This window comes from Mastigoproctus giganteus, chromosome 12 (genome assembly GCF_048544385.1).
Source record: "Mastigoproctus giganteus isolate SK-2022 chromosome 12, ASM4854438v1, whole genome shotgun sequence".
Classification (NCBI taxonomy): domain Eukaryota; kingdom Metazoa; phylum Arthropoda; class Arachnida; order Uropygi; family Thelyphonidae; genus Mastigoproctus; species Mastigoproctus giganteus.
Window position 1 is genome coordinate 12,976,740 of NC_143586.1, and position 261,128 is coordinate 13,237,867.

The 261,128-nt window shown below is 38.2% G+C and overlaps 2 protein-coding genes across 2 annotated transcripts; one reads left to right on the forward strand and one right to left on the reverse strand.

The window, feature by feature from the left end:
- Positions 1-826: 826 nt before the first annotated feature.
- Positions 827-144,897, forward strand: LOC150076709 (uncharacterized). Its single transcript, XM_090386334.1, has 14 exons — positions 827-1,345; positions 56,759-56,923; positions 62,632-62,729; positions 63,810-63,909; positions 64,868-65,049; positions 72,380-72,541; positions 106,037-106,147; positions 110,283-110,384; positions 116,935-117,073; positions 119,605-119,751; positions 126,248-126,441; positions 130,799-131,564; positions 135,756-135,843; positions 143,458-144,897. The coding sequence occupies exons 1-14, from the start codon at positions 1,327-1,329 to the stop codon at positions 143,579-143,581; spliced, it is 2,397 nt and encodes a 798-aa protein (XP_090242460.1). The 5' UTR covers positions 827-1,326; the 3' UTR covers positions 143,582-144,897.
- A 2,862-nt stretch (positions 144,898-147,759) lies between these two features.
- Positions 147,760-239,346, reverse strand: dare (NADPH:adrenodoxin oxidoreductase, mitochondrial). Its single transcript, XM_090386621.1, has 12 exons — positions 239,198-239,346; positions 230,162-230,331; positions 225,130-225,222; positions 218,388-218,510; positions 215,616-215,660; positions 206,194-206,364; positions 190,357-190,549; positions 177,667-177,866; positions 170,505-170,567; positions 164,852-164,960; positions 155,126-155,296; positions 147,760-147,893 (listed from the first exon to the last, which is right to left on the reverse strand). The coding sequence occupies exons 2-12, from the start codon at positions 230,309-230,311 to the stop codon at positions 147,760-147,762; spliced, it is 1,452 nt and encodes a 483-aa protein (XP_090242747.1). The 5' UTR covers positions 230,312-230,331; positions 239,198-239,346.
- Positions 239,347-261,128: the final 21,782 nt, after the last annotated feature.

Genomic DNA, 261,128 nt, shown 5'->3' on the forward strand with positions numbered 1-261,128 from the left:
ATTCATGTTTTTTCTTAATCTTACCATTATTCAATATGCTCTTTGTTTTACATATAGATGTTTTGAAACGCGGTGGCATTTGGGGTCACTAGCAGATTGATTTAGAAGCATTTGTGCACGCGCGCGCCTTCATCTACAGCAGATGTGCGTATTCAACTCTTTGAGAAATCCTATTATGAAAAACCAATTCCTTTAACAATTCTGTAGGCGTTTTCTGTAGGCTGTCTTTAAGTCTATGACCATTTCGGGGTGTGTGTGTGCGTGCATCTCATGCCCAGTGATAGAGTGGGAAGGTAAAGTTCAGATTTAAAGTACAGTAGGCGGCTCAATATAATTCCAGTTTTGTTTTTCGTTTAAATCTACTCGTATTTAAATACTGCCACGCAGCTGTTTCAAAGTTGTCGAAATGTGGGAGAACTCTGAAAATTAAGATTGAGTCTACCAAGGAGATTCACCGAAGAATATTCCAGCGTCTGACGTATTAAAAATGATTACTCGCAGATCAAGGTTTTTCAAGTATGTCCAAAAAATAGAAGGACCTCGCAAAAGACTTTTTTGTAAGGTGTGACGTTTGAGTAGAAGAAGAATGTCTTTGCTGGATGTCCTTGAGAGTTCATAATGGACTTTCCCTTACACACACACAACGAGGGAGTTTCCAAAGCGGGTCTCGTATTACTCAAAGACGCGTTTTTCTGAGCAGCCACCCACAGAGGGAGTTGCGCAGTCTTACCTGTCACGTGATTAGCGACAGGTGAAGCGAGAGCCGCCCGTATTATCCGGGAGGATGGCCGTCATCCCCTGCGAGCCAAGTGAACTCGTCCGCTCTTTGCCAGGTGTACCGTCGCCAGAAAGTTTACGGTGGTTACGCGGAAAGGGCCTCTCAAAGACTGAAACGTCGGAGTACGAATCGAGAATGGAACGCTACGGCGGCCAAACGAGTTCGACACATCGACACATGTGGTGTGCAGGCGGCACACGGAGATGCCCGATGGATACGCCAGCGTCCCGTTAACCTAAAGTGCCACGTTGAAGGCCGGACGTGCTGTTCGCGCGTTGCTTACAACATCGTCGGTGACGTTCGCCCCCGAACCAGCTGTAACCGTAGCTGCGCCGAGTGCACGTGCATTGCTGAACCAGAAGTGGGCAGCGGACGACTCTCTGGAAAGCTGCGACCGATGCGGGGCTTTGCTTTTGACCCCGTTCAGCGATTCTAAAGTGCCAATGGATTAGCGTTAGGTGAAAACAGAGTTCTGACACCGCTTCAGCTGCTCCCCCCCTCCCAGTTTCGAGGATAGCAGACGACTGCGGACAGAGTCGGACCCCACCATGCCCAGGAAACTGTTAGGTATGTTCTTTACGTTTTCCTTAAGACGTCAGTTTGCGTACGCAGGTCGAGAGTGCAACCGAAGGCCACGAACGCCTGTTATTTCCGATAACGCTAAATGCAGATGGTGCTCCTCCCACAGCGAAAAGTAACGCTCCGACCACGCGTCTGTAACGCCACACACACAACACAAATCAGAAACGAAAACAAAAACAGGCGATCGCGCTTTTATTTAGTGAAGAACGCTATTTATGGGGTTTCATTTGGTGTCAAATCCGGGGTTCATATACCACCTTCACGATTTGACATACCGATTAGCACCTGTACTAAAAAACAGTATTATTTCCTTATATTTTTTAAATCTAAACTTACTTAAAAAAAAAAAAAATACAGCGTGTCAGTCCGTCCGTCCACACGTAACAACTAGACTCCCAGTGAACAGATTATCGTGAAATTTGATATTTAAAAATACTTGTCTTATAATTACAACCTGTAATTTGAGCTCCGAACTGCAAAGCCTAACTGCCCTTTCTAACATATCGCAGACATTGTCAACTTGATTCAGATCTGGAGAATTATCAACAGAATATACTCCATACCATGACAAAGCCTCCAGTGGCTTGAGTGGTGGACATGAGGTAGTCCGAACGAAAAGCTACGTGAGGTTGACGCCCCCGTTGGTGAAAATCTAGACTAGTCAGACTACCACATGATCTTTTCCCCCTTTTTGATGGCCCATTCTTGGAGTTGGGGGCACCACTGGACATGGACATGTGTGTGTTTTGTGTAGAGTGGCCCTTAAACGTTAGTTCAATTCCTCCTTGTTAATATATGATGATATACAGAACTCTATAAAATGACCAGAAATGATTGTATTGTGTATGTTTGTTTCTGGTCACTTTTCTACCAGGAAGCAGTTATCACCAGGAAAGCGACTTTCCAGTACCCGTCCACGTCACGAGGAAGCGGGCCATAACTATATACACCTGCTGTCCTTAGAGGACTAAATCCCACACCCACAAGCAGTAGTGAAAATCTTATGGGTGCCAGTGTGCCCTGCTATTGAGATAATGGCAGCACCACTGTCGAATCTTTAGATATTTGCAGGAAGAAGAAGTAAAATTTTCCAATCTTCTGCATAGCCCAGAATGTCAGGTGCCATGGTAGTCGAATCCACCACGGCGATTAGGGATGGATTAGACCATTCCTCATAAAAATGGATGATATCCCTTTCTATAAGATCATGGTTAGGCTGCATATTCAGTACTGTATACTGGTATAGACGCCCCACTTTAGAAAGGATGTAGATCTGCTGGAACGGGTGCAGAGAAGGGCAACTATATTGGTAAAGGGAACAAAACGGTGCTCTTACCTAGAAAGGCTTCAGTTCTGCAAATTGTGGTGCCTTGAGAGGCACCTGCAGGGAGATCTGATTAAGGTGTTCAAAGCCTTAAATGGATTGAGTAAGCTGAATGTTAATGGTATTCTTCCATTTGCTGAGACTACACACATGAGGGGGCATAAATTCAAGTTGAGAATAAATAGTTACAGGATAGATATGCCCAAGTTTGCCTTCAGCCAGCCGATGGTTGATTGTTGGAACAGACTTCCATCTGTTGCTATAGAAAACAGATGGGTTGAATAAATTCAAGGGGAACTACTACTACATCTCTGTCTCTGTTGGAAAAACCTTGCTATCTACGCCTGAGACCGACTAACTCAGCCACGGATTAAAAAAAGCCCACTAAGGTTCCTCGCGTCATCAACGGGATTCGAACGCCGGCCTTTTCCACCCGGTTTGGGGAAGGATGGTGACGATACCACTGTGCTACCCTCGCAGACATTAAGTTTGGTATATCTCATACGAGTAGGCAGACAGGGTTGGAATTTGGGGATCATTCTTCTCACCACTTTTTTTTTAACTTTTAAATTTATTCTTTTAGGTAATTTTCATCAATCAATATAAACAGAAGTCTGATGGTATTCACAGTTTGGCACATAAGGGTACATTGAAACAACTACTAAAGATTCTTCAAGTTGGGAATAAATTACTTCGTCTGTTAACTCAATTATTCCTAACTGTGGCCGGACGAGTTTGTTTAGGATTAATCAAAGCAACCACCAGACATTAATAAAACTGTTCGCATTAACCGGATGCCTTCGATTTTAATGAACAATAGATCCCCCATTGAGCAATTCAGAAAGTGTCGCGCAGATGGAGACATAAACAAATCCCCAGCTCTCAGACACTTGGGAATGAGCATGTACTTAGCATGGAACAACCAGTCTGCAGGCGAAACCAGTCTACTGTTTTAATCATAAACTGGATTTGTCTGCTGACTGGCTATCAGCAGATAAAATATGCAGCAGACGAACATTTTTGAATGCGTTATCAGGATTTTATCATCCATGCGAAATAGGAGAGTCTAAATGTGCAGGCTAAATGAGTTAACGCCTCGTAAACATAATCTACCACCAGATGCCGCTGTAAAGTGTGAGAATTAATAACAATCTTATATTCTAATTACAAATCGTCTGTTACAAGTTGTTGTTGTGCAAGCATCAGCGACTAGGGCCATGTTGCAATGTCTGACAATATACAATTTTCTGTTTGCTGGATGAAAACCAAGTTTCAGTGAGAAAAAGCCATGCTACCCTCCCCTTAAACTGACTAACTCAGCCACGTTGTGAAAAAGGCCCAAAAAAATCCCTCATCGTCATCGAGGACACTCGAACACGTGTCCTTTCCAATTACTAAAACGTATCCAATGTAATATCTCTCTAAACATTAAAATCTTTTAATGTATAGAGTATATATTTTAGAAGAGAGGAGGGGAGGGGAGGGGAAGGGAATTACATCTCTTCAAATGCGAAGGTAAATAATTGCATAGGTCATTTCCTGATTAGATTTCGATCAGTGCATTATAATGTTAGTATATTAGTATAATGTGATTATACAATATAAAACTATACAAATATTTACAAAAAAATTAAGTTTTTACAAAAACTTAATTTTTTAAAGTTTTTGCTTAAATTTGCAAATGCTTAACTGAGCAGAATCAAACGCTTGCTGTTGATAATGTATAGCGGGTACGTGGAACGCATGCCAACGTTCATCGCATTGAAAGACAACTGCCCCCATAATGTTCACCAACCACTTGCACCTGACTTCACTGTCTAATACATGACCACACCCGGCATCATTTGATGTTCCATTGTAAAGTTTTTGGTTTGGTTTTTTTTTTTTTTGGTTTTTTTTTTTAGGAGCATTAGCAACTAAGGCCATATTGCTCCGGGATATGCGGTGGTCATTCCCTGACCTTTCCACATCCTCCATATTTGGTGGTGACGGACTCGAACCCCGGTCTAATCAAGAAGCGTGTGCTACGCACTGCTGCTCCTTCCCACCTGGCTGCGGAGGCGCCCCATTGTAAAGTCAGCTGATGAAGGGACCCGATATAGTTTGTATATTTGTAAATAGTTTAGTATTTTGTAAATAAGTTAAATGTTTGTATAGTTTGTAAGTATTTTAGTTCTGCTCTTTCAGATGCAACAATATTCCTCATGCATTATGGAACCTGAAGCACAAGGCCTTTTCCTAAGTGACCTACGTAAATGCAGATAAATAATTACATAGTGATATTTATTCGACCTTAAGAATGCTGCGTGGTGGGGAGTGGGGTACCCAAAGGGAGAAGAGGGATGCGGGTCACGTAGTGCAAGTGGGCTGGGCAATTACGTCACTACAAATGCACAGGTAAATAATTACACGGGTAATTTCCTGATTAGATATCGATCAGTGCGTTTCGACAAGTGTATCTTTTATGTAGAGAAGATTTGGCTTACTTCGTCATACCTCTACATTATATGTAGAAAAGCGTGCGCGGGGACTGGCGAGCAAAGTCCCCCTAGTTTAAATTATATTTATTATAATTATTATTAGGATACAGTTGCACTTATGAAATCAGATTGAAAATAAGTATGTATTGAGAAGGATAGGGAAATTTAGAAATATGTGTGGCTCAAGAAAAGAAAGGAAGGAAACCTGTACTGGACATGCAGCGAGGGGAGACAGTCTGTGAAGGAAGTTTGAAAGTGGAGTAGAGAGGACAAAGTTGATCTGGAAGTTTGGATATTTTGATAAAAGCTGATGGGTATTGTGAACTCAGAGAGATGTTCTGGAGAAGGAGAGGCGGATTGAGTTTTGGCTGCCAAGGACTCCTGCCATGCAGTAAGGAGCTTATGATGGTTGCAGTAACACCAACGTGAAAGTGCAAGCAGAGGATTTGGCTGTGGTAGAATGATCGGGGCTGTTGAAATTCGGCTCACACGTGGGTCCTCAAAATCAGCTCCACCCAGCTTCACTGGAAAAATGTTCAGGACAAACCTCGTGGATAAAGCAGATCTCCACTTCTTGCTGGCTGGAAAAACCAACACCTCCATCTGAATTCGGACTGTCCAAATAAAATGGCCTTTATAAGAAATTCTTTAAAGTCACCGACAGGATTTAAACACATTTCCAAACGAGTAACAAATCTAAAGGGGAAAAAAGTTGAGTCTATCAAATCCTGTCACCAAGGACACTTATGGCAATAAACTCCAGATAATGAATTAGAAATATCTTTTGAATAATTCAGGTTTTCCCTGAATCGTGGGAGGGTCATCGACTACCAGGAAAGAAATGACGACAACAACCAGGTTCCACGTGTTTCAACAGGAACAGTGCGGTCAGCTGAAACACCGGGAGGAAATGAACTCTGTGATTGGGAAATTCTGGCAAGGAGAGTGAAATCGATGCGTTCATACTGAATCAGCAATACCGAGGTTGCAACAGCTTCTCTGGAAGGTTTGTGTCCCCCATCCCCCCCACCGTTTGTGGAAGAGTAGCAAGAAGCAGAATCTCGAAGGAAAATTTGTTTTGACAGAATGGATTTAGTGATCCTATTAACGATAAAACAGTCCAACCAAGCGGAAACGGTAGTCCATTGTGTCCTCCACTTAGCGTTCTCTTTCTCTCTCTCTCTCTCTCTCTCTCTCTCTCTCTCTCTCTCTCTCTCTCTCTCTCTCTCTCTCACCAGGTGATTTATTGGAAATCTAAGGCAAACCAGTTGGCTCGATATTCACTTTTCCTTCTTCTCACACCCTCTCAGGCTGCCATTTTGGAATCATTTGAGAATCGAAGAAACAGATGGATCGTTGTGTAGCGAAGTGTTTTGTTGCGAAACTCAAGCTTCGGTTACAAACCAGGACAGACAGAGCTGTGTTCCGCGAGGACCGGACTCGCTGCAACACTTGAAATAACCCCAGACACAGGGAGGAGGGAAGCGAATACTTATTTCTGTGGCCGTCAGCGCATGACCTGCAGCCTGTAAATCTACAAACCCACTGTAACCGTAGACGAAGCTGAAGTGGAGCACGCGAACGACCTTGAGAGGAAACGGCCTGATTGGCCGCGGAAGATGAGTGACCGAATAAGCGCGCGGTGGCAGAGAGCGAAGAAATAAGTGACGAGAGCTTTCATTAAAATCTTCGTCGCAAACAACACCCATCCGTCCCTTAGCAACCCCTCTTGTTTTTCATCTACCAATCAGTTTGGTATTTACCTGGCTTGGAGACATGAATATGGAAGAGGTTGATAAGATTACAACTCGAGTGCAACATCTGGAGCCCTAAATGCACGCGTCCCTTAGTTCCCTGGGTGGTTTGACAGGCAGGCGATCAGATAAAGTATCGAGAAAAACAGGAACGCACATAAAATGTTTGATTTGCAATCTTCGAGTTTTAACGGTGGTGTGAAGTTAAATGTCAGCTATTGTTAATCACCACACCTACAAAGCACGTAAATAATCCTAACTAATTGGTACATACACTCAATGATCACTGAAATAAGACCACCCCATCTGTAATGGACTATGCAGCATAATGAACAGAACAGCTTGGGTTAAGATGCACAAGGAATGGTGTCAAACGTGGTAAACCACCTCACGCCAACAGAACTGTAAAGATGGATGTTCCTGGTGAGCGAGGGGTACAGTGCGTTATAGGGGCTCAACGGCAGGTCAGAATGCGACAGCTGATATCGCAATACAATATGGGAAATGCAAGGACAATGACCCAAACAACATGCCAAAGGACGCCTTCGTGTACGGCGCAAGCATGCAATCAAAGGATGGAGGGACTAAACTTGTGAGTGCCAGTTATCCCATACCCTTGGAAGCCCAAAACCGTTGGCACCACCAGCAGTCAACGTCAGTGGTTGGGAATCGTCAGGAACAGCGGCCAGAGCTGAAACAGAAAAAAAAACCGGAGGAAGAGCATGCAACTATCTTCTGCAATGGAAGGTATGCCAGGGGATACCTTGGAGAAAGAGAAATTTGTCATTGTATTGCAGGAGAGTTGCTTCTAAGCTGGGTGATATGGAATCATTGTAGAGGTCCTCCTTTTGCCCTCGGTGCAGCAGCTATCCTATGTGGCATAGATTCAGCAAGATGTCGGAAACGTTTAGGGCCAACTAAGCTGTGTGTAATCCGGTCAGCAATGCAGGTATGGAGGTGATTGGTGTATCCAGATGCCTGATATGCCTTTCCATAGTGTCCCACAAGTGCTCTATGATATTGATATCGGAAGGAGTTCGGAGGCCAATCTATGTGTGTGTGTGTGTGTGTGTGTGGTATCGCTGGTGGCTCCTAGGCATTTGCCCATCTTCACTTTTTCATCTGTGTTGGTGCAGAACCTCTGAAGCGGGCCCGAAAAAAAAAATTGTTAATGGTGATGATGGTTTTTATGAACAGCCCTAATGAGACTGTCGATATGTAAAGTGTAAAGTACTAGTGAGTACCTAATGAGACTGTCGATATGCTGGAAGTCAGAACTGTGTTCCTCAAACCATTCCTGCACAACGTGCTCAATGGCTTGGCGCATTGTCATCTTGGAAGACACCATCGCCATTCGGGAAAACGTGTAACACAGCGGAGTGTACACAGTCAGCAAGCAGTTGACGATAGCGGAGACCATTGATACGTTGTTCCCCATGCACCAGGGGTCCAAGTTCCTGCAAGCGAAACATGCCCCACACCTACAACCGCCTCCACCGGCCTGCACTTTTGATACCATCATGATGGATGAAGATCCTCATGTTCTTGATGCTAAATCTGTACACGATCTCCACGGTGTGGAGTAAATAACGTGACTCATCCTACCAGCACACTCTTCCTGTCTTCTAATGTCCAACTTGCATGCTCTTTGGACCAGGCGAGTCTTTTACGCCGATGAACCTTGGTTAGGAGAGGATGCGGTAGGGGTCCTCTGCTGGTACAGCCCATACGTGCGAGCGCGCGATGCATAGTCATGCCAGATATTGTTCCGGGTTGGCCCCTGTTGTACTGGTTAGTCAACTCTTCAACAGTGCTGCGCCTATTCGCCTGTATGAGTCGTCGACCCGGCGCTCACCTCTAACAACCTTTGCCGTCGGGTCGTTGTTTGACCATTTTGATGCCAGTCCCTGTACACTTTAACTATGGCGGTTCTCGAACACCCCATCAGTTCAGCCGTTTGGGAAATCGAGACACCATCTCGTCGAGCACCCACAATCTGTCCTTTATCAAAGTCCGATAAATCCTTCCTTTACCCATCACACTTGGAATTTTATTACCTACTGAACCACTGACTCCTTATCTATGCTACGTAGGTCGACTAACTGCGCACTCTCGTACCTCACGTGGTCAACGTGTCGCATTCAATTTCATTTGAGTGGTCATAATTCAACGCTCACTCAGTGTATAGAGGATATGAGAACAGAACATGTTCCCAGTCTTCAGGGTGACCGTACACACACACAGGACAGTCAGTTTTGATAGCTGCAAGCTTAGCATTTAGTGAACCGTGTCTTAAATCAGAAAAAGAGTGAAAAATCCGAAATAAACCATTTTAGGATATACACCGATGTGCCAAAACGTTACGACCAGCGAGTCGTTATGCAAATTGAAGCAACTGCAGGTGAACTACGTCGCATGCGTAGGTCGGGACACGGTATTAAAAACACCCGATACTGAGCTCCGTTAATCAGTGTTACTCTTGTTCTTCAGATGGGAAAGGCTGCAGACTTAAGCGAGTTTGAACAAAGGCCAAATTGTAATGGACAGATGACTGGATCAGAGCATACACAAAAAAAAAATAAAACCAAACTATTATATTTAGGCCACCCGAATAATTAAATTCATCTGCCGTGCTGTGTCTTATGTCTGTTAATTGCTGTGTTCTATGGTCGATTTGTCTGTTTTGTTGGACGAAAAACCTCAAATTCTGGGGAAAACTCTTGCTATCTACGCCTGAGACCGACTAACTCAGCCACGGAAGGAAAAAAGCCCATTAAAGTTCCTCGAGTCATCGACGGGATTTGAACCCAGGCCTTTTCCACCCGGTGTGGGGAGGATGGTGACGATACCACTATCTGAAACAGCATGGCTGGTGGGATGCTCACGCTCAGTCGTGGTTAGTACCAAAAGCGGTCCGAGAATGGAAACCCACAAATCGCCTGGGAGATGTTTGACGACCACGGCTCATCGATGCTCGAGGTGAGCGAAGGCTCTCCCGAATGGTACATGGCAACAGAAGGCGACTGTGGTGCAACTCGCCAGTAATTGGAATGCTGATGACGGGAGTAATGTGTCACAACACAGTACATCAAACCCTGCTGAAAATGGGGCTGCATATCCGCAGGCCGCTCCGAGTGCCCGTGCTACCACAGTTCACGGCTTCAGCGCCTACAATGGTCACGCGAGCATCGAAACAGGACCTTGAGTGATTGGAAGAAGGTCGTCTGCTCCGATGAATCACGTTTCCTGTTGAACCATGTGGACTGCCTGGTACATGTGAGTCGTTTACCTGGAGAAATGATGGCGCTGGAGGCACCGTGGGACGAAACCAAGCCAGTGGCGGCGGCATATGGATGACTGGACCCAGGTTTCCTGGGTCTAGTCATCCATATGCCGCCAGAAGAACAAAGGGCACAACATACTACACAAAACATGATCGACACACTTTTAAATCTCTGGTCTTGACAGAGTACTGTCCCTCAATACAGCGAACACTCTGGAAGATGGAAGAAATTCCTGGTGCAGTTTGACCCTCAATACACTTTGTACCTAAAAATCATTGCTGACCAGATACACCCTTCCATGGCAACGGTCTTCCCCTCTGGCGGTGCCGTCTTTCAGCAGAATAATGCGCCATGCCACTCCGCCCGAATTGTTCGAGACCGGTTCTCGGAAGACTTCAAGGTATTGCCCTGACCTCCAAATTCCGTAGACATCAATCCCATCTAGCATCTTTTGTTTGTGTCGGAACAGCAACTGCGATCTGCGGCCTCTCAACCACGGACCTTACAGGAGTTAAAGAATCCGCTGGTTACCTGATGGTACCAGATACCACAGGACACATTTAGAAATCTTGTAGCGTCCATGCCTCGCCGGGTACAAGCTGTTTTGGCTACACGTGGAGGATCAACGTCATGTTAGGTAGGTGGCCATAATTTTTTGGCTCATCGGTGTATATAACTGTGGCAAAGGAAATAAGAGATATGAACTTTTTAGTGATGTGTGGAAGAAGACCAACAGTCCTGTTAGCATTACATGAGGATGGTGGAACAACTTAGTCCATATTGTGGAGTATATGTTATGTTTGCAAACCGAGTGGGTTCTGTGGTCGATTTTCTGGACGAAAATCATCCCAAGTTTACGGTGAAAAGCCGTGCTACGCTCGTCTGAGACCAACTAACTCAGCCACGTTGTGAAAAAGGCACATAAAAATTCATCGACGGGAGGAATTTTTGTCCAGCAAACAGAAAATCGACCTCAGAACACGCAATTTAGAGACAATGTACACAGAGCAATATGACCTTGGTCGTCAATGCTCCTAAAACCCAATAACAACAACATCAGTTGATTTATTCGATTTTTTAATCAATAAAAACTTGGTCCCGTACTGTGTTCAATCGATGATATCTAGGAGACATTCCAGTAGACATTGTTGCCTCTTTGGATGAAAAACCCGAACTCGCCGAGATAAAAGCATGAATCCTTTCCCAAGATCGCCTGATTCAGCCAATAAGTGTGGAAAAATCAAATTTCCACCCGTCGGGATTTGAACCAGGCCGTTTCCATAATATGCTAATGGTGATTCTAAATATACTGTTAGTCGCGAGGGTGCTACAACCTACCTTAGCAGAATCAGAGAGTTTTATTCGGAATTAAAGACAAAGATATGTACTTATGAGAAGGAGATCAATTTAAAATATGAAGTGAAGAAGATTTTTAAGGAAGAATTCCACCACATAAGTTTTGTTTTCTTGCATCATTTGGCACCAAACACCAATGATAAACGTATGCTGTAAACGAACTAAATGGGGATTATGCATAAATGATATAAACATTCAAACTAATAGCACTATAACATCAGACTGTTGTTGTTGTTGTTGGGTTTTAGGAGCATCAGTGACCAAGAACATTGATCTGTGTCTATTGTACTTAAATTGCACGTGTTCTGAGGTTGATTTTTGTTTTGTTGAATGAAAAACCCGGGAGTAAACCATGCTACCACGCTTAAGACCGGCTAACTCGGCCACGTTGTGAAAAAAAGGCCCATAAAAATTCTTCCTGTTATCAATGGGACTCGATCTTTTTTTTTCACCCGGTGTAGGGAGGACAGCAATCCTACCAACTGTGCTACCCACGAGGGCTATCACACAGTCAGCGTTGGACTAGAAATATTAATACCTCAATTATAACATAAGAAAGCCAGTACCAAATCGCAGGGAGACCACGCTATTATCAACAGTTCAATGAGCTTCTTGTTTATTGGAACCAAACAAATGAAGCAAGTAATATGTAGGTTACCAGTTTGATAGTAGAGGTCAAGTTCCCCAAGACTACTGAACGTAGAACAATGTGACTGATACTTCGGACGATAAACGAATCTATTTTGTCATTGTAATAATGGCCATCAGTTTTGTTTTATCCAACCTAATTTTCTTGGCACCAATGACAGGGGAAGGGTTGAAAAGATCCTTGATCAGATACGCGTTTGATGCGTGCACAAACGTGTATTTCTTCTAAGAAAATAATAGTGTGTTGGCCCATTTTTGGCTATCTGCTTTAATGCGTTCTGGACTTCCTAGTAATTACTGATAGAAATTTATTGATATTGTGCTCCATTCGTCCTTTAAAGCATTTGGGAGCATCACTAACGAAGAGGGGCATTTGGCCTTTCCCTAATTCTGTATTTCAGTTAATTCCGAAGGGTGTCATTAACGGTGAAGTCTATGTCGCAATATTCTCTTTAAACCACGCGTTCACAATCCATGCTTTGTGGTATGGAGTGCTGTCATATCAAAAGATGTAAGAGACGCTTCCATAAAATTGTCGCAATATAGAACACACAGAACTGTACAGAACACCAATGCAATATGCAAATTTCTTAGTTCAATGCACTGGGGCCAGTATACGTAGTACAATTCGCGAAAAACACCACAATAAGGATTCTCCATGAATATTCTATAACCAATCTGGGTGTAAAGGTGAGAAGAGTGACTCATCGCTCCACAGGACTGACTCCCATCGATCCGCAGTTCACGATATGCATGTCTTTTGACAATATTTTTATTGTCAAAAGAAAAGACGTGGACTACAGCTGCTGAATAAAATTTTGTGGCATGCAGCCCTGCACGTGTCTTGGGGACCCGACGCTTACAGGTGTAGCCTGTAAAGGTTGCATTTCCAGAGAATCTGAGTTTGAAACTGGTTAACCATAGTTTCAAACTCAGATTTTCTGTGGTCTGGTGGTAAGATGAGGTAACCAGCCGTCTCAAGGCTATTGTCAAGCATTTTACGCCTCGCCTACCTGGTTACTTGAGTTCCGTGTTACCTTTGAATTTCCATTTCCGCAGAACGTGACCAATTTTCGAGTTTGTAATGATTAATTCGTGATTGACTACTTTATGAAGAAAATTTCCCCCATGATCTCTCTCTCTCTCTCTCTCTCTCCCTCCTGTGCTCATTGTTCAGTGTATACATGCTAAATAAATTCTCTTCTCTATCCACTGATCAGCTTTATGGGCCAAAATATTTGCTGTTTCATAATCACGCATAACTTCCTGCAGTAAGAGGAAGTATTAATAATATTAGCAATGTTAATACTATTAATGTACTTCCTAGATCAGATATTCACCCCACTCATCAGTTTCACCACGTTGGGAGGCAACTCATTCCAATGCTCAACAACCTACTGTCGGTAGGTTAACATAAGATTCAGTTTTCTGTTACTCCTTGAGATTTTGTATTTGTATTCCTGCTTCGTCTCGTCCACGAGGGATGAGACTTTCTGATTCAATTTACTAAATCCTTTCAGTGCCACTGTTAATTGTCCTTTCCACCTTCAAATCATCAGCAAACTCTGACGTCTCAGGAAGCATCCCACACTCTCGGCATCACATTCGGTCATTGTTATTTTTCCTAGACTGTGTGGTAAAGCCCTCGATGCAAATCCTATCAGTGACGAAAAGAACTTCTTTTGAACTTATTTTCTCAACGTGGTCGAGTCAGTCGGTCTCAAATAAAAGTTGCATGGTTTTATCTACTGGACATAGCCCAATCCGAATTGAGTTCCCGATGCTAACCCATGTTAACTCAATTGCTTACAACAGTTGTTGCAAAATGAATGATAACTGGTCTCTATTCTAAACAGCCACCTCATCGTACAAATGATCATGTGGATTGAGATCTGGTGGCTGAGGAGGCCACTGCAGTGGCCTCCTCAGCCACCGGAACCCATTCGAGACCGATATACTGCAGCTATGAAAGACCGGGCATTTTTCCAGTGCTCCAGCTTTAATGGTCCTTATCCCAATGTAAGAGAACCTTTTGCTTTGCTGACAGGAGTGGCATCCGCCTTTTTCGTCAGCTGCCATACCTCATCGTAACAAGGCCACGAGTTTGAAATGTCTTTATTTCTATTACTCTGCATGAGTCTTTTCAGCCCTGTTTGGATCAAAAACATCCAACCAACATGATCACTGTTGGTTGGATGTTATTTGATTATTGGATCAATTTTGACACGCCCGAGATATACTCGTACGTGAAAACCTCATCAGGGTTGCAGTTTCCAGGACACTCATACCTCTGAAACAGGCACCAAGCAGAGAGAGAGAGAGAGAGAGAGAGTTGTGTGTTAAGAAAGAAATGAGTAAAATAATTTCAAAGTAGCAAAGAATAGGAAAAGATGGTGGGAAAAAGCAGAAGAGTAACAGATGAAATGAACAAGGGAAGTATCCCCAGGGCAGGAGTAGGAATGGGCGGTGTGATTCGCTTGCAGGGAGTCTAATTGTGGGATGGTGGTTCAGTAAATAAAGTGCTTGGACGGGGGGCATAAAGTAGCCTACGTTATAGTATGAAATTCTGATGTTATGCTTTGTAAAAAAATCTTGGGCGGTTTTGTGGTTTTATGGGAAACCACTGGTATCCCCTAACAAACACACCATGTCCACTTTATCCGTGGCATCGTACAAAACTATATGATAAAACTGGATCATCAGATATCATAAGCTCAATCGTCGAAAATAGAACATTCGACACCACTACGTGGAAATCAACAATAGAGAAATTTTGAGCAGGATTCCGGCAAAGGGCAACCCAGAAAAGAACACTTAACAACAAGTATCATCCTCCACGATAACAGCAACTATACTCTGACCCATTCACACGAGTCATTTTCCAGAGCGAAAGTGGCTTTGGCTGTAAACAAAATCACCTGCTCTCAACCTTATTAAGGGAGATGCAGTCATCAGCTTGTAACATAAGTTTCCAGACACACTGAGTGGCCCCGTAAATACTTCCTCTCCGCGAAGGGATCTTCCCCAATAGATGAAAGCCGGCCAACATCAGACTTATTCCAAAAATTCCCACAGGGCTAACCAACACCTATTTGGCCTACCAACCAACTGCCCTCCTCCTAATTCTAGGAAACGTTTTTGAGACAAAAGAAGCCTTCTAAGTCTTTGAAACATAGTCACCTTCAAACGAAGACAAAACTTCATGACTAATCTGCTCCGAAACGCAGGCCTTTCACCGCACCTTCTGTGCCTACTACTGACTAATGACCACACTGATTCTGCTCTCCACTTCCTACAGACATTGCAAATAATGGCAACCATATCCATAAGGGACCTTGCCCCCTCCATGAAGGAAACATTTACTGAAGCTGGAACTTTTCCCAGCGTGGTAACCTTGCACCCTGGAGTATCATTGCTGACCATGGCCATCTGGCAACCAAACTAGAATCTTCTGTTTCAAGTACTGTTCCTGCTTCCTGGAACCTCAATCTACTGCTTACATCAGCCTGCTCCGCACCGACGCGAGGCCATGTTATGACTCCCCGGTGGTGTGCACCCTGCTTTAACCCCAGGATCCTCTGGGGGATTCTTCACTGGCAACAGCTTCTCATAATTCCGTCGTGCAATCTCTTTCCTCCTATATAGTGAACGCCCACCGCTGTACAGATGGGGACGTTCCCCCCATCGTGAGACCAAACTCCCTTCTGGGACTGCTTCACTTCCTACAGCTGCCTCACCTCAGTACAGCTTCTTTCCAAGCGAACCACCAATTCAACTGCTGACTCCAAGATCTTCTTGGAGTGGGACTATATGTGGTGTGGTATTTGATTCACTGCAGTTTTCAAGGGCCCTGCTCTTGACTGCACACCTATTCACTTTCCTGCAGACTGCCTGCTCTTCTAAAGATTTGGGACGCATTCTTCCCAGCGTAGGATTGTTATAAAAGAGTTGAATTTCGTTGCAGCCAACTCTAACCACGCTTTTTTATCTTTATCTAACCTTTCGGCCCTCTTTAGGGCCAACTCATCTCACCCTTCAGTAGGGTTCCTACCGCCTTTAGGATCCACTCCGTTCCCGGACCTTTTGCTCTTCTTCTAGCGAAAGCACTGGTGGCTCAGTAAGTGTTTCTATCTGCCCGTGCCGTGGATGATGCTGAAAGGCCTCCGGGAACTGCGTGACCAAAAAATTCGAACAACGCATACTCACATAATCCAAACCTACAGGTTTTTCAAAGTGCTGCATCACAGAATACTTGACGCGGATTTGTGGAAACCACAAATCCGCGTTACAAATTATTACTCGTAAATTTAATGTCTCTAACACTCTTCTACTCGAAATTATAGTGAATAGAGAAATTCAACAGGCGGCTGAAGGTCATTCTTTAGCTGCCCCCCCTCTTTCTAGCTAGCAAATTATCTTGACATGCCTATAGAAATTATCTCGACTATAATCGCATTTCATTTTCATGGGGCTTTATATACGAATAAGGACTGCGTGTAAAAATTCAAAATACCCTTTGATGTTTTGTTGTTGACGAAGAGGCTGATCCTAAAATTTGCTTTCCAAATAATTGCCTTGCTTCTACATTCTACTTTTCCGTGTAGGCACAGAAATCGTCTTGTCATTTGAATCATAAAACAAGTCAGATGAGACGCTGTTTTGAGAGATGACGTCATCAGCCTTTCGTGACATCACCCATTAGTCAGGTGCACGCTGAGCTTTGAGTTCTCTGAATCGGAGAACCTTCTTCGGGTGGGGGGAACGGCACACCTCGCGAAAACCGGTTGGGCATGGAGGGTAGTGGTAGTTGCGTGCGAAAGGAAGGAAGGAAGGAAGGGTGCAGGTCGGGATTATTTTCTTCCGAGATGAGTGTCAAAGCGAGGGAAAAAAAAGAGGAAAAATTAAGAAATGCACTGAACGAATTTATACCAACTGTAGCTTAAATCCCTGCTTACAATAACTAGACTGGAATCTTATTCTTTCTTCGGGTTCACCCCTTACGCCCAATCCCATGAGGGAGGTAGTGAAGGATTAGTCATTGATATTATCAATTCAACTAAGCTTACCTCAATTTCTTTTGGGACTCGAACTCAGGTCTTTTCCACCAGGTATGGGGAAGACGGCAATCCTACCAATTTGCAAACTGATCCCAGTTGGATTAAAAATAAACCAATTACCGAAATGAGAATAATGAGTATTGCGAGGGTTCATCGTGCACTGAGATTCTTCTACATTTCAATTATTTATACCAATGTTCAACAATACTGTAACTCGGGCTTCTCCATTAACAGCAACCTGATTACCACAACTTCAAATTAGATGAAATATACGAAGGAGAAGGTATTTTGTCTGGATTAATGACATGAAAAAGGGGTCCCAATACAAAATAAACGAAAAGGTCTCATATAGAATACCTCCATTAAGCAACTGCAAACACATAACGAGTAGGGTCTAGCCTGGGACGAAAAAATCTTACACTTCGAATTAATTTCAGTGCTACAAACGAAAAGGCATTTGTGACATTGCAGAGCATGCGACAAGAGCTGTTGGGTGTTGCAAACAAAAAACTGGTTGTCTAGTATGTACAGAGGTTCCTTATCCTAGTTGTATGCATTTGCCATATGGCCATTCGCTTCCGAATGCATTAGGAAATTTCTTGCTATGGAGTACTGTCCTCTGCGGGATTAACGGAGCTACCAAGAATCCCTTTAATACCTCGAAGTCAGTTAATTTTACAACTCAACATGATCCCATGGAAGCAGGTTGAACATTGTAAAAAGGACTGCCTTTTTATAATTTAAAACATTGTCACCATTGCGCAACTCCTTTCCCGTCGAATGGATGTTTAGTAGCTTGTAGATCAAGTTCAGGTTAGCTATCAACGCTGGCAACATCCGATTCTTCAGCAAAACACACCCAACTGAGTCCCCAACAAGGTATTTTTCCCATTACTTCCTTAGAACCGTGGAATACACTGCACTTCAATTATGAAAAATTGTGGAGTTATAGCAGTATAGAAATACCGCGATGACCGAATCATGTGAGTGAGAAGACAGACTTTTAGATCCCACCAATCCTTATCCTAGAAGTTCTACAATTGGGCGAACCTCCATTATTTATTTTATTTTTTGGACACACAATATAAAAATGAAATTCTGTTGAAGACGGATGGATTTCGAATGGACATTGGATTATCAAAAGTTTATCCACTACATGCATACACCAATTCTCATTGGTTATAACAACTGAACACGTGCGTGAAGAAAAATATTTACTTTCAGCTTGAATATAATCATATGGTATGATCCTCCTGTGGAAAGAATTTAATCCACCGGATTAAAGATGAGAATAACATTAAATCGCATAAACTACAGAAAGAAAGAGGGTTTCTGGGTTGGTAATGAATGAGTCAAAATATTCTTTGACACCTCCAACTAACAAAATACATAGAGGGAAAAGATAAAAAATAACACATTATACTTACTGATAAGAACTAATTAAAATAAAGTAAAAGGAATGTAAAACAAAGGAAAAGCAGAATTTTTTTGGTCAACCATAAAATTTTAGAGTAATGCCCCAAATAAATAAATAGAAGCAAGTGAATGAAGCTTTGCTAGAGCAGAATGGAGAATCATGTGACCAGTAACTATTCGCGCAATGTCCTGTTATGCCATCTACTATCCTGACTTGCTCAATTGATGCAAAGACCTTGGATTTGGTGGTAACATTTTACTCCAACCAATGACGATGGTTAGAATAACTTTACGGCTAATGGTTGGAATAAAAGACGATTGACAAGTATATTCTACCACGTAAATTTGCTTAAGATCAAGTGCATGTCAGTATTCCAAAAATGTTCAGCCAAAGAGGAATCGTAAACATCGCAATAGAAGATCTCTGCAGCCTCACAGACGCCTATTAGTCTGCCACAATTGCTGTCTATATGATAAACTACACCGCTTTACATGAATAACAGCAAGGGTGGTTTCAGTAGTTTCACCCGAATGTTTTTCAGCTCTCCCCTCACCTCATGTGCATTCTCAAATTTCGAGTGGAGGGTGTCCAGTGTATCCAACTTCCGGATCTAATATTTTGTCAGTGGTCTTGCAGTCCTCGCGGGTAAAACATGATTACAATCACTGTACTCTGATACGGGATGGTGGAGAAGACCTGAGTTCGAATACCGATAATAACAAGAGGCAGTTTTGAGCGTTTTACACAACGTGGCCTAGTTAATCTGTCTTGGTCGAGGGTTACATGATTTTCCCTCCCGAGACCTAGGGTTTTTCGTCTAATAAACAGCAAATCGACCAAAGAATATAGGCGTTATTCATGCTCGCATCAACGCCCACCACTGAGCCAAGAGAGATGTATATTCAGTGCACACGTGGCCATGGTGAGACTGGTCTCTACTATCTTACCCTACTATACAAAAAATCAAAATTTGTATGCCTTCAAATTTTAGTTTTATAACTATATACAATATTTCCGTTACGTACACTGCCCTACCATTTATATGCAGACACCTGCCTTTAGACAAAAAAAGAGCTTTCATTGTGTGTCATTGAATATTTTTTGCTGAAACCTTTTGCTTTTATGATGGCCTTCAATCTTCTCTGCATACTCTCAACCAGCTTTTTGTAAATGTCAGGTGATATGTTCCTCCACTCAGCCTTTAACGCAGCCACCAATTCGACCTTGTTCTTTGGGCAATCTCGACGTGCACGTACCCGACGATCCAATAGATCCCAAAGATGCTCGATAGGGTTCAAATCATCTCTGGGCTGGTCACTCCAAATTTTCCACACCCTCAAACTGTTACGACCCGAGCAGTTGTGTTGCTGATACAGATATGGGCCTTCCCCGAAGTGTTCCCATAATATTGAAAGTGCACAAGTATCCAGAATGGGCTGGTATTGCCCAGCATTCATGATTTTGTCGATAACGACTAATGGACCCAAGCCAAACCATGAAAGGAGCCTCATACCATGACACTGCCTCCAACAAGCTTCATTGTTGGGAGGATACAATCAGGAAGGAACTGTTCCCTTGGCATTCGCCACACCCAGAAACGACCATCAGACTGGTAGAGTGCGAACCTCGACTCGTCTGCCCATAGTACTGTTTTCCACTGCCCTTCAAGGATTCACGCTCTTTGCACCATCTTAATGCGCGTTCAGCATTTGTTAACGTGATCAATTCTATTGAACTGTTGAACGTGTCGTCTTGCATGACCACTTTTTCAATTGTCTGTTCGAAGCCCAGTGTGCATATTTATAGCAGGTTCTGCGACGTGTTGCATTCATAGGACCTGTTTCCCCATCCATGGAGGAGTGTCCGGATATTAATTGTAGGGTATATTGTAGCGTATAACATGTATTTATTAATGTTAAACTCTTCTCATATGCACTCACTCTAAAAAACACTACAAAAACTATAATTTTCAATAATTTCCAGCAGCCTATGCAACTCCATGATATGATCAGAGTTTTCAATATTTCCACAAATACACAAATCATCGTAGTATAAACATGAACTTTATTTATCGTATGAAAAAAAACATAAAAGGGTAAAAGTTATACTGTGGGAACAGGAGAAGAGAAATTTAATTCCAACGCCCAAAAAGATCCAAATGTTGCAGATGTTCCATAGACCAAGGAAAATTACAAATGAATCGATTCTAAGAGGTTCCAACGGTTGACTCAGTGATATCTAGTGAACTAATGCTATCAAGAAGCTCCATAAGATGACATTTACAATCATCCATTCTTATGGATGATTGTAAACCTCTTTGAGTTAAACTGTACAATTGGATTCTGCGTTGCCCTCTCAGAAATATTTAAAAAATGACAGAAAAATCAAAGTACAACGCTGAAGAGCGAATAGCAATAAACAAATGGGACCATAAGAGTAAACCCTAGTAAGCTTTCGAGCAAGCTTCAACATATCCATCAGATTTCCAATAGTGATCCTTAATTCAATGTTTTATTCTTAAGAGGGTTACAGAACTTTTCTTTACGAATTCTGTTTAGAAACTGAAATTCAAATGCGATGTCATAGGATTATATACCCGAGAACTTTGAAATGACTTAAGGAAGATATCATGTTGCACTGCTTCCAGAAATTAGGGCCGGAACGAATACTTTCGTTGCAGTCCTCTCGATGTCTTCACTCATGTTACGAAGACCTTTGGCTCGTTCCATTTCCCTGAGGGTCAGCATGTTGCGACTCCTTCAAGGACGTTGATGAAGGGCATGACAGTGGCCCGTTTGCCCCTTCAAGGTGACTGAACTTGCCGCCGTAATTCCGACCAGCCCCATCGTTTGATCTTCCTTATAACGCGGTGCTTTTTACCTCTACGAGCGATCAACGGCAAGGTCAAGCATTTTGATCCTTTGAGCACGTGACATCGAGGCTGACAGACTTTTAACGACTCCACGAGTGTGTCCGAATAATGAAGGAATGTCACCCTTCCGGTTTGGAGGACGCTAATTACCTGGCGTCGCGAAACTACTCTGTTCCTTCACACTCGCCTCGCTCCGTTAAATTAATCAGATTTCTCTCAAAGGCCATTCGATTTCTGTGGTGGCCTCTCGGAGACTAAAGGTCGCATTTGTTAAGCTGCTTGGAGCGGGTGATTGCTGTTAATCTTCTCAGATTACTTCAATAACAGCAATGGGTTGACGCAGAAGCTTTAGCTCAGGCACTTTGCCTTGTGCGTTCTCCACAATAAAATCTACACTTTATTCTTAATGGCTTGTTACACACCGCTCAGGGCCCCCACTTCCTTTATCAAGTATACACTCTAATAAGATGGCTTCCTACAAAACAAACATGCGCACAGTACTCTTTATGTACCATTATTCAGCTGCTCGATTCAAGAGCCTTACACAGAAGGAACTGAACATAGCATGACCATACCAACAATAAGTAAATTGACTTAAGGCAAAGGAGCGCAGACTCCTTTTATAAAGGTATAATGAATAAAAAATAAAATAAAAATATCCAGTTGAATAACTAGGAATTGGTAAGATGGATAATCCATCTGTTCCCTGATAAGTTGGTAATGACTGAAGAATCTCGACTGGCTTCTCCCACAACTTAGAAATTATTAATTTATTTTTGGTTGTTTACAGTAGGAGTCGAGGTGCCATTGTTTCTTTCTGCAATTATTGCATTCCTCTCGGTTCGACGGTTTTATGGTGCCCTTGTGGTTAGCGCAGACTCATAAACACAGAGATACGTGTTTCTGATCATATATCCGGGGGAGGAGACGTATTTTTCTCATGGTAGTGGAGAATGAAAAAGACCTGAGGGTAACTGTGCAGTCGGATATGAAGTTTTCTGAGCAGTGCGGACAGGCTGCCATTGCAGCTCATGGAGTCTTGTCAATGATATACAGGTTTTACTAGCACAGATAAGGAGGTAATTATCCTTTTGTATAAGGCAATGGTCAGGCCACACCTTGAGTACTGCGTACAGATCTGGAGGCCTCATTTTAGGAAGGATGTTGAGCTGCTGGAACGGGTACAGAGAAGGGCAAGGAGAGGGGAACAAAGGGTTGCTCTTACCATGAAAGGCTTAAATTCTGCGGATTGCAGCGTCTGAAATCTAGGCACCTCCGAGGTGATCTGATTGAGGTGTATAAGGCTTAAATGGGTTGAGAAAGCTCAATGCTCATGGGATTCTTCCTCTTGCTCAAATCACGCACCTGCGGGGGCATAAATTGAAATTGAGGAACGACAGTTGCAGAATAGATGTGCAGAAATTTGCCTTTAGCCAGTGGGTGGTTGATTTCTGGAACAAACTTTCATCTGTCGCCCAGAAAATCAAGTTTTTCATGGATGGGGAAAGAGGTCCTATGCATGCAACACGTCACAGAACCTGCTATAAATATGCACACTGGGCTTAGAACAGACAATTGCAAAAGTGGGCATGCAAGATGACACGTTCAACACAATTTTACCTCAACAGTACAACAGAATTGATCACCTCAACAAATAATAGATGCCGATTAACATGGTATAAGGAACGCGAATCCTTGCAGGGCAGTGGAAAACAGTCCTATGGACAGACGAGTTGAGGTTCGCACTCTACCAATCTGATGGCCGTTCCCAGTTGTGGCAAATGCCAGGGGGAACAGTTCCTTCCTGATTGCATCCTTCCAATAATGACGTTAGATTGAGACAGTGTCATGATATGCGGCTCCTTTCATGGTTTGCCTTGGGCCTATTAGTCGTTATCGACAAAACCATGAATGCTGTGCAATACCAGGACATCCTTCTTATCCTGCAATTATGCACTTCCAAAATTATGGCAATACTTCGGGGAAGGCCATACCTGTATCAACAAGAACAACGCGCCATGCCATACTGCTCGGATCGTAACAGAGTGGTTTGAGGACATGGGTGTGAAAAAGTTGGATCGGCTAGCCCAGAATCCTGATCAGAACCCTATCGAGCATCTTTAGGATGTAATTGATCGTCGAGTACGTGCACGACGAGAGCTCGCCCAAAGACCGAACTGGCGTCTGCGTTAAAGGCCGAGTGGAGGAACATATCACCGGACATTTATAAAAAGCTGGTTGAGAGCATGACGCGAAGATTGAATACCATCATAAAAACAAAAGGTTTCAGCACAAAATATTAAATTAGGTGTCCGTATATTAATGGTAGGGCAGTGTATATATATATACATATACAATGCTAGTCTTATGAAATCAGAAAGGCGAGTTTTCTCGGAAGAGACTGACAAACTTCGACTCGGTATTATTTCCTATCCTTAACTAGAAATACTACAGCCCACAATCCTCCCTATACCTCAACGTTGTTTATAGCACACCAATCTGGACTAGTCTGGTTAAAAAACCTCCCTCCCTTAAACCACTAGATTTTAAATCCCTTCACTGTCGAATACTTCGGAGAGGTATCAGGAGAACTGTGCATAAAATGGTTTAGGGGATTTTGTAAACAGGATGTATAACTGATCTCTCAATTGCAAAATTTCATTACGAATACCGTTATTTCAATGGCTGCCTTGCACTGTTTGGAGTGGATTGACTTCTTATTATTTACAATTAATTCTTTTTAATAAAAAGAATAACCGTGTATGACAGGAAGTCACAAATACATTAATTTTCAAGACGTAAACGAGTACTTTAAAACGAGAGCTGAAGACCAACTCATAAGACAACCCAATGTGTCATTTGAAGCCACTGCACGGACACCAGGAAGATTTATAACAACAAATGAACTGCAGACCTTATGAAGGATAGGCTACTCGACAAGTTTTAGTATTATCGTGGGCGAAAACGTGGGCAGAGAAAGGTAAGCGGCAATACAGGATATCTGTTGCAATTGCGGAGGTCAACCGGAAGAATAAATCGCTGAAGTAATCTGAGAAGAGGAAGCTTGTCGCATGTCGCCCATCAGATAACACAGTTTCTTTGCGTTGAAAGTTCGCCTTGGTTGTAAACCTACTAAACGTATGAAAAGTACTCACATTTTCTATTTCTCATCATCATGGTGTTTAGCACCTCTAAAATGGAGCTGTGGTATTTATCGTGTTTTTTGTTATCTAATTCCAAATTTGCTTTGTAGTATAAAAAAATACCTCAAACTCCATACACAAGAAGTTGTTGCTGTTGTTGTTGAGTTTTTGGGGCATCGCGACTAAGGCCATATTGCTCCGTGTATGTTGGCTGTAAATCTGAGGTCGATTTTTTGTTTGCTGGACGTAAAACCCGAGTTTCCGGGAGAAAAACCATGCTACCTTCTCCTGAGACCGACTAATTCAGCCACGTTGTGAAAAATACTCATAAATATTCCTCACATCATCAAGGACTCAAACTCAGGTCTTTTCCACCAGGTGTGGTGAAGAACGGCCATCCTACTAACTGTGTTACCCACGAGGGCAAGCAAGAAGAGACAATAGAATAACCAAAGTGGTAATCAATACCAAAAATTTTGATTTATCCTGGTAACAGTCATATATAACCCTAGAGTCCTCAGCTGGATACCATCATTCTTCTCTTTCTTGGTGATTCCTTCTACTTCTGACTCTTGTTCTCCCTCTCTCGGGGTAATTCAGAAATTTTTTTTGGTTGGTGCATATAGCTGCTGGCTTCCTTACACCATATGGCTAATAATAATAATAATAGTATTTATGACTATCAACAGGATAAATCGAATTAATCATATATTAATCTATAAAACGTACATGTTTCCATCTGTATAGCAATTACCTGAATGTATATTTGAACACGTCATCTGTAAGAAAGGAGAAATGTTAGTATAATCATGTGTTTGTGTCTCGAACCCCTATCGTAATTCTAACATGAATTATATCGATTAAGAACCTGATGGATTACATCCAGGAAAAACGCATCGCCAGTCCTCCAAGTCATAAGGAAGATGAACAAACCGCACACACCGCTGAACCTCAACAAAGAGACCCCACTCCCATAGACAGAAGAAAGAAGGACAGAATGATAGGCGAAGAAGGCACTCCGTGGCAGACACTGCAATGACTTCCATCAAGATGGCTTCTAGCGCATGGCTCATGAACGAGAGGCTCTTTCTTGAGACCGAAGGATTCGTGTTCGCTATCCAAGACCTGCTAATTAATACCAGAAACTACAGGTGTTGAGAAATACATCGCCAATGACTCTGAAGTGACAGATGACACATATCGACGATGCCATCTGGCCACGGAAACAATTCAAAACATTACCGTGGGACATAAGATGATCACCTAGTGGTGTACACTCACAGACACAACCAAGTCACAAGGATAATACATCAGCAGCAGGCACAAAAATATCAGTTGATCAAAGAAAGTGGTATTACAAGAACGATCCCCAGGCCGTACTAGAAACCACTAGTCGCAAACTATAAGGGGTAAAAAAAAAAAGTGCAGCCATTATCAGCCCACTGAAGGATGGAAGCCTCCTCAACAATTCATGCTGAGGGAAACGGACCATAATCTGCCACGCTGGTCCAGTGCGGGTTGGCAGATCGACCGTATTCAGCAGTCGAGGGCTTGAACCCCGGTCTACTCAAAGAGTGTGTGCTACTGCACTCCCGCTCCTGACCACTCGGCTACGGAGGCTGTCTATAAGGGGACCGAGCCATAATAACGAACAAGGCGATCCCTTACAACAGACCTGACATAACCCTCATCGATAAGAAATGGCTACTTACTTGATCGACATATCGGTGCCAAACATCAGCAACCTCCAGAAAACTTACAAGAAAATTATCAGGAAGCACGCAGACCGAAGAGAGAAACTCAAAGGAATGTGAAATGTGAAATGTATGACCATTCCACCCCAAGAAAGATAATATCCACAGCAAACATGCGACCAATATTCAGAAGAATATTCAGTATTCAGTAGAAGAATACTTAGACACCCGCAAGCAGAATCTCCTCGAACTCGGCAACAGACTTCACCGATGCAGGAAGAGTACTCAGAGGAAAACAGACAACCGCATATTTCATGGAAACCAGAACATTGGACAAGAGGAGAATCAGGGCAACGGACTACCTTCCCCCCAGAACTATAGGGCACTCGAGGAGTTCTGGGGAAACCTGTAATCAGAGCCGGACCAAGGTATTTCCGCGCCTCAGGCAGAAAGATTTTTCGGCGCCCTTTTACTAAGGATATGTATATTTCTTACCTCATTGTTATTCTGTTTTTGGCGCGCTCTTTAAAGAATGGCTCCTCGGAAAAGGGCCCTACTAGCTCGTGCCTTAATCCGGCACTGCTTGTGGTGCAACAAAGTTAGACATAATGTCCACCCCACATGGATAGACTTATAACAGAAGAAAGGACTCAGGAGAAAGCATTAAACAGTCGATCAAAAAATCCCACAACTGGTAAAACCCACAGCTAGATATCCACAACTACCGGTACAAGAAGCTCAGCTGCACACACATAGACGGATAGCGAAGCAGATCGCTCAGATGATAAGGCACTCTGACAGAAACCGAGCCATGAAGATCTAGAAAGTCAATCCAACTCTCCTAGGAGCAGCCAACACATTCCTAGGAGCAACCATGGCAAAGGGAAGAACCACCTTCAAGGTCAAGAATATCACGAACAGACAGAACCCCATCAGAAGAGGAATCTGAGAGAGAGAGAGAGAGAGAGAGAGAGAGAGAGAGAGAGAGAGAGAGAGAGAGAGAGAGAGAGAGAGTGCCCTGAGCCCACCATGGTTCTGTCTAGAACTCAAACCATTGTACGTCATGCACAACAACAACAACAGCAAGTACGAATATACTCTTAAAGAAGGAGAATAACCTGTACACCCTCTCTCATCTGATGTACATGGATAATGTCGAATTCTATGCGGCAACCGTGAACCAACTCTAAAGGCTCCTCCGGATTAATAAACAGTTTAGCACTGAAATCGGGATGCATTTTGACCCAGACAAATTCAGAACCAAAGGGGAACAACAAATGCAGAACCAATTCATCAAGGAAATCTATCAGGCCGAAACTTCTAGCTGAAGACCTGTGAATAGTTTGAAGCCAGGACAAAGGGCGAGACCCAGAAATATCTGGGGGTGATGCAGTCACACCGGTTAGAAGACAAGGAAATCAAGGCCCGACTGACGGAGAAATACCACCAGAAACTGAGGACCCTGCCAAAAACAAAGCTGAACAGCAGAAACTTAGCCAAAAACCATAAACAAATACCCAGTCCCAGTACTAACACACAACTTCGATATCATATATTGGCCCAACACTGAGCTGGAAGAGATTATGAGATCAACCAGGATAATGATGACCAAGATGTCTGCGTCACCCAAACTCGGGCATCACGAGACTGACCATAGCCTGAAATGAGGGAGGGGTTTGACAGAGCTCACTGAACAACAGAAGAAGGCGATTAAGGACCTGAGGGAATACTTCCAGGAATGCACTGCGCAAATCTACCAAGTCATAAGGAAGATAGACAAACAGCATATAAAAAGAAATCAAGAATAAGAAGTCTCTGGGAAAGAATGCAAAGAATAACAGCAAAGACTTCTAGGCTTATATTAAAGAAAGGGGTTGAATCGCATAGGGTCACATGATATCAACGGGTTAACTGTTGATAACGCTGCTCAGGTTGCTGAAAAATTCACTTAAGTATTTTTCATCTACATTCACATATGAGGAATTCTTTAGAACAGGAGATGCCAGAAGTTTATCAAACACTAATCGGGAGTTAAATGATTCTGTGATAACTTAAAGGAAAATGGAAGACAAATTGTCGAAGCTAAATTTAAAAAAGGCGCCTGGGGTGGATGGAATCTATCCAATTATATTAAGGGAGGCAGCAAAGGAGGTAAGCAAACCCTTAGTCATAATTATGAGAGCGTCCTTGGATTCAAGGTCCCTGCAGACTGCAGATGTGCGAATGTATCCATAATTCAGAAAGGGGATCAAAAGGTGACATGAGTAATTACAGAACTGTTAGTTCTAGGAAAAATAATGGAATCAATGGCGAGAGAAAAATGCTGGACCATTTAGACAGGAATGTAATTGCATTGTAGCCACAACGTGGAGTTACTAAGGGCCGGTTTTGTCTAACCAATATGATTAAATACTATTATGCAGTGACCAGGGAACTAGATGGAAAAAGTAAATTTTGATATCACATACTTGGATTTCGGTGCTGCTGCACAAACAGGAGCAATGTGGCATTAAGAGAAAGTCACTGCTATGGATAAAGGGCTCGTTGAATGAAAAAGACAGAGAGTGGTTATTAATGGGCACTGCTCTTTGTGGACTAATGTCCCCCATAGTTCATTGCTGGGCCTCCATTGTTGTTTTCAATATTTATTAATGATATTGGTGAAGGTATATCAGGCTTAAAGTCTTCGTTTCCGGGTGATACAAAGGTTGGCAGGGTGGGTTAATGACAAGATGAGCTACTGCAACAAGATCTAGGAAATTAAGCCAGTAAGTTGAACAATGGGAGCTGAAGATTAATATTGACAAATGCAACGTAGTACTTCATATGGGTAGGTAGCAGGCATCCCAGGTAACTTATCAACTGCATGGTACTATTCTCAAGATAGTGGAAAAACTAGACAAATTCTTGGAAGGTACGGATGAATGGAGTGTGTTTTTTTTTTGGCTGGTGCTATATAAGCTTCCTTTCTTGCATAAATTTGACACTTATCAACAATGACTGCCATCATGACATCTAAGTGATCTTGAATTCCACCCTTGATCATAGTCTCCATGATTTTCCCTACTGCTGAAGTTAGACTAACCAGACGGTAATTTCCCACTTCACTCTTAGAACCGCCTTTATGTATTGGAGATACATTGGCACTTTTCCAATCCAACGGAATCACTCCCGAGTCCAGTGATGCTCTCATAATTAGCCTCAATGGTCCAATGCACTCACTTGCTCGCCTCGCTTAAAATTATAGGGTAAATGCTATTAACCCCAGGAATCTTACTGACATGTAAGCTCGAAAGCTTTTTCATTAAATAAACGTGTGAAATTTCAACATCATTAATTACATTTTTTTAACTTAACTCCCAGAATTTCTCTTTGATGTGAACGGTTTTTCTTCTGTAAATATCGATGCAAGATAATTGTTGAGTTGATCTGCAACTTCAGCTGGGATATCTAATACTATCCCACATCCATTACATAAGGGTCCGATCTGGTTTGTCCTTCTCTTCTTTGCATTTATATATGTGAAAAATTCCTTATCCCCCCACCTCTTTGCTCTCTTTGCCAGCGATTTCTCATAATCTGCCTTTGCCAGCCTAATCTTTTCAGTGGCGTTATTTCACCTTGCACATTGATACAATCCCCGAGTCTCTGGCTCAAGGAATCACCTACCTTAAGGCTAAGGCCAGACACCACAAACCAAGCGGAGTACAGACCAATGAGCTGTCTTCCAACAATGTACAAGATCCTGACTAGCTGCATAACTAAGAAGAAATATCAGACCATTTGGAGAGCCAGAACATCATGGACAAGCAGCAAAAGGGATTTAAGCAAATGAGCAGAGGATGCAAGGAGAAATTAACCATTGACGCTTCAGTTATGGAGCAAGCCTACAAGAAGAACCGCAACCTCTACATGGCCTACATCTGCTAACGCAAGGCCTTTGACTGCGTGCCAAATAGCTGGTTGATACAGACACTACAGATCTGCAAATACTGGCACACTTCCTAGAAGCAATCATGGTAAAATGGAGGACCACCATCAAGGTCGAGAAAATCACGACTAGACCAATACCTATAAGAAGAGGAATCTTCCATGGAGATGGCCTAATCCCATTATGGTTCTGTCTAGCACTCAACCCACTATCCACCATGTTCAATTACAGCAAATACGATTATACCCTAAAAGAAAGGGAGAAGAATCTGTAAATCCTATCTCACATGGTTACGCAGATTATGACATCAAACTCTATGCCGCAACCGAGAATCACCAACAGCTACTCTGGATCAATTAAGCGTTAAGCACTATCATAAGGATGCAATATGGCCTAGACAAATGCAAGGCCCATGGATTGCATCAAGGATATCCAGTCGGACGAAACTACCAGCTGAACTACCAGTTTGTAAATTGCGTGTGATGACCGGTGAACTGATTGAAGCCATAACAGAGGGAGCGACGTACAGATATCTAGGGATGATGCAGGCCCACCAGTTAGAACACAAGGAGATCAAGACCTATCTCATTGAGAAATACCATCTAAGACTGTGTGATTGCTAAAATCAAAGCCGAATGGTTGGAACATGGTCACAGCCTTAAACGCTTATGCAGTCCTAGTACTGACTTACGCTTTTAGGATCATAAATTGGATCAACACTGGTCTGGAGGAGATTAGATGATCGGCCAGTATAATGATGAGAAAGAGGAGCCAACACCACCCGAAGTCGGTCATTGAGAGACTGGCCACAGCCCGTAAACAATGACGGAGGGGATTGACTGACCTCATTGAACAAGAGAACAAGGCGATTAAGAACGATTACTTCCAGGAAAACACAGCACCAATCTACCAAACCATAAGAGAGGTAGACAAACGGTTCACAACACTCAACTTCAAAGAAAGGAAACACATGCAGAGAGCCAGAATAAACAAAGACAGAAAAAAGGGCGAAGAACACACACACACTATCAAGACCACATAGATAAGACGGCTTCCAACGCTTCCACTAAATGAAAGATTCATGTTTCATCCAAGACCAGGTAATTAACACCGGGAACTACAAAAAACTAAACTATTATATTAGGGTCACCTGGAAAGTTACGATCCAAATAAAGGAACCACAAGGTGACAGTGATCATTATATATCGATGTGGGATATAGTTAAAGATATAATTATTGTCAAGTGTAAGTGGAAGGGATTTTACATTTGCAAAGCCAACTTTGTGGTTATAAACAGTTGTGTCTGTAAATTTCGTGTGTTCTCTGGTCGATTTGACTGCTTTGCTGGACAAAAAACCTTGCTGAAAAAAGCCCATAAAATTTTTCGCGTCCACGACGGGATTCGAACCAGGGCCTTTTCCACCCGGTATGGGGAGAACAGTAACGATACCACTGTGCTACCGCACAGTGACACCAGGAATAACAGATAACATAAGTCAACAACGCCACCTGGCCCCAGAAATAATCCAACACATCACCGCAGGATGCACTGTGATCATACAGAGGAAGCAGACTCGCAGACACGATCAGGTGGCCAGAATAATACACCGGAAGCTAGAGCAAAAATGCCATTTGATCAAAGAAAGTTAACCGAATTACAAGTACGAGCTTCCGGCAGTACTAGAGCCCTCTACTCACAGACCGTACCATCACAACGGACAAGATGATCCCGCACAACAGACATAACCCATACTGACAAGAAGGAAATGGCTACCTCCAGAAAACATACGAGGAAAAGATCAGGAAATACCCAGACCTATGACAGGAAGTCAAACATATGTGGCATAAAGAACATGTAATGATCATCCCGATCGTGTCAACCACCGGCATGGTGCCAAAGAGAATCCATAAGAATCTAGCAACACTAAACCTCCCAGAGAACAATTACATGGAACTTGTGGGGGGTGGAATACATGATTATTATTTTTATTTTATTTATATTAATTATTTTGTTTTTATTTTATTCCTTTATATGAGTTGTTGTCCACCTTATTTTAATTTCCCCACTTACACATCTGACCTTACTTTACAGGAGAATTCCAAATTCAATGGAACTTCTTAATTTAATTCCCTTCGAACAGGCTGAGTGTTCAAAATGACTAAACAAAGACTTCGTTTAAAATATACACAAGATTTTATTACATATATTTACATAAATGAAATTGTTCAATGATCCAGTACATATTATAATTAGTATTGTTTTATTACAGTACAAGCATAAAATCATTGGTTAAGTTTAGTTATATTCTTGTACAACTTCCTCCATTATATCACAAGGCTAACAACATCTTTCTTATGCGACTCCTTTTATACATTACTTAGTAAAACATTCTCTGAATAAATCACTTTTTATTCTAATAGATCAGGCTTGTCTCTCACATTCCAATCTTCCCTTTTTAACAATAAGATTTCTCTGTTTGCAACATTAAGGGTAATCTCTTTCTAATTAGATTATGTATCTTTTCTAATACATTAGCATTCATCTCTTAAATCAAATATTTATCTCAATCCCTAAGTTATGCTAACAACCTCTTTTGACTAGTCAACTTGTGACAGTTCAGTGTATCACATATATAATACTCTTTCTATAAGCCCTCTGAATTATCCCACATCCAAAACTGTTACCTTACTTTATGTTACTCAAGAAAATTTTCCACATCTATGAATCTCCATCTCTTTACCTTTATCTAGAGAACCTTATCTTAATTACACATTTTTAAGTACATATCTCTTATTATATATGTTATAATGTCCCTCTTATAATTCCGAACCCTTGTTTAGAGTCCTATAATTTACAAGCGAATACTCATGTTAATTAAACACTTACTTCTGATACTGAACAGGATCTTTTTTGTAGGGCCTTTCGTTCCTCAATGGGCTGGTCTACGTCTTGATAGGGCATCACTGTGTCTTTTAGGAATTTATGGGCTCGTCCTCGATATTGCTACTTAACTTCGGTTCAGCTATTCTGGCGGACTAGGAATTACAATTCTATCTTCACAGCTCATTTATCTGCGCCTTGTCTTTATCACTGCCTTCAGATGATCGCCTAGGTTTATTTTTCTCCTTACATTACTTATTTTCACGCTGGCCACTTTCACTACTTTCCTATAACGGACAGGTTTATTTCTTCACACACTTCAGTCGTTTGCATACTTGCCTTCCGATAACGGGCTATTCGACTGTCCTTTTCTATTATGAACTCCACTAACTTTTCTTAACTTACGACTGCACTAGACTTATCTAACCTTTCACTATTCCGTCTTAACTTCTTAACTTTTTTTCTTCAGATCTCATCTTCACCAAAACCAACAAAAACTCCTCCGAAGCTCACAGCATGGCATGGCACAGCACAGCACAGCACAGGACAGTACAGTCCAGCACAGGACAGTTTTCATCAGTTATTCCTTTTTTGTCCATCTCAATTACGCACCGCCCCCTTCTTCTAGCTTTTAACCAATCTTTTCCTTTATATTCACTTTCATTATCTCCTATTCGTGCATTTTAACTTTTCTTCAGCTGTACCTTCAGAGCTCATTTTAATAAATTTGCAAAATTTCCCAGGCTGCCACTGCTTTGAAGTTCGCCGTCACTTTGTTAGTGCTTTTAACAGATTTGTTTACACTCTCTTCTAACCTGCGATCGCCGACAGTCAAACGCCAAGGTGATTGCTAACCCAAGCAAAATACTACCTGACCGATGTCACCAGGTGTCCCCGGATCAAAAGGAATGTCCGACAATGTTCAGTCTACATCCCTTTGTTCTTTACCATGGTGCGAAGTGAAATGTACCTCTAATTGCTAACAGCTTACCGCTCCCTTCTCTAATTCAACCTTGTCTAATTTTTAATCCTTGTGAGTGACCCAGAATAATATTTGTGACCAGTAATGTTTACTGTCCTATTTTGCTATTTCCTAAACTTTAATTTAAATAAATCTCACTCATTTCTAATATATTAACGTGTAAGATTTTTCATCTTACAAACTCCAAAAAGCCACGATCCTTAACGCCTGTAGGATGTTAAGAGAGTTCCTCGACCAACAGTAACAATAATAACAACCAACCACCCTATGCACTTGGTACCAGTACCCATCACTGGTTGGGAAATTCCCATAAAAAAGGAGAAAATGTTTTTATAATAACAATAATAATAACAATTTCTGCATTTCCCATTCCAACACTTTTAGGTGTGCGTCAAGAATTTTTTTTTTTTCTCCTAGACTACCCTAAGCGCTAGGTGGCACCACCTGAGAATCATCTCCCATCGGGGTGTTTCTGACATAGCCGAGGACAGGCTAGCAGGAAAACCACCCCCGCAATGGTGACGACACTACCAGGAAGAAAACAGACGTGGGTTTGTTGACGTAACTATCACAGAGTAGGGGTCGGACTTTAGCATGTCCTTGCCTGGCGAAGGTCAACATTGACACCAAACACACACATATACGGAGATTGCCAACACGATACACTCGCTTCGTAACCAGAAGCAGTTGGTGGTTAGTACGTGTTGGTTTTCGGATTATATGGAATGTCTGATGTGGTAAGACGAAGTGGCAAAAAAAAGGGTGTTAAATATTCATCAGATGCTGATGAACAGATATGCAAACGTCTTCTGACCTTACTCATTCCGAAGCTTCAAGTATGCCACACCATTAAATTTGGATTTACTTTTACAGTTCGCAGTTCAGTATAGTACTAACCAGGCCAAGTATTAAACCAATTAGCAATTCAGTGTAGTATTAAACAGGCAACAAGGAATGGTTGAGTTTCATAATAGTTAAGTTCCATAACTGAACTGCAAAAAGATCTAAACCTCCCAAACACTTACTCCTCCATTCCACAAACCTACCAGACAATCAGGCAAATCAAGCCAAAAACACAACACTATTGATCTTTTTCTAGAACAACCCTTTCAAAATTCCGATCCAGGTGTCCATCCCTCTAGACATCTCAGATCACAACTTAATGATGGTCTCTTCTTCAATGGAGACCTTCTCTCTTAGCCATTCTCAGCCTCGTATTGTCTGACATTATAAGAATGCAAAATGGGATGATCAGCAAAATTTCTATTCTTTTCCTTGGTTGAGGTACTGTTTTAAATCTTCTGATATTAACGTTCTCAGATCTGAAATTACTGAAATTATTCTTGTAGGGATGAAATTCTTCATTCCACATTCCACCTTAAAATCTCGTCCTTTATCAAAACCTTATTTTTTCTATAATTGTGCTAAGGGTGTTCAAGATGAGAATGTTGCATGTCACAATTGGCTTACATCCAAATCTCCAAGTTCGTTTTCTGCCTATACCAAAGCTGGAAACAATTGTAAAGCAGTTATTAATCAGTCCAAACTAGATTTCGAACAGGCTAAGAGTAGAAAAGTTGCTTCATGTCCAAACAATAGTCAAGAATTCTGGTCGCTTGCCGAAGCTATATGCCGCAACTTTTTTGCCATCTTTACTCCCACCTCTATTTAAACCTTATTTCCACCTCAGCTAAAGATAAAGCTGACATGCATGCATCCTAGTTTTCTTCTAACTCTTGTATTGACGATCTTAGTAAACCACCTGCTACCATTCCCAGTACACTCCATTCAATGTCTCGTGTGCTCTTCTGTCAAAAGGATGTCAGAAGAATCTTGAACAATCTTGATGTCACAAAAGCTCTAGGTCCTGGTGAAATTTCTCTACATGTTCTCAAAACTTGTGCTCTGAGCGTACTCCTGTTTCAGTCGCCTTTTTACACTTTCTTGTTCCACTGGTATTTTTCCTTTTTCTTGGAAATTTTCTCATATCTGGCCAGTTCCTAAAAAGGGTGACAAATCCCCCTCATCTAATTATCGCACCACTTAACTTACTTCTAGTCTTTCTAACGAAATGGAGAAATCCATTAACCGCCAACTCTAAAACTACCTTGAAACCTTCCATCTGATCAATGATCGTCAAAACGGATTCCATTAAGTGTCGATCCACCGCATATATATACAGTACTGGCTTCTGTTGCCCATCTATGGACAAATTCAAAGTAAAAGTTTGGTGAAACTCAAGTCTTTCAAAAGCTTTCGATCTTGTTTGGCATAAAGCTGTTCTAAATAAGCTTCCATCTTATGGATTACCAATTGTGTTTTGTAATTGGGTATACAGTTTTCTTTCTGACCGCTCACTGCGGATGTCAGTAAATGGCTGTTCTCCACTAATTCTGGTGTTCTCCAAAATTCAGTTCTTTCTCCCACTCTTTTACTCTTGTATATTAATGATTCAATCCTTTTAAAACTGTCTTATATCACGCAAAAAGAATTGTTCTGCTCCTATGCTTATCTTCAATGATAGTCCTATTTCTAGTCCAGTGGAAATTACCTTGGCAAATATTTCTTCCTCTGCATATAAAAAACTGTGTTTTCTCTTTCGTTTTTGGTTTTGTTCTTACATCTGGGGGTGGTGCCCCTATAATCTCTTTAAGGCTTCTAGACTCCATTCAAAAGATGGCAGTCAGGTTAGTTAATGCCCCACTCTTACAAAGTCTCTCCACTCTCTGTCTCATAGACTTTCTGTTTCTGCTGCATGCCTTTTCTCCAGATACTTTCATGGCCACCGTTCTTCTGAATTCGCTTTTATTATTCCGCATATTTCTTCGAAACCATTCCGAACACGTGCAGCAACCAGCGAACGTCCAATTATTGTTCAGCTTCGAACCCACAGAACCTATTTTTTTCCTTCTTCTTCGTTTATTCCTTCATCTTCCGTTTTCTGAAACAACCTCCCTTCACACGCATATCCTGAAAGTTGCAATCCACAGAAATTAAGTCTAATGTCAACAAGTATCTTCTCAACTTTCAACCTAGGAATAGTTATTCTTGATGTGATTCCGCATGAATATGGCAGCAATAATCCCAGAATAAAATACCAACCGTGTGACACCACAATCAAGTAGTAATCGAGGGATCACTGTACAGTATACGACATGAGGTTCTCTGAGCAGTGCAAACAGGCAGCTAGGGGTGTTTGTGAATGTTTATGCAATTTTCCCTTCACTGTGTTTCGGCAAACTTGGTGGTAATATATAAACCAACAAAATCGGGATTCTACTTCTTTCTTTCCAGTCCATAAAATCATGCCTTCTTTCTAAGACGGTGGTTGTTTAAACATATTCAAGATAGTGAGAGTCGTCTGGAAGAAGTTCAGTGAACTTACGCAGTTTGTGATTAAATCCCATAATTTCCGACTTAATTTGACACTAGGTGATGCATAATTCACTTCTTTCTGTCTGCACTATAACAATGTCCTGAATGAAGAATACCAGCTAGTAGCGCTTGAATCGTAAATAAGAAACGTCTGGAGCAATGACATAAATACGAAGTGCATTTTAACAGCTCGTGACTCCTTCTCCGAAGATTCACCGTGGCATTAATTTGGTTAGTGTCAACGGTTCCCTGAAGTGGCGCAGTTATTCACTAGGCCTTCCTCCTCTCGATCATATATTTTACTGCTCTGCATATAAGACATGTCCCTGGCAGGCTTTTCACGAGACCCATCGCATTAAGGGACGGCGGAGTTTAATTAGCATTAATAAGCTGATGGAATCTGGCAAGAGCGCACAAATCACATGCTATTAGCAAAATATCTGGCACTAGCGGTTGGGAGAGAAGGGGCGAATCAAAGAAGGGTCACCCCTTGAGAGTATATCCTTAGTTTAAGTGTCGCCCGTAAAGATTTTGACAGCCACCACCAGTTTTAGATTAAGATTTGTATAGTTATTTTCCATCTTTTTTTCTTTCACCCCTTTACTCTTTCATTGAAAGTAAATTTTAGATGGAAATCCATGACTGACAATGATTCCCACTGTTTTAAAATGATTTAATTTCTCTAGGGCTATCAAGAGGCAGACATTTTTTTAGGGGTTTTTTTGAGAGGGAGAGAAATGTTTAAAATGGTCAAATATAGTAAATACACTGCTCGACAAAATTAAGAGAACACGTAGAAAACTTGGTATAATTCGAGGTGTAGTTCTGTTATCTGATAAGTCCCGTTTTAGCCTACAAAGAAATTCTAGACGTTATTTCATCTGGAGACAACATGAAATACGGTACCATCCCTCCATCGGAGAAAGGAACACTTACGGTGGAAGTGGTATTCTCATGTGGGGTGGAATAATGATCAACGGCCACCCATCTTCATGTATTTTGATAGGGGTACTGTAACTGCACAGAGGTACCGAGAACAGATCCTGGAACTCAATGTGCGACTTTTTAGTGGTGAGGTTAGCCCAGATTTTCTTTTCTTTTCTTGTGGGGGTCATCATAATTTAGTCTTATTCGAGAGCAGTAAGGTCAGGCGAGCTCAGTGGCCAAAGATCAGGTCCATCTGTACCGATCCAGCTATCAAGACCAAGCATCAAGGACATCACGAGCCCACTCCTGCTGGAGTAAGAGGGTAGGTTGCGAATCCTCTAATTGTTGCACCACAAACAGCTGAAGCATGTCTAAGTATTCATGACGTGTCTTTGATGACTAATTTAGCCATCAACTTGTGGGATCATCATAATTCAGTCTGAAACACATTATATAAAACAAATATAATCGCAAACATTTAGCCAGATCCAAGGTGTTGGATCTTTTGGAAGGGTTGTTGAAGAGCAGAGGACCGTTCGAGAATCTGGAAAAATGAGGGGAGGGGGCTCAGAATTCATAGTTTAGCCACTGGTAGAGCTGTTCTACAAGTTCCTTGACACATTAACAAGAGAAGGGCAAGGCAAACAAGATATTTCCATTGGGCGCAACAGGCTAAAGAGAAAGAAGATTTCGGTTAAAGTAATTCCGATGTTTGGTTAGATTAATAATTATGAGTCATGTTTTTAACGCCCAGTGGCTTTATTTAAAGGATAATTAATTTACGTGGTAAATTAAATAAAGTCTGAGAGATGAGAAGAGAAGAATTTAATCGATTTTAATTTTCCCCCTATTGAGATTCTATTTAAAAATTCAAATATTTTTAGTATATTTTTATTTATTTTATTTTTAGCCAGTGCAGCAAAGCACTGTATAACTAATACTAATATTGTAAAAATATCTTAATAAAAATATTACTGATAAAAATCAAAACTAATAATTAATTTAAAAAATTATGGAACGATTTATAATTTATTTGCTGCGTGATTAATTTTAATTTAACCCGTTTTTAAATGCAGTCAGTAAAATACTTTTTTTTACTGACCACGAATTTCTAAAATATTTAAAGCAACCACCGCAGTTTAATTAATAAGGAAAATTTATCTTTAACTAAATTTATTGCAATTTTGCATTAATATTACGCAATCATTTAAAAAAAATCGTTAAATTTACAAGTAACTGAGAATTAACAGTTTTGATTTATCTGGTTTTGATTTTCTCTAGTAGATGGCGCCAGGCTCTCATTTTTCCTAATTTAGAATCCAAGTATTTTAGCCATTTTAATTGTACGCCAGATTGCGAAAGCTAAAATAACATGGAACTTGGAAGCAGAGTATATTAAACTAAGTGATTTAATCTTTTTAAAATTTAAATTTGCATACTAAATTTGAACTGACTTCTGAAGTTAAATGTAAGAAAGATAGACGTGTATCCAATGGTTGGTACTTAAACGTCTCCTGTTATGGGCATTTGATACAAGTCGAAAGGTATCTGCTGAATGGTGGTTGGGTCCTAAAAGTTTATATAGCGCATCTGAACAGCGTCCTGTCACCTTGGCCTATATATTAAGACAATTCGGTACCCAATGGATAAAACAAAGAGAAAAACTGCCTCATAAACCTTGACAATCTGGCGCCATATCAATCATCTCTGTAACTTAGCACTCAAATACCTCTGGGCTGGCATTTGTGCTTGTAAACATACTCGACCGGACACACCTGGGAATACCCCCATACGAAAATGGTAGCGACATATGAAATTAATTACCATAGCAACAGTTAGTTCATGTACTGTCTGCTAGAATATCGTATTATGATTCATACGTACCACAGTGACATCTGTTAGAAGAAATTTGATGGCGCTGATGGAGAAACCACCCTTCTGTTTGCATTTTATTATGTATAAGGTTACTTCAAATGATATGTACTTTAATGTAATATAAAAGGGAAAATAAGCTTATCATATCGTGGTAAACATAACGGTGGTACTCATTATAACCATTTCATAAACAGCACACTTTTAAAGAAAAATCAATAATTCTAATGATGTAAAGAATATATACTAGAAGTGTGTTTGTGATTATGTTAAAACTAACGTATGTATAATGCCGATGTAAATAAGTAGTTCGTCAAATAATTTTTATGATGCATCGACCAGAATGTTGAAACTACAAACTGCTAGTGTTAAAATACTAAAAATTGATAATGTTAGGCGTATGCAGGTGTGGATCCAGGTTTAGCGGGGTCTGAAACTTATTCAATTTTTGAGACCCTCTTTAGCTCGATAAGAACCGTCTCGAAAGGAAGCTTCTTTTTTATGGGTAGTTTTCACAACGTGGCTGGGTTAGTCGGTCTCAAAAGTAGCATATTTTTGTTTTTTCCCGGAAACTCGGGTTTTTCGTCCAGCAAAGACAAAATCGACCACAGAACACATGCAATTTATAGATAATATAAACGGAGAAATATGACCTTAGTCACTCATGATTCTAAAACCCAACTACAATAATAATAATAACAATTTGTATTATTCCTTGGTTATTAGGTTAATTATTAAATTAAATATAAATGTATATATATTTCGGGACGAGACTACGTACTCAGTTTATGTAGTAGTAGTAGTAATGGCATGTAATGCAAGAAAGAAAGTGTATGAGCTTATGCAGCATTAGCCAAAAAAAAAAAAAAAAAAATTCGTACAACCATTCCCTCTAAATGTTTGTCCAGTTCCTCCTTAAACTTATTTAACCTATCAATTTCCACAACGACAGATGGAAGTTTGTTCCAGCAATTAACCACCCGCTGGCTAAAGGCTAATTTCCACACATCTATTCTACCTCTGTCCTTCCTCAATTTCAATTTATGCCCCCTTAGGTTCGTAATCTGAACAAGTGGAAGGATCCCATCAGAATTCAGCGTGCTTAACTCATTCAAGGCCTTATACACCTCAATCAGACCACCGCGCAGGTGCCTAGTCTCCAGCCACTGCAATTTGCAGAACTTAAGCCTCTCTTGGTAAGAGGATCCCTTCACCAATCTTGTTGCCCTTCTCTGTACACGCTCAAGCAAATCTACATCCTTCCTAAAATGAGGCCTCCAGACCTGTACGCAGTACTCAAGGCGTGGCCTGACCATTGCCTTATACAGAGGGACAATCACCTCCTTTTCCATGCTAGCAAAATTCCTATATATCATTGAGAAAACCCCATGACCTGCCCTGGCAGCCTGTTTGCATTGCTCAGAAAACTTCATATCTGACTGCACAATTACTCCCACGTCTTTTTCATTTTCTAACCCACTGCCTGTAGTATCTCCTACCCTGTTATGTAATTAGCACCCTCCTGGCACTTAAACCTACCGGGGTGGGTTCTTTTGTGAAATAAACAGATAATAACCATCCCGATCGTCATGTCAACCACAAGTATGGTGCCAAAGACCCTACATAGCAGCCCAGCAGCAATAGGTCTCCCAAAGAACACCTACAAGGAACTCCAGAAAGTTGCAATCCTGAACACCTGTAGGACAGTCAGAGAGTTCCTCGACCAACGGTAACACCAGACATAACAACAACCACCTTGTGTACTTGATAGCTATACCCGTCACGAGGTGGAACCCCCAATAATAAATAAATAAATAAATCTTTATTTGTCCTACCAAATTTAAAATATAGGTGTACATTGGTAAGTGACAAATTCCCTTCACGGCAAAAAATTCCAGGGGATTACCATAAAATGTAAATAAAAGAATGACTAAAATATACAAGAAAGGTTAAATATACACGGAAAGATGAAATATAAACTGCATTAGTCATCACTACATTTCTGTGTAGAGTCCTGGCAATTGTAATACAAAAGTTCATCTTAACATCACATCCACTAAATCAACTTGTGCGAGGTATACATTATTCAGTTGCGTACACACAGTTCTTGAGAGAAATTCCGCAACTATTAGGCAACAGTTTGTAGTAGTAGTTTTGTTTCCTATATTTCGGATATGAGCCTTGGTAGGTCAATTCCGATATGTGTTAGGAACTGAATTGATTCTAACGCACTGGCGGGTAAAAACCTGTCGGCCATCTTTAGTCTGTTGGTCTTCATTCTCAAGGATTTGGTGCCTCTTAATGCAGATGGTGGGATGTGCCACTCACAAAGCTGCCAGAAGCATGGTGATGATATCGTGCCAATCATCATTTTGATTGTGGTTATTAATCGTTTCCAGGCAATGATGTCTGGTAAACGCTGCAGTTTAAGCTGTTCAGAGAGCTGCGTGTTCCTTAACTGTTGAGGGAGATGGTGCTTATGGTTTGCCCACTTCAGCAGCCAGAATTCATTCGCATATATTCTCCTAATGTGGGTAGGGGTGGCTGACGCCCACAATTAGGCGCCATACAAAATGGCCGAATACACTGTGGTTCTTAAATACCAAATATAAAAATATCTTAAATATCGTGCGGTTGTTGTAGTCTGTTTCATATGCAAGAGGTGCTGTTTTGTTGCCCAACATAAGTACAGTAGTTCATTTTATTTACAATCAGGTCAATATGAGACTTGAACGTAAGTTTCGTATTAAATGTTACTCCCAGATTTCTGTGGGTCTCAACAACTGGGATAGGCTTGCCATTAAGTTTCGGGTGTACGAGCATAGGCGATTTTTTGAGCGAGTACACCATGATTACAGTCTTCTGTGGATTTAAGGCCAAGCCAAATTTATCTAAGTACACGAATAAGTTCAGAAGCTTATAATTAATCTGCTCACACAATGCACTATTGGTCATGATTGGATGGGTATTGGGATTTTAATATCGTCTGCATAAATGCAGACATCATCCTTACCCTTGCAGAACGGGATCATCATGGCGGTAAAGAGGAGTCCAGATAACACTCCACCTGTGGGACTCCTGCATGGAGTTGGCGTTGGAGGATCTGACTATCTGTACGGTAATAAATGGACCGACAAGTAAGTAGGGCCTGTAGGAACTTCAGCAAATTTCCTTTTATTTGGAAGGCGTGTTGGAGCAGATGAAGTAAGGCATGTACGTCCAGACTATCGAAGGCTGCTTTTAAATCGGCATAAATTATTGCAATTTCCTTTCTGGCTTGGAAAGCATTTAGTATCGCGGCTTGAACTGTGAGGAGGTTAGTAATTGTTGATCTTGTAGTTATTGAATAACGAATTTGTTGAGGCTGCCCAGCCAGTATCTGATTCGACAACTTTGGCAGTAGAGCTTTCTCCAATCAGGGAGAAATAATATAAGAGCAACAACAACAATAATAATATGCGTTTTCTGTCTTTATTGCTCGTATCGGTATATCCATGGAGGTTTGCCAATTTAGTAAGCCCTCACAAATGCGAATGTTTGGGAATTGTGGAAGGATTCAACGTTTGTATGTGTTGGGAAGAGGGGGAGGGAGTTCCTTAACCAAATAAACGGCATACATATTTGATAAGTGCTTCTCAAGGATCATATTTCCATCATACATTGACCAGGTTCAGTAAATTGTTACTTAGAAGTTGCTTACAGTGAGAAAAGAAAAGACATCTCATCTATTTGTTTAAAGATATTTTGCCTTTATAATTTTTATTGTGGTTAACAATATATTTTATTTCAAATATTTACACTTTCGTTTTCTCAGTCACAGCAAACTGACTCAACATTCTACTGACGCATGTCAACTGGATGCACTCAACTGGATCCCTCCCCACCTCCTATCTATGTTAGATTTTTTTCCCCTGTGTCCGGATACTGCTGACTCCCGACTGGGCATGGGGCGTTGACACCCCTTGTCGAGGGTGTGGAATATCGGCGTCCACGTCTCAACCTCGTGGGCTTTACCTACGACCTTTATTTCCCTCTCCCCCGGGGGAGATGGCCTCCCGATTCCCCTTTTCCCTACCTTGCCCCCTACACGCAAAGGTTTTAACAAATGCTGCACTTTTCTGGCTCATCCTCTATCAAGACTCTCTGTAACTAAATCCATCCTCTGCTCAATGATACCGTCATCAACAAGTGACTTCTGATTCCACTCCAGATTAACAGAATTATATCTAGAACTTGTTCCTGCCTTGTAGATCTTGTTTTTGGATGACATTACTACTGCTGTTTGACTGTAAACCTTTTCTCCTTGTGGACTACTTTGGGAAGGCTGGTTAAAGACATGGATAAAGAGATTTAATTATTTAACTACTCCTAGCGAGTATTCATTGTTCTAAGGACACTGACTGCCAAAAACCTAAGGCGACTAAAGAGTATCAATTTACGAATTATTTCGATTTTATTCTGGAGTTTAAGCAATTAATACCACTCAAATTGGAGAGCCCATTTCCTTGTGATGGTCACAGCAAAGTTCACACTATTTTCATTTTCATTTTCAAGAAATTTAACAAGAACAATACGCTTAATAAAGATACTTTACCAAGTGAAGTATTTAATAGTTCGCTGCCACGATTATTACAGTAGACCCCCCCAGCATTACAAATCAACGATAATATTATTGATATTAGTTGGAAACAGTTCCAACTGTTTCGGATAACCGAGATTCTACTGTACTTCCTTTATATCTTACATTCATAAGACGTTCCTTCGTATACACAGCGTGCTCGTGATTCCCATCTCTGTCCATGTTGCTGGTGTAATTACTGTCTCTCACACTTTGCATTTTGTGATGCAACTCTTCACAATGTCTTGACACATTATTATCGGTGTTGTGAGGAGCTTCGGAAAGGAGAGTTCCTTCTTTGAATAACGTGCACGTCTACATCAATCAACCTCTTCCGCTGATTGGGAAGTCACTAAGTCCACTTCCCTTAACATCTTCACGCTGTAAGGGTTTCCTTCCCGCCCCTCTTTATTAAGAGGGAGGACCTTTCTTCTATCAATCGATAGCTCTCAAACTGCTTCTGACCTGAATTGGGAGTCTGCAAATATTTCCAGCAAATGAGTCTGAAATGCTTTAGGAACAGAAACAAATTTATTAATTGTAATCACAGGAAATTGAGTTGTGTATTCTGATGGGATGTTGGTTGGCACTTTGCAGCGAAGAAAACGAAGGAACTGCACGCAGTAATTGATTCACTGGGACCATCCAGGAAATATGGAAGTTCTCGTGAAATTGTTTGCTAGTGGCATTCCCAGAACATAATTAAAAATGTTCCATTCATTTTCTAAAAATAAAGCTTTTTTTTATTAAATTACAAAAGATAATAATGGTTGTTCTTCTTGTAATCCATCTAAATAAACTCAAGGCAGTTAAATACTGAACAATCCGTATTAGGAAAATTAAACCAAAGCACTAGAGTTCCGATGAGCATGCCAGCACGTACCAGGTTTCATGTCAGTTGTAGCGTCATCCCTAATTTAATATACGTGTCCGCACCTGCAGTAGTTGAGATGACGTAAGAACCATTTTCAAAGAGTCATTTAATAATGCAAGTGAGCTCATGCTCAATTAATCAGTCCAGATAGGAATTCATATGTCGAAGATAACTTGAAGGTTTACAGTAATTTATACTCAGTTTAAATTTCAGCGCTTCAGTTTATTACTATATAGTACACTGAAAGTGATGATTTATGGCACATCTACCCTGTTGATGAAATGGAGCGCTGCTTCAATATCACTGAAGCATCGCGTGTTCATACCATGCAGCACGTGAGAAGATCCGTAGGGAACACTGTATCTCATCATATCGTGAGTGACCTGAAAGATAGAGAGGAGCTTGCTGTGACCTCTCCGGATATTCAATCAGCCTTATGTAATATCGGCCCCTTGGCTCCTTTCCCTTCTTCAGCATCATGACCACATTCGTGGGGACGTGCTGTGCTTTCTTACTGTCCTTTTTGGCCAAACGTACCGTGATCATAATCACTCTATAGAATGTGATATTTCTGTCGGTGTACCCCAAGGCGGGATTCTCTCCCTAGTGCTCTTTACACCTGCCAATCCCACTTTTATGACCAATAAAAGCAACTAGCTTAAGCCTGATGATGTCAAAATATTAGCAAAATTTCCTCATCATATGTAGCTATGACAGTCTCCAACAAAATTGAATCAGAACTTCGGACCCTGTCAACATATCGCTCCACATTCAACCTCCATATAAATTCAGCCAAATCTGCACAAATCGTCTCTCACTTAAACCACACCCGACACCCATCGTAACCTCTCTGTGCAGAGCCCGAGTCCCCATCGTGGATCATCATCCTGACTTGGAAGTGATCTTTGACAAAAAGATGTCCTTCACTGATCACGTTGATAAAGCAAAGAGGTTTTTTCTCCCTCAAATAGGCTGTCAAACATCTTCTCCACTTTAGAGATAAAGCCCTTCCCATAGGAAATGCAACATCATACATCTATCCCGCCATTCTTTATGGAGCAGAAGTTTGAGCATCAGCAGCCTGAACGTAAAAGCTCTCTACACTGCTGAATATCTACACTATGCTTGCTCTAGAATCCATTCTTAAAATACAGTAAATGGATCGAGGCAACGTGAACTTAGAGACTTCCAGAGAGAATCACCATAGGACGCATATTATTAATGAATCCATTAATGCCACTGAAGCAAAATTGCGATCTCCTATATCAAGGGTGGCTGATAATCACCAAATGAAACATAATGGGACACTACTTATTACGTTTCATTTAGCGCACCGAAGAACAAATACTGGAAGGCACTCTTCAGCAGACAGTGAGGGACAGAAGGCACTGGGAAGAGTGCCTCCCGGTATAAAAAAAAAAGACACCGATACAAGATCTTGCCAGATACTGCTTCTGTACTAAGAAAGCTGATTGGCGTCATTTTCAAGAAGAAGTGACGAGAAAGCTGAATAACTGAGCTGAAACCTACTACATCAAACGAGTGTGTTGCCTCCTTAACTAGAATAATCCTGGACGCTTGTAAGACATCCATTCCTAAAAGAAACCCTTTAGGAGTGATGTTTGGTGGTGGAACAATGACTCGGATAACAAAATAAAATTGGTTCACCGCACCCGCAAAGCTTTTCAAAGAGCGCGTGCCATATTACCTCTGCTGAGATGGATGAAGCCAAAGAAGTATATAGAATGCACAGAAACAGATATACAGATGCTATCAAAAGTAAAAGAAAGCCTCCTGGCAAGATCTTGTATCAAGTACTGAGAACAACAACCCCCCTGGGGCGTAGTGTACCGTGTAGTTACCAACAAACTCCCCAGGCGTGAAATCCTCACTTCAACAACTAAACTGGACAGCTCCATTACTCTGACATTGGGAAGACTCTGTCAACAACTTGTTAGAAATCGTTTGGGCCCCTGCGGCCAAGTAGCCAGGTGAACAACACAACACATTACACTAAATAAACCACATATTACACACTCTTCTAGCATTCACAAAGTTCTGTTTTCTTCACAAGAGTACTGATGGCGCAGTTGTGGGACACCACCGGCAGTGTCTTACCCTCAACACTGTCTAAAGTAAAGTCCTCTTTCAATCGGGGCTGTACGGATCTAGGGTAATTCACAGAGGTGAATTACCCTAGTTTTTCAGCCCGCACAACGTGAAAGTCGGCACGTGAATACGCCTACAATCACCAGGCGAATTGACTGATATGTTGAGGAGGAATAGTCCAATATACCAACACCTTATCATCAAAAATTGGTTTGTAATCTACGAGGATACAGTGTGTAATTAAGACCAAAGGTGGGCCGACACGTTATTAAAGATTATATCAACAAAAGGTTCTTTAAAACATGCAGATGCCTGAGCTAATTTTAGCAAAAAGCTAAAATTTCTAACTCAAGGAACACCAGGACTAAATGAAAGTCGTGGGCTTAAAGTTTATATTGGTCACGTATCAATGTAACTACTACCAGCCATGCGCGATAATTCTCGAGTGAATAGTGAAGGCAATGTCTTCTTACACCCGTTCAAACATACCGGATGTTAGCATATGATTTCTCGCTTCCCCAAATTCTAACATTTTGTCTATACACTGATCGATTCAACTGAAAAGGACGCGCATCACTGAAGACAAAACGATTGATGAAAACTCCAAAGTTTTCATCAATATTCTATAAGCCCGCACGTTCTCTGTAAGCCAATAGGGATGAGGCCATCCGTGTTGGCCTATAGCATTTCTGGTTGTTTATGATTTTGGTTTCAACCGTTTTAGAATAAATTCTCCAAACTGCAAACAGAAGCACTGCAATGTTACAAACTAACTGCTATGGAGTAAGCAAAATACCTACAGAAAGAATATTTTCCATACCGTTTGCGAAATCTTTGAACATGGCGAACTTCTACTGGACTTGCTGTTTTTTTCTTTAAATTCCCTGTGCCAACTAACTGTGAAATTCATATTGTCCTATCAGTAATTTTATGCAAGCATGGAAGAAGGATATCATTGTATTCAGGTCTGGAGGCCACGCCTAGGAGAAAAAAGACTTAGAGCTTAAAGAGGGTTCAAAGAAAGCAACCAGATTGGTGAAAAGTATTAACCGATCTCCATATGAAAAACGGCTTAGAAGGTGCAGACTGCAAAGCTTGGCAAGTGGACATCTGGAGGGGTGGGGGGATTGACTAAGGTATACAAGGCCATGAAGGGGATCAGCAAAATGAGCGAGGGAGATTATTCTTGCTGGTAGAAGAGAACAGGAACCAGGGGACACAAATATAAACTCTGTTTACCTTTGGGTAGTGTATGGTTGAGTTGGGTTAAGACCAAAGGGGAATTGGATTGTCAGTTTTTTTCCAATGGGGAAAGTATAATACGCAAGGTTATAGGCTTATAAAGCTGTGATGCTGTTTTTCAATTACGCATTATGCATACCATTCTTTCTCTCTTTATTTTTTCTCTATTCGATTAGTCTTATTTCCTTTTAAACCTTTCTTTCATTCTCCTGGTGATGGGAGGTCGAGCATGAGAAATATGAAACAAATCACCAAGAAAAATATGAAAAAGCATTTACAAGTATGAGCCCGATATTTAGAAATATCATGCTCATAATGCTTACTAAAGGGAAAAAATCGCTGAATCATTTTCATCCCATTTTAACAAACTCCATGTATTACTCATTCACGAAAACTACTGCCATTATGCAGAACATCAAACGAATGAGTAAACAAGTTTCCTCGAATGTTTTCTTGTACTGTTAGCCACGCTGTGAGTTTTTGAATGGTGGATCGAATTTCTTGTAAACATTGGCAGAAGGGTGTCACATGACATCGAAATACAGCTGCCACTTGTACCAAATGCTTTCGAGTGCCAGAAAAGTTTCTGATACCGTCTTGCACGATTTTCTGTCAATAAAACATAATGGTGTCTCTATCAGAACACAAGAAGCACATATACGCAAATATACTGACAACAAATATCTTGTTTTCTGCAGAAATTCAGGTTTTTCATCCATCATATGAATAAAGGGATTTCATGTTTCGTTCCCAAAACTTCTGTTGCCTTACTTTTTAAACATATTTGTGATTCAAACAGTCCATTATGAGGAATATACATAGTAGATTCAGAACGTTCCCGGAATCGCACACTGGTATTTAAACAGTTTGCGCTACGGGCTTAAGGTTTCGTGGGGCGTTGACGTTGGCCATCGTAGTACGCAGACATGCCGAGTGGGAACTCGCTTGACCACTTCACTCATGTGCAACCGCTAACTGATTGCGCTAATGTCTTAGTTTGAACAGAGAGCTAACGTCAAGTTATTTAATGTTGAGAAAAGTGTTACAGAGACACTGAAAGAATTACAGAAAGTTTATGGAGATGATGCTTTGAAGAAAACAGCAGTTTACGAGTGATTTAATCGGTTTAAAAACGGGACAGGAAACATTAGAAGATGAACCTCGTAGTGGACTCCCTTCAATGTCACGAAAGTGAAGGAACTCGTGCGAAATGATAGGCTCAGATTGCTCGTGAATTTGGATTGTCTGTAGCATCGTTGGATGTTAGTCTAAGACTCCGAGACCAATGTGGAATCATCCGAATGTCAAACAAAAATGTCCCTAAGTCCCAAGAAGTCTCGTGCAAAAACATCCAACGTCAAAGTCATGCTGATTTTTTTTTTTTTTGTTTTCGAAGATGAGAGTATAGTGTACCAAGAATTTGTCACTAGGGAGAGAAGCATTACTGCTTCTTACTACGTTCAGGTTTTGACACGTTTGCGTGAGAATGTGAGGCGAAGACAACAGCAAAAAATGGAAGGATGATTGGATCCTGCACCATGCGCCCAGTCACACGACAATAGCAGTTCAGCAGTGCTTGGCACACTCATGCAGCAGCTTCCCTACTAACCCGACCTTGCCATCTGGCTTCTTGCTGTTCCCGAAATTGAAAATGGAGTTTCAAAGTCATTGTATTGCTATAATATGCACAGTGCAATATGGTTTTAGACACAGATGCACCTGAACTCTACAACAACAACAAGGGATGCACAATTTACGATTTAAAGCAAAACTTTTTTATTATTTTTATTTATTATTCAGTTTCCTGTTTCTACCAATGAAAATGTTGTTGATTCTGCCCGTGTCTCAATTAATAATGAATGTTAAAAAAAGAAAAGAAAAAGGTTCTCTGCTGATGACTGGATCAAATAAATGTACCTGCCAATTACCCAGATAGCGTATTGAAATATTTATTGCAGGAATTACAAGTGGATAGTTAAAAGGAAGCGCTATGATCATAAGGGTATAATTAAAAAAAAAAAAAAAAAACACCAGCTCCAAGTGAGAAAATAATTTAAGAAAAGGGATTTGTGGAGATTCTGCGCGTCAAATCTTTTCCAAATGATTGGCACTGCACTCTTACAGAAGCAAGAAAATCAAAAGTGCAACAGCGCCATCTATTACAGGTGATTATACGGTTATCAGAAGAGTGGATGGTAAAGTAGATAAACCACTTTTAGAATGAGAGCATCTCGAAATCCTTCATTACATCTACTGTTGGTAATTGTCGACTTGGGAATGGAAGTTGGCTCTGGAGATCATAATAGGATTCTCTGATCTAACAGAACAGCCATTTTAAGGCAAAAATTTATAGAGAAAGAAAAAATTTAAAGTAAAAAATTAAAGGCAACAATAAGAAACTGGATCTGCCATAAATTGCTTCGCAAGGATATCTGCAACAACACTGATCAGGAAAAAGGAAAAGATTTTATTTATTTCAATGCTGTGGTTTAGCCAGAAGCCCATATTAAATGCTTATCTGTAGTGGGTACTGCAGCGTAACCTGTAATAACCTAGACCATCCCACTCTCCGATCTGCAGTCTGGTCTGGGTTTGGTAGTCTCCTGTTCAGAAAGGAAAGAGAGAGAGAGAGAGAGAGTGAAATACGGAGATTGCTTTCTTGTTGTTTGCATTTGTCTGCGTAGACTGGAAGTTCTAGCATCCTCTGGTGTCCGTGATGACAAAATTCAAACAATCCCCTCGAGCTGAGACCCAGAAGGCCTAAAAGAATCTCTGTGGCTGGCTTATGCAATACGACACAGGATAGGGGAAAAAAAGGATTTAGCCCAATGTTATCCACGAACTGATCGATCGACTCGCGTGTTCTCTCTCTCTCTCACTTGCAGAGCGCACGTGCCTCGAAGCCGTTGTGAACGCAGCCGGTCGTTGACCTGCTGCTTCGGAACAAGAGGAGGGAGGGCTCACGAGAAAGGCTGTTATGAAAAGCGACAAAACGAGGGTGGGAACTACGAACGTTTACAGAGAGTGGACACGGAGGGGATTCTGACCACATGTCCTTCAGCTGCGAGCAGAAAAAAGTCTCAATACGATGATGGAATGCTGTAGGATCGGACATCCTTGCAGGTAGAGGCAAAACGGTGAAACCAATCAACCGTTACGACACTGCGTGTGAATATCGTTAAAGTGGCGCACGCTGTTGGGATCGGATGACACCATTGAAACGCCTGGAAACCGAAGAGAGCCTCTGAGACTTTCCCCGCGCTACACGACTCTGAGCAGCGAAAGTGGCCCTCGTCCCCGAGGGTATCTCTTTCACTATTCTTGCATGTGTCAATTTTGTATCAGTTAATGTCCCTCTTTCTCCTTCTTCTCCCCTTCCACCCCTTTAATTTAAATTATAACCGCCAGCCCTGCGTGCCATAAAGAAGGTCACATCTGATAACTCCCCACTACAATAATAAAGATTTATTTACAACGAAGAATTTTTAAAATATTCATTTTTCTATTGTTCATGAGCATAACAAGAGAACTTCGGTGATCCGAAATAACTGAGACCGAAGGTATTTCGGATATTTGAGTTTGAATGCATTTTATCTGTGGTATAAAAGGTTGTTTTTTTTTTTTTTTTTTGACATTGCAAGATTCTGTATTTTCCTCAAACGTATCAGGTCCGCATTCAATTCATCTTTCGATTGAGCTCCTTGCATCAGAATCATCATATCTTCCTCGTTCTGGGATCTTTGTAACTAGAGGATTCCTCTTTCTCGGCTAAGAGTGACCACTGCTATCTGCTCTCTCCAGTCTTGCCCATATACCTTCTCTCTACACCAATCGGATCGCTTCATCCCTCACCATATGCTTGAATGAACACAGGATTGTAATCTCCTAAAATTTGCTACAACTGCCCTTGCAGAAAACATATCCTCAAAGTCGAAGACCACATGCCAACTAATTACGCATGGAAAATGGCCTCACACCATTTGCATCACCACTGTCGGATTCTAAGAAGGACATGGAAATTTACTGTATGATATCCTTCGCGTGATGGCGACATATCAACATGCTGCCCACAGTCATCTTCATATCAGGCAAGACCATGGCTTTCTCACAATGAGGGTACGTACATCATACGTATATGATCTCAGCAACAGTACAGACCTAATGCAGTTTAATGAACCAGCTCTCTACTGTCCCTAAAGTTTTAATGCATCATATCAGTGTAGTTGGTGTTATTTTGAAGCGGCATGGATTGAATTTACTCTTCTCAGTTTCATTCATTAAGGCCCGGTGACGTTGCGCTGTCATCTAAAAAGTACCCCTGTTCATAGGGGTGAAGATGCAATATTACCAAGTGTACTGCAACGATGTTGAGATATGATTTGGCAGTCACAATGACCTCCAACAGGCAAACCGACCAGAGAACGCACTCAATTTACAGGCATAATACTCATGGGTAGGTGAGGTTTTTCTTCAGCGACCCTAATATGACAGTGTACTGTCAGTACTCGACATCATGATTTCGGTGCCTCGTGTGGTTCCCTCCATAAGTACAATTTTGCATCGGTTCTGAAAAGCTTAAATCAGAACTCATCGAGCCATTCCTCCAGTCCTCCTGCTTCTATCCTTTGCGTTCCTAGCACCAATGCAACAGTATTTTCCTGTTGGTGTCTGATATCAGTGGTTCCTGTGAATGGGATGAATACTCCCGTAGTGTATTCTTTCTGTGGCTCTTTGCGTGGGTGCTGATGATTGGTTGGTTATTTGCTGTTTAATGGCGCATTGCAACTAAGCTTATAATGCGCCAAGTCAAGATAATGGGTATTGGTGCCCCCTTGTAAGATTTCCACATTAATTGCAGAGGTTAACTAATCCGCAGTTTGGCAACTATTGCACTTAATAATCTGCTCCAGACATGAAGTACCCTGCTCTGTCAGGTTACATTTTCCACCACAGTTGTTTCTGTTAATGGATGTTTTCCTGGCGTTTTTCCACGACAACTACAACAACCACTGCCGTGAACTTAATCGAGTAATAATCAGTCTAGATGGCTTTACGGAGCTGTCCCAATATGTCACAGACGATCTGACCTCTTCAGTTTACACATTTTTACTGTGATCTAGGCCGCTGGGGCATGATGCCCAACGACATAAGTCCAATTTTGGACCAAACATTGGCAGTAATTTCTAGATTTCGTCTTGATTGCCCACTATTAAGAAGAGTGAGTTCATCTGTATGCACTATAACCTTAACTCTATCAAAGGAAGTGATAACCATTCTTTTAAGACAATATTTCATGAGGAGCCCCAAGATTAATCCTTGGGGACACCCTGTGTCATCACCTGCCTAGAAACTTGCTTAAATTTAGATGTTGTTATTATTATATCTATCACTAAAATAACTTCTAAAGAGCCAACAGAGTTGATGTAAATTGCGTGTGTCCTGAGGGTGATTTTCTGTTTTGCTGGACGAAAAACCCGAGTTCCCAGGATAAAAAAGAATGCTGCCCTCGTCTGAGACCGACTAACTAAGTTGTGAATAAGACCCATAAAAATTCCTCCCATCATCGACGGGATTCCAACTCAGGTCTTTTCCACCCGGTGTGGGGAGGACGGTAATTCTACCAACTGCGTTACCCACGAAGACTTTACAGTTGCATTGACCTCCATTGTATGATTACAATGGATTGCCAATGCAAAATGCAAAACTCGAGTTTTTCGTCCATCAAACAGAAAATGGACCTCAGAACAAGCAATTTAGAGATAGTATACACGCAACAATATGGCCTCATACACCGATACTCCTAAAATCAAATAATAACAACAACAACAACAACAACTCTAAACTTAGGAAACAAAGTGTAATGAGAAAAACACAGCGGGGAGAAGAACTTGTTCCAACCCCTCAGAAAAGTAGAAAATACTAAAATAATGTACAACTTGTTGCTATAAATAAACCCTGAGTGAAAATTGTAACTCACTAACTACAATAACCAATTTAACCATTATACTACAATACCAGATATCAAGCTATCCTCCAGTCTCTCTCTCTAATGCAATATATAAAAATTACACGTTAACTAATAATTAATATTAACCATTGTAACTATGGTTGACGAGTGGGAGGGTTCTTTCCTGAAACGAAGGATTCATGTTCGCCATCCAAGACTAGGATATCAACATTATGGGAAAGCATTATGGTTAAGTGGAAGAAGACAGAGAGAGAGAGAGAGAGAGAGAGAGAGAGAGAGAGAGAGAGAGAGAGAGAGAGAGAGTTATTAATGGGCACTGCTCTTTGTGGACTAATGTTATTAGTGTATTCCCCCAGAGTTCAGTGCAGGGCCCATTGTTGTTCTCAATATTTATTAATGATATTGATGAAGTTATATCAGGCTTAATGCCTAAGTTTGCAGATGATACAAGTTGGCAGGGTGGATAACGACAGTAATCAGGGTAAGCTACTGCAACAAGATCTAGGAAACTTAGGTTGATCGACTGAGAAATGGCAGTTGGAGTTTAACATTGACAAATGCAAGGTACTGCATATGGGTGGCAGTAATCCCAGAGTAATTTATCAACTGTGAGATACTACACTCAGGACAGTAGAAAACGAAAAAGACCTGGGGGTAATTGTGCAGTCAGATATGAAAATCTCTGAGCAGTGCAACTCAATGAGCAGTGCCAGGACTGCTCATTGAGTTGGTCGATGATATACAGAAACTTTGCTAGCATTGATAAGGAGGTGTTAACCCTTTGTACAAAGCCATGGTTAGCCCGTACTGTTTATACGTTAGTCTGGTGGCCTCACTTTAGGAAGGATGTAGATCTGCTGGAACGGGTCCAGAGAAGAGCAACCATATTGGTGAGGGGAACAAAAGCTTTTCCTTCAGCCATAGGGTGGTTGATTATTGAAACAGGCATCGGCTTGTTGCTAAAGAGTCTCTATAAGCCTCCCAATAGGCCAATAGCTCAACAGGCCTCCCAGAGAACACTGTAGGCGTTCTCTAGAAGGCCTAGTAAGAGAGTTCCACGACCAATAGTAATAATAATAACAGTAACCGGACACAACCAACCACTCCATGAACTTGGTAGCACTACCATTATAGGGTGGAAAAAATACCATAAAGGAGAAAAAGGTTTTAAATAATAATAATAATAATAATAATAAGAGTCCTTCATTACAGAGCTCGGCAACCAGCCACCTCAGGGGGACTCATAAGTGAGTGGGGTTAGTAAAATGAATGAAGGCGGAATTTTCACTGTTATAAATAATTCCCGACCTAGGGGCCATAAATTCAAATTACAGAGGAAGAGGTTTAGACTAGAATGTAGGAAGTTTTCTGTTAGCTAGCTGGTCGTTGACTACTGAAACAAGTTGCTGATATTTGAAGAAATTCAAAGGTCAACTGGATAGTTACCTACATGAAGAGGAAAAACGGATCCTAAATTACTTTTTCTTTTCTTTTTTTGGCCGATGCGTCAAAAACCTGCTTAAAAATGTTAAGTCTATTAATAGTCTATCAAGGATGAACGATAAAATCAATTTTGGTTTTATATTTCAGTGGGCGGATCGCACAAAACGCACAAGAACGCCACGATCAAGAAAGTCGCTCCACCCGTTGTGCCCTCACCCAGTCCAAGGTCGTGTAACCCCTACGAGGAATGTGCAACAGAAAATGGAGACTGCCGTGTGGATGGATCCCTTCCTCCTAAGTCGCCACCCCCCGGTAAGTACTGGTGGATTGTTACTCCCTCTACTGTCCACCTTCTTTACTACGTATGCTCCTCTCTCTCTCTCTCTCTCTCTCTCTCTCTCTCTCTCTCTCTCTCTCTCTCTCTCTCTCTGTCTTCCGACGAGCCATTTACCATTTAACCCACTAATTACTTTCGTCGGCCAAGCTAGCCAACGTGACTGTTCTAAGAAGGGTCATTTTTCCACTGGCCTTGCGATTATTGATTGGCCGCGCTGTACGTCCAATGCCCCTTCACCTCACCGCAGAGGTCATCTTTCTGCCGTATACATTGAAGAAAGTGATCAATAAACTGAGATCCTCTGTTCGTTCAACCTGCACCTCTCGAAGAAACTCCTGCAGATGAAATAAGTTCTTTGAAGCCTTCTGGTGTGATTAAGTGATAAATAGGGTATCAATGCATCTCTGAGAACATTGAGACCATCAAAATATAAAAGCAGCATATGGATGCATTTTAAATGGAGAAGCTCCATTTAAAAATGCATCCATATCAAAGGTTTCGTGTGAACTTTCTTGTATTTGTCACAATGATCATCGTGGAGTATTCGATTGCCATCATTAATCAACACACTCGATAATGTCAACAGTTTGAGCATTCTTTGATGCGTCGGCGTTTAAAAATATTCCTTCCATCAACAAATAACGTGGTACTTGTTGAACAAATGTATTCATGGAAGGTTATATCTCTCGGAAGGAGCTAAAAGTTCAACGCCAGTTGTGGTTTTGAAGACCAATAAGCAATGAACCTTTAGGCATCGGTTAAACAAGTCTCCACACGAAGGCACTTTTCTACAGACTATTGTTTAAACATCTGTTTCAAATACTACAAGTTCGATGAATTTGGTCCAGGAATTTCCCCGAAAATAATTACAATTTTTATTGTAATTATATTTTCGAGAACGTTTCATAAGTCAATAAGTCATAAAACTTTCTGGGCTGTGGTTGTGGTATTCTACATAATTCTCAAATATGTTCATTTGGATTTAGATGGACGTCCCGTACTAGCTGCTGCAACTCTCCGACTCTTCAAACCAAGCATTCATAGCCATATGTGACATGGAAGGGCCGCTTTCATAAAATTTCCATAATTGTCCAGAAGAACAGTGTATGACACATTATTCATTATTCCGTGCACTTTCAATTTCTAATTCCCACGACGAGAAACCCCTCTCCCTCAGGCCATGATACCTTCTCTCTCAACTTCACCTTTGGGACAACACACTCAAGTAGTTTGGAATTATAAGCGTGTTCTTTAGGCGTCCTCCATATCCAAAATCGTTGATTAGATTGAAAGATCAAGGAATTGACTCTTTGTTCCAGAGAAGACCGACTTCAATATATCCACAACCCCTGTGTGTCTTGCACAATGCCACTCGATGTTGTGCAGTTGTTTTGTTATGAGACTAATGGGCTATAGTTCTTCCGTGAAAATTCATGTCGTGGAAACGCCACCAAGTTTGTCTGTGACCGCTCGCAGATCCAAAGAGATTCTCCACTTCCTGATGACGTGAGATGAGATAACCAGCAGTCTCAAGAAGCGTCGGCTCTTATCAATCAGTATTTACGCCTACATGGTAATTTCTTTGACTCAATGTTACCTCTGGATTTCCAGAATTCAAGTCCAAAGTTCAACGCACTACGAACTATCGACTTGGTAATGTTTAATTTCCAGGTTGACAATTGGAAACATGGCAGTGCTACTTCTTCCTGCTGAATATAATTGTTGAGTAACAAGAATATTTTCCCTGTTACTCATTTTTTTCATTCCCTGGTCCATTCCCCCACACAATTTTAAATCTCTGGCCTCCACAGAGTTCTGTGCTACACAAACAGAGTGCACAACACGGATGTGGGAGAAACCCCTGATGCCATCAGACAGCTAACTCACTTTACACTTTACACACGTTTGAAATGAATTTTAGTACTTACAATTAACTGATTTGGCTTACAATTAACTTTGTAAGCCAAATCAACCCTCGTTTTGCGCGTTTCCATTTAACACGATTCCACTTTTCCACGTCTCTCATCCTCATGGGTATCACAGTGGTTATAATCACCGCCATCCTCACTCCGTTTGGAAACAGCCTGGAAATGATAACTAACTAGTGGAAGTACACTGAGTGGATAGAAATCATGGGACACCTACCTAGTAACGGGTAGGTTCACCTTTCTCCGGAATAAGGGCAGTCACATGGGGAGGCATTCAGTCCACTAGTTCACAAAAGCATTCCACAGGTATTTCCATCCATGCTTGCTGCACCGCTGTCCATAATTTCGCCGTATTCCTGGGTGGAGGATCCAAAGCTCGAACGGACCTTTCCACGGCATCCCAAAGATGCTCCACAGGGTTCATGTCCGGTGGACGAGGATGCCATTCCATGGTGGGGAAAATCTGCGGAATGCTCTTCGAACCATGATCTAGTCACCACAACTCTGTGGGAGACGCATTATCCTGCTGGAAAAGTCCATTGCCCTCTGGGTGCATTATGACCATGAAGGGATGCAGATGGTCTGCAAGGATGGACACAACCTGGACCGTTCAGAGATGCGTCTAGATGCACTAGACGTCCGAACGTTTGCCAGTTGAACATGTCTCAGACCATTACCTACCGTCCACCTGCATGAACAGTTCCTTGTTGACATGCATAGCTTCGTACGGTTTCCGCTAGATACGCACCCTCCCGGCTTCAGTTCTGCAAATTGCTGCATCTGGAGACTAGTCACCTGCAAGGTGATCTGATTGAGGTGTATGAGGCCTTGAATGGATTGAACAAGTTCAATACTAATGGGATTCTTCCTCTTGTTCAAAAACTACACACATGAGGGGGCACAAATTCAAATTGAGGTAGGATGGTTGCAGATGAGATGTGAGGAAATTTGCCTTTAGTCAGCGGGTGGTTGATTGCTGGAAAAAAATTCTATCTGTTGTTGTGGAAGTTGCTAATTTAAATAAATTCAAAGAAGAACTAGACAAACCACTGGAGGTGATGAATGGGAGGGGATCTTGCTTTCTTCGTAAGCTTGCCTTCTGGCTTCATTTGCCACTACTAATGCCTCTCTTTGTTACATGCATTCTTATTGAAAAGTAATTTTCGTTTAGCGCGGTGGCTTTCGGGAACGTATCTAACTTGCTTGATGAGGATATCTGAATTTTCTAGGCACTATTTCCTGCAACAATCAGAGGGGTGGGGAGGACGTTATGTTATGACTTTTTAATCTCTTTATGTCAAAATCCAGTGTGATTTTGATTTTTTTTTTTTTTTTTTTTTGTCATGGGGAAATTAAACGAATCCTTCCATCAGGTCATTTACCCACATACTCTTAAAGCTTGTTAAGTAGATTTTTGCAGGCTTTTTATACTCTCTTATTTCAATGGTATTAATCTTCTGCATGAAGGTCCATCCACGCATCCCATCCGAAAAAAGAGAATTCTTTGTCATCCAAGTATTTTCCTATTTCGTTTGCTTCACCCATTCCACGGAAATGTAGTAATCCACTAATTGCCAACACCTACTGTATTTCGAATCCTTCCTAGTCAACAAAAAAAAAAAAAAAAAAAAAGGATCTGTTTATACCACCACAACAGCCATTCAGCAAGAGGTGCGTTAACAACTTCAATGTTCACCAGTTTCCTATTGCACGTAATTAATAATGGGCCGTGCATTTTTGGTGGCCTCATGAGGATTCGAAAAAGTAACGTGCGCAATTGCTGAGAATCACACTTTGAGGCAAGCAATTGCAACTTTTGGTACTGATTCCGTGAGTAATCAACCACGTAATCAACCACGGAATCACGTAAGCCAATAGGCCTCAGAAACTCAAGCTGTTGTTCGACATATCGCAAATGGTTTGGCAAGAACACCTAAGCACGTCCCCATCCCTTCGGGGTTTTTTGTTTCTTTTATGCTTGTTTTTATCGTGTACCAAATGGTTAATTTTCTTTTCTTCTTGCTTCCCCAGAGTGAAACTCGTCTCGCCACGATCTAAAAGAAAAAAATTTATTCATAAGTTTTTTCTCTTAGATCGTGGACAAACTATTGTGCAACTAAACCCGGAATGCATTTTATAAGTTAAAAATAAAAAAAAAAAGCTGAAAATAAGCCACCATATTACCGAAACCTGTTGGAAGAGAACATAAATCACCAAAGCAAACTGAAATACTCAAATATTTCCCACAAATCTTTTTTATTCACACAAAGTGTCTTGGTGTCCGCCTGATGTGGTCTCTGAATCACTCAATATATCTATTTACTGGAAGGGGAGAACATACAATAAAACAGAATAGAAAACTGGACTATAACTAAAGAAAATGGCAATCCCTTCATGGCCCATGAGCTATAAAATGCTTCAATAAGATCTTTTCCCAGAAGATTATTACTACTACTCCCCCCTCTTTATTTTTTTCTTCCTCCAACGCTTTCTACCAAAGCAACCTTCACGAAAGATGTCTAAAACTAGTCGGCACAATTTCACTGTCTCTGGAATGAAAACAAAATATAAAGATCACAAGAAAAAAAAAAATGGTGTGGCACTATCGACTTCTATTTGTCCACTGAGGAAACTCGTGTTTACAGACAGTATTCGATTATTTTTTTAAGCAGTCTAACTGGTAGATCATCAGGTCCTGCAGCGATATGGTCTTTGAACCCTTAGAAATTAAAGTTAAAATATCATCAGGCTAAAGCTCAAATGAACTCAGACAATCCTGAATCTCAACTATCGACTGAGAATGGTTAAAACTGTGACAAATTCAGGGAAGAAGCTGAGGAAACTTGTGAAACCTTTCTGGAATTTTGTCAAACGTTTGACAAAATCCCAAAAAGGTTTGATGTTGGAGTCAGGTAAAGCATATTCAATAAATCTGATCAAAACCAATTCTCAGTACTACAAATACTTGATACAAGTATTTGTAGTACTGAGAATTGGTTTATTAAACGTGTATATTGGAATACTTAATGAAAACACATCTGGCTGTACAAATACAAACTTCAATATCGAATATGACTCACGCGGTTTTGAATAATAATTCTCTTAGGGGGCCACTTTCTACAAGTTGTTTTTTAGCATATGGTGGCTGTAATTTTGCTCTACTTCTCCAGTAGGGCTGTAGTTAGTCGTTTTCTTGAGCTAGGCTCTCAATCATTGTTCAAAAATATTCTCAAGGTGTTCAATTGTACTTTAGAATGTTTATCTGATGGTTGTCGGCTACACATCCAGCTCTGTCAACTGTCTCTTGAGTAAGCTTACCAAACATGCTTTTATAGAGATTTTGTGTATCACATTAGATTAGAAATTAGAGGTCCTGTTTGTAGTTTAATCTTTTAAAACCCTCCTGATTTGCATATTTAAGAATTGAAGATGCTATTCTGGCATCCTATTTAAATTTAAATGTTAAATTACAATGCCAAGTTTCATGTAAAATATGACTGGTAAGTTATATATCTTCCAGAGTACTTTGAGTATGCCAAGTACTCTGGAAGAATTTCAGAGTACTCGGGATAAAAAAAAGATTTCTTTATTTTCTTTATAGTTCACTATTTTTAATTGATTATTATAATTTAAAGCTAATAACGTTTCTTTTATTTAAAAGTCGGCTCAATTTAATTTATTTTGGTTATTGGCTAAATCACTCAGTTCCATTATCTCAAGCAACAAGTCATGTCAGATCACAATTCTATTTGCAGCTGTATTTCAACTTCCGCGACCATGCCTCATGGATAGTCAAGGTTCAGTACATTCACCGAGCAGAAAGCTTCAATTTGCCCATCACTGTGAGAATGAGGTAAGAATGCAATTACTCATTTGATTGTGGTAGAGGACTTGTAATTTTTCTTTTGTTGTGCATTCGCTTCATTTGCTGATTCGAGTTCACAAACAATTTCCATCCTCTCTCCAACTTTAACAATGTTAAAAAATAAATAAATAAAATAAAATAAAAATAACAGCATTTCAAATTTTGCATTAATCACTGCGCTCAATAATAAACTTTTATTTTTGCAATTTTCATACATACATTAGCCTCCATGTACTGGGACACTAGATGAAAAATCACCTGTTTATAAAACAAAAATTTTTAATATCGAGTAAAACTCCCATGGGTTGGTAGATACTTTCTAGAAGTTTTTGGTATGTGGAGAATAGAACTTGCTGAACTCATCGTAAGGCTACGTCTAATTTTCTACTAGGACTACGTCTTCATCAGGCTCTCAGTTGTAACAAAACATCCGAAAGGTGTTCTATTGGATTCACATCCTGGCTGGAAATTTCAAGGTGGCCAATTATTCTCCTGAAATCACTGGTCAATTGGCAGAGCTTTGCGACACAGTGGTTTTCAATGAGGATAAAAATACGGCCATCCCCCTCTCCAGAGAATTTCCACAATGCAGGTAAGGCAGAACTGTTCAGAATGTCACAATGGACAGCTGCTCATGATTTTATCAATAACAACCAATGGACCAAGTCCATTACATCGCTGCAACTCAACTTCATTGCAATTGGATGAAATTGTTCTTTGAGTTTAATATGCTGCATTGTTTCTTACAATTTCGTACAATAAAATTTGTTATCTTTGGTACATTTAGTTTTATTTATTGTATTAGGTCCCACCCAGCTTTTGGCAACACCGCTGTCTGATATACAGATAAAATCCACAGAAACTGTGAGGGGATGTAGATCCTCTTTTAAGGCCCATTCTGTTCCATCTATCACTGGGTGTACACACCTTTTTGGTGTGCACACCCAGTGATAGATGAAACAGCATTTGAGGCACCAGGGACGAGGTGCTCCAAATTCATGAGGATAATGTACATTCTGTGATTATCCAACAAATTGTTCTATAACATTTATTAATCTTTCGTTACAGAGAATCCACGTGACACAAGCCATAGTTCACGTACAGCCTGACCCGACCAGTTTGCCCAGCACCCCTGTAGGTGGTAGTGATTCTCCATGTCTATCAACAGGTAGGTCTGTCTTTAGTGCATTCATTCTTAAACTGTATCGCTCAATTTCTAAGGATGATTGCTATATTCCACGAGAAACATTTTATCTTAAAAATATATTTAATAGGTGGAAAACATGAAAAGTTATGAATGGCAGAATGAGTCTAAAAATACCAAAAGGATTGATATTATTCACCCTCATTCAACTTGTATTGTTTACTTATGCGGCATTTTAATTTGTTCAAATGAGGAAGGTGAACGCTATGCATACATTTCAGGAGTGGTAGAATCCACTTGCAGCTGTTCCAATGTAAAATGATTCTGTTTAACGACTAATGTCGAAACGCATCCGTTCTAATTATTCTGGTACCGTTTACATCGTGCTCTAATTTTCCACAAAACTCCCTGCTGTGTGTGTATGTGGAGAATGTTTGGTCGTGATCACGCAGGTGAAAGTCTCAAGAGAATGATCCTTTATATAGAACTGAGTAAGGAAAGCTACCAGCAGACATCTCTCTTCCCAGGGGGGACATCGCCATTTAGCCAGCGGCAGCTTCCGTGCACCTTGCATGCTGCCGATAAAGAATTGTTGCGTTGGACTTAACGTGGGCTATTTGGTGCTTACCAGTGAAGTCCTGCTGGTCGTGCAGCCGGTTACTGCAGTAAGGATGATCGATACCATGTAAATGCACCTCATAAGGGAAGGTAACTGAACGCACCTCACACCGCTGGCTCCTTCCTATGGAGGGAATGGCAGAGAAGTGATTGCAGACCCGACAAATACCACGTGATCACCACAGACAAAACGTGTATTATCCGAAAGAATAAGTTACACAAGGTGCACGACTCTCTGGCAAAAAGTATTGCATCTCACTCGATGATTATCCTCCCCCTCGAATAAGGATAATCATACATGTAATCATAAAATACAGTTCACGATTCTGCTCATTATCAAAAATGATTTCTTCTTTTCCTTCAGGAAGCTATCTCAGTGGAACACAGCTGTCCTTGGAAGATCACGGTATTGATATGAGTCCTGGCAGGGATAGTCCTGGAGCTAGTAGCGGAGGAAGTGCATCGAGCGGTGGAAGCTCTTCTTCTCGATATTCGACCTCTAGCCTAGACAGTGGACGCGCCTCGGCCCCTGGAAATGACTGCAAGGTAAGCACTTCACATCCACACCTACTTTTATCATAAATGCAACTACGTGGTAAAATAAAGACGATGTCAGCCTTGCACGATATAGTTAACACCGCAACGTTCGCGTGCGACAAGGGCCAGCCTTTGACATCGATATCTGAGATTTGTCGTCCTCGCACGCATGCCTTTGATTTCAACATAATTATGGTAACACGATCTTCAGTCCATATTCTGCACACTGAGGATCCCATTAGAGTTGAAGGCCGTTGTAGGCTATCACTATAGGAGAAGGAAAGGGGTTTATTACCATGGCCCCACTCGTTAGAATGTAAACAAATCCGAAATTCAATTAAGAAATACCCAGTGTCCCAAATAATAATAAGAGCTCAATATAAGATCGTTGTGGATAATTTTGTCTCATTCAATTTTGAGTTTTTAAACGTTGCAGAACTTTATAACCACTAGACATAAATAAATATTCATGATCATGTTGCATTGATGTTTTCCCCTTCTGTAAGCATTCTCGTGATGCGAGGATAAAACTTCGCAGGCGATCCTTCCCTTCTCCCCAAAATATGTGACTACAGAATTCCTGTTCCCCGAATACATATACCTTCCATTTCTAACTGTATTGAACTGTATTTAAACATTAAACTTTAGTTGTCATTCTTCGAATAATATATATACACAATAGTCCAATATCCAAATCTTTTTGGGCAACGTAGCTTGGCTCGAATTATCGACCACCCATCCAACTTTCAAAACATCGGCACTCTTTGACAGGTCAGCTTACCTTGGTTATCCTCATCAGTATCATTTGTGAAAATTAGATACAGAGAACCCAAGACCTAAAGACCCCGCTTTTTACGCTGGTCCACCATGAAGACTACCTATTTATGATAACCCTCTGTCTGCTATCCTTTAGCCAACCTGTGATACAACCAGACTCTTCAATGAGGAACAGTAGCAGGAGCTTTAGTCTTGATAAATAAAGTCAAAATCATTACCTACATCCAAATTTTAACGAGTCATCAGGGTAATTTATTAAATAGGTCAGACATAACCTCCCCTTAAAAAACCCATGCTGGGATCTATTAAAGATACCATTCTGAAGATACCACACACTCCATGCTCTTCCCTACCACAGAAATCAAACTCAATGGCCTACAGTTACTCACCTGCTCCTCAGCACCACCTTTGTGGATTGGGATAACATTAGCACTTTTTCAGTCTACCAGAACCTTTCCGGAATCCAATGAGGCTCTCATTAAACATTCCCAACAGATAGATGCTCTCGTGTGCGGCTTTTTTACATATACCATCTTCCATTAGAGCCTTGCCCTCCTTTAATCTCTGTTCCTTTCATAACAACCGCTTCTCTGAGATTACTCATTTTACAGCAGTCTGATTCCTCAACACTTACCAGAGTTTCGAGCTTGCTTTCGACTGCAAATGTCAATGAGAAGAAGTATCAGCTCAACTCTCTCTCTCTCTCTCTCTCTCTCTCTCTCTCTCTAGCAATTTAGTGTGGTGACATGCAATAAATGAGGAAATGATTTGCAATAAACAGTGAAATGGAGAAACGACTTCGAACACACTGACTCAACATCCTCACTACCTTGATCTGATTCGGAAGATTCCTGTCACCTTCAGGTAGTTTTTGATCAGAAGCATCACTTCCCCATCCCTCCGTCTCTTCTATCTCTCCCTAACACACAATATTCACCAAAATAAAATTCTTCTTCTCGAATCTCTCACTGGTACCATGTCAGTAAGCCCAAATATCAGTAACAGCACTAGTTGCCTTGTACAAAACTATCTTTATAATGTTCCTGCTATTACTGTATAAACAAATAAGTTTCGCACTTCATTGCTTTTGGCAACCCTGATGCACTCCTTTAATTAAAAATGCTTTTTCATGTGGTCTTCCATTACTGATGATTTTTCTTCTATTACACTTTCCATTTCAGCGTTTAAGTTGATTAATGGTTACACAGTAGCGCTCCTAGAGATGATGCAATTTTGTCTCAAGTCACACAGCCGATTCGATTATGTGCCGACTTTGCTAACCCTGTGAACTAGCAGTTACCTTGAACCCTTAATACATCCTCAATGACATTAGCAAAAACCCTTGCACTTCCTCTATTTAAATGAATTAAATTTGAAAATAAATGTGATTAACTTTTCTAGATGACTCTATAATCTCCTTCAAACGGAATTTTAAAACTAAAAATTAAAAAATTGTATCTAATTTGCGCAAAAACAGCAAAGACAACCCAAGTTGGATATGATCTACTACAATAAAAGATAAAACTAGAAGAAAGATAGATATTTGTTGTATGAAAGGCCGCAGCTGGGAAGAGACCACCTGTTTCCATTTTACCATGTCAATAGTAACTTTACATGTTTGCTACCTGTACCTTGGTGAAGAAAGAAATCAATCAAGGCACAGCTATTTTCTACCACTTAGAGGTAAAAAGGATAGAGAATTCTGGGAAGAGTCGAGTTCCTCCTTCACGATGCTCCATTGATCTCAAAAACAACCGTTGTTAGATCAATTGTTGGGAAAGAAGTAACATCTAGTTTAAAGAGAAAGTTAAAAACGCTGTGTGCTAACTTACGTTATTGGAGCCACGTTAAAATCAAAGGAAATCAATAATCTTTCCTTTAATTGCTTAAAATGATGAGTAAAATAATCAGGCAATTGCAATAGACTTCGACATTGTTTATAGCAGGGCTGTGGAGTCGGAAGAAAATTTTGTGGTTCCATCTCCAGATCCGGCTCCTTTAATTTATCAAAATCTTGATTTAGTTTTGAACTGTTGAGGTGAGAAATGATCATGCCCAACTGATTTTTAGAGCTGAAAATAAACGCACTACACTGGCTTGAGTAGGGGGCAATGCAAACACCAGTTGTGCAACATCTCGTATGATTTTAGGGTACTTTAATATTGCATCTTTTACTGACATCGTTGATTGACGATGAATTTTTTCAACTTCAGTGAGGGACGCAGACTTCTAACTTGAATTTAGTCGATGTACTAATAGGAGTAACATGTGGTATGCCTTTTTCTAATTCCAGTCGGCAGCCTTTCGAGCTATGCAGTTTGTCAATAATCTTTTCAAAGTCAATCTCATCTTCAGAATTAGTATCAGATGATGATGGTGGTGGATTGCTTTGTATTTCATCTCCTGGGGCTGGGCATTCTTGGGGGTTTCTTATTCTGAGTGCTATATCACATAAAGCTTCCTTTGCTTTGCTTAGTTGTCCATCTGTTAATAAATATCTGTACTTGAGATCAACATAAACGCTAGCTAATATTACATCATTTCCCAATACAGATTTTTCCTTAACTTCTATGGAAATCATGACACCTTCAGCTATGGATGAAGACCTAAGAGCGTCAGTAGGTCTTCATCAGTCCATGCTGTCCGTGCTAAATCCGCACCCATGGAGATAAAACGTAAATATTCAGAAGACTATCTAAAATTTGGCATTACCACCTTGATCAGCAATGGCATAGAGAAGCCACAATGCGTTTTGTGCAATGTCGTTCTCAGTGCCAAATCTACGAAACCTTCAAAACTGAAACGTCACTTAGAGACAAAGCATTCAGAACATACTAAAAAGGATTTGGAGTTTTTTCGACGCCATGAAACTGGTCTCAGACGTCAGAGACGATCCTACAGGAAGTTTTCAGCAACAGAGCACAGCAGCAGCAGCAGTGTAAGCGTCATATGAAGTCGCATTGTAAATTGCCAAACAAAAAAAAAACCTTACACTGTTGGAGAAACGGTCATCAAATATTGAATTAATTCTTGGGGAAGCCAGCGAGATAAAGATGGGACAAATATCTCTGTCCAATAACACTATTCAGAGGCGCATTTCAAATATGTCCGTAGACATGAAAGAGAAGGTTTTGAATGAAATCAATGTTTCTCCATTGTTTTCTTTTCAAGTTGATGAATCAATGGACGTAAGTTTATGTTCTCAGTTGCTTGTCTTCGCGAAATATATTCATTCAGATGACATCAAAGAAAAGTTTCTATTTTGCAGTGCACTTGAAACTACTACAAAAGGTGAAGATATTATGGAGAAGATCAATATCTTTTTTGAAACTGGAGGACTACAGTTGAAAAACGTCTTTGGGTTTTATACAAATGAAGCACCAGTTATGCTAGGATCAAAGTCGGGCTTTCAGACAAAAGTGAAAGAACTTTCTCCCCAAGCAAAGGGCATTCACTGCATGATTCATCAATATGCTCTTGACAGTAAGGCTCCTACAGCTCCTCTGCAAGAGGTACTTGATTCTCTGATCAAAATTGTGAATTACATCAAATCTGAAGCCCTCAACACTCGTCTGTTTAAAAAACTCTGTAAAGACATGAATTCTGATCACGAGGTTCTTTTCTACACCGCTGTACGATGGTTTTCGAAAAGAAATATTGTCAATCGTATCTTTGAGTTGAAAGATGAAATCAACTTGTTCCTGGAAGTGCAAGGGAAACATGACCTTGTGGCTTGCTTACTTTAATGATGAAGCTTGGAAGAAAAGAGTTGCTTACTTAGCAGACATTTTAGACCAGCTAATAAAGCTGAACCTGAAACTTCAGGATAAGGAAACACATTATCCAATTTCAAGACAATCTTCAGGCATTTGTATTCAAGCTGCAAAGCTGGCGTCGGAAAGTAAATCGTGGAAACACTGCCATGTTTGAAAAACTCTGCAGTGTGGTAGAGGGATCTGAAGGTGAACTGGATGAGAATCTGAAGGAGATTACTGGGCACCTTGAATCCCTTGAAAAGGAATTTCAGCGGTACTTCCCTGAGCTTACAGAAGAAGAAGCTGCACTGGTGGTACGAAACCCATTCTCTGCTTCCCTGAATGTAGCTGGCATTCCCGATGAAGTACAGAATGAATTCTTGGATCTGCGGAACGATTCCCCAGCACGTAATTTGTTTTATGAAAAATTGCTGACTCAGTTCTTCTGTGCTGTGTATCAGTCATATCCAAATGTCACCATGCTTGCCTTTCGAGTTTTACTTTCATTTGCCTCTGCATATCTTTGCGAGAGTGGATTTTCAACCCTTCTTCATATCAAAACAAGGGCAAGAAACAGACTGAATGTTAAAGATGACATGAGGTTGGCTTTAACAAACACTCAGCCGCGAATTTTGAAGCTGGTTGCCCAGTGAAAGTACAACCATCGCATTAAATATTAGGTTAGAATTATATTCTTAAAAATCTATTTTTAATGTGTTTTCTTTACCCTATTAAAAATGCCTTTTTATGCAAATGTAGCGGGGGTCGCAGGTTACTTGGCTATTATAAAAGGGGGTCACGACTCGAAAAAGGTTGGGAGATACTGAGCTAGTACAACCTGTCTCACCTTACTTACAAGAGCAGTTGCATGTTTATTTCCTAAGCCATCACGAATTGCCAACTGTAAAGTATGAACACCACAAATGTGCTGGACTCTCCAGAGGCTAGAAATTTCATCCATGATGTCATTTAAATCCAGTTTTGCTTCTACGTCATCATCAGGTTCTAATTCTGGAGTCTCACCACCTGATTCATCTCTTTCACTTTCTTCATCTGTTATTGAATCACCTCTCTCTTGGTCTTTATTTAACTGCTCAATGGTACTTGACATGTTGGAGGCATTATCTGTCACAATGCACAATACATGATCTTTTCTTACTTCAAACTCTCGCAGAGCGCCTTTCACTAGTTGATGAAGGTACTCGTTTGTATGTTGGGCATATGTTGAAACACTGATTTTCTTGGGCAAAGTTTTACTAATTTTTGCTTCACAAGTCAAAATCTCGCCATCAGTGTCATTCACTTGGCATGTGCAAATATGTTATTTATCATCTTCAGTGACCATGAAGTATTCAAATACATTAGAGTTTGTTCTAGATCCTTTGTTCATTGTAGAGGGCTTCCACACATTTGACATTTCTGAAAAAATAAAATGTGCAATATTCGAAAACCAATCACTGGTTTAGACATTAAAAAAAAGTAAACAAAAAGAAGAGGAAAATGAAACTACACCATGAAGCATCAAAGCATATAAGTATGTGCCAACCTCATGATTATGACTGACCAAGTTAGCTGGAGCCCAGGAGCCAGTTTTTTTACTGGCTCGGGCTCCATCTCCATAGATACCGCTGGCTCCATGCTCCAGGCTCCATGGCTCCAGACTCCGGCTTCACAGCCCTGGTTTATAATATTCAGGTCTAATACTGCTGACAAAGATACCTGACCAACTGACTGAGTAATGCGTCATAAATGTGTCCCTTACCAATCTTTTTATTACTTCCTCACCTTCACTCTTATTGTTGACCGATACATGAAATGAGATGACCACAATGAGATGAAATTAGGTGTCCTTATAAGGAAGTTACGTTAAACCTATCCCCAAAATAAAAAACCCTAAATCTGTAAAAGACTATAGACCAATCGCTGTTGGATGCTCTTTACAAAAAATCTTCGAACAAACAATCCTGGACATCATCATCCAACATTGCTTCAAACACAGACCTGAATACCTGCACTCAGTACTTCCTCAGAGATCGACCATCACCAACCTCATGGGAGAACTATTAAGGATCCAGCAAGTGCTAAATAACAAACAGCAACTGGATGTTGTTTTTCTAGATGTGGCAGCCGCATTCGACATCCCAGCTCTAATAGTTATTCTGAGGGACTACTTCCTCATTACGGGAAATGTCCTCCATTTTTTAACGAACACTCTTCTGCTCAGACAAATCACAGTAACAAACGGGAATGTGTGCGCTACGTACCAAGTCGATAAAGGAGTCCCACAAGGCGGCGTATTGTCCGCTACACTCTTTGCCATAGCCCTCGAACCCTTCTTAGCTCAAAACAGGAAGCAATTCATCACGTATGCAGACTATATGAAATTGTTTATTACCTCAGAAGACCCGAAATCTGCCAACTACTGCAGCCAAGTGGCTAATGCCAAAATAAAAGAACTACAAAAATACCTCGACTCTATCGGGCTACACCTAAATGAAGACAAGACTACACAAATGACTTTCACAAATAAAATAAATCCAAACAAAATAACAATATACGTGAACGACATCCTTGTCCAAAAGGTTCAGTCACACGTTGATCTTGGACTCAAGTCGGACGAAGGACTGAACTTCCTTCCACACTATGCTTACATCAGTAGGAAAACGTACCTATGATGTAAAATTGTGTATAATATTATTCTCTGTTGTATAACAGAATATGTATCTACACCCTCCTAGTCAATGGCTGTAACTGGGTGTTTCCTAGGAGAAATAAAGATAATAATAATAAAAATCTCTCCTATGCAGGTATCGCATCGGAGGTTATCTGTTCAGAGCTACGAGTCAGGGGGTTCTCCACAAAGACACAGTTACCACAGCTCCAGTTCCAGTCTGGGCAGCGCAGAGGACCACATTCTACTTCTCTCGCAGGGTCCAAATGTGGCGGAGATGATGCTGCATGGCCTACAGGTAAGATCCGAAATATTAATTTCCTTGTTTGTATATAAAGTTAATAAAATGTTACAAATGTTCACTTTTGAGGAACTCTCCAGAGATTCAAGAATTCAAACTCAAGTAAAAATCATTTCAATCTCCCATCGCAAGGAAAAGTTGGATTTTCCATGATGTAAAATTATTTACCCCACCAAAAACGTTACAAGGTAAAATAACATCTAAAGATAGTGGTTTACAACCGTGGTCCACGGAAAGGGACCAACTACTAATGTAAATATGGAGGTAAAATTTGTCCTCCTAAATAACGTAAATATTTAGGAGGACAAACAAGTCTTAATGGTTTGTTTCAGCAGTTTCAAAACTGCGATTTCATGTCATACCCACTCAAAGTAATCTAAGGATGTGAGATCGGATGATCGTGATAGCCATTGTACAAGGTTGTTCTGACTTAATCTGTTTATTATACTCCGCACGATACTGGAAGGGTGGGCTGACGCATACACCCCTCCAGTATTGTGCGGAGTAATAAGTAATGTGCAAAACCACATCATATGCCAGTTTTTAAAGGGTATGTCTTCCAACAGTCCCCCACAAATTGTTCTTGAAAGCCTTGCTGCTAAAAATAAGGACCAATATGATGTTTCCCAGGAACGCCACGTCAACATAATATGAAATCCATAACTCAAATACTTATAAGTGAGGGTATGTACTTATTGACCTCCACTCGTAGAGTTGTTTTGTGGGGAAGACCTTCACTGAATTGGAGTGGATTCTCCTGTGGGTCTAAGCAGACACGAGAGAGAGAGAGAGAGATGGGAAAAAGGGTAGAAGAGTGTCTAGACTCTCTTATTGTTTCTCTTATTATTGTTTCAGATTATTGAATTTTCATGCTGTTGTCCATGCTGATTATGATATCTTAGGTTGTCTGTACAACCTAGGTTATAAAGATTATAACCGAAAGTTTCATGGGATTCAGCTATTTTAAAACTATTTCGCGGATGAGAAGAGAAAAGAACGATTGTGTATGAATTCTCTGCTGTCACTGCGTATGGTGTTTCTCTCCCCATGCACTATCGTGGCATAAACTCATGATGCTCACTTCCAAACTGTAAAATATGGTATAAATATTGCAGAAGATGTGTAATTATAGCTGTATTTGCTGTCCTGAGTCATCCATCCCTTGACTGCCTAAGTAATGCAAACAGCTGTCAGCTACTAAATGGACTAAACCATCCTTGACGGTGGTAGGTCGAGCCTTTTCTCATCTCTCGTACTTACATCTCTACTAAATGCGCTTTTGAGAACTATTCGATCCTTACTTCATAATAGTACATTATCATCATCGTTAACCATATCATGTCACCAACTCTGCCGTTTTCTTCCTCCTAAGCTCCTAAAATACTATACTCCTAAAAGGCATAAGACCTGCAAGTTTCAAACTTTTGTTTACAAAATATTTAATAACACATCAACTTACGTTTAGCTTTAATCATACACTGTATCCTCGTCGGTAGACTCATAGTCAACTTTTGATAGCAGGAAAGAGGAATTTTGGCCATTATTCCTTCACCAGAGTGGTTAATTTAACTACTGACTTCCGGGAGCGTTGGCCAGGCCCGTAGCCGGTTCCAGTTCAACTTGGAAGTATCCAATGGAGTTAAGGTCGAAAATCTGGGCAGGCCAATGAAATTTTTAGCATTAGCTTTGTAGCGACACATGATACCTAAGTCCAGTCAGCCTCCACTGGCCTCTTGCATCCCTGAGCTGTTTCCTACCACAGGACAGCCATTGGATATATGTTATTTAGTTTGTGAACCATGGACATGTATATTATGTAGGGTGTGGCTCCTAAACGTTAGTTCAGCTCCTCCGTGGTATACTGTGATATTGGATTAATCTCAGGACACCCGAGACACAGTCATACTTGTAAACCCTAGCAGGGTTTCGGAGATATTGATACTGGCACGTCTGTCGCCGACTACCATGTCACGTTCAAAGTCATTTAAATCTTTCGTCCTGCCTATTCTTGCAATGAATTGAACGCATACAGCCTCTATGTATCTGCACATCTAATTTATACCATATGGTACATTCCATGAAAAGGATGGGTGCACCTAGTAATGTGACCACTCAATATATAGCTGCACACTGAAAATTTCCCTAATTAATTCAGTGGTACCCCTACTGCTGCTGAGACCGACTAACAGCATCGACTGAAGAGGTCTTTAGAAATTCATTTAATCTATGATGGAACTCGAACCATCATAGATTAAAATGATATTAATCTTTCTATACAATTCGCCGTAATCACTTCCCTAAAAAAGTCAGTACGTTTTATACCTGAAGTTTCCATTTTGTTTTTGTTTTTTTAATACCTGCAGTACTGCCAATCCATTATTTCCTCGTGCCAAAGGAAATCAGGATTCCTTTTTTAGATGCAACATACGCATCTGATGGAAACGACCTGGAGCATTGTCACGTGTTAAACTTGAGATAAAATCGTCACTCTTGCTGTCAAACGCTAACATTAGGGAAAGGCCCCGAGTGTTGTGCGAGGCATCGAACCCTTTTCAGCCTGGTCTACTCCGGGACCACGTGATTGATGGCCACGAGAAGGAAATTGCGCAGGTCGGATAGAGATGTTTGTGGTTACACCTAAAGTTTGCCAGCGCGAAGCAACGATCGATTGGTGGAGAGGAATGAGGGGAATTACATGACACAGCACTTGGTGAGAGGATCGTGGCAGTGGGATAGTTAATACAGGTCACGTGACTGGTGTAACACGAAACCATTCCACCGTTCTAGAAGGCCTTAAGTTAGAACAGCAGCAGAGTCATGACGAGAGAAAGAGAGCGGTCTCCTCTTCAATCGAATTTCAAGAGAGGATTGATTAGACAGGCCAAAAGGAAACTGCACACGCTACTAATGATCTTTGCACACATTTAAAGGATGCACAAAAATACATTAAATATCTCACACCCAACCTCAATCCCTCACCTCTATAAAGATGAAACCTGATGTACTTAATTAATACACACACTGGCCAAAAAAATACAAACGTTTGTATTAAGACAGTCACAGATAGAAGAAATGCGAATAAATGCAAATAAATTTATGACATGTTGTTAGTCATAAATTTCTTTGACGTCATAAGTACCTTGTTCAGTACAAAGACTGCACAGACTGTTCGACTGCAGTAATCTGGGACCAGATTGGGGAAAACGCGTGATCTATCAAAAAGGTCTATCGCTGGTGCACGTTTAGCAGGAGCCACGATTCAAGAAACCAAATGCATAACTAGTTTCTCAAAAGTATCCATCTCAAAAGTTTTTAATGACTGGAAAGCAAGCGGTTCTTCCACACCTCAAAGTAAATGTGGCAGAAAAACAATACTTCAAGAGTTCAGACGAATCACGATACACTTTGTTTTGCACTGGAGGACCCTGCTTGCCTTGTTAAGACAATCCAAGCATCTGGAGGTGGTATCACGGTAAGGGGAACGTTTTGTTGGCGTGGACTGGGTCCGTTGATACTGATGGAAGGTAGAACATCGTTCAGGGAGTACCTGAATTTTGTATCGGATCGACTGCACCCTACAATGTTACACTTTTATCCCGAAGGTAATGGCCACTTTATAGATGACGATTGTGGCACTGTGCCACAATCGTACAGGAGTGATTTGGAGAACATAAGACGGATTTCCAACATCTTCCCTGGCACCTAATCTCATTCCTATTGAGAATGTGTGGGATTTGGTGGAGAGAGCTATTAAACAACAAAGTCCTCTTTCTTTAACTTTGTTATTCGAAACAAAGGCGGCCCAATTTAATACCGAATAAAGGTTCATATTTTTTTTGGCCAGTGTGGGCACTATTTTGACCAAAGCTATTTCATGATATCAGAATATGAAAAATTATTCAAATTAAGGATCTTATCCAAATCCAGAAAGAGATCTGGGCTCCAGACGGATCTCTTTCAGCCCAGATCTTTTTCTCCAGAAAGAGATTTGGGCTGCTTTGAACTCCTATGAGAATTTCACATAAAAATGTCTCTGTAAATGAACACTGCTGTGATCTGGTTTGAACATGAGTAAATACAGGTCTGTTCATAAGAGTTCTTCCAGTAACCAGTCAAAACGACTATCCAGAATTTGAATTCATTGGAATTTGTTTCGGCATGGTGAAGAAGATCGGCCAGATAAGCTGATCAAAAAATTTCGAAATTTCTACTCAAGAAATAATATTTTATCTTTATGCATAAAATTTATTCACAATAATTAACAGTGGATGAGCTGAAAGCTTGTGGGGTAAGGAGTATAAGAATCAGCGTGTTGTGTACCGTAAGTTGGCATGTAAAAGCTACTTTTAGCAAGGTAAAAACTACTCAAATGAAAGCAAAAATAGAACGAAAGGGGCTAGATAGGTAACAGCGCTCCATATAAGTCTCACAATACGTCAGGAATGCAAAATTCTTAATCGATTATCAATCATACGACAGCAAACCAGGCTCAATACTCCCGAAAATTCCTTGAGCACCCATGATATCGTCTACAAACGTCAATAAAATGAATGATGTGAAAATAAAGGATGAGAAAAGCGGTGAAGGATGCGATCGGAGAAATGGAAATTGCCTTAGGAGAGAGAGAGAGAGAGAGAGTGCGAGAGAAAAACTCGGAACTCTGAAGTATGTGAACTGTCTTTAACAGCTGCCGTGAATTCCTAGGAGATTAGCGCATCCTTGGAAAAGGCTTTCTAGAATAATGGTGCCATTATTTCATTCTGGTGGGTTGAATCACCAACAGTTAGGGGCTACTTGAGTTTGTGGATTTAATTTTTCTATCCCTCCCTCCCTCCCTGTGCTGGTGCCTTCATGTCTCAACTTTCCTCTGGTTTTATCACCAAGTTCAGGCAAAACTAACTGATATTAATGTTCCAGTGTCTCAGATTTCTGTCTGATGACTTTCTTTGCAATTCAACTGTTGCTGAAAATGCCTAACGAGTCTATTAATTCTGCTATTCCATCAGAATATTGGAATTCTTAGGTAATTCACACATCATTTATGTTGGGATAAACACGTGATCTAATCAAGCTACCGAATTTTCTCGAGTCATCCATCCCAGAAACATCAATCCTATAACAACGATTAGTCGAACGTCGACTTGGCCACGATGTGATCTGCGTGTTGGACGACCAAATTTACCGTACAATGACGTCTCTACGAGACCGCCACCGGAGTGAATCTTCCTAGTAAATTGCTCCGTTATGTCGCTGTTTTTCTTCAGAGAATGCTGCGCGTGCTCGCCATACTGGCAAGCGGGCAGCAGCCAATCGAAAACGGAAGCTGCGAATACCGCGGCACGCGGTGGCCAGCGCCCTACAGTCGGTGGAAAGCTCGACCTGGTGCCGGGACGCGGCGAAGGTCCACAGTCGAGTGATGGGTCAAGCAAGCAGAAAGGAACTTCGATCACCACCGGTGTGATGGAAGAGTGAAGAAAATCCCCGAGTGGCGTCCCTCTTTCCCTCGTATTAGCTACGGATCACGTGATGTGACACCACGATGGTCTCGGTAAACGATGTCCGCTAACTATGCTCAACTGAGTGGAGGAAATATTCCCTGGGTGTACACCGCGCCACCTGGTGACAGCGATGTCACGTGGCCATCAAGGAGTGATCAACAATCCATCTCGGATCAGTCGCTACAAGGTGGGTGTTTTAGAGCAACTGCAATCAGGTGCATGCATTTGAAGTAAAAAGTCAAAATCGTATAAGTAAAAAAATAAAAAATAAAGTAATTAGCATTATTGATTATTGTGCCCATCTCTGTACATAGTGAAACGAGCCCCATCCCTTTATTTACTTCTTGGGTTCCTTCGTATACTTCTCTACGTCCCTGAATGACTTTCCGCAGGCAGTGCAACAAAGCCATGCAGAAAAAGCCCTTGCGTTTATCTAACTTACCTCTAATTCTGTCATTCCCTTCTAGGTATTAACTAAAATTTTTCGGAGACAATTTCATAAATATTCATAAAGCACTAACAAAGTCCCTCCAGCTCCATTGTGCAAATTAGACGATGTTCGTTCCAAAAAGCAGGATTAGTTCTTTAATCCACGAGAAGGATTAGTTGTTTAAATGCAATTTACGTTATCATTAAAGAACCTGAGGAATATCAGTTTCCTTGACAAAATTTAAGACTTTATCAGAAATAATAATCTTCTTCATTAATATACGCATCCACATTTCTGAAACTCCGATTTCACTTTAATCTTCTTGCCCTTCTTTAAGTCGTTTCAATAAAATGATAATATAAATATTAATAATTGTAATATTTTATTTAGCTTGTGCTCAATTATTAAGTTTTTAGCTTGAGTAGCTATTACGAATATTAATCTATTCATTAAGTCAAAATAATCATTATAAAAAATGACCCTTCGAGCATATCTATATATTGATGAATCATTTGTTTGGAAGAAATATATTCTCTGAGTGAATACCGCGTCACCTGGTGGCAGCGATATCTCGTTGCCATCAAGGAATGATCAGTAATCAATGTTTCATGATTAATGTCTTTATTTTTGAACTTCTTACCGTTAGCCAATTGGAAGATCCTTGTTTTAATGGATCTTCCAATAAAATATTCAACAGTAGACTAAACGCAGAACACTGATCAATGAACTCTGCAATTTTTAGTTAAGGGAAGTTCTCGATAATATACAACGGGGTGTATAAAAATTACAAACCTAGTGAAAATGGTTCAAACAACTTGTTTTAATATCATTTTAATTCTTAGATTTAGGAAGAGGAAGATGGAGCACGCACGAATACTGGTTGGGGCAATGCAACCTTCCCCATTGGTAAACCATCGTGGATAGCACAGTTGGTAGAATCGCCATCCTCCCCATACCAGGTGGAAAAGACCCTAGTACGAGTCCCATCGATGACGGAAGGCATTTTAAAGATCATTTTCACAACGTAGCTGACTTAGTCGGTCTGTCGAGGATGCATGGTTTTCTCTTGGAAACTCTGGTATTTCGTTCAGCAAACAAAAAATTGACCATAGAACACACAATTTACAGATAGTATACACGGAGCAATAGTCGCTAATGCTCCTAAAACCATACAAAATCAATCAATCCCCATTGGTAACTTGGAGCCCGAATAGAATTCCGCCTTCAGGAACTTAGAAAACCAAATTCTTTTAACCCTATTTGTAATTGCAATACAGATACAGAAAGAGGGAGAGAGAAGTCCATGGCCGACCGGGCTAGCCGAGTGGGTAAAGTACCTGCCCGGCAACCCAAAGGTCGCGGGTTCGATTCCCGCCTCGGGCTTGGATCAAAGTACTGCAAAAACCTTGGGAGGTGCAATATGGCCACAGAAGCCGATGCGCCAACAACTACCAAATCAAAAAAAAAAAAAAAAAAAAAAAAAAGAAGTCCATGAATGTGCATAAGAACTCTTATTGACAACAGGGGTCTTTATAAATTTGCTGCCCATAGACAAAATAAAATAGCTTTATGTACCGAACGAGTGGTCGTCCAGTGTATAAACAGTACTCGAGCTGTTTTTATTTAAATTATTAAATTGTAAATGACTGAGCATTTATTGTAGTCTAAAACCGCTTACATTAAACGCTCTGATCTCAAAAGAAAATCTAAGTAAGTCATATTTCTTTTAAAGGTATTACCAGCATTGCTAACCCTTTGCTGCAAGTGCCTTTTGAAGTCACCTCCAGCTAAGTAATTGATATTACCTTTAAAAAAAATAATAAAAAGAAAGAAATCAATTAGATCTCCTTTTGGATATCACGTGAAGGGATCAATGAATATTTTTAATTGTCTGTATTCCTGTAATTATAAACATTGTCCACACTCTATCAAACAAGTTAAGTTCCATCATGCTTTAATTATAAATTGCAGTATTCTGAGGTCGATTTTCTGTTTTGCTGGACGAAAAACCCGAGTTTCCGGGAGAAAACCATGCTACCCTCGCCAGAGACCGACTAACTCAGCCAAGTTGTGAAAAAGATTCATCAAAATTCCTCCTGTCATCGACGGGATTCGAACTCGGGTCTTTTCTACCCGATGTATGGAGGACGGCTATCCTACCAACGGTGTTACCCATGAGGGTGTATGAGTGGGTATGCGCGCGCGAGAAAGAGAGAGAATACTCGTATTTACAAACATTTTGGCTTATGCTGCACCAGCCAAAAAAATTTCCCGAGTTTCCCAGAGAGAAGAATCACCACCTTGTCAAAATAATTCTTGCCACAGATTACTTCATTAAGTACAAAATTCTAAGAAAAGTTGAACAAAAGCTAGAAATGCGTTTTAAAATTGAATATAAACTAATTACGTAGAGATACCTGATTATTTAATAAAGATTATAGCTGCCAAATTGAAGTTCGGATTGACTGCATTTGGACATTAAATATTTAGAGACAATATTTGCTTCCTGTTACTGTTTAACGTTTCCACTCATGCTGCAAAATACGCACAGTGACATCTGGAATATTGATCTTTGGCAGCAAAAGTAATTCTAGCATTGCTTTGACGTTAAGTGCAGTACGTGGCCTACAGAATTTTAATTCGTTCGTGTCTTAATATCAGTAAATGAACATTTTATGTTTTAAAATTTTAATAAAAAATGTTTGTTTGTAATATCTTGTCCTTGGTAGGATTTTAGGAGCATCAGCGACTAAGATTGTGTTCGATTTTCTGTTTGCTGAACGAAAACCCCGAGTTTCCAGGAGAAAAAAACTATGCTACGCTTGCCTGAGACCGACTAACTCAACCACGTTGTGAAAAATGTCCATAAAAAGTCCTCATGTCATCGACTGGATTCGAATTCAGGTCTTTTCCACCCGGTGTAGAGAGGACGGCGAATCTGCCAACTGTGGTACCCACGAATGCTGTTTATAATATATTAATATTGTTGTTTATGTAGAAGATTTTGGCACAAGCGCCATTATAGCGGCCATATTGTGCTTTTGTCCTTTCAAGTTATTAATATAAAAGTTTCAAGTTTGTACATTTGTAGATGAACATGCTGATCAGAGATGAGAAAACATCTTTCATCTTTTTTCGGAAGGTGAAGAATTCGACTTGGTTTGTTTCATTGTTATTGTTTCCTGGAAACCTCAGAGAGATAGAAATATTTCCAGTCTTTCCTTGACTGCCTCCGTTATATTAATAAGTTATATGAGTGTGTTCAATGCGTGCACTTGCAAGAAACAGTTCTTGTCTTACTTTCCTAGTGCTGGAAGTCCTGATTGTTGTTTTTTGTTGTTATTGTTATATTCTTGCCATATATTTTGCCACTGTGAGTATGCCTTTCGTATGATGGTTTTTATAGTCTTGAACAGGAATCTTCAAATCAATCACATTTGAATTTATTAGTTGTTTTTCTGCCAGACCTTCTTTTATATTTAGAGTATTCTAGAATTGGCTGGAATCCGGCAAAATGTCTCTCTCTCTTGTTTGTCTTGCAACTCAATCAATTTGGTTCTGATGAATTATGCATTGAGTCGATAGAACTTAAATAATCGGCATGATATATTATGAATGATATGCTGCGTGCTGGTTTAAGAATCGAAGTGCTTAAGAGCTAGGCAAATGGCAAAAAAGTTCTGCAGAGAAATTGCTGAATTCTGTTAGTAGAGAGAGACAGAAACAGAAACAGCAGGTAAGCCTGCCACAGCACCTAATGTCTGATTTCAAGCCATCACTGTATTTCTGATGGTACTGAGCATCATTTTGGTTGTGGATAGCATGGATTGTTTTATATTTAAGCTTGTCAGAATTTTCCATTGACTGAAGTGGCTATCACATTTAAATTTTGATAGGTACGTAATTGCAGCCATTACATTAAACCATAATCCACAAAGAAACAGACGGGTCCGCATCTCGATAAATTTTGTTAGTTAGTCTGTTAATTCCAATTTGAAATGACCACATGGCGTTTAATACCTGCAGCTTTGTTGAAAATAGACTTATTTCTATTTAGCGCCATTGATTCAGGCTGGAGGAGGATTGACGAAATAAGATGAGCTGGCAGACTCCAAACTTTGGAAGCGTAGTTTACTAGTAATATATTCCTACTGAGATGTAAGGTAGTCTAATGAGCTTCTACACGTAAGTTCTAAAGGTTTCCAAAGCAAATTGTGAGAGCGTTGTGCTAAACAGGTTCAAGCCATGATAATGCTCTCTTCCTGGTAGAGTCATAGACTGCAGAGCCATAGTCTAGACGTGATGTAATCTTGAGATTCAGAGGCTGGCACGATCAGCGATCCAATTTTTGGAAGACTTTTTTTTTCCATACAGTTGGTTCAGACTTCCTTTGTATGTTTTTCTATCTAGTATTAGTCCAATAAAGCGCATGCTTTTTTTGGACTAATACTAGGGTCACCAGAGATTCGAGTGCAAAAAAAAAAAGCATCATAAATAAGTAAAAATAATCTTTCAAATTCTGAAAATTGACAGCAACGAAAACAGCATCTGCTCTCAACGTAAACATTTTCTGATAGTGAGGAGTTAATAAACAAGACGAGGTTAGAAATGATAGTAAAATGCCTTAACGATCAAACTACTGTAAAAAGAAAAAAAATCGATATCCTACTCTCACTATCTGAAGAACTCTAGACTGATGTGAAAAATCAACACAAATTTTTTTGCATCAGCTTGTAGTTATTTTTCTCTTACATGAATTAGTGAATATTTATGAAATTTCCCCAATGAAGTATTTTTATTAGAACAATTGAGAGAATGAAGAAGGACTCGCCCTTGCGGGTAGCATAGCTGGTACAATCGTCGTCCTCCCCAGACCCGAGTTCGAGCCCCGTAAATGATGAGAGGAACTTTTATGGGCCTTATTCATAACATGGCTGAGTTAGTCGGTCTTAGGCGAAGGTAGCATGGTTTTTCTTCCAGAAACTCGAGTTAGTCGGTCTTAGGCGAAGGTAGCATGGTTTTTCTTCCAGAAACTCGAGTTTATCGACCAGCAGACAGAAAATCGACCTCAGGACACATGCAATTTAAAGACAATATACACAGAGCAATATGGCCTTAGTCACTCATGCTCCTGAAACCCTACAAGAACAACAACAACAACAACAGCTGAAGGATTCAAGGGTCTAGAGCCCTCGTGGGTAGCACAGTTGGTAGAATCGCTGTCCTCCCCCACACCGGCTGGAAAAGACCTGAGTTTGAGTCTGTGAGGAATTTTTATGGGCCTTTTTCACAACGTGGCTAGTTTGTCGGTCACAGGCGATAGTGTCATGACTTTTTCTCCTGGATTTTTGTGCAACAAACAGAAAATTAACCACAGAACACACTTAATTTACGGACAATATACACAGAGCAATATGGCGTAAGTTGCTGATACCATACTACCAGAAGTGGGCCGTCCCAAGAGTGAAAGGGGTGCACTGCGCCCGGGCGCCAACGTTCAAAAGGCGCCTGAAAACCTGACACTTACATACACATATGGAGAAGATTTTAAAGGAGGCGCCGATTGGCACCAGGGCTCACATACCCTAGGAACGCCCCTGACTACTACAACAACAATGATGCAAAAGGATATTACACATAAGAAAACAAAGTTAATTTAAAAGATTAAATTCCACAAAGATCTCTGTGGAATTGCACAGAGATCCAGCATTCGGTGCTAAGTTCATTTATCCCAGGGGGAAATATTAAAGGGTCTCATCTGGAAATGCTGAATTTTTTTCCCAGAAAAGAAAAAAAAAACAACCATTAGTTGATCGGTTGTTTCTAATAATTACCAAGGTCCATGAAGAATCAGTAATAAGACACGTGAAAACTACCGTGATTGAATAACTTGGCCACTGTGCGAAAAAAAAAAAAAAGTACATGGAATTCTCCCCGTCCAGATAGGAATCGAACTGAAGCCTTTTCATAGGATGCGAAGTACCATGATCTATTGAAGGTTGAAATTGAATACCACTGAGATTGTACAAGCCTATTATTGTATGTGATCAGCTTAGGTATCCCTCTCGGCTGGTGTATTGGCTATCCGAGAGGGCCTAAGAAGATGGTAAACCTACTTTTAGAGCATAAGAAATTTACAGATTTATTGAGCTATGTTTTTACTCTGTTTTGAAACGCTGCAGACTGGCACACAAATAAATCCCCCCCCCCCCCCATCTATTCTGTTTGTTTAAGCAGCTCGAAAGAGTTTTTCCAAATTTCGAGATTCTTTTTCAATCAGATCCCTTTTATTCTTTTGCCTGTGACCGCAGTGTTCAAGAAGGAATCACAAAAGAGGAAATCCAGGTTGCCTTGCGCTTATGTTCTACTCCTGGTAACAATACAAATATTAGAAACTTCATACTAACTTTTTTCCATTGAGAAGTTTACACTAGCCTACAGCGCACAATAAAATATCACATTTGTCATTTATATACATGTGCTGTATTTGCAATTCGAAATATTGAACTTCTCTGATATTAAAAATCCTTTTATTTTAACGCTTCACCTTCAAGTATTTTCTGATTGAAGACAAACTACTCGATGTCCTCCAAACAAGAAGCCTGTATGGGCAAATTACCACCCACAAAACAGAGCCAGTAATTATAGAGTAGTTGTAATTAAAAAGTTAAGCATAATATTAAAAAGAAATCAGAGAAGCATTGCTGTGGAGTTGATTTGATTTGATTAAAAAAAAATTAACTGTGTCACACCAAGGACGTTCTTTTTCTGATTGGTGTGGAAATTATTAGCAGTGATTGCAAAATAGAATGACCAGTGCAGGTGTGCACATTGCACGTCGCAGGAAACACGGCATACGCACGAAGTGCGTTCTCTGACGTGACCTTGGCCTTCGGTGCTCGGTAAGTGCATATTTATAATTAAAGTTACCATTGCAAGAGGTTGGAGTGAACACGCATTCCATTAGAAAAGTAGGGAGTTGGTCTGTATTCGTATTGCAAAACTGGTTAGGAAAAGTTTCGACTTTGGAATGAAGTCAAGCTACACCATAATCACCAAAAAAGCTTTGGGGGATTGTTCAGTTTTGTCGTATTTTGTGAATGCGAGGGGGCAACCTATTAATCAAACGCTAATCATCCTGGTGACACCTAATCTTTACCTCTTACTGAGCTTCTGGCAAATAGCTATAATAATAAATTAATAACAATATTTACTTATTGAAGTATTTATATATTTATTGTATTCTATTTCAATTATTTATACTTAAATAAAAAGATTATAAATAATTTGGGGGTGGATTGTGGACTTTCATTTCCTCCAATCCAGAGATTTACGTAAGCCTTCTTTAAATATCCATTTAGGAACTGTCCACAATTGAAAGATTCTACACACTTGAACCCTAGAAGCGGATTTATAGATTTCTGAACTCTGAGCCTGGAAAATATTTTAAAATATCGTTAACGCTAATTTTTAGACTTTAAAGAAAAGTAATAAAAAATTGATGGGAAAATTGGACATACATTTAGTCTGCTAAAGTGCATGCAAATCAATTAAATTCTAGCTGCAGATATTCTGTGAAACGAATGAATCCACTGCTATTGAAGCTGCTTCATTCCCCCTTCTTCTTCTTCGTCTGTATTTTCCCCTCCATTTTTTTCCACAATTCCCTCTCCCTTCTTTTTCATCTTCTACTATATTTTTCCATTCTTTTCCTTCTATCTTCTTTGTTTTAACTCTTATAATGGAGTGAATGTGAAACGATCGATTTGTCTGACGTGTGCATTTTCTCCATAAAATATTTGTATCCTTTAAATGTCAATGTGCTTTCTTATATTAGTGACTTAACAACTAACATTGTTCCAAGGATCTGCAAAGTTCCTCATAAATTTTGAGAAGATAGGCAGACATCACAGAGTTGACGATCTAGATGATACCATAAAAGCTCTATTGGATTTAAGTCAGCTAATTGGCTTAGCCACACCATTCTTTGCAATACTCTCTCCTGTTGTTTAGTTTCTAGAAAGTCCCTGCACAGCTTAGAACTGTGCTTCTGGTTATTGTCTCGTTATAATATAAATTTTTTTCCACAAAGTCGTCCAGAGGATATTGCATTATGTTCAAGAATGTTTATATATCCTTCTTTTCTTAGATTTATTCAATTCTGACGATGTTATCCACTCCAGAAAAACAGAAGCAGTCCCAGATCATGGTGGAAACATCCTCTTGCTTGATTCTAGGCACAGTGTGGCACGATTTTTTGTTTCAGTTGATTGTCTCACATAAACTCTATGCTTGGATTCAAAAATTTTAAATTTGGATTCATTCATATTCATTCATCCACAGTAAGCTTTTTCACTTTTCAGTTGTCCAATATTGATGGCTCTTAGCTCAATCGAACTCTTTCTTTCTAGTTTTCCAGTTTTAATATGGGTTTACGGACCGCTACACGACCATGAAGTCCTGCTTTTTTAAGACGTTTTACAGTTGATGTAGACACGGGAGTCTGTTCCTATCGAACTCAGTTCGGATTTCAAGTGCTGTACGTCTTCGATTGCACTTATAAATCAGTGTTATGGTCTTATCTTGTGCTTCTGCTGTTACACGCGATCGTCCTGATCGTGGTTTGTTCTTTAAGCTGCCAGTCTCCTTGAATCATAAAATAGCAATCAAGGAGTCAGCCTGTTTAGAAAGCTAAATACCTTGTACTTTGTAAGATATAATTCTTACAAATTTAGGGGAGTTAGAGTTTATGGAAGATTTTTGAGATTACGGAATATATATTATTCTTTGATATGGAAATGGAATTTTTGGCATTTAAGAGATGCATATATGGCAAGAATACTGGATTTAGAAATAAGAGGTTATAGATGTGTAAATTGAATAGCAGTCAAATGGAAGAGAAGTAACAAACACTGTAAATGCAGATGTGTGGAAAAGGGCTGAACTGGAGTAAACAAAGACAGTGAAGAAGTGGTCATTTGCGAACAGGTAAGAAAGGTTTACTACAAGCAGAACAATGGGACAGTGAAATACAGGTGATTAAGAAACTTTCGATGTATGCGGCATCTGGACATAAGTCCCAACGGGCTGGCATTTGTATCGGAAAAGGCCGAGCCACTGTGGCGGACTTTTTGGTAAGTTGACAACATTTCGCAAATGTGAAAACACGAAAACAGCAATCTTTGGAAATGATCGGCAAACATAAAAGGTTTATGCTGCCCTGGGAAATAAACATGAAAATTGCAAGAAAAAGGCTTGGTTTGCACACGGAGGAAAAGGGTTATGGTAATTGTTTTTTAACAAATAGAAAAGAGGAGATGGTTAGGTGAATTCTTGGGATTGGTAGAGTCCTGTGGGAGGAGGTTCAAACGACGGAGAAAATGTTGGGAGTCGTCAGTGTGGAATGGAAGGGAAGAGTGGCTAAAAAAGTGATCGTGGAGACAGAGTGGAGAAAGATGAGTAAGTCGGAAAGTGAAGAAATGTGGGGACTGAAAAAGGGCCCGAGACATTAGGGGAGAAAATAGTTAAGAGTAGCAAAGAAAAGGGAAGGCTAAGTACAATAGGCAAAGAGTTATGAAAGATGGCTAAGTGAACCAGGAAAGGTAACGACCTCTTTGAGAAAAATAAATCTAAAGGATCCGTAGTAAAGGAGGAGATGTGTCAAAGCGGGAAGTCCAAGAGATCAAGGAGGCCAGACCCAAGCAGCCAAGAGTTCCGGAAAAATATCTGAAGCAGAGTCAGGAGAAAGCAAATGAAGGAAACCAGAAAGGAAAGCTTGAAACTTCCCTGGAGAAGAAGAGAAGAATATAGAAGTAGGTAAGAGATATATTAAGTGTATTCAAAGCTAACAAGGAGTGTTAGCAAAATAGTAGGGTAATTAATGAAAGTAAAGTTTGAAATATAAATTATCTCTGAGGTAGATATACTAACAGAATTTATTATGTTAGAAACCGATTAGTGTATAATGCAAGGGAAACGAAGGAATAAGTAATAGAAAGAAAGAGTCCAGATAAAAAAGATTAAAGAGACAGTGAATTGGACAGTTACTAGGTTAAGAAAGGTTTTACTGGAAAAGTGATAGAAATATTGTGTATAGGGGAACATTGAGAGAATTTTGAGTGTATAACGAGTTAGAAGAGAAATAAAGGGGTTTAAAGAAAAATTCTGAATATGTTTTAAATGATAGATAAATATGATATATGAGCAAAGCTATAGTGTTTTAATTGATGAAAATTTTTGTACAAGTAGTTTATCTGAAGGATTAGTAAAAAGGAGGGAAATTAGGATACTGAAGATTTGAATGATGAATGTAGCATTTTGAAGCGAAAATGAATCATGTTTTTTATATAATTGTCGGAAACTGTAATAAGACTAATACATGCAAGATATCTTCTTGTTTCTTGTTTTATTTCCACTCCGAGTCTTGTTATTCTGAATAACACACGCCTGGTTACCTTAGTAAAAATTTGCTCTCCCACAATTTGGCGAGAGAATCCTGGAAACTGATTAAGGGGAAAGTGAAGAAATTACCCTCATGATCCTGAGAATCTTCAGTGAGATATACAGTATATAGTAATCAGGTGGAAAAAAGTGGGCCTTGGAGGTGTGAGGGTATGCCTAAAAATCTAAATAAGATTTCCAAGGAAGGTAATAGAAAGTTAAAAAATAAAACTCCTCCCCAACCTCACAACTTGAACACTTTATACTAAGCCCGATAAAAAGTTATAACAGTTTCGAGTTCTAGATATTTTTCCATGGAATTTGTCCAAATATAGATTAATACATCACCTTTGAATCAACACTTATTGGAATTGATCATCATTAATCGGCTAGAATATTTCAAGTCCGCAAGCACTGATGAATGGATTTTCCCATTAATTTGGAAAAGACGATAGGATGACCAATAGGACAATAACTGGAAGGCAAAAAAATCTGTCATCCCTCTTAGGAATCAACTAGATATATGACTTTCCATAAAGAAAAACATTGTAGAATAAAATTGCCAAAAAAGAGACACAAAACAGGAGTTAACTCTTGTTTTTATAGAACCAATACTGCAGAATGTTAAACAACTTCAAAATGCTAAACAACTTCAACATATCCTCCTTTCGTGGCACGTAAGATGTCCAAGCGATATTCAGTTTCCCTCCAAGTGTTCTCCAGCATTTGTGGTGTAACTGTTTCCATCGCGGCAACAATTCTGAGCTTCAGTTCATCGAGGAACGTCACAGAGGTCTTGTACAGAATGTCCTTCACGTATCCCCATAGGAAGAAATCAAGCGGCGTAAGATCGGGTGAGCGCGGAGGTCATGGAATCGGTCCACCACGTCCAACCCAGCGCTCAGGAAATTGCACGTCAAGAAATTCTCGGACTATAAGATCCTAATGTGGCGGTACACCAACTTGCTGGAACACCACATTTGGCTGATGATTTTCCAACTGGGGTAGTAGATACAGCTGTAGCATGTCCAGATAGGTCACCGTTGTCACTGTTCTTTCTGCAAAGAAAAATGACCCCAAAACTTCCGAACATGACAAAGCTCATCAGACATTGACCTTTGGACTCTCTTTTGAATTCTCGAATGGCGTGAGGGTTTTCTGATCGCCATATTCTGCAGTTATGACAATTTACCCTCTCTGATACGTAAAACGTTGCTTCATCAATAAATCTCCATCTCCAAAGGTAATTTTCATCAACTTCGACGTTTGACAAAATGTCTTGGGCAAATTGGAAACGGCTAACCAACGTCGGATAGCATTATCTGAAGGTGGATCTTTTCCATACTGAGTTCTGTAACGACGTTGCTGAGGGACTTTGTTTCATAAAACCAAAAAACGCACATTGCCTTCTCTTGAACAGTCGCCATTTTGAAATAATGCCGTCCCACACATCAATACGGCGAGTACAGCGATGCCAAATAAAACTTTTTGAGTTACACTTTCATAATCCATAAGCAGTTTTATTTTGTTGTTCCGGTTTGAAAATTATAGGCCACGGAAACCCCGATAATAATTTAGAATCACCCCGTATAGTATAACACTCTGTTTAAATACCAGCATGATCACCTAGATCAGAGGAGTTTACGACTGGTTATTTAACAAGACTATTATCAGTGAGTGACTGTATGTTGTAGTCAAGTATTTTTAAACTACATCACCGTTCTAGGGTTTTTAGGCACATCAGCAACTTATGCCATATTGCACTGTTCATACATATTATGTCTGTAAATTGTGTGTTCTGTGGTGGATTTGATGTTTGCTGGACACAAAAACACGACTTTCCAAGAGAAAGAACCATGCTACACCCGCTCGAGACCGACTAACTCAGCCACCTTGTGTATAAAGAACCCATAAAAATTCCTCACGTCATTGACGGGATTAAACTCGAATCTTTTTCACTCGGCTTAGGGAGGACGGTGATTATATCAGCTATGCTACCCACGAGGGCTCACTTGCTGTCCTTCCACACCGTAAACGTTTGGGTTCGAGTCTAGGCAAAACGGGATGGAATTATTATAAGTATACTGGTGTGAAAAACTTAAAGAGCAACAGTATTTCTAAAGGTTACACCACAAAATCTTTACTTAAGGTACTCTTTACTGGATGAGAGTAGATTCAGTCTCAGCAGCGATTCTGGATGTCAGCTAATCTGGCGAGATGTTGGCACTTGGTATCACCCCGCAAACATCACTGAAAGGGTTCGATATGGTGGTCAAGGTATTCTCGTCCGGGGAGACGTTATCTTGGATGGGCGTACAAAACTCCGGATACTGGAAGGCAGTACTGTAACCGGTGCACGCTACTGTACTGGAGTAGTCCTTCCCCATGTGCGTCTGTTCTGAGGTGCCATTGGCCCCGAGTTCGTGTTTATGGATCATAACGCCACACCCCATTACACTGCTGCTGTGATATGCTTTTGGAAAGGGAGGACATTGTTTGTATGGATTGGCCTGCCCGTTCCGCAGATCTAAATCCCATCGAACACATATGGGATGCTCTGGGGAGACGCCTAGTGGCACATCCACACCCATCAGAAAATGTTCACCAGCTGAAGATGGCGCTGATAGAGGAATGGAGGATGTTACCACAAGGACTTATCAACAACATTGTTCTAAGTATGGACAGGCGGTGCAAAGCCTGCATCCACATTAGGGGTGATCATATCTCCTACTGAAGACCACCTCTTCCCTTTGTTCCATCGTTGGCAGTGATCCATCTGTATCATGGCAGCCAGTGCTATGTTGCAATTTTTGAATAAACCCCCTGTACCGTTTTGTTTCCGTTGTTGTTTCCGTTGTTGTTTCCTTCATCATTTCTGTACCTCACGAGGTTCCTTTAGTACGATTATCCCATATCCAGGCCACTCCTATGAGAGGCTACAGGTGAAAACCTGACTGGTCCTTAAATTTTGCACATCAGTGTATTATATACATGCACTCTATGACATTTCAGCACCCAGCAGGAATGATCGGAAATGCATGAACAGACAGATGAGTTGCACCGAGATATACAAATGATTAAAATACGAGACCAATAGGGCTGATTCTTGGGCTGATAAAAAAAAAAAAAAAAAAGAATGGAGAGATCGTGGAGTTCAGAGCAACGCATGTATGATGCAATTAACAATCATCTGTTTGCTGGAACAGATTTCAGAGTGCAAGAAGATTGAAGAGAATGCGGAGACGTCACATTTGACATCGATATCAGCAACTCAAATTATCGGGCTTCGAGAGACTGGATGGTCGCTTCGCCTTGTAGTGGAACGTGCAGGTTGTGATAATACTACAGTGCACAGATATTGGTAACAGTTGTTATAATATGGTTTTAGGAGCATCAACGACTAAGTGGCCATATTGCTGTGTGTATATTGTTTGTATATTGCATGTATTCTGTGGTCGATTTTCTAGTTGCTGGACGAAAAACCCCCAGTTTCCGGGAGAAAAAACCACCATGTTATCCTCGCCTCAGACCGACTAACAGCCACTTTGTGAAAAAGGCCCATAAAAATTCTTCATGTCATCGAGGGAATCAAACTCGGGTCTTCTCCGTTGTGGAGAGGATGATGGTTCTATTAACTGTGCTACCCACGAGGGCATTGGCAACAGTGGTTGCGGGAAAGTACGACTGCTTGTCAAGTGGGTATTGGAGCACAACAGGGGCTACAGAACAGGAGGATCATCCTATTGGTCAACAGATCTAAACTGCACTGGCTGTCACCCCATCATCCATTGAACCTGAACACCCTCATAAGTAACACAGTTGGTATAATCAGCATCCTCCTTACAGAGGATGGAAAAGACCAAAGTTTGAATCTCGTCAACTATGCAAGAAATTCTTATGCATCTTTTTCAAAACATGGCTAAGTTGTTTGTTTGTTATTTGGTTTTTAGGAGCATTAGCAACTAAGGCCATATTGCTCCGGGATATGCGGTGGTCATTCCCTTGACCTTTCCACATCCTCCGTATTTGGTGGTGACGGGCTCGAACCCCGGTCTCAAGAAGCGTGTGCTACGCACTGCTGCTCCTTCCCACCTGGCTACGGAGGCGCCCATGGCTAAGTTAGTCGGTCTCAGGAGTGGATAGTTTTCCTCCATGAAACTCGTGTTTTTCATTCAGCAAACAGAAAAATGACCATAGAACACACTCAGTTTACATGTACATACAGGGTGATTCACTAGCAGTGCGACAAGCTTGCAGGAGGTGTAGGGGGAACAAAGACGAATTGGAATCACATAGCATTGCAGGGTCCGAAATGCCTTCGTCATGCGGTAGAGGACGTTGAACGGGAGGTCGCGTGAACAGCGATCCCGCTGGAAGCAGCATTTGCGAACCGTTTCTGTTGAAGAAACCAAGTAGCAAAAGTCCTTCGGAGTGAATAATCCACAGGCTCCAATGATTGGACACGTTGCAGATGGTATGACATTTGGTTTATTGACAGTATCCTCCATACAGTGGATTGGGAAATACCCAATCGTTGGCCTATCGCCATGGTATCTCTCGTGAAACAACCAGTCTCACGTAACCTTCTGTTCACACGTGCGAAAATTGTATGATGAGGAGCACGCCTGTGCGGGAAACGTTCCTGGTACAAGCGCAGAGCGGCGCGCCCGTTACAGTCCGCAGCTCCATACGCGAGGTGCATGTCAGCCAGTTCAACGTTTGAATACTCGTCCATCCTACTGCCTCGGGAACCGGTTCGCAAATGCTGACTTCCAGCGGGATCGCTGTTCACGCGACCTCCCGTTCAACGCCCTCTACCGCATGACGAAGGCATTTTGGACCCTGCAATGCTATGTGATTCCGATTCGTCTTTGTACCCCTTACACCTCCTGCAAGTTTGTCACACTGTTAGTGAATCACCCTGTATATACATATATGCATTTTATTAGGGTGGCACCTAGAACTCTGCCTCATGTCACTGTGAGGAACACTTCTCAGTGAAAAAGGTCAGATATGTGAAAAGTGGATTATTCATGTGATTTTCGTGTGTTGTGTTGTGTTGTTCTGGCCTCTTGGCTACCCCAAAGTTGCAGTCATCTGTATGGCTACTTCAGGGTACTCGACCATGCCAAGGGAAAGTAAGCCAGGTCCAGTAGACTCTTTCATTCCACAAAGGGACCCACATGCTGAAAGTAGTGCAAAGCCGGTGAATGCAGGAAAATCCTTTGTGGCCCAAGCCTAGGGGGGGGAGAATAGAGGGTAAAATAAAATATACATACTCTCAAGACCAGAACTATGACATCATAACAGACCAATGAGATGACGTGAAATAAGTTCAAAACTTTTGGATGGAGACTTGTCCAATTATTTACATATTTACATGACATCTTTAAGAATCAAAAAGGTGTCCAGAAGCATTCTTCCAAGTACTGAACAAATGAAGACTTGGAAAACATGAAGAATCCATGGATGGAAAGTTTATACTGGTATTTACATGGCAACTCTACAATCTTGTTCATTCATATACAGATCATATGGATGGAGACATGTCCTATTATTTATATATTTACAAAAAACCAGCAAGGTGTCCAGAGAGCCTGTAGAACACACCCAATTTGCAGCCAGTATATACGTAGCAATGTGGCCATAGTTGCTGATGCTCCAAAAAAAAAAAACTACTACTACAACAGAGTCTGTAGATGTGATGTTTCAAATTAAGATCAAGTAATTCCAAATATGTGCTCCGTAGCCGAATGGTCAGGAGCGCGAGTGCAGTAGCACACGCTCTTTGAGTAGACCGGGATCCAAGCCTCTAACTGCTAAATACGGTCAATCTGCCACCCCGCCCTGAACCAGCGGGGCAGATTATAGGTCCATTTCCCTCAACATGAATCGTTAAGGAGGCTTCCATCCTATAGTGGATTGGTCATGGCTGAAATTTTATTTACCTTTAATTCCTAATACAGATTTCGCATGATATATGAAGTTCATATAATTTTGCAGCTAGGGCTTGAAGTATTGTCGATTTATTGAGCAAATTTCCAGCAAAAGTTTATTAATTCAGGATTTACCTCTAAACACGGATCTTGGAGGTAAGTACTGAAATAATAAGCCTTTGCTGGAAATTTGATCATATGATGTTCATTCAAGTTTCACATTAATGAATTAATTAGAAGTTCAATGAAGATGCAACAAATCGGAAATACAAGTCCTGGTTCAAGGTACACAAAAAAATCAAGTCACTGAAAAAGACTTGATTTCAAGCACACATTTAAGGTACAGCACTTTGATTAATTGCTTCATTCTACTAAAAACTTCCATAGAATATTGTTTGATGGGCAGTTTGTTGAGTTTTCAAGAAGCAAAGTTTCATGTCCTTCTGACAGCTGCGGGATCGCGATTAAAAGATGTTCACGTTGTTCAACAAAACTTGGGCAATAAAAAGAATATGATTCCAAGTTTACTGTTCATAAACAGGTAGAGTTATTTTAGAGACCCAGTTAGAAAAGTTTGGCGCTAAAAGATCTGTGTCCAGTTATTAAGAACGATGCATTTATAAAGGAGTGAAACCGTTTTTAACAGAATTTCATGAAGAAAATGAAACTTCAGGAATAAATAGTCTTATTACTATACCTGTGTCAGTTTCATTCCATCTGGATTGCTAAAGTTTAAACAATCAGCCCTAATCATTGAATTTTCTAGTTTCATGTTGTTAGCTGAGTTTCCTTTAAATCCCCATCACCAGGCACGGGGGGATGGGGATTTAAAGGGAACCGAGTTTGAGCACCCGGTTCAGATCACCAAATGGCGTGTCAAAAGCGGAGCTGCAGTATGTCTCCGTCGATGATCGTCAGATCCATATAAGTGTCAAATCCCTAGGAAGGTCAAACTGCTCATGCTGCTCTGGGGGTGAGATATGTTAGCTGGCAGTGGAGAACCTACCAGTTGAAGGTGGGGATTTCCCCTTTGCCCAGTGGGGGTGGAAGAGAGACACATTTACTTCATTCATAATCTACATTTTCACTCTACTTGCATTCAATTTTTATACTTTTTTCTTATATTTTATAGATTTTTTTCTGTTAGGTTATATATATATATATATATATATATATATGGATATTTTGTTTTTCGGTTGTCGGTTACTAACCAGTGAAACGGTCTGCATTGTCGATTATAATTGATCTTTTCTAATTTAACGCATTGAAGGAGTTCCTGGACAATTATTTATTAACCTCAGGAGCTCGCATCTGGTGAGTATGGGCCTTGCACACCCAGGATCCCAAGCTGGATATCATCATTCTTCTATTTCTTGATGATTCCCTTCTACCCTGTGGGACTCCACTAATAACATTAGTCCACGAAGAGCAGCACACATTGATTGCCACCCTCTGTCTTCTTCCACTCAACCATCCTTTTGCTACAATGGATAAAAGGATGGTTGAGTGGAAGAAGACAGAGGGTGGTAATCAATGGGTGCTGCTCTTTGTGGACCAATGTTATTAGTGGAGTCCCACAGGGTTCGGTGTTGGGTCCACTGCTGTTTTGTATATTTATCAATGATATTGATGAAGGTATATCAGGCTTAGTGTCGAAGTTTGCAGATGATACAAAGAGTGGCAGGGTTGTTAATGACAATAATGGCAGTGTGTTACTGCAACAGGATCTAGATAATTTGGGCAGAAGGGCTAAGAAGTGGCAACTGAAGTTTAACCTTGACAAATGCACAGTACTGCGTATGGGTAGAAGTAACACCAGAGAAACGTACCAACTGTGTGGTGCTACACTTAAGGTGGTAGAAAATTAAAAAGACCTGGGAGTAATTGTGCCGTCAGATATGAAGGTTTCTGAGCAATGCAGACAGGCAGGTCATGGGGTTTTGTCAATGATATATAGGAATTTTGCTAGCAGGGAAAAGAAGGTGATTGTCCTTCTGTATAAGGCAATAGTCAGGCCACGCCTTGAGTACTGCGTACAGGTCTGGAGGCCTAATTTTAGGAAAGATGTAGATTTGCTTGAGCGCGCACAGAGAAGGGCAACAAGATTGGTGAGGGGAATGAAGGGATCCTCTTACCAAGAGAGGCTTAAGTTCTGCAAATTGCAGTGGCTGGAGACTAGGTACCTACGCGGTGATCTGATTGAGGTGTATAAGGCCTTGAATGGGTTGAGCACGCTGAATTCTGATGGGACTCTTCCACTTGTTCAGATTACGAACGTAAGGGGGCATAAATTCAAATTAAGAAAAAACAGATGTAGAATAGATGTGCGGAAATTTGCCTTTAGCCAGCGGGTGGCTAATTGCTGGAACAAACTTCCATCTGTCGTCGTTGAAGTTGATAGGTTAAATAAATAAATTTAAGGAGGAACTGGACAGGCATTTGGTGGGAATGGTGTGATTTTTTTTTTTTTTTTTTTTGGCTGTTGTTGCATAAGCTCATACACTTGCTTTCTTGCATCACATGCCACTACTACTACTTCTGACTCTTGTTTTCTCTCTCTCAGGGTAATTTAGAATTTTTTTTGGCTGGTGCAGCATAAGCCTCAGGATTCCTTGCACCATATAGATAATAATAATAATAATAAATAATAATATATATAGTTTTTTTCACTCACTCATCTTTTTTCTCACACACCAGGGGGGTTGCAATGATGTGTAATGTAAATTGAAATACTAATGAGCCCATAATGACAGTAGGAAGTCCCTTCTGTAGATCATTCCACAAAAGATAAGAGATCGAGGAGCATTGTGCTAGCAATGACCTGAACCGCACTTGTTGAAATAAATAAAATAAATTTTCTGTTTATACTCCGGGACGACCAAACGGTCAGAGGAGTTCACAAGATAAACAGAATACAAGAAACAGCACCGTATTTAGAAGTCACGGGCTTGAACCCCAGTCACTCAAGGCACGTGTACTTGTGCACCCACGCGCCTGACCACTAGGCTACGGCACGGTCTAAAAACAAATTGAGACAACCATAGTACGTTGTAACGTAAATAATTTGGTTTGTATTTTGACATTGGAGAAACACGGCCTTGTAGCGTTCTTTTATTATTTATCTCTATTCAGAACGAGAAATTCAAAAGAATTACTCATAAAATTTGTGAAATTTACTAATTACTATATTTTCGACTAAATATAGACGTGGATATTTATTAGGGCTTAATTTGGATATTGTTATTTGTGGTTCTGTAAGAGTAAACAGATCAGAGTCTGAGGATGAAAAGTGAATTTCAGACTGAGACGGAGAGTCAAGTTGTCGGTCATCATCAGGGAATGATGATGCATAATAATTAAAACAGATGATAGCCCATTGTTTCCTGCTTGTACGTTTTTCTGTGTTATACAGTTCATATGTTTGAATCTTGTTTTTAACGAACTTATATATTAGTCCCCAGCGATCCAAGTTGCCTGCTTCAATTTGTGCTCCGAAATTGATTTAAAGTATTTCTTTCGTAAACATCAATGGTTATTCCTAAGTGGTTCAACATCAGCCTCCGGGCAGGAATGTATGTGTTGAAAGGAAAAAAGAACTCTCAATTTACAGACAGATTATGTACAATGCAATATGGCATGAGTTTTTGATTTTCCTAAAACCTTACAATAACAAACCTACCTCAAACCATTGTATGCTGACTGACAGAAAGGGAGGCCTGATTGCATACCTAGTTATTGCATCGATTACCCCTGATCACTGATTTGCCAACAGGGTTTGGAACGGTGCTGTGCATGGGACACCTGAACTACAGAATGGTTCCCACTTCTACGTTGGAGCTAATTAATGTCACATACATGTGTGGTAATGACATAGGGAATGTAATAATCCTAGAGCTATTGCTGAACATCACACTGCTAGTGTTATGATGTGATCACTTTTCGTAACTGGTTGTTGAAGGTGTTTGCTAATGGCAATCTAGCTGCTTACTGCTATGTCACCGGGATTCTGAAATCCATTGACGTCTCCTTTCTTACTCGGGTGCCTAATGCCATTTTTAAGCTGGTACTACAGACAACACTCATATACTGCAGAAGTTTCCTCTGAGTGTGTTGGTATGGACATACTGTCTTGGCCACCACCCAGGTCTTTCAATTTCTTGCACATCAAGCATTTTGTCCATGATAGGATGGACAAAATAGCATCCTATCATGGACAGTCAGCACAGACTATGGATGTTCTGCAGGACAAGATGCAAGAGACTTGGTCAAAAATATCACAGGAGGCTATTCGACATCTGTACAACTCAATACTGAGACACAGCTCAAATTATCTACAACCACAGTCAATTTACATCATAATAATTTTGTACTATTAAATGTGTTCTCTCTCTCTCTCACATATATACACTAGCATCTGCAGCTTTTATTATATGTTATTATTAGTTACATGGTGCAAGGAAGCCTGAGGCTTATGCTGCACCAGCAAAAAAAAAAAAATTCCCCGAGCTACCCTGAGAGAGAGAGAGAGTCAAAAGTAGAAGGGAATCCCAAGAAACATAAGAACGACAACATCCAGCCCAGGACCCTGGGTGCACCAAGTCCACACTCACCAGATGTGTTCCTTAATTACTTGGCCATCGTCACTCTTAGCATCCTCTCTGTATTCCTGTTTCTTTGGGGTACTGGAATTTCAGTCAGAGCGTGTACTGTATATATATATATATATACACCGGTTTGCCCGAACCCCAGTTGTGGTCAGGTGAACCGATATTTCTCCCTCTCAGAAAATTGGGTTTTTCTTCCTCCAAAAAATGTACAGACATACTGTATATACACTGATTTATGACCATCTACCTAATGCCATTTTGGGCCACCATTCACACAGATTACAGCCACTATTCGCCTAAATATTGACTCCACTAGATGTCTGTACAGATCTGCAGCCATGCCGATTGCAAGGCTTTCCAGTGTCAGAACAGATGACGGTGCATGTCTGTACACCTCACTTCCCATTCCAAAACATCACAGAGAGTTTAGTGAGATTGAGGATAGGCAAATTTGTTTTGCCTGTCCTCAATCCCACTAAACACTTCAGTTTTCTTTGAACCACTCATGCACAGTGCAGACCTAATGACACTGTGCATCTTGGAACACCCAGTTTGTCTGGGATAAAATGCAACACGACAAGGTGCACATCGTCTCCTAAGAACTACCAGCAGACCTCACTAGTGAAACACTGGTCCATATAGGCGCCTCCGTAGCCAGGTGGGAAGGAGCAGAAGTGCGTAGCGCATGCTTCTTGAATAGACCGGGGTTCGAGCCCGTCACCACCAAATATGGAGGATGCGGAAACGTCAGGGAATGACCACCGCATATTAGTTGCTAATGCTCCTAAAAACCAAATAACAAACAACTGGTCCATATGCACCAGGGGTCTTTGTTCTTTCCAGCAATGCATGCCCCATACAAGCAACCACCGCCACCTTCCTGGATAGTAAGCACCATACATGGGTCTGTGGACAGAACTTATTGCTTGCACCACACAAAGATATCTGTTGGTGTATTATTGACACCACAGCATTAACTGTCAACGATGATCAGCAATAAAGAGAGGGTGCCTGCCTTGCAGGTTATCTGCTGTGGAACCTCACAAGCCTTAGTGTATGGTGCATTGTCATTTGGGATATTGTTCTTGCAGTCCCTACATTGTATTATGTCAATTTTTGCACAGTGACCTGCTATTGAGCCTGTACATGCTGCACCCTTCCCTTACCACAAACATGCATTTGCGTAACCCTTTACAGTTCTGTCAGCATGAGGTAGTTTGACCCCTTCAACACCATTCTTTGTACAACTTAACCAGTGGGCCACGAGCAACCAACAAGATGTGCCATTTCCGATATAGAAGCACCCGAAGCATGAGCTCCCACAGTCATGCCCATTTTAAAACTCCGTGATATCTTTACTACATTCCATAACTGATACTTTTTCACTTTGACTTTCTTGAGCAGATGCAAATTACTGCTGCTTTGTACAAAGCTATTTGGCTATTTAAACTGAGCTATGCAACATAGTCCATTAGGAATGGGGTGGCCGTAAATCAGTGATCACTGAGTGTATGTACAGCAGACTCTTTAGCTATCTCAGCGATATAACTAAACAAGCAGCCAATCCCACCAATGGGTGTTTTCTCACAGTTTCGTGTGTCTCTCCAAAGCATATGAATGTGAAATATTAATTAATGCATATTCATGAATAAGAGACCTGAAGAGATACAGTTATTTGAGATGAAATGCACACAGTGCACTTTCTCAACTGATATGACAAATGCAATTAGAGTAACCTCTCCAAAAAATTAACACTTGGAATAACATGTGCTACTTCTGGCTGTAAAATGAATTATTGGTTATTCAAAAAATCTTGGAGAGTTTTTTTTCTTTGAAGCATAAATACTTTTTTTTCTGTTTATAATTGTTTCACAATACATTTTTGACATTGCCTGGTTATTTTGCAATAACCTATATAATTGAAGATGTTATTATTATTACTGTTGTTGTTATATTATTTCTCCCTGATGGGGAAATCCACCTAGTGCCCATGGTGATTGTTATGTCTGGTGTTACTGTTGGTCAAGGAACTCTAGCTATCCTATAAGTGTTCTGGAATTCCTTGTATGTGTTCTTTGGCACCATATCAGTGTTTGACATGATGATCGGGATGGTTGTTATTGCGGCATATGCCACACCTCTTTGATCGGCATGGACATCTATGCGGCATATGCCACATCTCTTTAAAGTGCATGGACCTGTCTTCGGTCCATGCACTTCCTGATCTTTTCTTTGTGGGTTTTCTGAAGGTTGCCAGTGTTGGGCACCACTATGTCAATCATATAGGTAGCCCTTTTCTTCTTGGCCACAAGGGTTACGTCCAATCCGTTGTGCAAGATTGTCTGATCTTAATGTGTATGGTCTCAGTACAGCTTGCTGATTGGGATCTCTCTAGAACGGCCTGGGGTTCATACTTATAATACAGTATACTTTCTTTGATCAACTGGTATTTCCTTGCTAGTTTCTGATGTATTATCCTGGCTACCTGGTCGTGTCTATGAGCGTACTCCATCTGTGTGATCATCTTGCATCCTGCGGTGGTGTATTGGATCATTTCTGAGGCCAGGTGGCATCATCGACATGTGTCATCTGATACTCTGTGCTCCTATACAATGTATTTTCTATAGTTCCTGGTGTTTATTACCTGGTTTTGGATGGCAAACATGATCCTTCAGTCTCAGGGAAGAGCATCCCGCTCATGAGCCATGCATTGGAAGCATTTTACCTGTGTGGTCTTGATGGAGGGCACTGTGGTATCTATCATGGAGTGTCTTCTTTGCTCATTTTTCTAGCTTTGTTTGTTCCATCTGGGAGGAAGGAGATTCCTTGCTTAGGTTGAGTGGGGTATGCCACTTGTCTATCTTACTTATGGCCTGGTAGAGTGCTGTTGTGTTTTTCTAGAAGTAATCCTTCGGGTTAGATATCCCTATCTTCTGTTGTTCAATGGGGTCTATGAGGGGCCCCTTTTTCCTTCTTTCTGAGCTACCATTAGTCTCTCCATGGCTGACTTTGGGGGTGTTGGTAGCTCTTAGTCATCATTGTCCTTGTCTTTCTCATGATATCCTCCAGTTTGGTGTTAGTCCAATCTATGATCCTGAATAAGTACATTAGCACTGGATTTGCATAGGTGTTTTAACTGTATTCCTCCTTTTAGCTGACTTCTGAGCTGATATATTTCGATCAGGCAGGCCTTGATCTCTTTGTGCTCTAACTGCTAAGCCTGCATCACCCCCAGTTATTTGTAGGTCTCGCCTCCTGTCATGGCTTTGATCTTTTTACTAGAGTGCATCTAGTAGTTTTAACTAATTTTTGTCTAGACCAAATTCCATCTTGATATTATTGCTGAATTATTTGGTGATCAGGAGTAGTTGCTGGCATTGCTTCTCATTTTCAGCATAGAGCTTGTTATCATCCATATACATCAGGTGGGAGAGGGTGCGCAGGTTTTCCTTTCCTTCTTTAATGTTATATCCATACTTGCTTTTGTTGAGCATGGTGGATAGCGGGTTTATGAGTACTAGACATAACCACAGTGGGCCCAGGGCATCTCCCTGAAAGATTCCTCTCCTGATGGGGATCAGTCTGGATTTTATTATTATTTTCTTTCTTTCTCCTTCTGGATTTATTTTGTCCTGCAACAGGTACTGATAACAGGTGCATGAGGTGGTTGTTACATCCTACTATTACATTATTATTGGTCGAGGAACTCTCCACAGGTGTTTAGGATTGCAGCTTTCAGGAGTTATTTGTAGGTGTTCTCTGATAGACTATTATGTAAGCTGTTTCACACTGTTCCATGGTTGACAGTGATCAGGATGGTTGTTACTTGTTTCAAGTTTCACATGTTTGACTTCCTATCTGAGATCTGTATACTTCTTGATCTTTTACTGATAAGTTTTCTGAAGCAGTTCTGCAATTTGCAGAACTGAAACCATTCTTGGTAAGAGCACCCTTTTGTTCCCTCCACCTTCTTGTTGCTCTTCTCTGCACCCATTCCAGCAGATCTATATCCTTTTTAAATGAGGCCTGCAGACCTGTGTTACTGACAAAACCCAACGAGCTGTTTTGACAGGCTGTCTGCACTGCTCAGAGAAGTTCATATCTGACAGCACAATTAGGTCTTTTTCATTTTCCATTACCCTGAATGTAGTACCACATAGTTGGTATGTTAATCTGGGATTACTGCTACCCATATGCAGTACCTTCCATTTGTTAATGTTAAACTTCAACTGCCATTTCTCAGCTCATCTGCCTAATTTTTGTAGATCTTGTAGTAGCTTACCTTGATTGCTCATTAACTGCCATGACAGCCTTTGTATCATCTGCAAACTTAGATATATGGCCTGATATACTTTCTTCAATATCATTAATAAACATAGAAAACATCTAGGTATAATCAGTGGACCCAGCACTCCGAACCTTGGTGGACTCCACTAATTTAACTCCAGGGGCTCACATCTGGTGAGTATGGGCTTGGCACACTCAGGGTCCTGAGCTGGATATCATCATTCTTCTCTTTCTTGGTGATTCCATTCTACTTCTGGCACATGTTTTCTCTCTCTCTCTCTCTCTCTCTCTCTCTCTCTAAGGGTAGGTAATTCAGATTTTTTTTTTTTTTTGGCTGGTGCAGAAAAAGCCTCAGGCTTCTTTACACAGTATTAATAATAATAGTAACAACTTTAGTCCAAAGAGCAATGTCCATTAATAACCACCCTTTGTCTTGTCCCACTCAACCATCCCTTTATCCATAGCAGTAATTTGCCCTTAATACAAACAGTGATCTAGAATCAATTTATACATCAGTCTTATGTGCAACTATCAAAAGCTTGCTATCTTGCAACTATCAAATTGCTGCTATGGATAAAGGGGTGGTTGAGGGGGAGAAGACAGAGAGTGGTAATCAATGGACACTGCTCATCGTGGACTGATGTTATTAGTGGAGTCCCTCAGGGCTCAGTGTTGGGTCCATTATTGTTTTCTGTATTTATAAATGATATTGATGATGGTATATCGGGCTTAATGTCCAAGTTTGCAGACGATACAAAGGTTGGCAGGGTTGTCAAGGACACTACTGACACTATGCTGCTGCAACAGGATCTGGAAAGGTTGAGCAGATGGGCTGAGAGGTGGCAAATGAAGTTTAACATTGATAAATGTAAAGTACTACACATGGGAAACAGCAACCCCAGAGCAACGTATCAACTCTGTGGTACTACACTGACAGTGGTAGAGAATGAAAGGGACTTTGGGGTGGTTGTGCAGGCAGATATGAAGTTCTCTGAGCAGTGCAGACGGGCTGCAAGAGTAGCTCATGGAGTATTGTCAATGATATACAGGAATTTTTCCAGCAGGGATAAGGAGGTGATTATTCCATTGTATAAGGCGATGGTCAGGCCACACCTAGAGTACTGTATACAGGTCTGGAGACCTCATTTCAAGAAGGATGTAGAGCTGCTGGAATGAGTACAGAGAAGGGCAACAAGATTAGTGAATGGAACGAAGGGGTGCTCTTACGAAGAAAGGCTTAAGTTTTGCAAATTACAGTGTCTGGAGACTAGGCACCAGCGAGGTGATCTGATAGAGGTGTATAAAGCCTTGAATGGTTTAAACATGCTCAATGCTGATGGGATTCTTCCTCTAGCTCAGAAAAATCACCTGAGAGGGCATAAATTCAAATTGAGGAAAGACAGATGTAGGATAGACGTGCGGAAATTTGCCTTTAGCCAGCGGGTGGTTGGTTGGTGGAACAGACTTCCATCCCTTGTGGTGGAGGTTGATAGCCTAAATAAGTTTAAGGCTCAGCTGGACAGGTATTTTGAACGAACAGAGGGGTGAAGTGGAAGTGGGGTTTTTTTTTTTTTTTTTTTTGGCTGATGCTGCATAAGCTTGCTTTCTTGCATCAAATACCTCTACCAATGCTAATGCTAATGCTTTCCTTCTCCTAAACAAGTATAAGATATCAAAATTATTTTTTGTATCCAGTTCCTTTGTTACTGTATCATTGTATTCACTCAGATTGGTCGAACAAGATCATCCCTTAAGAAATCCATGCTATGACTGCTGTATGATTGTAATTCCTGTCAACATGGTCCAGCATTACTTCTTTAACCAGTGACTACATTATTTTCCCTGAAACAGAAGTTAAGCTAATGGGTTTGTAATTACTCATGTCTCCTTTTGATCCCCCCCCCCACCTTTGTGAATTGGGGATATATTTCCATATCTCCAGTCCATATCTACCCTGAATCCAGAGATGCTCTAATAACTGTGATTAAGGGTTAAGGGATGAGGTACTTATCCCCTTTGCTGCCTCCCTTAATATATTTGGATAGATTCCATCCAAACTAGGTATAATCATGGCACACATGAGAAACAGCCTAAGATGTTATTTGTGCCATGATTATACCTAGTATAATTTGGAATGGGTGGAGTGGGGGCAAATAATTATTGGCCACAACACCAAAACTAGTATTTACACTGCTTCAATTTTTTTTATAATCCTTTTTACTCCTGCATAAAACTCTGACCCTTTTCGTGATCATTTCAACTGTCAATTTTTTTTTTTTTTTTTTTTATTTCAGGATGAAGAAATCCTGACAAGTTGGCTGACTAGTCTGCACTTTGAGGAGTACATTCAGTATTTCCTTCAGGCAGGATACGACATGCCCACCATATCACGTATGACACCTGAGGTAAGATGCCAGAGATCAGATGTCTTTTATTATGATTAAGCCATATGATTAGTGTGCATATCAAATATACATATAATTCTTAAACCAAAACTCATGAGAGTGGAGAAGCAGTGACCTTATGCTGTAGTAGTCTCAATCATGAAGCATTCACTAAGTTAAGGACTTAAAGAACCTTGAAATGAACCATTAAATACTCCCTGATAGCAACCGTTTGATGGAAAGTTCAGGCAGAATGTTGGAACAAAGGTAACTTGTCAAATGGAACTTGAAAAATAAATAAAGTTAATAATTAAGCTTGTAATAATAAATGACATGTGAAACTACAATATTTCTCAGTAATCTGTTAGCTAGAATGAACTGAAAAAATTCTCCATCATTAAAAATAATGGTAAAGTAAATAAATAAAACTGCAGTAAAGGCTGCTACAGAAGCTGTATCTTATACTGGACCAGAGTAACTAAAAATATGAAAGTTTCTGCTAGCATAGGGTTGAATAAATCTCCTAAACATATTCTTCAAAATAAGAATATTCACTGCTGATATAACATAGAGAGTACATACTGAAGTCAAAAGTGCTAGACACGGTAGCTACAAAAATGTCTCTACTAAAAATGCTTTACAAAATATTCATTCAAATTCAAATGAATATGAAGTTCAGTAGTACAGCAAAAACTACCTACAAATATATACATAGTCCCAACCATATTTTATACAGGTTTTGGCCTAACTCATAACTAGTCATTTAATTACATTGTAAGAAAAGTTCTCTGATATTTTACTGCTGATAAGTAATCTAAACTATATTGTTAATGGAAATTTTGAAGGCTATTTGAAATTAGCCCTTCACATCAACAATTTTTACAAATAAAAAAAAATGAAAATATTGCTGGAGTTGCTTATGATTTATTTTGTATTATTTACAAATTTACAAATAGGTTATTTTTATATAAAAAATATGTAAAAATAGAAATATCAGAGGCTGTATCCTGTCAAGGATATATGGCCACAAACTGGATTTCTTATAAACTAGATTGGGATAAACTTGTGCCTTTTTGACCTCTTCAGGCTGCTAGTCTCGGTGGCATTTCTTCTTTTAATCATTCAACGATAGTCAGCCATCAAATTGGCATTCCATCCTCTTAATATCTTTTTCTATTTCTATTATATTCTAATGGAATTTTCCCCTGCTCTTCACTTAAACTACCTAGATTTTCTGAATAGTTGGGAAATAGTTGGAGTGAGAATGCAAGAAGTTTACCTTAACACTATTATTGCAGACAAGTTTTCTGAGCCTCAGCAGCTTGTAATTCATGATTATCTCATAATCTGGATGTTTACTGTTTCCCAAAAAAATTATGTACTACAGTTTTAAAGCCAGCCCAAGTGTCTCTTTCACAGTTTGGTTCATGGATTCTTCAATTACAGCATCTAACAGCAGCTTGCAGATTTGAAGTGCAACAAAAATTCCTGATTTGATTTTTTCATATGTAAGTGATGGAAATTTAGTGCAAACATGCTAAAAATAATTTCCCTTTTATTCAGGGCTTTGATGAACTATTTCATTAAAGCTAGCTTTACATACAGAGCAGATAACAGCATTTTTTTCAAGTCTTGTCAAATGGAATCTTTAGACCCTTTAGACTTGTGGCTTGTATTTAATGTTCTTTTCACCTTGTATCAGAGATAGGTTGGTGACCACACTTTCCTTTTCCAATGTTTTCACTTTCTCAACTATCCCACTCACACAGAAGGCAAGGCATTTTTGTGTAACCAGGTTGTTGGTGAAGTAATAGACCAATAATTTTAAAATATTCACACACTAGCCAATCACGATCCTTGTACTGAATTTTTTTTCAAAAGAAGCTTAACATTTTCATTGTTTTCTTTTAAGTGTGCAGAACAGGCTACAAAAATGAATGCATATTTCTTTGATTGTGAAGGAGAGCTCCTTTCAGGCTTTGCTTTGATGAGCCAGAAATAGCCTCCACCCTGTAGGTTGACAGAAAATTCCAAGAGTTCATAACTGCAAGAATGTTGTTGCAGTATATCATTGAGGCTTCTTCAGGAAAGTGAAGAACTAATTCTTTATCACTCTCTGTACCCTGAAAAGACTGTTCTTGGGCCAGCAGATTTCAGTCTTACTCCTGAAAACCATGTAGACCCTGTTGGATAGATTTAAAGACTTCTTGAGATACTTCTTAATAGCCTTCTAGTAATATAGTAGTAATAGCCATATAGTGCAAGGAAGCCATAGGCTTTTGCTGCACTAGCCAAAAAAAAAAAAAATAATGAATAGATAAAACAATATAAATTATTTGCTTCCCTCCTCACATAGGTAAATATCCAGTTGACCTTTGAATTTATTCAAACTGTCAGCCTCAACTACTTGTGAAGGCAACCTATCCAGCTAAAAGGCAACCTATCCAGCTAAAAGACTTGCTGGCTAAAAAGGCTTGGTAAAAGAAACCTCTTCCCCTCTAATTTGAATTTATGTTCCCTAGTTCTAGAATTCTTTATAACAGTGAAAATTCTGTCTTCATTCATTTTACTAACCCCTCTCAGAACCTTATAAACCTCAATCAGGTGACCTCTGAGGTGCCTGGTTGCCAAGCTCTATAGCCCACACAATCAGTCTTTCCTCATATGGTCACCGTTTTTGCCAATATCACCATGCAAGTTGCCCATCTTTAGACCCTTTGAAGATGCTCAATGTCTTTTTTTCAGATGAGATTCTCCATACTTGAACACAGTTTTCTAACTGTAGTCTTACAATTGCAAAATCGGGGTACAAAATACTTTGCTTGTTCTTCCCATTATATTCTGCTACCTTTATGGAATAAAAGTAGTAGTCATTAATATGACCATAAGGTTCCATCAACACTACGGGAACGGCAAATAACATGCCTTTCTTTTTACCAGATTTCTACAATCAAAAGACCTCTAATACATGTATGGCACATTTTATGGGGGTTCAACTTTTAACTTGGTTACCTAATTTAATTAAATTAAAAAATCACAAAGGATGTTATATCCTGCCTCTGTTCTGACTGTTCATCGGGTTTTGCAAGACACAAGGGTTGTAGGTGTATGACCAATCGGGGATAAAAGGGTAGTTGAGATAGCAACAGAGTCTAATGTTCTATGGCAACTATGCATTACTGCCAACATGCACAACAGTATCACCTTTTTTTACCCTTAAAAGATGATAGCTGCTCTATTGTCATCAATGTTTAATGATTTTTATGAAATTAAAACTGTTAAATCATGTTGCAGAGATGGTTGCAACTACAACCAGTAATGTAAGATAGGGTGCCAACTGGCACCTGCATGTAAGTTTTGTATATTATACAAAATTAAAATAAGTTATCAATTAGAGAGAAAAATAAATCTTTTCAGAAATAAAAAATCAAAAGCTTGGACCCACCCACGGAAGCAAAGCAGCAATGTTTCCTGTTTAAAGTTGGTGCAACTGCTACCAGAAATAAGCTAGGAAAAACCACTACTTCCCCAAACTCACAGGCATATTTTAATATAAATTTATTTATTTATGAAAATTTTTTCCTTTTCTTTCTAATTCTTATTTTGATTTTTCACTTGTATACAGGTGACAGTTGGCACCCTATCTTACATTACTGGTTGCAGTTGCAACTGTCTCTGCAATGTGTTTTAATTTCATAAAAATCATTAATTAACTACACAGTGTTTATTTTTAACATTAACGGCAATCCATGGCAGACATATCCATGTCCTATTCCACCTATCGATTTTACAAATTGTATTTCTCATTTTTTTGTGACAACAGTGACTCTGTTGTCCCAGAAATGGGAAATAGCTATATCCTGTGGACCAGCTTCATAATCAAAATTGGTCAGTTATCAATCAATGATCACAGTTATCTCAGTCCATTTATTCAGTGTAGTACTTTCTTACATCCATTTTTCTTGATGCCATTGAAAATGTCATTCTTTCATAAGGTGATTTATGCACCTCGCAAATATTTTTTTAGAAATTTTTTTATAATGTGTATATTATTTGCTCTAACCACATAGTGAAATTTTTCCTGTACCTTTTTATATTTATGTTAAACACAGACTTGTTATCTCATTGATATAACAATTCAAATTTTTCCCTTTAGGATCTAACTGCCATAGGCATTACCAAACCTAACCATCGAAGGAAGCTAAAAGCTGAAATAGCCAAATTAAACATTTCAGATGGCATCCCAAACTACAAACCGGTAAGTATACTATTTTTCTTAATATAAAAATGAAATTTAAAATGAAGAATGAGAGCAATTTTAAATCATTCTTATGCCAAGAATAACCTTGGTAAAATCTGACTCTTATCAAATGTAACAGTCACATACTACAATTAGTAAATTCAAAATATAACTTAACTTAGCAGAGAAAATGAAATGTACAACTCTTTTCTCCACAGAGATTTATACCTGTTTTCACACAGCTGTGCAAAAAGGAAGTGGGTGGAAGTGCTCTGAATGTGAAGTATCCTGGCCCTGACATAGAAGAGGAGATAATTTATTTATTAGTAGAATAAAATGCCAATATTATACCAAAGGAGGTAAACAGGAGATTTTTTGGAAGAAGCAGGAAGTCTTTACAAAGATCATGTTGCACTAAATATTAAACTTCACTGTTAAAATACACATTCTACATTAAAATACAGTCATATAACTGCTTACTAGTAGAGTATGTATCAAATATTAACTTACCTAGGATTTTTTTTTGTCTGTGGATTTCAGTTGGATTATCTCTGAAATATCAGCTGCTTATTTTTGCTTTAAAAAAGATACTATTGCAGACTTTGCACTTCTTCAGAAATGCTGAGTCAAAGCTTCACTTATAACAATGGCACTGCTGCTCAGCCATGGCAGTCGAGCATTTCCAAAGCTCCACAAGAAAGAGATCTGAATTCATTTTTTTTTTTTTCATTTGGTTAATAAATATTCTGTGATAGTCAGCATTTCTATGATGAATTATTAAAATACCAAGAATGACTTGGGATAAAATGTTATATTTCATGCTTCTTTGTGCTAGGTCAAAGGTCATTTACATAACCAAGGACCAATCTGTATCAGTTCTTTGTCTTTCATAATGATCTGGTAGGTTCTCACCCTGAAACTGACAGAACTGATGTTACAAAACATCTATTGCTTCATCTATTTCATTATCTTTAACAGTACCACAAAGTATTAGAAACTTGTCCACAAAAAATTTAAAATTTAAAATGATGCACTACAAATTATTTTTAAATGGGAACTTTTGCACCATGCAGTCAGAGGAAGAAATCAAGTACTCCTCGCTGAAAAAAAAAAATTCTCCTCTTGTTCCAGTCTTCATAACCTTGGCAGTAGAATGTCTAATGACTAAGTCAGAGTCATGTTTCTATTTTAGTTTGCTATGGTAATCAATTTTCAAAAATGGAAGTGGAAGATTTAAAACTGTGTATAATAAATTTGCATACAACATTCTTCAACATATCTAGGAGTAATGAACTCAGTACAGGGATGAAGCACTTTGGATTGAAAAGCTATGTTTGAATTTTCAAACATTGACATAGCATTTAAATGAAACAAGCTTTCCTTTATTGAAGCTTCTAGCTTGAATAAAGCAAATTGCTTAATTCAAGCTAGGATCATGAATAAACTTTATGTGCACAAGTAAGAATAATTAGAACTGCCTAGAATTATTAGCTTGCTTAGCCTTATGATTTTCAATCAGAAGTTGTGATTTAGGAGTTCATTAATTTGTCTTTGGGAGGTCATTAATTTGTCTTCTTTCAAAGCATAAGATGACATGGGCAGTCTATTAATTAACACCAAGTGTTAATAGACTGTCCTGTTACTCTCCTCTTTTGATATTCTCAGCACTACTCCAGTTTTTAGGCTTACCATAACAGGCACATTACCAACAGTAAATTACAGATGGTTTTTTGATGGAATCCCACATTCTTTCATGTTTTTCAAAGGACAATGCCCAGTGTTGTACTCTATTGAGTCACTTTCCAATGCTGGCACTGAGAGTACATACACTACTTTCAATTTGATGACTGATTTGCATTATGAAAGGCCTGCAAGATTGGGTATGGCTTGGAATTGCTTTGGTTACTTTGGTTTGATTGCTGCATTTGTAGCATCTGAAAATAGCCCATTTTTCAGAATCATTACTACCTTGCTATCCATGAAATTTTATTAACAATGCTTGTTGTTTTTATTTTTCCACAATCATATTTTTTGCTATTTCACTGTCAGGAAACATATTTCTGAAGAATGCATCCTCATGATCAGCACAACTCAGTGGCAGATCACATTCTATGAGAAAAGATGCAAATAAACATTCAATACATATGATGTCATTGTCACCATAAAATGCTACACCTAACACATCATCACCATAAAATGCTACATCTAACACAGTCACCATAAAATGCATGCAGTACATGGAATTTCTTTCTGTGTTCTACATGCTGTCTTATATATGCCTTGTTTGAAAATGTCTGATTATGTTGGGTTTACTGCCATTTAACATTGAAATCACATCTACATTTTCTCAGATAAGCATAAGGAAGCATTAAAATTAGGTAAATTTTCTGGTTATTCTAGGCTATATTAAAAAACAGAAAGAGCACAATAGCATTTTTCTCTGTAAAATCATTTCATTGCATTAATGCAAATACTAATCTCAGTTTTAATATTTTTTTTTTTATGAAAACACAAAAAGATGGAAAAAACTGAGATTAGTATTTGCATTAGTATGAGGAAATGATTTTACTGAGAACAACACTGTTATCCATGTTTCTATTTAACTGTAGACTAGAATAGACAGAACATTTGCCTAATTTTTTTAAAAATCCCAATTTAATGTTTTAATTTTTTTGTCAAAAGAAAATGATGGAGAAAATGAGATTGCTATTCATATCAGTACTGGCAAATGATACAAGGAAACAACATCACAGCATCAGCCAAACCCCCCCCCCCATTAATTTGTCTAGTTCACACCAGATAAAAGTTTGTTCCAACACTTACTCAATCCATTCAGGTAGCTGTTTAAACAGGCCTGATTGAGGTAGCTTTAAATACCTCAATCAGGCCTCTTTGCAGGTGTCTAGTTTTTAGATGCTGCAATTTGCAGAACTGGAGTCTTTCTTTCTTGCTAAGCTTTTGTTCCTCTCACTAATCTCGTTGCTCTTCTCTGCACCCATTCCAACAGATCCACATCCTTCCTAATGTGGTTTGATTTGGATTTTTATGACACATTGGCAACTTATACCATAATGCACCAAGTCAAAAATTGCATCCTTCCTAAAATGAGGCTTCTCTATATGTAGTACTCAAAGTATGGCCTCAAGATTTTGCAAAAAGATAGAGAAGCTTTTTGTGATAGTGACAGAGAGAGGGGGGGGTAATTGAGTAAAAAGGAGATTCTCCATTGTAAATCCAGAGAATTGGCAACAATATAAGAAAAAAAAATATATATATAAGAAAAATAGGAGGAGAGTTTCCCAAAACCAGTCATGTATCTGGACCACAGGACCATTACACTGTCTTTATCATTCCTTAGACCATTATCTCCCCTCCCCCTGCCACACACTAGATATCTTCTATTAACCATTGAAAAAAAAAAAAAAAAAAAAGCAGAAGTATGTTACAGGCCAAATAATTGGACTGTTACAGGATTCTCAAATTGGAATATCTTAGTGTGCACAAGCTGAATTTCCAGCTATAGACTGGAACTTGTGAATCAGTTACTCACCCATAGCAGAAAATTTCTATATTTTTTTGGATGATTGCTTATTATAACATCTTGGTGATGCCACAAGAGAAATCAGTATTTCTAGATTTGATTATTGACAGCAATTTGGCATGTATTAAGAATCATATTTTGTTTTAGCAAAAGTAATCAGTACTCCAACTGTAACTGACTGTGGCATCTAATTTCACTAGAACTTATATTGTAGTGTGCATGTATATACATGCAAGATATCCTCCTCACTACTATTAACTTTTCACTCTGTATATATACAGAGTGGGCATAATTAAAGTGTATCACTTTGGCCATCTGCAGGTGGCTAACCATGAGTTATTTACAAAAGAAATTTTGAATAGATAGTGTCTAGGCCATGCACAAAAGAAAAGCACAAAAAAAAAAAAAGAATTCCAAAAAAGTGACACCAGGATTTATTTGGTACACACAGTACAGTTTATTTGATCAAGTTAGAGTACAGTATGAGAAAGTTAGGTGTGGAGATAAAACTTCTCAACTTGGTAGCATTTGTATTGTAAATGTTCTAGTGGTAGAATACAGCAGGGTCAATTGTTACCTGAAGCATGTTGTTGGGAATACTGGCATCTTAATAACTTATTTGATTATCTGATTATCAGCAGTAACTCTTCATGCATTAAGAATCTGCAGATAGAAGTACAGTGATAACTGTGTATTTATGTGGGACACATTTAACGAAATAACTACTGTCAAGGGCAAAGGGAAGTGTTTTTGTTTTCATAAAGGTAACTACAATGGTCTCAGACGGTTTTTATTTAAAAAATCTTCAGCAGGACTAACTGATGATGTTACATCAGTTGGTCTGCTGAACAGTGTATTCTAAATGGGAAGTAATTATTGAAGCTACTAGGCTTTTACATCTAAACATCGAAGGTCTAAACATCGAACATTATCTAAGAGATATTGTTCGACGTTTAGACCTAGATATGTGTCAAATGACCTAGTGAGACTAGTGGCAGAAAAAAACGTGCATGGGATGCATATAAATTATCAGTAGATATAAACTAATCTGCAATCGAGTCACAAAGTGAGTTAGGCAAGCTAAGGCAGATTATGAGAATTCTCTGGAAAAGAATGCAAAAAAAAGTAGCAAAGATTTCTTTGCTTATATAAATATTAGAAGAAAAGGAATGAATCACATTGGTCTTCTAGATATGAATTATAACAGTTGATGATCCTGCTCATCTTGCTGACAAACTGAATAGCTATTTTGTATCTATGTTCATGGAGGAGGAGGAATTTTTTTTATAGATCAGGATACTGGAAGTATGTCAAATTACAGGAGCTACATGATTTTGCAATAGCAGAGAGAAGTGGATGAAAAATTGTTGAAGCTAAATATAAATGAGGCAATAGGAATGGTGGGAGGCAGTTTTTAAAAAGGTCACAAATCCATAATTGAGAGCATCCTTGGATTCAGGGAAGGTTGTTATGGACTGGAGATGTGTAAATGTTTCCCTAATTTACAAAAGGGGATCAAAGGGTGAAGTGAATAATTACAGATCTTGGCTTCTATTCCAGGGAATAGTAATGGAGTTACTGATTAAAGAAATAATGCAGGACCACTAGACAGGGGTGCAGTTATATGGCAGTCACAGCATGAATTTGTTAAGGGGGGGCAATGTTGCCAAGTTTCTACTATGGTTAATGGGTTGGTTGACCAGGAGAAGGCAGAAAGTGATTATCAATGGGTATTTCTCTTCTTGAATTAATGTTATTAATGGAATACCCATGGTAGAGTGCTAGCCCATTGTTTTCAATATTTATTAATGACAATGATGATGTATATTAGGCTAAGTCTAAGTTCTGCTATAGATGACAGAACAGTTTGCAGGGTGGTTAATGATAGTAATCAGGGTATGCAACTGCAAAAATATCTAACTGAAATTTAACATTGACAAATGCAAGGTACTGGATATGGGTAGTAGTAAGCCAAGAATGGTATACCAACTGTGTGGTACAATGTTGAGGGTAATGGAGTACAAAAAAAATCCCTGGAGGCAATTGTGTATTCGGGCATCAAGTTTTCTGAGCAGTGTACACATACTGTTAGAACAACTCATGGTAAGACTAGTGACGCATTTTTTCAATGATATAAAGGAAATTTGCCAGAGGAATAAGGATGTAATTATTCCATTATATATAGAGCAATGGTTAGGCCACATCTTGAATACTACATAGAGATCTGTAAACCTCATTTTAGATAGACATTGATCTGTTGGAATGGATGCAGAGAAGGACAATGCAATTAGCAGGAGGAGGGACAAAAGGCTTCACATCTGTAAATTGCAGCACCTAAAAAACCATGCACCTGTAAGAAGATCTGATTGGGGTTGTCTTTGAATGGATTAAGCTAATTGCTGATGGCATCTTTCCTCTTGGTCAGACGACACACGAGGGAGCATAAATTTAAATTGAGGAAGGATTATTGTAGAACAGATGTGCAGAAATTTGTTTTCAGAAAGTGGGTAGTTGATTATTGGAAGAAACTTTCATCTGGTGCTGTGGAAGGATAGTTATAATAAACTTAAGGAGGAACTAGACAAATTATTAGAGTGGGCAGGCAGGTGATGGGGAAAGTGTTTTTTTTTTTTTTTTCTGATGCTGTATAAGCTTGTTTTCTTGCATCATTTAATTTTACTGACTCGACTCACTTGAGCTTAGCAAAAGAACAGATTCATGAAAAGTATGTATTTATGATGGAACTTTGGTGTGAGTTATGTCCAGAACAAACAAAGTGTGAAATTAACAAAATATTTTTAAAATGCTCATAAGTATTAACAAAAATATTTTTAAAATGTTCAAAGTATTTATAAGTTCAAAACCATTTAGCATGCTGCTTGAAGTCTGCAAAATGGCTTTGTCTATAAGCCAGAAGTTGAATGTGTGGACAGGATTATAAATTTTATCTTCATATTTACTTATATCTATGAATAAAATTTATTTAAATCTAAATAATTGTCTTGATCATTACAATCATATTTCCAGGATTCTCTTGTAGAATGGCTGCAGCTCCTGCGCTTGGAAGAATATTATACAACTCTTTGTCAGCAATGCTGTAACACAGTAGACAGTGTAACAGAACTTGCATGGGAAGATCTTGAAGACATTGGGATACAAAAACTGGGTAAGAAATGATATATACTATGCAAAATTTATCAATGTTACTTTTCACTACTTTATTTTCAGACAGCCTACTGCAATACTGAAGTTTATAAATAACCCTCAAAATAGTGTCCTAAATTTTATTTACAGCTGTTGCTGTAGGGTAGGGACTATAAAAAAGGGCCTTGCTAAAATGTTTGTACTTCTGCTGCTTAATTAAGAAAATATCTAAATTGGCAATGCCATTTCTGGACCCACAGATATAGATCAGCAGCAGTATAAAAAATATCTTCTGTGGGGAGTGGATCGAGAAAGTAGGGTAGGGTACACCAAGTAATAAGTTAAAAAAGGAGGAGGGTAAATTATTAACAAAAATAAGTTTTATTTTGTTTTGAGGATTTGAGATTTATGTTACACACAGAATGAATATCTCTTTCCAGTGATCTCCAACACACACTGCCTGAAGGAAAACTTCAAGAGAGATTTTGTTTCTCCCTAAGATTTGATATTTGAGCCTCCTTGTTCTTCTTTCTCCTACCAATGAAAAAATATACCGTCCTCATTCATTCATTTTATTCATCCCCTTCAGGGTGTCTTATATAGATTCTCCCTCCAAGTTATCTAGAGGCCAACCCTTTGCACTCTGTGCCTTCTATGTTATTGCTCATAAGAACAATGATTAGTGCTCCTGTACCAGTTTGGTTGCCTTCTGTAAGCTCTCTCTAGTAATTCTGCATCTTTTTCTTTCTTTTCTTTTTTTTTTTAAGTTATGGGTTTAAAAAACCCATATACCCATATTGTATATGGGTTTTTTTAAACCTATATACCCATATTGTATATGGGTTTTTTTAAACCCATATACAATATTCCTAGTGTGGTCTTATATAAAGGAATAATGATATCTTTCTGCCTACTTGAAAGGTCCAATAAAATTATTGAGAGGATACCATGTGCCTTCTCCTGGCCACTTGCTTTCATTGCATGGTAAACTTTATATTTGATTATACCATAATCCCTAAGTCTTTTTTCATCCTGAACTACTTTTAATATCCCTCCCACCAGTTTTAAGCTATTCCTTGGTTTCCATTTCTTTGGGTACAAACAACCTTATATTTATAAGTGCTAAATCTTTTGGTTTTTTCTTGACCATAGGAACCAATCAAAATCCTTATGAAGCAGCATAGCCTGGCTTTGATCATTAACTACCCTCCAACCTACTTATGATCAGCATACTTTTCTGTTTTTTCCCCTGTACTTCCCATCAATGTTATTTAAGGAAGATTACAAACAAAAGCAGATCCCCTGCATTAAGGATGATTACAAACAAAACCACCATTCCCCATAAGGATATTTACTTGATCAGTCCACTCTTTGCCTTACCTTTTTTTCCTGACCATAATTGCAATCAATTCATTTGAAACAGCACAGCCTTGCCCTGATCATTAGCTGCCCCCCCCCAGCCATCACATCGTCAGCACACTTTTGCAATACCCTGCACACTATAATGTGATGGAAGGTCACAAACAAAAGCAGATCCCAGCACTTTTCCCAAAGGTAGTACATTTACTGTGTTAGTCCACTTTGAAGAATGCCCATTTATGACACTCCTTCTGTCCTTAACCCAGCAACAGTGGTACCCCCCCATTTGTAGCAAAAATGGTGGGGGAACCTGACAGGTACCCATTTTCTTTATAATTTTTAGAAAACATTTTTTAAAATTCTTCTTGAAAAATGCTATATTTTCTTAATGGATTGCAATACTTACTGTATGTAACATTTAAGTTTAAAATATACCTTAAAATTTTAAAAACACAGTGCATTTTACATCTTATTTTCAAAAAAACAAAAATTAATTTTGCCAAAAATTACAAAAAATATGTTAGACTCAAAATAGAGATATCAATCTCCCAGTCCCTTCCATTTTACAATTTAAAAGATTCTTCATGCAAAATCTAAATAGCTGCAGAAATGGCAGTAGGGCACCTCACAAGTTTTCACACCAATTTCTATATGAAAATCATAAGAATATGAATTCATAAACTATTACAGTAGTTTGATTATATTTAGGAAGGTTAAAAAAAATTTTAGAATTTTAATCACTGGGTAATTGGGAATGTTATTTTTAAGGGGCAACTGCTGTGAGGTTCCACCACTATTGCCAGCCAGCCCCTGATAATTCCTGTAGTTCCAAATTTTTCCAGAAAATTGAAATTACAGGAGAGACTAAAGTCAAATCCAAGACTAAAAGTTTAGGTATTATTCAGTAATGTGGGAATGAAACTGCTAAAAGGAAATATGAGATGGAATGTATTTACAGATTGAGTTTGCAAAGATGAATCTTGTTAACTGTCTTTTATTAAGAAAAAAATTGCATTTCTCACCATTATAAGTTTTGACAAGTGAAATGATGCATCTGTTCTATTCTAAGATATATGTTAAAAAAGAAATCTGTTCAGATTTCTTTTTTAACATATATCTTATATTCAAATTAAGAGCTATATTTTTTCATTGTATACACTTTCCAATGATCAGTCTAACCTTTATTTCATGTAGGTCACCAAAAGAAAATCATGTTAGCCATTAAACGAATTCAAGATATCAACAGCGGCCGTCGTCCAAGTTTACCTCCTGATACAGTTGGGCAAAACGTAGACATTGCAAGAAGTCTCCCAGCTACTCTTCCGAGACCTTCTACTCTTAGTAAGTATGCATTGTTCAGTTTTTATAATTTATAACAAGGAAAAAACAGTGTTCCGAGATGTACTGTTGATGTGTTTAATAAGAGACTGAGATATCAACAAAATCTTGGGTAAAAAGGCAAACAAAATTGCATGATATCAAATAGAATTAAAGGATTAGATAATGGGAATCTATTTTTTTTTTTTTTTTTTTAGAATCTTCAAAGATACATTTTGTAAGACATTCACTAACATTTATGGTATAATTTTTTTTGACTTATTAATGATTTTTTATATCAAACAACTATTAGTGGACCCCGTTTAACTAGTCCATCTTGAAGGTGGAAAGTGAGTGTGGGACAATTAACTAATATTGGTGATGGGAAATTTTGAATTATGAGTGATGCAACTAAGGTCATGTGATTGAAGGTTGGATTGTATACTGACACCATGGAAAAAAACTGCCCCACTTGAAAAGGCTTGCAAAGTTCCTTGAATTACTAAGAGGATTTAATGAATCTTTCAAGGTAGAGTTTGTAGCAAAGATGCAGTTTGAAACTAAATTGTTAATAAATGAAGCAAATACATATCCATTTCAAGGATATGTATTTGCTCATGTTATTTTTGAAACAAAGTTCTACTATCAGACTCTGGCAGAGAACATTGCAGAGAAAATGTTTCACTAAACTTCATACGGTATTAAAGACTGCAGGTTGATATTTCAATGTAATCACTGAAATAATTTGACAGTGATACACATCTCTGTTCAATTTATGTTGCTGAAAATGCTTTAGCCCATCTTTTTTTTTTTTTTTTTTATGTAAACCCCAAACACGAGAGGTATTAGAACCTATAGCACTTAGTACCATGCAGGGGTTGGAGGTTGAGAAGACGAAAGAAGATATTTGTTGACATCGGACTTGAACTTCTGTAGATTGTAATTTTCAGGAAATGCGTATGACAGAAGGTTGTTCCAGAAAACGGCAGTTGAATGAATAAATGAGAAAGATGAAAAGTTGGTTCTGTGAGTTTGAAGTTTGACAGTAAATGGATGTTGGCTGGTGGCGGCACGTGTTCGGACTGTTTTGAAAGAGAGAGCGGGAATTATAGAAGCCAATTCAAAAGAACAGTGCCCATAGAAATATCTATAAAAGAGGCATGCAGCAGAAACAGTACATGAGACAGCGAGTGGAGAGACTTTGTTAGAGATGAATCATTAATTAACCTAACTGCTCTCTTCTGAATGGAATCAAGAAGCCTGAGAGAGGTTTTGGGGCACCACCCTAGATGTGGGAACAATATTCCATGGTAGGGCTTATTTGCGATTTATACAGAGTGAGCAGCTTTTTGGAAGAAAAGTAATGTCGAGAGCAAAAGAGAAAACCAAGTTTTTTAGATGCAGAGGAAGCAATATTTGTAATGTGCTTGTGCCAAGAGAGATTAGAAGTCAGGGTAATCCCCAAAAGAGATATATCATTTTGCCTAGAAATCGGAGTGTCACCAAAGATAAGCATAGGAGCAGAAGAATCCTTTTTGCGAGATATAAGACAAGACTGAGTTTTAGAAGGGTTGAAATCAACTAAGTTGTCTTTGCCCCACTGGAGAATTACGCGAAGATCAGCATTTAAAGAATTGGTAGTAGATTTTTGAGAAGTGCCTAAAGGACCTCTTCACTGCGACCATGTACTTGGATGGGTTGTTTGTGAGAAAAAGATCAAGCTTGTTGGCTGTATGATTAGGATTGTCCGGTATTCTTGTAGGTAAATGAACAATCTGTGCAAGGTCATTAACAATTGCAAAAGCTTCAGCATGTCAACCAGCTGGGTCAGTGTGGCTAGAAAATGGAAGCCAGCTGGAGTTGTGAACATTAAAATCACCAAGGAAAATTACCTCACTGTTAGGAAAGTTGGACTGGAGAAAGTCAAGTTGCAAAGAGAGGAAGTCAAAGAGCTCCAAGTGATTAGTGGAGTTGAGAGAACGGCAGAGGCAATAGATGAATTTGACACAATGAGGTAGAGAGATTTTAAGCCAGAGAAGATCAAAGAGAGGAGATTCCAAATTGCCAAGTCTCTGACAGTGAATATTAGAATGGACATATGCACAAGTACCACCTTTGAGGCGAAAGGAATCATACAGCGAATAATTTGGGCATCTGAGATGAGCAGTAGTTGAATCAACCGATAACTGAGATTCTGTCAGAAAAAGTACATGGGGTTTGGCAGACTGCAAGTGGAAATGGACATCATTGAGATTAGAACTGAGACCACGTATATTTGTGAAATGAATTAGGAAGTGTTTGGGATGTTTAGATCTTTTTTGCAGATAAGCTTGCTCTATTAGTTTGACAATTCATGTGTATTCAATAGTAAGAAAAAGTGGGTGGGACATGCTGTATGAGATAATGAAATTTTGGATATGGCATACACATGGTAAGAATATACCCAGATGCTTGACATAACGTGGCCTCGACAATGCTCCCTGCATACACACTACTCGGACTCCCTCCAGTCACTATCTGGCATAGTAGAGGTAGCAAGATTATACACTAGGTGGTCTGGAAGCCTCCTAGAGAGTTACCAATAGGTTTGGTCCGGTCCAGTGTACTAACTAGCGGCCAGCCTGCGAACACCATTTTAGAGCTGTACCCTCGAAATGTAAGGAATATTAGATCTCGCCATGATGCATCATAACCTCAAAAGTCATCAATCATACTGCATGATGGAAGAGATGGGGAAGGGTTGACCGGAACTTAGCTCTAGAGAATAAACATGGGTTCCACCACTTCAAGCCTTCAATAAGCAGAATGGTGGTATTGCACCGGTTGATGAGAGTCATCTACCACCTAGTGCTGCCTAGTAACATAGCGGGGCGACATTCCTCCATGTGGTGTGGGCGCCACACCTCGACCTCTGCTTACGTTGATTCACACCTGGGTGGTCACCCACCATGTACTTGTGCATGGAGGTTATACCCAGGATTACCAACAGTCCCACCATCGTGAAGGTGCAAGCAGAGGATTTGGCTGTCACAGACCATCCGGATTTCACCGAAATTGGGTCCACTTGAATTGAGTGTCACCCAAATATCAGTTCCATCAGCATTTTAGACTCCTATGTAGCAAGTACAGCTTGTCTGGCATATCTGAGAGAATGTCTGTGACAACCTCAAGGACCTCTAGTGACAACAGCTGAAAGTCAAGCTTGGGCTCATATTAGTGATGGCACCATTATTCACAGGATCTACTTTGCTAATATCTTTTAAACAAATAAGACCAAAAGACCAAATCTTCCATTAGTTTAAAAATTCTGAGCCACCATCATGATATCTGTTCCAACACTATTAGTTTTTCATTGGGCAAGATACGGCCTCAATTAGCAAATGTATGCTGATCTTAGTTTTTGTAGTGGCAAAAGATGCAAGAAAGCTTCTTTTTCCGCTACTAATACTAAGCTTAAAAAACATCAGCCAAAAAAAAAAAAAAAAAACTTCTCACCATCATCTGTCCATTCCTTCCAATTTTTCTTGAATTTATTCATACTATGCACTTTCACTACAAGATGGAAATTTTTTCGAATAATCAACACCAGCCAGCCGACGGCAAACTTTCACACATCTATTCTGCAACTGTCCTTCTTTGCTTTGAATTTATGCTCCCTTAGGTGTGTAGTCTGAGCAAGAGTTGCTCTCCTAATAAACTAGCTGTGTAAGTAATAATGGGGACACACACTGTCTTGTAAAGTACTGAAAGGGTTTTAATATTAACCCCCATTCTTGGCAAGTGATGCTGACAAACATTGCTGTAAATTTCTTGACTTTGAAGGCTGCATGCTGTTAATGAGCAGAAAAGTAAATGAGCAGAAGCTAGAAAGTATTGTTACATAAAGAGAATGACTGAAATAACAAACCCTACTTTAGGTTCTGGGTGATTAGGCTGAATGGTTCGTTAGGTCAGAAGAACTGCTTTAGGCTGACAGGCTGCGGTATGTCCCAATAAAAGCATTGTAAGAATCACTTTCACCTCTACCTGTGGCTGCTATTAATCTATTAGTTTGTGTATCCCACCAGTTTTCCAACTGACTAACACTGCCTCGATAGCATCAGCAAATATTCTTGCATGCCTTCTATTTAAGTGTCTGTCCCAGCCTTGTAAAAAGAGTTTCTCCTATTAACAAGCACAGACCATGCTGAGAAAAATTCTACTCCATGGACCTCACACAGCATCTCCAGGGCCAAACTGATTGACAAGGCTCTCATCACGTACTGTACTCCTCCTATCATGTCTAGACAGATTTTAAGACACTTTCAAATTTATTCCTAACTTGCAATTTTTTCTCAGAATTGCCCTATACTTGTTATGCAAATCCGCAGATCTTCTACTCTTAATATCATTAGTATCGACGGGTACAACATTATCGCCTTTTGTGCCCTTAACTCTCTAATGGGCAGGCAAATTTCCTTCTCACTGACGAAACACCTTGGGATCAGGTGCCATTTTAGAACCTTAAAACTTGCATGAAAAAATTTTAAATTGTTCACTTTTTGATGCAATCTTTTGTTTTCAGTCTTTTTTGAATACAGTTGTGAATAATCCAATTTTTTTATATTGAAAGCATATATTTTTAATTCTTTTTTTTAAATACCCTTCCCCCTTTTCCATGCTTTGGACATGTTTTTTTTTTTTTTCTCATGTTAAAACTCTCGCATTTGGGCATTACCTCTACTTTAGTGGGTGAAACTTGAAAGAAACTAAAGTTAAATATCCTATATCATGCAGTTAACGGCCCTTCACTGCAGACACAAACAACAGCTGAAGCCAGTCAGTGCTTCCACTGACAATGCATGGATCAAAAGTGATTGGGGCCCGCTTTGGTAATTGGCTCGGAAAGATGCAGATAATTTTAAATTCATGTTTTTTAAACACAAGTTAATTAATATGCATTAATAGGCTTAAGAAAACACTTGGTTTTTATTTTTTATGGCCAAATTTCTTTAATAACAAAACAATTAATGATGCAGATTGGATTAGAAACAATGATTGAGGTATTTGTAAAATGACATTTATGTCACTTGTATAAATTTAGTTTAAATTAGAAAAAAAATGGCTCTTGTATACTTTATATGGGGCACTCCCATCAGTGGGTTAAAAGATGATACCTTCTCTACAATGTTATCAGCTTTAGCCCCAACAGACATACCCTATTCCATCCTCTCCTTTTTACACAATATATTTCTCATTTCCCTAACAACAGACAACTGCTATCTCTTGTGGGACCAGTTGCTGTTGAGGATGTTATTTTGTTGTCATATGCGTATTAGCAACATAGATCAATCTGCAAATAATGGTGTTGTCTCTTATATGAGAATAAGCTCATGCCTTGGCAGCCATCATTTGCCATCATTCAAGGGCCCAAAGCATCCTCAAAGATGAAAACTGAATGATTAGATATACAGCTTTTTTTTTTTTTTTTTTTGCAATATTTACTTTTATAAATGTGTACTACTTATTGACAACTGTTGTACGTTTAGTATACATTGATGAAGGTAAATAGTCTTACCTTTTTGCTGCCAATTTCTAAAATGCTAAAATGGAAGTATCTACTAGGCGGAAATATGACACCAGAATCATTATGGATTATTAGCAGAGATATTATCAAAAATAAATACATAAAAGAGTGGGTATCAAATATTTTACTGCAGTTTACCACACGTTATGATCCCTTCCAGTGGATGAATGTATATTACACAAGGTATACTGTACTATTCTAGAAATTTTTTTACCACATATTTAACCCCAGGGCTCGCACCTGGTGAGTATGGGCTTGGCAAACCCAGGGTCCTGAGCTGGATATCATCATTCTTCTCTCTCTCTCTCTCTCTCTCTCTCTCTCTCTCTCAGGGTAACTTGGGATTTTTTTTTTTTTTTGCTGATGCAGCATAAGCCTCAGGTTTCCTTGTACCATATGGCTAATAATAATAATAAAAAATAATGATATTCTAAATTCCCTATCATATCATATCAATATATTTTTGCCTAATTTTTTTTTCCTTGAGGTAACAGCAAATCTCAATATCTAGTTTCCTTAGCATACCTTCCCTCTTCTGAGAAGGCACACATTGTGCAGTAAACTATTATTAAATTCTCTTTATTGCTTATTAACCTATGCAGAACAATGCTACATATCTGAAACAAATTACCATTATTTCTATGACCTTTATAGTTAAAAGTGGTTGTTTTGTGAGAGAGAGAGAGAGACATATCACTTATGTGAAGTCACATTAATTATAATAAAGTGAGTATGTGTAACATACTGAACTTTTTTATTGTAACATACTTTACAATTAGCATCATTCCAAGTAGAAGCAATTCTCTTCAACATCTTACAAAACAAGTGAAGACAGCAAGTCTGTGTTTCAGTTGTTACACACAAAATAGTTGTTGCAAAAGAACTACAAAATATTTTTAAATTTCAAACTGCTTCATTGTAGCTGTCTTCAGAAATTTATGCTTCTTTTTATAGCCACTATTCCTGCCTACCAGTGCCCAGTTCAAGATATTCCTATAGCAACTGTCAGACCAAAAAATTCCCCGTCCACGGATTCCATCCCTGAGTTGAAGACATTTCAGTTATCTAGAGATGATGGATATGGGGCACATGTTTTGTCCTCTCCAAGAAGTAATTCCAGATATCAGCTAAATGGGACAGCAGTTCTGGTATGCCATTATAGTTATACATATTTTAATATGCAAGTGACTTCTGTTCTTTTTTCATAAAAATTAACATACATTTTGTTGTTGTTCTTTCTTTTATCATATTTATCATATCATATTTACATATTTTGCCTTTAGCCAGCAGGTGGTTGATTGTTAGAACAAACTTTTGTGTTCAAGGAAGAACTAGACAAATTATTGGAAGAACTGTATAGGTGAAATCGGAAGGTTTTTTTTTTGGCTAATGTTGTATAAGCTTGCTTTCTTGCATCGTTTTACCAATACTAATGTTTGTACATAATAAATTAATTATTATTCACTTACTAATAATTCAATACTTGATTTGAAATAAGAATAACAACTGACTGACTGACTGACTGACTGACTGACACACACACACACACACCGAGAGAGAGAGAGAGAGAGAGAGAGAGAGAATGAATGAGGAAGTTACCGACTTTTGATAATTTTTAAAAGGGCCGAAATAGCATTTTTATAAAAATAGCTGTTTTATAAAGGCTCACTTTAAGTAATTTCACTCTTTTTTCAGGGAATTATTAGCGATAGCCACCAATAATTATTCTGCATCCTGCAAAAGGCTAACATCATGTCATCACAGTTTTTCATATTTTCAATAAATGGCAGATTAATCTTCTGGCATTGCAATTTTTTTAAAAGTAAAGAAATACCAAAACAACTTTTGGTAAAAGAAAGTTCGTCCTGCTGTGGGTATTTAAGATCATTGCACTACTTTTAAATTCAGCTGGCTACAAAAAAAAAAAAAAAAAAAAGGAATGAGGAATTCCTTTTACTTTGCATAAACAAACCTCTAACTTTTTAATGTAATATCTCTTTAGCAATTTCTTCCTTCAGTTAGTGGTACTTTGATTTGTATTTATCTCTTGCACTATTATTCCTTTGTTCCTTTGCTGTAAATGTGTGAAATATTCTTTTTTTTCTAAGCAACAACCATCACTAGGAGCTCAGAGGCTTGAGCACCCTACTCCATAAAAACAAAACAAAACAATTATGTGTGTGTGTGTGTGTGAGAGAGAGAGAGAGAGAGAGAGAGAGAGAGAGAGAGAGAGAGAAAATGTATACTGGTAAATTTATTTAACTATGGTAGTGAGTATACATATAATGCATAATCTCCCAATGCCCACCTGTAACAAGGTATGATCATAAAGTTTAGGGACCGATAACATTTCAGTAATACAGCTTACCAAGTTATCCAGGTGGTTCCTCTTTAAAGTAACTTCCTTGACACTATATACACTCTCTGGCTAAAGGCAAATTTCTGTACATCCGCCCTGCAATCATCCTTCCTCAGTTTGAATTTATGCTGCCTCATCTAAGCAAGAGGAAGGATTCAGCACTGAGCTTACTCAATCCATTCAATGCCTTAATCCATTCAATGCCTCAATCTCCACCCAGGTAAACAGTCTCCAGAAGCTGCAATTTGCAAAACTAAAGCCTTTCCTAGTAAGAGTACCCTTTTGCTACCCTCACCAATCATGTTGCTCTTCTCTGCATCCATGCGAACAGATCCACATCCTTCCTAAAATGAGGCTTCAAGACCTGTATGCAGTATTCAAGGTGTGGGCTAACCATTGCCCTATACAAAGGGATAATCACCTCCTTATCCCTGCTAGCAAAATTCTTGTATATCACTGACAAAACCCCACAAACTCTCCTGGCAGCCTGTACGCACTACTCAGAGAACTTCATAATCTGACTGCACAATTCCCCCCCCCCCCAGTATTTTTCATTATCTGCTGCCCTGGGTGTGAACAGCTGGTATGCTAATCTGGGATTGCTGCTCCCCATATGAATTATCTTGCATTTGTCAATATTAAACTTCATTCGCTACTTCTGAACCCATTCCCTAATTTGTCTAGATCTTGTCTTGTTGCAGTAATTTTTCACCCTAATTTGTCTAGGATGTGTCTTGTTACATCCTGCAGACTTGGACATTAAGCCTAATATACCTTCATCAATATAATTAATAAATACAGAAAACAATTGGCCCAGCACTGAACCCTTGGTGGCTCTGCAAACAACATTAGTTCAAGAAGAGCAGTGCCCATTGATAACCACTCTGTCTTCTCCTACTCAACCATTCATTTATCCATAGCTGCAACCTTTCCTTAATGCCACTGTTCCAATTTGTACAGCAGTCTTATGTGCAACAGTATCAAAAGCTTTTCTGAAATCTAAGTACATGATGTAAAAATAATTTTTTGCATCATTTTCTTTGTTACTGTGTCATGACATCTAATGAGATTGGTCACCCAAGATTGTCCCTAACAAATTTATGCTGTGACTGCAGTATAATGATGTATAGCTAGACAGGAGTGCAGTTATATTGCATTCCTGTCTAGATGGTACTGCACTGCTTCTTTAATCAGTGACTCCATTATTTTCCCTGGAACAGAAGTCAAGTTAACAGCACCGTGATTATTCATGTCTCCCTTTTATCCCCCTTTATGAATTGGGGATACATTTGCACATGTCCGGTCCATAGGAACCACCCCCTGAATTCAGAGATTCACTCATAATCATGTCCAAAGGTTTCCTTACCTCTATTGCTGCTTCCTTTAATATAACTGGATTGATCCCATCCACTCCAGGTGCCTGTTTTACATTTAGCTTCAATAATTTGTTCTCTACTTTCCTCTCAGTTATCACAAAATCATTCAGCTCCCTGCCAGAATTTGACTCACTTTTGGTATCCCTATCCCTAAAGAATTCCTCATGTGATGAATGTAGATGCAAAACACCCATTCACTTTGTCAGTAACCTTAGCAATCCAGTCATATCTAGTGGAAAAATCCCTTCCTTCTACTGTTTACATAAGTAAAAGGAGTCTGTGCTGCTTTTCTTTACATTCTTTGCCTACCAGACTTCTCATAATCTGCCTTATTTTGCTTATCCTCCTTTGTGACTTGACTACAGACTGTTTTGTATCCAATGTAGCCATCTGTAACACCTGATGATTTATAAGCATTCCATGCATTTTTCTTCATGACCACAAGCCTTATCAGTTCATCTGACATCCATTTAGGTCTGCCACCTCCATAGCCAGTGGGCAGAAGCAGCAGTGCGTAGCACACGCTTGTTGATTAGACCGGGGTTCGAACCCATGACCACCAAATACGGAGGACAAGGAAAGGTCGGGGAATGACCACTGCATATCCCCGGAGCAATATGGCCTAAGTTGCTGATGTTCCTAAAAAAACCAAAATAACAAAAAAAATAACCATTTAGGTCTATGCCTTGAACTGTATCTGTTAGTTGGTATAAAAAGCCTAGTAGCTTCTATGATAACATCCTTGAATGCTTCTCATTTAGAATTTGCTGTTGGAAACTTCATCAGTTGGTCCCACTGCATAGAATGTTAAAACTGGCTGAACCTGCTGTAGTCACCTTTACTAAAGCAAAAGCCCTTTCCCTTCTCTTTGACTGTTGTTACATCTTTGAGTAAATCCAACATAAATACGTTGTGATCACTACAACCTAGCGAGTGTTTTATATGGAGTATTCTTATTGCATGAAGAGCCACTGCTAATAATCAGATCAAGAGTATTGATTCTCTTGTTGTCTCTCTCTACTTGCTGGTATTGTAAACAATCATCCAATAAATCCAAAAATGTCTTGCTACTGTGTGAGTAACCAACCTATAAAGTCCAGTCAATATCCAGAGAGTTATAAAACATTCTAATTTACTGACTCTAATTCTATATGTCTGGACAACTGTTCATTATTCTCATCACAGTCATTAGGTCTATAACACACTCATACCCATTTTGGTTTTCCCAGTGCTTATGTTTTATAGTGCACCAAACTGACTGAACATTTCACTGACCACCTATGTCCACTGGATGCACTGCCTTAAATTTTATGTGCTTCTTAACTCTTCTTGTCCTGTCTGTCCCTTCTGTACACATTGTACTCCCATTTCATATTCTAAATCCCTTATATCTGAGTGACACCATGTCTCTGAACACATTTATCTCTCTTAGTGATGCTATTAAATTAAAAATTATAGTAAATTTAGTCAGTTCAAGGATAACAATGTTATTTCCAAAATGAATATATGTTCACTCCTGTCATGCTATCAACAGAGCAAGCAGTGTTCATGTTATTAAGAAAGCAAATGTACTGGAATTTTTATTTCAGGTGCCAAAATAAAAACTTTGCTTCTTTCATAATTTGAGCTTATTAATTTTTTGTGAAATAAATCAGAACAGATAACATGAAATGTTTCCTTAAAGTTCCACATTTATTCTTTTACTGCAATTTTTTTTTCATAATATTCATATACATTAAAGAGACAAAGTATATTTTATGCCTTTCACAGATTCAGTCTCCAATCAGAGGACACTCATTGGAAAGTCTCACAACAGATGATGTCCCAGCACCAGCACCTATGCAACCTCAGGACCTGGTTCATGACTGGAAAATTACTGACCTTGATGGTGATTCTTTGTATGATGGCACAGTAACTTTACATCGGCCTAAAGGTTTAATCCGCTCTCGTCCTGTTGCCAAAGTATCAGCCAGTTCTCGTCAGGAAGTAGAATTCATTGATGAAAAGGAACTGATAAGTATTGTTAAGGACCGACAGCTAGATGGATGGTCTAGTCTTGATGGGTCACCAAGACATGGAACCCTTAAAAAACCACCACCTCCACCACCTCCTAAACGAAGCAATTCTACCAAAAGTGAGCAACTGCCAACAGAGAAGAAAACAGATCCACCTCAAATAAAAGAGATTCCTACACAATTAAGTACAACTTCATTGCCCCAAGTTTCAGTGAATGCACATGGACACTTACCACTAAATGAAGATCCACTTCAACCTCCACCTCCAGCTCCAGCTCCAGCACAAGAAAGGCAGAGAAAGTCATCAGGTAATACAGAAAAGGCTGCTCCACTTGATGAACTATTTAATAATCCCCTTTTCCAGCAAAGAAGAAAAGACTCAGTGGAATCATGCAGTAGTGAATCAAGCACACTTCCCTTTGCAAATGAAAATGTTGGGACTATTAAACAAAAGGCAGCAAAACCATATCCATCACTTTTAACTGAAAATCATCTGAGTGAAGCCTTTTGTGATCAACAAGGTAAGAAAATTATTGAATGAAATCCAAGATGAAGTTTTTTAAAAGTTTCTTGTCAGGTTGAGATGATGATAAACAATTCTGTGCTTATTATTATACAAAATTATTATTTTTTAATTTTGAATTTTAGCTAAATTTATAAGAAGTTTTACATTGCAGTGGCTTCTTCAGAGGCCACAATAATTGTCTATATTACATTTAAGAAAATAGATAATAGCATTAAATGATTGGAGGCAAAATACTACAATTACAATTATAAAAATACTTAAACCTGTAAACAGCAGGTAGCAGTACCTACTGCCTATGTCATTAGGCTTTCCATAGCAAGTGATAATAATGGTATTAATACCTACTTCTGCAAGCCAAGAGTATATGGACAACTGTTTTTATAGTATTTTTTAAGTCTTAATTGTGCAATATTATCTCTTCTCTAATAATATAATATACTAGTCATTTTTTTGACCCCTGAAGAATGTGATGAAAAAGCTGCTGTAACAAAAGGCTTATTCACAGTATTTTTACTTAATAGGCACATTTGTAAAGTGAGACTCATAAATGAAATGTTTTTTGAACACTGATAGTTTTATAATTTGAATTTTAAATATTTTACTATTACATATTTTCTCTTTCTCCATGCTTCCCAAACAGAAGAAAGAATAATCAATCTAACACATTTTATTTACAAATCAACTATTATTGAATATCATTATTATTGATGCACTCTTCACAAATACAAAAATCAAAGTATGAGCCATTATTGTATAATTAAATAATCCTTTTTCCACAAAATGGATGAATTTTTTTTTTTTTTTTTTTTTTTTGTGTAGTTATATGATACATTTAGAAAACAATGCTTAGGGAAAAAGAAAAAAATCTTTAGACAAGCTGCATATTTCCAAAAATATCTTTAAAAGCAAACAAATTGCACAAAATCCAACAGTGCTGCTGTGAAAAAAATAGAAATTGAATGCTGTCATTAGCAATTTAGACCATTTTGAATCATTGTATTATTATGTTTTTACAAGCGTGTTGTGTGTTCGTGGGCCAATTCACATGTTATACATGCTGCAAAACCCAAAATGGGGAATGTAACATGCTGGACACTTGACAGTTATTCTATTCTAAACACGAGTAGTGCCAGTGGCTTTTGAAGTCTTCATTGATGAATAAAACATAATGCATGTTACTAGAATAATTAAAAATAATAATAATAATAAAGGCAACTATGTAAAATCCAAGACTTTGTAATTTGGAATTCTTTAAATCTGGCACATTTTTCAACAACAAAAAAAAAAAATCATCAGTTTACAATCCAAAAATAACAGTGCTATTTGGCAACAGTGCTATTTGGCACTTGTGTGAGTCAGTTTGACATCACTTTTAGAACATTTTTATTCTTGTTGCAGAAAAGATGTGTGGAAGTTTGCCTTTAGCCAATGGGTTGTTGATTGCTGGAACAAACTTCCATCAGACGTTGTGAATACAGGTGAATACATGGGCTGTGTTAGAGTAACTGAGCGTAAGAACAGTGCATGTATACTTGCATGTACACCAATGTTAGCAGTTTAATAAATAAATTTAATGAATATGAGGTGCTGGTCAAAACATCAAAGGCAGATATTGTTGGGATATCGGAGATGTGGTGTCACACAGATATAAGGAATGCAAAAATGAAATTTGGAGAGTAGAATGTGTACAGGAAGGATAGGAAGGGAGGAGGGGTTATGCTAGTAGTTAAGAAACACATAAAATCTAAGGAAGTGCATCCAGTTTATATAAGTGGACACTGCAATGTTGAATCCATTTGGTGCAACATAAGCACTGGGAAAGCAAAATTGAGAATGGGAGTATTTTATATGCCTAATGACTCTGATAAGTAGAATGAACAGCTGCACAGGGAAATAGAGTGGACAAGTAAATCAGATTGTATTATAATGGGGGATTTTAACTTCCCATATATTGACTGAAACTTGTGGATTGGTCACTTGCACACTAGCAAGCCTTTTGGGGATTTATTGGATGATTGATTTCTACAGCAGCATGTTTGAGAGGCAACCAGAGGAAGTAATACTCTTGATCTGATTATCAGCAGTGATTCTTCATGCATTAAGAATCTGCAGATAAACAAACCACTAGGTGGTAGTGATTGCAGTGTGCTGATGTCGGATTTATTCAACAATGTAACTACCATTAGGGGTAAAGGGAAGGGTGTTTGTTAAAGGTGACCGAAGCAGTCGCAGAGTTTTTAAATTCTATACAATGGGACCAACTAATGATGTTAGCAACAGCAAATGCTAAATAGGAAGCATTCAGGGAACTAATCATAGAAGCTACTAGGCTTTTCATAACAATTAAGAAATACTATTCAAGGCTTACACCTAAGTGGATGTCAGATAAACTAATGAGACTTGTGGCAGAAAAGAAAAATGCTGGGAGGCACATAAATTATCAAGTGATACAGAGGCATATGGTAGATATAAACTAGTCTGCAATCAAGTCACAAAGGAGGTTAGGCAAGTTAAGGCAGATTATGAGCAGTCTTTGGCAAGGAGTGCAAAGCAGCAAAAAATTTTATGCTTGTATTAATAGTAGAAGGAAGGGGTTGAATCACATTGGGCCACTTGTTGTCAATGGGTTAACTGTTGATGACACTTCTGAGGTTACTAATAAACTGAATAGGTATTTTGCATCTACATTCGCACATATGGAATTCTTTAGGGAAGGGGATGCCAGAAATTTATCAAACTCTACTGTGGAGCTAAAAGAAGCAGCAAAAAATAAAAGCAAATCTTTTTTAAGCTTGCTTTCTTGCATCATTTGTCACTACCAATTCTAGATTTATTCTTCTTGGCATACTCACAAATTTTTCTATCATTTCATCATCAGTCACATAGAAGTTTCTGTGAATAGAAAGCAGAGCCAGTCCATTCAACCTATTTTCTAATATCATATTCCTCAAATAATATTTTATCCTATGAAGGATAGAAAGGCTTTTTTCACCAGTTGCAGTGGATACAGGGAGAAAGAACTGCTAACAATTTTAAAAGAATATAAATGTTCAGAAACAATCCCTTTTCACTGTGCTAATCTTTTTAGTACAGTTTTGGGACAGTCATGGTTTTCTCGCTTCCACTTGGTACACTATAATTGAGACTCACTTTCCACTACATATTCATGACCCAATCTGACCCATATAATTTCACTGCAGGCTCTATTGAAATATAATCATGATTTTGACATCTAGATGGAAGAACACACTGTAATGAAACAATAATAGTTTTGTGAGATTGGATTCTGTCATCTAAACTTCTCATTAGATCATCAAGGAATGAGATGTAAACTGCTTGGTAATAATATTCCTCTGGTGTAGAATGTGGTACATTTAATTGATGCATTTGGAGTTTGCAATTGCGGGGAACAGCTTCACTGAGGTTCATGCTTTCTGCAAAGGTTTTTGCCTTCATATAAATGCGGTTGAAATGTTTTGTGGTTCATCTCTCACATGCCAAAGAATTTTCAAAATAACAGTTATCAATATCAATTTTCTTACTTCGCAGTAACTGCAAAAGTAAGGAAATATGAAAGTTGTCACTAAAAATGAGAACTGAGAAATTGAATTCAACAGTGTGTGCCTTTACTAAACTATCAGCTGAGATCTGTTCCAGTGTATCCAGGACAACCAAAATTGGCTTCAGATAATCTTTAAACAACATGACAGCATCATGCCATTGAATACAAGTTTCACACAAGGATTTCAGAGTCATGCTCTTAATATGAGGCAGTTATTGTTGAATTTTCTCCTTTAATAATGTATCGACATGTGAAAAAAAGATATTGCTCCTGCAATAACTCTCATACAGTTCCTAAGCACTGCACATTAGCTTATAGTGAATACTGCCAACATTGACTTAGTTCATCTTTTATTGTGGTGGCACTGCTCATTTTCTGCCATGTAAATCTCCTTTTCTGATATGCACTCACTCATTGGACTTGTCTCTAAGTCAGTTACTCTCATATATGGTGTTACTGAATATTACACTCATATGCTGAAGCAGGGGATTATATTTAAATATCCACAGAGTATATGTTAGTGAGTGTTAATATTACTACTATTATTATTATCAGTAAAATTACCTTATGGATAATGATATGCAATATGGAATGAATAATTTAAAACTTTCTGTTGTTTTCTAGGTACAAGGCCAACTGCTGCAAAGACTGAAGGTGCCATTTATGGATCACAAAGGGGATCAAGAAATTCTGATGATCCTGACTATGATGTGTAAGTATGCTTATCTTTTATCTATGAGATGAAATAATTTAGGGTTGTTTGTTGTGCTTTGGTTCCCCCATACGATAAGAAGGCTTGAAGTAACCGAGTGGTCAGGAGCACAAGTGCAGCAGCACACGCTCTTTGAGTGAACCAGGGTTCAAGCCCGTGACTACTAAATACGATTAACATTTGTATTGATTTATTGTGAACTCCACTAACCTGGTGGTCATGCCAGAGTATAAACAAGAATTCTTATTCCTTAACCTTTAGGCCTGACGTAGCTGAGTGGTCAGGAGTGCGAGTGCAGTAGCACACACTCTTTGAATGGACTGGGTTTCAAACCCATGATTGCTAAATACGATTAACAATTTGTATTGATTGATTTATTGTAAACTCCACTGACCTGGTGGTTGTGCCGGAGTATAAACAAGAACCTAAGAACTCTCAATTGGCTGTAGTCTTCACTAATGACATAAAACAGAAATTTCTATAGTTGAAGCTTTTCTCTACATTATTAATGATCAGTGGCATAGCTAGGGGGGGGCAGTCCACCACGGGCAGCACTTTTCACGTGAGACAATTTTATTTTTCGACGATTCTTTTATTTATGTTAACTTAATAATTTTTATTACTTAATTCAACTATACTTACAACTAAAATAAATAAAATATAAATATAACAAAACCGTTACATTTCCCTATCATACTATAATTCAAATTCTTAAAAATAAAACAAAACGCATGGCATGGCGATTGCTTTAATTGTTTATTGCTTATACCACGGCAGCTGCGTCTCTGTAGCAGCACCGCACAGTCAGTACACATTTGTGAAAACGTATTGTTTTTTTTTTTTCTTCTAATTTTGCATATAACTAAAGCCATCGACAGGATTTTAGGGCCCCGTAATAATATTTCTGCGGGCCCCTATTATATTAGGGTTTTTGCTTAACCCTTTCGATGCGTTTATGCAGTGTATAAAAATTAACAAGATGATTCAGTTTTTACCTTAAAAAATGTTAAAATGCCTGATTCATCATTAGCTTTTTTAATCTGTTACTCACTTATATCCATTGGGTCGTTATCGAAACCGTTGAAAAAATATTTATTGTATTGTTTATGTATATTTAGTCTAGAGTTAAGATTTAAACAAATCTTTCATACTGCTGTGTGTTTGCAGCATTTACGGTGATCAAGGAGCTGCTGCGAAAACACCCGCCAGTCTGATGAGTGGTGACGGTGACTAAGCCACAGATTGTTATAATTTGATCTTGTTAAGTGACAGTTAATATCTTTGTGATTTTACATCGTTCTTCTTTCTTTTTCTGAGGTGAGTTAGAGTATTACAGTTTTTTAGGCGTGCAAATTACACAAACTAACATTTTAAAAGGGATTTATTTGTCCCTGTTATTCCTTATTTATTTAATTATTAGTTATTATGAATATCTTTCTTTTTCTTATTATTCTTTCAGTCTTACTTAAGATGAAGCAAATAAAAGAAAGTGGTGCAGCCTTTAGAAAAAAAGAAAAAGGCTAGGGAGAAAGAATTAAAAAAGAATGAAGGTGCACTACTGAAATACCTCAGTCGCAAAACTACTACTACTACTGTTGCTGAAGCAATTTCCGAATTCAAACCATCATCAAAGTCAAGTGATTCTTCAACTTCAACAAGCGATAAGGAGTGTAACGAACAAAAAATTCCAGCTGTTGACTTAAAAGATGTTGGTCTTTGGCCAAGTAAGATTAACGATGACACACAGATCTTACTGGTACATCAAGGTGCATCATCTGTGGTTCAGCCTCTAGATTCTGATTTTGGTGACGTGATTCGTGAGGGTGCATCAATCAAGGGATGAAACAGAAAACTTACATATATGAGTGGTTTTTTCGAACTCTGCCAAATAATGAAAAAATGTTGAGGTCGTGGTTGGTGTACTCTCCTTCCAAGAAAGCTCTTTACTGCTTTTGTTGCAGACAGAAGTCATTCAAATTTTGATTCTGCAGATGGATTCAACATGTGGTGGAAACTTAATCCTAAAATATTTGACCATGGATCTAGTGTGGCCCGTGTTCGATCTTTCACTCAATGGAAGGAGTTGGAAATTAGAATCCGATGTGGAGCAACAATTGATAAAAAGGAACAAGAACAAGTTGAAAATGAAGTGAAGAAGTGGATATACTTTCAAGTGGGAGATACTTTCAAGATTGTTGGATATCATTAGATTCCTAGCTAAACAAAATTTGGCTTTACAGGGTCACCGAGAAGGAATTCATTACGAGACTGATGATGAACCTGAATCAACGGGAAATGAAAATTTTTTAGAATTAGTTCATTTGTTGGCGAAATATGATCCAGTGCTATGTGAACATATTCTAAGAATCGAGCTGGGAAAAAAGTTTGCTAAATCCTATATGTCGCCTACTATTCAGAACGAGTTTATAGAAATTTTGGGAGAAAAAGTAAGAAGCAAAGTTATCAAGCAAGTAAAAAAAGCAAAGTATTTTTCTATGATATTCAACAGTACCCCTGATATTTCTCACAAGGATCAAACGAGCCAAGTTTTATGCTACGTTATGATTGATGGAAATAAAGTGAAGGTTGTGGAGTCATTTATTGATTTCATTGAAACAAAAGGTAAAACCGTCGAGAATATTTCAACTATGATTTTGCAAAAATTAGAAAACAATGGAATTGATATTTAAAATTGTAGAGGACAAGCATATGATAATGCTGCTGTGATGGCTGGTGAACATACTAGCATTCAGAGATGCATCAAGGAAATTAATGGAAAAGTAGAATTTGTCACATGTACAACTCACTCGCTGAATTTGGCAGGTGTACATGCAGCTTCTGTTACTGTGAATTCTGTTACTTTTTTTTGGAACTGTGGAGCGTTTGTTCTCGTTTTTTTCTTCCTCAACCCATTACTGAGATATTCTGGCTTCAGTCACTGGTCAAAGTGTCAAGTGTGTAGTAGAAACTCGGTGGAGTGCACGGGGAGATGCTGTGAGTGTTGTAAAAAAAAATTACTCAAAAATCTTCAAGTGCTGTAGAACATTTAAGAGGTGAAGAAGAAAATAGAGTTATCAGGTCAGATGCTGGTGGTGCACTGCTTGTTGCGTTACAATTGTTTTCCTTCCTGTGCTTTCTTAGCCTGTGGGAATCCATCCTTCTAGAAATTAACGACACACAGGTCTACCTCCAAACCAAAGGATTGAATATACAACAATGTGACATAAAACTTGAGGCTTTAAAAGCATTTTAACTGAAAATATGGACAAATTAGTTAACAATTCAGTAGCTTACACCAAAGAAAATTGTGATGATCTGGAGATAGTCATGGATCGTTGGTGTAGAAAGAAGAAACTGATAGCAGGTGAAGAATCACAAGATGCTGAATTGTCATACGAAACTGAGTTGAGGAGAGAAATGTTTTTTTCACTGGACAGAGTGATCCAAGAAATCACCACGAGATTTCAACAGCTTCGTGTTCTTGCTGAAAAATATGCCTTCCTTACTCCATCGAATCTTTTGAATGATAAATACGAATGTCAACTAAATCATGACCATGACATTAATAAGGAAGAGTTCCTCGTTGAAAAAAAAAAGACTTCAGAGTTTTATTTCTGTTGCTGCTACGCAAGATGAAACAGAGACGTGGAAGGATGGTCCCCTTGAACTTTTGCAGTTTATTCTAAAATACAGTCTCGAGAACTCAGTTCCAAATATTGTAATACTACTGCTAATTTTCCCCAGAATTGCTGTAAGTGTTGCTAGTAGTGAGAGGAGTTTTTATAAATTAAAATTGATTAAGAATTACCTAAGATCTACAATGAGTACCTTGCATTTAAGAAATCTTGTCATATTGTCTATAGTACAGCAACTGAGTGATGAAATAGACTTCAACAATGACATCGACGACTTTTCTAACAGAAAAGCAAGAAAAATAACATTTTAGAATGTTGGAATTAAAGTTTTACTTCAAAAATAAACAGTGTTTTAATTTATTTCCCTATACATCGTTTTGTCTTTTTGTAGTATTTTTGGTGTGTATTGAGCGGGGTGGCAAAAGCTCTAGCTACAGTACAGTTAATGATTTATAGTATTATACACCATTTTGCATCTCTCATTGTGTAATCAAATCATGACTGAGTTTTCTGAACTCAGTGTGCCTACCATCCACCCAACCACCTGTGAGGGAACAATCTCAAAGTGTCATCTGAGCAGTCGCACTCCACTAAGAATAAGAAAACAGGCTTCTCCACTGGGGAAATGTTACTTATTCAAAGTACATGAGAAGACAATGCATTGTAAAGGAATTCACAATGTGAAATGTTCAAACAATGATGAGTTTCAAAAACTTTGCTGCTGTTTTCTTAACTACATAAATTACATTGCTACAAAAATTTCTGTAGCTTGAGGCTTTGATCTAAATTAGTATGATTTATTTAGTAGATTTTAGTAATTTACATTTTTATTTTAGTAGCTATTTTAGTAGATTTATGGTACTACACACCATTTGACATCTCTCATAATGTGTAATTAAATCATAAATGGGTTATCAGCTAATATGCACTCAGGGTGCCTACCCACTCACCCATCGATGAGGCTACAGAAATCTCCATGTAGTATATATCCATATATACTTAAGGTGGTAGAAAATGAAAAAGACCTGGGAGTAATTGTGCAGTCAGATATGAAGGTTTCTGAGCAATGCAGACAGGCTGCCAGGGCAGGTCATGGGGTTTTGTCAATGATATATAGGAATTTTGCTAGCAGGGAAAAGGAGGTGATTGTCCCTCTGTATAAGGCAATGGTCAGGCCACACCTTGAGTACTGCATACAGGGTCTGGAGGCTTCATTTTAGGAAGGATGTAGATTTGCTTGAGTGTGTACAGACAAGGGCAACAAGATTGGTGAGGGGAATGAAGGGATCCTCTTACCAAGAGAGCATTAGCATTAGTAGAAGCATATGATGCAAGAAAGCAAGCTTATGCAGCATCAGCCAAAAAAAAAAAAACCACTCCCGTTTCACCCCTCCGTTCATTCGAAATACCTGTCCAGCTGAGCCTTAAATTTCTTTAGGCTATCAACTTCCACAACAAGGGATGGAAGTCTGTTCCACCAACCAACTACCCGCTGGCTAAAGGCAAATTTCTGCACATCTGTCTTTCCTCAATTTGAATTTATGCCCTCTCAGTTCTGCTCAGAGGCTTAAGTTCTGCAAATTGCAATGGCTGGAGACTAGGCACCTGTGCAGTGATCTGATTGAGGTGTATAAGGCCTTGAATAGGTTAAGCACGCTGAATTCTGAAGGGATTCTTCCACTTGTTCAGATTACAAACCTAAGGGAGCATAAATTCAAATTAAGGAAAGACAGATGTAGGATAGATGTTTGGAAATTTGCCTTTAGCCAGCAAGTGGTTAATTGCTGGAACAAACTTCCATCTGTCATTGTGGAAGTTGATAGGTTAAATAAATTTAAGGAGGAACTGGACAAACATTTAGAGGGAATGGTTGTGTGAATTTTTTTTTTTTTTTTTTGGCTGATGCTGCATAAGCTCATACACTTGCTTTCTTGCATCACATGCCACTACTACTACTACCAACTGGTAGTGGCACTATTTGGAGATTTCCAAATTGGTAGTGGCACTCCACTAAGAATAAGAAAAAATAGACTTCTGTACTTGGGTAGGGGTATTTATTTAAAGTATATAAGCAAGGAAACTTGTGAAAGGATTCACAATATGAAATGTTCAAATAATGATGGCTTTCACAAACTCTGTTTGCTGATATTTTCTTAGTTACATATAAAAATGATGCTAAGCACATATGCTTATATTTCCTTGCTTTATGTTGATTTATGCTTAAAATTTATTTTATGATACATATACCTCATATGAAGTTTATTCTTTTAGTTCACAACAGAAGCACAGTGGAACCATACTGTTTGCAGGAGTTTAAAGGTATTGTGTTTGTACCATTGTAGAATTTTTGAGATCAAACGTGGGAGTAAATTTGTATCCCACCCTCATTTCTGTTGACATTTCTGAGTAGGCTTGCATGTATTATCTAGGCTTCAACAAATTCTTTTATTTTCTGCAGTTGGTGGCAGTGGTGATAATGGTTGGGTGCTCTCGAACTTCATACTTTTACAATTCCTTGCTACATTTCCAGCCTAATATCCCTAGTGCTTTTACAGTCTGAATTTTAGTTTTCTGGTATGATTGTCCTATCACATTTAGCAGTAAACCTGTAAATTGTATCATATACTTCCTTGGAAAGGTAGGGGAAAAAAGCTCTCAGTATAACATCTTGGCTCTGTGTTGCTTGGTGATCCTTGTTATTATCTCCCTAATTCTAGGAATGGTCAATGCGAAGGAGAGGGGTATGCCTGTTTAGCTTTTCAGTTACTACATCAGGATAATCAGAATTATGAATCATGTAAAAGCAAAGCTACTTAATAATTCTTGGATATTTACTTTGTGTGAAGAAATGGGTAGTTTATATAAAACATTGCTACTTATTACAAAAGTGGGATGGTTATCATGTGGAAAGTATTGGCTTGATTTATTAACATGCTCTGTTTAAAATTTTGGTTGGAGAAACAAAGCCCATGAGGTGGCAATATACAGTATCTGTAAATTGTGGTTATTCTATGATCAGCTGGCTTATTTTGCAGGATAAAAACCCCCCGAGTCGCTGGAGGAAAAAAAGTTATATGCAAACCTTCATGTTTTTTTCCTCTGACTAATTTGATATTATTAATATACAAGAGAAAAGAGATAAGGCTTTTTTTATTTGAACAACCATTTCAAGTGGCACACAGTGACATATGTTGGATATAAAAGATGGCACTCTTTTTACACATCTAAACGAACTTAATATTTCATCTGAAAACAACTCAGAACAACATAGAATGCTATGAATATTTTATAAAGTTCATAATAAAATGAAATAACCTCTTAAAATTGAAACTCTGGGGAAGAGTATGTTGATAGTTTCCAGTTGACACTTTCCTAGTCTCAATACTGACAAATATTTTCTCACAGTGAAAGTGCAAAAAATTCTCTGATATACTTGACTCAACTGTACAATTAGAGAATATTTTTAAATCTTATCCTATATTTTTATCATCATAAACATAGGATTAACTAGTAAATATTTTGGTCAATTTCACAATAAATAACTAGTGTTTGAATGAATGAAAATTATAATTTTTGGATTGAGTTTTAACAGAATATCACAAAATTGTCATTCCATGCTTTGAAATTTCTTATGCTTCTTGTAAAAATTATTGTAATAAATAATATATTATATATATTGTTTATTACAATAATATAAGTGTGTGCTGATTTGTATGTTGTGTTAGTTAAAAAACCTAGATCACAGGGACAACCCTGAAATTATTTTTAAAAAAATTTTAATTTAGCGATTTTTTTGCTTATATACAATAAATTGTAAATTTCTCTCTAACATTCCATTATTCAATATTTTAAAGTTGCAAAGATAATTTATGAAGGTCAAACTTTCATAAGCACTTTGACCAAATTTATCCATTTAAAATTATTAAAAAATAATTCCAGTTTTGCATATTACCTGAATTAATTTTATATTTTGTTTCAGGAGTCCAGAAGCGATGTCACCAGGTGATGTGATTGATGACATTGAGAATATGTTGGCTAATCTTTCAGATCAACTCGATGCTATGCTAGAAGATGAACAAATAATCAAACAAAATGCTCAGTAGTTAGTATTAAAACTTGGCAAATAGGGATACAGTGCAAAGAGTTGTATGAAAGCAGAGACTTGCAGCTAGTTTATAAGAGAAAGAATATAAAAACCTCTGATGACAGAAGCACCTGAAAAAGCAATCTTGTAAAACAAGAATTTAAAACAAGATTGAATAAACATTTTTAAATGCTTCACCTCTTACTGCATGGAGAATGCCCATTATATTGAAACAAAAATAAAAAAATGGACATCTTTTTGTAGATACAATTCCACAGAAGACAAAGATTCAAAACTTATCTGAAAAGCATACTGCTTATTGCGGCACAACAAACATTTTTTAGACTGATGCAGACCACTACATGCCTGGTGCATGTTTAAAATGTATCTGGGCCATTTGCATGTAAAAATTTTTGATTTCTTTATCGTTCTGCTGCTGGCCAGTGCTGTTTTGTATAATATTCAGTAAATCAATTGGGGCACAATATTCAATGTTAAGTTGTGCACAAATATTGAGTATAATGTACAGCTGCTGACAATCTGTTCATGGCTTCCACTATCTTTGTAAAGATGTACTTCACGTATGCACAAAATACTTTCACAGAAGCACTGCTGGCATCATTTTTATCGTAAGCCAACTGTGTTGAAAACTAGAAAATTTTTTCCAAGGGCAAACTTTTTTTAGTTTTTGATACTTTTGGTACTGATTCCGGTATATGTATAAAGATTCATTAAAAGAAAGAAAGAGCTCTTAGAAAAGTTATTTTGATAAAGTTTGGATTACTTTATGCATTGTAAAATATTGTTTTACATTAATGAAAAGAATGAGGAAGCATGGGTTATACCTTCACTATTAGGTTTTTCTGGAAATAAAATTTTGCATGTGAATATTAAGATTTAGTGTAACTTTAATGTGAAACAACCCATCTTGTATCTTCTCCCTTATAATCCACATGTTAGATGTGAATCACACCACCAGCATTTCAGCTATCTAGAAATAAAAGCAGTTACTTACTGGTCATGCTTGTCATATGCTTTGTGTGATTTAGCTGACAATGTCCTCCAAAGATTTGGACCATTCAGCTTGTTTCAATCCTCCTATTTCTCCCCTATGCAACATCAATAGGTAACAGTGTGCCAAAACTGAGAGAAAAGCAGACTAATAAATGAAAACAATGTGAAAGCTGCAAACTTACTACAGCAACTTATACAGATTGCTGTTGATGTAAAGGTAAAAAGTACTGTTTCTGGTCACTGGATGACTAGTTGTATGTCTGTACATTGTAGAAAGAATCCCAGTGTAATAAAATGCTTTCTCTGTGCAAGTGCATGCTATATGCTTTATGTTGGACTTTTTATCCTCATCACTTTATATGTAACCACAATAACATGCTTCAATTATACCACAAATTAAGTTGTCTATCCAGCAATAATGTTGGAATTTTCACATAAAACTGTTTTAAGATATAAAACTTGTGTAATCAACTAATGACATTTCAAATTAAATACTTTAATACCATGTATGAAGATTGTTGTATGCAACAAGAGATACCTGAGAGGTGCTTACTGCCACTTGCAACTAAAATATACAAAACAAAGAAAATAGTACTGGTTTTTTATTAAAAAACCAGTACTGGGTGAGTACTGGTTTTTTAATAAAAAAATTAAAAAACCAGTACTCACCCAGGAAGTATGGTAGCATGGATTCTGCAAAGAGAAGGTGCTACCACTGCTTGAAATAATGTTAGAGGACCCCACCTCTGCACAACCCATAAGAAAATATGACACCAACTAAAAGGAAAACAACACAAAAGGCTTTGGTGAACCACCAAAGTAGTTTTGGCAGTTCACCAAATTAGGCTACTTGATCATGGAGCATCTGCCATCATGAAAATTCACAAATACTCAAATTTAAGTCATAGCCTGCTTATAGTAGTAGTAGTAGTCGTGGCATGTGATGCAAGTGTATGAGCTTATGCAGCATCAGCCAAAAAAAAAAAAAAAAAAAAAAAAATCACACCATTCCCTCCAAATGCCTGTCCAGTTCTTACTTAAATTTATTTAACCCATCAACTTCCACAACAAAAGATGGAAGTTTGTTCCAGCAATTAACTGGCTAAAGGCAAATTTCTGCACATCTATTCTACATCTGTCTTTTCTTAATTCGAATTTATGCCCCCTTAGGTTCGTAATCTGAACAAGTGGAAGGATCCCATCAGAATTCAGCATGCTCAACCCATTCAAGGCCTATTGTCAAAGTAACTGTGGATGTCCCACAAATGATAAAGACAAAATGAACTGCAAAAATATGCATAAATATGGTTAATACCCTATAATAACCACAAAATAACAACAGATTAAATGTGAATTTCACTGTTGATTGAACCAATTAACAACTAAACGTAATGAAAATATGCAAGGTAAACTCTTACTCCAATAAAATAATCATACTTAAAAAATTAAGAAATAAAACTACATTTGGGATAAATCTTAAAGAACAGAACCTAATTGAGAAAATAGCCAGTGTTTTCTTTGCTTAATTGGGGCAACATGCCATTTAATCAGGGCAGGAGACTGCAGCACCCGAGATTGTCTCCGAATGGACCGTGTGGTCAGTCGGAAACAACTGTAAGCCCATTGTAAAGTGAATTAGTAGGTGCCGGCTAACATGATCACTGGTTAGCAGAATCATCTGCTTTATAGAAACAAATTTCAAAAAACCAATTCAAATCATTAAAATGCACAACACTTTCAGTGTTATCATATGTTTGGTTATAAGAATCAATTTTGAATGCCTTTATGATATTTTTCAAAAGCACATTTCTGGAGGTCACAACCATAAAACAATAAAAACAATTTGTAGTTTCCAGTTTATTGGGCATTTTCTGTTAATGCAATCAATTATAAATGGGTAGTAAACGCAATCTTATTGCTTTTGTAATAATACCGATAGCTGGAATTCTGTGGGTTTTTACGTTATGGTGAAATGTGTTTCCCCTTCACTAAAATCTTCAGCTATATAAAAAACAAATAAATTTTTAGAATCTTCTCTTCTTTGCTATTTTTTTATTTTATTTTATTTTTTTTTGGGTAGTTGTTGGCACATCGGCTTCTGTGGCCATAATGCACCTCCCAAGGTTTTTGCAGTACTTTGATCCAAGCCTGAGGCGGGATTCGAACCCGCGACCTTTGGGTTGCCAGGCAGGCGCTTTACCCACCCGGCTAGCCCGGTCGGCTGCTATATTTTAAGCTTCATAAACTTGTTACTCCATATCTCACTTACGCATATCATGTTAGCTGCAATTTGTGTGTGCCGTGTTCTTTGTTATTGATTGCTTATGTTTTTTATTGTTTTAAATTTTACAACCCCAAAAAAATGTCAGTGAATAGAAATATCAGTTAGTATGCACATATTACAGTATCAATTAATCTATGTATGTAAGAGTAAATTTATTTTTATGTTGCCAAACTGTGGGAAAATATTCTTCCGATTTTCACATATCATTAAATTATGTTAATTGGTAAGATAATCAAGTGTAAATTTGTTCTTTATATCTTTACTTTTGTAGCCCATGGATAATATTCCTCCTATTTTTGCTTATAGAATCACCATTTAATACAATTAAAATTCAATTCACAAACATCATCACAATGACCGGCACTTACTACATATTATATAGTGAATGGTATTTTATATTATAGAAAGTACATTACAATGTGATTTGATTGTACAGTGAACCAATCGTAAAGTAGGAGTCCACGTGTTTTTAACTATTTATGTGGAACTTCACATAATTGGGGCAGCCACTTATTATATACTTATATTACACTTATATTAGCCAAAGTGCACTAGTCCCAACATGTCCCAAATAACCGAAATCAACTGTATTTTAAAAATATGATGATTCTGTTTAATATTTTAGCTCGGAATGGAATTCACAAATAGCATTTGTGAATTCCATTCCGAGTTTCATAAAATAATTTTCAAAAATTCCATTCTGAGTTTCATAAAATAATTCACAAATAGCATTTGTGAATTATTTTATACTTATTCGAGAACCTGTTTTCTATCAATGAAATCTCATTATTTTCTAATTTAATAAAAATATATTTATTTTTCAAGCTGTACAGATATTAACAAAGAGAGAAAGAGATGAAACCACAAAAAAAAGCAGTGTACAAAAAAAAAAAAAAAAATCAACATTTTCCTGCTACTTTCAGCATTTCTTCTATACTATGTATCTTCTCTCTTGGTTTTCCTGCTTTCTGTCCTTGCAACTGCTCATACTCATCAATTTTCTGCCAGTCCTCAAAATCACACAAACGAACACCTGGAAATATAAAATAAGAAACATATATAATAATAAGGAGGCATGATGGTCCAGTGGTTGTGACACTGGACTGTCATACTGATGTACCCGGGTTTGCATCCAGCTTTGACGGAAGTGCATGCATCTCACTTCTGCCAAATATTATAATAAAAAATATAACAATAATAAATAATATAATAATAATAAGGGGCGCGATGGCCCAGTGGTTACAACACTGGACTACCAGTCTGATGAACCCGGGTTCGAGTACCACCTTGGTGGAAGCGAACGTGACACCATCACTTTGGGAGACCGGTATAATAATAGTAATAAATTAGAATAATAATAATAATAATAAATAAATTAATAGTAATAAAAAATTAATAAAATAAATAAACATCATGAAAGTTGCTCCAAGGGACCTACCTACCCCAAGGTCGGAGTGGCGACTAAGGCAGATTTGGAGCCATCTGGCATCACTTGCAAGAACTACCACTGGACATAAGCCAAAGCTAAACAGGTTCACCTCCAATAATGGATGATGTCGCAGAGAAATAATCATATTGCATTGAGTGTGGCGCAGGATAAAGTCACTCACATTCAGGCCTTAGGCAGAGGGAGTCGGCTCGAAAAATCAGACGGTCTCCCGAGGAAGACAGTCAAGCAAGTGGCACTGTCCCTCGTATGGCTACCATAAGAGAAGGGCAAGACCATCCAGCCCCACCAACTGGAAGTGCTTCCTGCGCAACTGTACTAGTGACCACCCAGGAAGGGAGAAAATGCCAACGCATGAGGTAGAGCATTGAAATGAATACGTACATGCAAGCATACTATGAAATAACGAATCTGGAGACCGATATGACAACTTACAGGACGACGAGACTATGTACCAAGTGGCTGGAACAATTCTCAGATATTCGGGTCACTGAACAGCGAATAGCAGACCAGAGAAGGACTGTCACAAAGAACCTGATAGCTCCTGCAATCTTGGAAAAAATCAAGCAGGACATGAGCGATCAACTACAAAGGATAAAGAATATGAAATCAGAGGAGGAAGAACATACCACCACCGAACCAGGGGAAACTCACAGCAGCTGAAGTGGAAACAGACCTTCAGGTCATGATATCCAGAAGAGAGGACGAGTGGAAGAAGGCCCTAACAGAATTTGAAGGAATGGGCCCCACAAAAACTCACATGATACCGAAGCAGAGGCCAAATAGAACCTTGTGGAGAGTCAAAGACCACCTGAATTGGCACATAATACCACATTACCTCAATGGCAATGGTGCAACACTGGAGGCTATCCACACAGCCGTCTAATGTGCTGTGGTAGCAGCCACGAGGATTAATGGAAGAGAAGCGAGAGACTAGCAGCAGAAGAACCAAAAACAAGGAACCACCAGCTTGGGAAAGAAGTCTTCAGCAGAAGATAGAAGAATTAAGATAGGCCAATTGACCCAGTAGCAACGGGGCAATTAGGAGTGAGAAATTAATTGGAAAAGTGAAGAGCATCCTCAAGAGAGACAGCATCCACGGCAAACATGAGACAAAAAATCAGAGAATAGGAGAGTACTTGGACACATTGAAGCAGAACTTCCTTGCACTCAGCAAGAGACTATGCCAAACAAAGAGAGCTCCCAGAGGAAAATAAACAACCAAATCTTCGATGAAGACCAAAGAGGCTTCTACAGAAATCTTGGAGAAGACGGGAAGGAAGGCAACAGACCACCTGAGAAGAAGACGATTGAGGAGTTCTGGGGAAACATATAGAGCAGGGAAGTATAACAGCTGAGCCACCTGGATAGAACTAGAATGCAAGAAAACCAAGGATGTACAAGAAATGAGGAAGTGGGAAATTCGGGAAGAAGTAAAACAGATGATCAAGAACTCTCGCAACTGGTGAACTCCAGAAATAGATAACGTCCACAACTACTGGTACAAGAAGCTCACTTGCACACACAAGCACCTGGCAGAGCAGTTCACCCAAATGATAAGGCACCCAGAGACAATCTCAAAGTTTCTCACTCAAGGAATCACATATCTGAAGCCTAAAGACGAAGATACAAGAAACCCGGTGAAATATAGGCCAATCACCAGCCTCCCAACAATGTAAAAGATCCTGAGTAGCTGCATAACCAGGAAAATATCAGACCATTTGGAGAGCCAGAACATAATGGCCGAACAGCAGAAAGGATGCAAGGAGCAATTAACCATAGATGCCGCAGTTATGGAGCAAGCCTACAAGAGGCGCCGCAACATGTACACAGCCTACATCGATTACTGCAAGGCCTTCGACTTCATGTCTAATAGCTGGCATAGAGGCACTGAACATCTACAAAGTCAATCAGATAGTGACAAACTTCCTAGGAGAGACGAAGGTGAAATGGAGTACCACCATTAAGGTCAAAAACATCACAACCAGGCCAATCCCCATCAAGAGAGGAATCTTTCAGGGAGATGCCCTGAGCCCATTGTGGTTCTGTCTAGCAATTAACCTATCTACCATGCTCAACAGTAGCAAGTACGGATATAACCTCAAATAAGGAAGGAAGAACCTGTACACCCTGACCCACTTGATGCACAGGGATGACATCAAGCGCTACGTGGGAACCGAGAAACACCTTCAGCAACTACTCCAGATCACCGAAGAATTCAGCAATGATATTAGGATGGAATTTGGTCTAGACAAATACAAGACCCACAGACTGCGCCAGGGAAAATCAGTCAACCAAACTTACCAGCTGCAAAGTGATAAAGAGAGGCGGCAAGTGAGTGCATTGAACCATTTGAGGCTAATTATGCGAGCATCACTTGACTCTGGGGAGATTCCCTCGGATTGGAAAAGTGCCAATGTATCTCCCATACATAAGGGTGGTTCTAAGAGTGAAGTGGGAAATTACTGACCTCTCAGTCTGACTTCAGTGGAGGCAATGATCAAGGGTGAAATTCAGGATCATTTGGATCGAACTGAAATTCTCAAGGATACTCAGCATGGTTTTGTAAAGGGAAAATCATGTTTAACAAATCTGGTTCGCTATTTTGAAAGGGTCACTCACGAGCGGGATTTATGGAATAATTTCTACACTGTTTATTTAGATTTCAGCAAAGCTTTTGACTCAGTCCTACATGAGCGGTTGCTTTATAAGCTGGAACAGATTGGAATCACTGGGAAAATCCTTAGTTGGATAGCAGGATGGCTTCAGGGCAGGAGGCAGAGGGTTGTGATAAATAGCTATTCCTCAGATTGGGTTGATGTAAGAAGTGGGGTTCCCCAAGGATCAGTATTAGGACCACTGTTGTTTTTAATTTTCATAAACGACATTGATGAAGGGATAGAGGGCGTGATGTCTAAATTTGCAGATGATGTTAAAATTGGTAGAGTAGTTAATGATCACTGTCAAAGCTGAGCTTCTTCAGAGAGACCTAGATAGACTTCAGGAATGGTCAGAAAAATGGCAACTATGCTTTAATCCAACAAAGTGTAAGGTATTATACCTGAGAAACAGTAATCCCAAAATAACTTATTCACTTGGTGGAGTTCAACTAAACCCAGAACTGGAGGAAAGGGACTTGGGTGTTACGATACGATCAGACATGAAATTCTCTGAGCGTTGTAAACAGGTTGCAAGGAAGGCCCATGGTGTCCTATCGATGATCTATCGAACTTTTGCAAGTAGAGATAGGGACGTGATAATCCCATTATATAAAGCTTATGTTAGACCACACTTGGAATACTGTGTTCAAGTATGGAGACCGCACCTAAAGAAAGACATCGAGCTTCTTGAAAGGATGCAAAGATGGGTAACTCGCCTGGTGAGCTCGACAAAAGGGCGTCTTTATGAAGAAAGACTTTGAATATGTGGGTTGCAGAGTTTGGAAACTAGACACCTTAGAGGAGATTTGATTGAGGTGTTTAAGGCTCTGAGAGGCATCAGTAAAATGAATGAGGACGAAATTTTCAAGATTATAAATGATGCTAGAACTAGGGGACATCAATTCAAGTTACGGGGGGGGGGAAGTTTAGATTGGACTGCAGGAAGTTTTATTTTAGCCAGCGAGTTATAAATTACTGGAATAAGTTGCCTACATGGGTGGTAGAGGCTGACAGTTTGGGGAAATTCAAAGGTCATCTGGATAGTACCTTCGGGTCAGGGAAGTGCATAGGATGATAGGTTTAATTTTCTTTTCTTTTATTATTATTATTTATTTTTTTATTATTGTTTTATTCGGGGTTTTTTTTTTTTTTTTTTTTTTTTTTGGCTGGTGCAGCAAAAGCCATAGGCTTTCTTGCACCATGCGGCCATTACAAATACTAATGTTTTCTGTCCATCGATCTTTGTAGGCATAGAGTTTCATTTCAGTCTCTTAATCTATTAGTTCTCTCATCTAATGTTTCATTAGCATTTCTTCTACATTTTCTTTAAGTTCTTACACACTGTTCAACCATTTTTACACTTCTTAAAACTTAGAACAGTTTATTGAAATTGAAAACAGATAAAATAGACAGTTAAAATAAACATACATCAATAGCTTTCAGGCATAAGTTGCCTTTCTTCAGTTGAAAACGTTACTACAAAAATTAATAAAGAATGCCCAGTATGGTGGTCATGCGGGATGAACCGTGTGAATGGATACTGGCAATGATTAGCAGCTGGAAAATTCAGGCAGCATACCTAAGCGTTTTATATATATAGATAACATAAGCCAGGACTGTGCTTACACTTCTCTGGACCTGAGGCACTAAGCTCTTGTGGGGGGGGGGGGGCCTTTAAAGATACCAGAGTACAAAAAAAAAAAAAAAATTGCCTATAAGTGGGCCCTAGTTTAGATCAGGTAATTTAAAAAAGAAATCACTTTAAAAATTTGAGATTACAAAGGCCATGTGAGGCCCTCTATGGTGAGACCCGAGGCTAGAGCTTCATGTACCTGTTCATCAAGTACGGCCCTGCCAACATAAGTTTTGAGTGGTTTAATATCTTCAAACAATGCATAGGTAAACAGTTTACCTATGCATCATGCTGCTCAAGGAATACCTCAGAAGTTGAGCTGTTCGGGCAGATCAAGGTTTCAAAAATCTGGAAGACGAGATACAATGTGCTATTATCAGTAAGACTATGGATGGGATTTTCAATCAATGAAAGAAAGTCATTAATATACAAGAGGAAAAGAGTGAGAGAAAGGGTTGAATCTTGGGGAACACCAGCATTAGTGGAGAGGTTAAAAAGGCAGAGAGCCATCTACCATTACCTGCAGCAAGCATTACCTGTCAGAGAGATAACCACTTATAAAAAACAGTCAACAATCCACAAGATGGAAAGTTATTTAGAAGACCTTATGACAAATATGATGAAGAGCTTTTGAAATATACAAAAGCAACTGCTTGAGTTTCACCAAAATTTTTCACTATCATACTACACTTTCACTACCGTATGTATCATATTGAGTAGTATATACTACTTCCATATGTAGTATATAACAGAGCTATGGTGCTCAATACGTCCTACGTTGATATCAATATTTATACGGAAGTGTTCTGCATATCATATTGAGGTAAATTTCTCTTATCCTTCTACAAATATTGATATCAATGTAGAACGTATTGAGCACCATAGCTCTGTTATATACTATCACAGATAGGTAACATAAGTCAGTAAGTATATAATCAGTGGTTCAACACTGATGGAATCTGCATTAGAAATCACTGATAAGATGGAAGGTTTCAAGATAGTTTAGGAGCTCGCAGCTAATAGATTTCTCCATTAATATAGAAAGAGTTGAAGTGAGTGCAACAGGATGATAATTGATGGAATGGATTTGTCACTCTTTTTAGGAACTTGGCTAAATATGGAACAAATTTCCAAACAGAAGGAAAAATGCCAGTGGAATAAGAAAGTGTAAAAATGCAACACAGAACAGGAGTAAGGTCAGGGGCACAGGTTGGGAAATACCACCAGGACTTTGAGCTTTCTTGGCATCAAGATTGTTCAAAATTCTTCTGACATCATTTTGATGGAAGACCGTAGGAGGCATTGAGTGAGCATACTATGAATGGTAGGAGGTAGTTTACCAACATTGTCAATTTTGGTAAACCACCAAAAGCTGGCAACAAATGTAAAGCAGTTATTAATCAGTCCAAACTAGATTTTGAACAGGCTACAGGTAGAAAACCTGCTTCTTGTCCAAATAGTAGACAAGCATTCTAGTCTCTTGTCGAAATCTAGTCTGGACTGATTAATAACTGCTTTATTGTTGCCAGTTTTGGTGTAGGCAGAAAATGAACCTGGTCATTTGGATGCAAGACAACTGTGATATGCAACATACTTATCTTGAATAGCCTTGGCACATTTACTGGAAAACCAAGGTTTTCCAGTAAAGGATGAGATTTTAAAAGGAGTGTGGAATAAAGAATTTCATTCCTACAAGAATAATTTCACTAACATGATCTGAGCAAACACTGATATCAGATGATTTAAAACTGTAATCCAACTAAGGGTTACTGTTTTAAATCCAACTATATCTTGCAGATTATACCATTTCACATTATTCTAATGCCAAACAACATGAGCCTGAGAATGGCCATGAGCAAAAAGGCTCTATTAGAGGAGAAACCATCACCAAATTGTGATCTGAGGTGCCTAGAGGACCATCACCTCAGCTGTGTACTTGGAAAGGTGTTCGTGAGAAAAAGATAAAGCATGTTGAGAGTATGGTCAGGATTTTCTGGTATTCTGGAGGGTAAAGAACAATTTCTGCAGGATCATTAGTAATTGCAAGAAACAGCATCTCAACCAGCTAGGTCAATGTGGCTAGAAAACTGAAGCCAGCTGGAGCTGTGAACATTAAAATCACTAAGGAAAATTAACTCACTGTTGGGATAGGATCAGAGAAAGTCAAGTTCAAAGAAAGCAAATTGAAGAGTCTCAAGTGATGTGATTAGTGGAATTGGGAAATTGATAGAGTCAACACTGAATTTTACAGAATGAAGCACAGAAATTTTATGCCAGAGAAGGTCAAAAAGAGGAGATTCTAAATGATTAAGAGTCTGACAGGGAATATCAGAACATTCTATTTAGTCAAATAGGCAGTTTTTCTTTTATTTTGTTTTAGTATTTATTATTTTTATTTTAATTTATTTTTATTTTTTGCTGGTGCAGCTATAGCTTTGGGCTTCCCTGCACCATATGACTAATACTAAATACCAAATACCAATTAAATTAAATATTTTGGAATTAATTTTCAAAAATATCTATACCTCTGTTAGTCAAAAGTGTTTTGATATGTTCCATCCCAGGTCTGTTATCACTTGGTAAAACTCCCATTTCAAAATCTTCTAAGATTGCTTTACCAACTTCAAAACTGCTACTCATTGTAGCTGCTATCACTCCAACTGGGCCTGTTCGAACCCAGCCACTACAATATAACCCTATTAAAATAAACTAAACTTAACCAACAGAGCAATCACAATTAAAACCAAGAAAAAAAAATCATTGCTTTAAAACTCAAAAGAAAAAATTATAATAAATGGAATAGGAAGATTTAGTGAAATTGTTCTTTTGTTTATGACCATGACCAATGAAATGTTTATTAGAAATAAAGAAAGAAAATAAGTTGTGAAAACTGCTTAAGGAAATAAATTCTTTTCGTACTTATACATATCAGAAGAAATAAGATTAATTAGTGTGTTTGTTGCGTATCTGTGGGGTGGGAAGGGAAGGGAGAGATGTTTTTGGGTTTCATATCATGAAATCCAGAAACATTAATAAAATGTTATTTACCAATAGCAATTAGACAATTCTGTGACATAACAATTATCACTAAAGTACAGTAAAAACTTTTATCGCACTGAGGTTAAATCTCCACCATGCACAATCATCTCTAAGGTACTGCTTTGATGAATGACCAATTGAAGTATTTTATATGTTTAAACAGATAAAATACACTACATGTATTACCTTTCTATAATAGTCATAGCAAAGTCAAAATACACTGCTGCAATATGGACTAAGACATTGATGTGCCATAAAACAACAATAACAATCAAGAACTAATTATTGATTCTCAGAGCATTGCCGATTCCTCATTTTCCTAAACATAGTCAGATAAGTGGTTAATGTTGGATAATAAATTTTCGGGCCTGGTAGAACGACTATATCATACCAGAAAGATAATGAAATTAACAAAATATTATTGGGTAAAATGGTCACACTCATTTTTCACAGATAAGATCGAAAGATGCACACAGAATATCAGTTGTATCCATAAAACCCAAGCAGAGATAAGTGGAAAACTCTAATCAGAGTAAGTTACTGATGCTGCTTTGATCAGCAGTCATGCACTAATTTATATGAAATGCACCTGTCAGTATATCAGCAGCTAAATAATACAACTGCTCTCGTTCTTACTATTTTGAAGATATCTGTAGTTTGAATTGCTCAAATGATTTGTTTATGCAGCAATGGTACAACAGTTGAAGCAGATGATATCCTGGAAGCTTTTAAAAAAATATGAGAGAGCGAAGGTAAAGAAAACCAACACGAGAACGGCGAGAATTGTCAGATAACTTATGTGGAAAATTAGTTTCCTGATACAGCACTCTAGTGTTGCTCGCTCGGTAAACAGACAGTAGGTGTTATCGATCTGGAGCAAAGTCGAGAACTATATAATGATTGACAAGTAGGCAGGCAAATGATGTGCTGACTGGTGCGCGAATACAACACACGATAACATCGGTTTAGTATCACTTTAGTAGCACTAATGGTAACTTGCCCTAATGAACGCTTTCCATAATGATGAAAAAAGGTCAGGTTGCCTCCACTTGAATCCCATGGGAACTTGGTTACCCCCTCCCGAAGTGGAGGGGCTAACCTTTTTTTCTTTAGAATCACAGTCATATTTAGAAATACATTCATAAAAAAATAAATTTTTTTATGACTGTATTTTTATTTTATTGTTCAATAATATGCTCTAATGATGAACAAAGGTTAGGTTACCTCCATTTGAATCCCATGGGAGCTTGAATCCCCTCCCAAAATGGAGGGGGTAACCTAACCTTTTTTTCTTTAAAATCATGGGTAGACTAGCCCATAAATTATTTATTAACAAAATATTAATTTTTATTACTGTACTTTTATTTTTAAGGTCAGGTTACAAAATATAATGAAAAATAAAGAAACCTTTTCTTTTTTTCGTAACCAACCCTAAATCAACAGTATAGTAAAAGCACTCATGAACTCCAAAAATCTGCTTTTAATAATGAGAAAAAAACATAATGAAGAACATAAAAATTAACAGAACAAAAAACTTTTATTAATTTAGTTTTCATCAAAAAATCAACCGTTTTATTTTCCTTACAAATTTTTTTCCATCTTTTTATTAAGATTCATCGCTACTATTACCTATTTACCATTCATCACAAAACTATTATGCACCGTTCTTTACTCATAAACACACATTATAATGCCAACCAATAGCTTGTCGTCTGTTGTGCATACCACCAATCATTTCATTTGCCACGCCTACCTGTCAATCAATATATCCTTCTCGATTTTGGCTCCAGACCGATAACACCTACTGTCCGTTTACCGAGCGAGCAGCGCTAGAGTCCGGTGTCAGGAAACTAATTTTCTGTGTAAATTATCCAACATTTCTCATCGTTCTCGTGTTGGCTTTCTTTACCTTAGCCTATGAGGGAATTAAAATTAGCATACATAAAGAGGCCAGAAGCATAGCACCAGAAAATTTTGATATCTCCCAACATCAAGCTCTAAGATACCTCATTTCTAACCCTAGGCAATACTAAAAACTAACCATTAATTATAATTCTTTGTCTCCTGTCAAGCATCCAGGGCAGCCACATGTACGTGTATCATAGATTGTGAATCACACAAAGGCAATTAATCAAGAGAGTGCTATCTGAAGTTTAATAATTTACAAATTTAAAAAAAAAAAACATCAAACTCTAAGATACCTCATTTCTAACCCTAGGCAATACTAAAACTAACCATTAATTATAATTCTTTGTCTCCTGTCAAGCATCCAGGGCAGCCACATGTAGGTGTATCATAGATTGTGAATCACACAAAGGCAATTAATCAAGAGAGTGCTATCTGAAGTTTAATAATTTACAAATTTAAAAAAAAAAAAAAAAAGTGATTATTCTAATTTTTGTTTGTACTTTACCATAAACTTTATTAAAAAGTTATCAGCTCATTATATTATTGAGTGAATTTTGTTTTCAGCTGCAAATTATACGAAATAGAATTATAAACATTCTGATAAAAGAAATTTTCTGTTGTAGTGTTCAAACATAGTTTTAGTTTAGTTTTGTTTTGTTTTTTTTTTAACTCCAAAATTTGGTTTGCTATCTGTCCACTGATCATTACAAATTATATTAAAATAACTGTCTACAATTATTTATTATTTTTTTGGAAGGGGTAAGGGTTACTAAAAAGACTTTGCATAAAAGCACTTTACAGGCATGTAGTATACCTGCATGTAGCAATCCTGTCTCCCATCTTACGATTCTACCAGTGATCAAGATTCTACCAGTGATTCTTGCAGTAGTGCAAGAATCACTTTTACCTCTGCCAGCGGCCTACTGTTAATCTATTAGTTCATGTATCCCCACAAGCTAGCAGTTTTCCAACCCACCTAACTCTGCCTCGATAGCATCAGTAAATATTCTTGCACCCTTTCTATTTAAGTGTATCCCATCCCTGTAGAAGCAGTCTCTCCTGTTAACATGTACAGACCAGGCTGAGAAAAATTCTACCCCTTGAGCCTTGCACAATCTCTCCAGGGCCGAATTGATCGACAAGACTCTCATCATATACTCCTCCTATCGTGTCTGGGCAGAATTGCCGACTTTCAAATTCAACCCTAACTCATGGATTTTTTTCACCATTGTCTTGTACTTGTTAAGTAATTCTGCCGGTCTCCTACTCTTATCGTTAGTGCCAACGTGTACAACAATATCACCCTTTGTGCCCTTAAAGGATGATATCTGCCCTACAATGTCATCAACCTTTGCCCCGGTCCTGTTCCATCTATCCTTTCTGCACAATATGTTCCCCGTTTCCCTGACAATTGAGTCACCTACAACAACTAGTTCCTTTGGGACCGGCGCATTCTGCCTTGGGGGTTGCCTCTGTGTTGCGTGATGTTCAAGTGCAAGCTCTGGCATTTATGTGGGCAGCTGAGAGCTTGATGGCCCCCTCAATTTAAATCTTTCGAGGGCATCCACCCTGTCCTTCAAGCTCTCATATAAGCCCATAACAATGCCGAGTTGGCACCTGATTTCCTTGCACTCCTTACATCACGCACACACAAAGACATTCCCCTTTGCAATCATGTCCCGTTCCTGATTGCTCCACAAACATCAAACAAACAGTGCATTTAAATAGACTGTGATTCAGAGGACAACCGTTCCCCCCCAGTTCTTCCCTGAGCCATAGCACTTCCACTAGTTTGAGCCTTTTGCTTTGCTGCTCTGGTCTGAGTCATGATTTCTATTCAAGTTCAATAAAATTCCAATACAAAATATAACCCTAAACCTATATCCCAATGCAGTTATAACACTATATATATATATATATATGTATTTCTGTATCGAATATTATCTCCGAGTTACGTTATATTACTTTCTTATCCCCCGTCAACTTATATGTATTAATTTATGATGTTATATTTGTAATAACTAGATCGCTATGTTTATTTAGTTAAAAAAGTACAATTCAATTGATAATGAATTTAATAAGATTAATAAATTTTACTGATTAATTGATACTACTATACTTGCTATCTAGTTTTCCGTTAAACCTTACGCTAGCACATGTTGTATCGTATAACAATGTCGGCAAGTTACGAATGGTTAATCTATGGACACAAGGTATTATTTACTTTCCAAATCACGCTATCTAAATTCAAAATAAACCAAGGAGCTTGACTAGGTCTATAAGCTACTTATAGAAAATAATTTAATCTAACAATTAAGTCAATAAAGCAGCTAAGTATAATTAAAAACTTTCGTTTGCAGGAGCTGCAAAACCTGTCCACATGTGGATTTGATACCCTTACCGATACTAAGTAATAACCTACAAAATCTCTATCTAAATTCAATGTAAACTAAAGTATTGTTACTAGGAATATAAAGCAACTCTAAAAAATAAATGAATATGCCAATTTAAGTCAATAAAAAAGCAAAAACTTGTCTTTGCTGGAGCCATAAAAACTTCGCCTGTTCACATGTACTCTACATTTTCGCTACAGGTACCTTTCACATATATCTCTAATAGCATGCTTGGTTGTAACAACAAAGTCGATAATTCTAGCTGTGAAAAAGAGCATCATCCTTTTCCTGAGTTCAAATTAGTTAAAAAAATTAAATCCCACACCACCTGAAGATGGTGGCTTCTACAGATATCCTGTACAGACAATGAATTGGTGTATCAGCCAAATCTCACTTTACAGAATGTAAGATCAGCAAATCCTATACTAAAATAAGTAGATTAGCAAAGAAAAACACACATGCTTTCCAATGAGTAATATTCGGCATGAAATAGGCACTTCTTGAACAAAAAGACCTTCTAGAAAAAACCATTTGGATCACTCAGCAGCTCTCATATAAGCCCATAACAATGCCGAGTTGGCCTCTGATTTCCTTGCACTCCTTACATCAGGTGCACACACAAAGACATTCCCTTTGCAATATCATGTCCCATTCCTGATTGCTCCACAAACATCAAACAAGCAGTGCAAGCAGTAAGGTAGCTCAATTAGTGACCTTGTGTCATGTGGTGAATAAATCTATTGAATCAAAACACATGGCCAAGTGATGATGAACTAAACAGTTTTGAAATCAGTCATAACAGTGCCTTTGAGTTTTTTGTCAGATTCATCTACTGGGTTCTATTGCTTTTAATTGAATAGATGAACAGATTCATCTATTCAATTAAAAGCAATATTAATTACTGTAAGTGAACTTGTGGATAAACATAGTTATCTCTAAAGTGCTTAAGCTCAAGCTCTGTCACTGTGACAGGAGGAATGTTATGGTCCCCAGGCAATAATAACAGGAAAAAATGCAGTACAGCATTATTTTCACAAACTATTTCAATATCTATTTTGAAATAGTACCCTGCTTCTTTGCTTGTTGTATCGGGGCAACACAAGTATTAAGACAGATTCTATTATACATGTAATGGAAGTTTTTCTGATGAACACTGCTTAGCTACTCATTTAGATTTAATACATTTATCAGTGCCTGACACAATGTCACTGACTGGAATTTCCTGTTGCTTAATGATGAAACCAAATAGGTTTTTCTAGGTCAGTTGTTGTTGAAGAAGTGCCTATTTTAACTTCATTGCTAAATATTACCTAGGGATTTAGGTATCTCAAGATATCTCAGTTCAGTTTGAGCAGGTTATATACTGGACATGGCTCAGGTATTTTGCAGAAATAAGAACCTCTGTAAAAATGCCTTGATAGTTCAGAGATATTTTAGTGGAATGCAAATCACAGCCTTGACTAATACCAAACAAGGAAGGATCTTAAATGATGTATCTCACATGGCAGTCTCCCAGTTAGAGCAAACAAGGCAAAAATAAATTTTTTTGAGGGGGGGGGATAGAATTAGTGATAGTTTTCAAAAATATTATAAAGTCATGCATTTTATTACTGTCTTACTGCTACGTTGATTCTGATGCAATTTATAGCAGCACGTCCAAGAACAAAATTGTCCCCTATTTTCTCTATTTTTAATTTAGGAATTTATATTCCACAAATGGAAAGTTTTCAGGCTTCATATGGAAGGATCAGCTCTAGAGGCTTTTGGGTATTTATTAAAGTGTGCGTCATCTTTAGTACAGCACATTCTATGAATGGAAAGAATAACCATACCACTTGCTATTTCTATCTGAGCTGCAGAATTTAAGACCAAACCAAGCTGTATCATATAGAAATTGTGCAGTTGACCCATGTGCATAGTGTGATCTTGGCAGTTAGTCAAGTTTATGCCTGTTCAGTTTTGCTAACTTAATGATGGATGTGATACATGAGGAACAGTATGCTGCTCTCAAATTTTGTTCTCATCTCAAGAAAACATCAGTTTAAGCATATAAAAATGTTAAAAGAGGCTTATAGTGAACCTACGTTTCCATATAGTGCAGCCTCACAGGTGGTTTAGAATGTTTAAAGACGGACGTGATTCAATCACAAAAATCAGCAGTCCTGGAGCTCCAACCACTGCTGTCACTACAGAAACCATAAACACTGCTTCGATAATTGTGAGAGAAGATCGTTGTATAACAGTACGGCAACTGGCAGAGACGTTGCAAATATCAGTAGGAAGCATGCATGGTATTCTGCTTGCTATTTCTACCTGAGCAACAGCAAGTTCAGATGGAGGTTTGTCGGGAGCTGCAGTGGACGGTTACTGAAGATGGTAGGTTTCTACACAAGGTGATAATGGCAGATAAGAAGTAGTTTCATCATTTCAACCCAGAGAATAAGCCACAAAGCTCTGGTTGAAAGTCATCGTCATCGCCAACACTGAAAAAAGCAAACATACTGAAAATTATTTCAAAAGAATTTGAAATAATTTTTAGCATGTTGTGCCACATCATACAACTGTTAGGACCTTACTAAAGAACTGTACTGCACACTTTGCAGGATCACATTCGTTGCAAACAACCACAACTGCATACACATTGTCCATCTGTCATTGTGGAAGTTGATAGGTTGAATAAATTTAAGGAGGAACTGGACAGGCATTTGGAGGGAATGGTGTGATTTTTTTTTTTTTTTTGGGCTGATGCTGCATAAGCTCATACACTTGCTTTCTTGCATCACATGCCACTACTACTACTCCTGCTACATGGGTGGATGCTGCAGAATGACAATGCAAGACTTCACAGCACCTCAATAGCCAGGTGGACAGGAGCAGCAGTGCGTAGCACACGCTTCTTGATTAAACCGGGGTTTGAGCCCGTGACCACCAAATACGGAGGATGCGGAAAGGTCATGGAATGACCACCGCATATCCCTGGAGCAATATGGCCTTAGTTGCTAATTCTCCTAAAAACCAAATAACAACAGTGAGACTTCACATTGTTCATACTCTCATCAAGTACTTAGCCAGAATTAATGTCTGCCTTATAACCTTAACCTTGGCCTCTGCAATTTTTTTTTTTTATTTCCAAAGTTAAAAAAGCTGCAGATGAAAACATTTCCAGTTGTTAGAAGTTGTAAAGGACATCGGAGACGATTCTCAAACACAGGTCAAAAATGGCTTTCACCATGTTTTTGAAGACTGGCAGAAACAGTAAGGGTATTCCATCAAATGGGGACTACTTTGAAAATGACCATCAAAATACGGATGATTAATAAAGTTGTGTTGTGAAAAAAGATTATGTATCATTCTTTCCTGAACAGCCCTCCTATGTATATTAGAAATCTGAAGAAAAAATTTATTTGCATAATGATTCTTTTTAAATAATTTTCACCAATATTTATTACAAGGAAATTTCAAATAAGCAAAATGACTCTTGCACCTCCAAGATGCTCACTGTAACAGGATTTTACTGTGCCATAATTTTTAATATAGAATTGCACAATAATTACATACTATCAATTTCCACTTGATTAACACACTGACTGTCCCGTTTCTGATGGCTGTATGAAAGATTTGATATAACTTTTGAACTTAAATATTTTATTAAAATTAAAAACAAATTACAGCTATATAATCAGTACAATGAAAAGGCAAGTTTAAGACAAATATAAAATAGAAAGAAATTGGCAAAATAAAATTTAGCAAAACTCATCTACTTAAGTTCAAATGTACTTCAGAACTTTCGAAAAAAAGTTCTGAAGGATACAAACTATTTTCTGCCAATTTACCTTGAGTTGATTAGCTCAGAAATATACGACTGCACCCTTCAGCCACAGCTTCATTTCATTTCACAAGTTTGGGAATGGCAAAAAAAAAAAAAAAGGAGACTGAAACGATTCCTACATGCTACAATTATAATGATTTTTATTCTCTTATGTCTTTTGTCACAACTGCAGTAATTGCCAAAATGAGCTAGGCAGGTTAACCAATTCTACCTTACAGCCCAGATGTGAAATGTGATTTTCATTTGTACAGTTCGATGGATAATGGTAATTATGAACAACAATTAAATGATCCTATAAAATCAAAGTGATAGTGAAATCTCAGACAACAGATTTTTTGATGATTAACATGTTGTTGTTGTTATTTGGTTTTTAGGAGCATTAGCAACTAAGGCCATATTGCTCCGGGATATGCGGTGGTCATTCCCTGACCTTTCCGCACCCTCCGTATTTGGTGGTGACGGGCTCGAACCCCGGTCTAATCAAGAAGCGTGTGCTATGCACTGCTGCTCCTTTCCACCTGGCTACGGAGGCGCCGATTAACATGTAACACATTGAGTAATAACATAATTTGATAGAGTTCGGGCACAATCAATTATCAAATAACAGATGAGATATATAATACCCAAGGTGAGATTTATTTAGCAATTCATCATTTTGTTTTTGGGAGGGGGGTGGGGCAGTGTACAGGGGATATGGGTTAAATTATTGACATGAAATTTGGTACAGAGGTCCAAACAAATATTCTAAATGACTACTGAAATTTTGAAACAAAACTAAAGGGAAATCTCATTCATGTCTTCATTAGATCTTAATCTCAGAACCGGAAGAGAAAATATTTGATTAAACCCAACAAAGGACAACCAAATGTTTGTCAAACATGATGAAAACCCTCAATAAATATAAACACTAATAGACCCCCCCCCACCCAATTAAATTTAACTTAGAAAACTTCAGAAAAGTCAAGGAGAGAGAGAGAGAGAGAGAGAGAGAGAGAGAGAACATGCTGCAGTTAAATTACATAACTGCTAAAATGAAACAAAATATTTAAGTAATATAAAATTCAGAATGAAAAAATATTCACCTTTTTTACCATGTACTCTTCCTTTATCATTGGGAATGATACCATATTTATTATCAAATGGGATATCTGGATCTATTTGCACACTTTTATAGCCAATACTTCTTAAGATCTAGGTAATTGGGTGATGGAGGAAGAAGAGACAACAAGTTTCTCTAAATGTTTTGAATGAAGAATAAATGATATGAGTACACATTCATGTCAAAAGAATAACTCTTTCTGAAAGAGATTATAAATTAAATATCTCCGATAATAAAATTGGCTTGTGAATCACTATTTTGGCTTTATGCCTGGCAGTAGTATATAACAGTATGATTAAATGAAAACCAAATCAAAATTATATTCAGGAAAATTGTTTTTTTACTTTTTATAGACAATTTTATTCAATAACAAATATGTTGTGTTGTTGGTGATCCCTTTTCATTTTAAATTTTCCTTTTGAGGAATGATAATTATGTGGTTGAATAGAGCAGAAAAGCACATGTTCACTTTCTATTGCATTCCACAAGTTGTCTTGGTATTGGACAGACAGTTTTTAAATTGTATACAGTGGAACCAACTGATAATATTATCAGCAGCAAATTCTAAATGGGAAGCATTTAAGGAAGTAATCGTGGAAGGTACTAGGCTTTTCATACCGATTAAGCAATACTATTCAAGGTTTAGGCTTAAATGGAGGTCAGAGGAACTAATGGCACTCATGGCAGAGAAGTAAAATGCATGGGATGCATATAAATTATCAGGTGACACAGAAGCCTATGATAGTTATAAGCTAGTCTATAATCAAGTCACAAAGAGAATTAGGCAAGCGAAGGCAGATTACAAGAAATCTTTGGCAAAAGATGCTAACAAAAACAGCAAGGACTTCTTCAGGTATACAAATTCTAGAAGGAAGGGGAGGAATCAGGTTGGTCCACTTGATGTCGATGGTTCAACTGCTGATGATCCTGCTCAGACAGCTGATAATCTGAATAAGTATTTTGGATGAGGAATTAAGGGAGAAAAATGCCAGAAGTTTATCAAACCATAACACGGTGCTTAATGATTTTGTAACAACTGACAGCAAAGTGGAGAAGAAATTGTTGAAGTTAAACATAAGAAAGGCACCTGGGGTGGATGGGATCTATCCAGTTATATTAAAGGAGGCGGCAAAGCTACTAAGCAAACCCTTAGCCATAATTATGAGAGCATCCCTGGACTCAGGGGAGGTCCCCAGGGACTGGAGATGTGCAAATGTATCCCCAATGCACAAAGGGGGATCGAAGGGTGACACAAGTAATTACAGACCAGTTAGTTTTAACTTCTGTTCCTTCCGGGTAAAATAATGGAGTCACTGATTAAAGATGCATTGCAGGATCATCTAGATAACAGTAATAATACTAAATATAGACTCCGACTCCAGTAATAATTCAGACACAGCATGGGTTTGTTAAGGGAAAGTCTTATCTGACAAATTTGATTGGATACTATGATGTAGTCACAAAAGAACTGGAAGCGAAAAATAATTTTGATATCAGATACTTGGATTTCAGGAAAGCTTTTGACACTGTTGTGCAAGGAAGACTACTGTACAAATTGCAGCAGTATGGCATTTTCTACAATGGATAAAAGAATGGTTGAGTGGGAGAAGACAGGGTGGTAATCAATGGATGCTGCTCTTCATGGACTAATGTTATAGTGGTGTCCCCCAGGGTTCAGCGTTGGGCCTGGCGTTGTTTTGTATATTTATCAATGATATTTATAAAGATATATCAGGCTTAATGTCGAAGTTTGCAGCTGATACAAATGTGAGCAGGGTTGTTAATGACAGTAATGGCAGTGTGCTACTGCAACAGGATCTAGATAATTTGGGCAGATGGTCTGAGAAGTGGCAACTGAAGTTTAACATTAACAAATGCAAAGTACTGCATATGGGTAGAAGTGAACCCAGAGAAATGTACCAACTGTGTGGTACTACACTTAGGGTGGTAGAAAATGAAAAAGACTTCGGAGTAATTGGGCAGTCAGATATACATTTTTCTGAGCAATGCAGACAGGCTGCCAGAGCAGGTCGGGATATTTTCAATAATATACAGGAATTTTGTTAGGTGGAGAAAAAAAAGGAGGTGATAATCCCTTTAGCATTAGTATTAGCATTAGTAGAGGCATATGATGCAAGAAAGCAAGCTTATGCAGCATCAGCCAAAAAAAAAAAAAAAAAAACCCCACTTCCACCTCACCCCTCCGTTCGTTCGAATTACCTCTCCAGCTGAGCCTTAAAATTTATTTAGGCTATCAACTTCCACAAGGGATGTCTATCCTACATCTGTCTTTCCTCAATTTGAATTTATGCCCTCTCATGTGGTTATTCTGAGCAAGAGGAAGAATCCCATCAGCACTGAGCATGCTCAAACCATTCAAGGCTTTATACACCTCTATCAGATCACCTCGCTGGTGCCTAGTCTCCAGACACTGCAATTTGCAAAACTTGAGCCTTTCTTCGTAAGAGTACCACTTTGTTCCATTTGCTAATCTTGTTGCCCTTCTCTGTACTCGTTCCAGCAGCTCTACATCCTTCTTAAAATGAGGCCTCTAGACCTGTATACAGTACTCAAGGTGTGGCCTGACCATTGCCTTATACAAGAGAATAATCACCTCCTTATCCCTGCTAGAAAAATTCCTGTATATCATTGAGAAGACACCATGAGCTACTCTTGCCGCCCGTCTGCACTGCTCAGAGAACTTCATAACTGCCTGCACAATTACCCCCAGGTCCTTTTCATTCTCTACCACTGTCAGTGTAGTACCACAGAGTTGATACGTTGCTCTGGGGTTGCTGTTTCCCATATGTCGTACTTTACATTTGTCAAGGTTAAACTTCATTTGCCACCTCTTAGCCCATCTGCTCAACCTTTCCAGATCCTGTTGCAGCAGCAGCATAGCGTCAGTAGTGTCCTTAACATCCCTGCCAACTTTTGTATCGTCTGCAAACTTGTACATTAAGCTTGATATGCCATCATCAATATTATTTATAAATACAGAAAACAATAATGGACCCAACACTGAACCCTGAGGGACTCCACTAATAACATTAGTCCACGATGAGCAGTGTCCATTAATTACCACTCTCTGTCTTCTCCCCCTCAGCCACCCCTTTATCCACAGCAGCAATTTGCCTCCAATGCCACACTGCTCCAATTTGTGCAGCAGTCTTCCATGTGCAACAGTATCAAAAGCCTTTCTAAGATCCAAGTATATAATATCAAAGTTATTCCCTGCATCCAGTTCTTTTGTGATGCATCATAGTATCCAATCAAATTGGTCATTTCATCTACTCTTCCTGTCCAACACTCTGTCTAGTTCTTCCTTGAATTTATCAAGCTATCCACTTCCACAACAATGCATGGAAGCTTGTTCCAGCAATCAACCACTAAAGGCAAACTTCCACACATCTATTCAGCAACCATCCTTCCTCGATTTGAATTAATGCCCACTCGTGTGTGTGTGTGTAGTGTGAACAAATGAGTATGAATTGCACATTTCATTAAAATAAGCAATTAATAAAACTATTTACAAAGTAACAAAAAGCCAACAACAAACTAGATCTTAAAAATATGATTCTGAAATTTCTGATAATTTCTAAGGTATGTAAGAATGAAATTAAGAAAGAGATTTTAAAATTAAAATCTTTATACAGAAATTGCCAAATTGTATTTTTAATATCCAGTTTAACTTTTCATTACTTTATGAGTAATTTTAGAATTTCATTAAAATTTATGTAGGAACTCCCTATCACGCAGCCAAAAGAAAAAATTCCATAGAAGAATCAGAAACAGCTCTATAATAGTTTATTCAAGTACTGTACAAGGAAATTTGTAAAAATTTTTATTAATTCTGTCATATGAGAAATTACAGTTTAATGAATAATACAATATGATGCAATTAATTGTAATTATGCAATTATAGTTTATTGAATAATATTATATAATGTAATTAATTATATTACACAAGGTAAGTATAATTAATTTGTATTATAAAATAATTAATTATATTCATATAATATAATTAATATATTATATTATATTAATTAAATCATATTTAATTATATTATACAAGGGAGGTCAAAAGTAGCATATATTTGATGCTTATAACTTTTTATTAAGTTTATATAGAAGAAACATTGTACTGGGAGAAAAATCAGTACAATCCCAAAGTTGCAGCAGAAGTAATATTATACACAGTTACATCATTTCACTGACTGCCAGCAGTAATGTGCCACACATCCCGAAAGTAATCAAACTCTTTCCAGATGTACTGTAACAATGATGTATCTCTATTCACTGCTGCAGAGATCTTTCTATTCATGTCATTTATATCAGTTGATCAGGCAAGTTTGTATATCTGTTCCCAATGTAACCCCCAGAAAAGAAGTCCAATGATGTAACGTCTGGTCAGTGAGCTGGCCAGAGAATTGGACCTACATCCCCTACCCATTGACCTCAAGAGTGGACTCAAAATAGCCTTGGACATCCTTCTGGAAGTGTGGGAGTGCACTATGGAAGAAGGCATTATTGCTGTAATCATCCCGAGCAATTTGCATTATCAGATATTTCTCTAGCATGCCTTTATACATTGAATTGAGACATACACGAAATCAATGATTATTCTTGCTGTGAATAATAGCATTCTGCAACGTGTAGCACAAAAGTTATCTTTGGGACTATCTCAGACTTAGATCTTCAAAAAAAAAACGTTAGGATTTCATTTCCACTCATTTCTAACTTTGTTTGGAACATAATCATCTTTAGCTGCTGCTGTACTGTAAAAACCCCCAATAATAACAACTTCCCCACACTCACATTGTGTTCACTTTGCCTGTAACATAGAACATGTGTTCATCACTAATGAAGAACCACTTAAACACAAAACGTTTGGAAAATGTTTAAGTGGCTCTTCATTTTCTGCCATCTTGGTAAATTCTCCCAGAGTGCCAGATGAAACTGCCAAAATGGTTTTTATCAACTGCAACTTGTACAGTTTTAGATGCAACCACTTAATTAACACACTGTTTATTGCAGTGCACCAAGTTCTATGCTGCCCCAATATGCTGATTTTTGTGGACAGTGAATAAAATTGCTTCTCACCTCCTCAACAGTTTCATAAATTATGGTAGGCCTGCCAGATTTCTTACTATGGCAAACAGAACTTTTGATAGCTACAAAAGTTTTACACCAATTAGAAATTGAATAAAATTCAATGTAATTTAAATTTAATTTGTGTAAAAAGAATTTTGTCAAAAATTTAATTTCTTCCATACAAAATATGTACTCTGCTCTTTCTGACAGTATATGATTACTTTGGCATTTCTATTTATGCTACAGCAACACTGCAGATGAACACTTTACAGATCAATAACATATGAGCAAGAAATTCCGACTTTAAACTCTATTTATTTTACTGCTATCAGCACATATTGACTGTAGTGTCCACTTTTAAATATGTAAAACTACTTTTGATGTACCCTATATATAGTTAATGCTCTACACAAAGTCCTTTACAAACTTAATCATACTTACAAGCATTATCTTAATTGTTTCCTTTAATTTGTCTTAATAATAAATATACCGAGTTCTTTTTCTTTGATTTAAATGGGGAAATAAAACAAAAAAGAATTTACCAGACCACATTTAATTGTTTCTTCTCTTTCTGTAGTAATAGCAACGCATCTTCCATTTTTTTCCTAAAAAAGTAAAGTAAACAATTTATATACTTTGCAAACTAAACATAAACAACAGTTATTTGTAACCAGGAAATCTACTATCAAATTAAGTCAAATACACTGGTGTGCAAAATTTAAGGACCAGTCAGGTTTTCATAGGAGTGGCCTGGATATGGGAAAAGCATACCAAAGGAACCTCGTAAGGTACAGAAATGATGAAGGAAACAACACCGACACAACAACAACAACGAAAACAAAACAATACAGAGGGAATTTATTGAAAAATGGCAACATAGCACTGGCTGCCATGATACAGATGCATCACTGCCAAAGATGGAACAAAAGGAAGAGATGGTCTTCAGTAGGAGATATGGCCACCCCTAATGTCGATGCAGGCTTTGCACTGCCTGTCCATTCTTAGAACAATGTTGTTGATAAGTTCTTGCGGTAACATCATCCATTCCTCTGTCAGTAACATCTTCAGCTGGTGAACCTTTTCTGGTGGGATTGGACATGCCGCTAGGTGTCTTCCCAAAGTGTCCCATAAGTGTTCGATGAGATTTAGATCAGTGGAACGGGCAGGCCAATCCATATGAACAATGTCCTCGCTTTCCAAAAGCATATCAACAGCTGAAGTGTTATGGGGTGTGGTGTTATCATCCATAAACATGAACTCGGGGCGAATGGCACCTCAGAACAGACGCACTTAATCAACACAAGATGGAAGCTTGTTCTGATAATCGGTTACTCTGTGGCTGAAAGCAAAAAAAAAAAAAAAAAAAAATTTTGCTTTCAGCCACAATTTAAAATCATGTTCCCTAATGTGCATTATCTGAAAAAGAGTACAGATGCCATCACATTTAGCTTACTTAATTCATTTAAAGCTATAAACAGTTCAACTGGAGATCCAGTTGAACTGTTTATAGCTGCCCAGTTTCCAGATGCCACATTTTCAGAAATGAAATCTTTCATTATAGAATACTGTACCCTTTTGTGTCCACGAATAATCTTATTATTCTTTTCTGCATTCATTCCAACAGACCCACATCTTTACTAAACTGAGGCATCTAGACATCTATGTAATAGTCAAGATACAGCCTAGCCACTGTCTTATACTGTAGTTTAATCATCTTGGCTCACTGTAAACATTCCTGTGTTATTGAGAAAATCCCAAGAGCTATCCTAGCAGCCTGTCTACAATGCTCAAAACACTTCTCCAGACATTGCAATTTGCAGAAATTAAGCCTTTCTTAGTAACACCAATCTTTTTTTCCACTCACCAATCTCATTGCCCTTCTCTATACTCATTCCAGCAGCTCTGCATCCTTCCTAAAATGATGCCTCCAGAGCTGCATGCAGCATCAAGGTGTGGCCTGACCATTACCTTATACAAGGGGATAATCACCTCCTTATCCCTGCTAGAAAAATTCCTGTATATCATTAACAAGACACCATGAGCTACTCTTGCAGACCATCTGCACTGCTCAGAAAACTTCATAACTGTCTGCAAATTACCCCCAGTTCCTTTTCATTCTTTACCACCATCAGTGTACCACATAGTTGATATGTTACTCTGGGATTACAGCTACCCATATGAACTACTTTACATATATCAATGTTAAGCTTCAGTTGCCACCTCTCAGCCCATCTGCTCAACTTTTCTAGATCCTGTTGCAATAGTGTACTTTCATTACTGTCATTAACACCTGCCAACCTTTGTATCGTCTGCAAAATTAGCCATTAACCTTGATATGTCTTCATCAATATTATTGATAAATACAGAAAACAACAATGGGCCCGACACCGAACCCTGGGGGACTCCACTAATAACATTATTCCACGAAGAGCAGTGTCCATTGATTACCATTCTCTATCTTCTCCCACTCCATCTTTTTATCCATTGTAGCAACTTGCCCTTAATGCCATACTACTCCAATATGTACAGCAGCCTTCCATGTACAACAGTATCAAAAGCTTTCCTAAAATCCAAGTATATGATATCAAAATTATTTTTTGCATCCCGTTCCTTTGTGACCACATCATAGTATCCAATCAAATTTGTCAGACAAGGCTTCCCCTTAACAAACCATACTGTGTCTGAACTATAACTGCAGTCCAATGCAGTTACAAATTTTCAAATTTGTAACTCTTTCTATTTTTCTGTTTCCCAAAACAGCTTGGTCTGATGATGGGTATCGGTAAGATACCCGAAATGTCATATCAATGTATAGTAATGTAGGCAAACAGCCTATAATAAACTATATTGTGCCTGGAGACTAGGCACTTGCAAGATGATCTGATTGAGGTGTATAAGGCTTTGAATGGTTTGAGCAAGCTCAATGTTGATGGAATTCTTCCTCTTGCCAAGATTCATCACCTGAGAGGACATAAATTCAAATTGAGGAAAGATAGTTGTAGAATAGATGAGCAGAAATATGCCTTTAGCCAGATGGTGATTGATTTCTGAAACAAACTTCCATCTGTTGTTGTAGAAGTGGACAGCTTAAATAAATTCAAAGCAGAACTAGACAAACATTTGGAGCAAATAGATGGGTGAAATGGCTGATTCTGTATAAGCTTGCTTTCTTGCATCATATGCCTCTACTAATGCTATTGTTAATTTTCACATGGTATAAGAGTGGTTGTAATATAATAATAACCTTAATGTATAACTGCAGTCTTGTCAAGATTATCCTGCATTGTTTCTTTAACCAGTGTCTACATTATTTTCCCTGGAACAGAAGTTAAATTACAGGTCTGTAATTACCCATATCACCCTTTGATTCTGCCTTTGTGAATTGGGGACAAATTTGCACATCTCCAGACCATGGGTATCGCCCCTGAGTTCATGGAAACTTTCATAATTATGGGTAATGGTTTGTACTTCCTTTGCTGCATCCTTTAATATAACTGGATAGATCCCATTCACCCCAGATGCCAAATACCTTCATCGATATCACTAATAAATATTAAAAAGAAAGGATCCAGCAGTGAACCCTGAAGGGCTCTACAATAACATTAGTCCAAGAAGAGCAGTATCCATTTATAACTATCCTCTGCCACTCAACCATTCCTTTTTCCATAGCAGTAACTTGCCCAGTACTCAGAATACCACATTACTCCAATTTGTACAGTAGCATTCCATGTGGAATTGTGTAAAAAGCTTTGTTGAAATCTAAGTATATGATGTAAAAATTATTTTTTTTGCTTCTAGTTCCTTTTGTTACTACATCATAGTAGCTAGTCAGATTGGTCAGACAAGATTTCCCCCTTAACAAATGTGTTCTCTGATTGCTGTGTAACTGTATTCCTATAAAGATGTTCCTACTGCAATACTTTAATTGCAAACTCCATTATTTTCCTTGGAACAGAAGACAAACTTTCTGGTCTGTAATTGCTCACTATGCCCTTTGATTTATGCTTTGTGAATATGAGAGATATCTATACGTCTCCAATCTACAAGGGCCTCTCCTGAATCCAAGGAAACTTTCATAATTATGAATAAAGATTTGCTTACCTCTCTTCTTTTGCTGTAATTTTAATATAATCAGGTGTTTTATTTACTCTAGCTTCAACATTCCTCTTCCTCTCAATTTACACAAAATCATTTAGCTCCACATTTTTAATTATGCATGCTTATAGCATTTCCATCCATTAAAATCTCTCTCTGCAGGAATGTAAATGCAAAACGTTTATTTAGTTTGTTAACAAATTGAACTGGATCATCAACAGTTATGCCATTCATATCTAGTGTACCAAATAGGGTTCATCTCTCACCCTCTAGTACTAACATAAGAAAGCATTATTTGCTACTTTTCTTTACATGCTTACAAAAGATTCTCATAATCTGCATAGCTTGTCTAACCTCCTTAGTGACTTATTATTATTATTAACTTTATGGTGCAAGGAAGCCTGAGGCTTATGCTGCACCAGGCAAAAAAAAATTCTGAACTACCCTGAGAGAGAGAGAGAGAGAGAGAGAGAGAGAGAGAGAAATAAAAGGGAATCACCAAGAACTCTTTCTTGGTGATTCCATCCTTCCTAAAATGATAGATTGCAGGCTAGTCCGTACTTACTATAGATTTCTCCTGGGGTAGATTGCAGACTAGTCCATACTCACTGTAGATTTCTGTGTCTACTGATAATTTATAATCATTCCATGCATTATTCCTCTGCCAGTAATCGCATCAGTTCATCTGACACTCATATAGGTCTAAACCTTGAACAATAGCTCTTCATTGGTTTAGAAAGCTTAGTAGCCCCTACAATTACTTTTCTGAATATTACTCATTCGGAAATTGCAGCTGTTACATCATCAGTTGGTCCCACTGAAAATAATTTAAAAGCTTTTGAAGACCATTGTCTTTTGCTTAGTACTCTTAATTGGGACTATAAAAACAAGACGCTAAGTAAGTGGTTTTCAACCTTTTTATAATAAAAGCACCCCTAAGTAATTTATTTTATTTTGCTGCCTGTTAGATCCGATTCTCTGTGTGTGCGTGTGTGCGTGTGTGTGTCTGCGTGTGTGTGTGTGTGTGTGTGTGTGTGTGTGTGTGTGTGTGTGTGTGTGTGTGTGTGTGTGTGTGTGTGTGTGTGTGTGTGTAAACTTAAGTGAGAATAATGATTAAAATAAAAATAAATAAAAATGCCAGCAGCATGGCAAGACAGAAGAGCAAAAATTGTAAAATTATACATAACAATCCAACCAACAGGGAGGGAAGAAAATAAAATTATTGTAGCAGAAACTCTCGAAGATAATTCAGAAAGTCTAAATACAAAGATAATAAAATATAATCAATTAAATTTTAAATAGCCAATTAAATGAAATTTAATGGCACCCCCTCTGACGGGTATGAGGTCCAAATTTATGTGAAATATCACGAACAGATGTGAACAACTACAATAAAATAAAATAAAATAAAATAAAACAAAAATAGACTGACCATTATGCCCCAACACCGCCAGGGGCTCACATCTGGTGAGTATGGGCTTGGCACACCCAGGATCCTGAGCTGGATATCATCATTCTTCTCTTTCTTGGTGATTCCCTTCTCTCTCTCTCTCTCTCTCTGGGTAATTCAGAATTTTTTTTTTTTTTTTGCCTGGTGCAGCATAAGCCTTAGACTTCCTTGCACCACATGGCTAATAATAATAATAATAATAATAATCTCAACAGAGGACCACAAGGCCAATAATGTTCAGGGAATCACTGCATTTCGATTGCCAGACAAATGCTCAACCCATTCAAGGCCTTATACACCTCAATCAGATCACTGCGCAGGTGCCTAGTCTCCAGACTCTGTAATTTGCAAAACTTAAGCCTTCTTCATAAGAGCAACCCTTTGTTCCATTCACGAATCTTGTTGCACTTCTCTGTACTCGTTCCAGCAGCTCGACATCCTTCTTGAAATGAGGCCTCCAGACCTGTATACAGTACTCAAGGTGTGGCCTGACCATTGCCTTATACAAGGGGATAATCACCTCCTTATCCCTGCTAGAAAAATTCCTGTATATCATTGACAAGACACCATGAGCTACTCTTGCAGCCCGTCTGCACCGCTCAGAGAACTTCACATCTGCCTGCACAATTACCCCAGGTTCTTTTCATTCTCTACCACTGTCAGTGTAGTACCACAGAGTTGATACGTTGCTCTGGGGGTTGCTGTTTCCCATATGTAGTACTTTACATTTGTCAATGTTAAACTTCATTTGCCACCTCTCAGCCCATCTGCTCAACTTTCCAGATCCTGTTGCAGCAGCAGCATAGCGTCAGTAGTGTCCTTAACAACCCTGCCAACCTTTGTATCATCTGCAAACTTGGACATTAAGCTTGATATACCATAATCAATATCATTTATAAATACAGAAAACAATAATGGACCCAAAACTGAACCCTGAGGAACTCCACTAATAACATTAGTCCATGATGAGCAGTGTCCATTGATTACCACTCTCTGTCTTCTCCCACTCAACCAACTCTTTATCCATAGCAGCAATTTGCCTCCAATGCCACACTGCTCCAATTTGTGCAGCAGTCTTCCATGTGCAACAGTATCAAAAGCCTTTCTAAGATCCAAGTATATAATATCAAAGTTATTCCCTGCATCCAGTTCTTTTGTGACTGCATCATAGTATCCAATCAAATTGGTCAGGCAAGACTTTCCCTTAACAAAACCATGCTGTGTCCCAGCTATAACTGAAGCCTTGTCTAGATGATCCTGCAGTGCTTCTTTAACCAGTGCCTCCATTAATTTTCCTGGAACAGAAGTTAAACTCACAGATCTATAATTAATTGTGTCAGCCTTTGATCCTCGTTTGTGAATTAGGGTCACATTTGCACATCACCAGTCTATGGGTACCTCCTCTGAGACCAAGGAAGCTCTCATAATTATAGCTAAGGGTTTCCTTACTTCCTTTGCTGCCTCCTTTCACAAATTTGTTTCACATATAGTGAATGAATAAAATGAATGTCAGTGCTTTGTGGTTTAATGTTAAAAATAAGCCTTGTTGAATTGCATAAAAGTTCTTTTAGTATGGTACCTATCATCTATTTCCAATGGCTCAGTAAATTCTTATTTTCAATTTTCTGCAAGATATGGTCAATATCTATTGCAACAAGTGTTAGCCAGTTGTAAAAGCAACAGTAAACTATTACTCAGGGTGCATTTAAGGATAAATGCCACACAGCTAACCAAAGTTAAAATCACTACCCAACAAGACTTTAGACTTTTCTTATAATTTCTTAAGCCTTTGAGATGGTCAAGGATGCTAGGTTTTGGTAGGTGTCAAATCCATTAAACTTTCTTAAGCCACTGTTGGAAATAAAAGGGATATTAGAAGTGGTGGTAGTAAGTGAATGCACATGCATGCATACATGCTGCTGCAACAGTAACATAAAATAATACTTATTATGGAAAATAAGCATAAAATTATGCTTATTTTCCATAATTACAAGTTCAGAGCTTAAATTAAGGTCTTCTTGCCCAGCCCTGAATACTACCAATTACATAAAATTATATGGTGTTTAAGGATGTCACAGAGTAACTGAATTGAGTAAACTGGAAAAATTTTATCTTGATAAGTAAATATTAACACTAACATAATGATTAAAAATTTTTACCTCTAATTTATTGACATTTACTACAAGCCCTTGCACTCCTTCCATAGCATGTGTAGGCAACACTGAATTTGGAGTACGACAAAATATCATTTCAAATTTTCTCGAAGCATTTTTCTGTTTCTCAGAGATTTCACTTTTGATATTCCCAAATGCAGTATCTACCATTAATTTCACTAAACGTTTACGGGGTCTTGGTAATGCTAAATAGAAATTTTAAAAAATATACTTATTAGCCCAAGTAACTGTGCAAATTAAAACAGAGCATTTTTGTTCAGCATTAGGAAAGAACTACACTAACTCAAATAAAAAAGGAAACCACAATGACCATATACAATATAACAAAGATAATAATAAACAGCATATTTTATTATTATTATTATTATTATTATACAAGTAAAAAAAGTTTGAGATAAAGGTGACAATTTGTGACAAAAGAAGTTTACAATAAAAGATAACAATTCAATAACACAGATATAAAACTTTCTATCAAAGGCAATTCAATAAAGATGATAATTCAAATAATATAGATTGGTTGGTTGGAGTTTTATAAGTGAAACTCTGTGAACAAAACTAGATCACAAAAATAAAGATTTCAGTTTTGTTAATCTTTATAATATAAAGAGTAATCAAAAAATTCAAATCACAATATAGCAACTATTGGTTGTAATATTGTGATTTGAATGTGTCCTGCCTTGTCATACATTCTTCCATGTATGACAAGGCAGGACTTGCTACCGTGATGTGATGTCTAAACTGCTGATGGAACTGACATTCAGATTCCATCAGTCAAGTGGACCAAATTTTGGCAAGTCCAGTTGTTCAGTGACAACCAAATCTTCTGCATACACCTTCACAAGCCTCACACAAGCTTCACAAGCAACCCTGGATCTTCTCAGGGTTGCTAACAGTTCCACACCACCATCATGAAGGTGCTAATCCCTCATGTGCAAGTCCTGAAACACTGCACCTAGTATACTGGAGGACTGAAGTGGAGAAATCCATATTTAGTCTACAGACCAAAGCTCTAGCAACTATCATCTGTTTCATCACACAGTATGAATGATGTCTTTTGTGGTCATCATCATCAAAATGTAAGAAAGATACAATCTTCCTTACATTTTGATGGTACAACTCTAAAACTGTTTTCACAAGCTGGCTACAAGACAAACCTACTGGACCAACTCGTCAGGAGACATCAGAATCTGTTATTGTATAATCTCAATGCCTCTACTCTGCCAGCTAGTAACTGTAGGAAGTCTGAGTTGAATGTATGTGGGGGGGGGAGGCATTTGAGACCAAGTTACATATGCCATATCCAAAATTTCAATAATTCATCAGGGTCCCCCCCTCTACTTTTACTTTCATAATAAGCAACAATAAAAATAATTTAATTTCTCAAATTAATCAACCCTTTTTAAAAAATGCACTTAATGCACCTCCTGGCTTCAGGGCAGGAGGCAGAGGGTTGTGATAAATAGCTATTCCTCAGATTGGGTTGATGTAAGAAGTGGGGTTCCCCAAGGATCAGTATTAGGACCACTGTTGTTTTTAATTTTCATAAACGACATTGATGAAGGGATAGAGGGCGTGATGTCTAAATTTGCAGATGATGTTAAAATTGGTAGAGTAGTTAATGATCACTGTCAAGCTGAGCTTCTTCAGAGAGACCTAGATAGACTTCAGGAATGGTCAGAAAAATGGCAGCTGTGCTTTAATCCAACAAAGTGTAAGGTATTACATCTGGGAAACAGTAATCCCAAAAAAACTTATTCACTTGGTGGAGTTCAACTAAACCCAGTACTGGAGGAAAGGGACTTGGGTGTTACGATACGGTCAGACATGAAATTCTCTGAGCATTGTAAACAGGTTGCAAGGAAAGCCCATGGTGTCCTATCGATGATCTATCGAACTTTTGCAAGTAGAGATAGGGACGTGATAATCCCATTATATAAGGCTTATGTTAGACCACACTTGGAATACTGTGTTCAAGTATGGAGACCGCACCTAAAGAAAGACATCGAGCTTCTTGAAAGGGTGCAAAGAAGGGTAACTCGCCTGGTGAGATCGGCTAAAAGGCGTCCTTATGAAGAAAGACTTCGAATATGTGGGTTGCAGAGTTTGGAAACTAGACACCTTAGAGGAGATTTGATTGAGGTGTTTAAGGCTCTGAGAGGCATCAGTAAAATGAATGAGGACAAAATTTTCAAGATTATAAATGATGCTAGAACTAGGGGACATAAATTCAAGTTACGGGGGGAAATGTTTAGATTGGACTGCAGGAAGTTTTATTTTAGCCAGCGAGTTATAAATTACTGGAATAAGCTGCCTTCATGGGTGGTAGAGGCCGACAGTTTGGGGAAATTCAAAGGTCATCTGGATAGTACTTTCGGGTAAGGGAAGCGCATAGGATGATAGGTTTAATTTCCTTTTTTTTTTTTTTTTTTTGTATTAATTATTATTATTTAGTTATTTATTTATTTTTTTATTTTTTTTTTTGGCTGGTGCAGTATAAACCATAGGCTTTCTTGCACCACGCGGCCGTTACTAATACTAAAAAATACTAATACTAATGCAATGCACTTTTCTGATTGGCACTATAGCATTTTTATCCCTTCAAAAAAAAAAATCTCAAAGCCCCAAAACTATTCAACACATCACTAGCACTCAAATTTTCAATGCCCATGATACTTTAATCAAAGAAACAAATAAAAGTAACTGGAGGTCAGATCTGATGAACAGAATATATGATCAATGATCTGAAATCCGACTTCATGAGTGGAAGCCATTGCATCTTGAAATTTGTGAACTCATTCAGTATTCTGATGGAACAGCATATTGTGAACTTTCTCTTCTCTTTAATTTTCACATGCAGTTTTCAAATTAACTTGCATTAATAAGTACCTGCTCACAAATCATATGGCTACAGTTTTCAAAAATCAGCACAATTATAATGACTTGTTAATATATGCTCCAATAATCAATCAGTACATGCTTCACAATAAAATTCCTTTAGCATCCCAAAAACACAAAGGCCATGTTCATGTCTACACTTGACTGAATATTAAACTTCTTTACAGGAGATCCAAGATGCTTATATCATTTTGTTGTTTTTTCCCCCTTCAGGATCAAAGTAATGAACCAGTCTCATGTATACTAAAAAAAAAAATCACCTAAAAAGAGTTAGATTCTTACTGAACTATGTTAGAGATACCTCTGAAAATTTCAGTCTCATTCATTCTGATCAGGTATCAACATTCGTGGGCCCATCTTGTTGATAATTTTTTTATACCTAATTGTTCTATCAACATGGACTGCGCTATTCCACCAACAGTCCTTGTAATCTTACAAATTCTTCAGATAATGACCCATTGACCATTCTTCAATGTACCATGGATTGATTGTTCAGTCCCTTAGTGGACTGTTTTTGGCATGCCACTGCAGTGTACATCTTCACCAAACTGTCTGCCATTTTAAACTTGTGTCACTTTAGCACATGACTGAACTGTGTCATCCAAAGTATCAAATATGTCTCTATGGATCACAATTAGAATCAATTTTCCTTTTGAAAATACAGTGGTACCTCAGTATACGTCCTTAATCCGTTCCAGATCCTTGGACTTATACCAGACCGGACATATACCAAACGAATTCTTCCCATAAGAAATAAAGGGGAAATGATTAATCCGTTCCCATGAAAAAAAAATCCTATTGTTATTGGCATATTATACATTGATGGGTTGTATAAAATAATTTAAACACTGCTTAATACTAAAATACTTAAATACAAAAGCAATTAGATGAAATAAATGAAAATTTAACAAGCTTTAATTTTCTCTTTTCCCTACTTGGACCTGGTTGAGGATCACCAGGTTTGATGTTTACTAAAAATCTGTCCAAAGAACTTTGCTTCTGCCTTCTCCTCAGGATGTTTCAGAAATGTGACATTGTCTGGTCATTCCAGACAATGCTATTACGGATTGTTTGGGCTTTGTTGGGGTGGTACTTCTCTGCAAAGTTTTTGACATCCATTCAAAGTTTTTGACATCCATTCATTTGGCAAAGGTTTCCTTGATTAATGAAGCAGGGGCTTCCTCTATCTCTTCCTCCTCCGAGCCTGAAGAGAGTGTATCCATCTTAGTCTTGTGCGCCTCCTCTTTCTCACGTTCCTGCAGCTCCTCAGTGGTCAGCTCTTCCCTGTGCCTATCCACTAACTCCTCCACATCACCATCACTCACATCCAGATCCATGGACATGCCCAGAGAGACAATATCCTCCACCATAGGCACAGCCTCAAAGTCCCTTTCAGTCACTGCTTCTGGCCACAAATTCCTCCAAGCAGAGTTCATTGTTCTGTAGGAAACTTCCTGCCAGGCTTTGTCAATGAGAGATATGCAATGGACGATAGTAAATTGATCTTTCCAAAACTCTCTCAGGGTTAATTCTGTGTCAGAGGTCACTTCAAAGCACCTGTGGAATAGTGCTTTAGTGTAGAGTTTCTTGAAATTACTGATGACCTGCTGGTCCATGGGCTGAATGAGAGGAGTCATGTTAGGGGGGGAGGAACTTTACAGTGATGACGTCAGACTACGCCAACACATAGTCCTGCAAGCTTGGAGGGTGAGCTAGAGCACTGTCCATTATGAGGAGGGCCTTCAGAGGCAGGGTTTTCTCCTCTAAATAACTTTTTACACTTGGCCCAAACATTACATTAAACCACTCGCTGAAATATTCTCTGGTTACCCAAGCCTTGCTGTTTGACTTCCACATCACAGGTAACTGAGTTTTCTGCATGTTATGCTTCTTAAAGGCTGTCGGATTTTCACAGTGGTAGATCAGTAGAGGCTTCAGTTTGCAATCCCCACTTGCATTGCCACAGAACAAGAGCGTTAGCCTGTCCTTTATTGGCTTGTGCCCTGGCAATGCCTTCTCCTCTTGTGTAATATAAGTCCTGTTAGGCATTTGCTTCCAAAATAGGCCAGTTTCGTCACAATTAAAAACTTATTGGGGGAACAAAACCCTCAGCCTCCACAAATTCCCAAAACTCTGTAACAAAATCATTGGCAGCATCTTTATCAGCACTGGCTCCCTCTCCATGAATGGCGCCTCCGTAGCCAGGTGGGAAGGAGCAGCAGCAGTGCGTAGCACATGCTTCTTGATTAGACCGGGGTTCGAGCCCGTCACCACCAAATACGGAGCATGCGGAAAGGTCAGGGAATGACCACCACACCGGAGCAATATGGTCTTAGTTGCTAATGCTCCTAAAAAAAAAAAAAAAAACCAACCTCTCCATGAATCACAACGCTGTGAATGCCAGTCCTCTTCTTAAAATTATCAAACCAGCCATGGCTGGATTTAAACACTTCACTTTCTTGGCTCGTTCTTGCCTTGTTTTTCAAAAGATCGGCATGCATCAGTTTTGCCTTTTCGCAAATCATTGCCTCCGATACGCTATCGCCAGCACACTGTTTTTCTGTTATACAGATCAAAAGCAATTTCTCAACATGCTCTAATGTTCCTGATCTTTGTTTGGCAATCAATTTCACCCCCTTTGCAATGTTAGCAGATTTAATAACATCTTTGTTTTTCACAATCGTAGATACCGTCATTCTTGGCATATGGTATGCAGCAGCCAAGTCCCGGATACGCATGCCACCTTCATACTTTTCAACAATCTCTTTTTCACCTCCATGGTGATCCTAACCATTTTCTTCGTTGCTTGGCTCTTCTCATTAACTTTCTTAGAACTCATGGTTAATGAATTTACAAAACATTTACCCGAAAAAACAAAAAATCGCGTGAAAATTCAGAGTTATAGCGCGGGTTGTTCACTGAATGGTAGAAACTGTCGTACTGACACTCGTGAGCAGTCATGGCAGAGATGCCAGATCTTACCCCCTCTCCAAAAACCGAATACAGTCGATTGAGGATGTAAGCATGCATACGTCCTCTGTCAGTTTTATTCGGAAAGCCGAGTGAGGACGGGCGCACGTACTTTGCTAGTGTCCATCCTTGGTCGGCTTTTATTGGGTTTTTGGAGAGGGGGTAAGATCTGACATCTCTGAGTTGTGGCTTTGTCTCGAGAGAGGTAAACAAGGGTAACGCGCGGTGTCATGACTCATTTTGACGCACGCGAGTTGTATTCCAAATAAAATTTTTCGCGTCTAAATAGGACGTATATCAAGTTGGACTTATTCCAAAGCGGACATATACCGAGGTACCACTGTATTTGATCCTGCTCATAGATCATATGGGCTACATTTTTTTAAAAATCAGCACCATTATAATGACCTGTTAATATATATTCTACATTCACTTGATATACATCTGCTAAAGTAGCCATTATCATTAACTATTTCCACTGATATTACAACTCACATATACAGACACACATACACACCTTGAAACTTTATGAAGATTCTAAGGAGCTATATTTTTATATACTAGCTATAATAATGTTCAATTATATGATTTTCCATGTTAAGCCTATGATTTTTGATCATCACCCCCCTTCATGTGTTACCTCATTAAAAGTATAACAAGCAATATACAGAATAAAGCTGAAAGTAGCTGACATATATTATTATTATTATTATTATTAATAGCCATATGGTGCAAGGAAGACAGGCTTATGCTGCACCAGGGAAAAAAAAAGTTACCGAGTTACCCTGAGAAAGTCAGTCAAAAGTAGAAGGGAATCACCAAGCTCGGGAAGTAGAAGGGAATCACCAGCTCGGGACCCTGGGTGTGCCAAGCCCATACCAGATGTGAGCCCCCGGGGTTGATATAGTCTTATATAAGTCTATATATATATATATATATATATTATTTTATCTTTCTATTGTGGTTTATTGTGTTTATTTTCTTAATTACGGGTGTTTTCTACTCATAGGTATTATGGTTAATACATTACTGGTGAGACATAAAATAAATGTAAAAATATTGTAAATACACAACTAAATAAATTCATTTAACCTGCCACAAAACCACCATAATAGACCTTGGCCTGAAGTTCGGGGACTTCCGCCAAAACACCATCGGAACACAGGGAAACGCTAAAGCGACAAAGCCATAAAAATAGCCATCTATAAAACAAGTTAAGGGTGCGAAACATTCCTTTTTCGACTCGACGACCTCCACCGAAACACATCAAGTAGGATGGGAAACTTTCCTGATTCGACACTACGACCTCCACTTATACACATCAAGTAAGTAAAGTTATTGTAATTTTTTAAAAAACTCACCCGTTGGGCTTTGTGTATTCTATCACAGTTGCTGTAGAAATTATGGGATATTAATTCGGTTCATAATAAATTTATAATAAATAATACCTATTTAACTAATAGCAATGGGAAAGGGACAAATATGGGAATTTAAAAGAAACTTAGAATTCAGTATCGGACAAAATAGCAAAGCTGTGATAGATACAAACAGAAACGGGTAAGTAAGTAATGCATTACATTGAATGGACCGTCAATCCGCTCAAAGCCCCCGATGAAGTAGGGGATTGACGACCATGTGATGTAATACAAATATGTATAAAGATGTAATACAATAAATGTATAAAAATGTTTAATATTTTATCATTTTGTCATAAAGTAGTATTGCTACAGTTTTTCATCTATAATTAATATGACAATTTCTTTAGCAATACGTAACAAGTTGAAAAATAATAAATGAATAGGCCCTGGGCATTTAAGATAACTGAGTTTAGGCTAGCTTAAAGACCAGTAATGTATTAACCATAATACCTATGAGTAGAAAACACCCGTAATTAAGAAAATAAACACAATAAACCACAATAGAAAGATAAAATAATAATATGTACTCTGTTCGTACCCGGGCATTGCTAAAACAGCTACCGGGACAACAGAAAAATCTAGAAATAATTTAAAGAAAAACCACTATAAAAGTATATTAAAAGTAAAATACAACATAAATTATCATATTACTAAAGAATAATATATATATATATATATATATATATATATATATATATATATATAGACTTATATAAGTCTATATATATATTTCTTCATTATTACGAACATCTATATATAACCTTAATTTTTATGCATTCCGCTATGTTGATGACATTCTTATTCTCAACATTCATTTTGAAAATATTGCTAAATCCATATATCCAACTGAACTCACTCTCAATAAAGAAAACCTTGACAACCGACATGCAAATTTTCTAGATTTAAGTATTACTCTAAATAGTCCTCCTCTTCGTCATAATTTGGAACTATTCGACAAAAGAAGCGAATTTAATTTTAATATTATCTATTTAACAAATTGGAACTCGAACGTTTCGATTAAGGTTCATAAAAATATAATCTATACACAAATTATCCGTTTAGCTAATATTAGTAGCAATCAATCACTTTTCGCTGGTGCTTTAAATGATCTTTATACCAAATTCGCAATAATGACATTCCTATTAATTTCTTAAATTTTATTATAAAAAAATCTCTCTGTTCCACCTTGATTAGGGTTAATTCGATACCTGTATAGTTGTATAGTTGTACATTTGAATGGTGGTATTTCCACTACTTGGAAAGTGATCACACATAATGACTTCTATTATGACTTCTATTAGAACGATGTTCGTGTTCTTTCACTTCCTAAGTTTTTTTTTTTTTTTTTTCGTAATTTAATATCAGTAATTACTTATGTCCAATCTTATTTTCTCTATTTTATTTTGACCACAGAGGGCTCCCATAGTTCTTCTCTTCTGAGCAACTCCACCATCGTTGTCACAGTTTTCCCTCTGTTTGCATTCCATTCTTATTAATCATATTTGCATAATTGTACCTTATTAATCATGATCGCATATTTGTATCATTTCTTAATTATATTTCACTCAACTTGTTTCTGCCAAATATCATAGGTATTTAATTTTCCTCCTTTTCATATTTTTTTATTATATTTCATGTATCTATCACTCAAAATATATACTACAAGCTAGCGGTATTAATTTCCACTTCCACTAACACTCTCACAGCCAAAGCCCTCTCTATGAGGTTGGGTACTTACACACCCGGCTTGCTTAGTATCCTTTAAACTCTTTTCCTTTTCTTTACATCTTTCTACTTTCTACTCTTCGTTTTTCCGTCCGTTGAACTATTAGTGTAATACGAGGATGATTCGGACATTCTCACTTTCCTTATTCTCACTATCTTCGCCTCTGTATTTTTAACTTCTTTTCCCTCCCCTACCTTGCATTGCTTCCTTTTTCTATACCGCTACCTTGTTATTTATTATTATTTAACTTACATACTTTCGATTTAAACTTGCATTCTTACATACTATCGACTCAATTTATTTCCAAATACACTATGTTACTTAATTTATTAATCTAAATACACTGCATTGGGTCTACCTCACTCATGTTTCTGGAGATTTAAAAAATTTTAAAAAAATTAAAAAATAATAATAATAATAATTTTTATATCCATTTCATTTTTTTATATCCATTTCATTTCTATAGCTTCTCCATCAGCATGAGTTTGCATAGAAACACAGTGTTTGGTACATGATCAGGTGTAGCCCCCTGATGAAATATCTGATATATGTACCAATTTTTAATTTTTAATTCTTTAATTTTTATTTTATAATTTTTATTTTTATTTTATAATTTTTATCTCTATTACCCTCCCCTCTTTTTCTTTCAGCTTTTGTACATATGATTGGCCTGTTAATTCGGCATTAATTCAGATTTAATTCTACTTATTTTTTTTTTTTTTTTATATAGGTTCTTAACATTCTTTTTCTCTTTTTTCTTCAACTAGGCTCGGCATTTTGTGTTTAATAACTTCTCCATCTATATTTATTTTTATTTTTATTTTCATTGCTGACACTTATTTATATACATGTATCCTGTTTTGCTGCTTTGCGCATTCAGGTACACGTACTGTTTTTCCTTGTTTTTTTTTTTTTTTTTTTTTCCTTCCACTTCTTCGTTTTCATATTTCATATATATATATATATATATATATATATACAGACTTACATAGTCTTCATATTCATTATATAAAATAACTTCAAATTATCTTGTTTAGCACTGATTGCATTGATATAGGTCTGTAGTCCCTGTATTCTGTGAGTTCACTACTTTTATAAGCTGGCCTAACCTTAAAGATTAACAGAGCTGGAGGTAACAGCCAAACTATAACATCTTACTCTTATTTTTTTTATTACTAATGGCAAAAATAATAAAAAAAATGTTTATATTATTTTTTACTTCTTTTATTGAAATATTATCTATTCCTTTAGATTTTTTCTCCATTTAGATTTTTAATTATGCTAATGATGTCCACATATGTAGGTTTCAACAGTACATAGGAATCATCAAAGACCAAGATGTGCCTAACAGACTATTACAGTAAAAGTTGATACTGAACACTATAAGACTTATCAGAGTTATCTAAAAGCACTTTGTTTTATCTTCACCTTCAACTAATTGCACTAGTGCTTGCAGAATATTATCTATTCCACCTTTGCATTACATTTACATTAGTAAAAGGAACAAAATTGGAATAGACAAGGTTACATTCATTATAATGTATTAATTATTTTTCCTTTATCTTTTGTGGATGTGGAGGTGTCCTTAAACATGTTACTATAATATAAATTTTTTTGTTTGGTTAAGTTATTTACTTTGTTTTTCAGCTTTTTATATTTATTCGAATGTACTATTTTACTTGGGCAGTTTTATATTTCCTAAATAATCTATCTCTGGCTAAAGTAAAGAAAGCCAACATGAGAACAACAGCAAACTACGGGAAACTTACAGGACAAACTGGTTTGCTGCTACAGCAGTTTCTCCATGCATTCTCGGTAAACAGACTGTGCATGTTATCAGAAGCAGCAACAGAAGTCAAGAACAATACACTGATTTCTTTGTATGTTTTTAAGGTTAGGATAGGAAAAAAGGAAAATATTTACTGGTTTCTTTATTTTTCATTATATTTCATAACCTGACCTTAAATATTAGGCTAGGAAATAATATAAAAAGAAAGAAAGATTCTTTATATACAGGCAGTTCACAACTTTACGAGTTAATTTGTTCCTAATGTACGCTCATAAAGCTGGAATTTATTTCCCACAGACATAACAATAAAAGCAGGGGTTATGTTTTCAACAATGAAATTTGACCAGTAATGTTATATAAAGGTCAACAAAAGAATAGTTTATGCTTAAACAATGATTATTTAAAATCAAGCCTTTAAAATCAAGCAAATTATAATAATAAAGATTATTTATGTCATACAAATGTTAAAGAATGTTTATTCTTCATCATCATCAACTAAATGCTCACTCATTGATAGTTCATAACTCACTCATTGTTGGTTCGGCACTTATTATTGGTTTGCACAAGGAGTTGTCTTCTTCTTCGGAAATGCTTCAAGAGCCGTTTGTTTACAAGACAATGTTCTTTTTTCTTTATAAATTTCACAATAGCATGCATAAGCATTTTTTAAATCTGTAGCAACTTTTCTAGTGCATTCAAAATTTGAATCTTGACTAAAAAATCTAAGTTTCTTTTTCTGTGTTGAAACATTTGTCAAGCCCCTTGAGGGTGAAGGAATGAACAGGAGTTTCAGCTGCTAAATCTTCTTCTTCCTCACCTTCTTCACATTTTGCCATATCAAGGAGGTCTTCATTTGTGAGCTGTCCATTGTGTGTTTGAAGCATATCAGTGACGTCAGTTGTAGAAACCTCAAACTGCAATTGGTTAGCAATATTAACAACTGCTTCTGTTTCATTTTGTATGATCTCTGCTGGTTCTTGAAATCCTTCAAAATTATCAATAAACTGATGACAGAGTTTATTACAATACCCTTCATGTTCTTCTGTATAATTTTGTTCCAGGCTCATTTTATTATTTTGATTGCATCTAAAATATGGAATTCTCTCAAATTCTTCAAGAGTTAGACCTCCCTCCTTATCTCTGCTTGAACAAATAAATGCACGCAGAGTAGTAATGTACTGTATTGTATGGCTACATGCGTGGTTTGAAATGCCATATTTCTGAATGTTTAGCATTTATTTATTGCAATTAATGTTCATATTTTCGATTCTGTTGATATTTGAAAAAAAGAACTCATAAACCCAGGAACTCGCAAAGTGGGAACTGCCTATATATGTGTATCATAATGCAATCAATCACTTAATGCTGTGATGTTATTGTCTGTTCAGGTCACGCACCAATCAATACATCGTATGCTGTGTTCACGCACCAATCAATACATCATATGTTGTGTTCACGTACCAATCAGTACATAGTCTGTCACGCCTATGTATCAATAAATATATCATTGTTGACTTCTACTGCCGCTACCAATAACTTGCACCATCTCTTTACTGAGAATAAAGGGAGAAATTGCAACAGCAGTAAACCAGTTTTTCCAGTAAGTTTCCCATAGTTTGCTGTAGTTCTTGTGTTGGCTTTCTTTACCTTCACCATATCTCTTTATCTCTAAATAATTTAACTCATCAAATTCAAAATTTCTTGAGTTTTACAAGGTTTACTAAATTTTCTCACCCTTTTTATGTGGGGGGGGGGGCCTATTTGATTTTCATTATTTGTTAAAATTTTACTATACCTGTCATTATTAATTACCTGAGACAGCTTGTTAATAAAATTGTTCAGGTCATTTATCTCTTATAGTCTATTTTAAGTCTTACCCTCTATGTTTTCAGCCAATCCATGAAAGTCACACTTATGCAACATGGGGCAACACCAAGAAAGGTTAATCATTTCTCGCAACTCCGCAATAGTACATGCAACTTGTAGTGGTCCTCTTCTTCCAAGAACAATTACTTTATTTATATGACTTTGTTTCAGTACCTCCAAAGCAGAGCAAGCAATATCAGTAGTCTAGCAATAAAACATTACAAATCTTCTAAGTTTTTTTTTTTTCTTAAACCAAAAGATGGCATATTAAAAATTTAATACAAATATTAATCTAATTAGCAATAACAACTATACAAAACAATAAAAATTTATACTGGTGTGTGTGTGTGTGTGTGTGTGTGTGTGTGTGTGTGTGTGTGTGTGTGTGTGTGTGTGTGTGTGTGTGTAAACAATGTGTGGTTTGTATCATAAATATAGTGTCCGTAAAGATGGAAATGAAAATAAAATTACACAAAGTGCCTGAACTAAGAGAGGTTTAAGGGAAAGTAGAAACTGGAAGTAAAGTATTGGTGAAAAAACTTAGTGCAAAAATGAAATGGGACTAAGGAAGCAAACAATATACAAAAATAAAATAAACTGTACAAATAAATAACACTGTATTCAGATATGGAAAGACAAATTTAGAAAGTGGTCGAATTAAAGGATGGCAAATATGCAAATTCTGAATAAAGTAAACGAAAAAATGATACATAGCCAGGCATTTCACTGCATAGGGACTACCTTGTCCGATAGTATTAAGATAAAGGCTGCATATTTTCTGCCCTCCTTTTTCTTGTACTATAGACAAGTTTGGAAACGATACATGGTCAGGAGTAGTTCCCTGTTTAAACGCCTGGCCATGTATCATTTTTTCGTTTACTTTATTCAGGTTTTGCATATTTGCCTTTAATTCTACCTCTTTCTAAAATTTCCTTCCCACATCTGAATACAGTGTTATTTATGTATTATTTATTTGTACAGTTTATTTTTATTTTTGTATACTGTTAGCTTCCTTAGTCCCATTTCATTTTTTGCACTAGGTTTTTTTAAATTCTTTCACTTTTTCACCACTACTTTACTTCCAGTTTCTACTTTCCTTTAAACCTCTCTTAATTCAGGCACCTTATGTACTTTTCATTTCCATCTTTACAGACACTATATTTATGATACAAACCACACATTGTTTATACCCTTCTGCTTCCTTTACTGCTGCCCTGCACATTTTGGAGCATTTGACATATATTCACTTATATAATTTTTCTCCCTTTCATCCTTCTACTGTTTATTTTGCCTCTTAACAATATAATATTACTACTATATATATATACAGGCATACCTCGATTAACGAATAGGATGCGTTCCACGAAATTACTTCGTTAAGCGAAACTTCGTTTTCAGAGGTAAAAATACTATGGCCAGAATAGGGATACGTTCCTACTTAAAGAAAATGAAAAGCTTTTTTTCGAACAAAGAAAAGTTTTATTAAATAAACAGTCAACTTACATACAAAGTGAAATCACATTTTAAAATATGAGGTTAAAGTTGATTGTTTATGCTTTTTTTCTCTTTCATTTAACAATTGCCTATACGGAGTTATTGCATTTAACACTGATCGCTTAACTATAACACTTCTTCCTAAATCAGGATCATTTTCACTAAAAAAATTTAAAACGTTTTCAATGTCATTTAAGCACCTTTTTAAATCTTTGGTTGTTAGCACTTTTTCGGCAGGAATTTCTTTAACTTCGCCTTCATTATCTTTGTCTTCGTTGCTAACAAGGTTTTCTAAATCTTCCACTGAAAAACCATCATCTGCATTCAATAAATTTCTAACATCCTCTTCATCGACATTTTCGAAACCTATTGATTGAGCCATCTGGATAACTTCATTTCTAATTTCTTGGATGTTATTTTCTTCTTCTAGTACAACTTCTGGCCATATTTTGCGCCAAACTCCATTTAAACATTTCTTAGTGACTTCTTTCCAAGAACTATCAATGTTTTCAATTGCGTTTTTAATGGTGTAGTTTTTCCAAAAAGTTTTAACTGTCATTTCCTCTTTATCCTCTAGTTCAGGTAAATTGCTTAAAATTCGACGCAGATAATAAGCTTTAAATGATGCTATTACTCCCTGATCCAATGGTTGAATCAGGAAAGTTGTGTTTGCTGGAAGAAACACAACTTTGACAGGAATGCATGTGTCCAACGTGTTAAGATCAGTAGGATGTCCAGGAGCATTGTCTAACAACAAAAGAGCTTTTTCTTCAAAGTTGTTTTTTTTTTGACAATACCGTTTTACTCCAGGACAAAAGTGGTTAACAAACCAATCAGTAAATAACTCCTTGGTAACCCACGCTTTTCTATTTGCTTTCCATATTACAGGTAAATTCATTTTTATGTTACCTTTTAACGCCCTCGGATTTTCTGAATGGTAAACTAATAACAATTTTAATTTATAATCGCCAGAGGCATTTGATCCAAAGAGTAACGTTAAACGGTCTTTGGCTGCTTTGAACCCAGCAGCTGATTTTTCTTCAATAGAAATGAAGCTTTTTGTTGGTAGCCGTTTCCAGAACAAACCGCTTTCGTCAACATTGAACACCAAATTTGGTGGAAAATTTTCACGTTCAATTATTTCCTTTAGTTTTTCTGGAAACTTATTTGCAGCTTCTCCTGTTAATTTTACACTATGAATCCTGGCCCGTTTTTTTAAATTTCTCGAACCAACCACGAGAAGCCCAAAAGGTTTCCGTAATTTCTTCAGTTTGTTTAGATTTCAGGTGATTAAACAAAAATAATGCTTTTTCTTGAATCACCATTTGACTTAAAGGCATATGACGTTGTGACATATCATCTATCCACAAAGTTAACATTTTCTCCATTTTTTCTAAAATTGGATTCCTTAAGCGAGTTAATTTTGCCGCTGTAACATCTGTACAATTCTGAGCAGACTGTTTTATTTTTTCTGATTGACTTAGTATGGTTGTTAAAGTTGATTGCGCTAATCCTAAAGAATGTGCCACATCGGATTTTCTTTCGCCGCTTTCAACACGTCGTACGATATTTAGTTTAGTTTCCAAAGAAATTGCTTTTCTTTTCTTTGATTCTGACATTTTAATTAACTAAAACAAAAATATTTCTATTAAAATTTACAAAATCTACGTTATGTAATGCTACACAGAACCTACGTCGATTATTGCAATGCGCCACACTGAAACAACGTCAAATCATGTAAACAACAACTAAATTATGCGATTGACGCGCAAAACTGTTATAACAGACACGCCCGCAGCTCGGGAATACGTAACGAGTCGCCGTCAGTCACCAATCGAATGATTGTCGGGCGTTGGTCTTAAATTGGAATATTTTTTTATGTTAAATGGGGCTTGAAATTGCCGACTTCGTTATATCGAGGCTTCGTTATCAGAGGTAACGTTAACCGAGGTATGCCTGTATATATATATATATATATATATATATATATATAGTAGTAATATTAAACTGTTAAGAAGCAAAATAAGCAGAAAAAGGAAAATAACAAAAGTTATCATAGTCTAATGCTCCAAAACATGCAGTGCAGCAGTAAAGGAAGCAAAAGGATATAAATAATGCATGGTTTGTAACATAAACAAAAACCGTTTGTAACAAAAAATGTGCTTGTCCACACTTTTTGATCAAATTTCTCTGCTGTATATTTGAATTTTTACATTTTTTAACCACATTAATTTAATTACTTTTTACCCCTTCCACACAGTACAAACATCTGTATTAAATTTCACATTGCACTTTTGTAAATTTGTATTAAATTTAAAAATTACATCATTATTAACTTAATTTTTACACTGCGTAGAGACTACCTTGTCTGTTAGTATTACGATAAAGGCTGCATATTTGCTCCCACCCTTTTTCTAATACTATAGACAAGTTTGGAAATGCAGTGCCTGATACATGGTCAGGAGTAGTCCCCTGATGAAATTCCTGGTTATGTATCATCTTTTCATTTACTGTATTCAGATTTTGCATATTTGCCATCCCTTGATTCGACCTCTTCCTAAAATTGCCCTCCTATATCTAAATACAGTGTTATAAATAAATAAATAGATATATAAAAAATAGGAGGTTATGCTTTTAGTGTGGAGAGAGAGAACAGCACGTAGTGTAATAAACCAACGGGTTAGATAACATGAAAAGGCAGTCATAAAATAACACAATTTGAACCTGCAACATAAAATGTCAAAAATATTATATTATAAGTACTTAATGCTGTACTTTAGATGATTTCAATATCATTGATGAGGGCCAGCCATCAAAATTAAGCAAAATGCAGCAAAAAGTAAGGCCTCTGTTTCTAACATGAAATATACGTAGCACGTGGTAAAAAGATACCAGGTTTTTAGTTTATTGTTAATGTTCAGAAGCCAGGTTAATCGTAATGCTAACGTATATATCATGGCTGACCCGACAGAGGTGGAGAAATGATAGATAATAAGAAATATAGGTAGTAAAAAATTACTAAAAATCGTTGAAAGTTGAAATCACGAGATGGAGTAGATGGTCAGGAATTGTACTTACTGTTCCTGCAAACCAGAAAAGTGGGGACAGCCGTCCTGTGTACTGCGAGGAGAGAAAGAATGCTACGTGCTTGTTTCAATGATATATGGTATGTAGAAGTGACCTCAGGCATTGGAATGCAGTAAGATGTATGGGGTTGATGGAGGGATTAAACACAATGAGGCCACGCATCCCAGGATAGGGGAGAAGGCATAACATAGAAAATAGTGCGAAAAGGATACTGAATTTTGTGTGAGGCGAAGTCAGTATGTATAGCAGTGAAATAGCATCTTGATATTGCTTTCGAAACCTAATCGTGCACAAGAAATAAAAGATAGGGATTCAGAACAGAAAAAAGGAGTGTGAGGATGAGAGGAAATAGTAGTGCTTGGGTAGTCTTGGGTTGCTAGCCCATTCCTGTAGTAGTTTCTGAACCCTGAACGTAATTTCTGGGACTGTCTCATGTGTTTAAGTCAATAATGTTAATAATGGTGGAGGTAGACCATTATATTACCATTTAGGTTTTATTACCATTCATGATGAAAATACAATTACATATAATGACAATAAAAATAGTGAAAAAATACTCCTATGATAACCAATTGGTGGGCACAGGTTTTCCAGACCGTGAGACACGAAAAAGGTTAAGGGGTATTGCCTATACATTATTTACACAGCCTGGATGTAGAGGATGTCATTATGCTAATATATTTATCATATCTAGGGGTTGGTTAATTATATTCTTATATTTTAAGATTTGGAATGGTTTGTTGAAATGGTAGTGAAGGTAGGCTGTCGGAAACTGATTGTCCAATAGCTTGTTATATAGGGTTATTATATTCTGCTTTATCAGCCAGTTACTGTTACATATGTTAACTATTCTGATGCATTGTGAAAGAATAACATTTGCATGTACTTTTTTCGAGATATTAGAGTGCCAGTGCATATAGTTGACAACATTGAAATGAAGGAGTCTCTTTTGTTGTAGATGGTGATGGATGGATGTCATTGGTTTTTTCCAGAGTCAGTTCTGGAGGGTAAATATTGGCAAACTGTTGTATGAAGTTGGTACAGTTTATCACCAGTAAGTCGTCAATGTATCTGAACAGTGATAGTTCAGTTGGTAATGCAGTTTCAGCATAGTATAGATAAAGGTTAGCCAGGACACAGCTGGCTGGACTACCCATTGGTGTTCCTTTGGTCTGTTGGTAGATGGTTTTTCCATCAGTAATATAGTTGTTTGCAATGCAGAGGTTGGTTAAGCTGTTCCAAAATGTTGGTTTGCAGTTTATCATGTGACTGTAGTATTGTACAGTTTTTTGAGGATTATTTTTAAGTTTGGTAGGTCTCTATTGGTGAAGAGGCTGTAAAAAGCATATGTTGATATACTGGTGATGTTATTGGCTTTTAATGCATCTATTACAACCTGGTTGTTATAAATAATTCTGCTATTTGGTAATGTGTTTAGGATGGGTTTCAGAAGTAGTTCTAAAATCTTGCCTGGTTTGTGTGCATAGCTATGCTTGCATGAGGTGATGAATCTAAATCCTATAGGATTTTTGTGGAATTTGGGTATAAAATAGATGTATGGTAGGTTATAATTGTTAAATTAAATTTTTAATTTCTTACTGAAGGCAATAAGCTTCTTGGTGGTGATACTATTGTTGTTGGTTATAGGTTTGTATGTGTTACTTGAGTTCAGTTGTCTATTTAACGTATGATAATAAAAATGTTTGCAGATAAATGCAAAATTGTTAGAGGCTTTATCTACAGTAGTTATTATAAAGAGCTTATGCAGTTCAGCTAGGTGCTTTTTGATAGTGGGGAAATTGTATTTTTTACCAGTGGCACTATGTACAGCTAGGGTTTGATAATTATAGAGTAGGTCAGTGAGGACTGAGTTTATCCATATTTGGAAGGCTTCTATGGGTGTATTATATTTGTATGATAACATAAAGAAAAAGTTGAGAAAATTGTGATACAGTTGTTTTTTTACCTTAATTTGGTTGATATGATGGTGCAGCCTGAATTTGAAGTGATGCACCATGATGTTTTTTAGTTCTTCATTTGGTATTATGTCTAGATTACCAGTGATGATGTGTCCAAAATGAATACTGACATAGGGTTTAAGATGTGGTTGGTTGCATATGCAACTGTTGGAATCTGGTATATATTTATCTAGATTGGTGGCTAAGGCTTTATAATTACATGCTATCAGTCCAAAAGGCTTTGAGTAACTGAATCTTGATATTATTTGTTAAGTTATGGCAGTTGGTAGGGAGGAGATCACAGTGCTTGTTGATGCACCTATTGATGTTAATTTTGTCCAGATTGGTAATGTACCTTAATATTAAGGTGGTATGCTCTTCATTATTATCAATATTGATAGTTTTTAGTCTAAATTTACAGATATCTGTGATTAGGTGGAGTAAGTGCATAGATTTAATATCTGTATTATGGATGAATCTGTAGAGTGCTTTTAGCAAACTAAGTTTTGTGCTGAAAAGCAGGTTATGGATTTTTTGTACTTCTGTATAACACTTATCCCATTCAGAGATCAACTGTGAAAAGTTACCTAGTTTATAGGGTTGTTTGGATTTATTAATCTTGGCTTTAAATTTTTTGTGAGGTTTGGGTTTATTTAAACCTTTAATCATTTGGAATTTGTTATAGATGCAAATATCAGATGTATTGCTGGAGATGTAGTGGCGAAATTTGTTGTTTAGTCTGTATGGGTAAAGGTTATTAGTTTTTGGTTATTTGTAAAGGGATGGACTTGGAAGTGTTTATACTCAATTTCCTGTTCTAAGTTTTTATTACGCTTATTGTGGTTGCAGTAGTTGTTGAGGTCAGACCTGTGAGGTTGAGTCTGAGGTGTAATTTGTTGCTGGTTTGTCCAACATACTTCATATTGCAGGTGAGGCATGTAATGAGGTATATTATATTACTATTTTTCCAGAATATAGGATCCGTGGCATTCTCAAAAACATGCTGAGGTTGAATGTTATTATTATTTATTTGGGTTTTTTTTAGGAGCATTAGCAACTAAGGCCATATTGCTCCAGGGATATGCAGTGGTCATTCCCTGACCTTTCCACATCCTCCGTATTTGGTGGTCATGGGCTCGAACCCCGGTTTAATCAAGAAGCATGTGCTACGCACTGCTGCTCCTGCCCACCTGGCTAGAGGTTGCATGTATGGACAGGTAAGGCATCACTTATTGGTACATCTATTATATTCATGGTTTGGTTGGGTGGTAAGGACTTCAACTATGTTCAGGCTGGAAGCATTAAATGCTGTTTTGCTCTGTGTGGTGTGCGTTATTTGTGAATGTACTGGGCTTACATTGTGTATCAAAGGGCTACACAGAACACAAGCCCCACAGGGTCAGGTTTAACCTACTCTGCCCATGTAGTATGTTACTAGAATGCAGACAATTCATATAGAAATGGTAAAGTCAATCCAAAATAATGCAATGAAATTAAGCAAAATAAAGATGATAATAATGTTGATAATAATGCAATGAAATAAGGTGAAAAAAGAATTGCAACATAAATGTAGGAATGGCAGTATAATAGATCCCTTTGATATGGATTAATAACAGAATAATGAAATGAAGTGTGCACAGAAGTGTGCTAAAATACGAGACAGAAATTCCATGTAACTAACCATGGTTGAAGTGATAAAATATCAGGTGGGAGGACAGATATTAAAGCTAATTGAAAATTAAAATATGATAAAAGCATTCCAAGATAGTATATAACTAACAATGGTTGAAGTGACAAAATATCAGGTGGGAAGACAGATATTAAAGCTAATTGAAAATTAAAACATGATAAAAGCATTCCAAGATAATGCCTCTGTTGGGTCAGCCATGATATATGCATTAGCATTACGATTAACTTGGCTTTCAAATATTAACAATAAACTAAAAACTTGGTATCTTTTTACCACATGCTATGTATATTTCATGTTAGAAACAGAGGCCTTACTTTTTGCTGCACTTTGCTTGTTTTTGACGGCTGGCCCTTGTGAACGTTGAAATCATCTGAAGTACAGCATTAAGTACTTATAATATTTTTGACTTTTTGTGTTGCAGGTTCCAGTTGTGTTATTTTATGACTGCCTTTCCATGTTATCTAATCCGTTCGTTGATTACACTACTTGCTGATCTCTCTCCACACTAAAAGCATAACCTCCTATTTTATATATATATGTGTGTGTGTGTGTGTGTGTGTGCATATATGTATATACAGTGGAACTTTTCTATTACGAACTTCTATTTAACGAATTTCTCTATATTACGAATTTTTTCGCAAAACATTGCACCTTGAAACGAAATTTCATGTAAAATTAACCCCATATAACGAAGTGTTAGTCTCTCTCTCTCTCTCTCTGGAATTAAATAGTCATCCTTTTAGTGAACACTTGTGGCCGTTGACACCCGTAGGAGGGTCTTTGTTTCATTTTTGTTACAGAATATAGAGAATAAAGATTGTAAAGTTTATGACCACTTTTAAGAAAACCCAAATGGGTTTTCTTATGTTGTTGTTGTTTGGTTTTTAGGAGCATTAGCAACTAAGGCCATATTGCTCCGGGATATGCGGTGGTCATTCTCTGACCTTTCCGCATCCTCCGTATTTGGTGGTGACAGGCTCGAACCACGCTCTAATCAAGAAGCGTGTGCTACGCACTGCTGCTCCTTCCCACCTGGCTACAGAGGCACCTTGGGTTTTCTTAAAAGTGGTCGTAAACTTTACAATAAATAGGGTAGATTTGTAAATTGATGTTGGCTCAGGGGAAAGCGAAATTCGCTGGGGTAAACCTTTAGCATGCTGCGGCGGCAATACATAGAATGCTACCACAGTCAGTTTTTAATAACGCCTACTGAGTGACATTCGCTTCTCACCTCAACTGTACCACGTGACCTTCATGTCAATCATTATATGATATGTCCGTTCTCGTCTAACTGGACCCCCAGTAGATGGTTTTCATGATTTTTTTTTTTTTTTTCGTGCGTCATCAATCACATAGGCTATATGCTCTTTTTTTTTTTTTTTTTTTTTTCTGAAAAGTAACATACAGCATATGTTAATCATAAATTTTCTTTCATGTATATATGAATGAAAGTAGAATAAAAGAAATTCACAAAGTCGTATATTTCTTCAAAGTGAGTGATACTGTTGAATTGGCAAGCAAACGTCATTGAGTAGGCGGTACCTGTACTAACAATTCACTATATGGCCAGCGCAGCGAAGTTTCTGGTGTATGTATCGGCAAGAGCTGCAGTCCGGTAATTTTTACAATTGCGAAAACAATGTCGAAGAGAAAATGTTTAAGTATTAATGATAAAGCAAAGATTGTTATAATATTGACCAGGGTTTTAAGAAAAAAGATGTTGCGGAGAAATATGGCATATCTGCAAGCAGTATATCTACGATTTTAAAAAAAATCGAGAATCAATTTTAAATGCAATTGAAGGAGGAGCAGACAAGGAGCAAATTAAGTTGTGTATATACGAAAATATTGATAAAGCTGTTCTAAAATGGGTGCAAATGGTACGTGAAAAGAATATCCCAATATCGGGCCTAATAATTAAGCAACAAGCTCTGAAATTTGCACAGTCCCTTGGACATACAGAATTTAATGCAAGCACTGGGTGGCTAGATCAATTTAAGAAGCGCCACAGAATTGTGGAAAAGGTTATTTGTGGAGAAAGTGTTAATGTAAGCGAAGAAGATTGCAACAGTTGGAGGAACAATACCTTAAAGATGATTTTGGAAGAAAACGAGCGTACGGATGTTTCTAATTTATTCTTTAAATGTTTACCGAATAGAACACTTGCTTTTAAGGATGATAAATGTTTTGGCGGAAAACAAAGCAAAGAAAGAATCACTGTGCTAGTTGGAGCAAATATGACAGGAAGTGAAAAATTAAGACTTTTAGTCATCGGAATATCAAAAAACCCAAGATGTTTTAGAGGCACAAAATCTTTGGAAGTTGACAACACCTTTAATAAAAAAGCATGGATGACAAGTGATATTTTTGAACAATGGATATTAAAACTAGACAAGCGTATAACAAAAGAAAAAAGGAAAATCGTGTTGGTAACTGACAACTGTCCAGCACATCCTGCCAAACTTAAAAGTGCAAAGTTGTTTTTACCACCAAACGTAATGTCAAAACTCCAGCCAATGGACCAAGGCATTAGTAAAAATTTTAAATTTCATTATCGAAAGAGAATAATAATGAAGATTGTCAATGCATTATAAGAAAATAGAAACTTGGAGGTTACAATTAACCTTAGAAATTGCATCTCTGAACTGGCAAAAGTTTGGACAAACGATGTCACTGAATACACTATTCAAAATTGTTTTTCGAAAGCAGGATTTGCATTGAATATAGAAGTCAAACAATGACTGGACGAACAAGATGAACTGCCCCTTTCACAACTGAAAAACTTTTGGACATTATTAGAATCGTCTGGAAATATCGAAAATTAAATAACAATGGATAGTTATGTTTATGTAGATCACAGCAGAACATCCAAATGAAGATGAAATACTGCTGAACAGTGTTAGAGGCGACCATGATCACGAAGAAATTAACGATGATGCTGAAGAGATGCATCAGAACAACCCGTAGAAAAGCCAACTCGCAAAGAAATGAGTAACACTTTTAAAACGGTTCGTATGGGTCTACAGTTTTGTGAAAATGTTCCTGATAATGTTTTTAATGCTCTGAACAAATGTGAGGTTTTCTTTGAGAATTAGACAATTTTTTAATTGTACTGTGCAAACGAAAATTACAGATTTTTTTAATTTGTGATATTTACCAGCGAAAATTGTGTAAACGTAATTTAAATAAGTATGTTTTTGAAATAAAATACATTAAAAATAAATGTAGATTCATTTTCATTTTCTAATTAGATAACAATTTCTAATAAAAAAGATATTCTCTGTATAACGAAATTTCTCTGTAACGAATTTTTTCGCCGGATTTATCGAATTCGTTATAGGGAAGTTCGACTGTATATATGTGTGTGTGTGTGCACACAAAGCTTTAAACATACGTTTTTTTTTTTTTTTTTTTTGATTTGGTAGTTGTTGGCACATCGGCTTCTGTGGCCATATTGCACCTCCCAAGGTTTTTTGCAGTACTTTGATCCAAGCCCGAGGTGGGAATCGAACCCGCGACCTTTGGGTTGCCGGGCAGGTACTTTACCCACTCGGCTAGCCCGGTCGGCTTAAACATACGTATAAACATATATACATAACTGTTTAAACCATTGTTTCTCAGCCTTTAGTACACCACAGAGCATCACAAAGTACAGGTAACCTTCATATAACATGGTTATTAGATTCCGATAAAATGTCGTGTTGTGCGAAAACAGGGTTATACGGGACTAAGAAAAAGTACAAAAAGGGGGTTACATTCCAAAAGCTAACAAAAATACACTATTTTGTTAAAAATGTTAAAAAATCTAACAAAAATACACCATTCTAGATTTCGTGTATCTTCTGCTCTCTTTAAAAAATCAGTAATCTGGGTTTGTTTGCTTTTGCTTGATAAATCTTTGTGAATTTCATTATATGAAACTAAACATTTTTGAAGCTCCCTTTTGAACTTTGGGCTCCTTTCATTCAAGAATCTGAATTCAAGAAGACCCATTCAAGAATCTGCATTCAAAAAATAAGATTATAATTGCACCTCGCAGGTGACTAGTCTCTAGACATTGCAATTTGCAGTAATAATAATAACAACAATAATTCACAATAAAATAACACTTAACGAAACGGTTAGTGCAATTGCATCATGTTTTTTCATAAGTGAATTACCAAATTGGTAAAATGGCATCATTTTTTTTTAGTATTAGCATTAGTAGAGGCATATGATGCAAGAAAGCAATATCTCATATTGTGAATACCTTCACAATGAGTTGCCTGATATTGCACTACCTCGAATAAGTAACACTTCACCAATGGAGACGACTATTGTTACTTACTCTCAATGGATACCACCACATATGATAAAAACTATGCCATTTTACCAATTTGGTAATTCCCTTACAAAAAAAAACATGATGAAATTGTACTAATCATATTGTTAAGTGAAATCTTTACATAGGTTGAGGCTATAGCCCTACCAAACTCTTTCAGTTTAAACTGTTATATGCCATCTGGCATCATATTGTGGAGTTATACTTCATAACACCAGGGTACCTACTAATCCATCAATGATAGGCCAAACAGCCTTGAAATGGCCTTCTGGATCACCACCCAGATGGCCGTTTCAAGATTACTGTTACTTATTCTTGGTGGTCCACCAAGAACTAGTATCAGTTCGAGATACTAGTATCAAGAGCTAGTATCAGTCAATATATCCAAATAACAATCAACAAGAGCTATCTGTTTTTGATTGTTACCTACCAGCAAATGCTAGGTGGTAGATGGCTCTCATCAACTGGTGCAATACCACCACTTTGCTTATTGGAGGCTTGAAGTGGTGAAACCCATGTTTAGTTTCTAGAGCAAAGTAGTAGTAGTAGTAGTGGCATGTGATGCAAGAAAGCAAGTGTATGAGCTTATGCAGCATCAGCCAAAAAAAAAAAAAAAAATCACACCATTCCCTCCAAATGCCTGTCCAGTTCCTCCTTAAATTTCTTCAACCTATCAACTTCCACAACAGATGGAAGTTTGTTCCAGCAATTAACCACCCTCTGGCTAAAGGCAAATTTCCGCACATCTATTCTACATCTGTCTTTTCTTAATTTAAATTTATGCCCCTTTAGGTTCGTAATCTGAACAAGTGGAAGGATCCCATCAGAATTCAGCATGCTCAACCCATTCAAAGGCCTTATACACCTCAATCATCTGATTAAGCACCACGCAGGTGCCTAGTCTCCAGCCACTGCAATTTGCAGAACTTAAGCCTCTCTTGGTAAGAGGATCCCTTCATTCCCCTCACCAATCTTGTTGCCCTTCTCTGTACATGCTCAAGCAAATCTACATCGTTCCTAAAATGAGGCCTCCAGACCTGTACACAGTCCTCAAGGCGTGGCCTGACCATTGCCTTATACAGAGGGACAATCACCTCCTTTTCTCTGCTAGCAAAATTCCTATATATCATTGACAAAACCTGCCCTGGAAGCCTGTCTGCATTGCTCAGAAAACTTCATATCTAACTGCACAATTACTCCCAGATCTTTTTCATTTTCTACCACCTTAAGTGTAATACCACACAGTTGGTACATTTCTCTGGGGTTACTTCTACCCATATGCAGTACTTTGCATTTGTCAAGGTTAAACTTCAGTTGCCACTTCTTAGCCCATCTGCCAAAATTATCTAGATGTTGTTGCAGTAGCACACTGCCATTGCTGTCATTAACAACCCTGCCAACCTTTGTATTATCATCTGCATGTTTCCGGCATCCCCCTCCCCCATACTTTTCCTTCAACCCATGCACAGTACCAAGTACTATAGGGCGCCTCCATAGCCAAGTGCAGCAGTGCGTAGCACACACACTTCTTGATTAGACCGGGGTTCGAGCCCCTGACCACCAAATACGGAGGATGCAGAAAGGTCAGAGAATGACCACCGCATATCCCCGGAGCAATATGGCCTTAGTTGCTAATGCTCCTAAAAACCAAACAACAAGTACTATAGGTTTTGATACCTTTCGCGTTTGGGGTTTTCATAAAAAAAAAAAAAAAAATGCCTAATAATAAGCCAAAAGGCCTGAGTTAGAAAGATATAATAAAAAAAGTAATAATTTATCAAAATTTAGGAGCATATTGGCAGAATAATAACTAGCCCAACAGACAGCAGAATGAACAAATATATACATAAATTATACACATAAGATGAAGGGGGAGCTAACAGGGAGTAAGAAATAAGCTGAGGCTAAAAAAGGCAAAGTGGGGGATGAAATAGGGATAGAAATAGCAACCCAATTCTCCTCAAATACTCTAATAATTCACGGGACATAAAAATTTAGAATATAGTAGTAGTAGTAGTTATAGTAGTAGTGGCATGTGATGCAAGAAAGCAAATGTATGAGCTTATGCAGCATCAGCCAAAAAAAAAAAAAAAAAAACACACCATTCCTTTTAGCATTAGCATTAGCAGAGGCATTTGATGCAAGAAAGCAAGCTTATGCAGCATCAGCCAAAAAAAAAAAAAAAAAACCACTTCCACTTCACCCCTCTGTTCGTTCAAAATACCTGTCCAGCTGAGCCTTAAACTTATTTAGGCTATCAACCTCCACCACAAGGGATGGAAGTCTGTTCCACCAACCAACCACCCGCTGGCTAAAGGCAAATTTCCGCAATTTGAATTGTCAAATTCAAATTGCGGAATTCAAATTGTCTTTCCTCAATTTGAATTTATGCCCTCTCAGGTGATTTTTCTGAGCTAGAGGCTTTAAAGAAGCACTGCAGGATCATTTAGACAAGACTTCAGTTATAGCTCAGACACAGCATGGTTTTGTTAAGGGGAAGTCTTGCCTGACCAACTTGATTGGATACTATGATGCAGTCACAAAAGAACTGGATGCAGGGAATAACTTTGATATTATATACTTGGATCTTAGAAAGGCTTTTGATACTGTTGCACATGGAAGACTGCTACACAAATTGGAGCAGTGTGACATTGGAGGCAAATTGCTGCTATGGATAAAGGGGTGGTTGAGGGGGAGAAGACAGAGAGTGGTAATCAATGGACACTGCTCATCGTGGACTGATGTTATTAGTGGAGTCCCTCAGGGCTCAGTGTTGGGTCCATTATTGTTTTCTGTATTTATAAATGATATTGATGATGGTATATCGGGATGGTATATATTATGTCTATATATGATAGTATATAGACATAAACGGAAGATCAAAGCAAATTAACAGTGACACTTGGATGTACCAGGACTGTACCTTTTTCTTTCGGTATTAACTAGCCTGTCTTCCATTTTTTAAAATCTATTATTCTCCATTTTTTATTCTCTCTCTTTCTCACTACACACACACACAGTATTTATGATAGTCAAACTCAGTTATAATAAACCATGATTCCAGGTAGTTTTGTTTGATTTTAACAGTGACCTTAACCAAAATTTTAACAGTGTGATACTTACAAGTCCCCCCCCCCCTGAGTTATTCCAGGCTCTTCAACCTACATAACAAAATAATATTGCAATACTATATTATAAATACTTAACATAATTTTAAAAATTTTGCAATCTTAAAGCTCACAGATTTTTTTTTAGTTGAATTTCCTAATATCCTCAAAGAATGAGCATTTTTACTTACCTCTAGCTCATTAGGTGGAGTCAGTAGTATTCTAGCAACATCCAAAGCCACATTGCCCTGACCTACGACTACTGCAACTTCAGTGTCCAACTTTACCTTTAAATTAGAATTTGGAGGGAATCCATTGTACCAGCCTACAAAATTACGTGCAGAGATCACATTAGAAAGGTCCTAAAAAGAAATAACCAAATGTAGAATGCAAAGAAATTAAAAAATATCATACATAATATAAAACACAATACAACTGAACCTCCCAAATACAGAAATCCATTACATGGAGCCGCTAATTTTCTGATTATGTTTATGGAGCAATGAATTTTCTGATTATGTTTATGGAGATATGAATTTTCTGATTATATTTAGGAAAAATGAGTGAATGTTGCAAATCATCCAAGGATCTGTAATTTTAGTTCTCAGACTAGATACTCACCCAGTCAGCATATCAGAGGCAATTGTGCAGGGTGGAGATTAACTCAATGAAATAAATTTTCATAGCACTCCAATAACATCAAGAAATATAATTCATTAATAATCAACGATGAAATATTTAGATCAAGTTTCATAATCTGAACATTATTATTAGTTGTAGCAGTAGTGAAGGCAAATGAAGCAAAATTATACAACATTAGACAAAAAAAAAAAAAAAAAAACGAACTCCTCACCTCATCTGTCCATCACTTATATTAATAAGTCTAATTCTTCCATAAATTTATTTGGGCTATCCACTTCCACAACATCAAATGGCATTTGCACCAACAATCAATTACTCTCTGGCTGAAAGCAAATTTTCCCACATCTATCCTCTAACCATCTTTTTACAATTTAAATTTATGTTACCTTGTGTGTGTTGTCTGAGAAAGAATTAGAATACCACTATAATTAAGTTTTCTCAATCCGTTTAAAGTCTTAAACACTTCAATCAGGTCTCCTCACAAGTTGCTAGTTTTCAAGTGCTGCAATTTGCAGAAGGAAATGTCTTCTTTTGTGGTAAGTGTTCTTGACTAATCCAGCTGTTCTTCTCTGCAAGAGTTTCAACAGACCCACATCTTTCTTAAAATAAGGCTAAAACTTGTATATAGTACTCAAGATGTGGCCTAACCATTGCCTTATACAACAGGATAATCACCTCCTTGTCCCTCCTGGCAAAGTTCCTGTATATCACTGAAAGAAACCCATGAGTTGTTCTAGTAGATCAATGATATACAGACCCTTTGCTTCTCTGCACTGCTCACAGAACTTCATGCGGGACTGTGCGGTTACCCCCCCCCAGGTCTCTTTCATTCTCCACAATCTCAAGTGTGGTATCCCCTAATTCACACGTACGTTGGCATTCGAGGTGAGCGGACGCGCTTAGACAGGGCTCCTCAGTTAAGTGGTTTACTTTTGGATAGTGCTTTTAAATATTTGATTTATTTAAATATTGTTGGATTATTTTGTTATAGGTTTTCCTGTAACTGTTTGATTTTAATAATATTATAGATATAATTTTTTAAAGTTACTTTCATTGATATTTATTTAATTTTATAATGGTTGTTACGAGATCTGCCTTAAACACGTCACAGGGTATCGTGAGTCACACGGAAATAGCAGATGGCGATTTACGGGTGAGTCATGATTTAATCCGTTGTGGAACCTGTGGAATGTTTTCCAAGGTCGACCTGGTGACTAATCCTACCTCACCTGGGGATTCTTTTCTTTGTGATCGATGTAAGGAGTGCACCGATCTTAAATTACAATTTGGTGCACTGATGGAACAATTTGAGTCCCTGAAAAAACGAGTGCTTGCCCTCGAAAATAATGCTTCTGGGAGCTCGTCAGGGACTCAAAACTCCAGCAATCTACCAAGTGATGCACACCCGATTCGAGCCTCAAAACAGAAAAACCAAGTGCAAACTACCCTGGTTAGAAAGGACATTGTTTTATTAGGAGACTCCATTGTCAGGGAAACGGGGAATATTTTTTGTAATAAAGATAGGTGGAGCAGAACCAGGGTATGTCTGCCGGGAGCAACTATTGATGATGTCACCAACAGACTGTCAGATTTTAAAGGGGGTAAAGAAAATATTATTATTCATGTGGGGACAAACGATATTAAACATACACGATCTGACGATTTGTTGGAAAAATACAGGACCATGCTGAGGAAATGTCGCGAGCTAGGCCATAATGTCTATGTGTCTGCAATTCTGCCCAGACACGATAGGAGGGATTATATGTTAAGAGCCTTGTGGATTAACTCAAGACTTGAAGGAATCTGCAAGGCTTTAGGGGGTAAATTTCTATCAGCATGGCCCACACTTGTAGGTAGAAGGAATTTGTTTTGTAGAGACGGGATACACTTAAACAAAGGTGGTGCAAAAGTTTTTGCCAGTATTATTGAGGATACCTTAAAGGGTCAGGGAAACTGCTAGTTAGGGGGGATGTGGGTAATACTGACACGCGTTTATCTGATAATATTGGTCAATGTAACTCTTGCACATACCTTAAGAGTTCTTATCTGTTACCCCAACTGGACGTATTATCTAGATGTTCTGGGGGCAAAGACGTTTCACGTGAGCGGGTAGCTAATATCAGGGAAGAGAGCCTAAAAAACTTCAAGGGTTGTGTTAGGGTTGTTAAATATACAAGAACAGTAAATCTTAATTGTTTATACAGTAACGTTAGAAGTGTCGTCAATAAAATGAGCGAATTCGAACTGCTGGTTAAAACAAGTAACGCGGACATAATAGGGCTTACAGAGACGTGGTGCCACCCGGAAATTGGGGATGATGAGTTTCAGTACGGCTTGTATAATGTATTTAGGAAGGATAGAGTAGATAGAAGGGGTGGTGGGGTAATGCTTCTTATCAGAAGCAGCCTGAGTGCGACGATAGCTTTCCCAGATTCAGACATTTCACATGCTAGTATAGAGTCTGTATGGTGTGAGATAGTTGGAAACAAAGGTACAATGCGAGTAGGCGTAATCTACAGACCAGGTGATTGTGAAGACTATGACAAAAGCCTCTACATGCAAATGGAATGGGCAAGTAAGCGTCAATGCCTTATTATGGGTGATTTCAATTTGCCTCTAATTGATTGGAGTAAATGGGAAGGAAACTCGACATGGGGAACAAAATTTTTAAATCAACTAGATGACTGTTATTTGTATCAACATGTCAGGGAAAGTACTAGAGAAAAGAATATCCTAGACCTCATCATCACACATGAATCAGATGACATAACAGGGCTGACAGTAGAGGAACCAGTAGCAGGAAGTGATCACGGAGTTCTACGGTGGATGATGACGAGAGAGGTAGCAGAAGTAAAAGGCAAAGGAATGGGTTTTAATTTCAGAAAAGGAAATTATGATGCCTTAAGGTACTACATGGCCTCTATTAACTGGGTAGACATCGCGCAGAGAATGAATACAATTGAACTGTGGTACGCTTTTAAAACATTAATCACAGATGCCTTGAATGCGCATATACCATTAAAAAAAATACTCCACGAGAAGGGTTCCAAGTTGGATGAATAGTGAAGTTGCCACATTACTTGAGCAGAAAAAGGTGGCATGGAAACGTTACAGAGCAATAAAAAGTACTGAAGCCTATAACAGCTACAAGGTGATGTGTAATAGAGCCACAGAAAAGGTTCGACAGGCAAAGGCAGTTTATGAGAAATCACTAGCAAACAGAGCAAAGAGGGGGGGATAAAGAATTCTTCACATATATAAATGCCAAGAAGAGCAGGACAAACCAGATCGGACCTTTACGTAAGGGAAAGGGGATAGTAATAAATACACCAGCTGCCGTTGCAGATGAACTCAACAGTTATTTTGCATCGATATTTACAAATGAAAAGCCTTTTGTGGCAATGGGAAATTGTGAGAGCGAAGTTAAAAAATATGTAATTAATGATATTGAAATTTCACAAGATTATTTAATGAAAAAACTTTCAAGCCTACAGACTAGTAAGGCTCCTGGAGTTGATGGAATATACCCTATAATCTTGAGAGAGGCAGCAAGCGAGTGCATTGAACCACTGAGGCTGGTTATGCGAGCATCACTAGACTCTGGGGAGATTCCCTTGGATTGGAAAAGTGCAAATGTATCTCCCATACATAAGGGTGGCTCTAAAAGTGAAGTTGGAAATTATCGACCTGTCAGTCTGACTTCAGTAGTAGGGAAAATCGTGGAGGCAATGATCAAGGGTGGAATTCAGGATCATTTGGATCGAATTGAAATTCTCAAGGATACTCAGCATGGTTTTGTAAAGGGAAAATCATGTTTAACAAATCTGGTTCGCTATTTCGAAAGGGTCACTCACGAGCTGGATTTAGGGAATAATTTTGACATTGTTTATTTCGATTTCAGCAAAGCTTTTGACTCAGTCCCACATGAGCGGTTGCTTTATAAGCTGGAACAGGTTAAAATCACTGGGAAAATCCTTAGATGGATAGAAGGATGGCTTCAGGGCAGGAGGCAGAGGGTTGTGATAAATGGCTATTCCTCAGATTGGGTTGATGTAAGAAGTGGGGTTCCCCAAGGATCAGTATTAGGACCACTGTTGTTTTTAATTTTCATAAACGACATTGATGAAGGGATAGAGGGCGTGATGTCTAAATTTGCAGATGATGTTAAAATTGGTAGAGTAGTTAATGATCACTGTCAAGCTGAGCTTCTTCAGAGAGACCTAGATAGACTTCAAGAATGGTCAGAAAAATGGCAGCTGTGCTTTAATCCAACAAAGTGTAAGGTATTACACCTGGGAAACAGTAATCCCAAAATAACTTATTCACTTGGTGGAGTTCAACTAAACCCAGTACTGGAGGAAAGGGACTTGGGTGTTACGATACGGTCAGACATGAAATTCTCTGAGCATTGTAAACAGGTTGCAAGGAAGGCCCATGGTGTCCTATCGATGATCTATCGAACTTTTGCAAGTAGAGATAGGGACGTGATAATCCCATTATATAAGGCCTATGTTAGACCACACTTGGAATACTGTGTTCAAGTATGGAGACCGCACCTAAAGAAAGACATCGAGCTTCTTGAAAGGGTGCAAAGAAGGGTAACTCGCCTGGTGAGATCGGCAAAAGGGCGTCCTAATGAAGAAAGACTTCGAATATGTGGGTTGCAGAGTTTGGAAACTAGACACCTTAGAGGAGATTTGATTGAGGTGTTTAAGGCTCTGAGAGGCATCAGTAAAATGAATGAGGACAAAATTTTCAAGATTATAAATGATGCTAGAACTAGGGGACATAAACTCAAGTTACGCGGGGAAATGTTTAGATTGGACTGCAGGAAGTTTTATTTTAGCCAGCGAGTTATAAATTACTGGAATAAGTTGCCCTCATGGGTGGTAGAGGCCGACAGTTTGGGGAAATTCAAAGGTCATCTGGATAGTACTTTCGGGTAAGGGAAGCGCATAGGATGATAGGATTAATTTCCTTTTTATTTAATTTTTAATTTCATTTTATTATTTTTATTTATTTATTAATTATTATTATTTATTTAATTTTTGTTTTTATCATTGTTTTGTTCGGATTTTTTTTTTTTTTTTTTTTTTTTTTGGCTGGTGCAGCATAAGCCATAGGCTTTCTTGCACCATTCGGCCGTTACTAATACTAATACTAATTGGTTTTTAATTCTGGGATTACTGTGGCCCATATGAAGTACCTTGAATTTACCAATTAAACATCAATTGAAACTTCTCAGCCCATCTGCCTAATTTATCTAGGTCTTGCTGCAGTAGTAGAATGCCAAATTCCTGTCATTAACTACCCTGCCAACCTTTGTATCTCCTACCAAACTAGATAAGCTAATAAGCTTGTCTTATTAAGCTTACTTTGTTACTACAAAGTAAGCTTAATATTGTATGGGGCAATGGTCAGGCCACACCTAGGGTACTGTATACAGGTCTGGAGGCCTCATTTCAAGAAGGATATAGAGCTGCTGGAACGAGTACAGAGAAGGGCAACAAGATTAGTGAATGGAACAAAGGGGTGCTCTTACGAAGAAAGGCTTAAGTTTTGCAAATTACAGTGTCTGGAGACTAGGCACCAGCGAGGTGATCTGATAGAGGTGTATAAAGCCTTGAATGGTTTAAGCATGCTCAATGCTGATGGGATTCTTCCTCTAGCTCAGAATAATCACCTGAGAGGGCATAAATTCAAATTGAGGAAAGACAGATGTAAGATAGACATGCGGAAATTTGCCTTTAGCCAGCGGGTGGTTGGTTGGTGGAACAGACTTCCATCCCTTGTGGTGGAGGTTGATAGCCTAAATAAGTTTAAAGCTCAGCTGGACAGGTATTTTGAACAAACAGAGGGGTGAAGTGGAAGTGGTTTTTTTTTTTTTTTTTTTGGCTGATGCTGCATAAGCTTGCTTTCTTGCATCAAATGCCTCTACTAATGCTAATGCTACATCAAGTTACTAATCACACTGGTCAGAGAAGATCTCCTCACTAACAAAACAATGCTGTGATTTACATATAATTCCATTCTTATTAAAATGATCTTTTAATACTTCTTTAACAACTAATTCTGATATTTTCCCTAGAACAGAAGTCAACCTTATAGGTATATAATTGCTCAAATCACCCTTCAATCTCTTTTTGTGAATAGGAGACACATTTGTATGCCTCCAATCTATAGGAAGTTCCCTGAATCTAAGGATTTTCTCATAATTATGGCCAAAGATTTTCTTACCCCTTTTTGCTGCTTCTTTTAATACAACTAGATCAGATGTTCACCAATTTTTATGCCTTGTGCCCCCTTAAACATTTCCTACATTTCACATGACCCCTCCCAACTTCCAGAATAAATGGATATAAACAGATCTGACAAACTGTAGCTAAGAGTATACATACTTTTATAAATTAATACATTTAACCTCAAAGATTGAAACAAAATACATTCCTGGATTAGTTTCTAAAAAAAAAAACTGCTTCATAAAAAAAACATGTGCCCCACACTCTGGGAAGCTCTGAACTACATAGATTCCACAGCCACAAGTTTCTTATTTATCTTCATCTTCTCAACCTCCAACCTATGCATGGTACTAAGTACTATAGGTTCTAATACCTCTCGTGTTTGGGGTTTTCATAAAAAAATTATAACAGGGAATAGGTACAATAAATTCAAATTATAGGATTTAGATTGGATTGCTGGAAGTTATCTTTTAGCCAGTCAGGGAATAAATTGCCCTCATGGGTGGTTGAGGCACAGTTCAAGAGATAGCCACATGAAGAAAGATTCAAATAGTTATTTTTTTGTTTTTTAATTGCCATTTATTTATTTATTATTATTATTTTTTTGCTGGTACAGTAAAAGCCTTGGACTTTCTTGAACAATATCGCTTATACTAATACTGAAAGAAAAAGAAAATGAAAAAAATACTACTTTTTTACACACATTATTGTAACATGCTAAAATTTCATTAAAAATTCTGATAAACATGATCTGCATTCCTCTCTAAATGTGTGTTCTGGACAACAAATGACTTCAAATTTGGATTAAGCTCCAAATCCATGAGATGTACAATACGTTTTGGGAGGATAAAAAAAAAAAAAAAATGAAAAGATTAAAATTTGTTATCCAGCACAACCTTGAATTTTTGTATTTAACTATTAAATATAAAAAAAGTATACTGTAAATACAATTGTATTTACAGTATACTTTTATAAACATGATTTTGAAATATGTATAATTAGTGATGACAAACTATTTTCTTGAGTTGCAACCTTCAAAATTTTATTGTTGTTGGCCTCCTGCAGTCATAACAGGATGGATGCCCCTGCATTAAAGGGTTTTTTTATTGTTTGACAGGATGATTTGAAAAGGGTCCAGCAGCTCATTTCTGTTTAGAGTCCTGAAGACAGTGTTAGAAGAACCATGAACCTTTATTAAGCACAGATTAACATGATAGCAGTTAAATTATCATCTTTAAAAAAAAAGATGTACATGATATAACAGCCTTTTATTCCATTTAACTTTAAAGGAGTTCATTAACTGATATGACTAGTGGTTGCAGTTGACTAAAGAATCCTATTATTACAGCTAACTCTATATTCAATTCAGCAACACTGTCCCTTTTTTTTTTTTTCCCTTTACATTTGATCTGGACTGGCTACACACTAAAAGAGTTTTTTTTTAATAAAAGCTCTTTTAGTGTTAGCTTTCAGAAAGCCATGTGGACATTTTGACCATACTTTGTTTAACTATGGGTAGAGATAAAAACACACTGGGTGCATCTAGTATACCTTCGGACAATAAGATGAAGGTAAATTTTAAGCAACATCATTTTATAGGAAAAAATGCATCTTGTGGTCCAGAAAATTCAGTAATAAACCTACATCTTCATATAAGCACTTAGAGAGGAAAATAAAAATACACGCAAGTAATTAAATTTCATCACTCTATATTTTCATGTATTTAATGCTGTAATAAGAAAATAGGGTGATTCCATAGCCGAGTAGTCAGGAGTGCAGTCTGGTCTACTCAAAAAATGTGCAGTACACACTTTTTGAGTAGACCGGGGTTCAAGCCCCTGACTGCTAAATACAGTCGATCTGTCAACCCGCACTGGACCAGCATGACAGATTATGGTCTATTTCCGACAACATGAATCGTTGAGAAGGCTTCCTGCAGTGGATTGATAATGCCTGCAGTTTGCTTCTTTTTTTAAGCCAGTTTAATTGGAAGATCTGGTCAGTTTTTTTTCATTTTATGCTGACAAACTGGAAGGAAAATAGTAGTAAGCAGAGAACACACCAGCTTTGTTGGCAATTCAAATTTAGTCTCTACAAGACTAACTTTTATTCCTATATTGCAGGATATGTTGTCAGTAAAAATATGAGAACAACAATCTTGCAAGCAAGAAACAGGGACAGAATGTAGTTGCCATGTGACAAATTATAAACAAATTTTTAACGGAACATTATAGAAGTGAATCTTTTGCCAAGCAATTATTCACGGGTTCACTTTCTGTAAATAACTGTTTGCCATTTTGCTGTACTAGTATTTACAAATTTTAATCAAGAACCAAAGGAGGTAAAAGAATAAATAAAGAATACAATTAATAATGTTCAAGTTAAAAATGCATCTATAGCTTGTTCAGTGGACTACTTAAATAGCCCACTGAACAAGTGCAGATGAATTTTTAACTTAATTTAATTTTACAGTTCACGATTGCTTATTGCCTAAAAACAAGAAAAATCTTATAAACTGGCAATCGTCACCAGGTCCCAAGCTCACCGGTTTTCAGACTTTCTACATTCATATTTAATACAGTTGCGTTTCACTTATTTTCAAGAAATAACATGTTTCCAATAGCTTAAAAAATAACAAATTACACTTTGAAGTATAAATATGAAGTGTGACTTTTTTGGTATATTTAAATTTAAAAGCAAGATAACAATAAAATTTAACAGAATTTCCATACCTCTCCAGGGATATTCATTTTATAGTCTTCTGTGGCACCATAAGCCTGAATAAACACAAAATATTGTGATAATGGTAAAAACATAATAATCAACATTTTTTTTAGGGAACTAGAAAATAATAAAAATTTAACAAATATATATTTTAAGTATAAGTAAAAAGCCTATGCACTCTGGATTCATTATTTTATTAACTATTTTGCAGCACAGAGTGGAACGGAAGGTAATACATACAGTAACTGGTAATACAAAAAATTTTCGGGCTTTATATAGCCCTTCATCAGTTAACCGTTGGACTGAAAGTTTTAGGAACATAGAACTTAAGAGCATGCGATGGCAGTCATGCACAGTGAACTGCATGATGCAACAACTAATCATTAAGTTAAAGCCTGTAGTTGTGACGTATGGGAACATTGCCAACGTTTGTCAGTCATGAGGATGGTTGGTTCGATAATAGGATGAACACGACATCCTCTGTTTCTGTTGACAGAAGTATTAGAGCACGTGATGTGCAGTGATTCCAACCAGGTGTGGCGTCGGTAATGGTGGGACCGATCGACAACCATGACAACCAATTTACCACATAGATTAGCCCACTCTATGGGCTAATCTATGTGGTAAATTAGACGGTAGATGTGGTAGATTAGCCCACTCTGTGGGCTAATCTACCACATTTATTGCCATGACTGCACCAGCTGCTACATCGGGGAAACTGGCAGAAGACTCAACAAACGTATTTCAGAACACAAAAGAGCCATTCGCTTAGCAGACATAGAACACTTGACCTTTGCTGAGCACTTCTGGTCAACCCGACACAACATTAACCCATGGCACGATGTCATAGTTGTCGATTGGTCCCACCATTATGACGCCGTGCCTGGTCGGAATCACTGCACATCAAGAGCTCTAATACTTCTGTCAAAAGAAACAGAGGATGTTGTTGTTGTTATGTTGTTGTTATTTGATTTTTAGGAGCATTAGCAACTAAGGCCATATTGCTCCGGGATATGCAGTGGTCATTCCCTGACCTTTCCGCATCCTCCATATTTGGTGGTGATGGGTTCGAACCCCGGTCTAATCAAGAAGCGTGTGCTACGCATTGCTGCTCCTTCCCACCTGGCTACGGAGGTGCCTAGAGGATGTTGTGTTCACCCTATTATCAAAGGAGTCATCCTCATAACTGACAAATGTTGGCAACGTTCCCATACGTCACAACCACAGGCTTTAACTTCCAATGATTAGTTGTTGCATCACGTAGTTCATTGTGTATGACTACCATCGCATGCTCTTAAGTTCTATGTTCCTAAAACTTTCAGTCCAACGTTAACTGATGAAAGGCTACATAAAGCCCGAAAGCTTTTTGTATTACCAGTTACTGTATATATTTGTTTTACTGTTTATTGTATGTATTCAGCATTAAACCAGCTTTAACTACAACCCGTAATTTTATTTTACTTTCCATTCTGCTCTGTGCTGCAAAATAGTTAATAAAAAAAAAATATATATATATATATATATATATATATATTTTACAAACAGCTGGTATGAAAAGCCTGATCGCTATATATATTGTATTCTACAGACATAAAATTAACATGATACTAAGATCCACCATTTCGTATAAATATTCCACTTTTCTGCCTCACTGTGAAAATTATTGTGGAAAACAAAGTGCTGGAGGATTCAGGGTCTGCTGGGGTTTCCTCATAGAGTACAAGAAAATACATAGCTGGGTTAGAGTTACTAAGCAAAAAACAGTTGCATGTATACTTGCATGAACACTAATGCTAGGAGCATAGTAAATAAATTTGATGAATTTGAAGTACTCGTTAAGTCACCAAATTTGTATGGATATCAGAGACATGGTGTCACTCAGATATAAGAGATGCAGAATTTGAATATGGAAAGTACAGAAAGTGTGTGCATGCGTGCGCATACGAATGTGAATAATGTAGGTTGCATTGTTTTGGCCCTTAGACACCAGAAAGCTGCAATCACCAGAAAAACTGCTTTGCAATGCCTGTTGCTGGCAACAGGAGCTAGGCCTCTACTATCATTAATTGCCCATGGATGGGCAGTACCACACACCCACTGTACATAGTGGTATACCAGTGAGTGCCAGTAGCATAAAAAAAAAATAATCTCATACTCCCAGTGGCCTGGGAAAATCAGCAAACAAAACAACAAAAAAAAACAAAGAGTAAAGAGAGGAACCAGATATAACAAATATGTACATATATGGCATAATAAAGGTACCAGCAGAGGCAGGCTGTCCCGCGGGTGCAAGGGGTGTACTGCACCTGGGCGCCAATGTTCAAGGGATGCCTGAAAGCTGAAACTTACATACACATATGAAGAAAATTTTAAAAGGGGCGCCAAGTTTCAATTGGCACCCAGGCACCACATACCCTCAGAACACCCCTGTGTACCAGACTCTGCAAAGATGACCTTAAGGGTTTGTTTTCAAACACCTAAAAGGCATTTTCAATGTAATTGCAATATTTTCAATAAAAAAGTTAGCCTACATGGTATATTAGCATTATTTAATTAATTAATTCCCATAATATGTCCAATCATATAGCATCTCTCTTCCAATTAATTATTTATTTATTATTATGAAACTTCATTTTATACTGATAATATTCATTATATTTATCTAAATTTCAAGTAACAACAGAGAAACAAATCAAAAAGTTCTACAATCAATTTTTTGTAAGCAGAACATTACAATAAAGTTTTTGGGAATAATACTGGATACACATAATTTTACTTACAAGAACAACTGCATGGTATGCCTCCTGTATTTCAGCTACTGATATATCTTTTCCAACGTGAATATTCCCATAAAAATTACACTGCTTATGTGATGCTATACTATGAAAAGTTTCGGTAACATTCTACAAAAAAAAGTTAAATACAAATTTAGCACTAAATTTGAAATCAGAACAATTTTACTAGGCTGATTTAGAAAAATTTTTAAAAATAAAAAAAATAAAAAATAAATGATAAATGTAAAAAATAATTCCAAGAATGAGGATCTTTCTGTAATAAAGGATTTTCTTTGCAATGAACACACAAAAAGGAATCCCTATAATTGTATAATGTTCTTCTAAAGATAGAAAAGAGGAAACAAAATGGGAACATTGTTGAGGCCTCATTATATCAAGAAGCTAGGTATATTCTTGCAGTGTGTATGCAATATTCAAAAATTTCATTAACTCATACACGTGCCCATCCCAATTTTAATTTATTTATTGAATGCATCATGAATAGTCAAACTAATATAATAAATTTATTTGGGAAAAAAAAATCTAAACCTCCCAAAAACTTCCTCGTTCATTTCACAAATACGTGTGGTCACCTACAGCCTGCCAAGCCCCACTTACTTTTTCTGACAGAATCCCAATTATCAGCTGCTTCAACTACTACTCATATCAGTTTCCCTAATTTATTTGTTCTATGATTCCTTTTGCTTTGAAGGAATATGAATATGAGTAAATATGAATAAACATATTCATATTTACTTCTGAATATGTCTGCCTGATATTCCTTGTCAGAGACTTTCTAATTTGGAATCTTCTCTTTCTGGTCTCCTCCACATCAAAATATCTCTGCCTCATTTTGTCAAATTCATTTACTGCCTCTATCATTTTCCCAAGTCTACTGATCACTCTGAAATCTTTCATTGCCTTTCTTTGAAACTTGACTTTCTTAAATCTAACTTTCCTAGCCGTAAAGTAATTTTTCTCAATAATTTTAATGTTCCAATTCAAGTTAGCTTCTGTTTTCTAGTTACATAGGTCCAGCCTGGTCGAGATGCTGAAGCTATTGAAATTACTAATGAACTTGTTCAGCATGTTCATTTACTACACAAAACAGAATACAGGGCAATCCTAACCACACACCCGATACTACTGATCTTTTTCCCTAAAAACAATTCTTCAAAGTATGCAGTCAACATTAATGGTCCTCTACACACCTCAGATCATAACTTGGTGATGAACTCTTCCCAATGGAGTCTCTCTCTCTCTCTCATGACCAATCTCTGCTTTGTGTTTCTTATCATTAAAAGAATGCAAAATGGGATGATCCGTGAGATTTCTATTCCTCATTTCCCTGGGTTGATTAGTGTTCTAAATCTTCTGATCCTAATGTCTGCTAAGATGGTGTCAGCAAAATTATTCTTGCAGTGATGAAATCCTTTATTCCACACGACACCTTAAAACCTCACATTTTAACTAAACCTTAGTTTTCCAAAAGTGTGCTAAAGCTTTCAAGATCAGAATGCTGCATATCACAACTGACTTGCATCCAAATTTGTAGGTTCATTTTCTGCATACACTAAGGCTGATAACAATTCTAAAACAGTTATTAATCAATCCCTATTAGACTTTGAACAAGTTAAGAATATAAAACTTGCTTTTCATCCAAATTCCAGTCAAGCATTCTGATCTCTTGCCAAAGCTATTGGCCACAACTTCTGTCCATCTATACTCAAACCTCTTCTAAAACCTAATGGCTATATTGCATCCTCAGCTAAAGATAAAGCCAACTTACTACCATCTTACCTTTCTTCTAACTCTTATATTTGATGACCTTGATAAACCTTCTTAAATACCTAGTACTCTCCATCCAATGCCTCCTGTGGTCTTCTGACAAAAGGTAGTAGCAGCAGCATGTGATGCAAGAAAGCAGGTGTATGAGCTTATGCAGCATCAGCCAAAAAAAAAAAAAAAATCACACCATTCCCTCCAAATGCCTGTCCAGTTCCTCCTTAAATTTATTTAACCTATCAACTTCCACAACGACAGATGGAAGTTTGTTCCAGCAATTAACCACCCACTGGCTAAAGGCAAATTTCTGCACGTCTATTCTACATCTGTCTTTTCTTAATTTGAATTTATGCCCCCTTAGGTTCATAATCTGAATAAGTGGAAGGATCCCATCAGAATTCAGCGTGCTCAACCCATTCAAGGCCTTATACACGGCTATATTGCATCCTCAGCTAAAGATAAAGCCAACTTACTACCATCTTACCTTTCTTCTAACTCTTATATTTGATGACCTTGATAAACCTTCTTAAATACCTAGTACTCTCCATCCAATGCCTCCTGTGGTCTTCTGACAAAAGGTAGTAGCAGCAGCATGTGATGCAAGAAAGCAGGTGTATGAGCTTATGCAGCATCAGCCAAAAAAAAAAAATCACACCATTCCCTCCAAATGCCTGTCCAGTTCCTCCTTAAATTTATTTAACCTATCAACTTCCACAACGACAGATGGAAGTTTGTTCCAGCAATTAACCACCCACTGGCTAAAGGCAAATTTCTGCACGTCTATTCTACATCTGTCTTTTCTTAATTTGAATTTATGCCCCCTTAGGTTCATAATCTGAATAAGTGGAAGGATCCCATCAGAATTCAGCGTGCTCAACCCATTCAAGGCCTTATACACCTCAATCAGATCACCGTGCAGGTGCTTAGTCTCCAGCCATTACAATTTGCAGAACTTAAGCCTCTCTTGGTAAGAGGATCCCTTCATTCCCCTCACCAATCTTGTTGACCTTCTCTGTACACGCTCAAGCAAATCTATATCCTTCCTAAAATGAGGCCTCCAGACCTGTACGCAATACTCAAGGCATGGCTTGACCATTGCTTTATTCAGAGGGACAATCACCTCCTTTTCCCTGCTAGCAAAATTCCAAAAACTCCCATGACCTGCCCTGGCAGGTCATGGGGTTTTTGGAATTTGCATTGCTCAGAATTGCTCAGTCTGCATTGCTCAGAAAACTTCATATCTGACTGCACAATTACTCCTAGGTCTTTTTCATTTTCTACCACCTTAAGTGTAGTACCACACAGTTGGTGGTACGTTTCTCTGGGGTTACTTCTACCCATATGCAGTACTTTGCATTTGTCAAGGTTAAACTTCAGTTGCCACTTCTTAGCCCATCTGCCCAAATTATCTAGATCCTACTGCAGTAGCACACTGCCATTACTGTCATTAACTACCCTGCCAACCTTTGTATCATCTGCAAACTTCGACACTAAGCCTGATATACCTTCATCAATATCATTGATAAATATACAAAACAACAGTGGACCCAACACCGAACCCTGTGGAACTCCACTAATAACATTAGTCCATGAAGAACAGCACCCATTGATTACCACCCTCTGTCTTCTCCCACTCAACCATCCTTTTATCCATTGTAGCAACTTACCCTTAATATTATTCTGCTCCAATTTGTAATAGTCTTCCATGCACAACAGTGTCAAAAGCTTTCCTGAAATCCAAATACAAATTTTGTATATGATATCAAAATTTTTTTTGCATCCAGTTTCTTTGTAACCACAACATAAGGTTGTTAGAAAAATTCTGAACAACTTGCTGCCAAGAAAGTTCTAAGTCCTGATGGTATTTTTCCATTTGTTCTCAAAACCTGTGCTCTGAACTTGCTCCTTTCTGTGATGCCTTTTTACATTTTCTTATTCCACTGGCGTTTTTCCTTCTACTTGGAAATTTTCTCATATCCAGCCTGTCTCTTAAAAAAGGTTGACAAATCCCTCTCATACAATTATCACCCTATTGCATTTACTTCTACTTGTTCTAAAGTAATGGAGAAATACATAAACTTTCAACTTTTAAAATATCTTGATCCATCTTATCATGTTTACCAATTTCTATCAGTACCTCTTCTAGTGATATATTGTCTTATACTACTCATCTTTGAACAAAAGTCAATGGAAAAATTTGGTCAAATTCAAGCAGTTGTTCTTGACATTTCTGGGGCTTTTGATTGTGTTTGGCATAGGTCTTCTAAACAAGCTCCTATATTATGAATTGCTGACTGTTTTTTGCAATTAGTATCCAGTTTTCTCTCTGACTGCTCACTGTGAGTAATGTCAGATGGCCTTCTGCCTTCTAACTTCTCCACTAATGCTGATGTAACCTTAGATTCAGTTCTTTCTCCCAATCTTTTCCTCTCATTGATTAATGACCCTCTTCCACTCACTGGATCTCCTACCATATTTTGCTGATGACAGCATAGTGCAATCTATATTCCAATTTGAGAAACTTTGTTCTGAACAAACAGCTTTAACTTCTTGAATATAAGTCTGTTTTGAGAGCAATAAGACAGGACCGAGTCTTGTCTTATTTCTCTCAAATCAATTTACTACTCCTTTGCTCATGTCCTAGCCTCATGCAATGCTCTTCTGACAGAACAGAACTTCTCAGTGGGTTCTGGACTCTTTTCAAAATACATTTCAAAGACTTCCTATTCCTAAGGAGTCAGGGAGGTTCTCACCTCGATTCCAGCTGCCATGTTAAAATTAAAACTAAATACAATTAGTATGTTAAATACAATATTAGTACAAATGATCTATCAGATATCTAGAAGGCACAATATGTACAATTTTAGAAGTTCTTCAGTTTGGTATTCACTTTCAGTCTGATTCATCAATCTTTTAAATTTTAAAAATATATTTATAAAAAAATTCTTTACACCTCATATTAGGAAGAATGTAGAGTTGCTTGAGCATGTACAGAGAAGGGCAACAAGATTAGTGAGGGGAATGAAGGGGTCCTCTTACCAAGACAGGCCTGACGTAGCCCAGTGGTCAGGAGCGAGAGTGCATAGCACGCGTTCCTTGAGTGGACCGGGCTTCAAGCCCGTGACTACTACTAAATACGATAAATATTTGTATTGACGATTTATTGTAAACTCTACTGACTTGGTTGTCGTGCCAGAGTATAAACAGAAAATTTTATTTTTTTTTTAGGCTTAAGTTCTGCAAATTGCAGCGGCTGGAGACTAGGCACCTGCGAGGTGATCTGATTAAGGTGTATAAGGCCTTGAATGGGTTGAGTGCTGAATTCTGATGGGATTCTTCCGCTTGCTCAGATTACGAACTAGAGGGGGGCATAAATTCAAATTGGGGAAAGACAGTTGTAGAACAGATGTGCCGAAATTTGCCTTTAGCCAGCAGGTGGTTAATTGCCGGAACAAACTTCCATAGGTCGTTGTAGAAGCTGACAGCTTAAATAAATTCAAGGAGGAACTGGACAAATTTTTAGAGGGAATGGATGTGTGAAATTGGTTTTTTTTGGGGGGGGGGGGCTTATGCTACATAAGCTCATACGCTTGCTTTCTTGCATAACATGCCTCCACTACTACTATGGGCAAAACCAAAACAAAACACAGAATTTAGAGTGGTGCTCACTTTTAAAGATGTTTTAAGTCTATTGAGGACATGCCCAAAAAAACCCAAGGGTGGTGCACAGTGTATTTTATACAGCATTTAGCTTTTTCTATGATAAAAGGCAAGAAACAGTTGATAATTTATATTTGTACTTTTTATTTTGACATTATATTAGATAATAAGAACAAATAAAAATAAGATGTTTAGTAACAACAGCCCTGTCATCTAAAAAAAAAAAAAAAAATTATTTCCCAATTGCCTTATCGCCAAATCTCAGAATAGAGAAGCAGGTGAAATCAAAAGAAAATCAATACTTTATGGAAAATTCACAAAGGATCGGGTGCATAGTCCACTTTTTACAGAAACACAGAACTGTAAAGAATTTTTTTATAGCTATACTCTTAAAAATTAAAAATATTAATGAAGCAGACTGAAAGCAAATACAAAACTGAAGTACTAAAATTCATATTTGTGTACATTTCGCAGTACTAAAATTCATATTTGTAATAAAAGAAAGTGATACTCTTGATTTGATTATCAACAATAGCAATTCATGCATTAAGAAACTCCAGATAATGGAACCACTAAGCAGCAGTAATCACTGAGTATTAATACGGAAATTATTTAATGATAAAACTACTGTTGAGAATAAGAAGAAGCAACTTTGCTTTTGTAAATGTCTTAAAATTTCAATTCTTAAATTTTTTAAATTCTTTTAATTTAAAGTTTTTAAATTCTTTTTACAGGAACAAATTTATGATGTTACCAACTGCAAATTCTAAACTGGAAATATTTAGGGAATATAGACATTTAAACTTTTTAAGTTTTTCTGTTTTTGGTGTACAAAATGAATAAATTGTGTCTAAAGTAGGTTGACAGCATTTTTCACTTCTGATGGCATAAATCCAGTAACTGCTCATTTTTAAGCAATACACATGATTTCACATATAGTAACTTTGCAATTAACAAATAAAATTCAAATATCTTCATAGTCGTTAACAGCAAGTACTACTCTATTTTTATTAGTATCTTTATATATTATTTATATAATATAAAGCTTTTTTGTATTTTTATAAATAAATTATCAATAATTCCAAGAGCATTTTTAGACCTGTATGGGAATATTTTCCTTTGTAGAAATCACTATATACCTAACCAATGTGGTAAATTTCTTTAAAAATTTAACCTGTATATTAAGAAAATACTATCTGTATTGCTATTCTACTTCATGAGTTATATAGACTATATTAACAAAAGTGTGCTTAAATTTTATATTAAAATATAAATGTTCTTTGATTAAGCTTCAAAAACTTACCTTAACATCTGGATGATCAGGGGCCACTCCATATCTGACTAATCCAAATGGGACAGGGAACTTATCATATATATCAACCTGTGTTTTGGAATTCTGGGGGTTAACAAAAACAAAAAAAAAAAAACACACATTAAGTAACTGACCTGATTGCTAAGAGAATTTTTGAGCTATTGAAACAAGGTATAAAGAACCACATATAACAGCTATGGAATGTCAATTTACTAATATCAAAACATATTTAAAAAGCAAAAATTAGCTGCAGAACCTCTGGAATCCTTTTGCAGAAATCTGTTTCTATGAAAAAATGCTTTTTAAAAACATTTTTCATAGAAACTTAAAAACTGAATTATTCTGTTCTAGACAGTTCTGATTTTGGATGTTTTTTAATTCATATTAAAATACTGTTAATATAGTTCAAAAACCCTGAATCCACATTTTTCCCTCCTTGGCCCTATTCCATTAAACAACAAAACCAAATACAACAAAAATTTCAACTCAACTCTCTTACTAATTTTGAGAACTAATTTTTACCACATTGTCGTTATTTGGTTTTTAGGAGCATTAGCAACTAAGGCCATATTGCTCCGGGGATATGCAGTGATCATTCCCTGACCTTTCTGCCTCCTCCGTATTTGGTGGATCACGGGCTCGAACCCCGGTCTAATCAAGAAGTGTGTGCTACACACTGCTGCTCCTGCCCACCTGGCTACGGAGGCACCTAATTACCACAGATTATCTCACTAATCTCCCTAATTATCAGAACCCACAGGGAGCACAAAAATTATTCTGGTATGTCACAATGTACCATAATAAATTCAAAATACAAAACCAGTGAAAAGGAAAAAAGCTCATTGTGAGCAAGCAGAGGATTGTGGATTTATTATCCAAGTTCACTCAAAAAAAGGGATTTCTCAGACAAAAAAAAGAGATGAGCAGTATATTCAGAATGTCTTATAATAGGAATTTTAGCTTTCTAGATGTTGACTGGAACTTCTGATCACTCACATGGTAGCAGAACTTTTCTGCTTTTATTGAATGTCAGGAGGGAGAGTACAGTAGCACACACTCTTTAAGTAGTCCAAGGTTCAAGCCCCTGCTTCTCTAGTAGAGAAGACTGCTGTTATTTATTTTCAGCGGATACCACCACCCAGACGATCGTTTTGAAGCTAGTGGGCTTCATCATCAGTGGGCAGGCAGGTACCCTGGTAATGCAAAATATGGTCATGACTGCTAAATATGGTCAAACTGCCAACCTGCACTGGACCAGTGTGGCAAATTATGGTCCTTTTCCCTCAACCTGAATCACTAAGGAGGCTTCCCTCCTGCAGTGGATTGATAATGGCTGCAGTTTACCTCATTTTTTACTTCCTATAAGCATCATGTTAGAGATGCAATAAAAGAAAGTGATACTCTTGATTTGATTATCAGCAGTAGCAATTCATGCATTAAGAAACTCCAGATAATGGAACCACTAAGCAGCAGTAATCACTGAGTATTAATATGGAAATTACTTAATGATAAAACTACTGTCAAGGAAAATGAGAAGCAACTTTGCTTTCATAAATGTCTTAAATTTTCAATTCTTAAATTTTTTTAAATTCTTTTAATTTAAAGTTTTTAAATTCTTTTTATGGGAACAAATTTATGATGTTACCAACTGCAAATTCTAAACTGGAAATGTTTAGGGAAATAATCAGAGAATCTTCCAAGCTTTTAATACCAACTAAGATATTTGTTCGAGATTGAGATTTAAATGTATGTCAGATGAATAGGTGAGATTGGTGGCAGAGAAGAAAATGAAATGGTTGATTACAAATTTTCAGGGAACAAAGAAACTAGAGTAAGTATAAACTAGTCTGCAATCAAATCACTAAGAGGGTTAAGCAAGCTATGATTGCAAGAAGTCTTTGTGTAAGACTTCTTAGCAAGAGTGCTAAGTAAAGTAGCAGAGAATTCTTTACTTATGTAAACACCAAAAGGAAAAGGATGAACCACATTAGTCCACTAGATATGAATGGCAAACTATTGATGATCCTGTTAAGGTTTCTGACAAAGTGAATAAATATTTTGCATCTATATTTACAGAATTTTTTAGAGATGAGATATCAGAAGTATACCAACTTATAACTTGGTGCTAAATGATTTTTGTGATGAGAGGAAAATGGAAAGGAAATTGTTGCAGATAAAAGTGAATAAGGTACCTGGGATGATGAAATTTATTCAATTATATTAAAAGATGCAGTAAAAGGGGTAAGCAAGACCTTAGCCATCATTATGACTGCATCCTTGCTTTGGGGAAGATCCAAACTGAATGGAGATGAGCAAATGTCTCAAAAGGTGCATGAATAATTACAGACCTGTTGTTGTTGTTTGGTTTTTAGGGGCATTAGCAACTAAGGCCATATTGCTCCGGGATATGCGGTGGTCATTCCCTGACCTTTCCACATCCGTATTTGGTGGTGACGGGCTCGAACCCCGGTCTAAGCACTGCTGCTCCTTCCCACCTGGCTACGGAGGCGCCTACAAACCTGTTAGCGTGACTACTGTTAAAGTGAAATTAATGGAGTCAGTAGTTAAACCAGTAATGAACTATCATTTTAATGTGAATGTAGTTATATGGCAGTGACAGCACGGATTTGTTAAGGAGAGATCTTGTCTGACCAATCAGATTAGCTACTACTAAGATGCAATAACAAAGGAACCAGAGGCAGAAAATAATATTTTTCATCGTAAATTCAGATTTCAGTAAAGTTTTTGATGATGTTCCATATAAAAATCTGCTGTACAAATTAAAACACTGCACATTGTGGCATTAGGAGCAAGTTACTGCTAGGGATAAAGGGATGATTGAATGGCAGAGCACAGAGAGTGGTTTTCAGTGGACACTGTTATTAGTGAAGTCCCTCAGGGACTAGTGTTGGGCCCCTTATTGTTTTCAATATTTATTAATAATATTTATGAAGGCATATCAAGTTTAATGTCTATATTTGCAAATGATACAAAGGCTGGTACATTCAATTGATAGACACTCAAGACTCCACTGCCTTGAGTGTGAAAATTGAGGTTTGACATTAAAACACTGAAACACTTCATATGGGCTGCAGTTAACCCAGAAAAAAATATCGATGTACTGTACCACACTTAAGGTAGTGGAGAGTGAAAAGACTAGGGGTAATTATACAGTCCAATATAAGATGAGCAATGCAAGCAGACTATTAGGACAGCTCGTGAGATTCTGTCAATGATATGGTGGAATTTGGCAGCAAGGACAAGGAGGTGATTATCCTATTGTATAATGCAATGGTTATACTGCTTTCAATACTACATACAGGTCTGGAAGCCCTAGTTTAGGAAAAATGTAGATCTGTCGGAACAGATGTAGAGAAGAGTAAAAAGGTTAGGTGGGGTGCTAAAGGGTCCTCTTGGTGTTGAAATTAAGAAATTTGGAAATTAGATACCTGTGAGAATATCTGATTGAGATGTTTAAGGCTTTAAATGGATTGAGTAAACTGAAGCTGATGATGTCCTTATTCATTCTTGGATGACAAACACATAATGGAACAAATTTAAATTGATAAAGATTGGTTTAAGGACAGATGTGTGAATTCAGCTACTGTAATTGATCACTGGAACAAACTTCCATATAGTGTTGTGGATGTGGAAAGTTTGAATAAATTTAAGGATGGATTAGAAAAATTACATTGGTTAACACAATTTTTACCTCTACTAATATATATTAGCTGTTCGTAGTCAATTTTTATGTATAGATCTTTGTATACTTTCTAGTTTTCTTTTAATTATATCTATTGTGGTTCTGTCATATGAAATTGCAGTCCCATAAGAGATGGCTGGAATGAAAACAACTTTATAGATCAGAGTAAGTGTTTTAAGTCCCCCACTCAGATCTAATGATCCCGAAGATCATGGCTGTATAATTCCTAATTTTCTTAGCTACATAGTCAATAAGGGGATAGAAAGAAAGCTTGCTATCAAAAATAATACCAAGGTATTTTAATTCCTGGACCATTTTGATAGAGGTACCTGAGATTTTTATGAAAGGTGATCTTTTTAGTGAGCCTTTCAGCAGAACTGTTTTAGTTTTTTCTGGAGAGATTTTTATGTGGAGTAGTGTCCACAGTTGTAGTGTTTGAATGGTGAGGTGTGCTTAGTTTTCTAGCTCAGCACGGATGTCCACCCTCACAGTAATAAAAAGATTATCTGTCATCTGTAAAGGCAAAGGCATCTGCAGAGGCCAGAGCCGTGTTCAGGAGCTCATCAAGCACTATAGTCTAAAAGAATGGGCTCAGAACAGAGCCCTGTGGACAACCTTTTTTCACTTGTCTGCATGTTTCTTGGTACCTGACATGAACTTACATTTCTATTATCAAGATAGCTGCAGACAATATTGTATAGATTAATTGGCACAATCACCTCAGAATGGTTGACCACCACAGGATGTCAAAAGGAACCGGCAAATCTACAGAGATGGCTGGTATGTATTTCTGGCTATGTGTTATTTGCTGTGTTTATTAGTTGCTGCATTGCATCTTCAGTTGGGTGGACTGGCTTGAAGCCAAACAATTTGGCTTCAAGCCAGCCTATTTCTCTGAATACTTCTCTGAATGCTTCCCATTTATGATTTGCTATGTGATGATCCTCCCCATTGTCAATGCTTACTCATTATCTTAACCCTCTTTCCCTGGCACCTCCGTAGCCAAGTGGGTAGGAACAGCAGTGCGTAGCATATGCTTCTTGATTAGACAGAGGTTCGAGCCCGTGACCACCAAATACAGAGGATGCAGAAGAACAAGCATATCCCCGCATATCCCCGGAGCAATATGGCCTTAGTTGCTAATGCTCCTAAAAACCAAATAACAACAACCCTCTTTCCCCACTGCTTATTTTGTAATTAATAGTCTTATATTAAACTTCATTTGCTTAATACCTGTTACATTAAATTATTCAATTTATGAAGGAAAAAAGTGTCACATAATTAAGCCAAGCTGGATACTCTAAATGTATGCAAACATACCTTAAGTAATTTGTGAGCTGTGTAAAATCCAGCAGGTCCACTCCCAACAATACATATTCTGCGACTCAAGTTTCTCTTCAGAAGCAACCATAATGATGTATGCTGAGAACGTGTCAACAGTAGTCTAGTAAAATCATTTAATGCAGTCATTTTCCACTTTAAAAAAGCTTCTGGAAAGAAATAAAATTAAGCAATGTATTCATTGAAATAACACATTACCTAATGTCAACATATAAAATGTTTCACTGTTTTTGTTTGGAAACCTCGGTTCACAAACATTCTATATATTAAAAGTGATAAAAAAAAGTATGCACACTGACTAATATTTGGGAAATTATGAAGCTTATCAGCTATTTGGATGGATCCCCATTCAATGTAATTCTATCTGTAGTTTATTATTAACCCCATTCAATGTAATTGGATGGGGATAATAAGAATTATCCCCATTCAATGTAATTCTATCTATTGGCATCTATGACAGATGCCAATTCAAAAGAACACTACCCATAGAAGTATTTACAGAAAAGAAAATGAACAGAAAAAAAAGTGATTTTGTAATGGAGTTTAAAAGCTTAAGACAGGTTTTGGGGGTGCCATCCCAATATGGAAAACAATATTCTAAGGTATAGCAGATTTAAGATTTTAGAGTAAAAACAAAAATAAAATTTTTATGATTCAGAGGAAACAATATTTGTGATATGTTCATAACAAAAAATAGATTACAAGTCAGGATATTCCCTAAAAGAGATATGTGATCTTGTCAAGACATCTAAGTGTCATGGAAAATGAGCATAGGAGCAGTATCCTTTTTTTCTTGAGAGAAATAGACTGAATGTTGGAAAGATTGATTCCAATACTAATAATTCAGTATTGGAATCAATCCAGTTCCTTAAATTCTGATGTCCAACATTTAAGGAATTGGTAGAGAATATTTCAGAATTTAACTCTATTTGTGCATAACAAGCTGGAAAACTGGGATGTAGAGTGCTATCATCAGCAAAACTATGAGCAGGATTTCCATTCAGTGCAAGAAGGTCATTCATATACAAGAGGAAAAGAGTGAGAGAAAGAAATGAACTTTGGAGAACACTAGTTGGTGGAGAAGTTAGAAGACAGGAGTCATCTACTATCATATCATTGGAACAGCCTGATCTGCAGCGTCTCAACCATGGAGCTTACAGGAGTTAAAGGATCTGCTGGTTATGTGTTGGTACCAGATACCACAAGACACATTTAGAAATCTCGTAGCATCCATGCCTCGCCGGGTATGAGCTGTTTTGGCTGCACGTGGAGGACCAACATCATATTAGGTAGGTGGTCATGATGATTTGGCTCATTGGTGTATTTGTGATACGAATGAGGAATTTTTTGGGTAGATAAGTTTGTTCTATGACTATTCATGATCCATTCAGTAGATAAAGAAGTAAAGTGGGGGGAGCAAACATTTGTATGAATTAATGAAATTTTTGGATATGATGTACACACAACAACAAGAATACCCCCAGGGGCTCACATCTGGTGATTATGGGCTTGGAATACCCAGGGTCCTGAACTGGATATCATCGTTCTTCTCTTTCTTGGTGATTCCCTCCTACTTCTGACTCTCTCTCTCGGTGTAACTCAGAAATTATTTTTGGCTGGTGTACCATAAGGCTTCCTCACACCATATGGCTAATAATAATAACATACCCAGCTGCTTGATATAACACGGCCTCGATAATGTCCCCCCCCCACAGATACACTACTTGGACTCCCTCCAGCCACTAGCTTACAGAGCTAGTGACTGGAGGGAATCTAAAGCAATAAGATTATACACCAGCTGCTCTGGATACCTCTTAGAGTTACCAACAGATTCACTACAGTGGACTATGTAGCTTTGAGCCTACAAACACTGTTTTAGAGTTGTATTCCCACCCCTCAAAATGTATGGAATATTGGATCTCACCATGATGTCCCAACATTACCTTAAAAGCCATCACTCATATTGCATAATTGGAAGACATATCTTCTAATCACAGGGCAGTACAAAGGGTGAAGTGGATAACTAGAAACCGGTAAGTTTAATCTCTTTACCAGGAAAAATAACAGACTCAATAGGTAAAGTAAGGCATGATCACCTTGATAGGAGTGGAGCCACAAGGCATGCCCCACCAATCTATAAAATTTTCACAGAGCAACTGGATGCAAAGAATAATTTTGATATATTTTGATTTCAGTAAATCTCTGTTACCACATGTACAATATTTTATAAAATCATGGTTAAGTGGAAACAGAGTAGTTATAAATGGCCACAGCTTTACAGACTAATGTGCTGAATAGGTTTTCACAGGGGTCTTTGTTGGGCCCTTATTTTTAAAAATATTTATTAATGATATTGATGTAGGCATTTCAAGTTTGATGTCAGTTTACTGATAACACAAAGGTAAGCACAGTGGTTAATGACAGTATTCAGGGTATGTACTTCAAGAAAGTCTAGATAAATTAAGGAGACGAGCTAAAAGTGGTAACAGACTTTATATCAACCCATAAAACCAGATACACACCAGTGCCTAGTTTTTACAGGTTAATTTACAGATGAATTACTGGTTTTACAAGTGAATTTTATAGGTATTCTCATCTTTATTGAGGTCTCACACATGCACATGGTTAAATAGGGAAAAGAGTTCTCCATTTATAACATTAAAAATTGGCATGCAAGAAATTTAAAATTAAACACAAAACTGAAGACAACTAGAGTTAAAGTAAGGCAAGGTCATCTTGATAGGAGTGGAGCCATAAGCATTAGCAGAGGCATATGATGCAAGAAAGCATGCTTATGAAGCATCAGCCAAAAAAAAAAAAATAAAATAAAATACTACTCCCATTTCACCCCTCCATTCGTTCAAAATAACTGTCAGCTGAGCTTTAAATTTATTTAGGCTATCAACTTCCACAACAAGGGATGGAAGTCTGTTCCACCAACCAACTACCCACTGGCTAAAGGCAAAAAAGGCAATCAGTGCATGGATATTTTAAAGAGAGAGATCATCCCTCACAAATCGAATTAGCACTATTATAAGGTCATAAAGTGTGAGGAAATGAGGCAACAACTTAGCGTTGTTAAGTGCCTATATGAGAGCTTGAAGGACAGGGTGGATGCCCTCGAAGGATCTAAATTGAGGGGCCCATCAAGTTCTCAGCTGCCCACATCAACGCCAGAGCTTGCACTTGATCATCACACAACACAGCGGCAACCCCTAAGGCAGAATGCACTCGTCCCACAGGAACTAGTAGTTGTTGGTGACTTCAGAGAAACAGGGTACATGCTGTGTAAAAAAGATAAGTGGAACAGGACCAGGGTATGTCTGCCAGGGGCAAAGGTTGATGACGTTGTACAGCAGATATCATCTTTTAAGGGTTCAAAGGATGATACTGTTGTACATGTTAGCACTAATGATATTAAGAGTAGGAGACCGGAAGAATTACTTAACAAGTACAGGTTGCTGTTGAAAAAAAAGCCGTGAATTAGGGTTGTATTTGAAAGTGTCTGCAATTCTGCCCAGACACAATAGGAGTGAATATAGGATGAGAGCCTCGTCAACCAATTCGGCCCTGGAAAGACTGTGCAAGGCTCAAGGGGTAGAATTTTTTTCAGCCTGGTCTGTACTTGTTAACAGGAGAAACTGCTTCTACAAGAATGTGATACACTTAAAGAGAAAGGGTGCAAGAATATTTGCTGATACTATCGAGGCAGTGTTAGGTGGGTTGGGAAACTGCCAGCTTGGGGGGATACAAAGACTAATAGATTAACAGTAGCCACTGGCAGAGGTGAAAGTGATTCTTGCACTGCTTCTATTGGAATGAGCAGCAGCCTGGAAAACAAGATGCTAGGTATTTCAGAGACTGCTGGGAGTCATTGTGGTACAAGTAAACACATGGGTGTGTTAGGGTAGCTAAGAATAGGAACAGGTGCATGTATACTTGCATCTACACCAATGCTAGGAGTTTGGAACAACCCCAGATATATTTGGTAAATACATTTGATGAATTTGAGGTATTGCTCAGAGCATCAAAGGCAGATATTGTTGGGATATCAGAGACATAGTGTCACACAGATATAAGAAATGCAGAACTAGAATTTGGGGAGTACAAAGTGTACAGGAAGGATAGACAAGATAGGAAGGGAAGAGGGGTTACACTATTAGTTAAGAAACACACAAAATCCAAGAAAGTGAGGCCAGTCAACATCGCTGGACAGTACAGTGTCGAGTCAATTTGGTGTGACATAAGCATTGGGAGATCAAAATTGAGAGTAGGAGTGTGTTATAGGCCTAATGACTCTGATGAGTATAATAAGAAACTGTACAGGGAAATAGAGTGGGCCAGTAAATCAGAGAGTCTTATAATGCAAGATTTTAATTTCTCAGATTAGCATAGGCATATGATGCAAGAAAGCAAGCTTATGCAACATCTACCAAAAAAAAAACACTTCCATTTCACCCCTCCATTCGTTCGAAATACCTGTCCAGCTAAGCCTTAAATTTATTTAGGCTATCAACTTCCACAACAAGGGCAACCAACTACCCGCTGGCTAAAGGCAAATTTCCGCACACATCTATCCTACATCTGTCTTTCCTCAATCTGAATTTATGGTCTCTCAGTCATTCTGAGCATGAGGAAGAATCCCATCGGGATTGAGCATGCTCAAACCATTCAAGGCTTTATACACCTCTATCAGATCACCTATTGACTGGACATTTGTGGGTTGGTCACTCACACACTAGCAAGGCTTTTGGGGATTTACTGGATGATTGTTTTCTACATCAGTATGTTCGGGAGGCAACTAGTGGGGGGTAATACTCTTGATCTGATTATCTGTAGTGATTCTTCATTCATTAAGAATCTGCAGATAAATGAACCACTAGGTGGCAGTGATCACAGTGTGCTGAAGTGGAATTTACTCAAAGACTTAACTAGCATCATGGGTAAAGGGAAGGGTTTTTGCTTTCATAACGGCGACCACAATGGTCTGAGACAGTATTTAAATTCTACACAGTGGGACCAACAGATGTTACCAACAGCAAATTCAAAATGGTAAGCATTCAAAGAATTTATCTTGGAAGCTACTAGGCTTTACATACCAACTAAGAAATATTGTTCAAGGTTTAGCCTTAAATGGATGTCAGATGGACTAATGAGACATGTTAGTTAGTTAGTTATTTGGTTTTTCGGAGCATTAGCAACTAAGGCCATATTGCTCCAGGATATGAGGTGGTCATTCCCTGACCTTTCTGCATCCTCCGTATTTGGTGGTGATGGGCTCGAACCCCGGTCTAATCAAGAAGCGTGTGCTACGCACTGCTGCTCCTTCCCATCTGGCTATGGAGGCGCCTAATGACATATGTGGCAGAGAAGAAAAATGCATGGGATACATATAAATTAATGGGTGACATGGAAGCCTAAGATAGATATACGCTGGTCTGTAACCAAGTCACAAAGGAGAGTAGGCAGGCAAAGGCAGATTTTGAGAAATCCTTGGCAAAGGATGCAAAGAAAAACAACAAAGAGTTTTTTACCTATGTAAACTCTAGAAGGAAAGGAGTGAATCTGATTGGTCCACTGGATATTGATGGTTCAACTGTTGATGATCCTGCTCAGGTGGCTAACAAACTAAATGAGTATTTTGCATCTACATTCATCCATGAGGAGTTATTCACGGAGGAGAATGCCAGAGGTGAGTTAAACTCCAGAAGTGAGCTGGATGATTATGTAATAACTAAGAGAAAAGTGGAGGAGAAATTATTGAAGATAAACATAAAAAAGGCACCCAGGGTGGATAGGATCTATCCAGTTATATTAAAGGAGGCAGCAAAGGAATTAAGCAAACCCTTAGCCATAATTATGAGAGCTTCTTTGGACTCAAGGGAGGTACCCACAGACTGGAGATGTGCAATTGTGATCCCAATTCACAAAGGAGGATCAAAGGGCAACTATTTATAGACCTGTTAGTTTAACTTCTGTTCCAGGAAAATTAATGGAGGCACTGGCTAAAAAAGCACTGCAGGATCATCTAGACAAGACTTCAGTTATAGTTCGGACACAGCATGGTTTTGTTAAGGGAAAGTCTTGCCTGACCAATTTGATTGGATACTATGATGTGGTCACAAAGGAACTGGATGCAGGGAATAACTTTGATATCATATATTTGGATCTTAGAAAGGCTTTTGATACCGTTGCACATGGAAGACTGCTCCACAATTTAGAGCAGTGTGGCATTGGAGGCAAACTGCTGCTATGGATAAACGGATGTTTCAGTGGGAGAAGACAGAGTGGTAATCAATGGACACTGCTCTTTGTGGACTAATTTTATCAGTGGAGTCCCTCAGGGTTCAGTATTGGGTCCAATGTTGTTTTCAGTATTTATAAATGATATTGATGATGGTATATCAAGCTTAATGTCCAAGTTTGCAGATGATACGGAAGTTGGCAGGGTTGTTAAGGACACTAATGACAGTACGCTGCTGCAACAAGATCTAGAAAAGTTGAGCAGATGGGCTGAGAAGTGGCAAATAAAGTTTTTAACATTGACAAATATAAAGTACTCCATATGGGAAGCAGCAACCTCAGAGTGACGTATCAACTCTGTGGCAGATATGAAGTTTTCTGAGCAGTGCAGATCTCAAGAGTAGCTCATAGTGTCTTGTCAATGATATACAGGAATTTTTCTAGCAGGGATAAGGAGGTGATTATTCCCTTTTATAAGGCAATGGTCAGGCCACACCTTGAGTACTGTATACAGGTCTGGAGGCCTCACTTTAAGAAGGATGTAGTGCTGCTGGAACGAGTGCAGAGAAGGGCAACAAGATTAGCGAATGGAACAAAGGGTTGCTCTTATGAAGAAAGGCTTAAATTTTACAAATTACAGTGTCTGGAGACTAGGCACCTGCGAGGTGATCAGATTGAGGTGTATAAAGCCTTGAATGGTTTCAGCATGCTCAATGCTGATGGAATTTTTCCTCTTACTCAGAATAATCATCTGAGAGGGCATAAATTCAAATTGAGGAAAGACAGATGTAGGATAGATGTGTGGAAGTTTGCCTTCAGCCAGCAGGTGGTTGGTTGGTGGAACAGACTTCCGGAGGGGTGAAATGGGAGTGTTTTTTTCTTTTTTTTTTTGGCTGATGCTTCATAAACTTGCTTTCTTGCATCAAATGCCTCTACTAATGCTAATGAAGAAACCTTAAACAGCACTGTGGAAAATTTATTTACATTAAAAAAATTTTTTAAATTAGTTTTTGAAAATAAAACGCCCTATTTAGAATTTTATACAAGTAGTTTAGATATGTTTCATTAGGGAAGTCTGAATATTATCTACCTTGTTATGTTGTCTGACAATGAGCATAATGACAAGCTTATCTCTACCATGAAACAAAGTCCAGATACTGCCATAAAATGCAAAGAATGAGTGCTTTAATAATAGATTAACTGGCTGAAGCTAAAATTATTTTTCAATATGCGCATTATCAAGAATGGACTTAATTTGAACTTGTATTTTTCCTATTTGCATAACAGATTCATTGAATTTTCGGTGTTGAATCAAAGAAAAGTATTTAATATATATATTTTTTTAATTGGAATAGTTTTGTTGTATAATAGATGTGGGGCCATTTGCATTCAGTGAAAGCATAATCAATTATTGGAATAAACTCTTGGTGTTGTGGAGGTGAGGCATTTGAATAAATTTAAACAGGGACAGACAATTAAGTTTGTGTTTTTTTTGTCTGGTGCTGTATAAGCTTTGATTACTTACATCATGTTGCCAATACCAATATATACTTTCAAAATTTTTTTATTTTTTTCAATTCGTATATCTCATGAACTATGGAATTCCTGTGTGATCTACTCCATATTTCTTTAAACCAATTTCCTAATTCTAAAAGCAATTAACAAGAAATGTCTGAGAGATATTATATGTACCAATGTTAACTTTGCCTTTGAGGCAGTATTCTCATTCACACTATCTCTTTTAAATACTTTAACTTTTCTTTTTCTTTTTTTTTTTTCAATAATCTGGACTTAACCTTTTTTATTTATTTATTTCTGTAATACTAGAACCTTAACTGTATCTTTCAATGGTTTCAATAAAAACATGGAAGTTTCTGTTGATATTTCACAGGGTAGCACACATATTTCATTCTTAAACCGTTAGTGATCACATATGTATACGATACAAAAATCATGCCTTCTTCAAATTCAGTTGAATCAGCAATCATTTTAATCTGTCAAATCTTCAAAATTGGAACAAATTTCATATAAAACAATGATGTCAACTTTAATGTTTCATTAGACCATACTATCATTCATAAAGCTAATATTCATAAAAAGACTCCCAAATTATCTATGTTGCTAAATTTCTTTTTGATTCATGTAGTAGTACTACAATTGGCAAAATGATGCAAGGACAAGCCAGCACACTAACCAAAAAAAAAAAAAAAAAAAAAAGAAGATGAAAGGATCCCTTCTAATGATATGTCAAAACTTATTCCTACTACTCACTTCCATAATTAATAATTATGGCTTTATGGCTAATTATTAATTCAATAATTAATAGCTTTCTGGCTGAAGGCAAATTTTTACACATCTTGTTTTGCAACTATTCTTTTAGGTAAATTTTCAATTAGGTCACCACACAGATGCCTAATTTTCAGATGTATAATTTGCAGAATTCAAGGCTGTTTTGGTAAGAATACTCATTTGCCCCTCCCAAAGTAATATCACCACTTTCTCTGCACCATTTCCATATATATACCTTCCTAAAATGAGGTTTCCAAGCCTACATGCAGTATTCAAGATGTGGCCTAACCACTACCTTATAAAACAGGATAATCACGTTTGTCGGCTGGCTAAGTTCCTGTACACCACTAACAGAACCCCTATCTCTTCAGCTGTTCTAGCAGTTTATTTGCACTGCTCAGAGAATTTTGTGGCAGACTGCAAAATTAACTTATTTACAACCTTGTTTTTACACAACTTTACAAACGCCATCTTGAATCTTACATTCGGAATTCGTCATCTTTCCTCTCCACATCTAATAATTAAGAATTTTAACAGAATCGGGCATAGATGTATGATAAATTCAAACGTCTTCTATGCCTAACCATTTGATAGCATTGCTTGGTCAAACTTTACAAATTTTCTGCCTGTAACACTGGTTTTCGGAATAACCTTCTTCTAAAGCAAATTTTGAAAAAGTCGTCTCTAAAGAGTTATAAGTGAAAATATTTAACGTGAGTACATTGCACCATCGAGCCCACAAATTGATATAAAATGCAAAGGCCATTGCGCTGACTATCAGTCACAATAAATGTTACAATGAAGTTAAAAACTCCACCGGAAGTAGAAAGAGTAAAGGGAACATTACACTTTATACTTCCGGATATGTAAATTAACAGATATAAATAAATTTAACAAACTGCACATTACACAAACCAAATGCCTATACCCCCCATAGGCAAATTCATCTACGCTAGACAAAATTGAAACCAAAACTCACCTTTCTATAACATATTCCATGAATATAAAGCCGACGTCATGAATTTTCCGGACTACAGGAATTTGATAACTTGGCAATAACTGAACCACAGAGTAGACACTGTGACTTGAACGTAATCTTTATAATGGGATCTTCTAATGATTGAATTTATCGTTTGTATTTTATACTTTCAATTATGTTTTAAGTGCACCCATAAATGTGCTACAGCATTCTGGCTCTGATGACTTACGTGCAAAGCTCACGGTATACTTCAAACTCCAAATACGAGTTTGGAGTTTTAAGTATATTTCATCTTACCATTTTCATCGACGAAACTTTCGATTCCCTCTAGCAGGAAAGTGCTCGCCAAAGTCTCAGACATGCTAATTGCCCTCAACTGAGAAGTCTTCAAGGAAATAATCGAGGAGGCTACTAGGCTTTTCGTCAACTAAGGAATATTCTTCAACATTTAGACCTAAATGAATGTCAGATGAATAAATGAGCTCGTGGCAGAGAAGAAAAATGCATGGGATGTATATAAATTATCGGATGACATAGAAGCTTATGGTAGATATAATCTAGCTTGTAATCAAGTCACAAAGGACATTAGGAAACCGAAGACTGATTAAGGGAGATCTTTCGCAAAGAATGCGAAGGCAAACAACAAAGACTTCTTCACTTGTGTAAACTCTAGAAGAAAGGAGATTAATCAGATTCATCGAATTAACATTGGTGGTTCCACTGTTGATGATCCTGCTCAGAGAGCTGACAAAATGAATAAGAATTTTGCATTTACATTCACACGTGAGGAATTCTGTAAGGAAAGGGTGGACAGAAGTTTACTAATTTCTAACAGGAAACGTAATGATTTTGTAATAACGGAGAGGACGATTATTCTGAGAAAAAGGAAGTATACCATCAGAATTGAGCATGCTCAAACCATTCAAGGTCTTATACACCTCAAATGACTCTTCCTCTTGCTCAGAATAATCGCCTCAGATTGTATAAATTCAAATTGAGGAAAGACAGTTGTAGGACAGATGTGCGGAAGTTTGCCTTTAGCCAGCGGGTGGTTGATTACCTAGAACAAACTTTCATTTCGTTGAAGAAGTTGATAGTTTAAATAGATTCAAAGCAGAACTAGACAAATATTTGGAGCGAGTGGATGGGAAAAGTCAGAAGTTTTTTTTTTTTTCTAAACTGTATCAGCTTGCATTCTTGCATCATATGCCTTTACTAATGCTAATCCCAGAGCAAATTCGAGGAGAAATAAATAAACGTAAACATAAAAAAGGCATCTGAGTTGGATGCAATCTGTCCAGTTTTATTGAAAGGAGCACCGAGGGAAATAAGCAAACCCTTAGCCATAATTATGAGAGCATCCTTAGGTTCAGCAAAGGTCCCCATGGACTTAAGATATGTAAATGTATCCCCAGTTCACAAAAGGGTTCAAAGGGTGACACAAATAATTACAGATCATAATAAATATTACAACGAATAAATGTTATCAGTTTAACTTCTATTCGGGGAAAACAATGAAGTCACTGATTAAAGAAGTGTTGCAGCATCACATAGACAAGACTGCGACAATAGTTCGGACAGAGCATGGATTTGTTAAGCGAAGGTCTTGTCTGATCAATTTTATTGAATATTACAATGTGGTTACCAAGGAACTGGAGGTAAAAAATAATTTTGATATCATATACTTCGATTTCAGGAAATGTTTTGATAGCATTAAATTAGCATTAGTAGAGGCATATCATGCAAGAAAACAAGCTTATGCAGCATCAGCCAAAAAAAAAAAAACACTCCCATTTCACCCCTTCGTTAGTTCCAAGTACCTGTCCGACTCAGCCTTAAATTTATTTAGACTATCAACTTCCACAACAAAGGATGGAAGTCTGTTCCACCAACAAACCACCGCTGGCTAAAAGCAAACTTCCGCACATCTATTCTACATCTGTCTTTCCTCAATTTGAATTTATGCCCTCTCAAATGATTATTCTCAGCAAGAGGAAAAATTCCATCAGCTTTGAGCATGCTCAAACCATTAAAAGCTTTATACACCTCAATCAGATCACCTCCCAGGTGCCTAGTCTCCAGACACTGTAATTTGCAAAATTAACGCCTTTCTTCGTAAGAGCAACCCTTTGTTCTAATCTTGTTGCCCTTCTATGTACTCGTTCCAACAGCTCTACGTCCTTCTTAAAATGAGGCCTCTAGACCTCTATACAGTACTCAAGGTGTGGCCTGACAGTTGCCTTATAAAAGGGGATAATTACCTCCTTCTCCCTGCTAGAAAAATTCCTGTATATCATTGAGCAGGCACTAGGAGCGACTCTTGCAGACCGGCTGCACTGCTCAGAAAACTTCATATCTGCCTGCACTTTTCGTTCTCTCCCACTGTCAGTGTAGTACCCTACCATACATTCTCCAAACTGTCACCCACCAAAGATAACTACGAAATAACTACCTTTGAATAGAGACAACCCACGAATTAAGACAATCTAAGAAAGACAAAAGGTTCTTATACTTCTGGACTTGTCTCTCACGGATGTGACCAATAAGACAATCTCCTAGATAAAGACTGACAACGCCACCGGCGTGCCATTAGATGTCAACTGCTTTTCTTGGCCAACTAGCATTCCGAACCAGGTACCCTAACTTGGTTCACTTTAATACCCCCTCCCCCGGTAGGGAGAGGGAGGGGACGGGTTTCTGTGTCCTCCCCCTCCCTGCTACCCCCTTTTTTTCTCCTGGTGGGGTCAGTCCCCACTGACCTTTCTGGGGTTGCCTTCCCTATCATCCCCATATTTCTATCTGTCCCCCCCCTTCCTCAGTCTTCACCCCTACTCTAACTAAATATGAATTTTATTTTATTTTATTAGTTATTATTTTTTATTTATTATTATAAATAAAAATGAATTCCCTGAAATAAATCAAATTATTTATTTTTTTTAATTTTTTTATTTATTTATTTGTTTATTTATTTATTTTTTTTATTATTATTTTTTTTTTTATTTCTTTATTTATATTTTTTTATTTTTTTTTATTGATTTATTGATTTATTATTATTATTATTATTTTTTTTTTTTTTAGGCCCTCGCCACTGAAATCTTAGGAAATTAGGTGGCAGGGTCTGCCAGAGTAATTACTTCTAATGCGATCCCTCTATGAATGACCTGCCTCCTCGGGGTTAAGTGTGGGCAACAGGGGGGGTCCCACTAGGGGCCCAACGGCTAAAAGGTCAGAGGAACAACCCACCATGACACTACACAACTAAACATGTACCTTACACTTTTTAAAATCTCTGGCCTTCACAGTGTTCTGTGTTTCACAAACAGAGTACACAACACGGAGATGGCCGAAACCCCTTGGGCCGTGAGACAATGAGCACTTTACACTTTACACTTTTGTCAGTGTAGTACCACAGAGTTGATACGTCACTCTGGGGTTGCTGCTTCCCATACGTAGTACTTTACATTTGTCAATGTTAAACTTCATTTGCCACCTCTCAGCTCATCTGATCAACTTTTCTATATCCTTTATCTTGAAAGATAAACTGAGACATACGGCAGAGAAGAAAAATGCATGGGATTTTCTATATCCTGTTGCAGCAGCGTACTGTCATTAGTGTCCTTAACAACCCTACCAACCTTTGTAACGTCTGCAAACTTGGACATTAAACTTGATATACCATCATCAATATCATTTTTAAATACAGAAAACAACGATGGACCCAACACTGAAGGTGTGGGCAATGGGGACTCCGTTGCCCACACTCATGCTTAGGGACTCCGTTAATAACATTAGGCCACGATGAGCAGTGTCCATTGATTACCACTCTCTGTCTTCTTCCCCTCAGCCACCCCTTTATCCATAGCAGCAATTTGCCTCCAATGCCACACTACTCCAATTGGTGCAGCAGACTTCCATGTGCAGCAGTATCAAAAGCCTTTCAAGGATCCAAATATATGATGTCAAAGTTATTCACCGCAACCAGTTCTTGGTGACCAAATCATAGTATCCAATCAAATTGGTCAGGCAAGACTTTCCCTTAACAAAACCATGCTCTGTCCAAGCTATAATTGAAGTCTTGTCTACATGATCCTGCAGTGCTTCTTTAACCAGTGCCTCCATTAATTATCCTGGAACAGAAGATAAACTAACAGGTCTATAATTACTTGTGTTGCCCTTTGTCCTCCTTTGTGAATTGTGGTCACATTTACACATCTCCAGTCCATGGGTACCCCACATGAATCCAAAGAAGCTCCTATAATTATGGCTAAGGGTTTGCTCACTTCCTTTGCTGCCTACTTTAATATAACTGGATAGATACCGTCCACCTCGGGTGCCTTTCTTATGTTTATCTTCAACAATTTTTCCTCCACTTTCCTCTCAGTTATTACAATATTATACAACTCACTGGCAGAGTGAAACTCACTTCTGGCATTCATCTCCCTGAATATCTCCTCATGGTTGAATGTAGATGCAAAATACTCATTTAGTTCGTTAGCCACCTGAGCAGGATCATCACCTGATGAATCAGATTGGTCCACCTGAGTGGACCAATCTGATTCATCCCTTTCCTTCTAGAGTTTACAGAGGTAAAGAACTATTTGTTGTTTTTCTTTGCATCATTTGCAAGGATTTCTCATAATCTGCCTTTGCCTGCCTCATCTCCTTTGTGACTTGGTTACAGACCAGCTTATATCTATCATAGGCTTCCATGTCACCCATTAATTTATATATGTATCCCATGCATTTTTCTTCTCTGCCGTATGTCTCAGTTTATCTGACAACCATTTAGGACTAAACCTTGAACAATATTTCTTAGTTGGTATGTAGAGCCTCGTATTTTCCAAGATAAATTCTTTCAATGCCTCCCATTTTGAATTTGCTGTTCGTAACATCATAGGTTGGTCCCACCGTATAGAATTTAAATACTGTCTCAGTTCATCGTAGTCGCCTTTACGAAAGCAATAACCCTTCCCTTTACCCCTAATCGTAGTTACCTCTTTGAGTAAATCCCACTTCAGCACACTGTGATCACTGCCATCTAGTGGTTCCTTTATCTGCAGATTCTTAGTGCATGAAGAATCACAACTGATAATCAGATCAAGAGTATTACTCCCTCTAATTGCCTCCCGAACAAGCTGATATAGAAAACAATCATCAAATAATTCCACAAAAGTCATGCTAGTGTGTGAGTGACCAATACACAAATTCCAGTCAATATCTGGGAAATTAAAATCCGCTGTTATAAGACTCTCGGATTTACTGGCCCACTCTATTTCCCTGTACAATTCTTTATTATACTCATCAGAGTCATTAGGCCTATAACACATTCCTACTTTCAATTTTGATCTCCCAATGCTTATGTTACACCAAACTGATTCGGCACTGCACTGCACTGTCTAGCGATGTCGACTGGCTTCACTTCCTTGGATTTTATGTGTTTCTTAAATAACAGCATAACCCTTCCTCTCTTCCTATCCTGTCTATCCTTTCTGTAGACGTTGTACTCCCCAAATTCCAGTTCTGCATTCCTTATATCTGTGTCACACCACGTCTCTGATATCCCAACAATATCTGCCTTTGATGTTTTGAGCAATACCTCAAATTCATCAAATTAATTTACCAAACTTCTAGCATTGGTATACATGCAAGTATACATGACCTGTTCCTATTTTTAGCTCCCCTAACACAACCAATCTGTTTACTTGTACAATGACTCCCAGCAGTCTGTGAAATACCCTGCATCTTATTTTCCAGGCTGCTGCTCATTTCAATAGAAGCAGTGCAAGAATTACTTTCACCTCTGCCAGTGGCTACTGTTAATCTATTAGTCCTTGTATCCTCCTAAACTAGCAGTTTTCCGACCCACCTAACACTGCCTCGACAGCATCAGCAAATAATCTTGCACCCTTTCTATTTAAGTGTATCCCATCCCTGTATAAGCAGTCTCTCCTGTTAAGAAGTACAGACCGGACTGAAAAAATTCTACCCCTTGAGTCGTGCACAATCTTTCCAGGGCGGAATTGATCGACAAGGCTGTCATCACATACTCCCTCCTATCGTGTCTGGGCAGAATTGCAGACACCTTCAAATTCAACCCTAATTCACGGCTTTTTTTCAACAGCAACCTGTACTTGTTAAGTAGTTCTGCCGGTCTCCTACTCTTAATATCATTAGTGCCAGCGTGTACAACAATATCACCCTTTGTGCTCTTAAAAGATGATATCTGCTCTACAACGTCAACCTTTGCCCTGGCAGACATACCTTGGTCCTCTTCCACCTATCCTTTTTACACAATATATTCCCCGTTTCCCTGACAATAGAGTCATCGAAAACTACTAGTTCCTGTTGGACCAGCGCATTCTGCCTTGGGGGTTGTCGCTGTGTTGGGTGATACACAAGTGGCAGCTCTGGCGTTGATGCAGGCAGCTGAGAGCTTGATGGTCCCCTCAATTTAGATCCTTCGAGTTCATCCCCACAGTCCTTCAAGCTCTCATAGAGGCCCATAATAACGCTGAGTTGTCTCCTGATTTGCTCACTCTCCTTACATCACGCGCACACAAAGACATCCTACTTGGCAATATCATGTCCCTTACCTGATTGATCCACAAATATCAAGCAAGCAGTGCATTTTAAAAGGCTGTGATTCAGAGGGCAACTGCCCCACTCAGTTCTCACCTGAGCCACAGCACACCATTTACCTTGAGCCTTTTGCTTTGCACCTGTGGTCTGAGTCATGATTCCGATTCAATTTCAATAAAATTTCAATTTCAGTACAAAATTTTAACCATAAACTTGTATCCCAACGCAGTTGTAAACACTATCTATATATATATTTTTTTTTAATGTGTGAAGTGTTGCACAGGGAAGACTACTGTACAAATTGGAACGGTATGGCATTAAGGGCAATTTGCTATAATGGGTAATGGGATGATCGAGTTGGAGACGGCAGAGAGTAGTAATAAATGGACAGTGCCCTACGTGGACTAATGTTATTAGTGTAGTCTCCAGGGCTCGGTGGTGGGCCCATTGTTGTTTTGTGTATTTATCAATGATATCGATGAAGCCTTATATATCAGGCTTAATTTCGAGCTTTGCTGATGATAGAAAGGTTGGCAAGGTTGTTAATCAGAGTGCTAGTGCAACACCTGTCTTTATCTAAAAAATTAGGCAGATGGGCCGAGAAGGGGCAACTGAAGTTCAACATTGATAAATGAAAATTACTGCACATTGGTAGCGGTAACCCAAAAGAAATGTACGAACTGTGTAGTAAAGTGCAAACTATGTTGATGTCAAACGGCACCACGGGGTTTCCCCCATCTCCGGGTTTCTTTCATTTTACGTGTACCAGTTCACTGGGAAGGCCAGAGATTTAAAAAGTGTGTGGATGTTGTAAATGTGTATTGTAATGTACCATTGTTCTTCTGGCTTTTTTTTATCTGCTAGATCCGTATATGATGTGAGCCTTGTCGATCAATTCGGCCCTGGAAAGATTGTGCAAGGCTCAAGGGGTAGAATTTTTTTCAGCCTGGACTGTACTTGTTAACAGGAGAGATTGCTTCTACAGGGATGGGATACACTTAAATAGAAAGGGTGCAAGAATATTTGCTGATGCTATCGAGTCAGTGTTAGGTGGGTCGGAAAACTGCTAGCTTGGGGGGAGACAAAGACCAATAGATTGACAGTAGCCACTGGCAGAGGTGAAAGAGATTCTTGCACTACTTCTATTAGAATGAGCAGAAGCCTGAAAAACAAGATGCATGGTATTTCAGAGACTGCTGGGAGCCATTGCGGTACAGTACAAGTAAACACATGGGTTGTGTTAGGGTAGCTAAGAATAGAAACAGGTGCAGGTATACTTGCGTGTACACCAATGCTAGGAGTTTAGTAAATAAATTTGATGAATTTGAGGTATTGCTTAAAACATCAAAGGCAGATATTGTTGGGATATCAGAGACGTGGTGTCACACAGATATAAGGGATGCAGAACTGCAATTTGGGGAGTACAACGTCTACAGAAAGGATAGACAGGATAGGAAGGGGGGAGGGGTTATGCTATTAGTTAAGAAACACATAAAAACCAAGGAAGTGAAGCCAGTCGACATCGCAGGACAGTGCAGTGTTGAGTCAGTTTGGTGTGACATAAGCATTGGGAGATCAAAATTGAGAGTAGGAATGTGCTATAGGCCTAATGACTCTGATGAGTATAATAAGGAACTGTACAGGGAAATAGAGTGGGCCAGTAAATCAGAGAGTCTTATAATGGGAGATTTTAATTTCCCAGATATTGACTGGAATTTGGGGGCTGGTTACTCACACACTAGCAGGGCTTTTGTGGATTTATTGGATGATTGTTTTCTACATCAGCATGTTCGGGAGGCAACTAGAGGGAGTAATACTCTTGATTTGATTATCAGCAGTGATTCTTCATGCATTAAGAATCTGCAGATAAATGAACCACTAGGTGGCAGTGATCACATTGTGCTGAAGTGGGATTTACTCAAAGAGGTAACTACCATTAGGGGTAAAGGGAAGGGTTATTGCTTCCGTAAAGGCGACTACGATGGACTGAGACAGTATTTAAATTCTATACAGTGGGATCAACTGATGATGTTACCAACAGCAAATTCAAAATGGGAAGCATTCAAAGAACTTATCTTGGAAGCTACTATGCTTTACATACCAACTAAGAAATATTGTTCAAGGTTTAGGCCAAAATGGATGTCAGATGAACTAATGAGGCATATGGCAGAGAAGAAAAATGCATGGGATACTTACAAATTAACACATGACACAGAAGCCTATGATAGATACAAGTTGATATGCAACCAAGTTACAAAGGAGGTTAGGCAGGCGAAGGCAGATTATCAGAAATCCTTGGCAAGGGATGCAAAGAAAAACAGCAAAGAGTGCTTTACTTATGTAAACTCTAGAAGGAAGGGGATGAATCAGATTGGTCCACTTGATATTGATGGGTCAACTGTTGATGATCCTGCTCAGGTAGCTAACAAACTAAATGAATATTTTGCATCGACATTCACACATGAGGAGTTATTCAGCAAGGGGAATGCCAGAGGTGTATTCAACTCTAGCAGTAAGCTACAGAATCTTGAAATAACTGGGAGTAAAGTGGAGGAGAAACTGTTGAGGATAAACACAAGAAAGGCACCCGGGGTGGATGGGATCTATCCAGTTATATTAAAGGAGGCAGCAAAGGAAGTAAGCAGGCCCTTAGCCATAATTATGAGAGCTTCCTTGGACTGAGGGGAGGTACCCATAGACTGGAAATGTGCAAATGTGACCCCAATTCACAAAGGAGGATCAAAGGCTGACACAAGTAATTATAGACCTGTGAGCTTAACTTCTGTTCCAGGAAAATTAATGGAGGCACTGGTTAAAGAAGCACTGCAGGATCATTTAGACAGGACTTCAGTTGTGGCTCGGACACAGCATGGTTTTGTTAAGGGGAAGTCTTGCCTGACCAATTTGATTGGATACTATGATGCAGTCACAAAAGAACTGGATGCAGGGAATAACTTTGATATTATATACTTGGATCTTAGAAAGGCTTTTGATACTGTTGCACATGGAAGACTGCTACACAAATTGGAGCAGTGTGACATTGGAGGCAAATTGCTGCTATGGATAAAGGGGTGGTTGAGGGGGAGAAGACAGAGAGTGGTAATCAATGGACACTGCTCATCGTGGACTAATGTTATTAGTGGAGTCCCTCAGGGCTCAGTGTTGGGTCCATTATTGTTTTCTGTATTTATAAATGATATTGATGATGGTATATCAAGCTTAATGTCCAAGTTTGCAGATGATACAAAGGTTGGCAGGGTTGTCAAGGACACTACTGACACTATGCTGCTGCAACAGGATCTGGAAAGGTTGAGCAGATGGGCTGAGAGGTGGCAAATGATGTTTAACATTGACAAATGTAAAGTACTACACATGGGAAACAGCAACCCCAGAGCAACGTATCAACTCTGTGGTACTACACTGACAGTGGTAGAGAATGAAAGGGACTTGGGGGTGATTGTGCAGGCAGATATGAAGTTCTCTGAGCAGTGCAGACGGGCTGCAAGAGTAGCTCATGGAGTATTGTCAATGATATACAGGAATTTTCCCAGCAGGGATAAGGAGGTGATTATTCCATTGTATAAGGCAATGGTCAGGCCACACCTAGAGTACTGTATACAGGTCTGGAGGCCTCATTTCAAGAAGGATGTAGAGCTGCTGGAACGAGTACAGAGAAGGGCAACAAGATTAGTGATTGGAACAAAGGGGTGCTCTTACGAAGAAAGGCTTAAGTTTTGCAAATTACAGTGTCTGGAGACTAGGCACCAGCGAGGTGATCTGATAGAGGTGTATAAAGCCTTGAATGGTTTAAGCATGCTCAATGCTGATGGGATTCTTCCTCTAGCTCAGAAAAATCACCTGAGAGGGCATAAATTCAAATTGAGGAAAGACAGATGTAGGATAGACGTGCGGAAATTTTCCTTTAGCCAGCGGGTGGTTGGTTGGTGGAACAGACTGCCATCCCTTGTGGTGGAGGTTGATAGCCTAAATAAATTTAAGGCTCAGCTGGACAGGTATTTTGAACGAACAGAGGGGTGAAGTGGAAGTGGGTTTTTTTTTTTTTTTTTTTTTTTTGGCTGATGCTGCATAAGCTTGCTTTCTTGCATCAAATGCCTCTACTAATGCTAAAATGCTAATCCGTACTGAGGCCTAACTTTGCCGGCACTTCGCTCCGTGGAGGCAGACCATGTACACCAGTATTTTAAGTACTCTGGCAGGTCCTGCCGCCTACTTTTCTGAGATTTCAGATACCAAAAAAAAAAAAAAAAAAAAAAAATCCATTACGTTGGGGTATCGCTTGAAATGATGGTTTAATTAGATTTGATGTATGTGGGCATTCGCTTGTGTGCAGAAAGAGTGGGGGGGGAGGGGGAACTGGTGGTAAAGGCAGAAGAATGGGGACGATAGAGAAGATGCCCCCAGATGATCAGTGATGCCCACTGATGATCAGTGATGCCCCACCAGGAGATAGGCGGGGGAAGGGGGAGCCAGGAGGCTGACTGCCCACCCTCTCCGGGGAGTGTGGCTGAAACGGGCTAGAGTGCTCAATTCAGGTCGCCAATAAGGCTATTGGCAGAAAGCTGCGTACACAGAGCTCGGTGTGTAGCAGTCCGGTCCTAAGATTATAATCATTCATGTGGTATGGTTCCACATCCATGTTGTCTTCAGTTAGGTATAGAGTTGTACGTCATTTTAGTGTGTCCAATTAGTGAGTCTCTTGTTGTGGCTGGGATTCTGTTCTCCTGAAGGGTGGGTCTTAATCCACCTGCCATTTTTGGTAGTTAGATCAGTTGAGCCTTTTGTTTGTAGTACCAGATTATAATCATTCATGTGGTATGGTTCCACATCCATGTTGTCTTCAGTTAGGTATAGAGTTGTACGTCATTTTAGTGTGTCCAATTAGTGAGTCTCTTGTTTTGGCTGGGATTCTGTTCTCCTGAAGGGTGGGTCTTAATCCACCTGCCATTTTTGGTAGTTAGATCAGTTGAGCCTTTTGTTTGTAGTACCACAGTCAGGGAAGGGGAGAGCTAAAAAGAGCCGGGATTAATTGTACAGTGGGATATGAAGTTCTCTGAGCACTGCAGACGTGTCGTTCTCATGGAGTCTTGTCAATGATAAATAGGAATTTTGCTAGCAGAGACATGGAGGTGATTACGCTTTGTATAAAGCAATGGTCAAGATACACATTGAATACCGAATACAGGTCTGGAGTCCTCATTTTAGGAAGGATGTAGATTTTCTGGAACGAGTACAGAGAAGGGCAACAAGATTGATGAGAGGAACAAAGGGGTGCTCATACCAAGAGAGGCTTAAATCATGCAAGTTGCAGCATCTTGAGATTAAGCACCTGCTAGGTGATCTCATTGAGGTATATAAAGCCTTGGATGGTTTGAGCAGGCTCAATGCTGATGGGACTCTTCCGCTTGCTCAGATTAACAACCTGAGCGGGCATAAAGCCAAATTGAGGAAAGAGAGTTGTAGAATATATGTGCGAAAGTGTGCATTTAGCCAGCGGGTATGATTGCTGGAACAGACTTCCATTTGTTGTTGTGGAAGTTGATAGCTTAAATAAATTTAAGGCTGAAATAGAAAAAAATTTGGAGTGACCGGATCAGTGAAATGGGAAGATTTTTTTTTTTTTAGCCGATGCTGTATAGGCTTCAACTAATACTGTATCTCATATAAACTTTGGTTAAAATTTAGAACATTGTGCTTAGACATCCATCTTTGCTGCTAGAAGTAAAAGGTGCCTACTTTATTATTTTATTATTATTATTATTATTATTATTATTAGCCATAATGCAAGGAAGCCTGAGACTTATGCTGCACCAGCCAAAAAAAATTTTTTTCTGAATTACCCCGAGAGAGAGTGAGAGAGAGAGAGAGAGAGAGAGAGAGAGAGAGAGAGAGAGAGAGAGAGAGAGAAATAGAAGGGGAATCACCAAGGAAAAGAAGAACGATGATATCCAACTCAGAACCCTGGGTATGCCAATCCCATGCTCACCAGATGTGAGCCCATTTACTATATAAGATCGGATCCAGTTATATTAAAGAAGGTAGCAAAAGAGGTAATCAAAATTTTAGCCATAATTATGAAAGCCTTCCAGGAATCAGGGAGGTCATTGTGGTTTGGCGATATGCGATTTTCTTATTTTTTTAATTAATAATTATCACACTCCTGTTAAGCAGAGGGCATTGTACCTTATAATAATAGCAGAAAGTTAACACTGTGTTCGTTGCTTATTTGAAAAGTAAGGTAACGTACTTTATATTACTCCCAATATCACTTCCTTTATTGATTATGCAATTATTTACTCAATTCCCAAGTTATTAGCATTTAAATATATCTTTTACGTTAAATAAAATGAAGTACTTATTGTAACCTTTTGTTTTACAAAAATCTACCCTTCAAAGTAGTTATTCGAATTTAATGTTGCTGATAATTAGGTAACAGAATATAAATTTTAATATATACATTTCCTCTAAATATGCTATTATGCTTTTAACTACATTACTACGTTTTTAAAATTTAAATTAGATATAAAGTACTGTACATCTGAGGATAATTCATTACTCTAACAGCATAGCCCAAGGGCTCATCTGGTGAGCATGGGCTTGTCACCCCCAGGGTTCTGAGCTGGTTATCATCATTCTTCTCTTTCTTGGTGATTCCTTTCTACTTCTGACTCTCTCTCTCAAGGTAACTCGGGAATTTTTTTTTTTTTTTTTTTTTTGGCTTTTGCAGCATAAACCTCAGGCTTCCTTGCACCATATATGGCTAATAATAATAATAATAATAATAATAATAATAATAATAGGGTGACAGCATCGAAGCCCATCAGCTTCCACCAGTTACTGAACATAATTATAACCTGTTATTCTGATGGACTGTGTTCGTTCACTCAATTTTTCCATCTCTGTGCTAGAAATTTACAAGGTACTTTTAGTAATCTAGAAAGTATGAAAAAATATTTTTAATGTTTTTATTTTAAATTTTTCGATGCCCTTCTCTGTGCTTGGAATTTAAACTTGCCATCCGGCGCTTGCTTATTGGATTCTAACCCCCCCTTTCCCATGTAGTTTAAAAGATTTAGTATTAGAAGTAGTATTGACAGATAATGCAAGAAAAGAAGCTTAAAAAGCATCATTAATAAAAAAAAAAAAAAAGTAAGAAACTATACACTTAACTCAGCCATATTCTTCAAGAATTTCTCTAGTTCTTTCTCAAATTTATTCAAACCAGCCACTTCCACAACACCACATGGAAGTTTGTTCCAACAATCAACCACCAGCTGGCTGAAGGCAAACTTCTGCACATCTATCCGGCAACCATCCTACCTCAACTTTAATTTATGCCCCCTCACGTATGTAGTCTCAGCAAGATGAAGAATTCCATCGACATTGAGATTACTCGATCCCCGCATGGGGTTTTGTCTCCAGGTGCTTCAATTTGCAAACTGAAGCCTTTCTTGGTAAAAGTATCCCTTCACCAATCTGGTTTTCCTTCTCTGCACCCATTCCCAGGGGCTCACATCTGGTGAGTATGGGCTTGGCACACCCAGGGTCCTGAGCTGGATATAATCATTCTTCTCTTTCTTCGTGAATCCTCTCTCTCTCTCTCTCTCTCTCTCTCTCTCTCTCACACAGGGGTAACTCGGAAAAAAATTTTTTGGCTTGTGCAGCATAAGTCTCAGGCTTCCTTGCACCACACGGCTAATAATAATAATAATAATAATCTACGTACATCCTTCCTAAAGAGAGGCCTCCCAAAGTGTATTAGAGTACTCAAAATGAAGCCTTCCCATATCCTACTTTGTTGTATTTTTAGTAAGAAAGAATTTTAAAAAATATATATATTTTTAACTATAATGGCGTTAATTTTAATTTACTGTGCTCTGCTGTATGTATAGGTACTCTTGTTAAAGCAATACTGTTGATACCTTCACCATCAAACATAATATTTTGGAAAGATAGTGCCGCAGTAACTTGTGTTGGAGCTAACCCAATGATTAGTTATCGTAAGATTTCAATTATTGAAATAATCGAATGATTATATATATACTCGATGATATCATTAGAATAATACAATCGAACGATTATACGATATTAGGCATTTCATCCCTTCATTCGTTCCAAATGCCGTTTTTTTTTTCTTCTTTTTTTTTTCTTTTATGTAAACGCCAAACATGAGAGGTATTGGAACCTATAGTACTTAGTACCGTGCTTGGATTGGAGGTTGAGAAGACGAAAGAAGATATTTGTTGCAACTGGACTTGAACTTCTGTAGACTGTAATTTTCAGGAAATACGTGTGAAGGAAGGTTGTTCCAAAAAACAGCAGTTGAATGAATAAACGAGGAAGATGAAAAGTTGGTTCTGTGAGTTTGAAGTTGGACAGTAAATGGATGTTGGCTGGCGGCGGCACGTGTTCGGACTGTTTTGAAAGAGAGAGCGGGAATTATAGAAGCCAATTCAGAAGAACAGTGCCCATGGAAGTGTCTGTCGAAAAGGCATGCAGCAGAAACAGTACGTCTATGAGACAGTGAGGTGGGGAGACTTTAGAGATGAATCATTAATTAACTAACCTAACTGCCCTCTTCTGAACGGAATCAAGCAGCCTGAGAGAGGTTTTGTGGGCACCACCCCAGATGTGGGAACAATATTCTCTGGTAGGCGGATTTGCGATTTGTACAGAGTGAACAGCTGTTTGGAAAAAAAAGTAATACCAAAGCGAAAGAGAAAACCAAGTTTTTTAGATGCAGAGGAAGCAATATTTGTAATGTGCTTTCCTAAGAGAGATTAGAAGTCAGGCTAATCCCCAAAAGAGATATATCATTTTTCCTAGAAATCGGAGTGTCACCAAAAATAAGCATAGGAACAGAAGAATCCTTTTTGCAAGATATTATTATTATTATTATTATTATTAGCCATATGGTGCAAGGAAGCCTGAGGCTTTTGCTGCACCAGCCAAAAAAAAAAAAAAAAAAATTCCCAAGTTATCCTGAAGAGAAAGAGAGAAACAGAAAGGAATCTCCAAGAAAGAGAAGAATGATGATATCTAGCTCAGGACCCTGGGTTTGCCAACCGATACTCACCAGATGTGAGCCCCTGGGGTTAATATAAGACAAGACTGAGTTTTGGAAGGAATGAAATCAACTAAGTTGTCTTTGCCCCACTGGAGAATTACTTGAAGATCGGCATTTAAGGAATTGGTAGCAGATTTTCGAGAAGTTGAAGCTGATTGAGTAGAGCAAGGTTTCTCAAAATGGAAAGTGGAATCCAATGTGCTATCATCGGTAAAACTATGGATAAGATTTACAGTCGATGGAAGAAGGTCATTAATATACAAGAGGGAAAAGAGTGGACGACAGGACTGAACCTTGGGGGAACACTAGCATGAGTGGAGAAGTTAGAAGCCATCTGCCATCACCATCAGTTGAGCGATCAGAGAGCAAATTGGATAACCAATTACAAAAAACAATTGGCAAACCATAAGATGGAAACTTGTTTAAAAGACCTTTATACTAAACACGATTGAAAGCCTTTGAGATATCAAGAGCAACTGCTGGTGTTTCAACGAACCTCTCCATTGAATTAGTCCATAAATGGGTAACATAAGCCAGAATATCACCAGTAGATCGACAGTGACGGAATCCATACTAGCGATCATTGATCAGTCGGAAGGTTTCTAGGTAGTTTAAAAGTTAGTGGTTAATTGATTTCTACATTACTTTACAAACAGTAGAAGTAATTGCAATGGAACAAAAATTGGATGGGAGGTATTTGTCACCCTTTTTAGGAACTGGCTGGATATGAGCAAATTTCCAAGCAGAAGGAAAAACACCTTTGGAATAAGAAAGTGAAAAAAGGCGGCAAAGAACAGGAGTATGTTCAGGAGCACAGGTTTTGAGAACAAGCGGAGAAATACCATCGGGACCTGGAGCTTTCTTAGCATCAAGATTCGTAAAAATCTTTCTGACATCCATTTGACGGAAGACCACAGGAGGCATTGAATGGAGTCTAGTGGGAATGGTGGGAGGTGTTTTACCAAGATCATTAATATATGAGTTGGAAGAAAAATTTGATGCTAGCAGGTTAGCTTTATCCTCGGCTGAAGTAACAACAGAACCATCTGGTTTGGACAGAGATGGGCAAAATTTGCAGCCAATAGCTTCGACAAGAGACCACAATGCTCGGCTACCATTAGGGCAAGAAGCAAGTTTTTCACTTTTAGCTTGTTCAAAATCTAGTTTGGATTGATTAATAACTGCTTTGCAATTGTTGCGAGCTTTGGTGTAGGCAGAAAATTAAAATGAAGAATTAGAAACAAGCCAATTACGATATGCAACGTTCTTCTCTTGAACAGCCTTAGCACATTTATTGGAAAACCAAGGTTTCCAATATAGGACGAGATTGTAAAATGGAGTAGTGACATAGTGTTTTTTGACAAGCGGCACCGGTGCTTTCGCACAACCCCGCATTTGAATCTCTTGTGAAGTAAGACAGTACAGTACTGTCAAGGCCAGATAGCATATGTTAGTGTATGTTCATGTTTGCTTAGTGCGGGTTATGTTGTTCATCTGGCCGCTTAGCCTAGGGTCCGCGGAACACTACAGACCGCTAGTTACCGTCACTGGCACTGGGAGCCGGACCAGGTATGTGGGAAGAGAACTCTGGCTGGCCGACCCTGGGGTTAGCCTGAGCTTCCCAGGGAGAGCCAAAAAAAAAAAATAAATAAAATAAATAAATAAATAAATTTAAAAAAATAATAATAAAATAAATAAATAATAATAAAAAAATAATAAAAATAAATAAATAAATAAAATATATAAAATAAAAATAAAAAAAATAAATAAATAAAAATTATAATAATAATAAATTAAAAGAAAAGAAAAAAATTTTAAGATTGTGAGGTCAAGTGACCCACAAAGTCAGATTGCCTAATAGCATGACCCTGCATTTGATGTCAAATGCCAGTCCCACTCCCAGAGGAGTATTTATATGAGTTCCTACACAAGTAGGAAAATCAGATATTGTCCTACAACTTGAAGAGAAGAGGTGCCGGCAAGTGAGTGGGTCCCACATTGGGCAAGGGGCCCAGTGTCAGCAATTTAATCTTCTTCATCCAATGGTGACTTGCGGGCAATGAGCAGTGTCCCACACTGGGTAGAGGACTTGGATAATCTTCTCTTAGGGGATGAGAGGAGGCACATGGATTCATGAAGCTCGAGGACTGCTTGGAGTTCTTGTGTCTATTGTAGAAAAGTCCTTTTTGGGTTCGTGGGTTTATCAGATAGCTTCGTTTGTGAACGTCGAGAGATTCCTGTTAGGTCAGGATAAAGATCAATATCCTGTTTGTGTTTTCTTTGATTCCATTCAGGATATGTTCTGTGAATTGAGTTTTGGGTTCATTATAAGATGGGTGTGCGTTGAACAGTTTGCTGTAGGTGAATTTGGCGCATTTCAAATACAGTCTGGGCAAAAGTAGTGAAGGCTTTGTAGTTGGTTTCGTCAATTATGTAGAGATGTTCCTGCCCACTCGGTATATTTCCAGTTCTGGTAATTAGGAGACTTCTGGGTAAATCATAAAGAGGGCAATTATACATGAGGTGAATCCAGTCTTCATTGTCACCGCATGTGCAGAGAGGAGAATCGGTGAGACCCAGGGCATGCAGCTTGGCCCGAAACGATCCATGACCAGTGAGGAAGAATGAGACGTGAAGGCCACGGAGGAGGTTTTGGTGCAGTTATCATAACTTGTGGAAGAAATCTTTTAGTTGTTTCACCTTTGGTTGTTTGCTCCCAAGATCTTTGCCAATGCTGGAAGAGCTTAGAGTAAATCTGTTTCATTTCGTTTTTTGGATCATTAGCTAGATCGAGTATTATATCCAGAATGGTGGTGGGAATTCCTCTCTTTATGCGGTATGCAAGGCCGCGACGAATAACCTCCAGGTCCAGAGGAAGAGTACCTGCTAAGACCTGCAGGGCAGGATTACTGACTGTGCGGCAAGCTCTAGTCACAGTGAGTAAGATATTGCGTTGAATTGTATGTAGCTTTGCTTTATTACGGGCAATGATGGCACGAGGGAACCATATGGCTGCACCATAGCACACAGCTGGTAAGAAGATGGTTTTGTAAAGTAGCATGAGAGTCCTCCTCTTCAAACCCCAGTCTGCTCTGCTAATTCTTACGACCATGGCAGTATAACGACGTATTTTGTTGGAGAGGTAATTAATATGAGGTAAGAATGTTAATCTGGAGTCGAAGGTTACTCCTAGATATTTTAGTTCTGTTTTGAGTTGCAATGTCTGCCCAGAGATTTTAATTTGGGGCGGTCTTCTTATGTCCAAGGATCCTTTGAGGAGGATAGTCTTCGTTTTTTCCTCAGAGATGACTAACTTGTGGTTGTTTGCCCAATTTTGGAGGATCGTTAAGGCAGGGGAGGCAATTTGCTCAAGCTGAGTTCTAGAATCAGCTTTGATAAGGAGGATGAGGTCATCTGCATAGGCCATGCAGTCCACAGGACCTAGATCCATAAGGAATTCATCTAGTATCAAGTTCCAGAAGTAGGGCCCAAGAACTGAGCCCTGTGGACACCCTCTAACAACTGGTCGGGAGGTTTTCTGAAAAATTGTTTGAACAGTTACTGAGCGGTTGAAGAGGTAGTTCTGGAGACAGTGGTAGAGGTTGGGTGGAATATTGAGTTGACGTAATCTCCTGACAATGCTGGGTCACCAGATGGAATCGAAGGCACCAGCAAAGTCAATGGAGATAGCCAGTAGATATTTTTCTGTGGTTGAGTTTGCTGTGTTGTGGAGATTGTTCATAGCGTCTTCAGTGGAGCATCCTGGCTTAAAGCCATACTGCTTTGGAGAGTCTAAGTTGGCTGTCTGGTAGTAGATGGATAATCTGGATTGAAGCAGCCACTCCATTACCTTTCCCAAGACCGGGAGAAGAGCAATGGGGCGGTAAGATTTGGGTAGAGTAGGATCTTTATCTGGACCTTTCAGGATGAGTCGAAGCACTGCCTGTTTCCAAGAATCAGGGAAAATTCCTTTCGCAAGGCATTTGTTGAACAGTGCTAATAGGTGGTTTGGGAGATGTGTTGCTGCTTTCTTGATGACCTCAGCCTCAATATTATCATGACCAGGGCATTTATTTATTTTTGTTCTGTCTAGTGCTTTGTTCATTTCCTCAGAGGTGAAAGGAGGTTCTATTTTATTGTTGGAGAAGGCCTGGTTGTCTTGTTTAATTTGCTTTTGTTCATCATTGAGGGGACTCTCATCAGTCTGAAGTAGGGCATTCAGAATATTATTCATGGATTCAGCCCATGTGTGTGTTGGATTGCCATCAGGAATCAGGGTTGCATTTACCATCTCTTCCCTGGGTAGCTTGTTCATAACTATGCGATAAACGACCCCCCAAGGATCTGCATTTCCAGTAGTTGTCACAAGGTTCTGCCAAGACACTTTCTTTTTCTGCCGAATGAGGCTTGTGTAGTCGTTACGATATCTTCTGTATGCTTCCCGTAGAGCCTGAACCTCAGCAGGAGGCCAGGAGTGCCTCGCTCTTTGGAAGGCTTTTCGGGCAGTGTGGACTTGGCGCCTTAGGTTTTCTAGTTCCCTGCACCACCAAGGGACTGCTTTTAGGTGTTTCTGACGTTTTTTCATAGTTCTCTCACATGCTTGTTGGATTGTGCTTGTTAGGAGGGAGAGGTGCTCCTGTGGATCAAGATGGTTTAGTTGGGATGTATCCATTTGTAGCTTTGATTTTATATTGTCCTTGAAGGCATTTAAATCAGCTGTTTTGGTGGAGTATCTGATGACATCGTGGTATATGGGAGGAGTACTATCAAGTTGTCGATAGATGGAAAGAGATGTCCCTGTGGACTGAGGTGGTCCAGACCTCATGAACCATCCATGATGAGAACTTTTGTGCTATGGACCGTGTGGCAAGGGTAACGTCAATGTTGCTTTCCCACAGGGTATTGCTGAAGGTAGAAAATGGAGTAATTTCACTGACACGATCTGAGCAAACGTCGACATCAGAAGTTTTGAAACAGTAAGCCAGCCAAAGTAAAGAAGAAAAGAAGTCTCGCAATTCATTCCATTTTGCATTCTTGTAATGGCAAACAATACGAGGTTGGAAATAGCCATGAGATTATGGCTCCATTGGAGAAGAGACAATCATCAAGTTGTGATCTGAGGTGCCTAAAGGACCCCTCATTTCGACCATGTACCTAGAATTGTTGTTTGTGAGAAAAATATCAAGGGTGTTGGCTATATGGTTAGGATTGTCCGGTATTGTTTTATGTAAATGAAGAATATGAGCAAGATCATTAGTAATTGCAAAAGCCTCAGCATCTCGAACAGCTGTCTAGGTGTGACTAGAAAACAGGAGCCAGCTGGAGTTGTGAACATTAAAATCACTAAGAAAAATAACCTCACTGTTAGGAAAGTTGGACTAGAGAAAGTCAAGTTGAAAAGAAAGGAAATGAAAGAGCTCCAAGCGATTAGTGGAGTTGGGAGAACGGTAGAAACGACAGATGAATTTGACACAATGAGGTACAGAGATTTTAAGCCAGAGAAAATTGAAAAGAGGAGATTCCAAATTACCCAGTCTTTGACAGGGAATATCTGAACGGACATATGCACAAGTACCACCTTTGAGTCGAAAGGAATCATACAGTGAATAATTTGGGCAACTGTGATGAGCACTAGTTGAATCAATCGATAACTGAGATTCTGTCAGGAAACGTACATGGGGTTTGGCCGACTGCAAGTGGAAATGGATATCGTTGAGATTAGAATTGAGACCACGTATATTTGTGAAATGAATTAGGAAGTGTTTGAGAGG

Excerpts from the sequence above, each read along its gene's own strand:
- LOC150076709 (XM_090386334.1), top strand. Across the intron at positions 62,730-63,809 it reads CCCATCACTGTGAGAATGAG|AGAATCCACGTGACACAAGC; the intron begins GTAAGAATGCAA and ends CTTTCGTTACAG. Across the intron at positions 135,844-143,457 it reads GATGATCCTGACTATGATGT|GAGTCCAGAAGCGATGTCAC; the intron begins GTAAGTATGCTT and ends ATTTTGTTTCAG.
- dare (XM_090386621.1), bottom strand. The coding sequence starts at position 230,311 with ATGACTGCATTAAATGATTTTACTAGACTACTGTTGACACGTTCTCAG. Across the intron at positions 206,365-215,615 it reads AAATGAATATCCCTGGAGAG|GACCTTTCTAATGTGATCTC; the intron begins GTATGGAAATTC and ends ATTTCTTTTTAG. Across the intron at positions 190,550-206,193 it reads CTCCACCTAATGAGCTAGAG|ACTACTGATATTGCTTGCTC; the intron begins GTAAGTAAAAAT and ends TTTTATTGCTAG.